A 264489-nucleotide genomic window follows, 5' to 3' on the forward strand; every position below is an offset into this window, starting at 1 on the left:
ATTAATGTCAACTCAGCCCTGATTCAGAACGCGATTGATTTCATCTTGTTGGCAGAGATCTCACACCATGCTCTTATTGGTTGTTTGAGGGCATTTTCAAGGGAATTCAGGAAAGGGTTTCCTCACTGCTTATATCTGCTGTGCCCTTTTCTCTAAAAATCGGAAACACCTTTTAAAGAGAGATTGTGCTGTTTACGATGGCCAGGGCACATTAGAATGGAGATGACCTGGAGGTGGGAGGGTATTTAGTGGGCTCTTGGCAATAGTTCTGCCGAGAAACAATGAGGGGAAGAGAAGAGAGAATGTCTCTGGGAGATATTTAAGGGAGTATTATCAGGACTTAGTAACTAATTGAACATGGAAGCCGGGGCAAGGATGATGAAAAAGCCAAGTTGTCTGCTGTCGAATCCTGATGAACGATAATGCCGTTAGCGGAACTGAAATAGAGGTAGAGAAGTGGGTGGATGGAGCTTCTGGAGCAACGTGGAAGAGAATGAGGTTGTTTTGGCGTTGTTGCCTCTAAGGGATTTCCAGTTGCACGTATTGAGTAGGAGATTGGAATGAGAGGTATGGTGTTGAGAAGAAGAGTCAAGACGCCCTGTGAAGTTTGCGGGTCCTCAGGGCATAGGTGGTCATAAAGCCTTGGGGACGGCTGGACTTCCTCAGGAAAAGTGGAGGCATGAAAAAGGAGAGGACTCTGGGATCATTGCTTTTTATGGATCACTCCAGAGCTCCTGGGACAATAAAAATTCACCACGCTTGAAATATATCTCATGAAGCCAAGTGGGACAAGTTGGGCAAAGTCCTAGTTTGTTTATTACCGAGGAAATAACTCAGAAATGGTGGAAGAGGTTAAGACTTAAATTCCTTGCTGACCAGAAATCTGAGTAGCTGGCAAATCCAGGCGAATGGTGGAAAGGTGGGCCTAGGTGTTGGGGGCTATCCAGAAATAAGAGCTGTTGAACATATGCCTTTAGACAGAACACAAGAATTGGATCATTCCATGTTTCCAGAGAAAGGACTTTAGCTGCCCAAACGCATCGCTAGAGTTCCTTACTTGAAAACGAGTCACAGAAGTGTTTATTAAGGCATTTTACACAAATAGTCTTTCTCTGCTTGTCAGGTTCCCATCAGTAAAGATTTCCGGGTAGACGAGATAGTTGACTGGTTAAGTCTCTCTCCGACAGAAGGGACAGAAATCCACCTCCAACTGACTTAAACGAGTGTGTTGACTCACGGAACTCACCACCAGGGATTATGCAGTATAATGTTTAAACTTTTAGGCTCTGGAACCTGACACCCTGAGTTAGAATCTCTGCTTCACTACTTACTTATCCAAACAGTTTTCTCATCAGGAAAACAGAGACAATTATAGTACCTACGTCATAAGGCTGCATGAGGGTTAATTGATTTAATATCAGTAAATCTTTTAGAACAGGGTCTGACAGAGTAACTGCTAGTAAGCGTTGGCTAATTTTATCCCGCAGTAACTGGTGTTCCAACAATGCCCTGCATGAATCTGCCTCTGCCAGTTTTTGGACTGGCTCTCCTGTTGACATTGATCTCAGGCAAGCTCTCCCCTGTGCAAAGACAACCACCAGAAGCTGCAGGCTCGATGCTACCAGGTTAGCAATCCCGGCAGAAGGAATGTGTCTTTTGCTTAATATTTCCAGCAAAAGTTCCGAGGGGCCGGCACTGTGGCTGAGTGGTTAAGTTCGCGCGCTCTGCTGCGGCGGCCCAGGGTTCGGATCCTGGGCGCGGACATGGCACCGCTCGTCAGGCTACGTTGAGGCAGCATCCCACATCCCACAACTGGAAGGACCTGCAACTAAGATATACAACTGTGTACAGGGGCAGTTTGGGGAGATAAAGCAGGAAAAAAAAAAAAAGATTGGCATCGGTTGTTAGCCCAGGTGCCAATCCTTAAAAAAAATTAAAAAAAAAAAAAAGATTGGCAACAGTTGTTAGCCCAGGTGCCAATCTTTAAAAGAAAAAAAAAAAAGGTTCCGAGGGTGACTTTCACTGGAACTAGGTAAAATGGCCATCACTGAACTGGTCACTAAGGGCAGTGGAATGAACTAGACTAATGTTCCCTCTGGAGCCAAACACTGTGTTTGCTTCTCTTTCATACTGAAGGTATTTTCATCGTGACACTTGAGAGGGTAGGTTGGAAGCGGGTGAAGGGATGGCCTGGCAGTGCAGGACGAGAAAAGTAGACTTTGAACCAATCCTGCTGTATTTAGCTTTATGCCACGCACTCACCTCTTGCAAGTGCCTGGTACCCCCAAGTCCCAGGCCTTCCACGTTCCTTTGGAACAAATTTGCTTGCTCCTTTTTCGTGTCTGCCAGTGTGGGTGCTTAATTCCAGCTTTTTCCATGCTGCCAAGTCAGTTTTGTCACCCACTCTTGTCCCCTCTCAAGTTCACTTTATCTGTGTATATTTACGCTACTTAACGTGTATTTAAAGTCATGTTAGTGGACTTTCTGGAGAGAAAGGAGAAGAATGCACATGTTCATTCCACCTTGTAATCTTGATGCCCTACAGAAAGTTTTCTTAAGGCGGTGATTCCTGCCGTGCTGACAAATACTGTTCTCGAGTATAACGGTTTCCCTCAATAAGATGTGTTGGATAAATAGGAGAGACTATGGATTCTGCCTGCTTCCCTGAGCAGTGAGGACGCTTCTTTCTCTACCATTGATGGGAGGCACAGCAGACTATGCTTTAAGAGCAGCTGGTGAAGAAACTGGTTAGTAAGTACCCTTAAAGATGCTGTGGTAAGGACAGCATTTGGTAGAGAGATGTACAATGGTTAAGATCATGTGTCCAGTCTTATTAATCATAAATAAAGGTAAAAGAGCCCTTAAATGAGATCTGTGGGGAAACTCAACACAAGAAGCAGATGCTTAACTTCTGTGGGCACTTCTGGAAGCATCCATTTCATGAGACATCTCATGGCCAATGTCTCTGCGTTACATATGCAACAGTGTTTCTAGGTGCCAGCACCTTGGGCCAGCATGTGGGATATGAAGGTGAATAAAACAGAGCATCCACTGGGGCTTTGTTTCCCATTAGAAGGACTAAAATATTTTGGTAAAATGTGATGGCTGCCAAAATAGTAAAAGGCCCACTGTGGGATGTGACATATAGCATGTTATACAGAATAAATTAAAATACCTGGTCAAAGTGATTTCCTGATTACGTTTTTTCAGACTCCTTCAGTTAGTGGTTTCCACCTGAACTGGGAAGATATTTCTGTTTTTTTGTCCATAAGCATCAGCTCAGTGCCTGTGGTTAATGTTCAGAGTTAACCCATTTTTATTATAATGCCTGTGGTTTTTGTATTTGTTGTTGTTACTTAATATCCGAGCTCATCTTCCCATTTAATGTCTTTTCTTTCAAGCATAAAATTTCCCCGCCTATGCTGAAATAGCATTTTAAAGAAAAAGGGTTCCCATATGAGTGTGTATTTTTAGGGCTAAAAGCAAAGATCCTGTTAAGGTGAATACAAAAACTCCACTATCTAAGTTAGCCTTGGGGCTGGTTAAGACCCAGAAGGTGGCAGGTAGAAGGAAGTGCTCAGGCCGGTTTGGGAAATCAATGGGAAAGTGTAAAAGTGGAATTTCTTAATAATACCCCATCCTGAAAACTAAGGTGACTTTGTTTTTACTCAATAATATAATGAGTTTTATTTTGAGTGATGCTGGATTTAATGGCTAAATCAATATGTGTATTTAGCCTTGGGCTTTATTTCCACAGTAAGTGATGGGAGATAAGCAGCCTTAGAGTGTGTTAATTGGTTTGTGTTTAGCATTTAGGCTAATCAGCAGTAGCAGAGGTGCCCCGGGCCACTTCGGGCCTGGTAATGGGCTTTATCTAAACCAGGCTTTGTTTACTTTATTGACTGAAGTTGAATTGCTCCTGTTTCTTATACACTTGAACGTTAAGCTGGATTTGCAAGTGTAACTCAAGAATTAGCCCAGGTCTGGAACAAGGCAAACCAAATGAAAAGCAAGTATCATGCCATCCCTGGCATAGGACAGCTGTGAGGGTTAATAAGAGGCGGAGAAGACTTAGCTGGATGAAGAAAACTTTAAACCAGGCATCAGAGCTCGAGGGACCACATGTGAAACCAGGGTTTCTCAAATTCAGCACTATTGCTGCTTGGGGCTGGATAGTTCTTTGGTGGGGGTTATCCTGTGCATGGCGGGGATGTTTAGAAGCATCCCTGGCCTCCTTCCAGCAGAGGAGAGTAGCACTCCTGCCCCAAGTTTTGACAAACAAGTGTCTCCAGACATTGCCGACTATCTCCTGGGAGCCAGCATCACACCGGATTGAGAACCACTGGGTTAAATGAGGCTCAAATATAGCTTTGGTCCCTGCAGAGGTAGGCATGTATGTATGTGTGTATGTCGTTGTATTAGATGCTAGCATTTTAATAGTTTGGAGATTTCACGTAATTATCTGCATTTTGGGGTTCTCCTGAAATATGGGGAGATCTGTCCTCAGTGCCACATGGTAATTACCAACAGGAGGTGGTTAGTAGCTGTCCCTTTTCAAAAAGACACATGCTGTCCAGGCCCCCCTCTGCTGTGTCTCTCCCAGGCTGCTTCTCTCATTTGCCTGCACTGGCTCCTGGAGGCATTTGCTTTTCTAACTCCTGCTTTAACTTTTGCACTGTCAGAAGCGTATCCCTTCACGCCAGGAGGATTTGGGCTCAGATGGAACTGAACTTGGGTCTTGGCTTGACCATTACCGCTTTTGAGACTTCTCTGTGTCTCAGTTTCCTTATCTGTTGTATGGTTTAGCCTCAGGAGCATCTGCAAAATGGGAATGTTAACATATACAATTTAGAGAAGTTAGAGACTTAAAAGGGACCATATCTGAAAGCCCTAGAACTTAATAAATGTTGCTCCTCTGTCTCATTTTTTCAAATGCCCCTGGGCTTCTGTTCCGAAGGTGCGCAGACTCATAAGATTAGGCCATTTCCTCTCTTTCTCATTTGCATCTTTTCAGGCCTTGGAGACCGGAGCCTCTATCCATCAGCTGACAATGGCCGTCAGGGCCGCCACGCTTTGTTTTCATGAACTATGAGGGGAAATGGGGGTTTATGAGGCAATATCAAGGGAAGCTGCTTCAACACTACTTTTCTCTCTTTCCCCTCAAGGACAAACTTCTGGGGACCAAGGCAGTTAGATACAGTGCCCCCGTTACACACACACACACACACACACACACACACACACACACACACACACACACAAATCAAGCAGGAAGTCAGGCATTCAGGACATGCAGCACGGATTCAGACTCAGCTGGCGTCTGTGAATTAGCTCCTAGGACCTTGAGGTCCTGAGTAATTTCTCCTGTACTGTCTCACTTGGCAGCTTCCGTCCTGCCGGTGGTCAGAGAAAGTGGGACGTTCTGAGTTAGTTTCGCTGATGCTTCACTGGCCTTTACGCAGCTCCTTAAACGGTGGGGTCTTGTCCTGGAGTCTTTGCACATGCTGTTTCCTCTGTCTCATGTGTGCCTCTCCTCTCCCCCAAACCCTTTATCTAGTTACTTGTTCCCTTCCTTCAGCTCTCTGCTCAATTGTGAATTCCTCAGGGAAATGTCTTCTGATCACCTGATTCTGTTAGTTTGTTTCATGACCTCATGCTCCTCCTCTCAAAGCGTCTGTCATTGTTACCCTGTAGTCTCTTTAATAAGTATTTGTCTTCCCCGATAGACTTGTACTTGTCTCAGGTCAAAGGCCATATCTGATTTTGCACACCTTTATATCCTTAGCTCCCAGCATAGTGCCTAGAACATATTAGGTGCTCAATAAATATTTTCAAGTGACTGAGAGAATAGGTTTTCCTGGAGTAGCAATCTCCAGATTCCAGTGGCTTAACAGAGCAAAGGGGTCTTTCCCCTTCAGGCACGCTTCTTGTCGACAGCAGTAGGCTCCAGCCTCTGCCGCATGTCATCCTTTCGCAGATCTGTAGGCAGAGGCAGCCTCTGCCATCTGGACTGTTGCATGGTCAGTGTGGCCAAATGTGCACCAGCTCTTAAATAGCCTTCCACCCAGAAGTGACATATTTCACTTCTACTCACATTGTATGGGCTAAAGCAGGTCACATGTTGTTGCCTAACCTCAGTGGGGTGGGAAGTGCAATGCTCCTGTGTAAAAACCAGTTTAACCGTCTTGGCTATAAGACCTGTGTGAACTACAGCCACTGACCTTGGGGAATCAACTCTGCCAAGTCAGCCTTCCATTTTAGCTTAATTTATCCTGGCAGCGTGGGCCACATCTCCCTTGCTCTTAGGAAGCCCACATTAGCATCCATTCTTCCATTCCTTCAACTAACATTTTCAGAAACTGCATTCTGGGCCAGGCCCAAGGTGAGCAATGAGGCCAAAGATGAGTAGGGTGTGGTCCCTGCCTTCAAGAGGTCTATAGACTAGTATGGGTGGGAGTTTTTAATGTGTTTATAGTCTAAGTGGCTTTACAGTGTGGAAAGTGTAATTTTTAAATATAGTTTTGTTTGTTAAGGTAGGGCTTTTAAATTGAGGTTCAAGGAAACCTGGCAATCTCTGGATATATTCTTGGATGTCTGTCACTGTCAAGTCTGAGAAGTATTCGTCTAGGGGGATATTTACATGGAATCAAATAAATGCAACAAAGTCTGATGACTTCACAAAGACACGTTATGTATAGTGCTGAGGGAATCCTCAAGAGGGAATGACTAATTCTGCCTGTGGGAAGTGAAAGAAGCCTTCACAGAGGAGAGATTGTCTGAACTGGGTATTGAAGAAGAAGGCAGAATGACTAGATAACTTGTTAGAAGAGAGAGTATGTTTTGGAGCTGATAGCTGATTCCTAGTCTGGGATTTGCCATTGATCAGCTACATGATATTAAACAGTTCTCTTAATCTCTCTAAGCCCGGGTTTCTCTTCTGTAAGAATGGACATGACAACACTCCCTGTTGCGAGAACGGTTAGCACACATACCACATTCGCAGTTATCATTACCAGCTTGAGAAGGAAAAAAGAGTCCAAGTATGGAGGTACGTGTGCAGTGGCAGAAAGCTAAGACACAGCTTGGCATGGTTAGGAAAGTGGAAGTAGTTCAATGTGACTAGAGCTATGGATTGCTAACTCAAATTCCTCCAGGGGCCAGGCAGGTAAGATCAGCAAGTGAAACCAGAGAATAAAGATGGGTGGAGACTATGGCAAACTGGAGAGCCCACCTGTTGCCTGAAAACATTGAAATTTAACTGTTTAAAACGCACGAGCAGGTACAATAAATCATGACTTCAGGCTGGGTTTGGCTGGTGGACTGCCAATAACAGCCTGATAACAGGTATGTGTGTGGTCATGAGTGTGTGTGCTTGTGTGCGTGTGCATGCAGAAAACGGGCTTGGAATGGAGACAATGTGAGGGATTATGATAGAAAGGGAGGCAAAATTACAAGGGCTATATGAGGTTGAGATCTGAGTTACAGAAGTGAGGATATGAAATCTATAGATTCCAGGCTTCCCTTCCCATGTGTTATTCAAACCAAAATTAATGAAAGCCGGGCCAGGGTCAAAGAGCCTTTGGAGTTTCTGGAAGAGATTGAGAGGGCTGTAAAGTTGGAGAAGAGAGTAGATTCTACACCTGAATAATCAGTTAATGCCTTTTTAATGATTGTGAAGGAGATATGTACAAGTTCCAAGTCAATCTCAAGGATTAATTAACCAAGGCAACAGGGCCTGTGTCTCAGCAGATAAGCCAGCAGAGAGTGGCTTGCAGACAAGCCCATTTTACCGTCAAACAGGAAGACACAGATTCACGTCTTACCTCCTCTCACGTGGCATCTGCGGAAAGGACTCAGCATTTTCCTGTCAAAGTGTATGAGTTTGAGGAGCAGGGAGAGGAGAAATGATATGCAAGAACACTAAAAAGAAAGGAAGGTTTGTTCCTCATCCAATGAGCCAAATCTAATAAAGAAAGCTCCAGGGAGAAGAAAATCAAGATTCAGGCAGCTGAGAAAACCTGGTTAGCGGAATCTTTTCTAAGCGCTATTGAAGATTTCCTGAAATTTGTAGTTCCACTACCACAGTTTTTTGTTTCTCAGAAGCCACTAATATTTTTTCCATTGTTTATGAAAATGTCCAGGTACCCTAGCAATAAATTTTGTACATCACAGCCTCGGCTGACATGTCCCTGTTGGGAAGACAAGCTGAAGAGCATGAGACAGTTAAATGGCATTTCGAGGCTTGAAATAGTACATTATAATTTTGCCCTTGTCTCTACCCCTGCGCTCCAGGAGGTATAGAGGCCGGGCCACATTCTTTATATTCCCCGTGCCTGTTCAAGGGCCAGGAACCTGGCAGGTGTTTGATCAATGCTTGTTGAATAAATAAATTTACTAAATAAGAAATTCACGGTAAAAGCCCAAGTGTGTTTGGAGAGGTCGCAACAAAGAGACCAGATCTTAGATTGGAGCTATTGTTAAAACGTGCAGTTCAGCAGAGTGGTCGGGGGCAAGGTCATCGAGAGCCAACTGCCCAGTTCCTATTCCTAGTTTTACCACTTAAAAGCTGTGTGAATTTGGGCAATTCACTTAAGACACTTGCCTCAGTTTCCTCATCTATCAAAATGGTGAAGAGAACGTTATCTCCCTCAGGAGGTTGTTGTGAGCATCACATACATTAGTTGATATTAAATCTATGGGAAGCACACAATAGAATCCAATCAGTATTATTCCTGGGGTGTTTTCTGGTAACATTCGACACACATTTATGCAGATTCACCTAAAAGATCCTTGAATTTTCATTTAAGTGCCAGGTATTGAGTTCATTAATTTTGTAGGCTTAATTTTCTTTAATCCTTGATGACTGTGTTTTTCTGTACTTCAAATATGCCAAACTTGTTCCTACCTCAGGACCTTTGCACAAATGATTCTCCTCAGGTGTTCTCGAAGGGCTCTGTTGAAAAGAACACCCACTCCTATTGTCACTTTCTCTTCCCTTACCTGCTTCATTTCCTTGGTGGCGCTTTTCATCATCTGAAGTTGTTCATTTGTGGTCCATCTCTCCTACTGGAATGTGAACTCCCTGAGGGCAGGGACCTCGTGTTGTTCGCTGCTGTACCCTGGGGGCCAGTTCAGTGCCTGGCACATGGTGGGCACTCCCTGAATACTTAGTGAATGGACGAATGAAAGTTCTGTCATCACCATTTTACACATGAGGACAGCATGTCTCAAAAAGGTCAAGTCACTTGCCCACTATATATAAGCAAAGGGACAGAATTAGGATTTATAGTCATGATTCCGAGGTCCAGGCTATTTCCACCACACCTATGTGACTTAATGTGTTGGAAACTACTCCTGGCTGTTACAGTGAGCTAAAGCTCTGGAACACAGCCCTTCCCCCAAAGGAGCTATGCTGAGCCACCAGAGAAAAGATTTTTAAGACAAAATTAATAAAATTGATGGTTAAAAATAGATGACCCTATTACACCTGTACTTGGAGTTAGCCAAACGGGAGGTTAAGGATATAGTCTTCTAGATGCCCAGTCTGCCCAAGATTTCTGACTCCAGCCACAAGTTCAGGGATCCTCAGGGCCACTCTCACTTCAGACCAGCTGGTTACAAATTTTGGGGTTCCCACAACTACCCTCGGGTGCAATATTTCAGTAGAATGACTCTCAGAGCTCAGGAAAGTGCTATACTTATGATTGTGCTTTATTAAAGCAAAAAGATACACATCAGAACCAGCCAAAGGAAGAGGCGTATAGGGCAGAATCAGGCAGGCAGTTCCAAATGCAGAGCTTCTGTCTTCCTCAGAGATGCCTCATCCTCCGGACATCAAGTGTGGCCATTCGCATGTGGTATTGCCAAGGCAGGACGTTCCTCCAAGCTTTGTTGTCCAGAGTTTTCATTGAGGCTCCATGACTTCGGCATGACTGATTGAGTGATTGCCCATGTGGTTGAGCTCCATCTCCAGCCCTCCTCCCCTCCACCCACGTCAGGCTGCTGCTGTGAAGCTCAAAGCCTCTGAGCACAGGGTTGGTCTTTGTGGTCCGGGCAGGGCCAGCCCCCTCTCAGGCAGTTGGGTACCAGTTTATAAACTATCTCTGGGCCCCCTTTGAGGAACTTCATTAGCATAAACTATTCGGGTGCGGCCCCTCATGAATAACAGAGACATTCCAGTCACTCAGGAAATTCTCCCAAGAGCGAGGACAAAGGTCAGACCTCTCTCTAGAGGCCAAATTCCTTACTCCTCAAGCTGCCTCTCCAATTTTTTGGATTTAAGTTAAACCAACATTTCTCAGCTAAGAGTTCTTGGAATCCCACCCAGGGACATTGCCAGGTAGGAGAGACATTTTTGGTTGTCACAACTGTGGTGGGAGGTGGTGCGACTGTTACCAAAATATGAGCAGACCGATTTTGCCCTCTCACATGCTGTCTTGCTCCTGCAAACACAGCAACTCTGATGAGGCTGTCCTTATAGGTAAGGATATAGGAATCTGCCTACAAATGTGGCGGTCAGACCAGGCCCCAAATATCTGATTCTGTTCACCCAGACATGCTTTAGGTCAGAGTAGCTCACAGGTGTGAGTACGGCTGGTATATACTACATCATTCTAGAAGCTACGTGGACAGGGCGTTAAATAACACCGAGTCACATAATTAGGACGTTACTCACATTTTACTTCTCTTTCTGTCTGATTTTGCCAAGGAGAGTGTCTGAGTTTGGGGCTAGTGTATCTTTAACACCTCTCTATCGTTAGCTTCCCTCCTTGTTTTTTATAAAGAAAGAGTGGTTTTCGACTTGGACCCTTTATCGACAATATCTACGTAAAATTTTAAAGTGTACTTCGTTTCTGTTTCTGATATATTTGTGCTTACCATCTATTTTTGGCAAATGATACCAGTTATGTTAAGTTTCCTTATACATATAATTTCTCTCAAGAAGTACAAGTTCTAATTTAAATGAGAGCTTTTTATGTAAAAGTCATTCAATTGAAAGACAATATTAAGTAAATGTGGTAGAAACTTGTGGTGCTCACTCATATCTGGTCCTCCCTTTGGGCATCCAAGGGGACTCTGTCCCGTTTTCCTGCAGGTAGACAGGGCCAGGACATTAGTCCTGGCTCAGAGGCAGGCTGAGGCAGGGAGTAGCCCGCGTGATCTCCCCACTGTCACTCAGCCACCATCCACCCAGAAGCCATGTGCTGAGAGGACCGTAAGCACTTTCTGGTGGAGCCTCCCTGAGGTGGGGGCAGAGCACATCTCCTGCCAGCCAACACTGGGCACGTGGCATGAGCAAGAAGTAGGCATTGTCTGCATTAGACAATTGACACCTCAGGATTCGTTTGTTATTACAACATAGCCTAGCTCTGTTTGCAACACAGAAATTAGTACCAGGAGTGGGGTGATTTTATAACAACAACTGAAAATATGCAGCATTAGCTTAGCAGTTGGAAGATGAGGCGCCTGGAAACTGCTGTCAGAGGCCACTAGCATGGTTCTCCCTAGTGGGCAGCAGCAAACATTTGGTCACACTGTCCCTTGTGATAACTTGGGAGGCAGACCATGTATGTGATTGACTGATGGCTCTAAGAAAGAATTGGAAAATAACATACTAGGAGTGTGTGTTGGCTGCATGTGGCAGTATATTGTGTGAAAGCAATGAGCTGGGAAAAAATTGGTCAGTTTGTAGTCAGAAATAAAAAATAAATGAATAAAGAGATTCCAGCAATTGTTTGCATAATCATAGTCATAGAACAGGAGATATGTAGTTCTGGCAAAAACGGAAACCCTTTATGGCAGCGCTGTCCGGAGCTGACTCTTTCTGTTGAGGAGTTACTGTTTAAATGAAGTCCCCTGTGTCAGGAGGGCACGTCTCCAGGATCAGTCATCAGCAGAATCATGGAGTTCATGTGAAATCAGAACTAGGGTTCTTCAAGTTGGAAAGAGTCTTCAAGGAACTCCCTTGATGAATAAGGCTAAGATATAGGTTTAGGATATTTAATGCTGAAGGGCTGAGGGGGGCAAGAGCCTTGAGAAGAAAACACAATTTGGAAGGAAAGGCAGGCTCCATGGATGGTACCCGAGGGAGATTGGGACAGCCAGGATTATGCTGAGAAGAACTGTCAGGAGGGAGCAGAGAGGGACTTCTGACATGAATTTTCAGAAGTCAGGGAGCAGCACCAGGATTCTCGAATGTGTTTTCTAAGGTAGGATTATGGGTGAGTTAGACAGCTGAGTCAAAAAGATATGCCAAAATGGCTCCTTGCACACATCTCCACTAGAGAGTTGATCACATGGCATTCCTCTTCCAGGCTCACCTATTATTCGATCTCTCTAGTTTGGGTGCTGCTTGAGAGCAGAGCTAAGGTCGTTGTCTCTATGCCCAGTGCCCAGCACGGGACCTAACCTAGGAGAGTGGGACTACGTTAAGATTTCATAGATGAATGACTAAATGAGTGAAAGTGGATAAAGGGAAATATAAATTGAGCAAGCAGCAGAGTTGGGGACCAGGGTTTATGTCTTGGTCAACAGGACGAGGAGTTGCAGAGAGAAGACTGGTCAGAACTGACAGTAAGGAACCAGAAGACTGGATGTTAGGACCCTCACTCATTCTTTCATTTATTCAGTCATTCAACAAACATTTTCTGTGCACTAGCTATGCTCCCGGCATGTTGCTGTGCTCTGGGGGGATCATGGTGAGCAAAAGAGACATAATAATTGCCCTCAAAGTGCTTACAGCCTAGAAGACTCTATTTTACAAATGAGGAAACTGAGTCCTAGAGAGGGAAGGGTAATACAGCCAGCTGTTGACAAGGTCAGGAAAGGACACAATATCCTGACCTCTGCTTTTAAGTATTAGAAACTACACCAAAGACCACAACTAGTGCATCAGGAGCCATATCTGGTCCTCAAAAACATTGTATTTGGCTCACATAGTGTTTGGAAAATTGGGAAATTCAGACAAACATCAAGTTTTCAAGTTTCTCTTGAAAATCAGAAGATCTGGCAACGCTGGGCCCATGCTTCCTCGTGGCAAAAAACTGACAGGAGCTGAATAGCAAGCAGGTGTTTACTTTCAACACAGTCACCCCATCTCCATTCCCTTTGTGGCACCACCTGTCTCCCGTAGTCATGTGACTTTGCAACCCCTAGCAAAGGATGGCAAACATCACATTCTTATCCTGCAAGTGGAAGCTGCCAGCTGCTCAACTTTTCTTTCTCATCCGATCTCCCCTCCATCTTGCCTCTCAAGCCTGACTTCTACTCGAGCATAGGAGCAAAACGGCAGGGTGAGCTGACCCGGGATTCTCTCCCCTCCAAAATACAACAAAAGATCGGAAGAACTGAATTTCAGAGAATAAACATAATGCCAGCTTGTTAGAGACCTACAATACCAAGAAGGCGGAGATCATAACCTTGCTTACACCTTCGGAGGCGCTGGAACGGTAGAGAGAACATCGCTCCCTCCCCTAGAGTCTGCGATCGCTGCGGCGCGGGTCGGGAAGAAGCAGGGGAGGGGTTGCGCGACCGGGGGACCATCCAGGACTCCTGCCGCTGATTCAGTGGAGACCCGCTGACGGGGGGAAAGCTTCCGTCCACGGGGACCCCATAAATCAAGGGCATTGGGAGACCAGAGAACAGAACTGATCTGAACCCAGACTGGTGCGTGTGAGTAACAGCACCCCCCCCCCCCCCGCCCCGGCAAAACCACTGGGCGCAGCCATCTTGTCCCAAGGTGGAGAGCTCATAACACGCGGCTCTTGACCCCCATCTAGTGGCGACAGGCTGTGACTGCAACTGAATTCTACTACCATGCGAAAAAAACGCTGCTCTACCATCCAGCAATTTATAAAAGCCCCAGACCAGAAGGAAAACAATAAAAACACAGAATTAAGTCCTGAGGACTTGGAATTAGGTAAACTAAGTGATAATGAATTCAGAGCAGCTATAATCAAAAAACTCAATGAGGTAGAGAGAAAGATAGAGAAACAAGCTGAGTTCTGGAGTTACTTTACAAAAGAGAATGAAATCATAAAGAAGAAGCAAACAGAATTACTTGAGATGAAAAACACAATGGACCAGATAAAACAGAATACGGATGCCCTGAATTCCTGTGTAGGCAACATAGAGGAGCAAATTAGCATAATCGAGGACAGACAGGCTGAATGGCGCCAGACAGAGGAAGAAAGAGAGCTAAGAATTATAAAAATGAGGAAAATATCCGAGAAATAATGGATTCAATGAGGAGTAAGAACATAAGGATCATAGGAATTCCCGAGAATATGGAAAAGGAAAATGGAACAGAAAGTGTGCTTAACGAAATTATTAAAGAGAACTTCCCAAATCTAGGGATCAATGGAGAAATGTGTGTAGAGGAGGGTTTTAGATCTCCTAGATTTGTCAATGTAAAAAGACCTACTGCAAGGCACATAGTAGTAAAGTTGGCAAATAGGAAAGATAAGGAGAGAATACTCAGGGAAGTAAGGGAAAAAAAGAGAATAACCTATAAAGGAGCCCCTATCAGACTGTCAGCAGATTTCTCTACAGAAACCCTACAAGCTAGGAGAGAATGGAGTGATATATTCAAAGCTTTAAAGGATAAAAATCTTCAGCCAAGAATACTCTATCCAGCAAGAATTTCCTTCAGATATGAGGGAGAAATTAAATCTTTTCCAGACAAACAAAAGTTAAGGGAATTTGTAACTAAAAGCCCTCCATTATAAGAAATCCTCAAGAAGGCGCTCATACCTGAAAAAAGAAAAAAGGGAGAAAGGGGACACAATCCACAGACTAGGGAGACCGATGGATAGGACCAGAACAGGATAGCAAATATTCAATTATAGCATTAGGGTAAAGGTAAGGAAACTACCAAAGCAAGGACGATCTTAGCACTCTAACTACAAATTAGTAAGACGAGTTGGAATAAAAAATGAAAATAATTATTTAGGAGGGGAAGAGCAAAGGGTCTAAATCAGTATTGGTCAAGTAAGTAAGAGACCACCAGAGAATAGACTATATTATACACGAGATTCTAAATACAAACTTCAAGGTAGACACTAAAATAAAGGACAGGACAGAGTCACAAATCATAAATAAGGAAAAATCTAAGAAACCCAGCATAGGAAATTGCAGTATTAAATGGGTAGTCTAAAGCAAACAGGAAAAGAAACACAGGAAAACAAGATAATGAGCGACAGATTAACAGCATTAAGTTCACATGCATCAATAATCACTCTCAATGTAAACGGATTGAACTCTCCAATAAAAAGACACAGAGTGGCAAAATGGATTAAAGAACACGATCCAACAATTTGTTGCCTCCAGGAAACACACCTCAGCCCCAAGGACAAACACAGACTCAGGGTGAAGGGGTGGAGGACGATACTTCAAGCAAATAGCAAGGAAAAAAAGGCAGGTGTTGCAATTCTCATATCAGACCAAGTGGATTTCAAAATAAGACAGGTAAAGAGAGACACAGAGGGACAATATATAATGATCAAAGGGACACTTCATCAAGAAGAAATAACGCTTATAAATATCTATGCACCCAAGACAGGAGCACCAAGATTCATAAAGCAACTATTAACAGACCTAAAGGAAGATGTTAAAAGCAACGCAATAATAGTAGGGGACCTCAATACCCCACTCACATCAATGGACAGATCATCCAGACAGAAAATCAACAAGGAAATAGTGGAGCTAAATGAAAAACTAAAACAATTGGACTTAATAGACATATATAGATCACTCCACCCTGAAAGAGCTGAATACACATTCTTCTCAAGTGCACATGGAACATTCTCTAGGATAGACCATACGTTGGGAAACAAGGCAAGCCTCTACAGATTTAAAAAAATTGAAATAATAACAAGCATCTTCTCAGATCATAGTGCTATAAGGCTAGAAATTAATTACAAGAAAAAAGCTGAGAAAGGCACAAAGATTTGGAGACTAAACAACACACTACTGAACAAGCAATGGATCATTGAAGAAAAATTAAAGAAGAAATAAAAAAATACCTGGAAACAAGTGAAAATGATAGCATGCCATACCAACTCATATGGGATACAGGAAAAGCTGTGTTAAGAGGAAAATTCATCACAATACAGGCACATCTTAACAAACAAGAAAAATCCCAAATAAGCAACCTTAAAGCACACCTAAGTGAACTAGAGAAAAAAGAACAAATGAAGCCCAAAGTCAGCAGAAGGAGAGAAATAATAAAAATCAGAACAGAAATAAACACTATTGAAACGACAAAGGCAGTAGGAAGGATCAATGAGACAAAGAGCTGGTTTTTTGAGAAGATAAATAAAATTGACAAACCACTAGCCAGACTTACAAAGAAAAAAAGGGAGAAAGCTCAAATAAACAAAATCAGAAATGAGCGAGGAGAAATAACAACAGACTCTGCAGAAATACAACAGATTATAAGAGAATACTACAGAAAACTCTATGCCAACAGAATGGATAACCTAGAGGAAATGGATAAATTCTTGGACTCCTACAATCTCCCAAAGCTCACTCAAGAAGAGGCAGACAATTTGAACAGACCAATCACAAGGAAAGAGATTGAAACAGCAATCAAAAACATCCCAAAGAATAAAACCCCAGGACCAGATGGCTTTCCTGGGGAATTCTACCAAACTTTCAGAGAGGATTTAATACCTATCCTTTTCAAGCTATTCCAAAAAATTAGGGAAGATGGAACACTTCCTAACACATTCTATGAGGCCAACATCACGCTGATACCAAAACCTGACAAGGACGCCACGACAAAAGAGAACTACAGGCCAATATCACTGATGAACGTAGATGCAAAAATTCTAAACAAAATTTTGGCAACCAGAATTCAGCAATTCATCAAAAGGATCATACATCAGGATCAGGTGGGATTCATACCAGGGACACAGGGATGGTTCAACATCCGCAAATCAATCAACGTGATAAACCACACCAACAAACTGAGGAATAAAAACCACATGATCATCTCAATAGATGCAGAGAAGGCATTTGACAAGATCCAACAGCCATTTATGATAAAAACTCTGAACAAAATGGGCATAGAAGGAAACTACCTCAACATAATAAAGGCCATATACGACAAACCCATAGCCAACATCATACTCAATGGGCAAAAACTGAACCCCATCCCTCTGAAAACAGGAACAAGACAAGGATGCCCTCTATCACCACTCTTATTTAACATAGTACTGGAGGTCCTGGCCAGAGCAGTCAGGCAAGAAAAAGGAATAAAAGGAATCCAAATAGGGAGCGAAGAAGTGAAACTCTCGCTGTTTGCAGACGACATGATCTTATATATAGAAAATCCCAAAGAATCCATTGGAAAACTGTTAGAAGTAATCAACAACTACAGCAAAGTTGCAGGGTATAAAATCAATTTGCATAAATCAGTAGCATTTCTATACTCCAGTAATGAACCAACAGAAAAAGAACTCAAGAATACAATACCATTCACAATCGCAACAAAAAGAATAAAAATAGATTGGGGTAAATTTAACTACGGAAGTGAAGGACCTATATAATGAAAATTACAAGGCCTTTCCAGGACCAATTCTTTGATTTCAAAAGCCGCTATATTAGAGCTTCATCAGAAAGCGTGCTTTTAGCCACACGTAACAAAGAGCTTTGATTCTTTCAGGTTACACAATAAGAATAGTTCGTTACTGCACATAAGGAGAAGTTTGGAAGGTAGGGTGGCGCCAAGGTTGGATAATTCAGCAGCTCAATGATGTCACTGGTGATCTGGTTATTCTTGGCTTTCTCCTCTCCTGTTGTGATAGGTCAGTTTTCTGTACAAGCTAGCTTTTCTTCATGGTCGTGAAGTAGATTCAGCAATATTAGGCATCACACCCAGAATCAACACCATCCAAAAGAACAAGAACGTGAAAAACAAGATATGACACCACATTTCTGGTGCCGTTTTTTTTTTTTTTTTTATCAGAGAGGAAACCTTTCTCGGAAGCCGCCCAGCTGATTTCTGCTCAAGTCTGTTCTCCAGAATTGGGTCACATAGCTCCCCTGCATGAATCACTGGCAAGAGAAATGGGATCATCGTAATTGTTTTGGATTAATCAGATGTGTCCTCTAAGGCAGATGGGGAAATGGACACTGGTGCTCAAGCCATCAAAGAAGGAGCCACGAGAACCTGCTGCCACAGGGCAAAGGGGAGAGTGGATGTCGTTATGGGTCACTTAAATGATAAATGACAAACCTTTTTATGTGCATACATCTGTGGGCTAAGCGTTTAGAAAATATCCTGCGACACATGATAGAATCCTTAGTCCTAAGTCATTGTCTTCCCTCCTCGTTCAAAGGGCCCCTGTTCATAAATTTCTACTGCCCGAGTCCCAACTATACACCTTTGGAATATGAAAAAATACTCTTTTTAATTTCAGAAGTAAAATCTGTTTTACCTTTTCAAAAGTGAAAGTCAAACTCTGAGCTGGAGAATATCTGCATGCAGCCATGCCATCGGGGAACTATAGAGAGGTCCATTCTTAAGAGGTAGTGTGGCTTTCGTTGGCCGGTAATTGAAACACTACCTACTGAGTGCTTACTGTTCAGTCTAACAGCCCAGCTTAATATTTCCTCTTCCAAGAAGACTTCCTTAGTTCACCCAGTCTGAGGTCCTGTTTCCAGTTCTCCATGAACATTGTCTTCTCTGTAGTCTAGTTATTTAGGTCCACATTTACCTCCTCCTTGCTGACTAGTCTGTGAGCTCCTCTGGATCTGGGCCTCAATCTCATTCTGTTTCTCCAAACTGTGGTGCAGAGCTGGACATAGGAAGTATGCAGCAATATTTCTATATGTTGATAAATGAATGAATACGTGACTGAACCAGCAGAGGAGTTAGCTGAGAACAACTTAATAACATTACTGCCAATCACGCCGCTACTAATGGTTAACACCCATGAAGCACGTTACCAATGTGCTGGGCGCTTAAGAGTCGCAACCTTATGAACTGGGCATTCCTTTATTACACGATGAAGAAACTGAGGAGAGGTTTGATACTTGCTCAAGTTGACACATCTGGTACCACGAGGGGCTGGGCCTAAACTCAGTTATGCCCGACTCCAGGGTCTTAAGCACTTTGCACATCTCAGGATGTGGTTGGATTATGTTCCATCACACGGGAAAGAAACAACCTGGATAACAGAGTCTTCTTAATTTTGGTCTAAATGGACTAAATAGGGTAAAAGAGTGAGTGGGTGTGAACTTGGGGTTCTGTTTTTAAACCTCCTTAAAATTTGTGATAATTGAATAGAAAACTCTGTTGCCTTGAATGGATGTGTTTGGTTATCAAGGAGAGAAGCTTCTCGATCTGCTTGTTGAGTGCAGCGTGGAGGCCTGGTCCCTGGGATAGCCCAGGGATGAGGTGGCCTCGGCAGCAACAACAGTTTGTTAAGAAGTTCAGGCTACCCGGCGTCTCCACTTGGATTTCCTCTCTAGGCTTTGGGAAGATGTTCATGGCACTGGATGGTTGTTGACATGTGTTGATTCCATCTCTTGGCAAAGCCTAACTGGTCCAGGCCCTTTTTACAATCCAGGCACAAAACCGTCTGAAGTCAGGATTAGACACAGAAGCCCTGAGCTGTGGGCAGGAGGCATAGTAGCAGACTGTGTTAGAACATGGGCTTTGGCGTCAGAGGATTTCAGCTTTGAGCCCCGGGACTCCACAAATGTTATGCATTAGTTGTCATTTCATTATTATTCTGATCTTGACATGGTTACTAATTCCGAGAACTTGATCAAGTCATTCTTGGCCTTACAGATTTAGTTTCCTCAGCTGGAACTTGGGCGTGACAATACTCAGTTCCCAGAATTGTCATGAAGAAAAAATGAGATAAGGGAGGTGACGTTGTAGCTCAGGGAGACCAGGGGCAGGCCTGGCTTTGTGGGCATGTGGCCTGTGCAGTTGCACAGGGCCCTGTGCTTAGGAGAGCTCCACGCTTGGTTTAATGATCTACTGTCGCCATCTTGAAATTCTTAATAATTTCTGAACAGGGGTCCTCACGTTTTCATTTTGCACTGGGCCCCACAAAGTCTGTAGCTGCTCTGCCTGGAGATCCCCTGGACATGTTACAGCACCAGTCCCAGGAGGAGAAAGATGCTCCCCGGAAGGAGCTGGCCAGGGAGGGGCTCTTCCTGGTTGGGAGAGCACCGTTTCCACATCTGGTGTCAAAAGGAGTGAGTGATCATCTGGACCATTTTTTGGGGAACCAGGATGTGCTCTTCCTTACCCCTGGACCTTTGCACAGCCTTTCCTCTTGCCAGTAACACTTTTCCCCTGCATGCCTGTCAAGACTGAACTCCTAGTCCTCCACATCTTTTGCTCTTTATGAGAAAAGACCTTTCAAACTTGCGAGCAAGTGGCATGATAGTATAGCCCTGGAGACGTTTGGGAATCTAGGCTTCCTTTAATGCAAGATCAATTTGTATCTCATCTTTGAGGAGTGAGTAGACATAGTGGGGAGGAATTGGACCCGGCACCAGCCAGCCTGGGTTCACATCCCAGCTCTGCCCCTTCCTAGCTCCATGACTTTGGGGGAGTTTCATAAACACTCAATCCTTTAGTCTCCTCATCTGTAAGAAGGAAATAATACTAAAATTACCTACATTCACAGGTCAGCTAGGAGGAGCAGATGAACCCATGCAGACACAGCAGCTGGAGCCATGCCTTTGCAGAGTGGGTACTCTTGTCCATAAGCTAGAATTATGATGCTTTTCCACGCTCTGTGACCTGATTAACTGAAAGACCTTTAGAATCAGTAAGGACCAGTTTGCAACTGCCCCCGGGAACTTGCTAGCTGTGCGAACCCAGGCACAAGCTGTTATATCTTGATCTTAGCCCTTCAATCCTAGGAATTCTGGGAGTAAGACCTGCGAGCAGCTGCAAGAGGTAGGATGTAAGGGAAGGAGCATAGGTTCGGGTCTTAGAAGCCAGCGCTTACATTTCATCTCTTCTCTTTACCAGCTGTGTGAAATTCCAAGTTATGAAAACTCCCAGAACCTTATTTTTCTCTTTAAAAATGGGGGTAGCAGTATCATTTAGAGAGGTGCTCCTCCACAAAAGAACATAAGTTCCACAAGGAGAGGGGTTTGCTTGCTTTGGTTCTTTGCTGCATCCCTCGGACAGTGCCTAGCACTCAGGAAGTGCAAAATAAATATTTGAAGGAAGGGATTGTTGAGAGAATTAAATAGCATGATTTATGTAAAGTACCTAGCATGGAGACAGGCCCCTACATAGCAGACGCTCAGGAAAGCAACGGCTGTGGATATTTTCAAGTCAGGTGGGTGGGAACACTGTGGGTCTAGCCAAGGGCTCCATTGGGAGCGGGACTGCCTGTCCCTGCTCCTGCCCAGGCGTGCTGCTGGGATTGAGAAGAGGGATCTGCCACAGCAAGGATGAGCAGAGTTGCTGAAGTGAAAACCAGGTGCGTGGATCTCTCCAGCAGAACGAGGGGAAGGAGATGGCTGTAGGTCACGTGGCAGTTTCCACTTATGCAGCAGCAGGAAGAATGCCCCCCGACTCCCTCAGGCAGAGATGAGGCTCTCATCTCACTCTTTTCTATCAGAGTAAGCTTAGAATCGTGGTAGAGCTTAGCTTACCTGAGGAAGGTGTTTGTATTCCAGCCAGGGAGGGGCTGGGGAAGGCTGGCAGCCACTGCAACACGCTGCACAAAAGCAAGCTCTGATTATCACTCCATTTGTTTTGACTAGGCAAGTGTTAGATCCTTATCAAGCAGAGAGGAGCAAATTGGTTCCAAATTTAAAAAATGAAAGAGAAGAATGATCATTTAGAAAGCGTGTCAACAAGGGGCGCTGGCCTGATTCACCGGCAGCATGGCCCAGCGGAGAGTAAGGTGTGGTTTGAGTTCTGATTTCTACTCTAAGCCAGAGTATCCTCATAATACGTTAGGAGAAAGTGGCTCTAGCTCAGGTGTTCTCTTTACACTCACTGAAGAGTGTGTATGAGGTGAGACCCCCTCATCAAGACCTTGAAGAGAGGCTGTGAAGTTGAGTGGAATGAACACAGTCTGTGGAATTGGGCTGGTCTCGATTTGATGCATGCTCCACTGCTTGCAGGCTGGACAATCTCAGCCTCTCTGAGCCTCAGTTCCCTAAGCAAAAGTAATAAGAACGCCAGTGTGCAGTGAGAATTAAGTGGACATTACATATAGTCTTGCTTAATAAATGTTCCCTGGGTCCATACCCCCGCAATCCAGAATCCAAGGTTCCACAATCAGATTTCAGCTCTGGCTGATTCTAGGAAAGCCAATGAGAGCTGCAATAAATGATTGAGAGAGTCTCACCCCTGATCACCTCTTCTCTAGGACCTTCCTGGAGTCTCTGGCGTCTGACTGAATTCCACAGGTTCTTGGGCGGAGGGTAGGGTGAGGGAGGGACGGCGGGAGGCAGGCCCATGGATATCTTGATATCAGGGGCAAGACTCTGCTGGGTTCTAAGTGCAGATGCCCAACCACCGAGGCAGCACTTAAGGGTAATATATGCCAGGATGTCTGAATGACATCTTCAGCATCCTCAGCCAGGCCTCATCACTGCTCCGTATATTCATCATCTGCAGAGTTATTAACACACATTTATTGAAGCCCGCTTTGTAACAGGCCTGTCCTGGCCCAAGAACACAAGAGGCGTAAGTCATGGATCCTGCCCTTATTCTTGGGACCACATGGAATAAGTCAGATAATATCCCCAAGTTACCTTGCTCCCCATCCTGCATGGCTTCCAGCCTGCTCTCTGTGCTGGACCCTTGTCCACAGGACATAAACTAGTTCATCCATTCCTGTCCTAATGTATAATCTCCCAAACTGGAGATGCTTCATGAAGTATGGAATAGGAGGTCTGGATGCATAGAGTACAGGGTTTCAGATTCCAGATGCCTGGTGTCTCCATTTCAAGAACCAATAAAAGACAAAGTAGAATTAGCCTCATCGTTTGCCCACATCTCTTTTGCCATCTCTGTGCAAGGCATTGCTATGATTCTGCCATGAAAAATATTTAACAAAGTCAAAATACCATCTGCAGAAATTAGCAGGGGGGGATATTGGGTTTAAGTAGGAACAAGTCATGTGTGCGTGCATTTTGAGAGGTAGAAAAACCAAGAGCATAAATGTAAGATGGAAAGAGAGTGTTGTCGGAGGGAACACAGAGGGGGCAGTTATGAGGTTGGTCTCTGGCTCGCTCTTCTCCTCTCACTGATATAATGCACGTCTTTGGCTTTCTACGTGGACTGGCAAGTTAATATCTCCAACTCAGATACATCCTCAGTGTTCCATATTTGTATATCCAATTGCCTCTTAACACTTTCTCTTAGGTGTTTCAAAATACTCCGAACTGAAGCCATGCTCTTCATGACTCCCTTCCTCAAGTCTGCTTCTCTTTCTGATTTCCCTCTATCGGTGAAGTCACCGTGATCCATTCACTTGCACAAAGCGCAAACTTAGGAATCATTTGTGACATCTCTTTCTCCCTCCATCCCCCATCTCCAATTCATCACCAGCCTGTTGACTTTAATTCCTAAAAGTCACTCGAGTCGATCTACTTCTCTTCCACCTCCTGCCAATATGCTAGTCCAAACTGCCATTTCTTTCCTCAAAACTCCCCACAGTCTTCCAGCTGGTCTTCTTGCATGCAGTTTCTTCCTCACCCTGCACCCAGAGGGATTCTCCCCAGATGCGTCTCTGATCACACCATCCTGCCATTGACTCTGTCCTCATAGGGACATACTAAAACTCTTCAGTGGCGGCTCCTTGCTCATATGATAAAGATATGCTCTAGAGCTGGAGACAAAGTGAGCTCCCCCGAGCTGAGCACGGAAGTGGGAGTGGAGGAAGGATCCTTTATCAAGGCCAGGTACGAAGCTGTTACAGCACAAGGAGAAGTGGATGCTGGTCATGGAGAGACAGCAGACATCCACTACAAGGACAGTCTCTCAAGGGAGAGTTTTGTCAAGGAAGAACTTTGCAAGAGATTAACAGGATTTCAAGACCCTGTACAGGTGGGCTGAGATAATGGTTTCAGCAAGAGACTAAGAGACCTTAGAGGCTTAGGGAAAAGCTGACTGAGTGGAATCAGGGCACGTATATCAAGTTTAGGGCAGCGTTAGTAAGACCACACTAGTGGTGAGGCCAAGGCACCTAATATGCATCTGACTGCTGAAGACTTCCAGTTCATGGAGCTATACAGGAGCAGGCTGGGGCTGACAGGAGTCTGGCATGACTTGGTCATACTGAACCTCCGTTGGCTTCTCCCTGCTCAGAAACCATCTGTTCTATAATGTCTTCTAGAATTGAACTGGGATATGATGTTGTACTACCCGATCTCTAATTCCTGGGAGTCAGCCTTGAATCTTTGTTCTTGCCTGAAAATGAGCTCAATTGCTCATCGCCAGTCTCCTGGTGTCTCTCTCACCTACCTACCCTGAAGATTTCTTCTTTCTTTCTTGAAGTTGAACTTATATTTCATAATAGGTGCCTCTGTTTAATCCACCGTTTGAAGTGCTGGAGGAGCAAGGAAGGCCAGATGAGTTTCTTCCCTTTCAGCCCATCTTCTGTGTCTCTCTAGAGACATTAAAAAAAAAAAAAGCCAGCTCTCTGTTTAAAAGCCTCCAATTTTCTGCAGACTAAAGTTCAGCCGCTCTAATGTGGCACATGGAATTCTTTGTAACACAGCCTGCATCTTGTAGGGTTTCTTGGTTACAGGCACAGTAACTATCTCTGAATGGTGCAAGCCTTAGAAAGCTCATGGAATGGAAGGCATAGCTGATCAAAGAAGCCTAAGAAAGGACTGGAACCAGCAGACCTCCAATAATCCAGAGAATAGGACTTAAGCGACACTCTCTTCAAGACGCTGTGGCTGGTACAAACCAGCTCCAAGACATTTCCCTCAGCCCCTCCATTCATGATTTAAATTCCTAAGAACCACATCCCACCACCATTGTGTGGCTTCTTAGAGGAAATCCCAACCAAGGTGTCCCACGTCCCTTGGGTAAGGAGCAGTGACCTAAGCTCAGCCGGCTTGATTGCGGAGGGCAGCGCCATTCTTAAGCCCATGCAGAAAACATCCCTGCACTGAGTCATCCGCCCTAGAAGTCTCCACTCTAGTCCTTCTCCCATCACGTCTTCCCAGGGGATAAGGAGGCCACAGGCCAAGGGCACTTGCCCACCTCAACCTGCACCCTCTCTTCTGGACCATTCTCTTGGTCACAGAGACCCTGGACTTCCCTGCCCAAGTTGGCTCTTCCCTGGATCTGTCCTCCCGAGGGCACATGGCACATGAAAGCCAGAGGGGATGTAAAGACTGCTGTCCACCCATTTTCACTGTGCAGGTTATGATGTACTCACACACGTACAAAAAGCCACTACAGTGATGGGCAGAGCTGGGAGTAGGAAGAGAAGTGGGGAACAGGCTGAGGCTAGGGATCCGGGAGCCATAAGCCAGGAGCCAGCTCTCCCCATGCTGCTATATTCTGGCAAGAAAATCTGAGAAGCCAGAGGATTCCAAATTTGAACTTGGCCTTCCAGGTCATTATGAAGATAGGAGGATAGTACATATTTTAAATGACACTTTAATAGTTTGCTTTATCACTTTCAAATCCCTGGGCATGTGGTATATGGCGCTTCATTTGTACGCTTCCTCTGGGTCCTGCAAGGGTATAGGCAGGTCGGTCAAAGAGCATCAGGATGCTGCTACCCGAGGAAGAGGCCAGTGATGTCCACGTGCTGTTGAGATCCCGTGTTCCCACCCCTGTGTCTAGTGACCCAGCGCCCCGTGACTCAGCTGCCCAGGCCCTGAGCAGACCCTGCAAATGCCGGAGGCTCCCAACTGTCTCCCTGCCTCCACGTTAGCCCCCTGGAGTCCTCTCAGTCAAGCATCCAGAGGTATCTTTAAACATATAATGAATCAAGCCCCTTCCCAGTTTAAAAGCCTACGGTGACCGCTCCCCACCCCCACCTACCCCGCCCAGAGGAAAAGTCAAAATCCTTTCCACATTTCGCAAAGCTTTGCACGACACCTCCCAGCCTCCATCCACCGTCTCTCTGTCCTCTTGCTGACCCACTCCAGCCATGCTGTCCTTCTGGTGGTCGCTGGGACATGTCAAGCTCAGCCCTGCATGGGGTCCTCTGCACCTGCTGTCCTTGTGGCTGGAACATTCTTCCCTTGGTTGTCCCCATGGCTAGCTCTTTCAGCTCCTTCAGCTCTCTGTTTATGCTACTTCCTAGCACAATCTTCTCTGGTGACCCCAACTAAAATAGGGGGCCCCGCTCCCACCGCAGCATCTCCCACCTCCTTTCCCTGCACTATTCTCCGCACAGCACTCCCCGTCACACTATGCGTCTTGATTGTTTCTTGCATGTTATCTATCTAGACAGACTAGAAGAGAAGCAACATGCGGGCAGGGACCTTTGTCTGTCTGTTCCCTGCTGTCTCTCCAGCACCTGGAACACTCCTGAGCTCAGAGGTGACACTCCACAAATGTTTGTTGAGTGAATAATGGGATGAATGAATGAAAGCATACATGCCATGCCCCTGAGCCCCTGCATATGGTCCCCTCTCTGTCTGGGATGCCACCATCATCTTCTCCTTCAAGGCCTTGCTCAGCATTACCCTATCTCTGCGGCACCTCCTCCTCTCCATCCCACCCCAGCAGCATTGTTTTTGGTTCCCCCATCATGCTTTACACATACTTCTCTAATAATACTCACTACATTCAATTATTGTCTGGTGTTTTTTTTTCTTTTAAAAGATGTACATAAGCAGTACATGAATACATTCACTTTATTAAATATTCAAACAATATAGTAAGTGAAAGATCTCCTCTAGGCTACTCTCAAAATCTACCTTTCCTTTCCAGAAGTAATCTTGTCTGGGAATTTACATACACATACATGGATAAAAAAGTAAAGTTTTGTTTTGAGTGTGCATGTGTGTGCTTTATTATACCTATGTTCTGGCATTTCCTATGATTTGCATCTTTGACACAGAGTACTTTGTGTGATTGTCTGTTTTGTACCTGTATGCATTTAAATCACTTTAAAAAATAATTTAGCATTGAATTAGATAGTATGAAGGCATGAAGATTTAGTTGGCCATTCCCCATCTTATGGGTATTTAGATGGTTCACATTGCTGCAGCCATGCCACAGTGAAAGTTCCTACACAGGTCTGTTAGAGCATATGTGTTTCTCCAGACTACATACCTAGAAGGGAAATAGAGGATTTGAAAAGTGTGCAGATTTTAACCTGTCAATTCACCCTTTAAAAAGCCTGTAAAAATTATGCTTCTGTGAAGGTGGGATATTTTTAATATTTGCCTATTTGCTGGGAGAAAATGTCTCATTCGAGTTTTGTTTTTCATTTCCCTGATTATTGCTGAAGTTTACATGTTTGTCTATATTTATTAGAATTTAGTTTCTCTTGTGACTCGTTTTTCCATCTTCTTGGCCCGTTTTTCTTTTCTCTTGCTGTCACTATCTTACGTGCCTGTTTGTTTTACTTGACTGTGAGCTCCTTCAGGTGGTCATCACATCTTATTTATCAAGGTTTCCCCTTCCAGAGCACACAGACAGTGCTTAATGAATGTATATCCAATTGCATTATTGAAGCCATAGGCATTACCCTTTATCATGGTTATCATCATTATCATCCTCCTCATCACCGCCAGTACCATTTATTTAGTCTCACAGGATGCTAAGCCCTGTCTCGGGAGGTGTGCGTATATAGTCTCTCATCTTCCTAATACCTCGCCCAACAAAGTGACTATTGGTAGCTCTGTTTTACAGATAAAGCAGTTGAGACTCATGCAAGTTACACGGGCTGCCCAAGGGCACTCAGCCGGATTATGAAGGGAGGGGTTATGGAGCAGAGTCTTTTCAGCCTGGTTCCAAAGTATGTGCAGTCTCCCTTAGAGCAATTGGCCTCTTCCTGGCCACGCATTAGAATCACCTGAACAGGCTTTTAAATGATAGCTATATCCAGTCCTACCCCAGGCCAATTGATTCAGAAACTCTGGGACTAGGTCTGGGGAAGTGGTGTTATAAAAATCCCTACATGATTTTGATGTGCAGAAATGGTTGAAAACCTTTGGTCTACATTGGGAGTGAACCAGCTTTTTTTGTAAAGTGCCAGATAGTAAATATTTTAGACTTTGCCTGCCATACAGTCTCTGTGGCAACTATCCACCTTTGCTGTTGTAGGGTCAAAACAGCCAAAGACAAAAATGAACGAACATGACTGTGTTCCAATTGAAACCCATTTACAAAAACAAACGGCAGCCAAATTTGGTCCATGGGCTGTAGTTTGTGGACCCCTAGTCTATATCATAATACTTCGAAGATCTTGGAATTTCGGATTGTCCCAGTCAAACCAGGACATCTGGTCACATTAATTACCTTGCTAAGTCTCAAGGACAGTGGCATGAGAATCTTTGCCCCACCTCAACAGATTCTGCTTCAGTAGGTTGGGGCCTGGGCATCTGCATTTCAACAAGGGATGCAGCTGATTCTGATGTAAGCAGACTTCGTGGGTCCTTACTGCAAGAATCACTGGGCTACCAAAGCATAATGTTCTTGGCAAGTAGCGAAAGCTTGGCTGGAGAAGCAGAACTGGTTCTTATCCAACAATTCTTTAAGCTCATGGATAGACATTTTGTGCGTCCCTGCCTGCCTTATGTTCCAGCATCCTGCCTCCAAGGTTCTGGAACCTTGGGTGCCCCAGCATCACATCTTCCCAGTCTGCACGTTGGCAGAGAAGGAAGCCGTCCTGCCTCTTCATCTCTGAAATTAGTAGAAGACCAAAGTCCTTGTATATTTCAAAATATTGAAGAAGAAAGTGACTGTTTAACCACCTACGTGATAAAACTGATACTGGCATTTATCAGTCTGTGTGTGTGTGTGTGTGTGTGTGTGTTTTAATAGTTCAGTAGTTAGAAAATGGAGCCTCCATTTTCCCGTCATCCGCTTTGAAGCTATGTAGTGGGTGAATGCCATCATTTCTGTTTCCGACCTCTTTAGCATCCATTATTTCTCTGTTGTCCACATCTAATAGTCTGGATCCTTTTAGTTGTTGATGGCGCAGCGATTACTGGGGCTGCTGCTTTAGGATGACTTCCAAATGCATCTGAACAGTTGAATTTACTTACTGCTTCCCTCCTGAAAGCTTTTTAGCATGATCCAGCTGGGGTGGTTTCATCGGGAAAACCATTATTTGCGGCTCTCTTTTTTTGAGGGGTAGAAATAAATTTCCCAAAAGGTGAAAGTGGACGCTGTTCATTGTGGATCTGCAATCTTACTTTTTCTTCTCTCTCCTTCTTACATTCCATTTGCACAGTTTTTCTCAGGAATGACTTCTTTCTGGGGAAATGGAATGTTCTAAATGGCACGATTGAGTCAAATCAATGTTTAGAGTGGTTTGGACTTTTAAGCCTTTTGCTGGATTTTGGCAGTATCATTTTATACTGTAAAACCCCTTTTTCCCAGGTAACCTATAATATTCATATTGAACATTATTCACAGCTTTCTAACACCCCCTCATTTCACTTAGCTATCAGCTAAGCAAATAGTGCTCAAGAGTTAAAAATATGCTATTCTTCCTCTACAGCACATGCACTTTTATGTGAAAGGGGAACCGCTCTGTGTTCCTAATCTCTATATACATATCTATCTGTGCATGTAGTAGCTTTCAACACTGTAATTAGACACAGAAACCACACCGTGCCAACACAGTGCACACATGCAGGTTTATAGAGCAGCTGTGACAAGTATATAATATGGTAAGACACCTTTTCACCAGCTGGGACAAATTCTAGAGTATACAAGGAGAGTTTCAAATGAAAATTAGGTAGAAGAATCTGAACTATTTCATGCAGGAGGACTGCACAGATGAAAATATCTAGGACGCCTCTCTGGAAGAGTGTATTTGAGAGGCAATGTGCAATACTGGAAGGCTGATAGCTCAAGGAGTCCAATCCTCTTGGATTTAAATCCCAGCCAAGGTGCTGTGTGATCTTGGGCAGGTTGCTTTACCTCTCTGAGACTCAAGTACCCTGTTACGTCACAGAGATAATAGCAGCACGTTTACCTCATGGGGCTCGTGTGAGGATTAAGTGAGGTAACAAATGTCAGGCTGCAGACACACTTTCATCATCTGAGGATCGGAACCACAGTGTGGTGATGAAAATGAAAGGAGATACGTCATCATTACAACAGAACTCTCTGGAATATGCCCCTCCCTGCCACACACACAGCAAATATGAGTCTCTTTTGTGAACTGTCAATGTTAATAGCATCCACATTTACTCAGCTACCCTCATAAAAAAATTAGAAGCTACACTTAAATGGTTTCTCTCTCCTCCTACCTGTCCCCTTCTTCTGGTGCCTGATCCCCCATGGTCACTTGGTACCAAATTGTGCCATTCAGCCTCCGAAATAACTTTCTAATTCGGTCTCCTCAGCTTCATCCTCCCTGTCACTGCCTCAGTTCAGACCCTTATTGTCTTTTGTCTGGATTAATGCAAGAACCTCTTAACCAATTTCAGTATCTTCGGCTTGGATCCTCCATGATCCATTAGTAGCCCCATTTTACAGATTAGAAAATTGAGACAGAGAGAGGTTCAATCAAGAGCCCCAAATCACACAGCTGGTAAGTGGTATTATAGGGATTCCAACCTCAGCAGCCTGGCTCTAGGATCTCTGCCCTTTCCTGCCTTGGAGCTTGGTGCAGTGCATTATTTGGTTGTGGAAATCGGCAGTACCTCCTACGTCTGGTAATTGCCTGGAGTGAGTCCTGTTTCCCCCTCACCAGATGTTTCCTTAGAGCTGCTCTAAGTGATACATCGATCCTGCATGAGCTCCAAGGAGCAGCCAAGCCATTCTGCAGGAAGAGAGCGGGTGAAGGAGGAACAGGCAGAAATGTACAAATGAGTTCTGGTGGGAGACCATCAGTGCATCGTGGATGCTGTCCAGAGGCTGACGTGGGCCACGTATAAAAAGAAGAGGCTGAACTAGGGATGGAGAAAGTAGGGATTCAGGTCCATTTCAGCATTTCAGGAGTCTGGTCCAGTGGGTGGGGCCTGGCACGAAGAACTGCCAGCGGGGATGATGCTGGGATTCTGGCAGTATCAGAGGCTGCTGGTTTAGAGCAGGATCGCAGGCAGACGTGATGCTGTGGTACCACAGGGACAGATCATCCATGTTCCCGTGAAGCCACAGCCACTCTGAAGCCGGGGCCAGGGCTTTCCCACGCCCTGTGGTCGTAGGCACTAGAGTGGCAGGAAAAGTAAACTGAGAAACTACAAGTTTCTCCTTGTAGAAACCTTACTCATTCTTTAAAGCTCACTTAAAAATTAATATTTATCTAAGGAATCCATACTTGTGCCTTTAAAATCAAATAGTACTGAAGGCTTTATAAAGGACCGTGACAGGCCCTCCCCAACCTTACAACCCCAGTCCTTTCTATCCCCCCAGTTCCATTCCCCATGGAAACCACTTGAGCCATTTCTATCCTAGCTGTTCTTGTGTTTACCTCCATTTATATAACTAGTACGAATACTTGTATTTAAAAGTAATTTTAAAATATTAGACACTAACTTCTTGCCGTGGTAGATAAAATTTGAGTAGGTAAAATTGCAGGTGGATGAAATTTGGTCGACACCCCATTCCCCTCTTCACTCTTCTCAGTCTGTCCTCACTTAAATCTTTATTCATGCAAAGTTCATCTTGGCATGGAAGGTGACCCCTTTCCTGGAACGTGTTCAGAGACTGCTCCTCCCCTGCTCCCACAGAGCTGTGTATCTCTCTTAGTGCACTGTTCCCCTTGCCCTTCCACGTTGGGGTTATCTATAGAACAGGTCACACAGCTGTGGTCTTTACTGCTGTGTGCCCGATATTGGTAAACCCTGCTCTTCTTCCCTGTCCCTAGCCATCTCTATATCTTTCTGCTTTGCCAGTCTCTGGGTGGGGGGAAACCAAAGTGGGTACTTCCTGTGTGCCCTGAAAGGCTGGGACGCCGGTCGTTCACTCTGCTCTCTCTTTCCCTGAAAGGAGAGCTCTTTCTAGCTGAGGAGTTCCCTCTTAGCACTGAGTAATGCCAGCTTAAAGGACGGGGTGATGCAGGCAAAATGAAGCTGTTCTTCTTTCTCTTTATGTGTGGTTATTCTCACATTTTTTGTTCCGCTATGTTGCTAAAGTTTCTTAAGAGGGCTTTAGAGCTCTCCCAGAACTCTTTTTGATCATGGATAGGTAGCAGTCTAATTGTTGATCTTTCTGGGAGGACAGAGGCTAACATCTCCTACTCCCCCATCTTGGTGACATCACTCACTAACACATCGTTAAGGCTTTTTCATTTATATTCATGAGGGATAGTGGTCTTGTCTTTGCATGTGATGTCTTCACTTGCCATTGAAATTAAGGTGACTCTGGCCTAATAGAATGATGTGAGACCAGCTCTCTCCTTCTAATATTTTCTGAAATAGATGGTGGGAGATTGGGATTATTTTCTCCATTAATAGTCAATGGAATTCACCAGTTGAGTCATCTGAATCTGGGCTTTTCTTCCCTGAAAGGGTTTTAATTAGTAATTTAATTTTCTTGTTTGTTACAGATCTATGGAGATTTTCTATTTCTCTTTGAGTCAGTTTTGGAAATTTGGATCTAAGAATTTGCCAATATCTTATAAATTGTCTAATTTGTGGCATAAAGTTGTTCATAATATTCTCTTATAATCCTTTAATTTCTCTGTGGGTGTCCCTTTCTAATTTCTGATTTTGGTAAATTCTATCTTCTCTCTTCCTTGGGGATGCTAGCTAAGGGATTGTCAACTTTATGTGGTAAACAGCCAATTTCTGGTTTTATTGATGTTTGTGTTTTGTATTTCACAGACATGTGTTCTAATCTTTTGTATTTCCTTTCTTTTGCTTGTTTTCAGTTTGGTTTATTTTCCTTTCTTTCCTTTCTTAGGGTAGGAACTTAAATTATTGATTTGAGACTTTCCTCTCTTCCACTATAGGTGTTTAATACTCTAAATTTCTCTCTAAGTACTGCTTTAGGCACATCCCATAGACTTTGATATTCTATTTTTTAAATTTTCATTCACTTCAAAGTACTTTCAAATTTTGTTCCCAATTTATTCTTTGACTCATATGTTATTCAGATGGGTGTCATTTAAGTTCCAAATGTTTGTGGATATCCCAGATATATTCCATTCTTGATAGCTCACATTCCATTGTGGTTGGAGAACATATTTTATATAATTTCATTCTTGCTAAATCTGTTGAATTTATTTTATGGCTGAGTACACGGTCTATCCTGGAGCATGTTCCATGTGGTATTGAAAAGAATGTGTGTTTTGTAGTCATTGAGTGCAGTGATCTATACACGTCACTTAATTTAATTTGGTTGATAGTGCTGTTCAAGTCTTGTATAACCTTGCTGATTGTCTTTCCTCTTTTTAATCCATTATGGACAGGAGGCAGTTGAAATTTCCAAGTATTGTTGAATTGTCTCTTTCTCCTTTCGTTTCCGTCAAATTTTACTTCACGTATCTTGAAGCTCTGTTGTTACATTTGTAAGCATTGATAATTTTTATATCTTTCTGATTTAATGACATTTTGTCATTTGGATATGTCCCTCTTTGCTTCTAATAATATTTCTTGTTTTAAAATCTACATTGTCCAGTATTAACACAACCCTCCAGCAATCTTTTGGTAACTATTTGTGTGATGTGTCTTTTCCATCCTTCTAGTTTCAACTTCTGTTTGTCTTTGAATCTAAGATGTGTCTTTTGTAGATCACGTATAGTTGGATCTTGCTTTATTATTCATTTTCCCAATCTCTGTCTTCTAATTGTTTTTTTTAGACCATTCACATTTAGTGCAGTTATTGATAGGATCAGAGTTACATTTGCCATTTTGCTATTTGTTTTCTTTGTCTTCAGGCTTTTTTGTTCTCTGTCCTTCCTTTATTAACTTCTTTTGTGCTAAATAAATCTTTCAGTATATCATTTTAATTCCTCTATTGAATATTTTTTACTGTTTTTGAGCTATTTTCCTAGTGTCTGTGGTAGGGATTCCAATATGCATTTTAACTGACTATGGTCTATTTCAAACGAATATTAACTTAATTCCTATGAAATATAGAATGTTTCCTCCAATGTAACTCTGTTACTTTCCCCTCTTGTGCTCTTGTTTTTATATATATTATATCTATATATGTTACAAAACCAATACTAGAATGTTACAGTTATTTCTTTGTACAATCTCATGTCTTTTAAAGAATTTAACAGAAGAAATGAGAAAATATATTTATAGATTCTTTTTTTTAAAACCCAGAAATTTATTACTTCTGGCTCTCTTAATTTCTTCCAGCTGATTCGAGGTACTGTCTGATGTCATTTTCTTCCAGCCCAAAGAATTTCCTTTAGTATTTCTCACAATTCAGTTCTGATATCAAGAAATTCTTCCAGTCCTTTTAAATTTAAGAATGTCCTTATTTCACCTTTATAATTAGTGGATAGTCTTGCTGGATAAAAAAATTCTTCGTTACCATTTTTTCTTTCAGTATTTTGAATATGCCATTTCACTGCCTTCTAGGGTCTATTTTCTCTGATGAGCAGTTAGATATTATTTATGTTGATGCTCTCCTGTACATGTTCAGTTGTTTTTCTCTTTCTTAAGATTTTCTCTTTGTGTGTGGCTTCCAACAGTTTGACTATGATGTGTCTAGGTAAAACTATATCTTTGTATTTATCCTACTTGGAGTTCAGTAAGCTTCTTGGATGTGTAAATTAACATTGTTTCATCAACTTTGGGAAGTTTTGGACATTATTTCTTCAAACAATTACAATAACTATTAGATCCACAATTTGAGGAGGTGTATTACATGAGATTTGGGACATTTACTGGGAAAGTCTAGGAACCTGGAAATTGGAATGATTACATGTATTTGGATTCACATATAGCTGAACTCATTGGGCACAATGAGTCTCCCTTGATTTCATAAGCAGTTGTTTCTCCCTGTGTGAGGCTGTTCCTTCATTGCTGGTATTCAACTATAGGATGAATCTCAAAATCATTATCCTGAGTGAAAAAAAAGCCACACAAAAATACACTGTATGATTCCTTTTGCATGAAACCCTAAAAAGATAAAACTAATCTAATATTGACAGGTGTAGAGAGAAACAGTTCCCAGATGGAGGTGTCTGAACAGTTTGAAAAGTGATCCAATATACTGGGGCTCTCAATAGATTGCCTCAATTACTCACTCAGATAAGGTTTGAATACAAGAATATCTTCAAGAGGGACATTATGTTCCTCAATATTTTATAAAATGATCACTAGCCATATGAGGGTGAATGCCAGGTAAGTACACCTCCCCCAATTACTGCGAGGATGGATCAGTGTGAGGTCAAGATTAAGGTGAAGAAATTGTATTCCTTCACTTACATGGATTTACCGAGCATCTAGGAAGCCCAAAGTTATTATCAGAGGAGAAGGATATGGTCAAACATATACTACTACTTGGTCAGAACAGATGTTCTAAACTCTGTGCACTTTGCCTGGCAGGTGTACACTTGCCTCTGCACAGCTTTGAGGCTTATTAGACAGTTCAAGTTTGTTGTACCTGCCACACACTCTGCAATTTTAAGGCCTTTAAGGTATACTAAAAGTCACTGCTTTGAGGAGCTTAGAAAAAGAAGTGAAGAGTAACTGAATTCTGACAGTGTCTGTCTCACTTCTCTCTCTCTCTCCAAATCCTAAGGGGTGATCCTAGTATAAGTTACCCCTGAAGGAGATACACACTATCCTCAGGCCCTGTCCGAACTTCCTTACTGGCTCCAGGCCCATAATAGGAATAAAAAACCAGCTATGTTCAGAGTAAAATTGCAAGAAATCCAGAAATTAAAAAACCAAAAACACAAAAGGAACTCAAGATCTTGCCCAATAAAGCAGAAACTAGGTAGCACATAAGGGGGTGGATCCTTACCATATTAGATTAGGAAGGATGAATTATGTTTGGATAGGCTCAAATTAATCAATATGAGTATACTCCCTGTGGACTCAGGAGCAGCCCATGTTGCATTTCAAAGCAATGAAATATGTATTTTCTCTAATGGGATACTGACAAATGTTTTTTGAAACTCTTAGAGTGTTTCTCATGTGCAGCCATCTTTTGTGGTGATATGAAGGGATCAGTGGTGGTGGCTCTTTGATCATGAAGTTCATTGAAATGAAATAGATGGGTATTCTACTAAGATGCTTCTTGAGATATATATCTATATACATGTGAAATTCTGGATCTTGTGGGCAGAAAACGAACACAAATCACCACAACAGGGATTTAGATTCTCTTTCTAAATCCTTGATATATCCTACTTTATAGACAGGAGGCTTTGACTAAAGGGAAGGCTGGGTCCCTTTGACAAAATTCCTCATAACTTGGTCACAAGAATATACAATTAAACATTCCCCAAAAGTCCCCAAGGGAGACCTGTGGCCACATACCCATCAACTCTCCTTCAAACTGGGTTTACAGTGTATGGTGGCATCATTGGAAATTATGGCTGCTACGATTACAGTCTCACTTAGGGGTGGTTCTGAAATGTGTGGTGAAAAAAAAATCTTCCCAGTGGGTAGAGTTTAAGGAGGTATATTTAGTTCACTTTGTGAAGAACTGACATGTACTTGAGTTTCGATTTATACTGATTTATGTCCAGTAGCTCAGTGAGTTGACAGGTAGTAGGGGGCTAAACAAGAATAAGACTGGAAAATTGGTGACCAAAAGGTCTAGAAGAGACACATGCGGATGGAATTCTAAGAATAGGTATTGAATGGGGTTTATAAATGCTTAACGGAGGATAGGATATCAGAGGGAAGAGAACAAGTGAGGTGTTGGGTATTTATTCCTTTGGCTCTCCGTGCTGAGCCATGTAATGGGCATTCACAATGTTTCTCTTCCTAAGACCACAGCTCTCATAAGGGTGGCCTTTTGTGCTAAGTTCTGATAATGTTACCTACTCTCACTACAGCCCTGGGGGTGATAATAACTCTCTACCAACACTAGTTACAGGATGCTTCACTAACCCTACCCACATTTTTAGAGCCCTATTTATTAGACTCTCCTCAAGTGTCCCATGGTTTCTTGACAACTGACACCTGTTTCTTCAGGGGACCCTGACTAATAGGCCCCACAACAAGCCTGATCATAAACTCCATGGGGGTAGGGAATTTACTCTCTTTTATTTGATGTTGCTATCCCAGCACCTAGAATGATGTCGATTGTACAGTCAGTTTTCAATAAATGTTTGTTAAACGACATATGTGTGACCACTTTCTCTCCTTCGTGATCTTTATGTTAAAGTCTATTATGATTGATTTAATATAGTTTAACCAGCATTCTTGTGCTTTTGTCTGTAATTTGGTAAAGAATGACAAAGAATTATAAACGTCAGCAAAAAGCAAGCAAACTTGTCGTTATGTGCATGGAAATCCAAGATATTTAACATAAAAATTTATGAAACAATAAGAGAATTCAGCAAGAATCAATGTTAATGTAGAAGACCCAACAGATTTCCTATAAACATCCACCCCTGGAGCACCTGTGCAGACCCTCAGTAGAATCTGCACACTGGGCCCCAGGCGCGCCAGGATGGGGCTCAGGGGTTGGTGGGTCCGGCGGCTGTAAAGGAACAGGGTGGAGGTCCCAGGTTGAAAAATTGTAAAATTATAATTTTACAGCTATATAATTTAACTACTTCAGTCGTCATGTCTTTTTCTTTTTACAAAGTCAATTTTCCTACCTAACTCCAAATTTTTTTCACACCATCTAAGTAATATTTTAATATTTTCCATATCCAATCCGTATTCAAATTTCCCCAATTACCTCCAAATGACTTATGAAAAAAATGCTATTTTAATCGGGAGCCAATAGCGGACTACCCTTTGCATTTGACAGCAGAGTTCAGGCTTAACCCTTAACCTCTTCGGGCTCGGAGGACCCTGGGCAGGAGAGATTTAAGAACACCGTCCTCCCGCTTTCGCGGAAAGGCCAAAAGTGACTTGAAATGTAGACGCGGAGGCCTATGGGAAATGTAGTTTTAAATAGGTGAGGTTCACCGCCTGGACTCCGGGAACGGGACGCCACGCTCCTTCTGCGCATGTGCAGCCGTAGCCTCCTCGTTTGTCTTCTCAGGACTCCAGAGAACCGTTGGGGAACTTTGGGGTGTGCTCGGAAAATGCAGGGTGCGCACCGAGGGCGAGGGACTAGCTGGGAAGGGTGTGCCTGTGCTTGGGGATGGGAGCAGGAAGTGTCTGGGACCTCGTCGCCCCCCGCGGCGGTGTATAAACCCGGGCGGGCCGTCAGAGCGGGTAAGGCCGATGGGGGAGACCCCGGCCCTCGGGCTGCCGGGGGGCGCAGGTGTTCGGGGCGGTCCGGGATGCCCGAGGATCGTGTGACCAGCCCGCCTGCAGCCCGACCGGAGAGAAGCCCATGTCGGCGGCGGTGGGTGCGGGAGGGAGGAGTGCGTTTATCAGGCGGACGGTGACCGTGGGTCTGCGGTGGAGCCCGAGCTCTGGAGCACTACAGGCCCGGTCAGTGCCAGCTCTGTCACCTGTTAGCAGGGGCGACAGAAGGAACCTGGGCGAGAGTCAGGGTTCTCATCTATAAATATTAATAATGATTGTTTCACGGCGACGTTTGGAAACATACATCACTATTTTAGACAAGTGCCAGGTAGGAAGCCTTAAGTAAGTGACAACTGCTGTTATAGTTAGAGGACGCTTTGTTTTTTTACTGGATAGTTTAATGTACCCTGACAACCACTTCACCAGAAACCGAGGCTCGGGTCGGTGGCCCGATGTGCTCGAGTCAGGAGCTCCCAGCCAGGGAATTTGGATTCGAGGGCAGGTGTGCTTGGCTTCAGTCTCAGGCTTTGTCTGATGTCACACCTGCCCAAGACTGGCATTACAGCCTTCACAGCACTTAGGAACATGGCCTGTCCCTGCATCCCCAGGGATGTAAAGGAAAGGATGTGGATGGAATCCCACCATGTGTCACATGTATCCTGGGATTTCTAGTGTCTCTTCAGGTCCCTTGGGTCAGACAGAGGTGCCTGGCCCCCTCTGCATTGTCAGGCTTTCTGTCCTTGAAGTCTGACGTTATAATGAATTCTAAGAGTCAGCCTTTTTGCCCCTAAGATGAATTTATTTCTCAGATCCATGTCCCAGTTGCCTTGAAACAAACCAGCCCTTGTGAGGCAGGAAGCAGGGGGCCTCTGTGAGGGAGTCTTACCTGGAAGAGAGCGCCCCTCTGACCTTAGACCTCTCTCCAGAGCTTCAGAGCAGAGACAAGAGCCCAGAAAGGAGCAGATGCTAGATTTGCAAGATCAGAAGCAGGTCTTGATCCTCCTGCCCAGAATGAACCAGACTTGATGATGCCACCTTCAGGAGCCACCACACTGTGTGACAGTGGGGCATTTGGGCCGTCCCTGGGAAGTACAGGTGAGCTGGGGTGGCCCAGGGGCAGGCTGCTCAGGAAAGGCTGCTTTGTTGGAGAGCCGTGAGGGCAAGGTCTGGGGGTAAGGGACAACCAGGCAGAGGGAGGAAGTTCTGTCTCCAGTCCCCTTAAATGGCCCCTGCTATTTACAGATGCGCTGCTGTCACACATGTCCACCACCACATGTGACATTAGTGACGTTATCCTGATGTCACAGGATCCAAGAATGATGATCTGTGAAGAGTTTTCCAAGGTCACCTACTTCTAACTCTTTTGAAAGATTTAAAGACATTGGGCCTGAAAATTTCAGTGACTTGTCCAGGGAAACGCAGTTTGTGACAGTTCACTCTCTCACAGGTAAGTTACCAAAAGCATCTATCGAAAGGGCCTTTTGAGAAATACTTCCCAGCTGAAATGAACAATTACAAATTCCTGCCTTAAATCCTCCCATCTCTTTTACTAGGCTTTCCGTGGATTGTGTATACCAGGGGTTGAATAATATTACTGAGAAAAATAGATAAATGATGCATACTGAGCATTTTTCTGCTAAGTTAACTTTAATGAAGGAATAGTGTCTTGTCGTTTGGCGTCCTTTAATTCAACTGATCGGTTGTTTTTATTTCTTTCTGTTATCCAGAAGGACGCATGCGTTATTGTTAAATCAATCGAGTAAAGTTTATGTTCACTCAGTAAAAAACTGCAGATTTCAGCTCCATGGTCATTTCAGAATCACACAAAGACAGGTGTTGCTGCCTGTCCATGATCCTTCTTGTGCCTTTTCAAGGCCCAGAGGGCCCTGTGCCTATGGGGAGGATGATCCCCAACTGGGGTGCTGAGATTTGAGGAGGTGAATCTAAGAGCTGTAAGACAGCTAAATCTCAGGACCCCTGTCTTCTTTCTGTCCCCTCAGCTGAACCACAGTCCTCTGTACTCGCCCAGGAGCCACAGAGAGTGAACATCCCTCAGGTGAGCTCTTTATTCATTCCCCACTTTATATTGTAATGGATTTATAAGGTTTAGCAGGATCCATGCATTAAAGGAAAAGGAGAAGTTGAAATAGTAGAAATCAAGTCAGTCTTGAGGAAAAATATAGCGTGTTTTACTATTAATTGTGATGTTGGCTGTTAGCTTTGAGTGGGTAACCTTGTCAGGGTAAGTAGTTTCCCACTAAGCTACCTGTTTCAATCTCTTTACTTGTGATTGGGCTATTCAGATTCTCTGTTTCTTCTTGATTCAGTTTTGGGAAGTTGTATGAGTCTTAGAATTTATCTGTTTCTTCTGGATTGTCCAGTTTGTTGCTATATAGTTTTTCATAGTATTCTCTTATAATCCTTTATATTTCTGTGGTATCTGTTGTAATTTCTCCTCTTTCATTTCTAATTTTATTTATTTGAGCCTTCTCTCTTTTTTTCTTAGAGAGTCAGGCTAAGGGTTTGTCAATTTTGCATATCTTCTCAAAGAACCAGCGCTTTGTTTCACTGATCTTTTCTACTGTTCTTTTTTCTTTTTTGGTTTCAATTTCATTTATTTCTGCTCTGATTTTTATTATTTCCCTCCTTCGGCTGACTTTGGGCCTTTGTTGGTTCTCCATTTTCTAACTGTATTTTAAGATTGCTTATTTTAGATCTTTCTTGTTTTTTTAAGCTGGGCCTGTATTGCTATGAATTTCCCTCATAGGACAACTTTTTCTGCATCCCATATGAGTTGGTATGGTGTATTTTCATTTTCATTTGTCTCCAGATATTTTTTGATTTCTCTTTTAATTTCTTCAATGATCCATTGGTTGTTCAGTAGCATGTTGTTTAGTGTCCACATATTTGTCACTTTCCCAGCTTTTTTCCTGTAGCTGATTTCTAGTCTCATAGCATTTTGGTCAGAAAAGATGCTTGATGTGATTTCAATCTTCTTAAATTTATTGAGGCCTATCTTGTTTCGAAACATATGGTCTGTCCTTAGAATGCTCCATGTGCACTTGAGAAGAATGTGTATTCTGCTATTTTTGGACAGAATGTTCCATATATATCTATTATATAGTCCATCTCGTCTAGTTTTCCATTTAATTCCACTATTTCCTTGTTAACTTTCTGTCTGGATGATCTATCCATCGATGTAAGTAGACTGTTGGGGCCCCCTGCTATTATTATGTTGTTGTTAATATCTCTTTTTAGGTCTGTTAATAGTTGCTTTATGTACTTTGGTACTCCTTTGTTGGGTACACGTATATTTATAAGTGTTATGTCTTCTTGTTGGAGTGTCCCTTTTACCATTATATACTGCCCCTCTTTGTCTCTCATTGCCTTTTTTATCTTGAGGTCTACTGTGTCTGATATAAGTATTGCAATAACTGATTCTTTTGTTTGCCATTAGCTTAGAGTATCATCTTCCGTCCCTTCACTCTGAGCCTGTGTTTGTCTTTAGAGCTAAGAGTGTTTCCTGGAGGCAGCATATTGATGAGTCTTGTTTTTCAATCCATCCCACCACTCTGTCTTTTGATTGGATAATTCAATCCATTTACATTTAGAGTGATTATTTATATATAAGGGCTTAACGCTGCCATTTTATCACTTGTTTTGCAGCTCTGTATTTCCCTTGTTTCTTGTCTTGTGTATTTTGGACTGCCAGTTCAGTTTGGTAGTTCTCTATGATGGTTTTCTCAGTTTTCTCTTTTTTGTGTGTGAGGAAGACTGGCCCTGAGCTAACACCTGTAAGCAATCTTCCTCTTTTTTAGCTTGAGGAAGATTGTTGCTGAGCTAACATCTGTGGCAATCTTCCTCTGTTTTTTGTATGTGGGATGCCAGCACAGCAGGGCTTGATGAGAGATGCATAGGTCTGTGCCTGGGACCTGAAGCTGCAAACCCTGGGTGGCTGAAGCAGAGCATGTGAACTTAACCATTATGCCACTGGGACAGCCCCTCAGTTTTCTTTTTTTCTGTATCATTTGTGTCTCTGTTCTGATTATTTGTTTAGTGGTTACCATCAGGTTTGTATAAAAAATCTCGTAGATGAGATATACCATTTTCTGATAGCCTCTTATTTCCTTGGTCTAAGCCAGTTCCATCCCTTTCCTCTTCCTCTGATTTGTTGGTCATAACACATTCTGTTTTGTGTTGTGATTTTGTGGTTAAAATCACAAGATTATAGTTATTTTTGATGTTTTCCTTCCCTTTACCTTTCATGTCATAATTAAGTTTTTGCTAACCTCTTCTGGTAGAGAGCTGCAATTTTCTGACTTTGGCTGCCTATTTATCTCCTTGCTCAAGGCTTTGTGAACTCTTTTTTTTCTTTTTCAGGTATGAAGGTCTTCTTGAGCATTTCCTGTTTGGGGTGTCTTGTGGCGATGAACTACCTCAGCTTTTGTTTATGTGGGAAGGTTTGTATTTCTCCACCATATCTGTAGGATATTTTTCCCTGGATAGAGTATTCTCGGCTGAAGGTTTTTGTCTTTCAGAATTTTGAATATCTCATTCTACCTTCTCGTAGCCTGTAAAGATTGTGCTGAGAAATCTCCTGAAAGTTTGATATGGTCTTTGTAAGTTATTTTCTTCTGCCTTGCTGCCTTTAAAAATATTTCTTCTTTGTCACTGACTTTTGCCAGTTTTACTACTCTATGCCTTGGAGTAGGTCTTTTTACATTGATGTAATCAGAAGTTCTGTTAGCGTCTTTTACTTGTAATTCCAGCTCCTTTTCCAGGTTTGAACAGACTTTCTGCTCCTTTCTCCCTCCCTTCTCCCTCTATAATACCCGTAGTTTTTATGTTGCATTTCCTAATTGAATCAGATATTTCTCAGAGAATTTCTTCGGTTCTTTTTAGTCTTAATTCTCTCTCCTCCTCCATCTGAAGCCTTTCTATATTTCGGTCCTCCAGATTGCTAATTCCGTCTTCCATAACGTCAGCTCTGTAATTCAGGGTATCCAGATTTTTCTTTATCTCATTGTGTTTTTCATCTCCAACATTTCTGATTGGTTTCTCTTTGTAGGGTCAATCTCTTTTGTGACGTATTCCCTCTGTTTATTAATTTTATTCCTGATTTAATTGAACTATCTGAATTTTCTTGTAACTCGTTGAGTTTTTTAATGTTAGCTATTTTGAATTCTCTGTCGTTTACATTGTAAATTTGTGTGCCTTCAGGATTGATTTCTAGGTGCTTTTCATTTTCCTTCTGGTCTGGACTATTAATATATTTCTTCATACTATTTGATGGGGTTGGTTTGTGCCTTCACATAGATAGTATCTGGTTGCAGATTCCACCTGCCACCACTGGAGGAGGTTCAGGAGCTGTGTATTCTGAGCCTGCTGTGATCCCTGGTGTCTGTGCTTGTCCTTTGGAATCTATGCTGACAGGACCCATCTGCGATTGCCTGCTTGTAGCTGCTGCTTTGCTAATGTACGCACGGGCACTCTAGACGGGGTCCCTTGCCCTGGCTGACTGGCTGAGCTTGTGAGCCCAGCAGGGGGAGGGGCACTTCTTTTGCATGTGCCATCCCGTGGGTGTTCTCTGTTTGCCCTCGCTGTCTGTCCTCCTGGCGTGCTGGCTTCATGAAGACAACCCCACAATAGCTTAGCCTCCTCTGTGGAGCTTTCCTATGGGATGTGAGGGAACTTGGAGAGCGAAGGCATTCCTACAGAGTCTCCCCCCAGGCCCCTCTTTTCTCAGAGCTGTGCATGGTCCTGTGCCCTAGGTCATTGCTGGGGAGGGAGAGGAGATCCCCTTACTTCCTCCTCCTTCCTCCTGGGGGGTCCAGCACCTCCACCTTCAGGCATTTGGCTGCATGGGTCTCTCAGATGTCTTTTGTGTTGTGTGCCTGTCCTCTGTTGGTTTATGAATGTCCTTTTCATTCTTTCTTAGGGAGGAGAGTCTAAGGGAAGAGCTCACTCCGCCGTGATGCTGATGTCATGCCTGGTCATTCTATTTTTAAGTTTTTGAGGAATCTCTGTACTATTTTCCACAGTGGCTGCACCAATTTACATTCCCACCAGCAGTGTATGAGGGCTCCCTTTTCTCCACATCCTCTCCAACACTTCTGTTTTCTTTGTAAAGATTGGCACCTGAGCTAACATCTGTTGTCTATCTTTTTTTCCTTCTTGTTCTCCCAAAACCCTCCCAGTACATAGTTGTATATTCTAGTTGTATATCCTGGCTGTGCTGTGTGGGATGCCACCTCAGCATGGCTTGATGAGTGGTGCCGTGTCCAGGCCCAGGATCCAAACCGGCAAGACCCTGGGCTGCTGAAGTGAGTAGCGCACACGAACTTAACCACTCGGCCATGGCACTGGCCCCTCTCCAACACTTCTTATTTCTTGTCTTTTTAGTAATAGCCATTCTGATGGGCATGAGGTGATATCTCATTGTGGTTTTGATTTGTATTTATCTAATAATTAGTGATGTTGAACATCTTTTCATGTGCCTGTTGGCCATCTGTATATCTTTGGGAAAATGTCTGTTCAAATCCTCTGCCCATTTCTTGACTAAGTTTGTTCTTTTGTTGTTGAGTTCTTTATATATTTTGGATAGCAACCCCTTATTGGATAAATGATTCGCAGATATCTTCTTCCAATTGCTAGGTTGTCTTTTCATTGTATTGATGTTTCCTTAGCCATACAGACGCTTTTTAGTTTGATGTAGTCCCATTAGCTTATTTTTTCTTTTGTTTCCCTTTCCTGAGGAGACATATTCAAAAAGACACTGCTAAGAATGATAGCAAAGAGCTTACTGCCTATGTTTTCTTCTTTGGAGTTTTATGGTTTCAGGTATTACATTCAAGTCTTTAATCCATTTTGAGTTAATTTTTGTGCATGGTGTAAGATAATGGTCTACTTTCATTCTTTTGTGTGCGGCTGTCCGTTTTCCCAACAGTGTTTATTGAAGAGACTTTCCCTTCTCCATTGTATGTTCTTAGCTCCTTTGTTGAAAATTGGCTGTTCCTAAATGTATGGGTTTATTTCTTGGCTATCAATTCTGTTCCATTGATCTGTGTCTGCTTTTCTGCCAGTATCGTGCTGTTTTGATTAATACAGCTTTGTAGTATACTTTGAAATTAGGGAATGTGATGCCTCCACCTTTGTTCTTTTTTCTCTGGAGTGCTGTGGCTCTTTGGGGACTTTTGTTGTTTCCAGTAAATTTTAGAATTCTTCTTTCTATTTCTGTGAAAAATGTCATTGGGGTTTTGATAGGGATTGCATTGAATCTGCAGATTGCTTTAAGTAACATGGACTTTTTCACTATGTTGATTCTTCTAATCCATGAGCACAGAATATCCTTCTATTTCTTTATGTCTTCTTTAATTTCTTTCAACAATGTCTTATAGTCTTCAGTGTATAGGTCTTTCACCTCATTGGTTAAATTTATTCCTACCCACTTAATTCTTTTTGTGATTGTAAATAGGATTGTATTCTTGATTTTTTATTTCTGCTCGTTTGTTTTTAGTTTTTTGATGGATTCTTTAGCGTTTTCTATATGTAAAATCTCATCATCCACAAGTAGTGACAGTTTTACTTCTTCCTTTCCAGTTTGAATATGTTTTATTTATTTTTCTTACTTGATTGCTCTGGCTAGGACTAAGAAGGGTGAGCGTGGGCATCCTTGTCTTGTTCCTGCTCTTAGAGGGATAGCTATCAGTTTACACCATTGAGTATAATGTTAGCTGTTGGTTTGTCATATATGGCCTTTATTATGTTGAGGTACTTTCCTTCTATAATTATTTTATTGAGAGTTATTATCATAAATATGTGGTGAATCTTGTCAAATTCTTTCTCTGCGTCTGTTGAGATGATCATGTGATTTTTATTCTTCATTTTGTTAATGTAGTTTATAACATTGATAAAGAATACTGTTGTAATCCTTTGTATTTCTGTTATATTGCTTGTGATTTCTTCTCTGATTTTATTTATTTGAGGCTTCTCTCTTTTTGTCTTATTCTACCTAAAGGTTTGTCAATTTTGTTTATATTTTCAAAGAACTAGCTCTTAGTTTTGCTGATCTTTTCTATTTTCTTTTTACTCTCCATGTCATTTATTTCAGCTCTGATTTCTAGTAGTTCCTTTGTTCTCCTGACTTTGGGCTCTTCATTTTTCTTCTTTTCTGATTCTGTTGGATGTATTGTTAGATTGTTTATTTGAGATTTTTCCTGTCTCACAAGGTAGGCCTGTGTTGCTAGGAACTTCCCTCTTAGTACTGCTTTTGCTGTATCCAATAGATTTTGGTACACTGTATTTTCCTTTTCATTTGCCTCCAGATATTTTTCCATTTCTCCTTTAATTTTGTTGTTGTTCCAATAGTTAATGAATAGCACGTTGTTTAGGCTCCACATATTTGTGACTTTTCCAGCTTTCTCCTTGTGGTTGATTTCTAGTTTCATACCATTGTGGTTGGAAAAGATGCTTGATATCTTTTCAGTCTTCTTAAGTTTATTGGGAGTTGTTTTGTTTCCCAACAAACAGTGGATCTTTGAGAATGTTTCATGTGTACTTGAGAGAAAATGTATATCCTGCTGCTTTTGGATTGAATATTATATATGTATCTGTTCAATTCATCTGGTCTAGTGTTTCATTGAAGATCAACGTTTCTTTGTTGATTTTTCTCTCTAGAAGACCTATCCATTGATGTAAGTGGGGTATTAAAGTTCCCTACTCTTATGGTGTTGCTGTCAGTTTCTCCCTTTAGATCTGTTAATAGTTGTTTTATAGACTTTGGTGCTTCTACGTTAGGTGCATATATATTAATAAATGTTATGTCTTCTTGATGGATTATCCCCTTTATCATTATATAATGCCCATCTTTGTCTCTTGTCTTTTTTGGCTTGCAGTCTATTTCGTCTGATAGAATTATGGCTACACTCACTTTCTTTTGGTTGTCATTTGGTCGGAGTATCATCTTCCACCCCTTCACTCTGAGCCTATGTTTTTCTTTAGAGCTGAGATGGGTCTCCTGGAGGCAGCACATTTTTGGGTCTTTTTCTTAACCTGTCCAGCCTCTCTGTCTTTTCATTGGTGCATTCAATCCATTTACATTTAGGATGATTATGGATATATAGGGACTTACTATTGCCATTTTATCTTTTGTTTTATGGTTGCTCTATATTTCCTTTGTTTCTTTTTCCTTGTGTTTCTCACTACAATTTCAGCTTGACGGTTTTTGGTGATGTGTTTTTCAGTTTCCTCTTTTTTTATGTTTCGTGACTCTGCCTTAATTTTTGTTTTGTGGTTACCATGAGGTTTGTATAAAAGGTCTCACAGATGAGATAGTTCTTTTTCTGCTGATGGCATTTTTGCTTCATTTGACTAGGCAAGTTCTGTCCTTTTCTTCTTCCCTTGCTATTTTTGTTGTCAAAATTCTTTCTTTCTGTATTGTGAATTTGTTACCAAATTGGAACGGTTAATGTTATTTTTAATGCTTTCTTTCCCTTTAACCTTTGCATCATAATTGTTTACTAACATGTTCTGATACAGAGTTGCAGTTTTCTGATTTTATCTATTTATCAACTTGTTTAAAGCTTTGTATCCTTTGCCTTTTCATTTCAGACAGGAGAGCTCTTTTTGACATTTCTTATAAGGCAGGTCTAGTGGCGATGGACTCCCTCAGTTTTTGTTTCTTCCTCACACTTTATTTGTCAGCTGCAGCAGTGGACCCCCAGCTGTCGCAGCATCCAAGGACACAGAGCTGATTATTACAGTGTTGATTAATACAGTCCCTAACTAGCTCTCAAATACTTGTACTTTTCTGCATCCTTTCTGAAACCACCCTAGTCGAAGTAAGCAACTAAGTAACTGGATGACTTTAATGACCTCATGTCTCTGATCCTCAATTTCTTGGTTTGTGAAATGAGGCAGTTAGAAGGAACACCAAGTTTCTTCCTTCTCTATATTCTGTGATTATCAGAATCTACAACTATGGAGAGACTCAGGGAAAAATCAATTCCAGTGTTTTGGGAAACCATCTCACTTTCTCCATTTAAATTAACTCTTGGGGTGACTGAGATTGTGCCTCATATCCTCTCATAGCACTGCTCGTAAGGACAGTCTCAGAATCTTCAAGACAACTTAAAAGAAGGCCCTTTCTCTTAAATAGGAATCTGCCTTATGCCATGTTTTGAGCTGTAGAAAATATTTTAGAATGAGATTCTAGTGTTGGTAACAAATTTATCTACATTGCTAATTCATCTGAAAGCTCCTATTCTTGAAAATGTCCCATGTGGGGGTAAAGAAGTTCCATGTAAAGGTTTAGTCCATTTTTGTTGACAATCTCTTGAGTGGATGTTAAAAACCTGGATAACAGGATAATGTTCATGGAGATTGGGGGGAGGGACAGTGATGAATGAGTTTGGTTGACTTTCAGCAGTAGTAAGGTCAAAATGAAAGCATTATAAAAGAAGAGTAGAGATTTAGGTCAGGGCTTTCTATGAAAAACAAGTAAAAACCATAAGCAGATGGAAAAAGTTTAAGTGACACAGTATGGCAGATTCCACTGATGAGTTTAATAGGCAGCCATTTTAGTGGCACAGAGAGTAGACTGATTCAAGGGACAAGAACCAAAAAGCAAGGGGTCCCATCCTGCCCTGAGGATTCTTTTGTTCTGAAGTGTGTTAGCCCAGCTGAGTGAAGACCTGGGGAGGATGTCGTAGATCCTCTAAAAGGGGCATCCATCAGCTGCAGGAAGATGTGCCATCTCTCCCCAAAGCTCATTAGCAGATTGGAAGTGGCATGCTGCATTACTCTGATTAGCATTAATTTTATAATTCTAGGCATAGAACTTTCCTCCACATGAGTCAGCCTTCACACAAAAACACAGACGCACATGGTGTGGATAAAACACAAGTAACCTTACTGCTGCTTCCCATCTTCCAAGGACCCAGTGGGAAGGAAAACGTGGTTCCCTAGCAAAGAGGGGAGTTAAGGGCTGGAGTTTTCCAGCTCTCCAAGCTGGGTGCAGGTCCCACAAATCGGGGAGAAGTGCAATGCCATCTTTCTGGCAGACCAAGACTTTGGGAAAACTGGGTCCTTCTGATCTGGTTAGGGAAGACGCAGTACTTCCAACAGCCACTGCAGCAAGGCAACAGCAGCATTACAAGTGAGATGAGGAACGTTACCTCAGAGCCTCCCAGGGAGAGAGCATTGAGGCCCCTACCGTTTATTGGGATAACTGGTTCCTGGCCCTTTGGAAAATACCCAGTCATCCCAGGGCTAGACTTCTCAGGAAAAGTAACTTGCCAATCCCTTTAAAATTTGCAGCTAAAACCTATCTACGCTTTTATTTGTTACATATATTGTTGGGGCTTCATTTCAAACTGCTATATTACAAAACTGTGTTTCAGATAACTTTAAATCCATGGCAGTGACTTTCAAATTCTTTTGATGGCAACTCACAAAATAAATCTATAAATTATTTTTTATCGTAAATCAGTATATACGCACACACACCAAAGGAATATAAAAATTTTATGAAACTGTTCTTACCTTTTTACGTGTAATACACTCTAATATTATCTATTCCATTTTGTTTCATTGTTTTTTAAGTGCTTGTCACACTCTCTAGAATTATTTCATAATCCACTAGTTGGTCAGGACCTGCAGTTTGAAAAGCACTATTTTAAAATTATTGCTTCCAGGTACCCTAGCCGGTAGTCTGGTATCCAGATTTTTAAAAGGCTTATTAAAATGCATCATCAAAAAGCAATATTTGCTAAAGGACCCTCAGTCTCTATAAAGAGCACTCTCTTGGGGATTCCAACCACAAGTTACCAGATAAATAACCAGCTTTCCTTTGCAGAACTGAGATGTGAGCTCAACACCAAGTAAAAATGACATAAAATCAGAACAAAGTTGGAAAAGGAGGACCACCTCCAAATGCAATATGTGGTCCTTCTGGGAAACATGACGCAGCCTAGAGTGAGGTGAGGGGGACCAAACAGAAAAAAAACATTAATGGAGAAAAAATCAAGCTTGTAACTTCTGTCTCCAGGCTTCACAAGGTGCACTTGTACTTCCAACCCTAAGAGACAGAGTGATGTTCAGCATGACTCCATAATCCTGTGGCCTTGAGAACCTCAGCAGACATCAGTTAAGTCATTTAAGGATAACTGCAAATTAAATTAGTTCATCCTAACTCTATATGACTCCACTCATAGTTGGAAGTTAGTATATTGATAAGGAGATCTGATCGGTGGTTACCAGGGAAAAGGGGGGGTGGGGGGAGGGCACAGAGGGGGAAGTGGTGTACCCACAACGTGACTAACAAAAATGTACAACTGAAATCTCACAAGGTTGTAATCTATCATAACATTAATAAAAAAAAATTAGTTCATCCTAATTACGCAAAAATGATAAATTCAAATAAGCAAGGTAATTCAATTCTGAATTAAAAATTTTTTCAATCACTTGACATCTCAAATCAAAGCAAATGGGTAATGTTACCAATTATATCAATTCGACTCTATATTTCAATACATAAACATATGATGAACAATTAAAATTCTTATGTGATATGCATTTAACTTGTTAACATTTATGCTACAGTAGGGAACCACACTCGAGAAACAGGGCCATGTCCTTGAAAACCAAAGAAGGTTATCACAAAAGAGTCTTTGTAAGAATCCAGCAACAGGATGAGTCCCCAAAATCTATTAAATAAACTATCCCACAGGAAAAGTGAGGCAGATCACACTAGTAAAGGCAACACTATGGAAGCTTATGCAATAGTTATCAAGGGAAACATTTGATACATAATAAAAATATTTAGTTTTAGGAAGCAGTATGATAGGCTCTGATATGGTTGCACTTATGAGTACAGGACTTTCATAGGAAGGAAAGAAATGGAAATTCACTGAATGTTTGTGTTTTGTCATGCATCACTAAATACCTTCGATTACATTATAGCATTGGAAACTAGGAAGCAGAAATGTGAAATAACTTGTTGTAGGCCACACAGTAATAAATGACAGAACTAGGACTTAAACTCCATCTTCTAATTACACATCCATTATTCTTGTCACATCAATACCACTTTATCCTGAACTAGTACTCAAAATATGATAGTGCTTAAAATATTTGCTTAAGCATTTCTTAGGATTTCTGATCAAGGTCAATTCAAATTCCAATTTCAAGGCTAATGAATAAGAAAGTGACCTTTAAAAGGAAAAAAATACGTAAAAAATATACATGCATTCCGGGTGGCATCATGAATCTTCAAACTTTCGATATTCTTTGTGTCTCGTGTAAGGATGAAAAAAGTTATCTATTGCTGTATAACAAACCACAACAAAGTAGAGTAGCTTGAAACAGTAACTTATTCTTGTCTCTTATTGTTCTGTGGATTGGCTGGGATTCGCTGGGCAGTTCTTGCTTGGGGTCTCCTAGGAAGTACAGTCAGATGTCAGCTTGGGCTGAAATCCTCTTTGCCTCTATTGTGCTGGATGTCAAGATGGTTCATTTCTGTGTTTGCTGAGGATGCTGGCTGTTATCTTATTCGGGGCTGCCAACTGGAGGGCCTGCATGTGGCCTCTTCGTGTGACTTGGGCATCTCTCAAAGTGGTGGCTGGGTTCCAAAAGAAAGCATCCCAAGAGGATATATTCCAAAAGACCAGGCTTCTTACAGCCTAGCCTCAGAAGTCCCAGAAAGTCACCTCCACAGCATCCTATTGGTTGAGCCAGTCACTGAGGCCTAGGGGGAGGGATGTAGACTCCATCTTTTGATATGAGAAGCAGCAGGCAATAAGGGAGGGAGGGAGACTGCCCATCTCACCTTAGTCTTTAGCCTCCCATCTGGCATCTCTACTTTACCCAACTGAGTTAGAAGGGGAAATAGATGATACAACTACAATAACACAAATTATTGTGTGGTGTTTTCTCTATCTCTTTGGCACTCTCTCTTTCTCTGGAAACACAGCACTTCTTGAATGAATGGATAAATGAGTCTCTCCCTTTTCCTCTCTACTCCTTTTTTGCCTCCTCACCTTTCTTTTCTTCTTTTTAACTGCAGATGAAAGGTTAAAAAAAAATGTGTTAAGCAGCAACATACTCTAATTAGTAAATCTTATAGTTAGTTTCTACTCAGATCTCCCATTTCATGTCTACCTGCCCGATTCAGTCATCGTCCTATCAGGGAAGGTGATAAGAATGCAAGCAAAGGAGAGAAGAGAGGGAAAAATGGGAAAGCAAAAGTAGATTATCGAGGGAAGAAGGAAAATATAAATGGGAAGGGAAATAAATCAGGAGCACTGAACACCGTTAAGCCCAAATGGCTGAAAAGACAAAGGGAAAGAAGCAAATTTTTCCCTTATGATGCTGCATCCATCCTTCCTTCCTTTCCAATCCATGGCCGCCATCGCCAGCCTAGTCTAACCTTATTTCTTAATGCCTGAATTTTTGCTATATCATCTTACCTAATCTCCCTGCCTAGTTTTTACCCCTTAGAAATCATCAAAAATGGGGCCAGCCCGGTGGTGTAGTGGTTAAGTTTGTGTGCTCCTCTTTGGCGGCCTGGGGTTTGTAGGTTCCCATTCTGGCACAGACCTATACACTGCTGATCAGGCCATGCTGTGGCAGGCGAGCCACGGATGAAATGGAGGAAGATGGGCACGGATGTTAGCTCAGGGCCAATCTTCCTCCAAGAAAAGAGAAAGAAATAAAATAAAATAGATCATCAAAAACACTCCTTTCCTCATGGTGCTCTCAGTTACAAAAAAAGAAAAGAGAACACTAAATGACTTCTGAAGGATTAAGTCCAATAGAAACATTTTAAGAATTTTCATAATCTGACCTAACTTTCCTTGCCACTCTTGTTTCTCAAGTCTCCCATATGTGAAACTCTTTACTCAGCCAGAGCACTCTACTCAATGTATCCAAATACACAGAAAAATGAGACTAGATCTCACTATTACATCATGAAAAATACAAAACCTGAATCAAGGAAAATAACAGACAACAAAAATATTACATTACAGAAAGCAGTGTGGTGACATTATAAGCTTCTAATTATAGCGCTTATGGTCCAGCTCACTTCTCATGAATACAGCCTTCTCCTTTTGTCTTCTGTCCTTTGCTCTAAGGATCCTATCACCAGGAGCATTCCCCGCCGCTCTCTGCCTTCCTAAATCCTGTCTCATCAGGACCCACAACATTAACTGACTAATTTGGAAGACGTGTGATTAACAGAATCATTCTGGACCTGAAGTCCCTTGTTAACACTACAGCATCAGATTTGATTCTCGATGGACACCAAGTCACTCAAATTCCATCTCAGTTTTTACTCTGTAGATTTGTTCAGTATAGGGTTGATTAAGAGACCATTCACCCCAGTTTGGTAGATAATTCAACCAGCCTCCAATCCAAAGTTTGTACAACTTTGATTTGTAGTAATTACAAACAGTAATTACAGAAACAGTTAAAACATTCATTGCTAATATTGTAACTCTTTGGGAACCTGATATAAATGCAGTTTTAAAAAAACAGGATACTTGAAGATAGTAACGTACACCGTGATTAACAAGATTTTGTGGTGAGAGTAGTTTATTGTCAGGTATAATTAAAGCTGTAGATGCTATTCTGAAAGTACAGACTTTAGGGGGCAAGGGAAGAGAGTTTTTGAAGCAAAGTACAAATTAGGAATAATTACAGTGATGGTTATGGAATGTCAACATCCATTTCATCATGATGAGCTCAGTCTCCTTCAAAATTCACTTGAGTCCGGGAAAGCATTAGTGTAAGACAAAAGGCAGCTTTGGGAAAAATACCTTTGAAGTATTAAGGAGTAGAGTGATTGGCAGTCAGCAAACATAAAAATGGACGAAAGAGTAAATGTCTTGATCACCTACGGAAAGTGTACACTTGAAGTATCTTATTAAAAAACCAGTTTTCTTTTTCATGTCCAATGTTGAATGCACCTGCAATTGTTGTTTTTTCATCTATTTTGATCCCCAAACTGGATATAACTAAATGTTTTATGGGAGTCTATAAAGGTGATGAAATTATAAAGAAAAGCAAGTGAAAGATTATCAGACAGGAGAGTGGAGGCTTCTGGGGTGATATCAACATTGTATGATTTGACATGAGTGGTGGGTCTGTGGGTGCTCACTTCATTCTCCTTGTTTATGGTTTATGCGTGTTGCTGTTTACAAAGCAGTTATGTAGAAAATCCGCTGACACTACTACCTTCGACAGTTCATTAGCCCAAGGGTGTCTGTTATGCTTTAACCAGGGCTTTGCTCATGTTCCCTTTTGCCCACATGAAGCCAGTTGTGCATTAAGAGATGACACAAACATCTCTTGAAACAAGAGATTTCTTCTTGTTTTCTAGAAGAAGTAGCGAAGCTGGTCTAGCGCTTGGTGATGTTTCCAAACAGTCCTTTTGTGAATGGCCATGAGAAGATGTCCTTCTTCAGCCAAGGATGAAGTCTTATACTATGTATTATTTAAAGTACCTGATGCCATGCTACACAACTAGTGAGTGTGCATCCATCCATCTGACAGATATTTATTGACTCACCTACCAGCTGACTGCCTGGGAAGCCAGAGCAGTTTGCCAACTAATATGGTTAATTGGGATTTGATAAGTGCTATAAAGACACCAGAGATTCAGCAGTTTCTCCCAGCTATGGAACTTATTTTGGCTAATGGATATCACTCCCACTCCCATTTCAATCTTACAAAGGGATGCTAGAAGAGGATTGAGCAGTCAGAAGGTGGAAACTTAATAAAAATTGAAAGTCAGAGACGGGAGGGAATGAAAGCAGCAGAGGAAGAAGGAGGCAGAGACTGGACGGCCAGCAAGGCCTCAGTGCCCTGCACAGTTTAAGCTGAGCCAGGTATTCTTCCTGTTTCCTTGCTTGATCTTTGCTTGATCCTCCCTCTTGCCGACGCCCTCACCTGGAGGAGTCAAGCCCAGCACAGATGCCACTGAGACAGGTCAAAGCCAGGGAAAGGTCCTGGGATCAAAACTTGGCTAAGTATGATCCAAACTTCCAAGCAGTCAGAAGTAGAAAGAGCCAGAAGATAAACCTAACCCATTTTTGAAGGGGTGCCAAAGGTGAAAAGCAGGAAAACCAAAATTACTCATCAAGTCTAAAGGGGGAGCACAGAGCCAGAAGCTGAGAGGAGAAGAGGAGTCAAGCGAGTCAGTGCCAGGTAAAAACAGAAATAGAGAGTTGAAAAAAAAAAACAAAAACAAAGCAAAGCGAAATGAAGGGTCCAAGACAATAATTGGGAGCATTCCTTGGGGTTTGATAATGGATTTTATGGGTTAGCTTAAGTTAAAAGCAAAAGATGTGAGCAGATACCTTCCTTCCTTCTGACATTATCTCCCACCTTATCAACAGTCCATTGTTACCAAGGCATTAACAACACTTACCAAACAAAGTCTAGAAGCCCTTTGGGCAGTCTTGCTAAGAACCATCTTAGTCTAGACTGATTTGGCCTTGAGGATGACCACATCTCCTCAGGACAGTTCTCCCTGGAGTCCTCCATTGGCTATTTTGGGAAATGACGCACTTGGACAAATGGTCTACCTAAATGAATGGTTCAGGTCTGAGCAGCATGAGACACTGGCAGATAGGAATGCCTCCCTTAGCAGCAGGAAATTCAGCACTTACCATGTCCCATGCGGCATGCTCTCCCAGAATACTTTTAATATGATATCCCAGTGTATTTAACATTTTAAAATTACTCCATTTGGTTAAAATCAATTAGATTTTTTTGAGGATCTTGGTCTTTCTCCAGCCCAGTTTAAACCATAATTTCCTGAAGACTAGGATTATCTCGCCATGTTCTTTTTCACGTCCCCGTCGTTTCTAGTCAAGCCTCAAAACGTGAAGTCTGCACTGTGGGTTCATAGCACCTCAGAGATCATCTCGATTCTCCCCATCCCACAGTGGGAAATTGACCTCAGTGAACGTGGAGTAGAGTGTTTAGTATCAGCCTTAAAATAAGTGTTTTCTTTTTTATTGTCTTTTCTTCCTGTCTGCTTTTCAGAGTAGAAGCAACAGTAATTTAAACTTTTCTACTATGTGACCTACACTCCACAGGTACCTTATAATAGCTGAGCCAGGGCTTAACAAAGGAATTGGGTGTGTGTGGTATTTGTGTGAGCATGTGCTTGTGTGTGTGTGTGTGTGTGTGTGTGTCACAATCTGATTGCCGATGTGGGATGGGAGATGGGAAAGAATGTTTAGGCACTTGTGTATTTATATCAAAGAGATGGTAGGACCCACAAAAAAGAATTCATTTTTTGTGATGTTAATGTTATATTTTGGGGGGAGGTTTTGGGGGAGGAAGATTTGCTTCTAAGGGGTGGACTCATATCTCTGTGTGGGGAGGCTCAGTTATAACGACAACTGAAGTCTCTCCTGGCGTTGGCATATTTCATTCTCGTAGGGAGAAATGCAATGCTCATCCCTCCTCCCTCACACCCCCCACCACTTCCTTGGTGCCCTTCCAAGGTAGGGCCCTTGGTGCTGGCTGCTCATTCCTCCCCCAGGGGTGGCTTTCCAAGGCCAAGAGGGCCAGAGAGGGCTGCTGCCAGAGATGCTTCTGTTCTGGCTCCTTCTCACTCCCCTTCCTGTCTGCTGGGCCTTTTGGTGGCAGCCCCTAGTCCTGACGGGGTTAGAGTACCACCCTGGAGCGGATGGTGTGTGCACCAGCAAGCATCCAGTCAATTCATGAGTTATCCTCTGCGTGAGCTGGGCTGTGATGTGCCGTTATCTTCCTGCTCCCATTGTACACTTCACACACCAGCTTTCTCTCCAGACAGTTGTTTGATCACTAACTACTTCGAATATCATGACCATAGGCTCATTTATTTTTTTCTGTTTTAAAGGATGGTGCTGGTGTGCACAGGGAGCAGCCACGTCAATTTACACATTTGCCAAGGTATCCGATTGTGAGCTGCCTATCAAGGTGCTGACTTTAATAAAAGCTTATTACCATGAGCATTATTTAGCATTTATGTGGCTCCTCACAATTGTTTACCCATTATTTCTCAGCGCTCCCCTGTCCAGGTGATCAGTGTTAGCAACCCGCATTGTAGAGGCAATAAATCCGGGGTCCTGGAGAGGTTTTAGTAATATCCCTAAAAGGACACAAAGTGAATAACCACAGAACAGTGACTTTCCTGGAACCCCTTGAAACTGGCCTGGACCCCTCTCCCTCTAGCATACTTGGCGAGTTCACTCATTCCATCATCTGGTTTGCAGACCTGCACAGGGTGGGCTCTTCTCACAGATTGCAGCTCCCATACCCTGAGGCCTTCCCTGGCAACCTTATCTACAACAGCATCCCTTCCCCAAGGCTCTATCACATTCCTGTGTTTATGGACTCCACAGAGCTTAGTGCCACCTGAAGTTATCTCGTTTATGTGAAGTTGTGTGTCTTTGTGTTTGTTGTCTGTCTGCACCATTCAGGAAGGTCATCACTATGAAAATAGCAGTCTTGCCTGGGTTGTTCATGCTGTGTCCATCCTCTTTGTTGAAAGCACCTGTCATTACAGTAGGCACTCAGTAATGCTTGTTGAGAGAATGACAAAGACAGACCCTGTAAATACTGTTACTCACACGTCATTTTCTTTGCCTTTTTATCTCTTTCTGGATTTTCTGGCCATAGTCACACATACAGTCAGTTATTCTCAATTACGCTGGAGCTAATGATCCAGGCTGTGGATGGCCCAGGTCCTTGGCTTCCTTCCCTCTCTGGCTTCCTCTCCTCTGGAGATTCCTCCAGATCTTTCGGTCTTTTCTGGCCTTAGTTGAGAGGGGTCGAGAGGAGAGTAGGGCAATGAAAGTCCTATTAGACAATTTTGCAAGTTCTAATAGCTTTTGACAGGTACAAAGTTGAAATTATTGATCTGAAGATTTATTTTTTACCTTATTTGTGGATTTAAAAAAATGCATCTGTTTTATATATGCAGTACAGTGAAAAGTGCTTTGAAGAAGTTAAAAACACTGGATAAATGTAAGAGAGAATTATGTATGTATGTAGTCCCATTAACCTTGGTAATTGAGACTTGGTTGTAGATTTAAAATATAATTAGTTTTGATAGAACAGTAGCTCACACTTTTCTAATGGGTAGAGCCAGACGAGGCTTAGAAAACGTACCTTTGGTAGATTTTATTTTTGAGCCATCAAATCAAGACAAAGCTTACAATTCCTTCAGAGGCTAAAAGGGTGGCAGTAGTCGTGATTTCTCATCAACAAGTAAGAATAGGCAAATGGTCTTAAACGATTGAGTTTTCTTGCTTCAAATTTCAGGACAATGAGAATACAGTTTCCTCCGAAAAAATCTTAGGCTGATCTTGGAAGAAAGACCCCCTGGATCATCTAAAAATAAAGTTTTCTATTTAAAGGTTGGTTTTAATGTTCATTATAGCCCTATGTGCTACCAGAAAATGGTTTGCCTTTTTGTTTTAAACATAAGGAATCAATGTAACGCCTTATACCTGATAACCTGTGCTGTTGTATTTGGTCCTCCCTACAACTCTGTCCATAGATATTATTGTTGCCACTTTATAGATGAAAAAACGGAAGCAAAACCATTAAGTGCCTTCCCCAAGGTCTTAAAAGAAGTCACCAAGAAGGTGGTGTGGCTCAAGTCTCCTGACTCCAGTTTACTATTTCCCACAATAATGTTGGAAAACCACATTGGAACGGGAAGACTCATTCCAAGTACTGCTGTCACACCAGCAAGCTTCAAAGGTCAGGCAGATATTTTACTTTACGGTTAAATTGGCCACGTTTGCTCAGTGTGTGCTATATCCCAGGCCCTGTGCTTTGCCCTGGGAGGATTCTGGGAAAGTAAAAGACGGATTAGACTTTTCTGGCTCTTACAAGCTGGTGGGAATGGGAGACACATACATACAAACGTGGAAGGGCAAGGGGGACAGTGCACTAAGAGAGATACACAGCTCTGTGGGAGCAGGGGAGGAGCAGTCTCTGAACACGTTCCAGGAAAGGAGTCACCTTCCATGCCAAGATGAACTTTGCATGAATAAAGATTTAAGTGAGGAAAGATTGAGAAGAGTGAAGAGGGGAATGGGGTGTCGACCAAATTTCATCCACCTGCAATTTTACTTACTCAAATTTTATCTACCACGGCAAGAAGTTAGTGTCTAATATTTTAAAATTACTTTTAAATACAAGTATTTGCGTATTAGTTATATAAATAGAGGTAAACACCAGAACAACTGTGATAGAAACGGCTCAAGTGGTTTCCATGGGGAATGGAACTGGGGGGATAGGAAGGATTGGGGTTGTGAGGTGGGGGAGGGCCTGCCGTGGTTCTTTATAAAGCCTTCAGTACTATTTGGTTTTAAAGGCACAGGTATGGATTCCTTAGATAAATATTAATTTTTAAGTGAGCCTTAAAGAATGAGTACGGTTTCTCCAAGGAGAGGGAGGAGGTGGGTATTTATAGCAGAGGACCCAACATTAACAGAGAGAGGCGGCAGGAGAGCAGAGGGAAGAGCAGGTGACCCATTAGGATGACTGTGGAACACACCTCCCTGCGTGGGGACACCTGAGCTGGTGCTTGATTGCAGAAGGCCTTGGATAGAAGGGCGCGCACAGACACACACACACACACACACACACACACACACACTCATGTGGTTGTCGGCAGGAAAGCAATAAAGGGTATTGGGCAAAGGGGTGATATGCTCAGAACTGAGCTTTACGTACAGCAGTGGTTCTCACCTTGGAGATTACCTTGCTTGTTAAAATTGCTGGGCCCCACATCAAAGTTTCTTCTTGAGTAGGTCCAGAGTGAGGCCCGAGAATCTGCATTTCTAATAAGTTCCCAGGCAATGCTAATGCTGCTGGTCTGGGAACCACAATTTGAGAAGCAATAATAGAGTAATCTGGCAACAAGGAGAAGTCGAGACTAGAGTAGTGGGAGAATGAAGGTCAAGGGACTGTTCCACTAGGACAGAGCAGAAGGAATGGGGCCCTGATGGTGAGTGACGGTGAGAAAGTCCAGAACAGCAATCAAGAAAACAGACTGACGGCTTCAAAGGATAGAGGACCATTGGGCCATGTTCTGGGTCACACCAAATCACAAATCACTGTTAAATCTCCAGTGCTTGGGCCAAGTATGCCAAGAAGCACCTGAAATTCATTTTTAAAGCAGCAATCCTGTCTAGAAATTAAGCTGTGAGTTTTGCCTTACTTTCCCTTTCTTCCCCATCTCTAACCTCATTCTAGTGCAATTTAGGTTACAAAAGCATCTTCCAGGGAGAGCATTCATATCTGCACGTGGTCAGAAAGTGTATCTGTCTGTATATATAAAATCGTATTAAAGCTGGTTTCCTTATTATTTCATTTTAGAACATCCCTGTAGCTAAATGGTGTTCAAAGTAAACATGGAGAACAGAAAGCATCCATCTCTACCTAGTGGGGCAAAAAATGACTGAATTCCCATACCATATAAATACCCCATGAAAAGACAGAGGAATCCTTGATCCACCCAACATTCACTGAGTATCTGCCTTGTGGCAAGCACTGCGGATGTGCTTGGATACAAAGATAAATAAAACGTGGGCTCCACTCCCAGCAGTTCAACATCTAGCCGTCTTTGTCCCATGCTCTTAAATCTTGCTAAGGCTTGGGTTTTGTTTGTAATAGAAATTCTAAAGCAGGGACAGAAGAAGTTATCTTTTCTAAATTGCCCACCTCTGTTGTCTAATTATTCCACTGAGGAAAACACTTGGTCCTGGATTACTTCGCTGAGCTCAGATATGTTTTGCTGACACACAGAGTCTGGGCAGCATCCAGCCCCCCGTTTACTCCCTGGTCTTTAAGTCTAGTAAGTATTTTATCATTTACACCTTTCGATGTCCAAAGAGAGTGCCGCTCGGGGTTTAACACATGTAATTTCCTTTACTACCTCCCCAAATAACAGGGTCATTTCAGGACCAGGACAGTTTGGCACTGGGACGTGTTTCCCAGAAGTACTAATAGTTCGAGAGAGGAGCAAGTGTCTTCACATCTGCAGGTCTGGGTGCCGAACTTTCTACTGTCGGTGAGAATCATGTCCCAGTGAAAATGTAGAAGTGAACCAACCCTCAAAGGGATAAGGTGACAGGGAGTGGTGTTTACTTGAGTCAGAGAGTAACTGAAAATGACTTCTGCAGCTGGAATAAAACAAAGGGTTGAAGGTCAACTTCCTCTTTGATTTTGGCTAGTCAGCAGTTCAAGCAGCCTTTTCAAATGTTTCGTGTCTGCTGACTTGTCCAACTCTATAAAAGACCCCACATCTTGCACCAACCTGTACCTCTTGGGCACTGGAGCGAAACAAAAGGAAAAATGTTCCGTCTTATTAGAATTAATGAAGTCATGCCACTCACATCCGTCCACGTTACTCCACTTTGGTCACCACCATTGTGGTCCATGCTGACATCATTTCTCTCGTAGATTACTGCAGTGGCCTTCTCACTGGTCTCTCACATCCTGTTTACCCCATCCAAAGCATTCTTCACATTAAATCACTGTAATTCATTAATTCACAGTATTAATTCACAGTAATCTTTTGGAAACTCAAATAATACAACTAAAATCTGAATACCCTACACATATAAAGAAATCCTAACTTAAAAATTTCCCCTGGCTCCCCATTGCTCCAAAGACTTAACTAGTTCATTTGGCCCAGAGAACTCTGCTTAATCGGTGCCTCCCACGCTTTTCCCTCTTCTTGCTGCATCACGTTCCTCCCTCCTCACTCTCCCTGCTCTCATCACCCAGATTCCTCTGCCTGGAACACTTCTCCCTCCCTGCTTTGCCAAGTTGTCTCCTACTCACCTTTTACCTCTTAAGCCTTATCAGCTCCTGAGGGGTGGGTGAGGAAGACCCTCTTCTCCTTGGTTAGGCCAAATCCCCATGTTTTAAACTCCCTTGGCACCGACAACCAGCTCATGAACCCTTCATAGAATGTAACATGGGACATTTACACAATCTCGTATGATTAATTTCTGCCTGATCTCCCCTCTAGACTGTAAGATCCATGAAGGCAGAGACTCTACCTTTTTGCTTACCATTGTATTCTAGACCCTGGCATAGTGTCTGGCACATGTTAGGTACTAAATAAATTCATTCTGAAGGAAGGAAGAATGAATGAGTGGTAAATTGATACTTCTAAAATAATAAAGAGGAGGCCTAGCATTTTAAATGAGTGATAATAATGGGGTAGCACATATTAAACTTCTAGTGTTAGGTAAACACTGTTCAAAACTCTTTACTCATTCATTCCAGTTCCGAGGACCAACCCTATGAGTACACATCAGTATCTGCACATAATAGATGAGATCTGAGACTCAGGCTACTTGTGCAAGGCCAGGCAGCCAGTGTAAGGTGAAGCCTTAACAGTTGTCAATATTGTTACTCTATTTATTACTATTCTCACCTTGGTGGAGTTCCTAAGAGTGCCATCGTCAAAGGGGGTGGTGTTGGGCAGGCACAGCCCACCCCCAGGCCTCTGAGCGCCTTCTCAGGCTGGGCCTGGAGTGAGAGTTTGGGGGCCCAGGGGCTGTGAGGGCCTGCCCACCGTATTGGAAATGGCAGATGGAGGAAAGGATCCTTCAGGCTGGGCAGTGGGGAAGGTCACTCAGGCATCCAGAAACCTTCCTCAGAACCTGTCTTTGAATTAAATCTCAACTCATATCTTCCAGAAGCCTGAGGTGAGATGTCTGGCCGTGTTGCTAGTGCCGTCGCCCTCAAGAAGCCAAACAGGCTCTCAGAGTCTCTCAGGCCCTGCCCCCGGACGTGGCCCCGCCCCAGAGCATGCTGGGCAGGACCTCCCCATAGATCCCTCCCATTGCCAATGTATTCCTCCAGAGGATTCTGAGCTCTGCTTGGTGTTTCCAGCTGTGATGAGGTAAATGTAGTCTTGGTCCTCTGGAAAAGTAGATAATTAAGGCAGATAGTCCACACATGTGAAAGTGTTGTGACTTGGAAAGGGTGGGCAGATCCCAGGTTGGGAGGATTAAGGAAAGCATTGAGGGAAACCTTTCAGTATGGTGGGAAGGAAGGAGGAAAGAAGAGATGGAGTATCTCATTTTGGTTTTGGTTTTGTTTTGTTTTTGAAGTTTTTATGAAGAAAAGTTCCCATCTGATGACTTCTCTGTTTCCCTCTGGTGGTCCAGCACATATGATCAATGAGCGAGGAGTGTGGACAAGGTGTAGGAAAGTGGAATTGTTTTGAGAACTTAGGCAAGCGAGTTGACTGAGAAAACAATCACAGAAGCTCCCCCGAGACAGGGCCTCTGTTTGTTGCCTCCACTGGGTGTCCCAAGTGCTTGGAAGAGCGTCTGGCACATGGTAACACAGGAGGAATGACTGGATTCTGAGGCAGTGGTGGAGCTGAGCAACAGATGTAGAACAGAAGTTTATGGGGCACAAACACACTTGTGTGATTTTATCCAAGAGGAAGCAGGCCCTTATTTGAAGGCAGTTCTAAAACAGGCAGAGTTGGATTTTGCTAGACAGGACGAATGAAAGAAGGGGGTAGGCTGTTTAGAGCAGAGCAGTATATTTAGGTTTAGGATTAAGTGATGCCCCATGAAGTTTTCCTTGGAGAGGGAGGAAATGAAGACAAAGGTTGTCAGGTAAGCAGGGGAAAGTACGGAGTGGCTTGTAGTTCCTGAATAGGTTGAGGCATTAGCATGCTGAGGGCAGAAGCTGAGAGGATAAAGGGAGGAATGTCAGACTGTATTTTTTCAGAACACACAAGTGTTGCTGGTGATAAGTTCTAGGATATGGCCATAACTGAACTGGAATGAAGGTAAAGGACTCTAAGATGAGAAGGAGCAGACAGTGAGAGATCAGATCATTGGATGGTCTATCTGCATGGATGTTGGGGCCTCTGATTGATTCCTTCCCCTTTGAGTTCCTTTCCTGTCCTCCACAGAATTGGCATTTCCTCTAACTCTAACCTTCAGTCCATGGCATGACTCTGGACAAGAAGGCAGAAATGGGGTGGTGAGAGAGAGGGTTGAAGTAGACATCCGTTTTGTTTTTGTTTTTATTTTGACACTCAGCATTCACTCACCTTCTAAAAATAGTCCTTCTTTTGCCCTCTGGGGATCTAACCCCGTTGTCAGTTTCAGTCCATGTGAAGTGGAGCTGTTTATCACTAACGCTCTTACTTTAAAGGAGGGCATTGAAGTCAGGCTTGGCCAAAAAGATTGGTCCATGCTTTTGGCAACAGTGATTGGTCAGGGATGGGCATGTGACCCAACAGGAAACAATAAGGCACAGTGGGACTTTTGAAGGGACTAGTGGGAGAAACAACCCATTTTTAGCTGCGCTTTTAGTTTGGAAGATGTAGCTACGAACTTGCCAGACAGACTTACAAGGTAGCCAGTCCAGAATCTAGAGCAGAGAAATGGATAGAAACTGAAACTTGATGACATCAGCTGAGCCCCAATATGAATCCTCCTGCGTGAGGGCAGCCTTACTCCCAGACCTTTTTCAGGTGCCTGAGTCAACAGATCCTGTTTTTAAAGTCAGTTGAATTGCGCTTGCTATCATTTACATCCAAAGAATCCCTCACAGCGTAAGGGGGCTCTCCATCCCTGGCTCCCTCTTCTGTGCTAGCACTCTGAATATATATTACCTTCTCTGTCCTTCAGGTCGTGCCGTTCTATAAAAGAGGGTAAAGAAACCTACTTCAAAGCATTGTAAAGTTTAAATGGGATAATGTACATAAAAAGCATAAATTTGTTTCACAACATTGAAGTACAATAAGCAGTACTTAATTTTTCTAAATTAAATCTGGCTCAAAGACCCCATTTTAAAGGGTAGGAAGATATGCAATATTAGTCATTAATGGGAGCTTTTTGCCTATTTAGTTAAGTATTCACCATCAAATATGTAGGTAAGAGCCTGTGATCTTGAGTCCATCTTGGTTGCCCCTGGGACTTTCATTGCCCAAGCCCTTCAGGCCCATTGAAAGGCCAGTGGCTGCACAGCCTCTGTGCTAAGTGTGAGCAATGCCGTGTCTTGCGACAGCTCTCAAGATGATGGGGCTTGATGATTAGTCATCTCAGCATCATCACTTCATCCCTTAAAACATTGTGCTGTCTCCTAGAGGACTTCCACACAGAACCCGTCCACCTAAGGGACTCATCTCTACATCCTGATTCTCAGGGTCTTGGAGCCACTGCTACCTTTAGGCAACTCTCCTTCTCTCACCCCAGCACTTGTGTCAACCCCTATCTCCTCTCTCCTTGGAGCAGCCAGCTAAAGTCTCCTCCCACATGAGGGTCTGGACAGGACTGTACAACAGGTATCTCACAACTTCTGCTTGGGTTCAGGAAACATGAAAGCCATTAATAACTCCTGAACCCAGAAGCCCAGAACTTCCTGTAAGACAAATGAGGAAAGGTAACTTTTATTCCTTCTGGAATCCCCTCAGGTGGAGGGTAGAAACAGCATTATCCTGCTTCAAATGAAGGTTGCCTCAAGCTGGGCAAGAATCCCTGCAAAGGAAAATTACCTACTCTTGTCAGCCCAACCCCCTCCCACAGTGAAGCATTGCTAAACTTGCATAATACTCAGTTCCTTCTCTACCTCCTGGCCCCCATAGAAGGAAGGAACAGACCCCGAGTCTCCTGGGAGAGATAGGGAGGCAGCCTCCACAAATCTCTGAGCTTCCACTTGGCCTCCCTAAGGAAGACCAAACGTGTCCTTGTGACCCCAGGAAAATAGCCTAAATTAGGCTCTGATCCAGGGCCAATGGAAGTTCCAGAGGAAAGGCCTCAAGAGGAGCCCCGGGGCCAGCCCCGTGGCCAAGTGGTTAAGTTCGCACGCTCCGCATTGGCGGCCCAGGGTTTCACTGGTTCGGATCCTGGGTGTGGACGTGGCACTGCTCCTCAGGCCACGTTGAGGCGGCGTCCCACATGCCACAACTAGAGGGACCCACAACTGAAATATACAACTATGTACTGAGGGGATTTGTGGAGAAAAAAAGAAGGAGAAGATTGGCAACAGTTGTTAGCTCAGGTGCCAATCTTTTAAAAAAAAAAAAAAGAGAGAGAAGAGCCCCTTCTCATAGCCTGGGCCCCTTCATTGTGGCTGCAGATTACGGCACAGTTCTGAGTGTTAATCCATGTGAAGGCTGCCTCAAGAAAGCTGATTCCCTTAGGCAGCACCTGGTACCAGAGAAATTCACAGTGCCTGAAGCTGAGATCTGGGGTTCCCATACCCAAGCCACATCAAGGTACCAGTCAATTCATGCATTTTATTCGCCCTGACATTAGGTTTGGAGTGTGGGCTTGAGGGTATAAAAATTCAGGTAACCCATTCCCATCACATTCTATGTCACTGAAAATTCTTCAGGTGCCACAGAGTACCATGTAAATGAGACCCCCACCCCCACCCCCCACGCCCCCCAAGCTGCACAGCACTGATCTCTGGGTATAAGCAGCAAGCCCATGAAATCTAGAGAAATTCCTCCTCATCTCTCCAGTCACTGTTCAGCTAATACGTTTTCCTTCTTTTGGTAAGAGTCCTGCTTTCCCATAGGAACTGGAATCTGGGAGAAAGGAAAACAGTACTAGAAGCAGAACAAGAGTGTGGGATCACTCCTGGGTGGTACTGTCACCTCATTTGGACAGTTCACTGCCTAGATGTGCTGAGTGTGCAAATTCTGTCTCGTTGCCTCATCCAGTGTTTCTCTGAATAGAAGCAAATATCTGGGCACCAGGTATGACTTGTCTTGTGACCCCAGCCAGTAAGTCAGCCCTTTTGAGCCACCACCTCTCCCTTGGTTAGAAGCTCTTTGGCAATGGGTTCGTGGAAAACATCCCAGAATGGGAGCTACATGCTGAATTCCCTAGTACTGGCTTTGCCATCGATTGTGTGATCCATTCTCTGATGTTCAAGCTGTGAGAAGCAAATTTGAAATGATGGATGTGCTATATTAAATATACCAATAAGAGCAGAAGTTAAACCTTGCAAGCTGTAGGGTTTGCTTCCTCGATAAGCCTGGCTATCTCTATGGGAACTGAAGGTTGCTTCTTTAGGCCTATAGTCGGGGAGCTAGAGCAGAGTGGAGATTTGGTGGCGAAGCGAGGATGAGCTGTCTTGCTCCTAATTTTTCCTCCCCTCTAAGTCTGAATACTGGCAGTGGTGAGGCAGGTGGTTCTAAGGGCTCCTTTCACTTTACCGTTCATGATGACCCCACACCGCCTTTACCTCCATGCCACCTTTCCCTGCTTCTTTGGATGCTTCAATCTCTTTGATGTTTTTCTTACCAGACGTTTCTCCGCTTAGCCATTAAACAGCTTTACCTTTGATGACGTGGATATGGATGAGCACAAGGATCCACTTGGTCCCTTTGGTCACTTTTGCTTCAGTGAACTCAGTGGGATGTCCAAGAAGAAACCCTTGTGTTAGGAAGAGTTCTAAGAAGGTTTCAAAGATCCCTTCTTTTGCTAGTCACACCCTTGTATAAACTGCTCCCCTTGAGTGTAAGCTGGACCTCGTGATTTGCTTCTGACTAATAGAATAAGGGAAAGGTGATGGGATATCATTTCCCTCGTTAGTTTACAAGATTGTGACTTCTGTCTTGCTAGCAGACTCTCTCCTGGCTTTGATGAAGCAAGCTGCCATGTTGGAGAGGCCTACATGACAAGGAACTGAAGGTTGCCTCCGGCCAACTCCAGCCAACAGCCATCCAGGAATTGAGGCTCTCAGTCCAACAGGCCTTGAGGAACTGCATCCAGCCAGCAGCTATAGAAGTGAGCAAAGAAGTGTGTATTTCCCCAGTCAAGCCTTCAGATGAGACCCCAGCCCCAGCTGCCACCTTAATTGCAGCCTTGTGAGAGACCTTGGAGCAGAGAACCCAGGTAGGCCTTGCCTAGATCCCTCACCAACAGAAACTATGAATTAATAAATACTTGGTTTTTTAAGCCACTAACTTTTGGGGTATTTGTTATATAGTAACTAACACACCCCTAAATTACTGTAACCTTGGTGTAAGATGTAGCATGGCTGGGAAGGCAGGCACCAAATGAGAGGACAACCTCCTTGACAGCATTCCTGGAGATACTGTCTTCAATCTCGAAGACTATCCCAAGTTCTCTTAGCTGCAGTGGTATCATTGTGCTCCCCCCAGCCCTGATTAGTCTCCAGGAGGTGAGGCCTAGGTAAGGTAATGCTGGGTGGAGTGGATGGCCAGGATGTGGGGTGTTAATCTGTCTGGAAGGGACATTTTGAGCTCGAAGTGACCCTCAGGGATCATGAGGTGTGATGATAAGGTCATTCTTCCCCTCCTCATTTTTTCTTTCCTTTTCCACTCACTCCACCATTCCTTTTTCCCTACTTGTTGTCTCCTTTTGCCCCAAATTCTGGGTGGCTGCCTGACGACCATTCCTACAAATGATAGCCAGGTGATCTCTTGGTCTTGCAATAATTCTACCAAGCTGGGCATCCTGAGGAAGTTTCCCTCGGGAGCGTCTCTGCCCTTTCCTTGAGGTGTCCTCACATGCAGGGAGACCTCATTGTTGAGCTCAGAATGTGCCTTCCAGACAGATTACCACCCCACATATAACAGATTCTTCGGTGGGACCCACCCAGTTCCTGGACCCTGCCCTGGCCACTCCAGTGTCCACAATCGCAAAACCCACCCATACGCACACCTGCACTGATTGCTCACCTGTGAGATACTCAGGAATCAGCAACTTTTTCTAAATGAAGGTAAGTTACCATTTTCAGGAAAATATTCATATCTCTGGTCCTTTTCAGAGCTGCAAGGTCTCTCCTCCCGTCTGCTCCAGGAAGGGTAGAGGAAGGGGAAGGGTGAACTGCCCCCCATTTTCGTTAGGGTCAGCTGAGGCGTGGGGACGCGGCCCACCACCCAGACCTCCTGAGGGAGAGAAAGGCTCTTAGGAGCAGGTGACATTCATTCCTCACCAAGAGATCCAAGAGCAACATTTCCCCCTGCCACTCACCTCAGGGCCTAAACACCCCCACACTTCCAATTCCAAAACTTTCTGAGGCAACAAGGGGAAATTCTGGCTGTATCCTTCCAGAGGAACGCATCCCACCCTGCAGCTGTGTATAGTTCAGGATAGTGAGGGAGCAGATGGAAAGACAAGTTGAGCCAAGTTCTGGACTTGAAGGGTTCTTCTCATTTTGAGAAGGCCCGGAAGTTTTTAGAGTAAACTTTTTGTACTTTTTATGAAAAAGTAAAGTGTTTTAAGTACAGGACATCTGAGTAAGGTCAAATACAGGACCCAAGATAAGACTGAGAAAGCCACTGTCAGGCCCCCTACAAGGGACTGGTCATCTTGCAGAAACCAAATGAGGAAATCAGTCAGAGCTGACTTCCCTCCTTCCTTTCCCTGAGCATAAGCGCTGGGAACCCCAAACTCACTCCCCCAAAGCACCACACAGAGAACACTACTCTCTCCTAGCAGAAACATTTATTGAGGACGATCAGTATTCTTGGTTGTGCTAACCATGGTTCTCATCAGAGGATGTGTTCTCGTGAAAATGGCAATGCTTTCTCAACAAGGACTGAATGATTTCTTTGGGGACATTTTTCCTCCCTGGAAGTGTTGGAGAAGCATTTCCTGTTTGAATAGAAGAGTCAGATCTCTGAACACAGTGCTTTCATTAGAGGTGAGGGTGGCCGGAGGGACGTGGCATACATCATGCATGCAGGTGGGTCTTGGATGGGGCACAGACTCCCTTTAGGGTGGGGAAGGGGGTTGACTCTGGCATAAATGCTGGTCCTTGAAGGCCACAACTTTCCAGGGCTGTCTGATCCTGTCTCTTTTCTGTCTAACCCTTGTACGAAAACTCTTGTCAGGAGGGACAGCATCTTGGCTGCAGGATGTGGTCCTTGCCCATTCCCCTGGCTGTGGGTCAGAGAGAGCCCCGTAGTTGGAGGGATGTCCCTCGTCAGGCTCTACCTGGGCCTGCAGTTCCCCCTTCTGCTGACTTCACTCTGCAGCCTCAGGTTCGTATCTCCATGCCGGTTTCTCCTCTAGGATCTTCCCGATGGCTGCCATGAGCTCATGAGCTTCAGGAGGCCCACAGCTCACGAGAGCTGCACTTTGAGCTGGGTCTCGGAGCGGTGCAAAGGTTGACGTGAACTTGGCTTTTTGCTGGGGACTTTCCTGCCCTGTGATTTTTTTCTTGGAATTAATCCACTGAAAAAACTGCCTCATTTTTTTTCTGAAGTAACTTTCAGGAGGAAACTGTTCATTCTGTGACAGATACGGGAAAGTGCCCTCTAATTCTCTGTCCTCAATAGAGTGGCTCTTCTTTCTGGCTTTAGACGTCCCAACTCCTGAATCCTCGCTTCCACATTCTCCTGCTCTGGAGTCCAGAGGTCTCACTGTCTTTGCAGCTGGTGGGAAATTCCTATCCTGGCATTTCCATGAGACATGCTTAGAGGCCCAGGGTTCCCGCCAATCCCCATTGTCCTCCAAGTGGACTTGCAGCACCTGGGAAGCTCCCATGTCCCCACTGGAGACGCTCTGGGACTGAGTCAGTGAGGAGTCGGAAGGCAAGCTATCTGAAGTAAGGGATATGTCAGCGGGAGAGCCTTTAGGCTGGCTATGTTCCCTGCTCTTCAATTGAAACTTCAACTCGGTAAGGAGCTGTTTTTTAATGTCTGATGGCTTGGAATCTTGGGGAACTGGTATTTTTGGTGAGGGACATTGACTGGTCAGGGTAGTTTCTACTTTGCTCACATTGATATTTACCATTTGGGAGCTTCCCAACTTGTTGGTTGTCAAGATGTCACAAGATTGTGATGTAAGAACGCACAGCTCCTCAGCCTTGAATATCTCCCTGAAGTTCATGGTGGACGTGGAAAAATGTTTTCAATTCTTCTCCACCATCTTTTGGCCCTGAATCATGTCCTCTCTATCACTGGAACTCACATTCTCATCCCTTGGCACATGTCCAGCCCCAGCTTGCCTTGTGGGCACCTCTCGGCTGCATCTGTTATTGTCTAGTGCAGTCTTACTCTGACTCACTTTGTCTATAAAGCTGTGTGTGAGGATCTCTGAAGTCTGTCTGCCATGCTCGATTGACTGGATGTCCTTGGCAAGCTCCTGGTCGCTATCAGAGTGGGATGGTTTTAGGGCCCCCTGTCCTTCGTTGCCCGCAGATGAGGTAGCAGGGAGTGGAAGATCCAGGATGGGGACTGAATTCGTTGTTTGCACCTTATTTCCCTGAAAACTTTTAGAGCTTCCCTCAAGGGGCTTGGAAACCTCAAATTCCTTTCCCTTACTTGGAGTCTTATTTCGTTTGTCACCTATGTCTTGACCCCCTCTTATTACTTACAGAACAATCATTTTATTCTATTTTTCCCTTTTTCTCCTCCCTTCCATTTTTAAAATCATGTTGTTTTTAGAAAACAAAATTGGTATTTTATTTTTCCACCCTTGTAACCATCTTTATTTTACTTAGACATCTACAACTTAATGTATTTCACGCTCACCATCATAATGCTTTTTGAATTTTGCCCCAGTTGACACTCAGCCAATTTTTGAGTCCCAGTCTGTCTAAGTGGAGTTGCCTTTCCTCCAAACCCCTATTGTAAGGGTGGGTATGTGTGCAGTCCATGGTGAGACCCCCATATATCTGTAACCTGGTGCATAGTCTGGGACTCACCTCTGGTTCATGAGCTGCAGATGTTCTGGGGGAGACCAACCATGGCTCCACCAAGGCCGTGAATATCAGAGGCGGCACTTCCATCCTGATAGGTGAACTGTACACATTAAGGGCAAGATCTTGTATATTCCTATTAAGCATAGATGGACGGAAGGCAGCAAGATCACCTTCCCAAAGAGGGGGATGCCATGCCTGATGACCTCCCTGCAGATAGTGTTTAGTATTCAAAGAACAGCCCAGTGCCTTTTTGGAATAAGGCATCAGTGTGCTGTGCAGTGCCTGGATCAGCCTCAAGGTGGTGATGCCTGGATCAGATTGAGGAGGGGGCGGGGGGAACAGGACAGGGTCACCATATGGATGATGATGTGGCATAAAGCTTTGTTCTACCAGCAAGGTCCTTCTTTCCCCTCTTCATTTTTTCTTTCCTCCTGGCTTACTCCAAGTCATCTTTTCCTTACTCTCAGCTTTATTTTATCCTGGGAGGTAGGTGGCTACTTGGTCAACATTGTTACTACTGGCAGCTGAGTGATGCTTTTGCTCTGCAACAAAATATCATTTGGCAGTCTGAAGAAATACCTACAGAGGGGAACCACTTCCCCCAGGTGCCTTTCCAGTAGGGAAACCTCAGTGTAAAGTTTAAAGTATTCTTCCCTAACACATTAATATGACTCACATGACAGATTCTTAAGGCGTGTCTGTGCTGTTGCTAGCCCCTCCCCCACCAGCCCAGGATCCACTGCAGCAATACCCTCCCCCACCCCCCAAATCCCATTTAGGGTTCACCCCCTGTGGGGTCCTCTGGTCACTGACCTCTAAATCATGATGAAGCCACTGTTTTTTCTTCATTGTTGTTTTATGAATTGCATACCTATTCTTGGCCCTCTTCGGATAGAGAACACCTGTCTTCCCTACTCTCTGAAGGATGTAAAACATTCAGTGAGCGGAAGGTGTGGGCTGCTCTACACTTTCGTTAAGGCTAAGCGAAGAGGCAGGAGGCAGAGCCCACCTCCTCAAACTTCATCAGGGAGGAAATGGGCTTTTGGGGGCACGTGATATCGCTTTGTCAACAAGAGCTGCAGAGCACTGGTGACCTTTCAGAAGCCAGAGGAAGCAATCAGTAAGAGCTGAACTCACTCCTCCTTTTCCCTAAGCACAAGCCCTGAGTTACCTGAAACCCATGCCCCCAACACAGGACACAGAAAAGACATCACTATTATTAGAGAATCATTTATTGGGGAGAATTAATATTCTCCACGAGAAGGAATTATTTTGTGGTGGGAAATTTTCCGCTCTCGAAACGCTGGAAAAGCGTTTTCTGTTGACGTAGAGACGGATCCCTAAACATAGTGCCTTTAGCAGTGGTGAGAACAGCTGGAGGCCCCTGGGCCGGCTTGACGCCTGCAGGTGGAGCTTGGATGGGGCACATGCTCCCTGCGGGGCACAGATAAGGGACGCTTCTGATCCAATAGCTGATCTTTAAGCGCCACGACTTTCTGAGGGTGTCTGTTGTGGTCTCTGATCCGTCTAGAACATGTAGGATAATTCTGGCCAGCAAAGACAACTTCTTGGTGGCAGGACTTGGCCTTTGGCACTTTACAGGAGGGAGCCCTGTAGTTGGAAGGATGCCCCTGGACGGGCTCTGCCTGGGCCTGCTCTTCTGCCTTCTGCTCAGTTTTCACAAACTTCCTCAGGGAAGGAAGGGGCTCTTGAGGGCGGGTGACCTCTGTTGCACACCGCTGCCCCAGTTTCTCCACTGGGAACTTCCCAGGGACCGTCCTGGTCTTCTGAGCCGTGGTGGTCCCAGTAACGGCAGCTCTCCCTTTAACCAGGCCTCTGCTCTGTGCAGATGATATGGGGCGGCCCTTTTCCGGGGGATGTTCTTGCTTTTTGCCTTTTGTCCCAGGACGAAGCCATTGAAAAATGTCGTTCATCTTTTTTCTGAACAGACTTTCAGGAGGAGGCTGTGCCTTCTGTGATGAGGTCTGGGAAGACTTGCTCCCAAGCGTCTCCTCTGATGCTGTGATCTGAGTAGGGAAACTCTTTCTTGTAGGTTGGGATGTCCCCAACCCTGCATCCCCTCCACCAAGCTCTTCTTTGTTGGGGCCCGGAGGGCTCAGTCTCATTGTAGCTGGTGGGAATTTCTTATCCTCGGACCTCTTTAGGTCTTTCTTAGGGACCCAAGGCTCCTGCCGCTGCTGTCTGCTGATCCCACTGTCCTCCAGATGGACACGCAGCACCTGGGAAGCTCCCATGTCCCCACTGGAGACACCGTGGGCATGAGTCAGTGAGGCCTTGTAAGTCAAGCTCTCTGAGGCAGGGGACCTGTCAGTGTCTTGGCCTTGGACCTGGCTCTGATTCCTCTTCTCTAGTTTTGACTTTAATTCCCCAAACAGATGTTCCTTAAGATCCGATGACTTTGGGTCTTGGGGAACTTGTCTTTTTGGTGCAGGGCTTTCAATGGTCCCAGTAATTTCTATTTTACTGTGATTCTCACGTATCATTTGGGAGCTTCCTGGCTTGCTGGTTGTCAACACACTACCAGTTTTTGACTGCAGAGCATTGAGCTCCTTGGCCCTGAATATGTCCCTGGCCGTGTTGTACATGGAAAAGGGTTCCGACTTCATCTTTTTGTCCTGTCGCCCTTCTCTTCTATCACTGGAACTCACTCTCTCATCTTTTGTCTCAGGTTTGGCACCAGCTTGCCTTGCAGGCAGCTCTGGGGGGCATCTGTTGCCTAGTTGAGTAAATTTCTGACTCGTTTTGCCTGTGATGCCACATGTGACAGGCAGATGAGTCTGCCTGGCACCCTTACTCCTCTGAACAACCTCTGCAATCTCTTGGTTGATACCAGAGGGTGATTGTCTCGGCACCCCTTGTCCTTCCCTGCCCATAGGTGATGTAGCAGGGCAATGACGATCCAGGACCAGGGCTGAATTTGTTGTTTCCGCTTTTTCTTGAAGAACAGATTTAGAGCTTCCTCTGTGGGGCTCGAAGCCCTCGGATTTGGAGTCGACTTCCAAAGTTGGGTTATTTGAGGGGGGCCAGTAGAAATAGGGCAAGGACTGGGATGCAGCATCTTCCAATTTAAACGCCTGTATGGATTCAAGGACCCTGCAGGGCAGGCCCCACTCCATCCTCATACGGAAACTTTTAATATGGGTTTCCATCATCTGTTGTGCACTGGAATCAATGAAGCAAATCTCCTGGAAGGTATTCAGGGAGGAGTCCCCACCCACTGAAGGTGGCAAACTCCTCTGAGTTATTTGGGTGCGGGGTTTGTCAGAAAGCAGCAATGTCTGCTTGCTAGCATGCCATGAACTGCGCACCGTCCCAGGGAGCCGAGCCTCACTGATTTCCTCAAACTTCTTGCTCAAATGTGCTTTCAGGACATTTTCAAGTTGTTTCTGATCTAGACTTTCCTCCAAGGCCCTTGAAGCTTTCCCTGACAGACTTGCCATGTGACTATTTAGGTCTTTCTCAGAGTCATATGCCGGATCCTTATCTGAAGAGCTCTCTGGGTCACTCAACAGATGAGCTTTTGGGCCGTTCTCTGGGCTATGCCCCTGATCCTTCCCCATCTCCTTCTCTACCTGAAGCAGTTCTGAACCCCTCTCATGGAAGCTTTTGGATTGGCTCAATCCAACATTTAGATCTTTGTTCACCGAGATCCGTGAGAGTCCACGATTGCTTTCTGACTTAGCTATCTCTGAGAAATCTCTTGGAGGCATCATCAGTGACAGACACTCACAGATCCTGCGGGGCAGGCCCCACCGGTGTTGGATGAGCCTCTTTCGAAGGTGATGTTCCAGTTTCTTCCTCAGCTCATCACTGAGAGGAAACTCTACGGGAAGGGTGGAGATGGAGGCATGGGCCTGGGAGGCCTGATGGTAAGGAAAGTTGGGAGCTGAAGAACAAAATTCTTCCTGAGATCTTTGGACTACAGAGGGGGAACCCCACAAACTTTCCTGTTGCTTCTGCAACACTTTCCATTCCAGTTGTTGAATTTCAGATGAGGTGAGAGACTCTGATTCATCCGGGGGTCTATGGTAACACACTCCACAGATCCTTCTCTGGGGTAGAGGACCAGATGGTAGGATTGGGAGTGGGGATTTAAGGTGGGCCTGGGACTTGACCTGAGTGAGAGGTAGGGGCTGGGATTGGGGCAGGGTTTGAGGCAAGGGTTGGGGCTGGATCTCAGGCAAGGATGGAGGTGGGCGATGGAGAGGTACTGGGGATTCTTGGCCCATGGAGGCATTTGAGATGGTATTGAAAAGGAAGATTGTGGTGCAGTCACGTGAGTCACGGATAGCAGAGGGCAAGGACTCGCTGTGCAGAGATGGGAGACCCCAGAAGAGCTGCATACATTTTTCCTGTAAATGGTCCTCCAAGATTTTAGGATATGGGGGCTGCTCATGCATGTGCAGCTCCTTTGGTTTGCCTGCACTGCTCCAGAAAGGAAGGGAGAATGCTGAGTCACACTCATCAGCATTTGACTCTGACATTTTCCCCGAAGGATTTAGTTGGTGGCCTGGCCTAAGTTGTTTTGGAAAAGAGCCCTTCTCCTTCTCCTTTTCCTTCCACATCAGGAAATCACTCCTCTTTCGGACTTGTCTCTCCAGGAGTGCCAGGACATGAGGGCTGAGAAATGAGAGGTTACCAGGCTCTATAAGGTTAGCTGTAGGGTGTCTCTCCAGAGAGGACTCTGGAGAATGGAGGGCAAGAAACTCATGATTAAAATCACGTGGTGCCAAGGTGGAAGGTGCTAAGAACAAGTCTTTGGCACAAGCTTGCCACCAGGATAATTCTGAAATTGACAGGCTTGAATGGTCAGTGCCTCTGATTGTTGGGACATAAGTGGACAACCCACCAGGGCTATCTGGAGATGAGTTCTCTGGAACAGACTTCAATAAGATGGAAACCGATTTAGATTGAGTCACAGTTAAAGGGTGGTCTGTCGGTGGTGAGACAGACAGGCTTGGTGGTGCGTGATGACAAGCCAGTGAGTCACTGGGATTCATTATCTGGGGCAAATTTGGTAAGGGGTTAGTATCTTGGGAAAGGGTGCGGTCAAGAGAGAAGATCGTATTCAGAGACAGAGTGGCCTCTGGTTGGAGAATAGGACCCGTTGCCTGGGTGTCATGTGGTGGGAGAGGGGGAAGGGCAATGGGTTGGGGTGGGGAATGGTCTGCTGGGAATTTGGACTCCAAGGGAGGAATAGGCTCTGGTGGCATAGAGTGACCCGGTGGTGAGGGTGAAAGAAAGTCAGCTAAGGGTGTCATTGGGTTAGGTGAGAGAACGGAGGGGGGCGGTGGGGAAGGGTCAGGTGGAGGGGATGGTGTTAGGTCTCCTGGAGGGACTTCTGAGAAGGCAGAGGACAGAGTGAATGATGACTCAGTCCCAGAAGCTGTGGAAGCCATAGAGGACACAGAGGCAGTATCATCTTCCAGGTCCTCCAGGAACAGCAGCCGATTGATTTCAGCAGTTGTGCTATTACACACCTCACAGGAGGGGTCTGGGCATAATAGTTGACGAATGCGGGTGGTATCGAGAGGCCGGCCTAGGGGCCTGCGGGAGACAGGAAGTAGAAAACTGTAGCCAGGACCAGAACAAGGAAAGGAGGACCTGCTGGCCTGTCAGGGGAGGGGCCACCTGAAGCCTGCTGCCCCTTCACAATGCCCCACATCTATGACTTCACCATACACTCAGCAGCCCTCACCCCAAGGCCTTCATTCACATACCCGTTCCTATGGCAAACCCCTCCCATGACTACTGCAGGCTGTACTGAATCCCTGGAATTGCAGAGAACATGTCAAAGAGGGATCAGGAAAGAAAAGACTAGTCACCTTTTCAGAATAGAAATTAGCCTCCTTTTCTCCTCTGTTTCCCTCTGGTAGTTTCTCCAACCTGGGAAACCAGAAGAGTGAATTACATGTAATAAAGGTAGAAGCATAGGTGTTACACGGGAGTCCCTTTATGGGAGACCCTTGGGATATTAACGGGATATTAACTCTGAAAGCCCCAAGAATCAGTAGATGTGGTCAAACGGTCAATGATAATATTAATAAGGTTCACATGTGTTTGTTGCTTCATTTATAAAGTACTGTCACATACATTATCCCATGGGATGTTCAAAACCACCATGTGAGGAACATAGGTCAATGGTTACCTCAAAGAGGAGTCTGATCATCCAGGAAGTCAACGTAGTTTCACAAGGTCAGGACACAGAAGTTCTGACTCTTGGCGTCTCCCACGGCAACCCACTGGGCAACACCCATTGTCCAGGCCCATCACTGCTTCATGCCCAGAGCTGGGCAGAGCAGGAATCTGAGAAATGTCTCGGGTTCTGACTACCTTCCCATGAGCCTTTCCTCTGAGGCCTCTATTTTCTGAGAGGGACTCTATCTAGCGACTGACATCCTCAGAGACCATGGACCTGGGACCTCATGGAGAGGACAGGATGTGTCACCCTTGGAGAGCTCAGGTGGGATAGGTGGAACCTTACCACTTGATGTTCCACCTTTTCTTCTCCTCTTGGCTCTGCCCTGACGCTGAGAACAAAAAGAAAAGAATGAGGAGCGAGGACTTAGTTGGCTTGCTCCTCTCTCTAGGAAACTCAGATATTCATCCAAGATTAATGTCACTCTCTATTTTTATTACTAGCACTTTGTGTGCTTTCCCTTTCTGAATTTCTAAAGGTGATAAGATACTTTCAATTTTTCCTTCTTTGAAAAACTCGAAGGAGGATTTTTGGCTAGAGTCCACACTTGATATTCTCAGTCAGAAGTCCTCTGCTCAAGGAGGGCATAGACTCTGAGGCCCCCAGTCACATCTGTGCTTCCTCAGATAGGACCCTGTATCCTGGGACAGAGCTCACACTCCAGTGTCTGCTCAGAGGCTCAGCCCTGCTCTCCTGATCTGCCCAATACAAAGGACGGTTTGGTCGAATGACGCCCGTCATGGGAATGTGACTCGTGATCCAGTGTTGGGAACAGTGTTCTCCTACACAGAACCCAAACTCTCTAAATAACCTAATGCAGGGCCGTGAAATCACTGATGGGATTTTATCCGGGAATCCTCCACCACACCCAGATGGTCTGTGAGTTTTAAATGGGAAACAGTCCCAGCTGAACCCCTAGTCCTGCCTGGCCTATTCCCCTAGAAGGATGATGTTCTATCCTCTATTCAGACTTGCCATCTTAGGAGTCTCTCTGGACCAACTCATTTAAAAATGTGGGACTAGAAATGGAAACAACAATAAAAAATCCCTGTTGGTGGCTTGCCCAGGGATCCTTACCTTTTGGTAGATTTTGGTTTTCCACAAGGTTGGTAAAGATGGAATCCCCACCAGGAAGCACAGGAACAGAAGAAGCAACCACAACCCACACACGATGCTGAGGTTATAGTCACTATCTAAGAATGTTGAGCAGATGCTCAAAAACAACTCCATATGGCTATTCAGAAATGAGAGAACATTCCATTGACTGAACTCCATTTTCTGAATCACAAGGCTGCCTGAGGCAACTGAGCTCTGAGAGTGTCCGCACTTGCCTATAATCCCAGGCCTGCATCACAGAGCACTGAAGAGTCACAAAGGGTTTCAGAGGGTGGGGGAGGGGACATGAAGAGGGTGTGCCCATGGCCCCTTCCTCCCACCAGCCCAGCTGATCTCTCCATCCATCCTGGGCCCTCCAGGTCCCTCTGCCCTACCCTGCCATCCTATTTTCCAACTCTGTCCGTTCATGAAATCATACAATTACATTAATGAAATTTTGTGCCTGTTCCACCTGTACTCCAGATATTACCTGGGCCCCCTTTACTGTTTGGAGAGCTTGACTTTGGTTTCACCAATTCCACTGCCTCGAAAGTCTGAAATGCTCCCTGGAATTTTTGCTTGTACCCAGACATTTACACTCAGAATCATATATGTCCTCAAATCCATCTTTCCTTTAGAATGTTTTTGCCTTACATGAACCCTGATATAGAACTTAAAGTTCTTCTTTACTCATTTGGTTTTGTGAATGTTGAATAACAAATTTTAGTTTTTTGCTTCAGTCAGCCTTTACCATCTTCAGCCAGTGGGGCTGACTCAAATAATTGAAATGAGTAATTCATTATTCAACACTCACAAGACTAAAATCAGTACAGGCGTACCTCACTTAATGAAAGGGAAATGTTTAGAGAAATGCATCATTAGGCACTTTCACTGTTGTGTGAACATCACACAGTGTACTTACACAAACCTAAGTGGTAGAGCCTACTACACACCTAGGCTATGTGGTGCTACCCGTATGGGACCACTGTCATATATGTGGTCCATCAGTGACCGAAACATCGTTAATATTGTTACGTGGTGCGTGACTGTGGTGGATGACAATGACAAAACGGAATACCATTTTCAAGGCTTCTAAAATGGAGCTGGGAGGCCATTAAGGAAGTGGGGCTTATGCTTGTACACCACATCCACCACCAGATGTTAACTGAACTTTTGAGCTTTACCTGACAGCAGAGGTCACATCTTGAAGTGTTTCCTCATTCCAAGAAGGGACAGTCTGCCTAGGACCAACTATGTTCTGGCAAGTCAGCTCACCCCATGCCAGAACCAGTCAGTAACTGTTCACTGTAGACCTTTGTAAGCCTGTGTCCTTTCCTTTTATCTACCCCTGCCTCCTTTGTCTTCCTAGGAGCACATTTGAGCTTCTACTCGAATCTACATCTCCTGAATTGCAATTCTTGAGACCCCAAATAAACTTTTTGGTTCTTTTGCAGTTTATGCCTCTTATTTGCTGACTTTATATGGTGACAGAAGTGGGATCCCTAGCTACTGACCTTCAATTCTGGTGCCACTTCACAGACACAAGCAAGGTGCCTGCAAAGAATCTTTTGTGCTCTGTCGTCTCCTCCTGGTGGCTCTGGTTCCTGGTGGTAAGTCCTCCTGGGCCTGGACCTCCCATTTTTGGTAGAGGTCCAGACTCTTTCTGTAGGCGTCCTTTGATACTGGTTCTGGCCATCCTTCCGTTGTCAGCTTTGTTAGAAACTTCTGTTTCTTTCACTCCTTTTTTGGGCCTTTGATCCTTTGGTAAGTTCATACAGATGAGAAATCCATTTTCTAAGAGGACCACCAAAGAACAGCCCCACTCTGGGACTCCTGCTGGTTTTGTCTTTAAAGAATACAGACCTTCTACATGTAGATTTTTGTTCCACTGGGCTCAGATTACTCAGGGTGATTTAAGGCTTCACTGGCCTAAATGGGGCTCCTTTGAAATTCCTAAATTGGTTTATCTGTGCACTCAATTGGAAAAAGCCTATCAAACCAAACAAGTAAAATGGGAAACTTTTTAACATTGGTATCTTGAGGCCTCTAAATGAAACACTGAAAAGGACACTTCCTTGCAAGCCATAACAATGTCATAACTAAGAATTTCAAATGATTAAATGTAAATGCCATCGATAAAAGAATATTAACTCCTCCTGTATTCGTCAGGGTTCTCTGGAGAACCAAGGAGATTATCTATATATAATATATATTAATATTGCTATATAATAGAATATATAATCCATTGTATCTATATTTAAATTCATTTATTTAGTTCTATAAATTACATATATACACTCAAAATTTATATATGAAAGAAACTTTGGCCTCACCCCTAACTGCCTAAAAGAATTTAAGACAGAAGGCCTGTTCCAGGAAGGAGCTGTCAACGTAGGGAACTCTAGATGTGGTAGAGAAGAAGGTACCTAGCCGGGCCCATTTTACACAAGTTCTCTCTCATTTGTTTAGAGATGGCCCAGCAAACATTTGGTTTTCTGTCTCCTTGTGAATTGGCTTCCTCCTCTTTGAAGTCCCAAACCATGACCCCCAACCCCGCGCCTTTGTAAAATATCTAAACCCTAACCATAGGCCTGGCAGACACGCTGTGGACTGAGCAGCAGCATGAAGACCAGGGTCAACCTGATGACATTGTGGGTGGGACTACTGGCTGTTTGTCCACATCCTTGTCCTGGGTGCCCAGGAAGGCAGTCACCCAGCAACTTGCAGTGAGGTGTGGCGTGTGACTATGTTTCAGCCAATGCAATGGGAGTGGAAGTGGTGTGTGCCATTTCCAGGTTGGAACTTTTGAAAGCAGGTGTGTCTTCTCCGTGTTCCTTCTTTCTCCTTGTGCAGATTGGTTGCAGACAATGATACAGGCGTCAGGAATGGCGGAGCCAAGAGACGGGAATTCACGGGTGACTGACACACCCTGTGGAAGAGAACCACCTGCCCAACGCGAAACCCACCTTGGCCTGTAAGGTAATCACACATAAATTTCTACTCTCTGGTTATTCTTTTTCGGGATCTGCTTGTTATTTTCTTAACTATTATGGAAATATTTCAAATATGCAGAAGAGTACATAGTATGACCTCTATCTCCGGCCCCAATACCCAGAAAGAACAGACGTTCAATTCTGCCCTATTTGCTTCCGATGTTGCATTCATTTGCTGGGGCTGCCATGACAAAATGCCACACGTAGGGTGGCTTAAACAATAGAAATTTATTTTCTCACGGTTCTGGAGGCCGAAGTTCAAGATCAAGGCGTTGGCCGGTATAGTCTCTTCTGAGGCCTCTCTCCCCGGCCACTTCTCCCTGTGTCCTCACACGGTCTTCCCTCTGTGTGTGTCTGAGTTCTAATCTTCTCTTCTTACGTGACTATCAGTCACATTGGATTGGAGCCTACCCATGTGACCTCACTTGACCTTAATTACCTCTTTAGAGGCCCTCTCTCCAAATACAGCCCTATTTTGAGGTCCTGGAGTTAGGACTTCAACATATGAATTTTCAGGGACATGATTCAGCCCACAATGATATCTGTGTTTTTAAGAAGCAAAATGTTGCCGTCACACCTAAAATTCACATTTCCATCCCGTTCTCCTCCCTCTCTCATCATAGGTATCAGTATCCTAAAATTAATTACATTCTTTATGATTCCAAGAATATCCATGTGCATGGCTCCATTAACAAAAGATTACATTTTTATGCATAGTCAAGACATACATGTGTATGTCTCCATGAACAAATTCTTACATTGTTATGCACTTAAAAAATGTACAGGAACAGCATCACACTGCACATGTCCTTCTTTGATTGGCTTTGGGCTATAAATGGGGAAGGAAAAACAGCAGCCGAGGGTAAGAGAATAAATAAACGGCTTATGCATAAAAACCCAAAAGGACAGATTTCCAAGAGCGTCGCGGTTGGTGACCATGTGGAGGGTCTGGGAGAGAGGTGGTTCTGGGAGAGTGGTTACCTGGAGAGGGCGTGGAAGCTCAGTGCCCTTTCCCCATGTCTTGCCCTATGCGTCTGTTCCATCGAGCTATTCCCGAGTCATATCCTTTTCTAATAAACAGGTAATCTAGTAAGTAAGAGGTTTCTCTGAGTTCTGTGAGCCGCCCTAGCAAATTCGTCGAACCGGAGTAGAGAGTCTTGGGAACCTCCTACTGACAGCCAGTTGCTCAGAAGCATAGGCGACAACCCAGACTTGCTGTTGGCACCTGCAGTGGGGGCAGTCTTGTGGGGCTGAACCCTTAACCTGTGGGGTGTGATGCTGTCTCTGGGTACATAGTGTCAGAATCGAGTTGAATTGTAGGACACCCAGCTGGTGTCCCAAGAATTGCTTGTTGGTGTGGGGGACTCCCCCGACCCCCAACCCCACACACATTGGAATTGGTACCAGAACCCAGGAACAAACTGTGAAAGATAAGCGTCTTAGCTTGGGTTCCCATAACAAAATGCCATAGCGTGGGTGACTTAAACAACAGAAATTTATTTTCTCACCATTCTGGGGGCTGGAAGCCTGAGAGCAGGATGCCAGCATGGTCAGGTTCTGGCGAGGGCTGTCTCCTCAGCTTGCATAAGGTCCCCTTCTCACTGAGTCCTCAGATGGCGGGGTGTGTGTATGCGTGTGAAGAAACAGAAAGAGAGATCTCTTCAACTTCTGATGAGGCCACAGTCCTATCTGATTTAGGTTCCACCATTATGACTTCATTTTCACCATAATTACTTCCTAAAGACCTTGTGTCTGGACATGGTCACAACGGGGGTCAGGGCTTCCATTATATGAACTGTGGGGAGACAGAATTCAGTCCATAGCAATAAATAAAGAGCAAATAAATAGAAACAAAGGTTTGGCATTTATCTTTATCATTTCCTTTCTTCCTGACTTTACTGTCTCGCTCTTTGTCTAGCTTCTTGAGCAAGCAGCTCGTTGGTTTCTAATTTTTCTTTTTAGATAAGTATATTGAAGGTATCTTTCTTCGAAGTATTGTTTAATTCCGTCCACCAGATTTTGTCATGTAGTGCTTACAGCTATAATATTTCCTAAGTTCCATATGAGATCCCTTTCAACGCAAGGTTCTATAAGTTCCCGGCCATTATTATTATTTTCTCATCTGTCGCTCCTTTTACAAGTATGTAATGTTCCTCCTTGTCACCATGTTGGTTTTGTCTGGAGCCTTACCTCCAGATTTCTATAGATATACTTTTTTATTGACAAGTAAAGGACAAAATGAGGAAATATCTTTGCTATATATAAGCGTGGTATCAGTCTACACTCCTGGGGCAGTGTAGACTTCTAATCTGTCACTTATCCACCTTTGTGAAAAGGAATTCTAATATTGGCTCACTGAAGTCATTTTGGTCAACAGCAGAGGAAATTGATAATATGTATGTTTTCATCAGTCAGATAGTCCATGTTGTGCTGTATTCACAACAAACTCCTAAGTCTCAGCTAAAAATAACCAAGGTTTATTTCTCAAACATGCTCCATGTCATCAGGGGCTGGCTCTGTATTATCCTTGCTCAGTCTGGAGGATTGAGTAGATGGCAGCTAAAAGATGCTCGATCCAACTTCTTGCACAACTGCCAGGCAGGAAAAACACACTCCCACTGTTTGCCAAAGGTTCTGTCTGGAAGAGACAACCTCACTTTTGCTCAAGTTTCATTCGCCAAAGGCTCACAGAGTCACCTCTGACTTTAAGGGGCCAAGAAGATACATCCCTTCTGTGGGCCAGAGAAGAGCCGACAATATCTGGTGAACAGCAGTAATAATAACTATACACTGTGCTCTATTGTGCCTTCCAAAGCTTATTTTTGCTTTTTGTTTGTTGATTTTTCAAAAATTCCCTTCAGTTATGTGAGTTACCATAAATCCTTCTAGTCAATTTCTTTAATAAGAAAACTGAAGTTAGCCAGAGTTAGCTTCTTTCGCTTAAAAAAAAAAACTAAGGCATTAGATTTGGCGTTATAAATGTCACTAAGCGGCTTAGGAAAGTGAACTTCAGTTTACACCTTGGGCTGGTTTTGAAGAAAGGGTACACACCGATTTTTCAAGGATAAGGTTTTAATAGGAAAAGAAGCAGGGCATGGCATGAGCCAATATTTAGGTCCGAATAATTACTGGTGGCTGCAGCATGTCAGGCAGGGAGCCAGCTGTTTTTGCATATGCTCTCTAAGTCAATTTAATTCTTTATAAAAACAATATGAGGTGAGTCTTACTATTCATCACTTACATATGCAGAAACTGAGGGTCAGGGAGGTGAAATGACCTGTCCGAAAGTCACTTAACTAGCAAATGATGGCTTTGTTTCAACTCCATCATCTGATCAGGCAGAGGTGAAAGAGAAGAATGCAATGTGTGCTTTTGGGTAGTGGGTACTGTTCGGTTTGGCAGGACTGTGGGATACATGCAAGGCGGAGGGGCCCTTGAGTGCTAAGGCAGAGAGTTGGAGTCTATCAGGTAGGCAGTGAGAGGAAGGTTTCTGCATCAGAGAGGGCACTGGTGGAGCCATGCCTCAGAAACATTGATCTGCTATTGTCCTCTACGATGAAGAGAAATGAGGCACGCTGGAGGCCTGGAGACCAGTTGGAGCAGCATTGTAAAAACTCTCATAGGCCTGAATGGGCATGGGTGTTGGCAATGGAAAAAGAAAAAAGTATTCTATCGAGTCTCCAGACGCCCAGGGAATTGCTGAACGAAGTCTGAGTTCTCCCTATGTAGATAGCTCGTACTTTTCATTATAGGTTTCTCAAGAACTGGCTCCCAGAAAAAACCTGGATGGAGAACAAAACAGGTAAGTGCCCAAGTGAGAAATCTACAAAGCTCCTCTCCCCAAAAATCACCTCTTCCCCATCAGTTGTGGGGCCTAACATTTCACCAACGGGGTTCCGTTCTTTCAAGAGTCTCTTATTTAAGTAGGACTATCTGTGGACAAGAGGGAGAAGCGACACTGGGAAGTGTCCTCATTAGCAGCATCCAGGCAAGTAACATAAATGTATGAGGGCACTCTGGGGGGGCACCGTGAAGAACAGGGCACATGCTCCATGTCAGGGGGACCTCTCGGTTCTGGCTGAGGGGCCCAAAGTTGCAGGATCTACTATTTCAGCAGAAACCTCATAGCCAAATTTTTTGGGAAAGTCCTCAATTTTACAACATTGCAACCAGTTTCAACTTCTTAATATCACTGCGCTGGCCACATTCAGCTCTTAATTTGTTACCAGTTTGCCACCTCTAGGTTAACTGTTAGTACCATTTTATCAAAACCTTTCCAAATTTGAAAGCACATCTTTAGTAAAACTAGCTACAGAGCAAGTTCATTTGGATTGCCGAGAGCTGGGATAGAGAAGTCTGGGAGCCGGGCAGGGACTGTAGGGAGGCCCCTGGACCACGTGCTGGGCATCCTGGTGCCTTAGCTTTGAAAGGGAGATGGACGACAGCAGTGACAATATTTGCTGCAACCGGGCCCTCCTGGGCGACCACCCAGAGCTGGGCTTGGAGCCGAAGGAGGGATGGGCAAGCTGTGCTGCTCCCAGCTCCAGTTGGCCCCTTCCCATTAACATTACAGGAGTGCAGTTGCGTGGTGTTTGAAAAAGCATCCCTAGTTCCACGAAATGATTTACAGGACACCAGACTCTGCATTTCAGAGGTCTCCGGTGTACCATAAAAAATATATTCTAAAGGAACAATCTTTATCTGAGCTGAAGCTGCAGTGAAGGAAGCTCACGTCCAGCTGAGAGCAGCCGTGAGCTTCTGTTCACTCAGGGAAAAGTCTGTGTTCATGTTATTGGAGCAACATTTTTTTCTCTCTTTGGCACTAGGTATCTAGTTAATATTTAGACACTATATACATTTTCTTTCAACTGTTGTCCCTGTTATGTGATCAAACAAAACCGGAGATGCCAAGCACATCAGCCCTGTAGGTGAAAGCAGACCCTCCAGGCACCCAGCTGTGGCTAGCAGGGTAAACAGGACTCACTGGAGCCAGCCTCTGGGAAAGACTGGCGCCAGGTGCGTGCAGGGCCAGCCCCTGCCCCCAGGAAGCAGAGTTCGCTGGAGTGCCTCAGTTGACCGCTCTGCCTCTTCCTGCCATTCCAGCCTCGCGTTTCCTCTACCTCCCTGAGCAAAAGGAAACAGGAAGCAAAGTCTAGTCTTGAATGTTCCAAAGCCTTATGATGTTTACCATTCCCCCCAGGAGAGGGAGGTGAGGGCCGGAAATCTCTCTGCAAAGAAGATACCTTTTTTTTTTTAATTCAATGAAGTGACGCACAGACACAGCAACACAACTTCTCTCTGCTTATAAGTTGTTAAGAGCGATGATAGTCTATTTTAGTCCAGGGAAATCCGAACTCCTTTAGCCGCAATGGCCCCCAAGGGGCGCATGTGCATGTGTGGTTCAGGGTGTCCAGGAGGAGACAGCCTCTCCTTTTGGAGCAAAAAGCATAGTCAACCGGTGGCGGGACAGAGGCAAAAGCTCTAGGGCAAGGAAATCTGGGGGTTTGTGTCAAAGCTCCACCAATCAGGAGCTTCAAGCTAAGATGGGGAGGCTGGAAAGATGGAAGTTGGCATGGGAATCCTGGTATGGACAAGAAATTCCTCCTGGGTCAAAGGCAGGAGGATGTCCAGGAAGGGAGAAGGGCGGGTCATGGATGGACCGAGTTTGCTTGGAGTCCCATGAGAAAAGGGGAAGCGAGAGCTCACCACCTTGTGGCCCCCAGCTTCCTGGTCTGCGGCTCTGGCGGCAGGTGTGGGGCTCTAGTCTCTGAAAGTATTGGGAGAGGGAAGGAGAAACTGGCGTCCCAGGCTCCCAGGGGAGGGGAAGCACGCGGGTTTGGGCGGCAAACCCCTCCAGCGTGAATGCGTTGCGGGGCGGGGGGCGGGGGGGGGGGGGCACGATCTCCGCTTTGCCAGGTGCCCCAGCCCTAGCGCACGCCTCCGTTCCGCGTCCCAGTCCGCAGGCGCGCGCGAGGCGCACTCACCCTTCCCTTGGCGACGCGCGGGGCGCGGCGCGCGCACGGGCCCCTCCGCCTCCCCTCCGCGCCTCTCCTCTCTTCCGGCCGAAAGTTAGCAGCGGGGAAGGAACTCGGGGCTGCAACAGCGCGCGGCGGCAGAGGCTGAAGCGGGAGCCGCGGCGGAGCCGGGAAGCGGGGGCGCTGCAGACGGAACAGGTGCAGCCGGCGGGTCAGTGAGCCCCCCCTCGTGGGTGGTGTAGGGCCACCCGGACTCCGCGGGAAGAGTGGGGAGTGGGGCCATGCAGCCGGGCTCTCCCCTGGCGCAGCGGGACAGCGGCCAGGGCCGGGGGTGCAGCGGCGTCGCTTCACGCAGCCGGGGCGCCTGGGCGGCGGCGGCGGCGGCTGAAACTATGTCCGGGCAGCGCCGGGGGCTGCCGCCGCTGCCGCGAGCCGGGAGCCGCGGTGGCCCAGTGGCCCGCACCACCTCCGCCTCCGCCTCCGCCTCCAACTCTCACCGCGCCGCTGCCGCCCGGCGCCTCTGCTAAGTGGCCGCCGGCGAGCAAGTTGCTTTTTCTGTGCACCTTGTCCCTGTCCGTCACCTACCTGTGCTACAGCCTCCTGGGCGGCTCGGGCTCCCTGCAATTCACCCTGGCGCTGCAGGAGCCGCCGCGCGCCGCCGCCGAGCCCCCGCCGAGCCCGCCGCCACCCTCTCTGCTGCCGCCCCCCGTGCGCCTCGGCACCCCCTCGCAGCCGCCCGCGCCGACGCCGGACAACGCGAGACGCGGGGAGCCCCCGGAGCCCTCCGAGCAGCCCGCTGCCCCCGGGGCCGACGGCTGGGTGTTGGCAATCGGCGGCGGGGGCGCTCGGGACACCTGGCTCCGGACCCTGCTGGCCCCTGGCGAGATGATCACTGCGCCGAGCGCGCTGCTGGAGTGTGAAGCGCAGGAGACCAGCACCACCGACGAGGAGCTCGCAGGCCTGAGAGCGGCCAACGGGAGCATCGAGAGGCGCGGCGCCCTCAGCATCCCCGACTATGGGGAGAAGAAGCTGCCACGCGCTCGTTCGTCATCGGGGTCAAGAAAGGAGGCACCCGCGAGCTGCTGGAGGCGATCCGAGTCCACCCGGACGTGTGGGCCTGCGGGCCGTGGGCATAGAGCCACACTTCTTCGACAGGAACTACGAAAAGGGGCTGGAGTGGTACAGGTAGGACTCTGGGCTTGGCGCAGGGGATAGATGGGTGGGGAAGACCCAGAGGGAAAGCTGCGGCTTCCCACGCCCTTCGATATCCAGGCATCTCCCCGAGAACCCTTCGCCCCACGAGGGCTCTGTGGACCCTGGCGGGCCTGGTCGGGGGAGCGCGGAGAGGACTGGAGGCTGGCCAGGGATCACTGTATTTCAGGGTTAGGGGAGCTGGTGTCACACTGCCCTGCCTGCCTCAGGCTCCTCACCCAGGGAGGTGCTTTCTGAAGCTACCTAGCTCCACGCCTGGGAATCCCCAGCCCAGGTGCCCGCGGGGTGTTTCCCAGCCCGGGCTCTTGTGGGGCTCTGCGCTGCTGCGTTGGGGACGCTAAGGCATGAAGCAGGATAGCTAGATTGACTGAAGGGCTTTGAGATCTGGAATCTCTCAAAATCGCCCTCAAACGTATTTGCGTCTCTGGAATCCGACTTTAGTATTTTCAGGTTAGAGCAAAATGAACAGGGAACAGTTAAAAAGATGATGCTGGCGAGTTTTGGCTTGCTAGAAAAGACTGAGGATGTTCCCCATCTCCAGCAACCCTGGGTTGCTTTGGCATCAGGAGCATCAAGGTCTGCACGACAGTCGGTGCCCTAAGAGTTTTTACATCCTGCACCCCTGCCCTTTCTAGCCGTCGCCTCCTTGGCAACAGATTAGAGCTTCTGTCTTGTGAGATGTTCATCTCCCTTGTCTTCCACCGTCTCCCAGCGGTGAGGGAAAGGAGAGGAGAGTAGAAAGTTAAGTGCAGGTAAAATAACTTAGTGATCCGGCTTTCTGGCCCGCCGTAACATTTAAAAAACACTGGAGCAGTTGCCCAAAAGGCAAATCTCCTTTACTCCCCCCCCCCCCCTTTTTATCTCTTTCTGAAAAACATCTGGATGGCTGGTCCCATCTCTGTTGCGTCTCAGTAATTAATTGGAATTGTCAGACAAACACAGGCTTTGTCAGCTAAAGTGGTATTATCATCTTCACAAGGCCAATAGGTAAAATAAGGATTGTTTCCTGACGAGTTGCCTTGCTGTTGAAGAGATGTGCTTTCTAAGTTTAAATTGCAGCCTGCGACAGTTTTAGAAATAACCTGACTTCAGAAATATATAGTAAATGTGTATTATATAATAATATATATTGCTATATGTGTGTATTATATAACATCTATTATATATGAATATATAATATGTATTGATTGATTTCTTCCGCTTTAGAAAATACGCCTTATGCTTTCAAAGCTTGAGAAAAAGTAGACTTAGGCATAAACATTCCAGCAGGTTAAATGGAAACAGCAAACGTGTCTGTTAATGTCTCGTCTGTTTCAACAGACGAGTTGCAACATTTTAGGAGGCTTCAAACAGCCCCTTCCTATCAAAACAGAAACCAGTCAATGCCTGCTTGAACTGGAAAATCAGTATTTATAACATTGCAAGTCATGGCTTCGAGTTTGCGATTATAATTAAAAAGGTGTCAGGATGATTAATGCAACAACAGCAAACCAGAGAAGGAAGGGGATGTTTGGGAAGGTTTCGGTTGTTTAATTGTTGGTTGTAGGAATGTTCTGATTTCTGCTGTGGGGCAGCTTCAGCCCTATGAGGGTCACTGTGGTCTTTTCCAGTTCTAATTTTAAAGCTGTGTATCTTGTGAGAAGTGTCAGATGCCATTTGGGGGAAAGGAAGGCTTGAAGATCAGATCTTTCCAACGTGTGTTGTGTTGCTTTGTGGCAGCTGGAAATAGAGATGGGGGTGTTTGACTCAGGTGACTTAAAATAATGTTGATGACGTGTGCGTGGTGGAGTGTGTGTCAGGAAGTCCCATCGTAGGGTCCGGAGAATTTTCTGAATGAAAGGATAGAAGATGCCAGATTTTCTCATGTTGTTTTACACTGTGGCTGGGAAAGGAAGGTATGAACCGGCCTCGCTGTCATGACATGGCTACTGAAGATGTCATTCCAGCTCGGTGGTACTCTCAGCCATCACTTGTGGTATTTGGGCCTTGTGGTATTGGGTGTCAGTATTTGGTAGCCACCTGTAGAACTGTTCCACTGGAGAGGTGTGGACAGAACTGGATCCTCTTGTTCCTCACTTCAGAGGACCATGCGGTGTCTCTGTGTCCTCGATCTGCTACGCCAGTGACTTGCCTGTGGGAGACCCTTATGCTCAGTGGTGCCGATTGGAAGTGCGGGAGGAGAATCTGTCTAACACAGAGGTAATCATTAGCCACCCAAACCTGGCTGTTGAGAAGACTCCCAGAAACCCCTTGGACCTGCAGGAGCCAAGTGGGCTGGCACTGGCCTTGGACCGCTCTCCAGCCTTATGAGGGACAGCAGTGCTTTGAGGACATTTGTGGGAATTTTACTTGCTGCACCTCTTCAGGCTCCTCTCTCTCCCATGTAGGAAGAGGGGATGACAACCTCACTCTATTGTGGAAAAGGAAACAGTGGCATTGATTCAAACCAGTAACAGAAACTCTTCCTCTTGGTTCCCTGGTGCAACTGTGTCTTTTCAGTGGTGGCATCACTACTTAAATGGTTATACCACGTATTCTGCCTGAAATCTTACTCTACTGTTTAACTGGTTAGAGATCCACAGGTTAATTAAAGGCTTTGATTTCCCCCCATATATTTATTTTGTTTTTGTTTTTCTTTTCAGTGTGTTTCCCAATAGCCTACTAATTCTGCTAGTGTTTCTGTTCTGGTTGTGTTTTCAGCAAGAGGGAGAGCGAGAAGAAATTGGGGCTGCTCTCGGCACAGCTGGCTTGGGGTTTCCTCATATCCAACTAGGCAGCCCTAGCAGTTTTATTTCTGGTGTCACTCCAGCTGTGTCTAAATCTGGGTTTTGCTTTCTTCTGTGCTGTTGATCTAACGTGAGTCAAAGACACATCTGAGTTGAGAACATGTGCATTGGATTTTCAGGGCAGGATGGACTGATGGATTAGGATGTGTGTGTTAAAGCTATGGAGAAGCAAGCCTCAGTTGGTGGATGGACAGAGGCCAGTGATTAATAAGTGGGAGTAGATTAAACCCTCTATTCCTTCCTCTGTCCACCCCCCAAATAAAAGGGTAAAGCCAGAACACACCTTTCAGTATGAGCTGATACATTCTGGCTGGGCAGAGACCTGAACTCTCCTAAGGGATGGGACCTTGTGGCAGGCCAACTGGCTGCCACGGCAGAACTCATCAAAGTGACAGAGACGACTCGAGCTGTGGCCTCCCTCGTGGTTTACAGACTGAACAGTAACCGTGACCACTTTGCTCTGGGAGCCACTCAGCTCCAGGGTGCTGAGAAGGGACCCTCCACGGTTTCCAGTTGTCTGCAGTGGTAGCAATTAATAGGCAGGTCCCGTTGGCTGGGGGAAAATAACTCAGGAAAACAGCTTCAGTCATGCTCATGCCACACAGAGGAAAGTGGTCAGCACCATTATTCGCATGTGGTATTTGGAGAGAATGAAAGAGGACAATGGAAAGGCGCTGGCATTGATTGAATGCCTGTGATTGTGGTGGTTGGTGCTTCACAGACATGTTATCACATCGGGGTGTCATGATGAGGCTGTGAGTTAAACAGCAACATTCCTGGTTTACACTCCAGGTGGCTTCCGGAGGGTGAACCACTTGCTGAAGGTTGCTCAGCTGGTCAGTGGTTGAGTTGACCACATCTGTCCAATTTCACAGTGCTGGTTTCTTTCCCTGTACCACGCTGCCGCACAGAAAGTACTAGAATGTGTTTTCCTTCTTTCATTCAACAAACACTTAATAACGTTTACCGTGTGCCCAGTAGTGTTTTAGGTACTGGGGATAAAGTGGAGAAGAAGACAGAGGGAGGACCTGTTCTCGTGGAAATGGCATCTTTTAGTAGGGCGTTAGGGGAGACAGCAAACAAACGAGTCATTCTTTTAACCTTTTTAATGTGGCTGTGGAAAACTTAAAATGACGCTTGTGACTCCCATTGCATTTCCACTGGGCAGGGCTCCTGTAGAGCAGTGCTTTTTAAACTTGAAATGCACATGGATCACCTGGGGTGTTGTTAACATGCAGATTCTGATTCAGCAGGTCTGGGGAGGGGCCTCAGACTCTGCATTTCTAACTTCCCAGTTGATGCTGATGCTGCTGATCCCTGAACCTCACTTTGAGAAGCAGGAGTCTAGAGAGTAATTGGGGTGTGTGTGTGTGCATTCACAGATGTTATTTTAAGTCAAATGGTTAGGGGAAACCTCTCTGTGGAGGGGATGTAAATGAAGTGAAAGAGTAAGATCCTTCCATGTGGAGATCTAGGTGGAGAGGTTTCCAATAGAGGGAACAGCAGGTACAAAGGCCCTGAGGTGGAAACAGCCCTTATGGCCTTACAGAGTGTTCTTTCATTACTTCAAAAGCAAGGTGTTTGTAGCTGGACAAAATTGGGTTTTGCAACTTACTAGTTAGATGGTCTTGGTTGGATAACTGATTTAACATCACTCATTTTCAGTTTGTTTATCTGAGAATAATTCCTTCCTTGCAGGATTGTTGAGAGGAATAAATGAAATAATAAAAGTGAATGTATTTTCTAAGCAAAAAGTGAGTATCCTAGACCAAAAATCCAAATGGACTCAACTGCTGGGTTTTTCCATTTCTCAAATCCTTTTGGTCTCATATGCCTTACCTTCTGTCACAGCTGTCTTAATACTGAGAGAAGAGTCTGTTATTGGGGGTGTTTTTAGGAAAAGTCTACTAATGATTGGCTTTGCAGTCTACATCTGCTTAACCTCTTAAACCAAGGGTCACCAACTCACATGCCTTCTGGGCCCACAGCGATTGTATAAATGAGTGAAATAGACCAGGTGGGGAGAAACTGGGACGCACATGCTCTGTCTAAAGGGGCAGCTACGCTTTTCCACGTGCAAATGTGGCATCAGGGTTATCAGATCTTCCACTTGGTAAGAGAAACTGGAAATCCAGTTTTTGATGTGAAATTATCTGGTGTTTAATGTTGGCAACAGACGGAAATTTCTTCCGAGCGCAGTGTGGGCCAGCACTGCAGACAAACAAAACCCACCTGTGGGCTGGGTACAGCCAGCCGGCTACCAGTCTGTGGCTCTGGCTTAAACTCATTTCGGAAAGTAACTGGCACACCCGTACCCTTTGTAGTTGTCAGAATTGTGGCTTCTGTGTGCTGTTTTAGGTTAGCGTTTTCCTCCTTTGCAGATTTTGCAAGAGCGTGGGGCAAATACCTGCCAGATACATTGCAACAACAGCAAAAGGAGCTGGGTAGAAAGAGGAACATTGAGGCAGAAAAGGACAATTCCCCCCAAAATTTCCCATTTGTTCCCAATGAACATTTTCCAGAAGTTGAGAAAATTTTCAGCTTTTCACTCGTTAATGAGGCAGTCCCCTATTTGATCCATATTGATAAACTATACTTATATAATAGGTTCTGGTCAGGTAGATTGAGTAAGACCTGAGAGTTAGAAAAATTGGGTTCTGGCTTTGCCTTGCCCCATCCTAGTTCTGTTGGGCGTCGGGTTACTTATATTAAATTGTTTCTTTCTCTCCTTTTCTTTTCTTTTCTTTTTTTCTAAATCCCTGTTTCTTTTCTGATGAGGTTGTATTGTCTCCGTAGGGCCCATTCGCCCACTAGAATGCTTTGGTTCTGGAGCAGACATCTGCGTTAGACCCTTCAGAGGAAGCACGAGAGCACTGTAGGAGCAACATTATTTGGAGCCTGTTTTTGTATCTCTGAGTCAGAATCCACTGCATCCTCCTTGTGTGACCTTAGACCAGTTACTTAATATCACCAAGCCTCCAGTTTTTTGTCTGCAGAATGGGCTCAATGTTACTTACTTGCAAGTGATTATGTGAGGGTGAAATGAAGCGGCCCTTAAAAAGTGCCCCCACGCAGAGTGTGTGACATGATGAATTTCTTCTTCTCCTTCTCTCCTCTCTCTCCTAATTTTCCTTTTCCTTTGCTTTTCTCCTTCATTTTCCTTCAATTCCTTCCTTTTATCCTGCCTATCAGTATGGAGGGCCCTACAGAGAAAGCTGTAATGCATTTTTCATTAACAAATCGTCTTTCATTTCAAGATTATGTCTGAATGAGGGATTTCAAACCCTGAAGCGGCTCTTAAGTAGCTCTCCAGAGAATAATCCAAACCAATTCCAGAATTTGGTCTACCGTGACATGAGCCGAAGGAGGAGAAGAGTCTGATTTCCTGGGGTACCTGCAGCCAGCCTTCTCCACTAAGGGGACGGGGTATGGAAGGGAGCAGGCTCTCGGGGCTTTCCTGCTCACATGTTCTTGAGCCCACAGTAGGAATGGAGGCCGCCTGCAGTGGAGAGGGACTGAGGCATTTAGAATGCCGAGGGCATGCTTTGCCTTCCATTTTTCTGCAGAGCTGAAGGCACTGGAGAAGGCAGGACTGTTCGAGAAGACCCCGCCAAACTCCCTACGTTGCGATTTGGCCACTTTCCCTGGAGTTCTCTGGCCATCAGAACATGATTTAATTATTTTAACTTTTGTAACTCATACCAGGCATTTTTAGTTTTAAATTGAGTCAGGAGAGGGGCCTTGAGACTTTAGGTGAATGAGAGATTGCTAGGGTTGTGCGTTAGAGAGTTTTAAAGGTTTTGGGTTTGCATAATGGATGCTATTTCTGAAACTGATTGAACCACCGATCTTTCAAGTCATCTCTTGATTCCATTGGTTTCTGCGGCTCGACAAGCTCCTCTAGAACTGTTTTGGGAATTTCAGTCTGAAATTATAATTCACTAAGGGAGCTTTTCAGCCCATCTTGCCATTAATTAAAAGCAAGCGGTTGATGATTTTTTTCTTAACACTCACTAGTTAGGGTTGCCTACCTTTACTTTTTTTTTTTTCAGTCTTTATTTAAGAATGTGTAAAGCATATTTACAGGGAAACAAAGCAACACATCAATTAGGCAATACTTTTTTGGTTGTGAATGATAGAAATTGAGCTTAAATTATTATAAACGAAAAAAGATGCTTTATTGGCTTATGTAATTAGGAAGTCTGTGGGGTAAGTGGCTTCAGGAAAAGCTGAATCCAGGGGCTTGAATGATTTGACAAGGTCTCTGTCTCTTTCCATTCTTTGCCAGGTTTGTCTCTACCTTGCCTCATTCTCAGATAGGTTATCTCACTACATTTTAGGCAAGATGGTAAGCAGGAACCCATACAAACATTATATGTTTATTTAATTCTTTTGGAAGTAATATATATTTTTTAAATTGAGAGATTTATACTTTCCCCCAAATTACAGAATTGTTAAATCTCATTATGGAAGTCTCTAGTGTATTGTTTTTTTCTGCATTGTGTTGAATTGTAAATGCTATTGAAAATTCCAGAAATATAAAATTTTCTAAATTTTATAGTCTCTTTTCTTGGTCTCTTGAAAATTTTCAGCTAGCTCTATTCACGTAAAAATACCCTCAACCAAAAGCAGTAGTAAACCATAGAGAAGGAAATAACTTCTCCATTAAAAAAGGCTCATATGAAATGACCACACATTCAAGCAAAGCTGAGTTCCCGAAGGCCAAGAAGATTCCGTGATGGATTGCCTCTAAAGGAGAAGCGTAGACCCATATTTTCATGAGTACGGTTTTGCTGATCTAAAGATGTATGGGCACACTGAACAAAGTACTTTACTTATAAATGTAAGTTCACATTTGTGATGTCTGATCACTGAGATAATTAATAATGAGGCTACATGAAACTTAGGGTAGATAAGTGATTTGGAAAAAATTTTTCTTAAGAGCTTCTGCAAGAAATTCCTGGAGATGCCTGTGGTCCAGGTTGGGTCATGTGCTCATTCCTAAAGCTGTCGTTGTGTAGTACCCTGATCGGGCCTGGCTGATGTAGCCACCCCTTTGGCCTGGAGTGGTGGGGGGAGTAAGCAACCAGGGCTAATCCCATTGAGACCATAGGGAATAGTTTCCCCATGAAGATGAGGTGTTCGAGGGTTCTGTTGCTAGAAGAAGTGGGGACCAGTCTAGCCACATGTTTATTAAACCTATAAAGATCTACTTGGGACAGGTGTATGATCTCTCTGAGTATTTTAACCCAGAAAGAGGGACAAAGGGTTAATTTTGGGAGGTTCCATGCACTTGTTATTTTAGTTATTCATTTATTTATTTATTCATTAAACATGTATTGACTTTCAACTTTGTGCTGGGGCAGACATGAATCAGTCATGGCCAGTGATCTGAAAGAGCCTGCAGAGTGGAGAAACGGACAAGTGAATGGTTAGCTCACAAAGTAATAAAAGTCCTGACACAGTGGGGTTTATTCCAGGAATGGAAGGATGGTTCAATCTTAGGAAATCTGATAATTTGACTTATAATTTGACTTATTCTTAATATGGGTAAATGAGAAAAATTCTGTGAATTATTTGATGGATGCTAAAAGGCATGTGATTAAATTAGCATCTATTTCTAATTTTTAGAACAACTCCTAATAAAGTGGGATCTTACCCAAAGCCAGCATCATCTTTTTTTTTTTATTAATGTTATGATAGATTACAACCTTGTGAGATTTCAGTTGTACGTTATTGTTAGTCATGTTGTGGGTACACCTCTTCCCCCTTTGTGCCCTCCCCCCACCCCCCCTTTTCCCTGGTAACCACCGATCACATCTCCTTGTCAATATGTTAACTCCCACTTATGAGTGGAGTCATATAGAGTTCATCTAAGCCAGCATCATCTTTAATGGTGTAATACTAGAAACATTCCCATTAAATCCAGAGCAAGACTAGAATGCCCATTATCATCACTATTATTTACCATTGCTCAGTAATTAATAGATGATGCAGTTAGATACAAAAAAGAATAAGAAAGGGGGAGGTAGAATTATCACCATTTGCCAGTAATTTCATTTCTTTTGGAAAATCTAAGATAACCAATCCCCCCATGAATCTATTAGAAACAATAATAGGGTTCATTAAGGGCACTGATGAGGAAATTACTATGCAAAATCTGTAGTTTTCCTACATGCCTACCCCAACCGTTTTGAAAATATAATGAGAGAAAATATTCTATTTATAGAACCAGCCAACCAAACAGAATAACTTGAAATATATTTAGCAAAAGTTGCAAGGGACTTGTAAGAACCAAATTTTAGTACTTTATGGAGGGCCATCAAAGAAAGAGGAGTAAATGGAAAGTGACCTCTTTCTCTTGGCTGGCATGTCTTTTTTCCATCCCTCCCCCCCCCCCTCCCTCTCATCTTGTCCCTGGCTCTTCCCTCCTCCCTCCCCCCTCCCTCCTCCTTTCATTAGAGTTCTTTGCTGCTAAGTTGAGGGTGTGTTTGAGAGTGGTCTGAAAGTATTGGTTATATGAACGTGGCGAAAATGTTATACTTCATGTATAAAATTCCCTTACTTTCCACATTACGGAGAAGATGGTAAGACAGCTGTTACTGTTTAGATTCATAAACAGTGGGGTGGGTGCTGATTGTTTTCTATCCCAATTCAGGGGTGGTAGGACTGTGCCAAGGTGTGGATTAATAGTTGAATTGGTGTAAATCAGTAAATTTACATGCACTCCTGTTGTTGCAAAGCAAAAGTCCAGTCAGGGACAAGTGATGGTTATTCTCAATGGGACAGGGAGATGACGGTGTAGATGGGAAAGAATAATGGTGGCGGTGGTAGTGACAGCAGTGGTGATAGACACATATTGTATTCCTGTGTGTGCACCAGGCTCTGCTCCAAGCAGTGGAGTCATTCAGTCTTCAGAGGACCTGGCGAGATAGGCGCTGTGATTTTACAGGCGAGGGAGCTGAGGCACAGAGAGGTCAAGTAACTCACTCGAAATGTGGAGTTGGCATTCAGACCCAGGTGTTTGGCCACAAACATGCAGCATTTCCTTTTATTTGTTTCAAATCTCTTTCCCACTGGAGGTGGTGTCTTCCAGCATCACGGGAGTGAATAATCACTGCTGGCGTTCCCTTCTAGGAGCTTGTGATTTTCTGCATGCAGATGGACTGCTTGCCTACCAGATGGGCTAATTGAGGCGGTCTCGGCCCAGCAGCAAACTGTGGCAGTGGCTTCCATTCTGGGACCAGGCTCATTCCCACTGTTCCCTTCTCCTGAAATACTCGGCCCCAGATCCTTAAACTACCCTTGGCTCCTTATCTGTCCTTCAGGTGTCGGCTCAAATTTCAGCTCCTGGAAAATACCTCTCCCAGTTACCTAATTTAAAGACCCTTTTCCACGTCTGAGCTTGTGACGCTGTTTTATTTTCTTCAGAGCATTTACTGCTTTCCAAAATCATGCTACTTAGTTACTTCTTCCTCACCAGAAGGCAGATTACATGAGAGTGGGGGTCTTGTCCATCTCGTTCCTTGCCGGTGCCCAGAACAGTGCTTAGCACCCAGCAGGCACTCCGTCATGGTAGTTTATTAATCACTAATTCTGAATCAATGAATTAATGAATGGAAGGAGGGCCTGCTGTGTGCTAACTTTTCTTGCAAAACTCCAGGCTTCTGAAAAGAAATGACACTCAACGTTTCTTGGGAACTCTGGCTAAGAATTGTTGTCAGCTCTTTCACGTCCTATTTTTGCAAGACTATTTTGGGTACAAGAAAGAGAAACCCACTCAAACAAACCATGTGGGCTCAGCAGTCTCCCACAAGCTGCCTACCACACAGGACATCACCTCCTTTATTCCTCACTGCAGCCTCGTGAAGTCGAGACTTTCTCATCCCAGTGTTACACAGAAAGTGAATGTGACCTGGAAGGGCGGGCAGGAGTCCCAGGGTCACACAGCAGGCTGGCACAAGCCAGGTGTCTTCACTGTAACGTGGCTTTTGGTTCCTGGCCTTTGTTGCTGATGCTGCCGAAGTTTTAGAAGAGTTCAATTACTCCCGATAGACCGTTATGCTCTAAGAGTGGATTATGTTTCTCTAAATGCGTTATCGAAATTACATAGTTGGCATTTAACAATCAAAACATTACGCTGAAGTCCGTGTTTGATATGTCACTCACTGTAGGTACAGGGGCACCCTTCCCGGTGCCTCCTGGCTGAGCCTTCTGCAGGGGGCTGGAGGGTTGGGAGTCGCTGGAGCTGAGGAAGTATTTGAGCCTAACTGCCTGAGCGCCTCTGTCACAGGGCAGTTGGACTGTTTGGAGCCATGTTGTGTTTTGAAAGAAAAAGCTGAACCTGAAGTCAGAATTAAGGCTTTGAGTCTGAGTTCTGTGTCTACCTTGCCTTGTGCACATAGGTAAGTGTTCAGCCTTTGAGCTTCTGTTTTCTTATCTCTCAAACGGGAGTACCAGTCTCTAATAATTCCGTGGTGCTTTTGCAAGGATAGAATGATGATGCTGTGCTGGGATCTGCTTTGTCTACGTCTGTTAGTTGTTATTAATCCATGCACGTTTTCGTGAATTCCCCCAGGTAACTGGTTTTCTGGAATATTGCCCTCCAGGGAGTACCTGAAATACAGGACGAGCATTCTTATCATAAAGTTAGATTAAGAAGTTTAATTTACAGAAACTATTATACACCATGGATATCAAACATCGTGAGGGCAGACTGCATAAAGATCCTGGAATTCTGGAGAACCTCTGTCTGCATAACTCTTTCACCCAGCTCAGGACCACTGATGCGTCATTCTTTTGTACTGAAAACGTAAAGAGCGGTGGGGTTTCTCATGTATGCCTCCAAAAAGAAATTCTTATTTTAAACAGTGCAAGATGTATTTTAGATCCTGTCTATCTTTCCATTGTCTGTGGCCGTGGGTCCTCTGATTCTCTCAGAAGGAGGACGGATGCAGGAACCGTGCATTGCACAATTTTCAGGACAGATTTCATTTCCAATGCTCACGTTCGCCGTAGGCTCACTTAGATTTCTTATTGGTACCTTTACTTTTGAGTTGGAGGGTACCATCTATGTAAGAACACGTACATACCACGGTTAGAGCAATCCTACCTTCCCTTCAGTTTGCAGAAATCTCAGCTGTCTAGCAAAAAGGCATATGCAAATTGTTTTATTTTCAATGGCTAAAGATTGGAAACCGCCTCAGTATATATCAGTATGAGACTGGTTAAATAAATTATGGCATGTCCACAGAAGGGCTGCAATGCACTGTTCCAAAGAATGGGACAGCACTGTGCTGATAGACATGAAGCGATCTCCGGGGTCCATTGTGGATGACAAAACCAGGGTGCAGAGCAGAGAGTGGTGTAAATCCTTTACACCGTGAACTTCTCTTTTTAAAAAATCATATGAGTGTATTTCTTCAACTGAAAATAGGTAATGGAGGGGCCGGCTCCGTGGCCGACTGGTTAAATTCCTGTGCTCCGCTTCAGCAGCCCGGGTTTTCGCCAGTGTGGATCCCGGGCGCAGACACGGCACCGTTGATCAAGCCGTGCTGAGACGGTGTCGCACGTAGCAGGACTAGAGGGACCTACAGCTAGAATATACAACTATGTACTGGGGGTCTTTGGGGAGAGGAAGAAGAGAAAAAACAAGATTGGCAACAGATGTTAGCTCAGGTGCCAAGCTTTAGAAAAAAAAGTAAAAAAATAAAACTAGGTAATGGAAAAGAGTGAAGATTTGTAAGCGTCTAAGATATTTTAGCAAAAACGTCCACCAGGAAAACTCGGTTGTCTAATGTTGATAGTGTATTGGTTTTGCTTGAGAATTGCGTGCTGAGCTCTCCCAGGGTGGAGGGAACCCTTGGGGATCAAATAGGCACTTGGAAAGAGTTCACCTCTGAGAATGTCCACTTCCGCCCAGTCTACACCTAGGGAGGACCTGCGTCATTCAGTCATACTTAACCCATTTAGAGGCAGCCTCTTTAAAGCTGAGTTATGCCAGTCGGTACATCTCATGACTAGAATTATGATCGGCTTCTAGGGTTGCTGATCATTCAAGTGTTTTATGGAAGACTAAAACTGGGGAAAAACACATGCACACTCTCACACACCCGTGCACGCACTTTAAAATGATAAAGTCAGTATTTATGACTTCAACATTATGGACCTCGTGGAAGAGCTGGGGTGGGCTTGAAGAGAGGGGGTTTGGCTCAGCGTGGAGACCCTGGAAATGTGTATTAGACACTTCACAGCACTTGTCACCTGTATTTAATCCTACTCTTCTATTCTGATTGGATTTTCGGTAGGTTTATGTTCAGGTTTTAGCGTCATTCTGACCCAGGCTCAAATCTCAGATCTGCTAAATCCTAACTCTGTGACCTTGGGCTAATTGCTTGGCTTCTCTGAACTTTATTTTGTGATCTTGCAAAGTAGACAGTGTAATACCTTTACTATAAGGCTGTTGATTGGGTTAAGGGAGATGAATTATACAAAGTGCCTAGCCTCATGGCATCCCCTGGTAGATACTGATTAATTGATAAGTGTGTCTCCTTATGATGATGTTCTGGGAAGAGAGGCCTTCTGTTAGGAAGGTGTTAGTGGGAATTAAAGAAGATCTCTGCAAGGCTGAGAGGGCCAGAGCAACAACACTTTCAGGAACAAGGAATCAGAGACCCAGTGGGGGAAGCAGCTGTACAAACCAAGATTCCAGAAGAATTTCTCACATCTGTTTCTCAGTAATGATAATTAAATTTAAAATCCTTGAAATGTCCTATGGAGTTTGGGAGGGCATCAAGGAAGAATCTGGAGAGATGGGGCCCCACTGAGGAGCCAGGCTGGGAGCAGCAAATCAAGGAATTCAGTGGGGACACTAGGAGTTCCTTTCTGGGATCTCCCTGAAAAAGTATCGGGACACAGTACTTGGAAAATGACCCCATACATCTAATGGTGTGAAAATCCTGTGGTTTCTTTTATTGGGCACAACTTCTGTACGTATGCATATCAGCCCTCCCAAATCCCAGGCTTCCTATACGCTTCATAGCACACCTGCCTCATTCTGATCCAGGAGATGCAGAAGGCATGGAACACATTCAGCTTCCCTCATGGTGCCAGGAGTCCCATCCCATCCTCATTTGATGAGGTGTAGTTCGGTTTAACAACACCACCCGGGCAGACAGGGAAGCGATAGAGAGGAAGTTCCTTTCTGGGATTTCAAACCCAAAGACAGATTTCCAAGTACAAATTAGGGATATCTCGTATTGTAAGAGACTTGAGGCTTCAGATTCTCACTCATCTCCTTTCCCTTCCTGTTGTCATGGGGGCTTCTTTTCCCTGAGTGATTACATCTTGCACTTTTTGTATTGCTTCAGGACCATCGAGTCTCACGTGGGACATTTTTCACCGCTCGTGGTGTAATACACAGAGGTAATTTCTTTCAAATCATCTTTGCTTGAAGTGGTTTTCAATGACTTCAGAAGAGTCAGAGAATGAATGGAGGACCGACTTTCGAGCCTCGGGTCCAGGCATGGAGCATCTCCCCTCAGCCTTGCCAGAGTGTTAAATGTGGGCTGTTCAGTTGCACTGATGGCACAGAAATAGACAGCTATCCATTTTATTCTCTTGTTTGACCATGAAAGAAAACATTATGTAATGCTATGATCTGTTTAAGTCTCTTCCAGATCACTTTTGAATGTTTTATTTTATTTCTGAAATGGAATGTTGGGATGTTTTCATCAGAAGGGAATAGCTATTATTTCTCCAAGGTGGAGGTTAGTTGTTGCACTGGGGAAACGGTTAGACAAAGCAATCTCGAGGACAGGGTGGTGGAGTCTAAAATTATGCCCTGTGTGTTGCACAGGCAGCCTCTAATAGTTATCTATTTTCAGTGTTTTTCAAGGCTCTTGCATACGTGGTGTTTTCTTTCCTCTTGTTACTTTGAGCTCAAACAGTGAGAAATTTGACACTAGAACACTTTCTTGGGTTCTTTGCTTCTTGTTTCATTTTATTCCTATTCTTTCCTTTCCCTCTCTTCCTCTTTCCTTCTTCCAGTCCCCCCTTCATCCCTCCCTCCCTCCCTTTCCCCTCCTCCATTCCTCTCAGGATGGGGCCTCCAAAACCAGCTTCAGGTTCAGTAATTCACTAGAAGGACTCACAGAACTCAGAAAGGCTGTTATAGTTATGGTTTATTACAGTGAAAGGATGCACACTAAAATCAGCAAAGGAAGAGGACACGCTGGCCAGAGGCCAGGAGAAACCAGACCCGAGCTTCCAGTTGTGCCATCCCAGTGGAGTGGCACAGACAGTGCTAATTCTCCCAGCAGTGGTGTGTGACAAACGTGCTGAGTGTTGCCAATCAGGGAAGCTCTCTGAGGCTTGGAGTCCAGGAATTGTGTTGAAGGTCACTTGTGTAGGCCTGGAGTGCCCACATGACTGACCTTAGCCACTCGGACTCCAGGTCCTCCACCCTCCAGAGGTCAAGCTGATATGGGCTGGCCCAGGGTCCCAGGAAAACAGAAACAGCTTCTCATTGTCAAACACATTGTTTGCATAAACTATTTGGTGCGGTCCAGTGTCCCAGTATACAGAGACACTCTTATCAGGCAGCATATTCCAAGGGCTCAGAGGTTATGTTCCAGCACATGGTCAAGGGCCAGTCCTTTCTTTGGAATGTGCAGGGTTTGGGCACCCCACGCCTGCTGAGCAGACCCTTTAACGTGTGCTGCCATCCCAACACGACTCGAGGTCAGGCAAGTCCAAGCTGCTGGGAACGTAAAGATGCTTCCTTGTATTATATGCAAATCTGAGAACTTCCTTGGGACTAATAGAAGATTTACTCTTCTCTCTTGGCCGTCCCACAGTGAGTAAACAATGTTTTTAGGACCTACTTTGGAGGGAGAAACCTTTTCATAATGTTTCAAAGGAGCAGGGAGTGTAATCATTTTGCTGCACTTCCAATTGGCCTCTCCTGATCCAAGATTGGGATAGAGAAACGTCACAGAATCCTTAAGCGATGTGACTAGAGATGGCCTGCCTTCTCTCGGAATCCAGGGAACATTTCAGTCACAGCAACTGGATCAGGCTTTCCGTTTTTCAAACTTATGTCTTTCAAACAAATATTGTAGTTTCCCCCCTCCTTTGGTCTTCCTCTCACTCCTCTCCCTGCCCTCCCAAACCCTGGGGACCAGGTGAGCATCAGGAAAAATTGCCAAGTGGGCCGCGCTTTTTGGAGGCGCTTTACTTCGGCTACCTTTTTACATTGTATGAGTCCTTTCGACACATGTCTGCTCAAATCAATTGATATTCTCATCCCGACCGACTCATTTGATGAGCCACATTGATATGCCATCTCTTAGGCTGACCCTTGTAACTCTGCCACCAAACCATAGGAAATGCATGATTATTTTCATGCTAACAAGCCCCGGAGAGCAACAGGTGTTTCCTTTTCTAGCTTTTCACAGTGACACCCATTGACCTTCAGCTGACATTCTGGGTGTCACAAAGGATGGTCAGAACCTGGGTGATCCCATGGATCTCTTGACACCCTGAAGAAGCCTCAAGAAATGGCTTTGCCGGTAGTCTTGTGCAGTCTCAACCGATCTAACAATAACAACAACAAAACCTCAAAGGCACCCCCCTGCTTGAGTGGGATCAGTTAGATTTCTGGAGGGAGGCAGTGTAGCTGGGTTATCAGAAGCCGTGTGTTTTAATTGTTGGTCTTGCTCCTGCTCCTTTCTAGCTGTGAGACCTTGGGCCTGTCATCTACCCTCTCAGGCTTTCCGTTTTCTCATCAGTGACACGAGGGTAGCAATAGTACCTACTTCCTGGCATAGTGATGCTGATTAGGAGGATAGAGCATGTAAGGCTTTTAGCAAGGTGGTTAGCACACGGGAAACAGCCATACAATGGCAGCGTTATTGTTGGCAACATTCGTAGTAATAATAAAAGTAATACATTCTGATGCAGCCGTGGATCACCACACCTACCTTGTAAATTTATGGGTGAAAGGTGCCTTCCCAATAGATGGTCTCTGAGATCCATCCCATGTAGGGAATTTCTAGAACCTTCTACCTCAGCTTCCTCTTCCTCTAGGATATGGGGAAATGGAGATAGTGGATGACGTTTTTTAGAGTTTATCAAGATGGAAGCACTGCATCTTATTATTAAAAAAAAAATGGTGATGTGAGATACACTTTTTTTATCTTTGGTGGTTCTTATTATTTTTGAGGAAGATTGGCCCTGAGCTAACATCCGTGTCCGCCTTCCTCTACTTTATACGTGGGATGCCTGCCACCGCAGGGCCTGGCAAACGGTGTGTAGGTCTGTGCCTGGCATCCGAGCTGGTGAGCCCCAGGCTGCCGAAGCAGAATGTGCAAACTTAACCTCTGTGCCACTGGGCTGGCCCCTCTTTGGTTATTATTTAACTGAGTAATCTTGACTCTCTCCATCCTGAACCTGGGTTCTGATAACTGGACTTGTTGGATAGTCTCCTCATCAAGCATCTCGGTGCAGGGTGACAGGGGAGTCACCCGTGTAGTGAACAGGTGAGGGCAGCAGTCTGCGCGTGAGTTAGGCTGGGCTCTTTGAGCTCAGAAGCACTGGGCAGTGGTGTGTAATGGGTTCTTGCAGGTTGCCTAAGTTCTAATCCTAGCTTGGCTGCTTACTGGCTGTGTGACCTTGGACAAATTACTTAACCTTTCTGTGCCTCAGTTTCCTCTTTTTTGAAATCTAGATACTCATAGTACCTATCTCATAGGGTTACCCTGAAGATTGAATGGGTTAAACAAATGTACTGTGCTTAGAATGATAGCTGGCATGTATAATAGATGCTACATGGATGATAGATGGTATTATTAAGTGTGTGAAGATTAAGTTCACTCCTACAAAAAAATGTGCTCTCTCTCAAAATTTTTTAAACCGTGGCTCTCTTGGTATGTCTTTATAGATGTTTCTTTACTAAAAGAAAAGACATAGGGCCATGTAATCATAAATGGCAGCCGACATATGGTGCTGGTGCAGGACTGCGATGGGACTGTGGCTGCTGGGAGATTTGGGGCCTCACCCAAAGCTACAGCCCTGATTCCTTTCTAGCCCGTTGCTGCCCTTTGCACTGTGGGCTCAGTGTTGTCAGAGCTTATGTCTTGCAAGAAAAACCAGAGATATGAATTTTTCTATGAAATCTCCCAGGTCTTTTTTTTTTTTTTTTTTTTGGTGCGGAAGATCAGCCCTGAGCTACCAGCTGTGCCAGTCCTCCTCTATTTTGTATGTGATTCGCTGCCTCAGCATGGCTGATGATTGGTGTAGGTCCGTGCCCAGGATCCAAACCTGTGAACCTGGGCCACTGAAGTGGAGTGTGTGGAACTTTAATCACTGTGCCCCGGAACTGGTCCCCTCCCCATTTTTTAGATTGTTACAAATGTATAAAATCAGAGGATAGGCCAAAGAAACCCATCTGTGCAGGATTCCCAGCCAGCTCTCAGAGGCCTTCCTCCTCGTTTGTTCGAATGAGGACCCAGGCCCTCAGAGGGGCACAGCATGACTGTGAGCGTGTTGGCTTGGGGGAGAGCGAGGACTGGAAACCAGGCCCCTAACTCCCAACCCCAGGGCTGCTTGCCATATAACCATTTACTCAACACATGTGGATTGTGTGCTTCTGTTCCCGGCACTGTATGAGGTACCAGGGTACAGCGGGGCCCAGGAAAGACACAACTCTGCCCTCTGAAGGAATTTACAGTATGGTGGAGCACTCAGCCAGAAGCAAGCGAACCATCCCAGGCCTTTCTGGTTTCCCTAGGAGGCCGCAGCGAGTGTCACGAGCAGACCTGCGTGATCAGGACAGGTGAGGTAGTGAGTTGAGGTGGCCTTTCCCGTGTGACACAGATGTATACCAACAGAAGTCTTTGAGAGAGAGAGAGAGAGAGTGCTAGAAGCTGAAGGGGTCACCTGATGGTGGGGATTTCAGGCTTTGTTATGGGCGGGTGAGGGGGCCAATGGCTACTTTGGCCCAGTGGAATTTTCTTGTGTGTCTTACATCATTGCCCCTGGGACACCCACGCCAGGCTATGGAGGGCTGACCCTACCAAGAGCCTGTCTACAATGCAGTGTGCTTTGCAGATTCTGAACGAGCCGTTGGTTTAGAAAACCCTCAGCAGAGTATTGCAATGAGTGCACTCCCGATGTCCGTGCACTGAAGAACTTGGCCACCAGCCCCTTGAGCTCTTGCAGAAGAAGTCTCATTCCAAGCCTAGATAAGAAGCCAGCATGCTCCACCTGCCCCAACATTTAGGCCATCAGCATTATAGGACATAGTAGTCTATAGTGTTTAGATTAAGTCAGGACTCTGTCTGTTGCAAGTGACATCCCCTTTACCCAGAAAGGAATTTATTTCCTCAACTAAGTGAAAAACCAACATTGTCCAGAGGTTTCAGGCCAAGCTGCACCCAGAGCCTCAAAACCATCAGTGTTCCGTCTCTCTCCAGTTCTTTGCTGTGCTCTCTGTTGGCTTCATTCTCAGGCAGGTGTCCCTTACGTGTGGCTGCCAATAGTTCCAGGCTTACTTCAAAATGGCCTGCTCACAGCAGAGGAAAGGGAACGCTTCTTTCTCAGTAGATTCAGTGGACGTTCCAAGACTGATTCTCATTGGCCCCAGTTGGGCTGCATCCCATAGACCTGGGTCTCCTGCCGCCCCTGGAGCTAGCGTGAAGGCGGCCTGCCCCAAACAACACAGACTAAGAAGAGGGAGGGATGTTCCCAAAGGAAAACTGGGGTATTAATTACTACAAGATGGAAGAATAAAAGTTAGGCAGAGAGGCTCTGATGGGTCAAAGTCTCTGCCTAAGATCTTGGACCAGTTTAATTTCCTTAGTCACTAAGTTCAACTTCGCAGTGCTTCTCACAAAGGCCCCTCCGTCTCTCCTAGTCTAGGCTTTCATCCCTTCGTGCCTCAGAGTTGTCTCCAAATAGGCCTCCTCATGGTGTCTGAGCAGAAGTCAAAAGATATTTTCCAAGGCTGTCATGGTCACAGTTCTCCAGAGAAACAGAAACAATAGGAGACAGAGAGAGAAAGCTAATGACTGATTATAAAGAATTGGCTCATGTGATTATGGAGGCCAGGAAGTCCCACAGGCTGCCATCTGCAAGCTGAAGAACCAGGAAAGCTGATGGTGTAGTTCATTCTGAGCTTGAAGGCCCAAGAACCGGGAGTGCTGCGGTCCGAGGGCAGGAGAAGATGGATGTCCCAGCTCAAGCAGAGAGAGTAAATTTGCCCTTCCTCCATCTTTTTGTTCTATTCAAGCCTTCAACAGATTGGATGAGGCCCACCCACACTGGTGAGGGCAGATCTTCTCTACTCACTCTACTGATTCAAATGCTCATCTCTTCTGGAAACACCATCACAGACTCACCCAGCACTGTTGTACCAGCTATCTGGGCATCCCTTAGCCCAGTCGAGTTGACCCCTAAAATTAACCATCGCAAAGGCATAGTAAGGGAGCTAACTGGAGCGGTGGTCCAGAACAGTGTTAGAAGAGCATGTCGTTGAGGATGTGACCACTCTTGGTCATAATGTCCTTACAGAATGACCTTGGCTCTTTAAATGTTGCGTATGATTCATTTGAAGGGAGAAAAGAAACTGTGCTATATGAAGTCGCCTATTAACATGTATGAGGTAGAATTCATCATATGAATTTTGAGGATGTTGCTGTGAGATTACTTGCTGTACTGCACATATGAGATTCCTAGCACTCACTGGATACTCAGTAAGTGTTCTCAGATTGCCTCGGATCTAGACAGTGCACTCTTGTTTGTGTGATCCCTAGGAATAAAGCATTGCCAGTTAAACCATAACAATCCTTTTGCATTTAGAATTTTCACATTTTGCATTTACTGAAAGAGCCTTCCTATGCTTGGACATTATCTTCTATCACTCTTGTGATTCATGTATTGGAAAAAGTAAATGCAATTAGTTGGTTCATGTATTCCTCAAATTTCCTTTTTGGCGTTCGACTCTCTAAGTCACCCCCAGGTTGCAGTGTCCTTCCCTGGCATGCTCTTCATAGTACTGTTCATAGTTCCATCAAGGCCATTGCTCTTGCAGCATTTTTTGCAGAGTGCTCATTATGGTCCCCGGGATTTTCTTGCAGGCTGTTACTGGTCTTGGTGCACAGGCCCAGGCAGTAACAATATGTCATGACGACTATGAGACACATTTTTATTTCAGACAGGTTGAAATGTGAATAAAAATATTCATTTGAGATTGATGAAATATGGTATCTTGCTCACTTTTCTCTGCTCTCCCATCTTTACTAATAGCAGCACCAGGGCAGCAAACCTTATATTGCTCACTGAATTGTATGTCCTTTCCTGATATGTGCAGAAAGTGTGTGGGTAACTGTGCCTTCTGTCCTCTGCTCATTGTGTCTCCTCCAGAAAATCTTCCCGGCTGGCAGCATGCAAAGTCAGTGTACAACAGCTAAGCATTTATGACTGTCAACTCAGCTCTCCCTCTTTCCCCATCACTCATTGTGTGCCAGACACACTGGCTGTCTCTCTCTGTTAATTGAAAAGCCCACGCTCCGTTCTAACTCAGGGTCATTGTCTTTGTTCTCTCCTTCATCAGTGGTTCTCAACAGGGACAGTTATGGCCCTTCCTCTTGGGAAGTGAGTGGGAGCATTTTCAGCTGCCCCAGTGACTACAGAGGGGAGCTTCCATAGAGATAGGTGGGTGGGGTAAAGAGATACCGAATGTCCTGCAACGCTCAGCACAGACCCACATAAGAAAAAAAACCCACTCCATACGCCAATAGACCCCCTTCAAGAAAACCTGCACCTCCGTGGCTCTTGCCCTTAGCTTTGCCTGGCTGTCTCCCTCTTCTCACTCACTCACAGCATGAATGGTCTCCTCTGGAAGTGTTCAGAGCACAGCCTGCATCCACAGGCTGCACCCCTGCTTCCTGCAGCCCTGGTCACTTTCTATCATGCCACTTCGTTTATTACTGTTGTACACTTGCCACTGCCTGAAGTCACCTTGTTTATCTTCTTACTTCATTATCGTTTGTTTGTGTCCTTCCACTAGTGCATATACTACCAGAGAGCAAGGATCTTGCCTGTTTTGTCTACTGCTGTATCCTCAGCATCCAGGAAAGAACCTTGCACTTGATAAATATTTATTGAATAAATGAATGAACAAATGAAGACTTAGAATTGTCTGCTAGTTATCTGAAGCCTCCAATTAGACGGCAGCTATTTGCATCTGCCCACTTTCCCTGTCTCCTCTTTAGTGAGTGACATGCTTAAAAAAAACACGGAGCAAGCAACTCAAAAGACTCACCAATAGTTGGCTGTCATAGTGACTGCGATTCCTGTTCTTGTTTTCCAAGGAACTGTGACATTGCTCATCATTGTCAAAGTGAATTGGCTGGGTGATGTCTTAAGCTGATTGTTTCCTGAAAAGAAGCAAGACTCCCTGGACATGTCTGTCTATTTGGGATGGCAATACATGGGGGAGATTATGATGTTGGTTATTGAGAGATGTCCTTTCCACTTAAGCTTTCTCTGAGAATGCCAGTGCAGGTTCACAGACCTTTAGATTACAGGGGAACAATGTATTCCAGCTTTGGCATCTTTCTGTAGTTGAAGTGATTAAAGTAATGGTATCTCTTCAAAGCTTCCTCCGCAAAGATAGAGATAAGACTCAGGAGAGGCTGTTTAGCCAGTGCTCAGGGCTCCCTCTAAGCATAGGACATGTTTCTGTCTGTTCCCTTAATATAAATATTTGCCTGCTCTGAACAGGTCCAGTCTCTTAGATGGAATGAGCCTCAAAGATGGAATGAGCCTTAGGTTCCAGGTGACTCCTTTGACGGACGGTGAATGAACTTGGTCAAGGTGGGACAAGTAGTTAGAAGCAGAGCCACGATTAGCAACCAGGTATTCTGGTTGTGGCTCCTTTCATGTAGAAGAGTCTTGTTGATTTTGTGGTGGCTGATTCAAACCATGCAAAATGAAAGGATGGTTAAAACAATGATCACTCCTTTGTGGTAAGCACTTTCCATGCCGTTTTCTCCCTCCATCGTAGCAACCTATGAGGACACTACTATGTTACCCCTTATGTAGATGAGGAAACTGAGGCTCAGAGAGGGGGAATGTCTTGCCCAAGGTCACACAGTGGCAGAGCCAGGGACTCACATATTCCCTGCCCTTCCAAACCTACATTCTTAATTGCTATAGTGGGTGGGGTTTCCCCCTCCCAACATTATTTACTTTTTAATCTCTCTGTTTACCAAGATCCATGGAAAGAAAGAATGTATGAGTAAATATAGTTGAAAGATATGGTGAGAGTTTCTTATTACTAGATTTTTAGTTTCTGTCTCGAATCTGTCACTATTGCATTTTTGATTATACTATACGGTTTGTGTGTGTGTGCACTTTACTTTTGCAAAAGGTGTTTGAATTGAAGAGATTTCTATTTTTGAATCATTTGTCTTCTTTCCTTCCCATGCAGGACTTTAGCAAATGTTGCAAAATTCATTGTACACAGACATTTTTCCGTTCCATTTTGCATTTGAACATCAGAGATCTATCATAAATTGGTTTTTTTTCCATTACTTTAAATGATGTACTCCTCAGTCTTTTTTGTTTTGTTTTGTTTTATTTCTATGGTAAGGAAAGCATTTACCTTGCCGAGATTTGATTTTAAGTACCAGCACTGCATTTCCTTAAAGGATGCATTCAAGAAAGAAGAGGGAAAAAAAAGCAATGGGTCCAGATTGGTAGGACTCTATGTAGCCAAATAAAGTCCTCAGTCATAAAGAGCTCTTCTCAGTGAACTTGAGTGAACTTCAGACTCAATCAAGTTTTAAAAATAAAAGAGGCTATTATATCATCTTTGTGTGAAATCATAGTAAAATATGCTCTGCAGCGTCTAACGTCCTCTTGCCTGTATTATTTCATTTCGTTGATTCAGCTTCGTTCAGTGAGGTTCGTTTCTACTGTGAATGTGTCTGGCCCTGTACTAGGTATTGCCATGTGGGGGAAGCACGTTTCTTGCTCTCAAGGAATTTATGTTGTTCTAGAGAGGCGTGGATACATAAAGAAGTGCGTGTTCTGATAGAGGTGTCTCTGAAGCATAGTGGTGATATATTGGCCATCACTCTCAGTGGCAAGTGACAGAAACCAACTAAAAGGAGAATTTATTTGCCTACATAACTGGAAAATCGATAGGTTTGTGTAAATATTCAAATAGCTGGGTTTGAGTGTGCAGATGCTCCCCCTGCCCCCCAGTCAGTCCCTTGGCTCTTCTTTCCTTCATGTTGCTTCATTTGTGGACAAGTTCTCTCATAGTGGCAAAGATGTTTCCAGCAGCTCTATGCATTCATCTTACTGGCTTAGGGACCCTGGGTGGTGAAGAGGAAGCATCTTTCCTAATAATTCTACAAAAAGTTTCAGCGTTGATTTGGATTGGACCCAGTTGGGTCTTATGTTCACCCTAAGCCAACAATGGTGATCAGGAGAATAGGCTATGCTTATTGGCCAGGTCTGAAACGTGGGTAAACTTGGGTTCTGGGGAATAGGGTCAACCACACCAGGAGAACATGACAGAGCAGGGTGGCTCCCAGATTAAAGTAGGGTGCTGTTAGAAGAATAAGGGGGAATGGAACCTGGGCAAGTAAAAGGAACAGAGGTCTGTCATGCTTCTAAGTCATTCAGCCTTTTGAAAGGCTCATGTACTATCTTCTGTAGCATTAGGCTGTTTCCATGTTTATCAGCCACTGGGTTCTCTTTCTGCTCTCTGTGTACAGTGTGTGGTTCATGGTTTGAGCCTTAGCATCTGCTTTCCTTTGTCTCTGCTTTCTACCTTCTCAAGTGGGAATGCTTCATGGCTTCAGTTGTCACATATGCGAAGGGTGGTTTCGAATTCTTCATCTCTAGCCTTGACCTTCCTGACAAAGATGTGCCTCTGAAATCTAACGCTTCTCTTGAACCACCTTCCAGTTGTGCTACATTCACATCAAAGTTTACATGTCACAAACCCAGGATATCAACTGTTCCACAAAACCGGAATCCCAGTGAGCTTCCCCAAAGCCCCAGGTCATTGAAGGTACCAGAGAGGTCCACAGTTCCCAGTTGCCAGCTCAACATTCTAGACAGTTAACTCTTAAGATCTGCTCCAATAACGGGGCAATCATGGGAAGCTTGCATGTTTCAGCGTGAAAGAGACAGTGTAGCTTTCTGATGGTGAATGCATGGGCTCCGAGCACCAGAACTCTTGTCTTTGAATCTTGGCTTTGCACTCATCCTCTCATCTGTGTGACCTCAGGCAAGTTATTTAACCTTTCTGTCTCAATTAGCTCATCCATAAAAATAGGGGTAATATTAGTAACTACTTAAGAGTGTTGTGTGAATCAAATGAATTATACATCTAAAGCACTCAGAATAGTGTTATCACATAATCCCTTTAAAAATGTTAGATATTTATTTTGGGAGCAAGATGAGGTGTAAATCAATTAATCAATCGGTGTATCAGGGAAGTTGATATCCTGTAAGACAGCTCATTCTTTGGTTTGATGGGTCTTCTTGTACTACTGACTCCCTCTGACTCTCACATCCTGCTCCACTTTCTTCTTCTGTAGCTATGCAGAATGTCTTATTGTTCTAGAACGTGATGGCTTTGCGAATATTTCCCGTCATCTGTATCATCCCATCTCAGTGTTCCCTTCTTCAGGTTAGGTAGTCTAAATTCTTTGGTTGACGTTTTCTAGGCACTTGCCCACTCTCTCTGTTCCATCCTGGATCCCTTCAATTTTGCCAGCATTCTTCTTCAAATGAAGTGTGCAGAAATGAATTCAATATTCTATCTATTGTCTGCAAAGCCTATTAGAAGGCTCATCTTCTCTGTTGTTTATACTCTACCTCCATTAATGTAATCTGACTTTGAATTGCCTTTCTTAAGTCAGCTACATCACACAGTTGACCGATATTGAGTTCTGTGGTCAGTTAAGACCCCTAGGAGACATACTTTTTCATTTGTTGAGATTTTGACCAAATGTCTTTTATGGTTGCATTTTTCAGTGGGTCTAGACATTTGCCTGAAGTTTGGTTCTGCCACCCAGCACGCTGGATAAGCAACCAGCTTGATGTGAAGTGCACGATTGATAAGCTGCAGATATGAGTTAGGATTAAGTTCAGCTGCTGTATATATAACAGAAACGTTCCAAATAACAGTGACTTAAAATAGGACAGAAGTTTATTTTTCTTTTCAATAAAAGAAATCCAGAGTTAGGCTTGGTCTAACGTAGTCCATAATTTCTCCATGCCATTAGGGACTCAGGCTCCTTTTAGCAGGTGGTTTTCCCTCTTTAATATGTTGCCTCAGGGTTCAAGATGGCTTCTGGTATTCCAGCCATTGCATCCATATTCTAATTGAAGGAATAGAGAAGAGCCAAAGAAAGGCACATTCCTTCCTTTTAAAGGAGTTTTCCTTGAAATCTTGAAAAATGCTTCTCATTGACCAGGATTTAATCACATGGCCATGTCTAGTTGCAAAAGAGGCTGGGAAATACAGTCTTTTGGCTGAGGAACTATGCACCCAGATAAAAATAAGGGTTCTGTTACTAAAGACGAAGGTGAGTTGGGCATTGTCAGTCTTGGCCACACATGTGTTAGTGATAACATTTTGAACAGGATCAGGCATTGGCTCATGCATTGCACAGCTAGAGGTCTTCCTGAGTATGGCTCTGAGTAGATGATCAGTCCATCAGCATTTCTGAAATGTTTGTCCTCAGACCATCTGTATCCGATTTGCTAGAGATGCTTCTTGAGGATGCAGAATCCTGGGCCATGTCCTATATTTTTATACACATTAAATATTTGATTACTCCCTTTAAAATGGATTTTATCGAAGCATAATTTACATTCAATAAAATGCACAAAATTTAAGTGTGATGTTGATGAGTTTAGATGAATGTATAGTCAAGTGCACCATCCAGATGTGCAGCACATGTCCATCATCCAAGAAGGTTCTTTTGTGCCCCTTACAGTCCCCTCCGTCACTGTGGCCCCAAGAAATACACTTTATGTCAGTTTATTTTTGCCTTGTGTAGAATTTTATATAAAAAGAGTCATATAATATGTAGTCTTTTGTATGCCATTAAAACTTGAGATTCACTGATCTGCATTTTTTTTGAGGACTATTAGCCCTGAGCTAACATCCACCACCAACGCTCCTCTTTTTGCTGAGAAACGTTGGTCCTGAGCTAACATCTGTGCCCATCTTCCTATCTTTTATGTGGGACCCCTGCCACACCATGGCTTGATAAGCAGTGCATATGTCCACGCCTGGGATCTGAACCAGCAAACCCTGGGTCACCGGAAGCAGAGCACATGAACTTAACTGCTATGCCACCAGGGCAGCCCTTAATCTACATGTTTTTGATAAAAATAAGCTCTGACTTCTCTTAACCATTGTTTCATTTGGTTTTAATTTCTTCATCTGGTTTCTGTAATATCATGGGACAATTTGTCAGATGTTGTATTTGGCAAATATTGAAACATAAATTATCCACTGCATACAGCCTTTCCCCTGCATTTTCCTCTGATTAAGTCATTTCTTCGTTCCTCTTATCATGCATGAGTTGCTTATTATATAGGCTACATTGTTCAATGGACCTACCTTTTGATTCTAAGCTTACTCCATGTCTATTCCATTAGTCTGTGTGCTTCGTAAGGCCACTGCCTATTCTTTGCTCCTTATCGAATCCCCAGTGCCTCTGACAATATCTGGTTTGGTCAGAGAAAAAGTATTTTCAAGTGACTTGAACACAGAATGTTGTTACAATTGTTATAATATGATGTAAAAGTGCTATAGGGCAGCAAAGGAATGCGGCTGAGGAAATTCGGAGAAGGACTTGTGGAGGTTGTCTTCTGGACCTTGAAGGAAATTTGCTAGGCAAAGAATGGGATTAGAGCATCTTGAATAAGGCAATCATTGTGCACAAAAACATGGAGATATGAGTGCATAGAAGTTACGTGAGGAGGAAGGAAGAGTTGCCAGTGATCAGAGCATGTGGCGTGTAGCAAGCAAGGAGGGGATCAAGCTGTCAGTCAAAAGTTCATGTTAACCATCACAGTTAATCAGAACACAGTGATAGAAATTGATGGCTGGTGTGGAAAAATACTCTCTGCATCATGCCTTGATACTAGCATTACTCCTCTTTCCATAGATTTCTGGCCAGTAGAGGCTGCGGACATGACGGTCACGTAGCCGAGAGTGCTATTTCCGAAGGCAGAGACATGGTTCATTTTCAGCACCATGGGTTGTGGACAGCACCTGTTGCATCCCTGAGCTGTTGCTGCCTTCTACAGCCCAAGACTTTTGGTTTGTCTCGATGCGGGACAGGCCTCTCAACCTGTGGTGGCAGAGTACCAATTCTTCAGAACCAAAAAATAACAAGTACTCTTACTGGCACAAGGGTAGGCATAGCCTTTGCGTTTCCTCATCTAATGCTCACAGCTCTTCTCGGGCAGATGTCATTTTGGCTTTTCTTTTAGAGGAGGGAAATGAGGTATAGAGAGATGAGATGAGTGGCAGATTCAGGACTCAAGCCTGGGTCTTCCTGACACCGATATCTGCACTCTTAGCCGCTACCCTTGTCTTCCAGCGGGCACTAACAGACTCTTGTGGAAGCCTTCAGCCTCCTTCAGATGCTCAAGCACAGATACGTTCTCTACGTAGAACCAGCATTGCAGATAATTTATAGTTGGAATCTGGCTAGGGCCAGCTCAGTAATACTGGGAATGATGGGAAGAGAGAGGCTTTTCCTAGCTGGCTCCCTCGTGAGTTTGAAAGGGCACTCTCAGATAACATGTCAGCTGGCAAGCAGGTGTGTGCATCTGAAACGTTCTAGAAGTTGCACCTGTGAAAGGGAAGTTAGTAGCATCCGGGAATTGTCTCTCTCTCTCACACCAATAAAAGTCTTGAAGCGCCAGTAGAAAAAAACCCTCAGCTACTTTCTCACTAATTTCATTTATAATTATACTTCCCTAATGGTTGTCTGGGAGTTGGTCGGTGGGAACTCCATCTCCAAGTCTGTGGGAGAGATGTGTTGAGCTCTCCCCAGAGTCGCTGGTTCCTGGCTGTGCTTGGATGAGCATGCTCACATATGGCATAAGCATTTCTTTCTTAATGGTTGCATGCCACTCCTCCTCACTTTAAAATGAGCCCACACTGTGCCCCATTAGCTGAAATTGACATGATGGTTATTTTCAATGCCATTTCTTTAAAGAACTCAGTCTCACTGTGCATTGCTAGCTTTCCCCCCTTGCTAAGCAGAATGAAGAACCCCTGGGAAAGTGTGGTGGCAGCTGTTTGGAAGCTGCGGAGCCCAGCTCCTGCCTTCCCACCTTCACATCTACACCTCAGAGAGCATCACACGTTATACAGACATTAAAGCTTCCTCCCTCAATGCAGAATCTTCTGGAAATCTCAGAATCAAAAAGCTCCATGATAAAAATGCATGAAGCAGTGTCCTTATTGGTAAACTTACATATCCAGCTGAGATACTGCACATGATAATGCAATTTTCTATGCAAAAAGGGTTTATCTCCATCCAAATATTCTTCCAAATCATTATTCATTCTGGAGAAGTGATTGCTGTCCTAGGTTAACTGATTGAACTTTTGGAACCAAAGCTTATCTTACTGGCTATTGCCTGACTTCTCGTAAATTGCCATTAGATTGGTAGGAATGAATATATGTACACTCCATTAGGAAATATTAAAGTTTTTTTATACTGGTTTAGAATAAAAACAGGATTAAAAGGGGGCATTTCTGAGATTCAGTACAGCATGAAATTGAAATCTTTTTGGCATATGAAATATACAATATGAATATTCTTCCCATTTTCTGATAGCTGAGGGGGTTAGGAAGAGCGGAAAAACCACTCCCAAGTTCACCTGTAGATGCTGAAACTGGAGAAGTGGGAAAAACCCGTTCTGGTATTCCCAAAGTCTACGTCTGTTAATCATCAGATTCTGAAGCAACAACAACAATAATAACAATGAAACATTCTTAAGCTTAAGTGTGTGTCAGGCACTGTCTCATATGCTTGTCTGTTTATAGGCAGATTTTTAGAGTTTTTAAAAAGCTGGAGCAAGACTGCCTTGGTTTCAAATTCATCTTCTGCCTCTCACATGAGCTTTGGCAAGCTCCTGCTCTCTCTTTGCCTCAGTTTCCCACTTTTAAAAGGGATAATAACAACTGTATTACCTCATGAGCCTGTTAACAGAATTAAATTATGTCAGAGATGCAAAATGGATCCTGAAACATAAGAAGCTCTAGATAGATGTTGGTTGTTGTTATTATATTATTATTATCGTCATTATATTTTGGTGGCTTTTCAAAGACCTCTGTGAGGTAGATATTATTAATCTTAGTCCCATTTTCCAGATGCTGAAATTAAGGTTAGTAATGTGGAAATTGATCATTTCCTGAAGAAGCAGGAAACACACATACTTTTCTGGTTTGCCTTTGTGGTGTAACAAACTCAAAAAATTTTGTACCGTAGAGCAAGCACTGTTTTCTTCGGCTCGTGTATTCTGTCGAGAAGGAATAGGACGGGCACAGCAACGTTGGCTTGTCTCTGCTCCACAGCTTCTGGGGCCTCAGGTGGGAGAACCCAAATGGCTGGGTGCTGGAATCCTCTGGCGGCTTCTTATTCATGTTTCTCCGGCCTGGCCGGTATGATGTGAAGGCCGGGTTCAGCTGGGATGGTTGATTAGAATGCCTCATGTGGCCCCTCCATATGGCTTGGGCTTCCTCACAGCACGGTGACCCCGGGGTAGTCACGCTGCGGCTCAGGGCTCCAAGGGTGAGTGTTCTAGTGACAAGGGTAGAAGGCACATGGTCTTTAATGGCCTAGCCTTGGCAGTCACACAGCATCACTTCCTAAACTAGGGGTCAAAGATGGTGAGCCTGCCTAGGTTCAAGGGAAGGGGCACAGACCTCCGTTTTCCATGGAAGAAGCGTCAGAGACTTGGAGCTGTGTTTCATGGCCGCCACGCTACTGTTGAGACTGGATGCTACCTTTGTGTCTCGGGATGGACCGCCATTACTCACTGCATGCGATACGTTGTAGCTCTTGAAAAGCTCAGAGTGTGAACTGCTTGAGGAACTTTCTGAGTATTGATGAGCTCAGCCCTTGGTGGTACTGCCATCTTGAAAGCTATTTGCATTCACACTTACACAATTCCTCTCCTGTGTATATTCAGGTTCCCACTCACTCGCCCTGCCCCCATGTGGGAGTGTGTGCACGCGCGTGCACGCAAGTACAGTATCAGCCTCTCCTGTTTTCGTTATTCCATCATGTTACTTCACCCTCCTTTTCCCTTCTACTTCTTTCCAGTGGATTCAATTACTTCTCTTTGCTGCCTTAGCAATAAAACAGTTCCCTCCACAGCATTAGAACGAGTCTCTCTCATTATTTCATTTAGATTGTTGTGATGTTTGAAAACTTGAGGACAGGGCAGGCAGGAGGAAAGGAATGTTAATTTGCAGGGAGTCCCTGTTGTGTGGTGGGAGTGCTGCCAAGAGGAGCCAAGAAGCTGCCACTTGATGTACTCATGGATACATAAAGAATTGATGAGAGATTCTGAAAACCGCACAACCCCAGTGTCTGCTCATGCTGGGACTCATGACCTTACAGGAGGGGGCGCTGTGTAGGTCCTGGCCAAGCCCAGTTTGAAATGGCCTATTGGCACAACTCCTCTTGTCCATTTCAGAAGAGATATTTCCCCTGAAAATGTGTGTGCAGATGCGACTACATGTCTGTGTGCTCATGTGTATATGTGTGTGGCCTCATTCAGTTTTCCTCCATACTCTCCAATTATGGAAATGCTCTTTCATTGTGGTCATCACTGGGAAAATGCAGTGGGTGGCAGAGGCTGAGCTGAGGATCCTTATAATTTGACTCACAGAATGTCAGAGAATGTTACACAAAGCAAGGAATTAAGCTCTGTGAGTGCCAGAGTGACATTGATTATGTAGGAATGACATACGAATAATTACAAAGCACTCAGGGTTTTTGTTAGTAATCTGTGTTTAGAGTCCCCTTTCAGGAGTTTGAAATGTCATCAGGTAACTGAATAGTGCTAACAGACCTGCATTACATTCCTGCTTCACACTGTGCTAAACAGGAATCATGTTTGTTACTAGACTGAAGAGCATCTCGGTGAAAAAAAGAAAAAAGGACTGGTGGGGAGTAAGCAGGACTAGATTTCAATCTAATTGTCTTTCCTGTTTTCCTCTGCTGTTTGGCTCACACACAGTGGTAGTATTGGTGGTCAATGAGGATTAGACCGTTTGCTGGAAGGCAGAGTGAGAAAGGGCTGGTTCTGCTGCCGTCGGCAGTGATCTCAGCCGAAGATGGATGGAAGGAAGTCTCAAAGTCATTATGCATTAGATGGTTAAAAAAAAAAATGGCTTTCCCACTGTGTTTCTGTGAGTAGAAGTTTTAAATCTACTCCACGGCTTCCATTTTCTTTTCTTTTTTCATCCTAAGATTAAATCTGGGACTGTTTGAAAGCTTCCAAACCAGAGAATGATTCAGACCAGATGTGGGAAGACAGGTAGAGATTGGATAGGATGAGCCTTCCCAGTTCCATTTACTCTCTGAATAAATATGTCGCAAAAAGAGGAATTTCATGGAAGACTTTTGGGGTCGCAGTCACTAATTCTGCCAACTAATTATCAAATCAAGGTGTCGGGCTCTTCCCCAGCAGACTCTAGATAGTCAAGTTCACAACTGCCAATGCTGGCTGACTGGGCCAATGGAAAGCTATCGTTAATAACCTGGAGACATAAAATGGAGGTGCTTTCGGGGGTGCAGACATGCGTGCTCGGATAAGAGAGACTATCCTGCACATGAAAAATGAGATCTTAGAGTTGTGCAAGAATGAGGGGAAAGTTTAGTCGTTAATCACATAGGTCATAATGAGGAGAGGAAATCACCATGCTGAAAGGGTTTGTCTGAATGGATTATAGGCAAATTCAAAAGAAGGAGGAAAAAAAGCAACAAAGGGCACTGCTGGTTTGGGAATTGGGCTCTTTAAAAGTCCTCAATCATTCTCACAATCAATTTTGCATTTCCTCAATAGCCATGTGAAACAGGGCTGTCTCTTCATCGTCTTAGATTAACCACTAAACTGCAAACCATACATTAAATGAAGTACCGAGCATTTGTCCTCCAGAAATATACTTGAATGTTGTTTATTTCCCCAGTAGGTCTGCTGTGATGCATTTAGGTGCCATATCGCTAAATACTTACTGTGCTTTAATATCTGCACCAGCTCGTCTCCAACTGCCTGACTTAGGAAGCAGCTGTGCGGGGGCCCCACAGTTACAGATAGAGTTTTTCTCATAAACTGTTTAATTGTTTGCTTCTGAAAACAATTTGACTGACAGTATTATAGAGTGAGTGTTGTATTGCAGCTGGCAATCCCCTTTATGAGTTTTCTTAGCAAAATACCATGTTGACATATGCTAGGCCCACACAGAAGATTCAGTTATATGGCGGCCTGATCTCCAAGGGAAATGTGCTCAGCAGAAGTTCCCCGGGGAAAATGACGCTGCCGAGGGTAAGGCGGTCTGTAAACCAGTGCTCTCCTGGCATGGGTTGCCTCTGATCAGACTGGCACTGGGTGTGGACCAGTGGTTCCTCCCCGCTCTGTTGCTGGGGGCAAACCCTGACTCCTTCTTCAGAGCTGAGTGAAAGTGCAGTGTGTGATGCTTCCCTCATGACGCTTCACTCATGACATCTGTCCAGCCCCGCAGGCTTTCACAGGGCTGCTGGTCTGCAAAGCCTGGATAGGTAAAGTGCTTTGGGAAGGAGGCAGGTGTGCTGATATCTTTGTTTCACAGACCAGGTCTCCTAACATAAGTGGCCAATGGGCCGAATGGCCTCCCAGCTCCCCAGTGAGGGTGCATTTCCTTTGGGAGTTTAGTTTCTGGCAGACTTTGTGTTTTGTGCTTTTCATGCACGATGATCTTATTTAATCCTCACAAGCACTTTATGAGTTTACACTCTTCTTATTATTTCTGTTTGACAGATGAGGACACTGTGGCTTAGCAAGTTAAGTGTTTTATCAAAGATCACTTAGCGATGATGCATGACAAGTCCTAGTCTCAAGCCCAGGTCTGTCTGGCTCTAAACCCCAGGCTTCTAGAGGAAATCTTAATAAGGACAAGAGATTTCTTATGCCCAGTGTTTTTTTTTTGATGCCTCAAAGGCCAATAAAAGCACCAAAGAAGTGAATTCCACTCATTCATTTAATTCATATTTCCTCCTGCAGTAATCAATGTATTAAATTTTTCCATATTTATTCAGCATCTGCAATGTGTCAGACACAGTGGTAGGCATGGGTGTATAGCAATGCCTTCATGAAGCCTTCAGGTGGAGGTGAGTGGGATGCATAAAATCGACAGGAAAACAGAAATCTAGACAAAGCAATTTCAGACAGTGAGAATTACTAACAAGCACAGTAATGTAATAATTACTGACTTGATTGTCACTCTTATGATTGAGATGGTTGAGAAAGGCTTTTCTAAGGATATTTCACCTGAGTTGAAGCCTGAATCACGAGAAGGAGCTAGTCTTAGAAAGAGCTGGGGAGAGAACAAGTTCAAAATCCCTGGTAAAGGAATGAGCTTGTTGTGTGTAGGAACTTAAGTAAAGCCAGGGTGTCTGGACCAATCCTTGGCAACTATACCTAAGGCCCTGGTGAGGAACCTCCAGTCACACAGTCCACCCATCCCTGCTTCTGTCCATCCATATATCCAGTGTCCATAATCCATCCATCATACATCCATTTATGCATGGCAAAACCATCCATCCAACCATCCACCTAGCATTCATATATTCATACATTCCTGTATCCATATAGAAACTGTCCATCCATCCATCCATCCATCCAACAAATATTCATGCAAGGCTGCTCCTTAAGTCCCATTGCTTGACATTGGAGCCCCAGAGATGAATAAGACATGATTCTTGCCTTTAAGAATTTCAAATACTATTAAGAGAGACAGAAATTAATACACATAATGTAAAACGTGGGTTCAAATGTAATGTTGAGAGTACTAAAGTTGCCGAGAGAGGCAGTGATGAGCTCTGTCGGGAGTCAGGGAAGGCTTCACTGAGGAGGTGACATTCGAGGCATGTTTTGGGAAGGAGCTTTTCCAGGTAGAAAAGGAGGAAGAGGAAACAGCATGGCCAAAGGCCCAGAGGAGGGTAACCCGAAGCATGCATGCAGGGCATCTAAGGGGGAATGGAGTGAGACCGGGCAGTGCTGGGAGGGGAGGATGACCTCTGTATTCTAGGCCAGAGGTCAGGAAATGGAAGCCACAGGTTACATTGGGCTTGCAACTCTGTGTTGTTCAGCCTGGACTGAACAAAGGTTTTAAAAAGTAAATCCATTTCTCAGTTTTTAATTTGGAGAGCTCGCACACAAAATTCCAGATTTCCAGCTTGTCTTGGAAAAATTTGGCAACACTGGACCTTCCTGCAGGGTGACAGTGGGCTGGCCGTCCAGTCAAGGCTGCCCTCTTCTGTTGGGGCGTCTGTTCCCCGGGGGCCTAGGCCTGCCCTCCCCGTTTCTCCCCCTGACACTGCAGCTGAGTATCAGTTTTCCTTTGTCATCCCACTTGCGTCGTTGTTTGTCTTAGAGTAAAGAGGAAAGTAAAATACTTCTTTTCCTTCCGTCTCTATTAAAAGAAAGCAAACAAAAGGGAGACTGAGAGGTCTGTCTGTTTCAAGAAAGTGAGAGAGAAAACATATTTCTTTGTAGAAGTGAAGACTATTCCTTCATCTTTAATATGCAAACAAAGTATGTCAGTGTGGGAAGGATGCAACCCTAGGTGGCATTATAGAAACACACACACGCACATGCACACGCACGCACCTGCCTCTTTCCTTCATGTGGCCTGTTTGGCCCTGAAACACTTTGGAACCTATAAGACTTACTGCCGGCCTCAGGGAGTCTGGAAGGATTTTAAGCAGAGGCGTGACATAGGTGGTGTTTGATCAGCGATTGTGTAAGACCAGTCTGGTGACAGTGGGAACGCGGATGATGATGATGGTTTTGCAGTGGGAGGTGAGGGGACTGGGCAAACCCACAAATAGAAAAGCTGTGACCGTTATGCAGTTGAGGAAGGGTGTCAGTCTGCATGAAAATAGGACAGCGGCAGGAGGAGTCGAGAGCAAGGGCAAGAGTGGAGGTTTAGACAGGACGTGAAAGTGATAACTCGTACGACAGCCATTTGTACCCCTTCCTCGGCTCTCATCTCGCCCCAAAGACGAAGACAGGTCTTCAGATTCAATATTGACCCATAAACCTTCCCGCGGAAGAAGAGCATATGCAGCCCCTGGAAACCTGCAGCATATCCTCATGGTGAAACGGCTCTGTTGGTAAAAATGCTCCCGGTGTGAAACAGATGTCACTGGTGCTGGTGCAGAAAGATGAGGAAAGATAACGAATTACAATGGAGTTGAAAACACTGTTAAAAAAAAACAAAACAAAAAAACCTAACAGCATAGCATGGCAAAGGAGCAAAACTGTTTTGAAGCTGCAAATCTTTCCTGCACCTGATGGTAAAAGCCTGTGAAACTTTCTACTTCATTGAAAGCATCCAAGCAAAATGTGTTACAGTAGCTCCCTTCAGCTCTCATCCTGTGAGTATGTCTTATATATTTAGTAAGATCAAGAACACGCTGAGGGCGGGGATCTAGCCATATGTTTCCTGTATTATTTTAATTACCTGTTACTTGTGTTTTTAGTTTAATAAAATCAGTTTCCCATAGATTCAAGACTGTCATATAAGATTGAGCAGGTTGTGCACTGCAGAAGTCTAGCAGGACACTATTCACATAGATCTCAATATGGATGGTGCTCTCTAGATTTATGCACTGTTCAACCTGTGCAGCTGTACTTACTGGCCCTATTAGACTGAATTAACTCCAGTTCTCACACTATTTTGATTACTGTAGCTTTGCAGTACATCTGAAATCGGGGAATGTGAGTCCTCCAGCTTATTCTAGTATGACTTTTTAAAACTTGTGTTCAGATCTCAGCTCTAACACTTATAGGCTATGTGACCTTGGGCCAGTTATTCAACTCCCTCGAGCCTTATGTTCCTTACCTTTTTTTTTAGGATTGGCGCCTGGGCTAACAACCGTTGCCAATGATTTTTGTTTCTTTTGTTTTTTTTTGTTTTTCTCTGCTTTATCTCCCCAACCCCCCCCCCCGTACACAGTTGTATATGTTAGTTGCAGGTCCTTCTAGTTGTGGGGTGTGGGATGCCGCCTCAACGTAGCCTGACGAGTGGTGCCATGTCCGCGCCCAAGATCCGAACCTTAGGCCGCCGCAGCGCAGCACGTGAGCTTAACGACTCAGCCACAGAGCCGGCCCCTGTTCCTTAGCTTTAAGCCAGGTCCAGTTACATCCTAGGCTCTGGAGCCAGACCACCAAGGCTTGAGCATCTCTTTCTGCCACCTCCTGGTTGAGCGACTTTCAGAAAATTCACTTAAACTGTCTCTGCCTTCCTTTATAATCCATAAACTGGGGATAATAATAGCACACATCCCATGGAATTGCTGTGAGGATTAAATGAGTTAACATGTGCAAAGTGCTTAGAACAGAACACTGCACACAGTAGGTGTTCGATAAATGCCAACTCCTACTATGATGTGCACTTGGTGCAGTGTCTGGTGTACAATAACTGCTCCGTAAAGATTATTATTTTAAATCTGCACAGACCAGGAACAGTCCCAGGGCCTGAGCACACAGTAGGTCGTCTGTTAGTTGAATGACTGCTACATGAGCCTTGCTGGTTTGGTTTTGAACAGACTAGAATGAGGGAACAGCAGATCAAGCAATTGAAGAGGAGAGTGGAAGGTTTTTCTTTGTTAGGTGGGTACTATATAAAAATAAGTTTATTTTTGTACTTTTAAATTTTGTTTTAATTCGTGTTTATTCTATCACCTTTTTACACTTTATAGTTTATTACCATTTTTATGCCTCCCTTTTTAATAGACTATTTTTTTAGAGCCAGGTTGGTTTCACAGCAAAATTGAGCAGAAGGTACAGAGATTTCCTGTATACCCTCTGCCCCGACGCATGCACAGCCTCCCCCATTTTCAACCTCCCCCGCCAGAGCGGTGCCTTTGTTACAATCGATGAATCTACATCGACACGTCATTATCACCCAGAGTCCCTGGTTTATGTTAGGGTTCAGTCTTGGACCATCCGTTCTGTGGTTTTGGACAATTTATAATGACTTCTATCCACCGTTATGGTCCCACGCAGAGTGATTTCACGGCTCTGAAAACCCTCTGTTCTCTCCCCCTTCATCCTCGCCCGACTCCCCATCCCTGGAAACCGCGGATCTGTTTACTGTTTGCGTAGTTTTGTCTCTTCAAGAATATGATGTAGTTGGAATTACATAGCATGTAGCCTTTTCAGAATGCCTCCTCTCACTCAGATAATGTGTGTTTAAAGTTCCCCCATGTCTTCTCATGGCTTGGTAGCTCATTTCTTTTCGGCCCTGAATGACGTTCCATCATCTGAAATAAACACAGTTCATTTATCCTTCACCTACTGAACGACATCTTGGTTGCTTCCAAGTTGTGGCAATTGTGAATAAAGCTGCCGTAAACATCTGTCTGCAGGCTCTCATGTGGACGTGAGTTTCAACTCCTTTGGGTAGATGCCAAGAAGCATGGTTGCTGGATCAGATAAGAGTATATTTAGTTTTGTAAGAAACTGCCAAACTGCCTTCCAGAGTAGCTGTAGCATTTTGCATTCCCGCCAGCAATGAATGAGAGCTCCTGTTGCTCCACACCATGGCCAACATTTGGTGTTGTCGGTGTTCCAGATTTTGGCCGTTCTAGAAGTTGCATAGTGCTATCTTACTGCTGTTTTACTTTGCATTTTTCTGATGACACATTATGTGGAACATCTTTATAATTTATTTTTCTACTCTATAAAAGTAAAAAATATGTCCACCCATTACATCCTGGTCACATGTTGTGGAATTCCTGTGTCCCTTCCTTTTCTTCTCCTCAGGCGCCAAATGTAAGGGACTCTCAGACTCCTCAGCCTTTCTTCCTGGACACTATGGTAGAGCCTGTCTGGTGCAGGCGTCTGCTCAGCTGGGATCTGCTAGAGAAGCAAAACCTCTGGAGGTCAAGGACTGAGCCTGTCTTGTTGACTGTTGAGTTCCCAGCCCCTCTGGTGTCTGGAATGTTGAAGGATCCCAATAAATGTTTAACATATATGCCCCCGGGTTGGGTCATTGAATGGAAGATAACTTTTGTCCTGTAGGGCAATGTTATCTTCCAAGGGGCATGGAGTTCCTGCATACTTTCTCTCCCCTGCCTCTGACGTGAGCCCCTAGAGTAATTGAAGGCTTTCCAGTATGTTACAAAAAGATTCTTCTGGTACCCAAGGTGGGATGGTGGAGACGCCTTCCTCCTTGGGTACCCCCCTTTACCCATTTCCTCCAGTTCTCCCCAACCTAAATGTGAGGGAGGAAGAGGGAGTTCTGAATAGAGCAGGTACTTCCTGCTTTCTTACTTATTTGAACAATGTCTTTGCTCTAGTCACTGTATCATTCCAATCCGATACCAGTAGTGATTATATCATTGATCCTCTTTTCAGTTATTTCTAATTGGTTACAGACATTAATCACGGTCTCTGCATAACAGATTGTATCTGCTGTCAATACCTGTGCTCAGATAGCCGTTGCCTTGTAGATTTAACCCATTGTCAGGATTCTTTGAGGGCACCCAAACTCGTTGTCTCTTATGTTGCCATTGTGCCAAGCCTGCTTCTTTTTGAGTCCTTCTTTCCATGTGGCTGTCACTGCCAGAGTCCTCAGGAGGGTCGAGACCGTCCAGGGGCCTGGGCTTTCTCACTTCTCCGAACTTCAGAATGGATAATCCGTTTGCTGATCCCCCGTCCCCTCCAAGGGCATAACGACCACCTCGGCTCTGAGCACTCAGCCACCTGGGCAGCTCCTTCTTTGCCCTGTGAAGGCAGGTGGAAGAATGGCGATTGGGCGCTCACAGTTGCCTGCAGGCTCCAGATGGTCGTAGCCAGAGAGGAAGAGGGGACTTTGGTGTAAAGAAAGGTACTGAGAAGGGTCACCGTGGCTCAGAGACAACCTGCTTGGGAACAGAAAGTGAGAGGCTAACCGCAGTCACTCAGGTGCCCAGTACATGATCAGAGCACCATTGATTAAGGTGCCTCACTAAAGACCCCCAACAGCTGGTGTTCGGCAAGAGCTCCCTCTGCCCCGGCCAGTGTGTTCGTGCTTTTAGGGACTGTCTGATGGAATCTTCCCTGCAGCCCTTTCCTGTCTCTCTTTGCAGCTTCTGTCGTGTTGTAGGCACAGTGCTGGTCACTGAGGATGCTGAGATGAACAAAAGAGAGCACAGCCCTGCCCTGTGGAGCTCACAGTCCCATGGTGCAAACCGGTAGCAGTGAAATAACCACATGCGGTGACAGGTGTTGGGAAGAGAGGCTGTGGGGCCGCCTGTGCGGGTAGAGGGGCCGCATGCTTGCAACAGGCCCTTTCTGGAGGCTGGGCAGGCTGGGCAGGTGGAGGTCCGAGGGACGGTAGGCTTCGGTGGCTGGAGAGTGGAGGGAAGGACCTCCTAGCGAAGGGCCAGCCATGGAGCAAGAGCAGGAGTGGAGAGTATGCGCGTCCGAAGCCCTAGGAGATAGGAAGTAGGTGTTTCCGTCGTTTGTAAATAGGAAAACTGAGGCTAATCCAGATTCAGAAATCTGCCCGAGGCGACGCAGTAGATAGCAGACTGTATGAGTTTGCTCCAGCTGCCGTAACAAAGTACCACAGACTAGGGGCAGAAACAGCGGGAACTCCTTGTCTCACGGCTCTGGAGGCTGGAAGCCTGACATCAAGGTGCCGGCAGGGCTGCTTTCTCCATTGGCTTGCGACCGGCCATCTTCTTGCTGTGTCCTCACCGTGGCCTTTCCTCTGTGCTTGTGCGTCTCTGGGGTGTGTCTCTCTGTGTCCTAATCTCCTCCTATAAGGACACCAGTCGTATTGGATTAGAACCCACCCTAAGGACCCCATAAGCTGAATTACTTCTTTAGAAGCTCTGTGTCCTAAGACAGTCACATTCTGATTACAGGACGCTAGGGCTCCAGCATATGAATTTAGGGGACACATTCAGCCCCCGGCACTGACCTTCCCAAAAAGAGGGCTTGGTAGAGTCTGAGGAGGCAGGTGGGGGCAGCCCGGGGGTGCTGAGTCAGAGACGAGGGGGAAGAAGTGCAGCGCCGCCCTGAGGCGGGGCTCCGAGCAGGAGTGCGCGAAACGCAGAGGCTGAGCCAGGCTGGGGAGGGTGACCGTGCCTTGCCAGTGGAGTGAATGCATGTGCGCTGGTCTCCACGTCAGACACTAGAGTCGGAAAGAGCCAGGTCAAAGCCGGGGCCAGCCTGGGGCGAGGCACAGATCCTGGGGAAACCAGAGTCTGGTCAGAACCCGCTTGGGTGGATTTCCTGCAGCCACGTCTTGCTCTTAATTACAAGCAGGTAATCATTGTGCGTCATTCTGTAGCTACCATCAACTCAGATGCCCTGCACCCGCCACTCAATACAACTGTCTGTGATGATGGAGATGTTCTCTGTGCCCTCCAAGATGATGGCCGCTAGTCACAGGCGACTGTTGAGCGCTTGCAGTGTGTCTAGTGCATGTGGCTGAGAGCTTTTACTTTTATTTAATTTTAGAAAGTTTACTTTTAAATTTAAAAAGTCACACGTGGCCACCACATTGGATAGCCTTGTCCTTGACAGTGCAGCTGCAATCATACTGATTGCTAGATCAGCCAGGAGGGGTTTGGGATCTCCAGGAATAGGGTGCGGGGGTGGGGAGCCGCTCTGAGAGGTGCACTTGTCAGCTAGAGCAGTTTGTCCACGTCTGCTGGACGCGGAGACCCAGCTAGGGGCGGGAGGGAGCCAGCTCTTGTGAGCTGCCCTCCCATTTCTCATTCTAAAGAGAAGGCAGGGCTCACTCATTCAGCAAATGTTTCTGAAGCGCCTCCTCTGTGCCTCTGACCTCACGTCACTGCGGGGCTCCACTGGGGTAGTAGTCAGTCCCCAAGTATACTGCTTAGTGCGTGGTTGCCGTGTGCCAGCCACACACACTTTCTGTTATTAATTTAATCCTCAGAGCCATCCTCTGCGGTAGATACTATCTTTCTCACTTCACAACAGAGGAAAGTGGGATTCAGAGATTTTGAGTGACCGCTTCAGCAATTGGAAGAGGCCGGATTTGAAGCCAGGTCCCTCTGACTCCAGAGTCCACACTGGTAGTGTCTGTTCTCTTTTGGAAGATCTCATTGGAGAGGGGTGCATGTGAGGGGAGTGGGCCGGGGAGCACATCTTGTTGACTTTCGGAGATGCTGTCACTTGCAAGGCCAGCTTGTGTGAGGAGGACGCTGAGGGTGAGGCATCCACAGGCATCTGCTGAGAGACTTAACTCAAGCAAAAGCCAGGGAGGAAGCTGACTGTGAAAAATGGTGAACCAAAGGGGCAGGTCGTCTGGACACAGGGAAGGGCTAGTCTGTTGGGTCGTGAAATGCATATTGGGACAGGGACAGGCAGCTGGGTGCCCAGGAGGGAGCGTGGGAGTGGAAGGGCCTATCTCCTCCACCTGCTGTGCCCACTTCCTGCACGCTGCCCCTCTGGCCTCTGCATCACATGCATCTGAGAGCAGCAGCACGCTCGGGGTAGCAGCTGCCTGATAAGAAGGCTGCTCCGACCTCGACCTCCGGCAAGGTCATCTGAGACCTGGAAGTTATGAGAGGAAACAGCAGGTTTAGAGGAAAAACTGGCCTTTGGGGAAGTTGCAACAACTTGTGATTTCTACGGCTGTTTTGCTTTCTGCTCAGCTGCTTCTCCAGGATGGAAGACAGCCCAGGCAATAGGAAATGCCACCTGATGGCCAGCTCTCCAGTCTCCTCCCAGCATGCTTCAAGCGGATTGTGAGGATAATGTTGGGAAGTTTAAACCCAACCAAGGCCCTCGGGGTCCAGAGCAGACATTTTCCTGCCACCTCTGGTCAGACCTTTGAGTGCCGAGTTATTCATGCATTTACCAAATATTTCTTGAGCGCCGGGCACTGTGGTGGGTCCTGGGGTACGGGCATGGACAGGACAGCACTGTCCGAGGCAATTACCAGAAGGACGCGGAGGAGTTAGCCAGATGAGGGCATGTGGCTGGGGGAGAGACATGGAGTGTGCAGGCAGAGAGAAGGAATGTGGGCTCTGAAGGGTGCATTCAGGAGACAGAAAGACATTCATTGTGCCTGGATCTTAAAAGCAAGGAGGAGGAGTAAGAAGTGAGGCTGCAGGGGGATGAGGAAGATCAGACGATGAAGGGTTTCCTAAGCCGCAGTACGTAAACAGATGGTCTCTTAGGTTGACGGCAGTACTGAGTTGCTGAAGATTCTAAGCAGGGGCGCGACTTGCTCAGATTGGAATGTTTATAAAAATTACTCTAGCTGTGTGGGGCTGGAGAATGGATTAGTTGGGGGCAAGAAAAGATTCAGGAAGAACAGTTTGAAAACTAGCACAGGTGATGGCCTGGATTGAATTAGAGACGCAGAAGCCGGGATGGAAAGAAGGGGAGGGGTCAAGAAATGAGGATGATTCTAAGCACTCGGTGAAGGAGAGTGCAGCTTCCAGGCTGACTTCTGGCTCAGGCGACTGGGTAGAAGAAGGTCCCAGTTAGTGATGCAGGAGACACAGAAGGATGAACAGATCTGTAGGGGAAGATGATGAATTCTGTTGAGGACATGTTGGGACATGAAAGGGAGGTGCCCACTGGCAGCTGGACTCGGTGGCCTGGAGCTCAGCAGTCGACCTGGGCTGGAGGTGATTTGCAGAGCTGCAAGGCAGCGAGGGTGCGAAAGGGCTTATCAGTGCCTGCTGCAGAACGGGAGTGCCTCCGTGGACAAGGAGGCAGAGGCGCAGAGAGGCTGAGGACCATTCAGGGCTTCGTACCCAAGCTGAGATTTGAACCACACCCTTTGTGTGTTTGTGTGTGTGTGCGTGTGTGCACACATGCACGTGTGTGTTTTCCCCAGTAGGCAGTCCTGTCATTACTCATGCCTGTGCCAGCCAGTGTTTGAAAATATCACAGTTGCCTTTGCCAACTTGGTGCATAGCATTGGCTTAATTCTGTGGGACATCTAGCATTGACTGCCCCTAGAATAGGGACGGCACATTGATACTGGAGCTGGGGATTCAAATTGGCATTAGCTTGGTGGACAGGCAAATGGAGGGAGCATAATGTAGCCATGCGTGGTGAATGCTAGATTCAGAGGGTTCCTCTTTTGCACCCTGCCATATGGGCAGCTTCCGTGGCCATGAGCGTAGATCTTGGTGAAATCGCTTCTCTGCTGAAGAACGAGAGATCAGAAGATAGTTCCGCTCAGTGCTGCGTGTGCATGAACTCGCCGCGGTATTATTTGAGGTCAGAGTAACCTTGTGAGAGGCCACCTTCTGATCCTGCCAGCTGTCTCCTTTACCTGGAAAAAAGCTTAGCCATAAAAGAAGAGAAATAGCTTAAGGGGAAGGATGGAAGAGAGGGGAAGAAATAAATAGCCGAGATGGGCAGCACAGCCATACTTGTGAACACTCTGGGCTGTTGGAGCATGGCAGAGTGGAGTCTGCGTGAAATGTTTTGTGAAATAGCAGAGAGCAAGGCCATAGCCCCTGGGCTTCGGAGGCCGTAAGCTTATTAAAAGTTATATTTTGCTCCGTGGAAGCAGACCCTGTTTGTGTGTGCGTGTGAAAAGGAAACAAATCCTGGCATGAGATTCCGTTCCACTGAATTCATTCGGAAAGATGTTCCTGTTCGGTGGGCCAAGACGTGGTGAAAAACCATAGACGCTGCTTAGAAGCTGTTCTAAGGGGTCCGGCTTGTCAAGACCCAGTTCTGAGCAGCTGATTGCTGCTTGCCATTGTTCGACCTGGACTGGGGCTGAAAATGCTGATTCCCTGAATGTCCCTAAAATAGAGGCCAGCTCAGACCGGGCTTAGAGCTGGTGTGAGAGCACATGAGCCAGATTCTAAATCAGATCGAAGCAAGAGGGGTTGTCAGTGCTTTGACCAGAGAGATTCCCTGGGTGTTAATTCCACCCTCTGTGAGTAGGACTCGGGACTGGAACGCATCCTCAGCTCAAGGTTGTGGCCATCTTCTTGTCCCTTTTAGCCCTGCGTGGGCCGTTGTCTTCTCTGCGTCTCTCAGTGAATTTACTTGGACTAGTGCAGAGAGAGCATCCTGTTGGCTTAACCAAGTACCATCGCCCCCTAGTGGGCAGAGCCCTCTGTACGAAGCCTCATGGTAATCGTTGGCCAACCTATGGAGGTATCTTCTTTGAGTCAGATGCTGTGTTCCAGTCCAGTCAGTGGCCAACTCAGACAAAGCCATGTTACTTTGCCAAGTGGGCAGTGCTGGGAGGGGGAGTTTGAAATGGCTGGACCGTGGCCGACTTGCACACTCCCAGTATCTATTGTCGGGGCAAGGGCTTGGCTCAAAGCTAAGTTACCAGACTGGTTAACGGCTGGTGTGTTAATCGGCCGCTGTGTTAGAGAGTGGGCCCAGGAAGAGCAGGTGTGTTGAGTAGCAAGTCCAGAATCCCAGAATGATGCAAAGACCTTCCCGGGCTCGTCTAGTCTATTCTGTCAGGGATGTGGGAATCTCTCTGGATTTGGGTCAGAGGGCGAGGTTGAAAACCAGACACCACCACTTAAGAGCTGCGTGGTCTTCGGAAGCTTGATTAACCAATCGGAGCCTCACCTCTCGTGCTGTGAGCTGGACCAACAACAATGCCCCCTCCCAGGGTTGTGAGGATGAGGTGAGGAAGGTACCTCCCCTAGCATCTGGTACCCGGGAGGCACGTAATGCCTTCGTCTCCTTCAGTGAAATACCAGGGACCTTTCAGCATAGAGTCACTTGCGGAAGGAGTATGTCCACCCAAGGGCAAGTGAGTGGGATATAAGTTACATAAAGATTTTAGTTACTGCAGCCAAAAGAGTTTGGCAGACGGTGGCCAAACTTTCTAGGTCAGTGTCCGGAGAGGAGAGATATAGAGAGTGTTAGTGGTGATAATTTTGTCTGTCTGTCTTTCCTGCTCACTCACTCACTCATCTGTCACTTCTCTCTCTCTCTCATCTACTTTTTGTTCCATCTATCAGTCATCTATGTACACACACCTCATTTTTTAATTAAGAATTATTTCTTGAATGCCTAATATCTGCCAGGCACGGGGGGTACAGTGATGAAGAAAACAAACCCATGACTTCATAGAGCCTGCGTTTGAGGCGTGGGGTGCAAAAGATGATACATGAAAACTAACTCATGGCAGACAGTGACAGTCTAATGTGCTTCCGTGTGCACTGCTTCATCTTATCCTCGCGGTACCTCTGTGACGGAAGAGGGTCTCATCATCCCATTTTAAAGACAAAAAAAGTCAGACTGGGGGGGCGGGGGGTGCCTCGATTTCACCAGGTGGACACAGCCTGCCTGGGGCAGAGCCTCCTGACTCGGCATCCTGCATTCTTTTGACTTCCCCATGATGTAACTTCCTTGGAAAAGGGAGAAATATGAACTGACGGGAAAAAAGAGAAGGTTTTCAAAATAAGAGTTTGTAAATCAACCTTAAGAAGTTCCATGAGTTGCAAGGGGTAAAAAGTAGCTCACTCGGTTACCTTTATTTTCCCTTCTGGTTTTAAATTCCCATAGCACACTTTCTGTGAGCAGTGCAGGGGACTTTAGCTTCTCGCATTGCCAGGCAAATATTTATCCTTATGGATAAAGCAATGCCATAGTCGTCTTCATGGCCTTATTCTAAAACGTCTTCCCTCCCTCTGGAATTTTACACTAGGCCAGCATTCTTGTTTTTGTTTGTTTTTTGGTGAGGAAGATTGGCCCTGAGCTAACATCTGTTGCCAATCTTCCTCTACTTTAGGTGGGACGCCACCACAGTGTGGCTTGATGAGCGGTGCTACGTCTGCGCCTGGGATCTGAACCTGCGAACCCTGGGCTGCAGAAGTGGAGCACGCACACTTAACCACTTGGCCCCCGGGCCAGCCCCCTAGGCTAGCATTCTTGACCGTTCCTCTCCTCTCTTTGAGGATTTGTCAGGGGCTGCAAGGCAGATGCCCAGTGGGGCCGGGCAGGTGTGACAGTGCGTGAAGGGGGCCTGGTGGGAATACTGGTGACCTTGAGAGTGAGCGTGTGTCCTCTGGGGGCGGCCGTGACTCAACGCCATCCAGTCCCCACAGGTGTTGAGGGTGCACCGTGTTGCCAGTGCTCGTCCTTTGGGAGAAACAGAAGTCAAGATTTCATGCACAATATCTTCAATTTAAATTTTAGTTCAGTTTCAACAAAACAAAATAAAACCCATAGTGTGGGCCAAACCAAGCATGCCTGCGGGCCAGGGTATTTTGGGTCATAGGCTGGGTTACAACCTGCTGTCATGGGACACTTCTCAGTGGAGAGAAGGGATGTGTTTACATCAGAGATCAGATTTGATTTGTTTGGCCCGGAGAGTTTTGAGACCCATTTTGAGTTAATGGCTAATATTTTAAAAGTGGGATATTTCACCCAAAGATCTAGGTTTCTGGCTTCTTTAGAAAACAAAAATCAAAAGATGGAACAACACTGAGTCCAGTGTTACCCAGTCACAGACTCCTGGTGCTGAGTGTGGCACTTCCTTTAGACAGGGGCTGCCTAGTTTGCCACAGTCCCCATCGCTCCCTATTGTTGACTTCTGGCCCACTGCACTTACTAATGTGATCTCCCTGATGCCTGTAGGCATTGGAGTTTGTGCTCACAGGTTCAAATCTGTGTTTGATCAGAACGTGAAAGGGGCATTCCAACTCACCTGACATCAGTGTGGGTTGACGGTGAAAATCAGCGTGCTAGTTCTCCCCAAGCAGAAGATCGCTCCCAGGAGCAAAATCAGTCCTGCTGGATCTTCCTAGACCCTTTTACTTTTTATCTGTGCCTGGTGGAAGATCTGTGTGTGTGTGCGCCTGTGCGTGTGCGCACACCTGCATCCATCCTGTGTGTGCACGTGTGCGTGCATGGCATGGAGGTTTGATCTTTCTCCCGTTTCCCTCCATCTCCCCCTTTACCAAGCAGTTATCTCTGCTGTCTTCGGCTCTGGCTCTCAGGCTTGGGGAGCAACCTCTTGCTCATTGGTGTCAGGAGGACCAGGCATCCTCACTCTCGTGGTGGGCCCCTCTGAGTGGCTGGCGATCTTGCTGTTTTACGTGTTGTTCGCCTCTCACAACCCGTTTCTATCTGCGATGCTCTGAAATCCGTGGCAGTCTCCTTGAGATACGCGTGTTCAGCAGCTGGGACCACTCAAAGCTTTATCCCTCTATTCTGCCACCATTGCCCCTTCATGGAAAGGATTTGAAAAGGAAACCTTGACTTTTAGATTGATTTTTAAATAAGCACCTATTTAGCTGTTGGTGCTTGAAAAGCAGCCTGGATTATAGTCTTCCAACAAGCAAACAGTATTCTAATTGATGCCTTTCCTAGCTGATGAAAGGGGCCTCTGCGGGTAATTCCCCCCAGCCTGGGGACAGACCTGATATTCACAGGTTGTTGACAACAGCGGGGAGTGGGGAGAGGTCAGGAACGCGGGCACAGGCGAGTGCTTTCTCCTCTCCTCGGTCCTTCCCCCGTGGACTCTTGTCCTGCAGCTTCCTCTCCCTTCTAGTTGATTGCCGTGGTTTTGGTGGTCATGCCAAGGTTTTTTTGCTGCATTTCTGAGAACAAAATGCAGACTAGGAAGTACTGTTGCATTGCTAACCCAGTGGTTTCCAGGAAAGATGATGGACAGAGTGTTTAAAATTGGATTGGAACTTAGAAGTTTCCAGATTCGTAGATGCCTCCCACCGGGTGAATAGTTTTCTCTGCTTTTACTAGAGATGTCTAGAATCTAAAGTGCCTTTGCCAAGAGATGAATAAAAGCCTTTCCTCCTCCATCGGGCCTTCCTAGAGTGTGAGAAAGAAAACATATTCTCCTTTCACTCCAGTCATGATGGCCTTGAGGAGAAGTGAATAGCCAGCATTTATTGACCACTCCTTAGACACCAGGCTTTGGGCTGAGTGCGTCACATGATCATCTTGTCCTCACAACCAGCTTAGGAGGCTGCTCTTGTTGTCATCTCCAGTTTACAGATCAGGAGACAAAGGCGCAGAGAGGTTAGGTAACCTCTCTCAGGCCACACAGCGGGGGAGGGGTGGTACCTGGGTTTGAGCTCAGCCCATTCTTTTAAGTGGAACACACTCTGCGCTGCAGCCTATGTTGATACATTTCATCCGGCTGCGTGTTTCCTGATACTTTTCTCTCTGCCATTTACAGAGTCTGTGGAGGCCGAATGTTGCAATTCGTGAAGAGCGGTTAGTGTGCAGGACATTACTCATCATAAAAGTGAATAGTCAGTGTTTATGACATGGCAGGGACTGTGCTAAGTGCTTTAAATGCATTTTCACTTGGGGCTCTCACACTGACTCTGAAACGTGGGTATGGAAGTCACCGACCACGATCCTACCTCCAGGATTTGAACCAGGATTGATACAGTTAGAAGTGAACCCACCCTTTAATTTACCATGTTGCAATTTCATCCTCTGCTGTTCTCTCTTCAGTGTCTCGTCTGCTCCAGCCACAGGATGGCTCAGTGCTGTTGGTTTAACATGCTACATGATTTCCTACCTCAGGACCTTTGCACAACCTCAGCTCTCTGCTTGGCACACCTTTTCTCTTCTTCTCCCCTCAGCAAACCATGCTTTAGCACCCCGTTCAGGTGTCACCCTGGGAAACTTTCGGCATCTTCCATGGAAAGAGCTAGTTGCTTCTCTCTGCCTCCTCCCCTGGAACCCTGCTGTCTTTAGACTTTCTTACTGCCCTCCTTACACTGTGTTGTCATAATTTGTATACCCCATGGAGTTGTAAATCCTTTGAAGTGGAGATTATGAAGGATGCATCTCACCCGACTGTGTGGTTTGTCACTCTCCCAGAACCTACTCCAGTGGCGGGTAGTCATAGGTGCCCAGGCGCCAATGATGAGTCCCTGTCTCGCTGGTGCCTAGCCTGGAGCACAGGAGCAGACATGCTGAGCGCATATGACAGTGCTTGTATTAGTCAGGGCTCTCCGGAGAAACAGAGCCAAGAGGATATATACAGACATATTTAAGGGGACATTTGTCATGGGAATTGGCTCACGTGGTCATGGAGGCTGAGAAGTCCCGTGCTCTGCCACCTGCGAGCTGGAGACCAGAAACCAGGTGGTGGAATTCAGTCTGAGTCTGAAGGCCCAAGAACCAGGAGCTCGGATGTCCGAGGGCAGGGGACGATGGACGTGCCAGCTCTGAGAGACAGAGGGAACTCACCCTCCCTCCCCTTTTTCCCGTTTGGGCCCTTGAGCGAGTGGAGTTGCCCAGCCGCTGTGCTGCCAGCGGATCTTCTTTACTCCGTCGGCTGCTTTAGTCCCTTCCAGAAACACCTCGCGGACACCCCCAAAAGAGTGTTCTCCAGGTATCTGGGCATCCCTTCCCCAGCCCTGTCCAGTGGACAAGATTACCCATCACCGTTCTCAGTATGGTTTTATTGATGGTTTTGTATCATTCTGACCCCCTCCCCACCTCTTTGTTACCTTCTGGCTTCAAACAGCGTTTAGTAGACGATGGAATCATGTTTCTCGCCCAGAGGTTGGCTGACCTCTTCCTGTAAAGGGACAGAGAGCAAGTATTTTAGGTTTTTCAAGCTGTGTGGGCTCTGTCAACTACTCACTTCTGCCATTGTGGCGTGAAATCAAACTTTGTTTGCAAACATGGCAGCCGGCAGATGTGGCACACCGGCTGTCGCTTGCTGACCTGTGTTCTAGGAGATTCTTGTTGTGACAAATACTGGAAGATGATAATTGGGCTGCTCTTATCACACTCAAGATTAGCTTAGTTGCCCAAGCCACAGTCTTAAACTGGGCCTTGAAGAGAGGATTGTGTGTTCAGTGTCATGCATAGCATCACTCCGAGTGCCTCACTGTTGGCCCATTTAGGTATCATTAAAGGGGTCTCGTAGGTTGTCATGGAAAGGACCTATGCTTTGGAGTCAACTATTCTGGTTTGAATTCTGCATTTAAGCTGTGTGATCCTGGGTAAGTTACTGAAATACTTAGATCACCATCCTTACCTTGCAGCATTTTAATGGGCTGCAAATATTTAGCCTGTTTCAGGCACATAATAGGGATTGAGCAAATATTAGTTACTTTGTCTTCTTGCAGGCTTTTACCGCAAATCCCAACCTTTCAGCTGCAACATGGAAATGTAAACTGTAAAAGCCACTAGAGCCCAGGGAGGCCCAGTGTATTTGAAATTCTAGAAAGAGTCTTTGAAAAGTGAGAGACATTTAAGTCTGAGGAATTTGTCCTTTCTAACTGTCTCACCATTCTCTTTGAGACGGAGTGAGAAGAATTTGACATTTCATTTTCACACCTGAATGTTACAAGTCTAATGCAAGCTTGGGAATCAGAGGTGGCTGTGACGTCAAGGGACGGGGAACGGAGGTTGCAGACCAAAGGCAGAGATGGCCTGTTCAGCTCTGCAAGGAGGTTGATTGGATGCCTACAAGGTTATCAAAGGGACTCTTACGAACATTCTGGGACCAGGAGGAGTAAATATTGGGATGCTCTATTGGGAAAAAGAAGTTGGATGAGACCCCTGTATCTATCTGTACGTGCCACACATCATAAGTATCTATGTCCCACAGCTCCTTGCGTATGGTGTAGGGCACCTAAATGTCGCAGAGAACTGTCTGGCTCCGCGTCTGCCCACACTTCGCATTCTGTTCCCAGACGGGATCTCTGCAAGCGTTCAGAAATGCCTCTCCTTGGTCCAGGCTGACTTCTGTGCTCCTTACAGCCAGTGTCTTCATGTTTTTACCATTGAGCTTTGGTGATGTTTCTGTCCTATTGCCTGCACGTGGGGCCTCCCATGACTGGACCCCTCCCCAGGCAGACCAAAACGCTCCTTCCTGTCCAGTCCCAAGGCATTCTGTTTATAAGCCCTCAGACCACTTATAACACGGAATGGACCTTCGTCGTGCCTCTCTCTCTAATAGATGAAAAGCTCCTTGAGGACAGAGGTCACATCTTATTGATCCTTTTAGCTCCAGTACCTGGCATGGTGGCAGGTACTTATTAGCGGCTTGATAAATATTGCTGACTTTGAAAACAGGAAATTATTTTTAAATTTGGAGATATTTTCAAGCTGACAAACTGAAAATGTCTTGAAACGCTGGCTGTCCAGAAAAAATGGTTTTGTGTTGACTTTGAAGTTGAGTGGCCCGTCCTTTTAAACCAGCCCCGCTAGGCCCTCGGCGAGTCTCAGCGCATCTTGGTGACAGAACGACATCGCCCAGAGGCCTGCGGTGATTGGCTGCATCATGGGGCGCACTGTCGTTCCAGATGTCGGTCCTGCGGGGTTTTCCTGCGGGAGCAGCAGGGAGCGGAGCCACCGCTCAAGAAACACTCCAGGATCTGCAGCTTTGACCCTGAGAACCGTCCACGCAGGTGGGTCAGGCGGAGGTTCAGTCCACGGTGACTGGAGGGCAGGGCGAATGGGTCAAACCAGGCATTTTGTGGGAAGTGGTTAATGTTTAGGAAGAGTGAGCACTTGAATAAGAGTAAGCAGCCACGGCGAGAGCCCTTCGGGTGGCTTCTCAACCTGGGATTTAGCAGACGTCTGCTGGCTGCCCGCCATGTGCTGGGCGCTCAGTGAGTTCAAGACCTTCTGAGAGAGGCACTAGCAATGTTTCCATTTTGCAGTTGGGAAAATCAAGATTCAGAAAATTAAGTAACTGTCGCAAAGACTTAGAGCTGGAGAGCTGGAGTGACTGTGATTCAGACTCAGGTCTCTGTGCTCAAGAAATGCCCTCGTCCTTTGCTGTGGCAATGGTGGTTTAGCCCATGAACTCTAAAGCCAGACTGGGTTTCAACGCCGGCTCTGTTACTTATGAGCTGTGTGACCTTGGACAACTTACTTAATCTCTCTGTGCCTCAGTTTCCTCATCTGTAAAGTGCGGATAATAATAGTTCCTACCTCACTGTGATGATCAAATGATGTCCTATGTATAACATGCCCAAAACGGTGTCTGACATCCAGCAGGCACTGCACAAGTGTTTGTCATTATTACGTAGGACCACCTCTTCCATACAAGGCGCCTACTTGGTCTGTTGCATCGTTTTGCATGAATCTTGGTGGGCATAGCGCAGCGTACTCTTCACCCACTGTCCCTTTCTCGGACAGCACTGAATTTCCAGGGACACGGGGACCTTTGACGCATCTTGCCCCAGCTCGTAGCTTAAAATCTGGTGATGTTATTATTTTTCTTCTGCACGATCGTGCATCGCAGGGATTTCTCTTATAGCACTGACTAAACAGGATGCTATTTCTGCAGGGGCCTTGGTGACTGAGCTGCTGTGGAACCCACCACGTTTATGTGTAGTTTGCGAACTGGCAGGTTGATCCATCAAGAGTTCCAGGAGCAGAAGCGCACCTCATTCTGTTTTTCTGGGAGGTCCCCCGCCACGCTGTCTGTGTGATGTGCCGGAGGTTGGTTTCCTAAGGGCCTGCAGCGGGAGGGACATCAATACTGAGGGTTCTAGAGAATGAATCTGGACAATGAGTGTTGCTGGCCTGTGTCTGCAGGGTGAGCAACTGTTGCCTGCCTCTTGCCCTCCCATAAAGGAAGGCGGCACATGTCTGCAGAATGTTCCATGGCTGAAGGGTCGCGGATTCTGTCATTAGAAAACACCAGGGCTTGTTATATGTTTAGTGGGAAAAGCCTTCCCTACGTTGGTCCGTTCATCTCGCCTGCTGCTTGCAGACCTCCTCTGGCTGTGCGTTAGGTACAGAATCAACTCCAGAGTCCTTAGCCTGACACACAGGCCTTACGGTTTCAGGTGCCCCAAGTCCAGCTGGGTGCAAAAAGCCACGCCCTCTCCCCCCACTTGTACCCTGTAATCACTTTCCACTGAATTTCTTGACTGGTCTCCAGATAGTTTGTACTTGCTCATAGCTTTTGCCTTTGCATGTGCTCTTTCTTTTGTATGGTATGCCCTGTCTCCTCTTCTCCAATGGCAAACTCCTACTTATCCTTCAAAACCCAGCTCTGATAACGCTTCCTTTGGAGAAGGCTTCTGCAAGGCACCTAAGCCAAATTACTTGCCCTCTCTCCTGTCCTCCTCTAGCACTCTCTTCTCTGGTATGATAATGAATCCATTGACTTTTGTTATCTCTCCACCAGTGCATACTCCTTCATGGCAGAGACCGATTGTCTCTGACCTCCTTTATTTCTGATAGGAGTGAACCATGAGTTCGAAGTCCTGGCTTGCAGGAGTCTGGTTTCTGCAGGGCCGTGCCTGCTTGGCGAGTTCTCCTGATTCAATGCATTTATTTTTAGCAACAAAATTTAGCGAAAATCCCCAAATATGCATGCCGTCACTACAAGGTGCGTTATTCCGTGGGTGTTGCTTAGCCAATGCTCCCTCCCCGTTTTAATCCGCTTCCCCCTGATTGGTGCCGTCCTGCACCCCTTTCTCTAGTGCTGCTTCTCTGAAAGGCGTTCCGTGTCTCCGCTGCCCCCTGATGTGTGGGTGGGGAGTCTCTCTGGACTCAAGCACGTTAGCCTGTCGGCGTTGGTGAGTGAAGTCAGTCATCTTGCAACTGACCCAACCTCAGAATTAACATTTCCAGTCCCCACTTTGTCTGTTTTGTTTGTTTCTCTAAAACCTGCTGGTCTCCTTCACACCTCCATAGCTTTGCCAGGATTCAGTAATCACTCATTTTTTTCAGCAAATGGTTATTGTTTACCTTCCATGTGTCAGGCACAGCTCTAGGCATTGGGGATGCAGCAGAAAGCACAAGAATGTAGAGCTTCTACCTTGAATATATGACTAAATTAAATATTGTGACGGAAGATGAGAGCACTGTGGAGAAGAATGGAGGTGAAAGAATAAGTCTTGTGGATACTTGGGGGACGAGCATTCCTGGAAGGGCTAACAGCAGGTGCAAAGGCCCTGAGGTGGAGGAGTACCTACCGGGTTTGAGGAACATGGAAGATCGCTGTAGAAACTGTGACTTTTATCCTGGGTGAGATGGGAAGACATTGGAGAGCTTTGAGTGGAGAAATGCCACTGACTTCATGTCTTCACAGCATTACTGTGGCTCTTGTGTTGAGAATCGACTGTGTGGGCCAAGGGAGGAAACAGAGAGCAGTCAGAGAGCCCTGCGGTCATCCACGTGAGAGCTGCGGCGCATCGGACAGTGGTGTTCCCAGTCCGCGAGGACACCCTTCTCTGTGCCATCAGGAACAGTCTTTCTCCTGTAAAATCGAGGGCCGGGGCATCCTCCTGCTGTAACTCTCCCGGACTTTCTTCTCCTGCCCTCAGCACGTTTGACGTAAACTCCTGCGGTAGTGATCATCACGTGCTGTCATCCTCACTGAGCTTTTCTTCCTGCGCTGGTTTTACTTCACTTGGGAATCCTTGGGAACTTACTCATTTGTGAATTCCCAGGGACTGGCACAGAGCCTGGGACATAGTAGGCAAGTTTGGAGGGCGGGACACACATTGCAAAGCTACCTGGTGGACACCCCAACGCCCATGCTCTCCGTTTCTTGGCGTTCTAGAAGAGAGCTAGTCCAAGTCTTGCCTCTGCCTTGCCGGCTCGTGTGGCTGAACAATTGTGCATTCTGAAAAGAAGAGCCCTTAGGGGGATGAAAAGATTGTAAGAGAAACGGATTTAGATTCGCTAACACTGAGCTAAGAACTGTGTGCATGTTTCCGGATTTCATCTTCACTCGATCTCATGAAGCATCATCTCCATTTTACAGATGGGATAACTGAGGCTCCAAGGCTTTAGATCACCCGGCCAGTAAGTGGCAGACAACAGTCCAACCCAGGTCTGTGGGCTTTGAAGGCCAGCGCTCTCCCCAAAGATAGACTGTTCCACCGAACCATCGGGAACCAACTCATCCTGCCTGATCGCCTTCGTATTATAAAACCTAGTGGGGAAGGCTGCAGCTGTTAGCTCTGGGTCTTACTCCAACTGTCCACCAAGGGATGCAAGAGTTTCTTGAGTAACTCAATTCCTTAGAAAATAATTCGCCTTCTTTTCACTTTCTGCATTCTCTTCTCTAAAAATTTCACATAAATAACATAATATACCATTATAATATTTTATAATACATAATATAAAGTATATTAAATATATATAGATATGTAAAATATAAATAGATATTATGTTATATATATATAAAGTCACCCAGGAGATACATGGACAAAACCTGAATGTCCCTTGATGGGGGGAGTTAAGAAAGGTGCAGCCCTAAAAAGAAACTGAGTGGCCCTACGACATGCCAGGACGGCGTGATTCCTAGGTGCATTTTAAGGGGAAATAATTAAAACAAAGCGTTCTGTGTATCGTGTGTTTTCGTTTGCATAGAAAGAGGCCTGTGCAGATGCACACCGGCTGAGCTGTGGGCGGTCCTGGCGGGCGGGGAAGACGTTGGCACAGTGTCTGATTCTTCGGTGGGGCCAGGTGGATGGCAGGTCACAGGTGGGAGGCAGACTGATTTTTCAATAGATTCTTCTATGCTATTTGATTTTTTAAAGAATCTAAGATGCACACATATATGTACACATACGTATAAAATATGTATTTCGATTGGTATATAAGTATAATATATATATAAATGTTGACATGTATTTTTTAAAATCTAGCTAATTTTAAGCAGGGCTTCCCCGGTGCATGTGGTATCTCTCGTACACCATCGCACAACTCTTTGGCTTCACAGACGGTCTCTGGGGACAGAGGCCCTTTGGTTGGGGACAGCCACTCTGGAGGCTGTCAGCTCCGCGTGGGCTGCCTGGCTCGCTGAGGCGGAAACCCCCTGGGGCCTGGCCTCATGCCCTCCCTTTGAGCCCTTCCCCTCCCGCCCTCAGTCTGCTCCCTGCGCATCCTTCCAGGCTCAAGTCCTGCAGGATGGAGCAAGCCTGCTTCTCTTACGGCTCCAACAGGAGCTGACGTGAATCTTACTGGCTGCTGGCCTGCTTAACTTGATGTGTCCGCTTGGCTAGGCTCTGGTGCCCAGTTGTTTGGTCAAACACCAGTCTCGATGTTGCTGTGAAGGTATTTGTTTTAAATGTGATTAATATTTAAATTAGTAGATTTTGAGGAAAGCAGATTATCCTCCACAGTGTGGTGGTCCTCATCCAATCAGTTGAATCTGTCTGTCTCCATAGATCTATCTATCTATAAATCTTTATCATACAGACATATGCCTATGTCTACATCTAGATATATCTATACTGTCTGTGTCTATGTCTATATCTGTATCCATTTTATCTCTCTCCCCCACCTTTTGGTTCTGTTTCTCTGGAGAAACCTGAGAAATATACAGCTGTGATTGGCCTTACTTGAGCCATGGTCCTGCCCCTGATGCATTACTTTCTCCATAAGAATGCAACACACTGGGCTAAAGTTAGGGGTTGCTCCCCGGGCTGTGGGGGGAGTGAGATCCGCCCTAATGACCATGGTACTGAGGATGGGAGAGAGGTAGTCTGGAAACCAGAATCAGGCTGTTACAGGAAGTAGAATAAGTGGAGGCTGGAGTGAAACACAACAAAACAGAGAACAGAAGTCCATCACTGTGGCTGTTATTATCTCCTCTTGCAAATGAATTAACAGGCTCAGAATGGTTAAGAGGCATGGTTGAAGTCACACAGGAAGTTGGTAATTGAGCAGGATTCAAGCCTAAGTGTGTATGATCTTGAAGTCTTTATTCGTTCTTTGTCCCGCATCATTTCATTCCTTCCTTCTTTTATTCATTTCATCATCCAGCCAGCCAACAGTAAACTAACGTTTACCGGCTGCTCACTATTGACAGACATGGACTGTGCTGGACCCTGAGGAATCCAGATCATCTGACCTTAAAAGTGAGAAAAAAATGTTTCCTGTGCTGCAGACCGCTTTTCAGATATTCCAAACAAAATTCACTTTTCTCGAGCTGCTCAGAGCAGGCACATTCAAATCCGGATTGGTCTTCAGAGAAAAGTACAAACTCCTTTTCCGCTGAGCCAACTCATTTTCAATTCACTCCATGAAGTCAGGCAGAGTACCAGGAGGGTAAAAACAATCGTAACGACACCACCGCCCACTGCTGTTTACAAGAAGGGGCATTCCTGGTGGGGCAGAGGAAGATGGACGGCACCCGTGTGCCACAGCTGGCATGGCGTCCTGGCAAGTGGCAGATTTATGGCTCTGGCATCGCCAAAGGAGGAGTCCCTTTCCACTGATGTCCTTCCGAGCTCCCCTGGTTGGTTATTGCTCCGTTTCTTCTTAGCGTGAGTGATGAGAGGGTCCTAGGAGGCAAGTGGGTGCATGCAGGCGAGCAGTTGTTCCATGGATTTATGGTTTATTCTCTGCTCGAGTCACTTTCCTGGCTGCTGCCACTGTGAATGAGTTCCTCTGTGAGAGCAGCTCCTGGCGTCGCTGTGCCCACTGCTGCCTCCGGGCCTTTGCCGGACATGCCCTGCCTGTTACTGTAGGTCAGTCCAAGCCCTTCCCCTTCCATGTGGCCAAGCTGTAATACTAGTAATCGTGGTCCCGTTTGACATTCGTGTGGCACTTTACAGTTTATAAAGTAAGGTACGGTTTATAAAGCAGTGGGTCACACTGGTTCAGAGCACGGTCTTTGGAGCCAAACTGCCCGGGTTCAGATCTCAGTTTAGCCTTCACAGGCCAGATAATCGTGGGCCACCTACTCTCTCTCCCTCGGTTTCTGCATCAGTAAAGTGTGGGCAATCAGAGGGGCTCTTGTGGAGAGTAATTTGAGCTTATCCATGTAAATCAGAGGGTAAGCCCTAAACAAATGATTACTATTTTTATTTTATTATGTAAGTCATCCTAAAAGAAGGAGGAGAAGCAAAGAATTGGCATAGTGGTTTGTAATCTCAGCTCTGCCACTAATCTGTGTGAGCTTGGGCAAGTTATCAGTGTTCTGTCATCTGTAAAATGGGGATGATGACAGTGCTCACTGCACAGGGTGGTTGTGAAGGTTAAATGAGATGTTGCCTGGTAAGTGTTGAGCACAGTCTCTGTGATGCAGTGAATGCCCAATGACAATCGTTTTTAACGGTAACTAGGCACCTTAGAAACATTTAACCACTACGTCAAGTGAGCTTGATTTGTGCGATATAATCCTAAAGGAACTTTATTTTTGTCTTCTGTTGTTTCTTCAGATTTACTCAGTGGGGCTGATTCTGTTGCTGCCTCTGGATGAAAATTCTGGAAGGCCCTACTGACTTTTTGGTACCTATTCAGTAACAGAAGGTCCTACAGCCCCTGTAAGTTGCAAAACTCAGTTGCACATCAATAATTAACATATTCAGTCCAGTGCAATTGCTAAAGCTTTAAACGTGGTTTCTGGGCTTGCCACACACAGGGCAGCTTGCTGTCATGACAGGGAGGTGACCAGCTTCTATCTCCTCCCTCATCTGCTGACCACAGTTTCTGCCTTCTCCAGCGCTGGAGAGGGGACAAGGGAGAGGAGAGGGGACATGAAAGTGTTTCCTTGACTGGACTGTCGTGAGCTGGTATCAGCACACTTCCTGGAATTGGCAGATGTTTCAAGCAGGCTCTTTTGCTCGTGGTTGCTTTCGGGGTTTCTTTGGAGATTCCCATACACATCGACATCCCTAATTGCTGGAGCTCTCTCACCAGCGATTCTCTTGATGACAGAAATTGCATCGCTGTTTCTGCACTATCACTTACAACTTCTTCTCAGCCCTTAGGAAAACGCGATTTCACTTCATCTCTTTCTGTTGAGATTCCGTTTTTCCTTCCAAGTTGTCCTCTTGGATAGAACCTTCTCTCTTACACATGGCTCACGTCTGGTTCACGGAAACATGAGCTTCCCACAAACTCATTTAATCTTCACCTGCCTTTGTGTGATGAGTGCTGTCATCGGCATTGACAGGGGCAGAATCTGAGACGTTGAGTGTACACGTAGCATATCCAACATCACACAGCTAGCAAGTGATGAAGTCATGACCTTAATCCAGGTCATCTGACCCCATAGCCGAGATTTTGACCACCCACGTTGTACTTTCAACTTAAAATTGAACATAATTGTTTTCCTTCACTGTCTGAGAAAAGATGTGTAAAAATTATGTACAATTCTCCTTCTTGTCTTTTGATTTTTGGGGAAGTTATGGGAATGAAAATGTTCTAGTCATGCTTATCTAGTGTTTTCTCCTTTCCTGCTTCTCCCTCCAGAAAAGTCTAACCGTACAGAAAAACAAAAACAAACTCAGCCACCAAATAGAAAGACCTCTGTCTTTTGCTGGTGTCCATTTGCTCAGCATCACAGAACTCAGCGCATGTGCCCTTCCCACGAGCTGTCTCTCTGCCTCCCACCTTTTCTGTGTGTTTCATACCAATTCTCTCTAGCTCACGCTTAGATTTTCTCCACTGTTGGATCTTAACAATATAGTTTGGAATTCAATTTATAAGAAGAATATATTACACTTTACCAAGTTACACTGCATACCCTCTGAATCTGATTACTGACATCTCTGGGGTCTCAGGATTACTTCAGAGCAAACTTGATTAAACAGTGTTGGATTAGTTAAAGAGGGGTGCATCTACAGCTGCCTGGATAGCCCACTGTTCTTTAAGAAAAATATTGGATAGGGGCTGGCCCGGTCGCTCAGTGATTAAGTTCGCACGTTCTGCTTCTTGGTGGCCCAGGGTTCGCCGGTTCGGATCGCGGGTGCGGACATGGCACCGCTTGGCAAGCCATGCTGTGGTAGGCGTCCCACATATAAAGTAGAGGAAAATGGGCATGGATGTGAGCTCAGGGCCAGTCTTCCTCAGCAAAAAGAGGAGAATTGGCAGCAGTTAGCTCAGGGCTAATCTTCCTCAAAAACAAAAAAAGAAATATTGGATAATCCAATGCAGGCAAATCAGACATCAGCTTGTTTTGTTAATGTTCTGACCTCATTTAAAATTAATGAGATTTTTATTAAATTAGAAGATCCAGATAAGTTAAAATAAAATTGATTCATATATTTTTGCAGAGTTGAGCGTACGAAATCAAACTTCCAGTCTTATTGGCTTACTAGTTTAAAAATACTTTTCATAGATTTTAGTTCTCTTGGGGTAATAGCTTGTCTGTTTCAATGGTATGGGGTGTCCTGTCAAATGCTTTCGTTGTAATCAGCATTTTCTTTCCCCACTTAACACAAAGAAAACCTAATCCACCCCTCATTTTGCTGCTTTCTTTGAAAAAAAGAGAAGGATTGGGAGCTATTTAGCCAATCTGCCTTGCTGCAATTTCTCATATCAGAGGAATCTCGTTCTTCTTTTTTTCCTTCATATTTTGTAGATTGCAAATATGTTTGAAGACGTCGTTATCAGTGAAAGGATTCTTTTCAGTTTTCCACTGTGTTTCTTTTCATCAATCTAATTCTCTCTTTAACTCAATGCTGCTTTTATTTATAGCTTGTGACTCCTCTTCCGAACCTTCTTCTACTTTCCAGAATGGTTGCATTTTTAAAGCTACGCCTGATTGCCCATATTTCCAGTTTTTGCAGTTAGAACCATGGGGATTTGGCTTCCCTGCCCTCTGTTTTAACATCAGCTCCATTCATGGCTGTTGTCCCTGAAAATCACATATCTGCTGTCTACCAGAAAATCAAGCCAATTCTTGTTTTTTTCTGCCTGTGGCGTAATGACAATTTCCTGCTTTCTAGACACTTGAGTCATTTTGACGCTCCAGCTACTCGTGGGGAGAAATTGGTTATACTGAAGGATAGGGCAAGGTGACAGTGAAAAATATAATTAATAAAGAATTCGTGGTAATTCAGATGCTGAGTTTACTTATTTTTTTACACTCAGAAGAAAGATATTTATGAGCATTGTTTTTGTTGTGGTAAAATATGTATAAGAAAATTTACCATTTTAACCATTTTTAAAGGTCCAATTCAGGGGCATTAAGTACATTCATAGTGTTGGGCAACCATCACCATTGTCTGTTTCCAGAACTTATATATATCTCAGAGATTTTGAAGTACTTGGGTGACCAAATCTGTTAAACATTTTTAAAGCACTTTTTACGTCATTGTGTCATTTTATTTGTTCTTTAAGGTACATCTTTTCGTTTATCTAATTTATATTTATTGAGTGTTCCTGCTAATCTGGGCACAGTTCTGGGCACAGAGGGCTATAGTGTTAACCAGAAAGACAGGAAGCTCGTAGCTCAGTGAATTGGCTGGAGTGATTTCCAGGTCTTCTTTAGCTAGTCAACATTTCTTCACCCGTATATGGATATGTTGTCCTTTTCAGAGCAGTCAGACCAATGTCCCTTTACTTCAGTCTTCACTTCAGGCTTCTTCTCAAACCCCATCCCAATATTATATTTGGACTTTCCCAATCCTACAAAGGACTTTCTATTCCTTCTCCTTTATAGATATGTACTTTGCGGTATTCTTTCATGGATGTTTAAATGGTATTATATTGTATGTATTTCGGAGCAATTTGCTTTCTTTTTTCCCAGTTTTATTAAGATATAATTGCCACGCAGCACTGTGTAAGTTCAAGGTGTACAGCGTACTGATTTGACTTACATATATTGTGAAATGATTACCACAAGAAAAAACTGTTTTTCTCCCTGTGATGAGAACTCTTGGAATCTGCTCTCTTAGCTACTTTCAGACCCAGCATCCAGCAGTGTTCGCTGTACTCATCATGCTGTACCTTACACCTGTAGTACTTTTTTATCTTATCCCCAGAAGTTTGTACCTTTTGATCATCTGCAATTTGCTTTTTTACACAGCAACATTGCTTGGAAATCAATGCATATTGTTGTATTTATGAGTCTCCAGCAAATGCTCGTTGAATCCTTAGCATGCGGCAGGAGCTGTGAGCTAGATGTCTTCACCTCTCTTTCGCGTGTAACCTTAACAACAGCCCGGGAACGAAGTGTGTTGGCACCATCCTCATTTTATATACAAGAAAACCGAGAATCAGGGTCTTCAGGTGTTTTGTTCAGGGTTGCACAGCTGGTTAAGTAGAGTCAGGATTTGAACTCAGCTTCCTGACCTCGGAGCATATACAATTACCATTCCACCAAGCTGCCTCTGCCTGGTCGTTAAGTCAGAAATTTCAGTCACTCACAAAGATTTTATTTGTAGTTAGTCCAAATAAATAGCCCCTTAATCATGCGGTCACACGTAAATACAACATTGCAAGTGTGGTGAGTGTTTCAAGAGAAGTGCGTTGCTCTGTGAGAGGGGTTGACCTTCACTGTCTCAGCTTCCCTGAGGAAATGGTAATGAGCTGAAATTTGAAGGATGAATAGAAGTAACCAGATGAAGAGGAAAGGAAGAGAATTCTGGGCAGAGGGAACAGCATGCACAGCAGTTGTGATCAGAGGGAGCACAGAGCTTTCAAAAACCTAACGTCCAGTGTGACTGAAGCACAGACAGGAAGAGAGGAAGTGGATGAGACAAATGGGGAGAGGTCGGGTCCTGGGCAGGCAGGGTTCAGGGCCTGTTTGCCATCTTGTGGGTTCTAGTCTTTATTCTTTATTCAAATGATTTCGAGCAAGAAGGGTGGCGTTTGCGTTTCTAAAATATCACTCAGCCATACTGAGCACAAATTGGACACAGACCAGAGTGAAGGTGGAGGCTGTTCAGTATTTGGCGAGCTGGCAGCTTGGACAAGGCTGGTGGTGATGGAGATGTAGAGAGTGACTTGATACAATTGTATCAGCAGGATACAGCTGGACCAGTACAATTCTACTGCCAGAGGTACAATCAGCAGGTCTTGGCGTTGGGTTGAATTTGGCCAGGGAGGGAGGGAGGATGTGAATCAGTAACATCTCCTGGATTTCTGGCTTGAGCAGCTGAAATGGAAGGTGGCGATAGTCACTGAGCTGGGGAAGACTGGAAAATGGCCAAATATGGGGCGAAAGATCAGGAAGTTGGTATTACTGTGCAGAATGGAAGGTCGGGTAGCTGATTTCAGAAGGGCCCTCCGACTTTCTGGGCAGTGAGGCGGCTGAGAACACAGTCCCTGGCATCAGACGGCGGCTGGAGTCCCTGCTCTGAAACTTTCGGCAGCTTCCGCTCGCTCCTCTGGGCCTCAGTCTCCTCTCGGGTCCCAGGGATGTTATCAGCCCTGCCCTGATGTGCTGAGAGGATTTAGAGAAAACTGTGCACGAAGCACTCAGCCCAATCCTCCGCGCTTAGTAAGTACTCAATCTAGTTAGCTAGATCATTATCGTTATCACCATTGTTATTATTCTAAAATGATTTGTGACTAAAATATTGGAGGAGTTCGGAGTGACAGAGTAGATAACTCTTTATCTTTTCAGTTTATACCAATTAAACTTTCTTCTTGACTTAACAATGGACTCCCCAAACAATGAGATGTTGTTCCTCGTAGAGGACATTTTATTACAGGTAAATCACGCAAATGGTCGCCTTTGAATATATGTTGTACAAGAGCCACAATACATCATTGTAAAGGTCACCGGTGTCAGTTTTTAAATGAATTTTTCCCACTCTTAATAGTTCAGATCAAATTCTTGATTATATTGAGTTATCAAAAAAAAATCCCCTGTAATTTCAGAGGCTGGTGTCAGCCTCAAGAGTGACAGCCATGTGACTGTGCTGTGAGGGATGCTGTCAGCAGCATGAATGGGAAAATTACTTTTATGAACACCAGATTCTCATGGGAGGGCCCTGCCTCTGACATGTGTCAAGAAGGAGCTGCCAAATTATTCTCTTCCCAATACTTGCTAAATTGAAACCAATTCAAACATTGCCGGTTGAGGTTGAAACTTCTAGGCTATTAAAAATGTCACATAAAATGTGAGTGTACTTATTGGAAAAGGGTAATTCTCCTTCTAGAGATTGCATAGGTAAAGCTTTCTGATTTTCGGAACGTATAATGTAGTTTCACTAAATAAATATATGACGAAGCTTCAATGCCTTATCTCTATTTGAAAGAAATATCTTTTATAAGAAGAAAAATACTGGGTATTTGGAGAACAGATGTTAGCAACAGTCTAAGCATTGCCCGTGGCTTAGATGGAAAACTAGAGGAATGTGTGTTCAAAATCAGAGGTGGGGACGTGGTCCTGCCTAGACCTTGTTCATCTTGCAGACGTGGTTGGCCTGCATGGGGATTAAAAAGACAGTCCCAGCTAGCCACACTCAGAGGAGCTGAGTAGCAGCTGCCCACCTTGGACTGGCTTGTGCTCACTCTATTCTGTACTTTTCTGTCTTACCTGTCTGATCCCTGTAGGAATTTGAGTCTGTAACCTCTTCCCTAAGTCTATTCTTTTAAACCAGGGATATGCTGCCCCCAGAAGTCCATAGCACTGGGTGAGTGACGTGGGTAACTCAGAATAATACGGCACATCTTCTTGGAATGTTGGTTTTACATGACAATTTGGAGGAAATGTTTTCATGTTAAGACAAAATATTTTGGAATAGGTTAGCAAATTCACATGACATTCTGTTTTTGAAAAAGTAATAGATGAGATTTGAACATAACCTAGAGTTTGCAGTAGCCCAGTAGTCACTAGCTGGCCATGATCCCAGACGCAAAGGAGAATCTGAAAGTTTGGGGAAAGACAGTTTCTTCCAGGTTGGAAGCATACAACAAGCCCTCCTGACCAAAAGGAGGGTCTTCTGCTGTACAAACCCAAAGTAACTAATGATTACAAGGGCCTCTATGCAGTAAAAGCAGACCAGAATAGTGCTTTAATGGAATGAGTGTTTGAAACCTGGAAAAGAGAAAATGAAGCATCTTTCATTGAAGAGGAAAATTAGGAGGATCTAGTTATTTTAAACAAGCTGCTTAGTCTTTAATGTATGCTTTTTCCCCACCCCCACATAATGTATTCCTGAAAATCTGCCTGGAAAGTAGACAGACATATAGAGAATAAATGCACTTGTGTGTACTAAAGAAAGTTATATATGAGATTTCAAAGGAACATCAAGCTAGATAGTGGAAAGGCTTGACTCTTGAGTGTATTCTTCCTTCTCCTTGGTCCATGAAGGATGCTTAGTGGGAAAAGTTTGGAATGGGTTGCCTAAGTCATGGACTTAAAGCTGGAAGTGGTCTTGGAAATTTTAACAGCCAGGACTCTTGGCTGCAAGTGACAGAAACCCAAGTCACTGCCTCAAGCAAAACAAGGAATTATTGGCTTGCAAAATTGGAAAGTTCAAGATTGGATATGACTATATTCAAGTTCTCAAAAATATGTCATCACAAGTCAATCTCTGTGAAGGATCTCTTTATCCCCCCTCTTTCTCTCTTTCTATCCATGTATCATTTATGTATTGTCTGTCTGTAGCTCCGTCTATAATCTGTTTTCTCTTTTTTTATCTATCATCATCATTTCTACTTTTCTCTGTTTCTTCTTTATTCTCAGGCAGAGACCTACAGTGCGATAACGATGCCGAGGATTGTATTCACGAGTTAGTTATCAATCTCAATGGCAAAGTTTGCTGTTCTTGTCACATCATTCTACCAAAAAGCTGTGCTAAAATCGTTGGTTCTGTTTGGGTTCCATGCTCATTCTTAATCAGTCGATGATGTGGCCAGGAAATGGAATAATCTGATTGGCTGGGCCTGGGTCACGTGGGCTTGGGGGTCAGTTCCACCTGAAATTCCTAGTCATGAGCGTTTCTTACCGGAAGAAATTGAAGTGACAGCTACAAAAGATCTTATTTAGTTCTGATTTCTCACCTTACTCATAAAAGAACTCAGGTCCAAACAGATTTTTTTTTTTATTGTTTCATGAAAAGATAATAATGAGTAGAACTAGATTTTTTAAAGTGATTTTTTAATGGAAATATAACACATACAGGAATGTGCACAAATCCTAACTGTACAGCATGATGAGTTGTCATAAAGTGAATATACTCATGTAACCACCACCTAGATCAAGAAATAGAATACTACCCAGAAGGCCCTCTCTTGTGTCCCTCACCATCACTACCATCCAACCACTAGGCCTATCTGGACTTCTATCACCACAGATTAATTTTGCCCATTTGAACGTTACATATATGGTGTCATAAAGTGTATAGTTTTTGTGTCTGGTTTCATCAGCCCCACATTGTTTGTGAGATCCATCCATGTTGTGGTTCATTCTTTTTCATCACTATGGGGTATTCCATTGTATGAGTCTGCTGAAAATAATGTATCTATTTTACTATTGATGAATGTTTAGAATGATTCTGCGTTTTGTTTATTATAAACAGTACTACCATGAGCATCCTTGAACCTTCCTTTGGTGGGGGCATATATTTTGTGTTGAGTATATTCCAAATAGTAGAATTCCTTTGTCATAATGTCAAGTTAACTTACAATTTGGGTGATAATTATAAACAGTTTTCTAAAACTTGCCACTGACAATTTTAATTCCCACAGCAGTGTTTGAGAGTTCGAGATACTCCACATCTTCATCAGCACTTGGTATTGTCAGTTGTTTTAATTTTTAGCTTTTTTGGTGGTTGTGATGTAACTTATTGTGGTTTTAGTTAGCATTTTTCTGATGACTAACAGGACTGAGCACTGTTTCATGTGCTAATTGAACACTTGCCTATACTCTTTTGTGAGGTGCATCTTCAAGGTTTTGGCCCATTGGTTTTAATGGTTTGCTTTTTTTTCTTATTGATTTATGGGCATTCTTTATATTTGCTGGATAAAAGTCCTTTGTTGTATATATGTTGTAAAAGTATCTTCAACCCGTCTGAGACAGGCCTTTTTGCTCTCTTCATGTTGTCTTTGTAAAGAGGAATTCTTGGTTTTCATAGAGCCTAGTTTATCAGTATCGTTCATTATAGTAAGTGCTTTTTTCACCCTGCTTAAAAATTAAGACTTCATCTCAGGGTCTTGAAGATATTCTAAGTCTTGTTCTTAAAAGATTAGTATTAAATTTTTCAAACTTAGATCTACAATCTATATGAGATTGATGTTTTTGGTAAGACGCGCAGTAGAGGTAAAGATTCGTTCTTTTTCTTCTCCTTTTTTCTGATGGGGTGTCCAAATGACACAGAACCATTTGTTAAAAAGTCCACTCCCCTCTGCCCCCACTGCAATGTAGTGTCACTTTAGTCACAAATAAGTGACTGTATCTTTGTGGGTCTATTTCTGTGCTCTCTATTCTGTTTTGCTGGCCTATATGTCTATCTTTGAGCCAATTTCACACGATTTTGGCTCTTGTAGCTTTGTAATAACTCTTGATATCTGAAAGTCTAAACCCTTCAGGCTTGTTCTTTTTCTTCATGATTGTCTTGTCTTGTCTGGGCCCTCTGTGTTTCCGTATATATTTTAGAATCGTCATCTCAATTTCTGCAAAAATAATTTATTGGAGTTTGGTTGCAATTACATCAAAACTATAGCCTAAGTTGTGGGACAGTTGGCATTTTTATTTAATTGCTCTTTTAACCTATGAATGTGGTATATCCTTCCATTTATTAAGGTGTCAGTTTATCTCAATAATGTTTTCTAGTTTTCTGGTCTTGAACATCTTTTCTTAGATGTAGTCCTTAGTATCTGATAATTTTGCAAATGGTGTGTTTTAAAATTTTTTATTTTCTAATCATCTATTACTAGTATATAGAAATACAATAGATTTTTTTTAGATATTGTCCAAATGCACTTTCATCCTTAGTCATTTGACTGTATATTCTTTTGGGTTTTATGTATGTATAAGCCAGTGCGCTGTGAATAATGGCAGTTTTATTTCTTCCTTTCTAATCCTCTTATTTCATTTTGGTGTCTTATGGAAGTTTAGCTCCGATATATTCTTGGATAACGGTAGAAATAGCATCTTTGTCTTGTTCCTTATTTCAGAGGGGAGACATTCAACATTTCACATTTAATTATGATAATTGCTCCAGGGTTTTTAGGTTGCTCTTTGTCAGATAAAGGAAATATCATTTTATCAAAATTTGCTTATAAATGATCATGAATGGGTATTGTGTCTTATCAAATGACTTTTATACGTCTGTTGGTACGATGTTTTCCTCTTTTTTTCTGTTAATATGGGGAGTTATGTTAGTTTTTCAAAAAAAATATTGAGATATATTATTATATTAATTGACAAGATATCTTTGGTAATTTTTATTTGGCATATTCACGTCCATGTTTATTAGAGAGAGTGTGCTGTAATTTTCCTTTCTTGTATAGTCATGTCAGATTTGGGTGGTTGTTTAAGGTAATGCTGGCCTCACCGAACAGGTTGGGAAATATTGCTGCTGTTGTTTTCTCTGTTTATTCTCAGGAAGGTTTTGGGTAAGACTAGTGTTAATTGTAACTTGAATGTTGGAAGAATTCACTGGTAATGCTCTCAGGGCCTGGAGATTTCTGTGTTTGGAAATTTTTATTTGCATTTAACTTTCCTAACTGTTATAGAGTTATTCAGGTTTACCACTTCTTCTACCAATTTTCTAAATTATGTTTTTCTAGGAGTTTTTCCATTAATGTGAATTTTCAAATGTGTTGGCCTAAATTTGTTCCTAATTTCTTACACTGTTTTTCAAATGTTGGTAGGATTTGTAATGATGTTGCTCCTTTCACTCTTGATATTGTGATTTATGCTGTTTCTCTTTTTTCTTGACCATCTTGCTGGGTGTTTATCAATTTTGTATGTCTTTTCAAAGAACCAACTTCTACTTCTTTGATTTTCTCTATTTTCATATTAAATTTGTCCTTACGTTTATTATTTCTTTCCTTCTCCTTTTTTGGTTTATTTGGCTCTTTTCTTAAGTTCGTGCATTAGATTAGTAGATAATTGTTTTCAGCTTTTCTTCTTTTCTAATAGATGCATTTAAGGTTATAAATTTCCCTCTAATTACAACTTTAGCTATATTCTACCAATTGTATTTCTTTTTTTTGTTTGTTTTGCTTGAGGAAGATTGTCCCTCAGCTAACATCTGTGCCAATCTTTCTCTATTTTGTATGTGGGACATGCAGCGTGGCTAATGAGCGGCATGTAGGTCTGCACGCAGGATCCAAACTCGTAAACCCTGGGCCACCGGAGTGGAGTGCGTGAACTAAACCACCATGCCACTGGGCTGGCCCCTACCGATTGTATTTTTATTAATATTCAGAAGAAAATATTTTCTAACTTCCATGTTAATATGTTCTTCCACTCATGGTTATTAACAATTATATTGCTTAGCTTCTGAACATTTTTGATTTCCTAGTTTTTCTTTCATTATTGATTTGTTGCAGAATTGTAAGGTAGTTGAATGATGTACTCGGAATGATATTTGCTGGAACTTACTTTATGATCCAGAATATGATAAATTTTAATAAACATCCAGATACCCTTGAAAACTTTGTGTGTTATGTCATTGCTAAGTGTAGCATTCTATATATTTCAACTAGGTAAATACTGCTAATCATGTTAAGCTTAAAAAAAATTCTTTCTGGTATTTTGCTCTGCTTTTTGTACCAGTTGCTGAGAGTTACTGGGAGAGTTTGTTAAAGTTTTCTTTTATGTGTGTGCAATTGCTTATTTTTTTTTTTAGTTATATCCTTTTTTGCTTTATATATTTGATGTTATGCTATTAGTTGCAGACAAATTTAGAATGTTTATATTTTTCGGGAAGATTGACCATTTTAGTAGCATAAAAGGTTCTTTATCTTTAGCTACGTGCCTTGCCTGAAAGTCTGCCTTGCCTTGTATCAGTATAGCTGCATCAGCTTTCTCTGATTTAGAGTATGCAGCACGTAACTTTTTCCAGCCCTTTCCTGTCAACCTTTATTTGTTCTATTAAAGGCATGTCACTTATAAGATCAGTATATCATTTTTCATTTTAATTCAGTCTGTTACTTTAAGTTGATGTGATTAGACTATTTATATTTAATTTAATTGCTAATATGTTGCAATTTTATATAACTATTTATTTTTTATCTTCCTACTGTTTTGTATTCCTCCCTCCCTCCCCGTTTGCTTTCTTTTTGGTTCGTTCAACATATTTTAAAATATTCTATTTCCCCCCTCTATTAGTTGGTACATGACCCTTTAGGAGTTCCGTAGGGCTTAAAGCATAAGTCTTTGAACTGTTACAGCCTCATAGTGACCTGTTCACAACTAATGCTAGGAATAAAGAACATTGTAACTTCTACCCTTTCTAGCCTTTTGTGTTATCGTTATCATGCATTTTAATTCTACAAATATTTTATACACCATAAAATATTATACTTTTTTGTACAATGTTGCATTAAATTCATTCTCATATTTAAATGTTATTTATTCCTTTCTGCTTCTCCTGTTTCTGTTGGGATCGTTTTCCTCCTTCCTGAGTAATTCCTTGGCACAGGTCTGCTGGCAATTAATTCTCTTAAGTTTTGTCTCTTTGGTGGAAATGGTTTTATTTCGCCTTCACAAGTGAAGAATGTTTTCTCTGACTGGAGAATTTTAGGTTGGTGGTTATTTTCTTTCTCTGCTTTAAAGACGCCATTGCATTGTGTCCTAGCTTCTACTTGTTTTATTGAAAAATCAGCTGCTAGTCTAATTTTTGCTCCTTTGAATATATGTATCTTTTCCCCCTTTGGATGCTTTGAAAATTTTCTGTTTCTTTCATTTTCAATAGTTTCTATATGAGTGAGTTAGGTGTAATTTTCTTCGTATGTATCCATCCTGGGAGTTGTATCACACACCTTGATGTCATTCACTAGATTTAGAAAATTCTGAGCTGTTATCTATTCAGATATTGATCCGATCCCATTCTCCCTAGTTTTCTCTTGTAGGACTCAGAATTCCAATATTATAAACCTTTTCCCAGGGTTTCATACATCTTGTTCATGCTGTTCTCTGAACTTTTGGGATTTTTTAACTTTTTGTGTTTCAGTCTGGGTATTTCCATCTGTCCATCCGTCTTCCTGCTCTCTTCATCTTTGTCCAGTCTGCTGGACTGGATAACCTATCTACTGAGTTCTTAATTTCAGTTATTGTGGTGTTCAGTTCTAGACTTTCAATTTTATTCTTTTTTATACATTTCAGTTATTTGGTCAAATTCTTGAACATCTCATCTCTTTTATTGAGCATTTTAATCAAAGTTTAAAATTTGAGTCTCATAACCCTAGTAACTGAGTCACTTGTGGGTCTCTTATTTACTGTTTCTTTCTTTTCCCGTTGATAACTACTTTTTGATTTTCCTGGCAATTTTGATTGGATGTTGGACATTATGGACGTCAACTTGTGGAGGCTCTGGCCGGTGCTCTTGCTTTCCGGTGAGAATTCACCCTTTTCTATGGCAGGCAGCAGGGGACCGATCATCTCACACCATCATGGATAGAGCTGACTTGAGGTTGTACTGCATTCTTTGTAAGGCTCAGTCTCCCTTTTGTCCGCCTTCATTCCTAGCCTCTCACCGTCTAGGTGTGCCAACTTAGAGCCCATGGCATTTCCTAGAAGGCTTCCCCTTGGCGGGTCTTCAGATCTAACTAAGTGTTGTCCCTCCAGCACCGTGAGACTGTCAAAACTCTTCGTGTTTTTGAATCCATTTTGTTTGGCTTCTTAGCCTCTGGCCTGTGAGACTTCATAGATAAATGCCTCAAGAGGAAAACTGATGCAGAGTAAGTCTCACTTCTCTGTTCTTTCCTTCTGTCTCTGATCTTTCCTCCTAAAGTTCTGGCTAAGCTGGCAGCCCTGAACCCCCATTTATATTACCCTCAGCCCCATGCAATGGCCTATATCTCTGCTGGTTTGTGTCCCTTGTATGGACTGCCCCTGTCTCTCCTTTCAGCTTCTTGACCTGTGCCAATAATTGACAAATGTCCTGTGGAAAATATCAGCATGCAGAAAATTGGGCTCACCTCAGTGAGCTTTCCTTTCTAGGGTCTGGATTTTAAATTCTGGCTGCCACGGAAACCCTCTGATGCTTTCAAACAGATGAATTTTGCCGTGCTGTTGGCTTTTATCATTGCTCTTGGTGGGAGTGTTGGTCTGCTACAAGCTACTCCACTTTAGAAGAATCTAGAGGCTCAGAGTTTGATATTCTACTCAGATTTCCTGCCTGGGGCCTAATAGTGCTTGTCAATATCTGTTCTTTGTTGCCATTGAGCAACCAATTATGGCCTTGCCAAGATGAATGATTATCAAGGACACTTTTTTAGCATTTGGAGTTTATGGTTATTGTTCCCATCTATTAACACCTTCTGTAATCATTGCACCCTATAAGATGGGAATCACGATCCTCGTTCTGTAAATGAGGTAACAGATCTTTCAGGGGTGATGAAGCGGATCGCTCAAGATCACACAGGAAAAACTGCCATTGTTTGGACTCAAACAGAAACCATTAGACAATAAGTTTTTCTACTTCATCCATGTTACTTTTCCTGAAAGAAGTTTCTAGATATGGAAGAATTTCCAAGTATTTTAATTTATTTATCCTTTTATTTATTTATTTATTTACTTATTTATCCTTAATCACAAGTAATATGACAGGTAGGTACTTGGACTCTTATGGTCAGAGACCTGCATTCACATTCAAAATCTTCCATTGAATGCTGATAAGACCCTTTTTAAGTTACCTTTTTAATCTTCTATTTTCTCACCTTAAAAGTACGGATAATAAATTGTACCTTGTTCTCAGGTATGTTAAGAATGGCAAAAGAATGAATGCGCGTGAAGAGCTTAGAACACCTCATGCCGTCCAGCAGGAGTTCATGTTAGCCCTCATATTTAATTATAACATTCTTGTTGTGCTGTTGCTATTGTTGTGTCTGACGCCTCTTGACCATTGCCAGCACTCCCTGTATTTCCATTTCCTTCCAAGGCTTCCCGTGTAATATTCAAGTGATGAGTTTGCAGAGATCCAAAAGCACTGCTCATAAACCATTCAGACAGCAGATGCTTACATTTTATTGCCAGGGACATCTCTGCTTTGTCTTCAGTCGGTAGAACCGTGAGTAACAGTCGGAATCCTGGGTTCTTGGAAAACAATGTTACTCGAACTGTAAGTTTCTTTACCCAAGCAAGCCTTGAGAAATCAAGAGCCTTTGAGGATATTGACTGGAGCAAGGGATTTCCTGTTGTGTCATCTTTTGGCTGCTGTCTGAAGGCGCACTTCATTCTCTGCTGGTGAAGCTGTCCATTGCTTCTCATATCCTGTCATCATAGAAGTGGCAGAGGCTGTGTGACATCCCGGAAGAAAGGAGTGTTTTGACATAAGTATGCGGTGAGCTTGGGGTGGAAGGAGGGGGCAAAGAAGTCAGCCTGCTACTCCACTCCACAGAGGGGCAATTCCGAGAAGGAAGATGCACCCAGGCTGGCTTTTCTCTCTCTGGGAATGCAGAGAGCGGTCACAGAGCTGCTAGGAGGCCGTGATTCATAGTGTTGAGTGGGCCTCCGAGTGTGAAAGCCAGGATACAGGCATGTATCAGTGAGTATACCAAGATGTGTTGCGGGAACACTTAACCCCAAAGTCTCTGGCTTACAACCACAAAGGTCTGTTTCTCACATTTCATGTCCGTTTTGGGTCAGCTGTAATTATGCTACACAACTGATTTTCTCTGGGATCCAGGCTAATAGAGCTGCATTAACGTATCTGGTACATGAATGGTTTTATGGCAGAGAGAAAGGAGAACATAGCCGAATACCATAAACATACAGTGACTCTTAAAGCTTTTGATTAGAAATGTTTGCTTGAAACTTTCATGTTTCTTTCATTGGCCAAAAGAAGTCACAAGGACAATCTTGATGTCCTTGTGGGTGGAGAAAAATAATCCTTCTCTAGGGAGAGGCAGTGAACATTTGGAACAATACTGTAATCTACCACAAGGATGAGTTCATCCATAAAGAAAGGGGTTGGATGCCCAAGGATGGGTTGTTGAAGCAATCTGAATATCCAGCGCCAGCGGCTGGGAAGTGCTGAGCTATAGAAGGCTTTACAGCACCCTAGCCTTTCAGACGTTTGTCTCCCGTCCTCTCTTGGAGCCTGCAATCCCGTTATGAGATATTCTGACCCGGAGACCTTTCCTCATCAGGAATGCCCACCTGCCTTCTCTGGCAGCACTTCCCTGGACGTTGAGCATAGCACAGATATTACATGTGTGATCCCTCTAAGGAGCAAATAAAGGCTTTCTTGAAGATCCCAGGTATGCAGTCTCTTTGGTGGTGTGTCTGAAGCAAGAAGGTCCTGTGCAATTTGAGTACCCCAAGTGTTGGGGTCTCTTCAGTGAGGAAAAGCCACATTTGCATGTTTGTGGAGCAGACTGGAACTGTAAGCTACAATTTCCCTGAGCCCTCCTTTTCCTTTGGTCGCTGCCGTCTTGAAGTGGAATGATGGGTGTTGTGAGTGGTTTCCATGCCACCTGCACTCAAATTCTCATTGTTACCTTCAAGTGCCATTTCTTTTCAAAGCTCCATGCCTTTCAAACATTCTCTACTGGCTGGATTTTGTAGGGCTTGCCCTCACAGTGAGCTCTTACTCATTCTTTTTTGTTAATAGACGAAAAATATGTCCCCAATGAAATATTTATCATTTATATAGCACAAGTCATAGATCTTTAGAGACAAAAGATAAGCCAATGGAAAACAAAATTTGTTACCTTTAATTTCAGGACCCAGAGATAGCTATTGTTTGTGTTTTAGTGTCTAACTTTGCCGACCTTTCTCTATGAACCATCACCAGCAATTTGAATGATATCATGTGCATGGTGATTAGCAGTGTGGAGGCTGGAGACAGCCTGGGATCCATCATAAGCTGGCCCCACTGCTCATAACTTGATGGTCTTGGGCGAGTTATTGAAATTCTCCAAATGTGTTTCCTCATCTGTAAAATGGTAATTTTACTTTTCATATGATTGTTAGGATCCTGTGAACTATTTCTTAAAATGTTCCTAGAATGCTGCCTAACACACATACTAAGTGCTTGATGTTGATAGCTATATTTTTCTTGATAATCTATTAATATATTTCTATATCAGTAAATCTACATTCATACCATCCTTTTTAATGAAATGATTATATTACAATAGCAGTGTATATAACATAATTCTTTGAATCAGTTTTCTATTGTAGAATATTTAAGATGCTTTTTTCGTTTTTAACTATTATCGGAAAAAAACTATGTCCTCAAATATTTATCTGGGAGAAATCCCTAGAATTTGGATTACTGAGACAAATAAATGGCCAGTTTTAGACCTTTTGCTATAAATTTCCAGTGCTCTCTCTATAATATTTGCCGGAAGTCTCTGAGTCTGCTACACTTGACTCCATTCAATTCTATTATTTTTCTTAATGCTGTTTATTTGATAAGTGGAAAAAGTTGTCAAATTTTAATACAAATGTCTTTTAATTCTAGTCAAATTGAATGTTTAAAACATACCTTTGTTAGGGCTTTTTTTGCCTTTTTATGGAGGTGGCATCACCCTCTTAAATCTTTTGTCCATTTTTCTATTGGCCCGTCACTTTCTCTCCCTCCCTTTTTCCCTCCTTCCTTCCACTCCTCTCCCTCTTTCTCTTTCCCTCTTTCTCTCTCTGATGGAAATAACTTTCCTTTTCTAATTTCAAGTGCAGTACATGTCAGCTGGAATATAGATATATATCAAAGAGAAAATGAAATTTCCCATGAAACTATACCCTGAGACAACTTTATTTGCAGTGTCGTGTCTATCTTCCAAGATTTATCAGTGGTTCTCAGACTTCAGTGTGCATTAGAATGTCTTAGAGGGCTTGTTAAAACACAGATTTCTGAGTCCCATACCTAAAGTTTATGATTCAGTAGGTTTGGTCTGAGGCCTGGGAATTTGCCTTTCAGACAACTTCCCCGGTAATGCTGATGCTGCCGGTCTGGGGACCACAGATTGAGAACCATGCTTATATATGCACACGGACAAGATATACATACTGCTCGGTGACTTGCTGTCTTTTGCAAAATTTATCGCAGACATTATTCACGTGGTTCTGACCCACACTGGTATGCAGCAGAGTGTGTATTATTCCACTGTGTGGATGTACCTTATTTATTTGATATCAAAGGCATTTAAATTGTTGCAGCTTTTTTGTTATTACGATAACAGTACATCCTGTTTGTCTGAGTAGTGTATTTCTGCAGGCTTTTCTGTAAGACAATTTCCTAGAAGCCGAATTGTTGGTAAATGGGCATGCACATATAAAATTTGACACATTTCATTGCTCTCCAGAAAGATCCTACTAAAATTTACTTCTGCTTACCGGTGTAAGAGTCTCAGTTTCCTTACACTCTGGTCAAAGACAGAGTGTGATCTGACTTTGCCAGTCGGAGGAGAGGCAGATTGTATTTCACTCCTTGTAATACAGTTTCTTTTGTTATTTGTGATGTTACGCATTTTAAATATTGACCATTAACATTTCTCGTTAGGACATCATCTTTGCCCATTTTTCATTCTTATTGTTTCATAGAGGCTAGTTATTTAATGATAAATATTCAGCCTTTATAATACAGGTTGCAAATATTTTCCAATTTATCAAATACTTTTATTTACCTTTTTTGATGTGGAGGAAAAATTAATTCACCTTATATTTTATGTAAGATGTATTATATATTTTCTTTCATGTTACTTTCCTTCTTGATTTTATGTTTAGAAAGCCTTTTCCAATCTGATATCATTTGTTTATTCATTTATTCAACAATTATTTTTGCTTACTACTATGTACTAGAAGCTTTCCAAGGCACTGGGTATAAACAGCTAAAAATCCTGTCCTCATGAATCTTGCATTTTGGTATGAAGAGACAGACAGTAAGCAAAATAATAAAGAATTGATATAGGGGCCGGCCCTGTGGCTGAGTGGTTAAATTCATGCACTCCCCTTTGGTGACCGGGGGTTTGCAGTTCAGATGCTGGGCATGGACCTACACACGTCTCATCAAGCCATGCTGTGGCAGCATCCCACGTAGAAGAACTAGAATGACTTGCAACTACGATATACAACTGTGTACTGGGACTTTGGGGAGAAAAAAAAAAAAGAAGATTGGCAACAGATGTTAGCTCAGGGCCAATCTTCCTCACCAAAAAAAAAAAAAAATTGATATAATATTTTAGAAGCTGATGATGCTATGGAGAAAAAAGCAGGGGAGGATGATATGAATATTTGCTTAGATTTTCTTCAGTTTGTTTTTATAATTTCATTTTTCAATTTTTAATTTTACATTCATTTACAAATTATCTTGGGGTAAGGCCTGAGGTGTGGTTTAAACCTGTCTTTTATCTAAATTTATTTATTGAATATATTGTTCTTTCTCTATCTGAAATATCAACTTTAGGGTCCACTCAGTACTTACAGATTTGGGTCTATTTTCTTTCCTTTTTATTCTGGTTCATTGACCCACCTCTGTTATGGTCTCAGGAAGAAGTTTTTTTTTGTTCCTTTATGTATATTGTATTCTCTAATATTGCAACTTCTCCCTTCTTTTCACTCTTTTTCAGTCCTCTTTGGGCTATTCTGATCTGCTTATACTTGCTGATGAATTTTACAATCATATTGTCAAGTTTCAAATAAAATCACTTTGGGATTGTAGTTAATAATGTTAAATTTGTAGATTAATTTTAACGTCTTAAAATTGATACAGTATCGTCCCTCTAAGAACTTGGCTTGTATAACAGTGCATTCTGTTATCTTTATATTCTCCATCAAAGGATTAATATTTTTCATTTGGGTGGTGTGCGTTTCTCTGTAAAGCTATTTCAAGATGTTTTATATTTTTGTTGTTATTGTGAAAATTGCATACTATGCTTCTTAACTGGATATTAGTGCCATGTAAGGAAGCTAGTGGATTTTAAATTATATGTGAAATAATTTAATATGTAATATTAATTACATATGTATTCCACACACACACACACACACACACACACACACAGATATGGCCTGGACTGCCTACTGAACAATTTTAATAAAGTTGCAGTGGAATCTCTTGGACTTCTAAGTAGTATTGTGTGATCCACGAATAATGGATAGATGCCTCTGCCTTTCCAATTTTTATACAGTATTGCTGCATCTTCTATTTTCTCATTGCCAACCATTTCCAGAATGCTGCTAAGTAAAAGCTGAGACAATTTCCATTTCTTGTTCTTGGCTTTAATGAGAATCCCTCCATTGTCTCATCGGTAAATATGATGGAGCCCACATTTCTCGAACACTTAACATTTTCCAGGGCGTGCCTTGTGCTAGGCGCTGGAGGTCAGGAGCGTTTTATGTGTAGATGTTCTCAGCACTCACTTCTTGTCCTTTTATGACATGCCCTCCCTACAAGCAAGGTTTTTAAAAAATTTGTTAATTCACTCCTTATTTTACTAAGTGTTCTTACAGACTTTTTTTTTCCATGAAAGGTAAGTGAGGACTTCATTTCCTTGGTCCTTTTCTGTCAGAGAATTTCTTTTTTGCTGCTTTCACAAAGGGTTTCCAACCTGCCTGAAGAGACAGTGCCTGGTTCCAGCTGTTTTTCATCAGAACTGCATACTTTGTTTCATTGTCTCTGGCATCTAATGCTGCGATGGAGGAGATTGCCAACAATTTAATTTCTGTTTCTTTGCGTTTGACCTGGAACCCCGCCCCTCGGGTGGAACTAAAGTATCAAGATGTATCTAAATGTTGCTGTATTTTTTCACTTTTTTTCTGTGGTAATAAATGAGCCCTTCCATTTTGTCTCTTTTAGTATGTTTTCAGTTTCTCTTTCTCTCTCTCTCCCCGTCTCTTCCTCCTCTCTCTTTCTCCCTCCCTCCTCCTCTCTCTCACCCTCCCTTCCCTCTCTCTTTCGTTGTCTTCTTCTCTCTCTCTGTCCCCCTCCGTCTCCCTCTTTCACCCTCTTTCTGTCCTCCAGAGAGGCTCACTAGCCTCTGGGTGTGAATATGTTTGAAGTGAGGTAATCCTGGGGCTGGCTCGGTGGCATAGTGATTAAGTTTGTGTGTTCTGCTTCAGAGGCCTGGGGTTCACCGGTTTGGATCCTGGGTGCAGACCTACACACCACTCATCAAGCCATGCTGTGGCGGTGCCCACATCGGGGAACTAGAAGGACTTACAAGTAGGATATACCACTGGAGCTTTGGGGAGGAAGAAAAAGAGGAAGATTGGCAACAGATGTTAGTTCAGGGCCAATCTTCCTCACCAAAAAGCATACCTTAAAAACAAATTGGAAAAAAAGTGATAATCCTAGTTGTGGTCATTTAGTTTATATTTCATTCGTTGTATGTTTTCAGGGTTTCCAGTTTGTATTGTCCATCACCATCATCAACATAGCTAGAGGAGCCATTATAAAAGTAGTTTCTAATTAGCTTTATCTTTTTTTTCTTTCTTTTTTTACATTCAGAAAGAGCTTCTTCAATTTGTTTTGCTCAACAAGGTGTTGAAATTTCCTATATTGTCAGTTCAGCTCTTTACCACCTTTTGTGTTTTAATTCTGTAAATCATTCTTTCTTTCCTTGAATTAATTCCTTAACTTGGTCAGCTTCCTCTTTTTTTCCCTCAGTAAATTGCCTTATTATTTCCTCTTACTTTACAGGGTCTGTGTTTCTGTGATTTCCTTGAGAGTGAAAAGCAGATGGTATCTAAAATATCCCCGAGCAGTTTTTCTTGAAATACGATCCTCCGCTCTTGTCTGTTGGGTTCTGTTTAAATCCTCCTTCACGGTTACACATCTTTTTCACAAGCCTCTTGTGGTGCTGGAGGTGGTGTTTGTTCTTTTTAAATTTGTCGTTGAATGTGGACAGCCATATTCCAGCTTATTGTTTGCCCCAAAATTGCACAGCATTTTTCGAGGATGTTGCTGTGTTTACCCATGTGCCATTGGGATCCTTATCTGCGATCTAGTAAGATTGTTGTACGATGAAGTGAGATAATGTGTTTCAGGAGCTGAATCCATTGGCTAATGCTTGTTACTATTATTGTTATTACAATATTTTCTCAAGTTGGAGAGGAGGATGACCAAGGTTGGTCTCAAAAGGTCAAGGAGACCACAGCCTTGGGTGGGATGTGAAGGAGCTTTGGAGACCAAGGCAGTCCTGTCAGCAACTTCTCCACGCTTGCTAAAACTCCATGCCCGTGTCTGTTTGGTTGCTTGGTGGCAAAGTGGTGTGACTGAATCAGGCTCCCTTCTTGATGCTACTGGCTACTCATCAGGGCTGCGCTCTCCCTCAGCTTCCTATCTTTTGCGTCTCTAAGAGAGTCCTTATGGGATGCTGTTTGATTTCCCTCAGATTACATCTTGCTGTCAATACTCTCCAGAAAGGAAGTTGTCTGGTAATTCATTTCAGTGTCCTTACATCTGCAGCGTACGTCACCTATGTTTGTCAAAGTATTGACAAGTAGATGGCACCCTTCTGTAGATTCAGTGCTAGGGTGAAGTGCCCGTTTCATTTGTTCTCTGCTTGGTTCCTCTGTGTGTGAGTGCATGTGTGCATGTGTGTGTGTGTGTGTGTGTCCCCACATCAGAGATAGAACATTAGTCCAATTCTCACACCTCCATTTTCCCACAAGTCTTCTACTCATATAGTGCCAGCTCAGTTGTCAGTGTTCAATCCACTGAATCTCCGTGTCAATGGCACACACATGTACTGTGAGAGTTATCACAATCAGCTTTAATTATTCCTTTAAATTATTGTTCCCGGGGCTGGCCCCGTGGCCGAGTGGTTAAGTTCGTGCGCTCCACTGCGGTGGTCCAGGGTTTTGCTGGTTCAGATCCTGGCCGTGGACATGGCACCGCTCATCAAGCCATGCTGAGGCGGCATCCCACGTGCCACAACTAGAGGGACCTGCAACTAAGATATACAGCTATGTACTGGGGGGGATTTGGGGAGATAAAGCAGAAAAAAAAAATTGCTCTCTTCAGTAGACCATGAGCTTTCATAGAGACTGCCCTTACTCATTTTTTTAAAGTTGAACTTTTTATTTTGAAATAATGTAAGTTCACAGACAATAGTAAGAAATAATACAGAGAGGGTCCACCTGTCCCTTATGCCGTTTGCCCGATGGTAGCATGGTAATACCTCACAGAACTACAGTACAGATCCCAACTAGGATATTGACATTGATGAAATCCACTGACCTTTTTCAGTTTTCCCCACTTTTACTTGTACTCATTTGTGTGCATGAATGTGTCTGTAGGTTGTGCGTGTTGTGTGCACATGCGTATTTACTTCTGTGCAATTTTATCACATGCATAGGTGTGTGAGTCCTCTACCACAGGCAGGATACAGAAGCATTTCCATCACCACAAGGATTCCTCATGTGACCTTTTATAGCCACACCCGTATTCCTCCCAACAGTAACCCCCACAATCCCTAGATCCTGGGAACTACTAATCTGCTCTCCATTTTTATAATTCTGTCATTTCGAGAATGTTATATAAATGGAATCATGCTGTATGCTACCTTTTGAGGTTGGCTTTTTGCACTCAAGGTAATTCCCTGGACATTCATCCAAGTTGTTACGTGTGTCAGTAGTTTATTCCTTTTTGTTGCTGAGCAGTATTCCATGGTATGACTGTAGCCCAACTTAACTGTTCATCTGTCGAAAGACTTCTGAGCTGTTTCTAGTTTTGCTTATTAGGAAAAAAGCTGCTACGAACATTAGTATGCAGGTTTTTGTGTGAACGTAAGTTTCCATTTCGCCAGGCTAAATGCCCAAGAGTGCAGTTGCTAGATCATATGACAGTTTCACATTTAGTTTTATAAGAAACTGTCAAACTGTTTTCCAGAGTGGTGGTACCATTTTACATTCCCACCAGTGATGTGTGAGTGATTCAGGTTCTCTGCATCCTCGCCAGCGTTGGAGTTGTCACTGTTTTTAATTTTAGCCTTTCAGCCAGGTATATGGTGATACCTCATTGTGGCTTTAATTGGCATTTCCCTAATGGCTAATGATGTCGATTATCTTTTCATGTGTTCATTTGCTATTTGTATATCTTCTTCAGTGAAATATCTGTTCATGTCTTGTTTATATTGTCCAGTTGGATTGTTTGATTTTTAACATTGGGTTTTGAGAGTTCCTTATTTACTCCAGATATTAGTCCTTTGTGGGCTATGTGATCTGCACATATTTTATTCCAGTTTGTAGCTTGTGTTTTTATCTTCTTACTAGGACCTTTTGCAGAGCAAAAGTTTTTAATTTTAATGAGGTAAAGTTTATCAAAATTTCCTTGTATGAATCTTGCTATTGGTGTCAAGTCTAAGGAATTCTTTGTCTAGCCAGGATCTCAAAGATTTTCTCTTGTTTTTATTCTAAAAATGTTATAATTTTACATTTAAGCTCATAACTTGTTTTGTTATCTTTCCTATAAGGTTTGAGGTTTTGTTCTATGTTCATTTTTCTTCCTGTGCAAATTGTCCAATTGCATCATTTGTTGAAAAGGCTGCCTTTCCTGCATTGAATTGCTTTTGCACTTTTGTCTGAAATCACTTGGGCATATTTGTGTGGATCTATTTTTGAGTTCTCCATTCTGTTCCATTGATCTGTGTGTCTTTTCCTCCATCAGAGCCACACTGTCTTGATTACTGTAGCTATACAGTAAGCCTTAAAGTGAGCGATTCCTCTCACTTTGTTTTTCTTTTTCAAGATTATTTTAAATATTCTAGGGCCTGTACCTTGCTGTATAAATTTTGGAATACATTTGTCTATTTCTACAAAAACCTTGTGTGGATTTTGATAGGAATTCGTTAAATCTATAGATCAACTTCGGGAAATTTGACATCTTTACTATGTTGAGTCTTTCAATTCCTGAACATGATATGTCTCTCCATTTATTTAGATCTTCTTTGATTACTTTTATTTGCATTTCGTAATTTTCAGCATACAAATATTGTACTTGTCTTGTTAAATTTACAACTTTTATTTGCAGCGGTTGTAAATGATACTGTGTTTTTAATTTTCATTTATGCATATTCATTGTTAGTATGAACGTGCTGTTGGTTTTTGTGTGTTGATCTTGTATCCTGTCACCTTGATGAGCACACTTATTCCTTCTAGAAGGTTTGGAGGAATAGATTCCTTGGGATTTTTGTCAACAACCATGTTATTTGCAAATGGGGTAGTTTCACTTCTCCTTTCCAGGCTGTGTAGTTTTATTATGGTTTTCTTTGCCTTAATGCAGTGGCTAAAACTTCCAGTATTATGTTGAATAAGAATGTTGAGAGTGGACCTCCTTGCCTTGTTTCTGATATTAGTGAGAAAATGTATAGTCTTTCACCATCAAGTATGATGATCTTTATCAAGTTGATTTAGTTCCCCTCTATTCCTAACTTGCTGAGAGTTTTTATCATGAATGGTGTTGGATTTTGTCAAATGGTTTTGCTGCATCGGTTTTTTCTTCTTTAGCCTTTCGATACGGTGAATTACATTGATTGATTTTTGAGTTGGCCTTGCACACCTGAAATAAATCCCAGTTGGTCATGGTATGTAATTCTTTTCATACATTGTTGAATTTGCTAATATTTTCTTAAGGATTTTGCATCACAGTTCATGACAGATATTGATCTGTATTTTCCTTCTTTATATTGTCTTTGTGCTTTTTTTTAAACAGGATCATACAGGCCTCATAAAATTATTTGAGAAGGGGTTCCTCCTCTTTTATTTTGGAGAAGAGATTGTATGTAGTTGGTGTTTATTCTTCTTTAAAACGTTTGGTAAAATTCTGCAGCAAAACCATCTGTGTCCAGAGATTTTCTCTTTTGGGAGTGTTACAATCAGGAATTCAACTTCTTTAATAGTTATAGGGGTGTTCAAACTTTCTGTTTCATCTTCCTTGAGTTTTGATAGTGTGTGATTTTTGAGAAATTGTCCATTTCTTCTAAGTTGTTGAATTTATGAGCATAAAGTTGTTCATGGTAATTTCTTGTTATATTTTTTCGTTTTTTCTTTTCTTTTTTTTGTTTTTTTGAGAAAGATCAGCCCTGAGCTAACATCTGCCTGCAGTCCTCCTCTTTTTGCTGAGGAAGACTGGCCCTGAGCTAACATCCATGCCCAGCTTCCTCTATTTTATATGTGGGATGCCTGCCACAGCATGGCTTGACAAGTGGTGCGTAGGTCTGCACCTGGGATCCGAACCGGTTAACCCCGGCCACCAAAGTGGAACGTGTGAACCTAACGCTGTGCCACCAGACTGGCCCCTCTTGTTATCTTTTTAATAGCTCCAAGATCTGTAGTGATATCTCCTATTTCATTTCCGATATTGATGACTTGTGTCCTCTCTTTTTTATTTTTGTCAGTTTTTCTTGAGTTTTAGCTATTTTACTGATTTTTTTCAAACAACCAGTTTTTTCTTTCATTGATTTCTCTATTGTTTTCCTATTTTCAATTTCATTGATTTCTGCCTTTATTATTGCTTACCTATGCTTTCTTTGGGTTTATTTTGTTCTTTTTCTAGTTTCTTGAGGTAGGAATTTAGCTTATTAGTTTGAGATCTTTCTTCTTTTCTAAAGTTATCATTTAATGCTATAAATTTCCCTGTTTGTACTGCTTTAGCTGCATTACACGTATCTTGATATGTTTTATTTTCATTTTCATTTAGTTCTGTATATTTTTCTTTCTTTTGAGACTTCCTCTTGGACCCATAAATTATTCAGAACTGTGTTATTCAATTTCCAAATGTTTAGAGGTTTTTCCTGTTGTCTGTTAATGCTTTTTAGTTTGGTGTCATTGTGATCAGAGAAAATAGTTTGTTTGATTCCAGTTCTTTTAAGTTTATTGAGATTTATTTTATGTCCCAGGGTATTAGCTATCTTGGTGGATATTCTATGGTGCTTGAAAAAATGTATAGTCTGCTGTTGTAGGGTGGAATTTTATGTATATGTCATCTGAATCCTATTGGCTGATTGTATTCAGACCTTCTGTATCTTTTCTGATTTCCTGTAGTGGTTCTATCATTTTCTGAGAATGAAGTGTAAATGTTCCCAATTCTATCTGCAGATTTGTCTATTTCTCCTTTTATCACTATCAGTTTTTGCTTAATGTTTTTCAGGCTCTGTTGTTTGATAAGAAACACATTTAGAATCATTCTCTTACTCATTTTTATATTTCTAATACAGGGCCCAGCATATAATATCTGCTTTCAATAAATATTCCCTGAATTACTTAGCAAGTTAAAATTAAATAAGTACGTAGGTGAAAGATAGAAAATATTTCATTTTCTCAAGCTGCAATTCCCCCCCCGTTGTATAAATTATGCATCATATAGTGTTCAATTAAATCTTATTATTTCCTCATTTATGTTTATTAGTGTTGATTCAAAAATTAAGTTTGAGAAGGAGCAAACTTAGCAGAAAAAGCACAGACTTTCAAGTGAGATGGATTTGATTTTAGATATGAGCTGTGTGGCCAAACAGAAAATTTATCCTTTTTACTTTTCAGCTTTTTTGTCGGAAAGTGAAAATCATGACAGTCTATCCATTAGGAAACTTTTGGTGACAGAACTTCTGGCTTAAATAACAATAAAAAATTGGTTTATTTAACAGAAAATTTTGGCAGTAACTCATCCTAGGTGTGGCTTTATCCAGTCCCGAGCTTCATTTTGTCATCAGGGAATCTAGCTGTATTTCTTGATGATTCTCTAAATTTGGTCTTCCCTTAGTGCCAGTTTTATCCTCCTAGTGGCTTCCCTCATAGTGGCCAAAATGACTTTCACTGTTCCAGACCTCACAGCTTCTCACCTTCCCACCACAGCTTGGCTTGGAAAGGGTGAGCATCTCTTTGGGCCGTGCCTGCAGGGGCTTGTTCCCCAGAAGTGCCACAGACGTTTTCTTGCTTCTCATTGGCTTTCGCTGGATCACATGTGCATCCCTGAACCAATCACCATAACTAGTAAGACAGAGCTAAGAGTGATGTCAGTCCCAGTCATACCACTTGCCTGAGAATAAGGGTCTTTGTGGGAAATGGAATGCAGGGGAGTCAGACAACACATATCTGTTGTAGTTGCCAATATTTCAAGATTGTTATGAGGATTAGAAATAATATGCAGAGGGTACCCTTTGTAGAGCCTGGAATGGTTAGTTACATGTCCAGTAACTCTTGATATCGTAATGATGATGATGATTTGTAGAGTTTAAGTAGATGTCTCCAGAAGGTTCTTAGAATATTGTAGGGATGCCTGCAAGATAATTTGAGTTTTGAAAGTGGTTTTCTTGTGTATGTGAGGAAGATTGACCCTGAACTAACATTTGTTGCCAATCTTCCTCTTTTTTGTTTGAGGAAGACTGTCATTGAACCAACATCTGCGCCAATCTTCCTCCACTTTATGTGGGATGCTGCCACAGTGTGGCTTGACAAGCAGTGCTGGGTCCATGCCAGGATCCGAACCTGTGAACCCCAGGCTGCTGAAGTGTGGTGCACAAACCTAACCACTATGCTACCCCGCTGGCCTCTGAAAGTGTTTTTATCAAAAATGACACTTAACTTCTGAGGTCCAGGGAGATCTAATGACAATGGACTCTTAGCTGATCTTTCTATCTGTGGTCTAGCGTCCTTCAGACCATTCTGCATGTCGCCTCCAGGCTGAAATTCCTAACCTATAAATCTGATCAAATCACTACCCCAGTCGCAAGCTTCGGATGTCTCTCATTGTCTACAGCAGTGCCTTTCAGACTTTATTTGCATATGAGTCACACAGAGTATTGTTAAAACTCAGATTTTGATCTGGTCATTTCTAACAAGTTCCCGAGTATTGCTGCTCTGGGGGTGCACTTGGAGAAGATAGGCCTATAGAATAAAGAACAAACACTCTTATGTGGCCAAGACCTCAATAATCTGACCTCACCTACATCCATAGCCTCTTCTCCCATCATGCCCCAGCCTGCCCCACGCATTGCAGCCTTGCCTAAATGCTACAGGCATTTGCATCCCATTGACCTTTCACAAGGCCGTCTTTCTGTTTGAAAACTGTGTCCCCTCTGCCATCTTCCTTTCCAAGTCTTACTATTGCCGAATAATCTTCTAGTCTTTTGTTGGAAAGTTTATTTGACATGCCTTCCCGTGATCAGTTAAGAGCTCTTCCTATACAGTCTCATAGCACTGGATTCTTTTTGTCTCTGCCTTCCTATACAAATACTATTTTCTTGGTGATAGAAAGGGCTGCTTTTTTTAATGTTGGTAAAAACAACAGAAACAGTTTATTATGTGCTGAATCCTGGGTTAAAGACTTCCCATGTATTATCACATTCAGTCTCATGTAGTCCTCACATCTACCCTGGGAGGTAATTATTTCTTAACGTGTTAATCAGGACTCCCACTTGCAAAGGACAGAGTCTGGACACTGAATTCAGTTGATCCTTTAAAACAGAAGACTTTGTTGGTTCATATCACTGAACACTCCTGGGAGTAGGTATAGTCACACATATGGTTCAACCACAGACTGGATGAACAATATTCATGGTATATCTATCTGGCAAAGGACTCATGTCCAGAATGTATAAAGAATGCCTACAAATATATGCCTACAAAGTATAGATACACAAGAGCATTAAAACGGGCAAAAGGCTTGAACAGACAGTGTGTGAAAGAAGATGTACAAATAGCCAATAAATGGGGAAAAAAATGTTCAATATCATTAGTCATCCAGGAATACAAATGAAAACCACAATGAGATACTCTTCTGCAACCACTAGAATGGCAAAAACAAGCAAAACAAAACAAAAAACAAAATTGTCAAATCAAGTATTAGGATATGGAGCAGCTGCTGGTACATTACATTGCTTGCTGTGGGGAATATCAAATGGTACAACCATTTTGGAGAACTGCTTGTTAATTTCTTATAAAGTTAAACATCCGTTTACCTACTGACCCAGAAATTCCACTCCTAGTTATTTACCCAAGAGACATGTAGCTGTGTGTCCACGAAAAGACTTAAATAGCAATGCTCACAGCAGCTATATCACAATAGCCAAAACCTGGAAACAACTGAAATGTCCATCATTGGGTGAATGGATAGATAAATTGTGGTATATATTGACAGAGTGGGATATTATTCAACAACAGTAGGACAAGCAACTGATATATACAACAATATGGCTGTAGTTCAAAAACATTTTGTTGAGCAAATGAAGCCAGACACAAAAGGATATTTTTGTATGATAATATGTACTCATGATGATAGAAGTAAAAAAATGGTTGTTTCTAAGGGGCAGGGAATTGATCTGAAAGGGGCGTAAAGGGACTATCTGGGGTGATAGAGGTGTTGTATATCTTGCGTTCAGTGGGGGTTGCTTGGAAGTTTGCACTTGTCAAAACTCATTAAACCAAACACTTAAGAACTGTGTATTTTATTGTAAGAAAATTATACCTCCATAAAAATAATTATATAGTACAGGGGAAACTTGAAATAGAAGATGCTCACTGCTGTTACTGTGTCCATTTTATAGTAGAGATAAGTTTGAACTCAGAGACATCAAATGGCTTGCACAAGTTCACATAGCTGGTATGTGGTCTGCAAAGACTCCCAATAGCTGTACACTAACCACTCTATCATTCCATCTTCCTGGCATCTGCTACAAGATCTGGTGTGTAGTAGGAGTTCAGTGAATGGTTATAGAGTGAATGAAAGCGTTTGTGATGAGTGCTGGTAGAGTTGTGCCTTACCCAGGTAGTGGAGCCACAAATTCAGGAAGGTACGAGAGATGTAGAGGTGTGTCCTCATGCTAGGGTTAGTGCAAGGGCTGGCCCTGATACCCCCATCCCAGGAATAGTTTATGTTTCTGGGAATGAACTGTACCTACAGCAGCTAGATTTGCAGGACTTGTGGGAATGAGCATGTTGGTAGATGGACCACGATGACCACACAGTGCCATGTCTGGGTCTATATGTAGCTTTTGCAGAAAGCGAGTCTGAACCGCGTCGCCTATTTCCCTGGTATGGAATGGGAAATGAGAAACAAGAACATCTTTCTCCCCGACGAAGGAGTTCCCAGTGATTTTTCTGCACAAGGGGTTGTGTCACTTCTCTGCTTAAACTCACTGGTGTTCCCCATTGTCGAAGTGTGAATCCCACCCAACTAAGGATGTCTAGAGTCTGTGAAGCCCTCTCTATACAATTTTGGGGACCCTTTTCAAGGAAAATGGAAATAAAAATATATTTCAAGTAAATAAACATGACCACGTGAACATGCTGTAGGGCTCCTCCCAAGGTCTTGGATTGGCCCCAAGCAAGTGAGGGGCTAACTAAAGCTTCACCTTCGTTAGCTTCGGGGTAAAATTGCCTCTGTGCCCAAAGATTTTCACGTAATCTGATTCCTTCCTATCTCACTCAACTTGTCCCCTTACTGCTCATTTTTCCAACCCTCCACGCAGTTCCTGCCTCATGGAACTTCCCGGAATTGACTAGGCTAGTGGTTTCAACATCCATTCGGCCCAGTGTTCCCTGTCTATTACCAATATTTTGGAGGACCTCCTGAGGTGAAATTCATAGACAATATAACCGTTCCACATGCCTGATAAAAAATCAATATTATCTAATTGTAATCTAAAGGAGAAATAAAAATGAAATAATTTATTATAAAATAATATACATACCAATATGTAAATGCTTGGTTATGATGACACCAAAAGGCTAACCATGTACCCCTGATTTACGAACTCCCACTTTCCTCCCCTACCCTCACCCCATAGGGCTTGGTGCCTTCAGCATTGGGAAGCATTGTACAGGATCATTTCTGACTCTGGTTTTAGCAGACCCTATACCTTCTCTCCGGGCTGCCTTCCCCCACTGGTCCTATCTTCTAAAATCCTCCAGAACCAAGGCTCAGACAGTGGCCCTCATCTCAGCCCTCCCAGAAGCTTCCATTGACAGCTCACTTCTCCAGAGGCGATCGATACCTTTGTCATCTGTACCTCCAACATCCATCCAGACTTGTGGTTTGCCCTAGCTGAACCACATCATTCCTACAAATTTATCTAAACCATTTCAGTTAATGACCAAGACATTCAACTCCATATTGAGTGTTTCACATCCTTTTGTCTTAGTACAAATTAAAATAAGTTTTGAAGGAAGAAAATTGACCAAAACTTGACTCTTTAGAGATTCAAAGTAAAAAAATAAGAAAGTAAAAAAATAAGAAAGTAAACAGAGGAAGAAGTCCCTAAGGACATAGAGCGTTTCTGAAATGTACTCGAGATTTGTTCAGTGTTTATTCGACATGTAAAATTAACATGAAGTTGTCTTGAGACAAATTATCTTTTTTTAAATATTTTTAGATGTCTGGCCATAAAGAACACCTGGACGAATGGACAGACGCTCCAAAGGGAATGCAATCTTGAGGGGCGAACTGGGTCCAGGTGGAGGGATTGTTTGAGAGACGTGGACAGGGAGCTGCGTCTTGGGGTCTGGCATCCGGACAGAAGGCTCCTGGGTCTGCGATCAGCATGGGATGCCTTTCTAAGGGCTTGATATGGTGATGGAGGCTTCTTCATTGTTGGCCTCAGATGGGTGGCCCTCTGGCTTCCTAGATGCTCCTAGGTTGATGAGGGACTGACCAGAGTAGGGGAGCTGAATCAGAGAATGATGACCCCCAGGGGAGGAGCCGTTAGAGCAGAAGGGAAGTCAAGGGCGTTTGGAAGGAGACAGATTTGAGATTGAATCTAAGCTCTGTCTCTGCTAAATAGGGAGATTTGGGATAAAAAATTTTACCTCCTAGTTCCCCAGTTTTCTCATCTTCAAAATGGGGCTAAAATAGCACATACTGAAAAATTCATTTTAAGTGAAAATTATACTTGATTGTACATGTTAAAAATTTAAGTCAATACCTGGAACACGGTCAGTAATCAATACATGATAGCAATGATTGCAATCATTACAATTGGAATTATAAAAACAGCAATATAATAAGAATAGAAATTACAATAACAAAAAGCTAACAAGATCAGATCCCCATTGAGGACTTAGGGTATAACCCAAGAAAAGGCAGAAGCCCATTTAGGTGGTGGCCAGGTGGTAAGGATGGGGCAAAAGCAGCCCTTTGGCTTCCCTGGGTGTCCAGGATCAGATTTCAAAGACACCAGTTATCTAATGCAGGAATACTTCTTAATATTATTGTTCACGGTAACTTTTATTGTTTATCGTAGTTTGTAGTAAAGAAGTCAATCCTGCCCAAGACATCTGGTCTTTGTCTTTGGCTTACTGGGAGGTGATCCAGTGTTCTGCTTGATAGGACATGGTTTTTGTTTTGCTTGGGACCTGGGGTCACACTGGGTGGTGAAACAATACGATTTAGGGTGGGGGATGGCCACACGTTGGGGTAAGGGTGAGCCATGCCAGAAAGGCCAACAATGTGATTTGGGGTGGGGGCTTTGGGACACGGGTGGAAGGGTGGAGACTGAGACTGAGATCAGCCACAAGGGCAATCCCTCATGTTGACATAGTGAAGTCCCCTGAGAACTCTGATCATGGAGGCTCAAGGAGCATCCTTGGGTGGCACTGTTCTGTGCATATTGTCACACATGGATGCCAGGAGGGTAACGTGTCCTTAACTCCATGGGGAGAAGACAACGGGACCTCCCCTTTTAGCACTTTTCCTGGACTCTACTCCATACATCTCTTCCTTTGGGTCATCTTTTCTGTATCCTTTCTCTGTGTAAGCTATAATTATGAGCATAACAATTTTCAGTGAGTTTTGTGAGGTTTTTTTAGTGAATTATCAAACTTTAGGGTATTTTTGGGAACCCATCAAACTTGCGGTTGGTGTCAGAAGTGAGGCAGTCTTGGGGACTGTGCCCTCTAACTTCAAGTTGTCCTAAACCGTCACAGATAGGAAGCTCACAGAAGGTATAAAGAACATTTAAATTCATCCGTAATCACACCGTTCAAAGAGAATCACAGTTTTATTTTGGTGAACCTCTTTATACATGTGAATATTTGCAAATCTTGTACGTACCGACGTGTAACATAATTTAAAAATGTGTATACCCTAAGCATTTTCCCACGTTATTAAATATTCCTCAAAACAGAACATTTAAGGACAACGTAATATCCCATGGATCTCCTGTAATTTAATCATTACCCAGTTGTTGTGTTTTTAAGTTATTTACAGTTTTCATTATTATAGTTAATTCTTGGATGAACATCCTTGAGTTAAACCTCCACATATGTGCATGATTATTTCTTTAGGATACATTCCTAAAAATGCAATCATTGAGCTTCCTATATTCTGCCAAACTCTCCTAGAAGGTGGGGCTGGCCCAGGGGGTGGGACTTTGGTGTCTACATCCAGACTGGAGCAGCACACACTCCCTGGAACAGTAGAACCTTGGAGGGCAAACAGAACTCAGACCTGAGCAAACTCAGTGACCCACAGGACTTGTTCATATCAAGTACAAGTCACATCGACTATGCACTTGACTTTGTCAAAAATTTTAGAAAGCCTTCAGATTCATAGGGTGGGCTCTCACAGCTCTTTGTAGGGGCAGTCTTGATAGAAAGTTCTTCCTTCTGAGCGGAGTCAGCCAGGTAGCCTTTTGCTTTGCCTAACATTTTGCTTTGGTATCTTCAGATGGTTTTGCTTTCAGAATCGCAAAGACTGAGCTCCCTTGAGGAAACTGAGGCAGTTACCTTCCATCCCTGTCTCTCGTTGATCTAAATGTAAGCAGAGTCATCATATACTCAGTGAAGCTAGTGACCATTAGCTTGTGTTCCATTTGCCACAGAGTTCAGAGGGCAGCCCAGGACTAATGCACAGTTCCTGAAATGAATACACCTTGAGAAGTATCCTCCATCCTTCCTTTGTCAAGTAAGCTGTTGGAACACCTGTGAAAGATTTCTGGATGTGGAGTTTGGAAAGTGAAAGGAATGAGCCTGGGCAACACTGGCACGTAGTGCCCCTGTCTAACTCTATGTCGCAGAAGTTTATGTTCCTGAAATGTCATTTCAGTTCTAGGTGAGAAGGTGAATGGAGAGGGGAAAGCAGAGGGCTATGCCAGCTTCATGTCAGGCAGTTTTCAGCTGCCTTTTCTCTAGACCATTAGTTTATTGATGGTAGGTTGTCTTTCCAGCAAATCTCTTTTGATTGCAAGTGTAATGAAGGCGTATTTTAGTGTCCTTCTAGCTCTAGGGAGAACTCAAGCTGGTTCCTCTCATTCCCACTGAAGTGTCAATGCCAAGGCTGATTCATCTAGATTTTTAGAGCCATCATTCCATCTTGAGGGCTTATGACTACTCTGAGCCATCATAAAGGGGATGTGTCTACGTGGGGTAATTCAGATGGTGCTAAGCAAAGTCTTAGGGCACAGACAGGTTTCTCTTTGTCAAGGATGCTGGCTGCTGTCCTTCCCAGATGCCCAGGAGAAGAGCAATTAACATGATGGTGCACAGTGCTCACCTGAATGGTGGAAAGCAGGCATCAGCTTCAGCCTCCATCCACAAAGCTCCTCCAGGTCCAGGGACCCCAGCCTCTTTCCTTCATCGGCAACGCCAGGCTGTCATTCCCACTCTACTGGGGTGACCCTCGGCAGGGTGCTGGAGACCTCTCGAATCCTGTTCACTTTCCTGGTCCTCCCTTGGGAAGTGAGAAGAGGCTCCTGTATACCCTCCTGTCTGTAATTTTATCCTTAACTCTTGTATTCCATGGGACCTGGTCTCACTGGGTGCCCTGACAGGAGTCTAACCCTCATGTTTCTCTTTTGCTGCTTTTCCTGAGCCTGTGAGATTTTTTTGTGGCGGGAGAAAACCTCATGCTCACAGATCAATGAGCGTATTCTTCTATGCCTATTGTTCAGTGCAGGATTTTGGTCTTTTGAAACTCAAAGGATACGGGCTCTTGAAACTCAAAAACCTTTTTTGCTCAAGACTGTAGTCCTTGCCTTGAGTTTCAAAGGCCTGTTTTGAACCTCAAAGACCAAGCACTGACTCTCTCTCTCTTTGGATACCTGCTAGAAAAAACGCTACACCGGAGTCAGTGGGTGTAGAATGCTCTAGCTATTGAAGGGGTAGGAGGAAATACCTGGAACAAGAAAAAGAAATTACGTCAGCTTCTCTTTCACAATAACCCATCCCAAGTTTCTTCACACAAGAAGAGACTCAGAATTCAAATTCAGGTCAGTCCTCCTTCAGCCTATATGAACCTAAGTGTCTTCTGGAGTTTGTCCAAGGAGAGCAGTAAAATTAGAGTGATGAGTAACCATTGTTGATTATTTACCCCAAGAAGTAAGCTGAGCGTTTTAGATAGAACATCGTATTTTCACAGCAATCCTGTGAAATAGGTGTTATTGTTCTTGTTACCATTTTCCAGATGGGAAAACTGAGACTCCTAGGGATTAGGGACATGGTTAATTAGTGATGGAATTAGAAGAGAAACCCAATCCAGAGCCACATCTCTAAGCTGTGTGAAAAGAGGTGGAGGTGATGCGAGCTTGGTGAGTCAAGGAGTCAAAAGAAAGATTTATTGGACTCTCAAGAGCTAGCAGTAGTGCTCTTTTATTCACAGAATAGCATGGAGTAGTGGGGGACGGGACCCGTGGGCAGTGAGGAGCTGCTGGCATGGGGACGGGACCCGTGGGCAGCGAAGAGCTGCAGGCGTGGGGACAGGACCCATGGGCAGTAAAGAGCTGCAACGTGTTGAGGGTTAGAGCTAAATTTATAAGGCATAGGTATTTGAGTTATTTCTTTACAAGACAAAGGAAAGATCATGAAAAACGTTGTTAAAATGATGTCAGTGTAGGTGGGGTCTGGTTATTGGGTGGTCCTATAACTTTGGGTAAGAATCAGATTGGATTAAGTCAGGACGTCCTATGCTTCCCGGAGGATGATATAGATCAGTATGTAGGGCAGGATGCCTTGGGCTTCTCTCCCTGGGGCAGCCTTGATCCACATCGGAGGGAATGTAAGAAGGGTCAGTATGAAGAGGGTAAATGAAGAAGAGATAAATCGAAGGAGTCTCATCACTGGCCTATTGTACATTCATCTTCCTTTACCAGGAACACCCTTCCCTCAGATCCTGTGAGGTTGAATCCTTTCGTTATTCAAGTTTCGGATCACAATATTATAGACATCATCATCGACCACCCCAGCCAACCACCCACCGTGTGCACACCCAGGACCTCAGCCACATTTTGATGAATCCTGTTTTATTTTTTTAAATAGCATCGCTTCCTCTGGAATGGTCTTGTCATTTATTGATGTTCCTCTGTATTTACTATCTGTCTTCCCTTTCTAGAATCTCTGGAGCATAAGCTTTGAGGTGAGGCACTTGGTGGTTTCGGCCTCTTGTTTATCCTCAGTGTTTAGCACAGTGCCTGGCTTCTACAAGCTTGCTCCGTAAATCTATTTGAGTGAGTTTGATTGAGTGAGAAGGAGCACTCAGAAAGGTTAGAAAGAGAAAAGCCCCATCTTGCATATCTCTAAGCCACATTTCAGAATAAAAATGACAAGCTTAACCGCTCATTGCTTTTCAACCTTGACATCAAAAGCTGCTTAGGAAGGTCTGGCTGGTTTGCTTTGGGGCTGCCTCTTTAAGCGAGGATCAGAAAGCACCTTTAATGTTGAGCTTCATTTGTTTATCAAAGACAGAGGAGCCTTTGTCCTCCGTCGCAGCTGGTATGCAGCAAGATGGGAGCATCCTCTGCCTTGTACTTCAGAGGAGCCAAATGTAACTACAACGGTGGTTTTTCAACTCCGAAATAATCCGGGAATGTGCAAGTTCAGCTTAGACACCCTAAGAGGAGGAGAGCAGGGAAAGTTCAGATTATAACCCGCTTCTAAAGCCCTTTATGCAGATGGGAAGACCAGCTGGAGTGAGTTTCTGAAGTTCTGCTTCTTCAGAGAATTTAGGGGTTCACCAGCTTTTGGGCTGTGCCCACCAAAGATGTCATGGGTACCAGGAAAGAAGGCATCTGAAAGGTAGCCACTGCAGCCCCTTCTAGCTTTTTCCCCTGAACTTGACTCATTTGAGTATCACTTTTACAAAATTTTGTCATATCCAAGGACCACCTGTGGTTAATATATGTAATTATATATATAATATTATAATGTATATACACGTATCACACCTGTCACACAGGGATGTGTGTATGTTACTATACTTACTGTCCTTTGTTTATTTTGACTCTGCATTTAAATGAAAACTTTACATCATTAATATAAATGGAAAAGAAGGAGAAGTATCAGTGACCTTAGGTGGAAGGGAATTAGAAACATAATGCAATGAGAACAAGACAATATTATTAATTCTCTGCCTTTTAAAAATGAGAGATTAGCAAATGTTAGGTGTTAGAGACATCTGAATAACCAAAATTAGACTTTCTCTTTTTTATCAGAAAGAATGAAGGAAAGTTGAAAAGAGTATCTTTCCTCCTGTGTCTGTTGATCTCATCACTGCTGTTTACCTGAAGACATCTGGCAGAACGCCTAAAACGGTGGCCGTGTTTTGTCGGCAGCTTCAAGAACCACTTCACTCTCCAAATCTGGAATCCCATCTGTAATTTCTGGCCAAGTGATCACCAGGCCTGTCTCCATCATTTGCTCTGAAGGAAGCTCAGTCTTCTGACACAATCCACGCCAAGTTCTCTCTCTTTCGAGTGAGAAAGTCCTGGAACCAGGAGTTTGAGTGGGGTGAGAAGGAAGCGAGTCCTTCGCAGCCTGTGAGAAGACAAGATATTTCAGGCATATGGAACAGCATTTAAAAAGGCAGAAGGAGACAGCACGGCCTATTTTAGGGGAACTGCAAGCAGTTAATTCAGTGTGGCTGGATCCACATAAAATGCCAAAGGGAAGGCAGAGAGGGGTGAAAGAAGAGGTGGGAAAGAGGGAGGCGGGGTGCGGGTGCAGACCCTGGGGAGCCAGCAGGCCATGCTCCTGACTGTGGACTGCAGTTTTGACGCCAGCCAGGTACTTGCTGCCGTCCTTTGCACTGGTATTTATAGGTAAATTGTATTTGGGTGGCAACAGCATTCCCTTCTGGAAGAAATCTACTTTTGCTGCATGAATATATTGATAAGATTTGGGGGTGGGTGGGAGGGATGTGAGGGCTTCTAGGATTTTGTTTACCTTTCTGGGATATGCAGGCTGAGGGCAGAGATGTATTTCTAAGGATCATGAAAGGGGATTTGTAAAAGGCTGGGCAGCCTAAGAGATAAAGGCTGTTAGGGGAGGAATTTCCATTAGGGGAATAACGGAGTGTCTGATGGGAAACTTGAAGAAATTTCTGCTCTCAAGGCAGAAGCAGACACGGAGACACTGATTGAGCATATGTAGTTTATTTAGGAGGTACAGGGACACACCAGGGAGTGAGGGGGCCATACAGGGAAGGAAGGCAGCTGATTAGTGGGCCAGTAGTAAGCCGGCTATCACAGTGGCTGCCTCAAACTTAATCCCGTGGGGTAAACTGAAACTCTGGGAAATGGGGTAAAAAACTGCCTCAGAATCATCGTGCCAAAGGGCAGGTCAGTGGTGAGAGGCCGTCCCCAGGGAGATGTTAATTCCCAGGTGCTGCTGACGTGTCCTGGGTACAGGCAGAGTCGGATTCTGAAATGGGGGCAGCGTTTCCAGGAAGACGAGGCTCTGAGTGTTGAAGTCAGAACAGCACGTGGAAGCGGTCGGAGCGGCTATGTGGAGAGTCACCGGCACCTGCTTGTCTGGTTTGGCGTGTTGTACCTGCTTTCCCAGGACTCACGTGAAATCTCCCATAATCTGCCCATATGTTGTTCATGCATTGGAAAGATGAATCTGATGGGAAGATGTGACTCATTGCTGAGTGTTGCCTTAAGTGAGGCTCCACAGAGACCTGGCACTTTCCAAGCAGGCCGGCCTCATCTGCTGATACAGCTACGTTGGAGTCATCAGATCCTTCTTAGTTGCAGTGATAAGAATGCAACTCTGACTTAAAAACCAAGTAAAATGAAACTTATTGGATCTTAGAACTGAAAAGTCCAGGGGATGGTCTTCAGGTACAGCTTGATTCTAAGAGCTCAAATGATCTAATCAGACTTTGGATTCTCTCTCTTTCCATCTCTTATGTCTATCTTTCTCTGGACTGATTCCATTTTCTCCTTATTATGATAAGATGGTTTTCAGGAGCTTTAGGCTTGCGTCCTGTTTTTCCATCCACCCTAGTAGAAAGATGACTTCTTCTTCTCTTTTTTTTTTTTTTTTGGTGAGGAGGATTCACCCTGTGCTAACATCTCTGTGAATCTTCCTCCATTTTGTATGTGGGACGCCTCCACAACATGGCTTGATGAGTGATGTATAGGTCCAAGCCTGGGATCTGAAACTTTGAACCCCAGGCCACCAAAACAGAGCATGCAAACTTAACCACTACGCCACCAGGCTGGCCCCTAGAAAGATGACTTCTTTTAACAAACAATTACAATGAATTTCAAGACTGAGTCTCGTTGGCTATGATTGGCCTTCCTTGGGTCACGTAGACACCCCTGAAACTCTTGCTGGGGCTAGAGTGGCTGCCCAGCACTGATTGGGCAGGGTGAGTTCACATACCTACCTACCCTTAGAGCCAGAGGGGTGCTTAATTCAACCCAAATCTCACAGACTGAGAAGTAGAAAAGGAGCTGTTTCCTGGGATAACATGAGTACCATTGATAGAAAATGAAGAGTGCGTGGATGCTAGGCAAGCAAGAGCAAGAGATATCCACTACAACCAAGAAAAACCAACAAGATGCTCACAGACCTGGGAGCTCAGGCCTATTTTAAGGACCTAGTACAAAACCAGCATCTGAGGTTACCATGACCCCAAATACCCAATCTTGATAACCAGCCCCCTTCCTGAGCCAGACCTACAGCTTCCTTTCAAAGCTGCTGACTCCAGCTGACGGATGAGGGTCCCAGGGTTTCCAAGGCACTGGATTTCCATTGACTGCTGTAACCTTGAGCTACAGACTTTATTGGCAGTATTTAACACAAATCTGTTTTCCATCCTTGTCAGATCCCGCTTCAGTATGCGCCACAGGAGGAGAAGTCAAACGCTAAATTGATTTCTTTAATGGGGAGTGCTTTGCAGCTGATAGCAACCCTTCTGGAGATGCGTTAGTCAAGTTACAATGGAATCTTTTCTCGCTGGCTTTTATGGACTCTCCTCTTTGCCAGGAGTATAGGACTGTGATATCATCATTTGCCTGTTTTTTCTTTTAACTGGAGACTAAGAAGGTCAGGGCTCCCACCTCCCGCCTCTAGGTCAGAAGCTGAGTCTTTCTAGGGAAGATTTAACTGTAGGAGTTAGTATCTTGAGATTGCCAAGAATGATTAGTGTCAAGGTGTTTCTTAGCAACTTGAGCGCAATAAGGGGCTGGAATCGTGTGAATGAACACTTACTTGGGAATCTGGGAGTTGGCCTTCCTGCCTGTTTGTGGGATTTTATGGACTGTTTATACTGTAGTTTGAGATAATTTGGTGATTTTTCTAGAATATAGTGAGCTCTTGCTTACTTCTGTTCGGTAAGGATTCGTTCCATTTCTGTGTATAATAACAATAATAATGGTGATTGGGGGCATACCCTTGTTCTGTGCTGGGCTCTCTCCATTGTCTCACTCAGTCTTCACAACAGTTCCATGAAGTGGGTCCTGTTCTGCCTGCTATGCTGATGAGAGCCTGGAGGCAACAAAGTTACACAGCTTGCCCCAGGTCGTACAACTCATGTAATTAGGAATTCTCAGGGCCTGTATTTATACCTTTGTTTGAACTCCAAAGATTGTTCTTTTAGCCACCCCTGTATATTTCCATCCATGAGAAGGCATTGTACACTCATCAAAGACGGATTTGGTGCCATCTCCTAGGATAAGGACCCAAATTTAGAGCATCACATTCTGGAGTGTGACACAAAGAGAAATAAAAACTGGAGGGATGTGGCCAATACAGATCTTCTTAGCCACACCCACGATACCAACTCATGAGGAAGGACCATCTTTACTTCCTAGTTGTGTTGATCATAGAAGGTGTATTTTCAAGGTAGAGGCTGTTATCCTGTTAAGATATCAGGTAGATTTTCTGCAGGAGAAAAACCCAATGGTTTTTGCGTCTTGGAATCCATCATGTATCTTGTCTTCAACCTTCCGAGATCTGACCTCTCAGGGGACACCGAGGCAGCTTAACACAACTGCATGACCAAAAATGACTTACTGTCTCTGAGCCTCAGGTTTTCCATCTGTATAATGGAATCGATGATGTTATTAATTACACAGGATAACTTGTGAGGGTTGAATTCAGTATTATACATTAGGGCTTCAAGAGATGTCAGTTGCTACTATTTTGTTTTATGTTGCTGGGCTTCAATTTTTACATCTCTCCAATGAAGAAGCTGGATCAGCTCCATTTCTGAACCATGACTGTCACCTGAAAACGGATGGGGCTGGCTAGGGCAGAATGAGGCAGGAAACTGAGATCTGTGGACAAACTTGAGGGGTCAGAAACAGCTTCAGAAGCGAGAGCAAGTTCGGTCTAGCTGGTGACACTTGGTGTCACGAGGATCTGGCTACAGACAAGAAGTGGTAATTGAAGGTGGCTGTTGGCGTTCAGCACGTCCAACAAGGGATGACGGGCGACATATCAGGCTAGCAGAATATGATGAACCTGTCACTGGGTGTTAGGGACTGAACCAGATACCATTCAGAGACAGAGCTCTATAGACTGGATATAGACAAGGTTGTAGACAGGGGATGATGTTCCAGTTACTATTTCTGTGTAACAAACCACTGCCTAACCTAGTGGCATCAACTGACCATTTTATTAGGCTCATGCATTCTCTGGGTAAGGAATTTGGGAGGGCTTGTCTCTACTCCCTGATGTCTGGGGCCTTGTTTGGAAAGACGTAAAGCCTGGGAGTGACTCAGTGACTTGAAGCAGGAAACATCTGGAGGCATCTGCACTCACTTAGCTAGTGGTGATGCTGGTTACAGCTGGGACCTCGGCTGGGGTGTCAGGCAGAACACTTCCTATATGTGATCTCTCCATCTGGGCTAGTTTGGGCTTCCAAACTAGCATGGCACTAGGTCTTGAGACTGAGTGTCCCATCAGAGCAAGGCAGAGGTACATAGCATTTTTACTATTAAGCCTCAAAGTCACATAGTGTCACATACTCTAGGTTCAAGAGGAGGGAACACATACTTCGCTCCTCAGTGAGAGGGAGGGCGGAGTGACATTGTAAGAAAAGCCTGTGGGATGGAGATTTTGCTGCATCCATCTTTGCGAAATCGAATCTACCACAGGTGTTTATAGTCTAAGTTGTTATTGTGTGAATGTTAATAGCACAGACTGGAGCCAGACTGCCTGGCCTCATGTCCTGACTCCACCACTTACTAGCCGTGTGATGTTGGGCAGGTCGTTTAAACCCTTCGTGCCTCAGCTTCCTCATCTATGAAATGGGACTACTAACAGGACCTATCTTTTTGGATCGTTGTAAAGATTAAATGAACTAAGAACATGGAAAGTACTCAGAACAGAGCCTGGCACATGATAAACTAAAGGCAGGTGTTTCCTATCATTATCATCACTAAGAAGGTTTCTGAGGCAGAGACTCAGGCTTCGGGAACTAGCCAGGAACAATTCAGAGGCCCAAACGAAGGAGCAAGATATAGGTCAGCCTATTAGAAAACAAGGACTGATGCTGATGTAGAATGTGAGACAAGAACTGATTAATTGCTTCTCTTTTGGATCCGAACTGATCCCAGAGGTGGGGCCTCTGTTTTAAAGGCAGACAGGAGCTGGGGGCCAGTGGCCCCTGCAGGGGCGAGGTGGGCTCCAGGCACAGGAAAAACACCAGGCCTGATTCTGTCACATCTATTAACCGTCTGACCCCACCACACTTCCTTTCGCCTTTCTCCACATAAGCCCCTCCATGTCTCATCGTGCCTCATCTTACTTGCTGAGTGACAGGCCTGGAACTAAGCCGTGTTACATCATCAGTGAGTGACAGAGGAAGGAGGCCTAAGCCATCATGACAAAGGATTGTCCAGATCTGTTTGGGGAATATTCCAGTTGAAACAGAGGAGGAGAGCAATCACATGGGTGGGCTCCACCACAGGCTTTATGAAGCCCCTTGGTATAAGTCAGAGTTTTTTCGTGGCAGATGACAGAAACCCAGTTCCAACCAGCTTAAGCTAAAAAGGGAATTTATTTGCTGCTTAACCGAAAAGTCCGGGAGGAGACAGTCTCACTTGGGTCTATATGCTCCAATGATGTTGTCAGGAATCCTGTCTTTCAGAACCACTTTCCTTTCTTATTTACTTTTAAATTTTTGGCCCTATTCTCAGGATAAATCCATTCATTCATTAATTCATTCATCAAATAGCTATTATGGGTTTATTATGCACTAGGCATGTTTTAGTGAATAAGACAGCAAGTCCTTGATCTCCTGGAAATTATTTCCCGAGGAGGAAGATAGAATAAACAAGCAGACAGATGAAAATGTATGTATCATATGATACATTTACATACATACAGCTACTAGTGTAATGGAGACAATAAAACTGGGTACGGGAATACAGAGTGACAGTAGAGGGAATAGTCACAGCAAATCTCTCTGAGCTGGTGACGTGGGAAAAGGGACGCCTGTAGTGAAAGGGAGCCTGCTGTGGAGGGAAGAGTATTCCAGCAGAGGGAACAGCCCTGCAAAGACTTTGAGGCAAAGATCGTCTTGCTGTCTTTGAATAACTAGAAGGAGAACAATACGGCTGGGCCTTAGGGACCAAAGAGGAAAGTCATGTGAGAACAAGTGGGAGAGGCAGATGGTACAGGGATTCTGGCCATGGTAAGGAGTTTAGATCTTATTTTAAGTGTAATGAGAAGCCATGGGTGACTTTTAAGTGAGGGATCAATATGATCTTATTTGCCTATTTAAAAGATCACTCTTTCAGTTTTGTGGGGAATGTGTTGGCAAAGGAGGAATCAATTCTTGGTTCAAGGCTGACATCCTTCCGGATTAACAACCCCTCCAGACAAAGTCCCAGGGAGAGATCTCATTGGTCAGCCTTGAGTCACATGCAAATTCATGGACCAGCCACTGTGGCCATAGTGATGGGATATTTTGAATGGCCCAGTTGAGGTCCCATATCCACTTCTAGATGTCGGAATGGGGCTAGCCCCACCCCATCCACTGAGAAGGAAAGAGTGATTCCTTAATTGAGAACTGTGGGTACACTTAACAAATGAGGTGATGGATGTTGGACAGGCAAAAGGGATAGAAGTCCTCTGTGCTCCTCAGTGACATTCCCAAAGTGAGGACATCCATCTCTGCTTGAGCACATTCAGTGATATCCAGGGGCTTCCTTCCTCCTTGCCTCTCCTCTCCGTCACTCACCAGAGCAGCCACTAGAGAATGGCTAGAATGGAAAGGCATTTCTTCCTGGTTTTAAACTAGGGCCATTTCCACTATGTGGTCCTTCTTCTACTTTCTGAAGCCTGTCAGGTGAGCCTAAATACTGTTCCATACAGCCCTTTGGAAGAGAGTAGCAACATCTCCCTCAAGTATTTATTTGTCTACCCTGAATAACCTCGGTGGATTCCTTTCTCTCCCCAGGTCACAGCCCCTTTGTCATTCTAGTTGCTTTCCTTAGAGTCCTTAGGACTTCATCAGATTTTCAAATGCTCTATTCTGTTAATGGGGCGGGGAGGAGTGACTCCTGGTTTAACAGGAGCAATTTCTTATTTTAGGCCTAACCTAGGCTGAACTAAAAAAGTATGGTGTGCAAATGAAGTTGTTCCCAGCTTAGACAAAGAAGTCACTAGTCCATCGATCATTGATGTTGGGGGCAGATAAGGGGAGCAAAAAGCAGCTTGGAAAGCAGAATGGGAACTTACCAGGAGGGGGGATGTTCCTGGGGACCTTTGGGTTTTCTGTAGTTTGTAGCCCTCTTTTTTATTTACAGGAGGAAAGTTGGTAGGAGTATTCCTCCCATACCATCCGTATTTACCTTCAGTATGGAATTCATCATGTTTTATAGTCATGCATTTATTCAGCAAGCATATATTGAGCACCTACTGCATACCAGGTACTGGGCAATAGGGATGTAGAGAGGAGCAAACAAATCTTCTGGACTCAGTCTGTTGTGTGGACAGATCAGAAAATCACTAATGGTAATGAAGTGGGATCAGGGCTATATCAAGAATATATGCTAGTGAGGATCCTTCTAGGAAGTGCCTGACACTGGGGCTGAGGGTGGAGGATGGATGGGTGAGGCGGGGTGTGTGTGTGTGTTCTGGGCAGTGGGAACAGTATACAAAGAAGGGCACCAGGGCTTCAGAGAATAGGGTGATGTGAGTTAAAAAAAAAGATGGGGTGGGGGGGAGGATAAATGGGATACAGCCGGATATTAAGCTTGATCACTAGACAAGGTAGGTCTGGGCATGGCATATGGGGGCGTTGGGAGTGATTGAGAGTGTCAGTCATGGGCAGTGACAAGATCAGAGTTGTGTTTTACAAAGGTCACTTTGATAAATTTGTAGGGGGTGGACAGAGACCGAGGTGGTCAGAGGCGATGACAGGAGCTTGATGAGTGGGCAGTAGACCAGGGCAGCATGAAAACCAGAGCAGAGATAGCGGCTGTCTTAGTCAGTTCAGGCTGCTATGACAGAATGCCATAGACTGGGGGCTTAAACAATAGAAATTTATTTCTCATCGTTCTGGAGGCTGAGAAGTCCAAGATCCACGTCCCAGCGAATTTGTTGTCTGGTGAGAACTCTCTGCCTGGTTTGCAGATGGTTCTTTCTTGCTGTGTCTGCACATGGCAGAGAGAGAGAGATCATCTCTCTCGTGTCCCTTGTAAGGGCACTAATCCCATTCATGAGGGCCCTACCCTCAGGACCTCATCACCAACGAGAGGCCCCCCCCACCTCCAAATACCATCACATTGAGGGTTAACTTCACTATATGAATCTGGGGAGGACGCAAGGATTATTCAGTCCATAGCAGTGGCCAAAGGGACAGAGGGACAAGGAGGGAAGGAGATGGAGTTGGGGTAATATCGGCAGCCCTGGTGAATACCTTGTTCGAGGAACCGAGAGGTGGCAGGCCAGGCTCTGCACCCACATCCTTCTGGACCCCGCCTCTGACCAACAGAATCTCAGTCTCTTCTCAGAGATTCTCCTGGGAGTGAAACCAGTGTGAATAGAGAATCCTTATGGGAATTACAGGCAGATTGCCATCATTCTGCTTCTGTCTCCTCACCTTTAAAATGGGGAGAGTAGCGGTAACCCAGCTTTTGGATGTGAGGATTAAATGAGACAGTTGGTGCAAAGCAGTGAGCACAGGATCTGGCACAAAGGGAGGCCTTCAATAAATTATTCTTATTATAGTAGTTTTGATTTTCCTCTAGTCGGAATAGAATTTAGTTGAAGTTAGTGACTGTGTCACGGCTGTGTCTCAGGCTGGTGTCTGCCGCCCTGAGCTAAGCCGTAAAAACCCCTAGAATACCTTTTCAAAAGCCTGTCAGCCTCTTGAGGCTCCTACACTTCTTTATTTTATTTTATTTTATTTTATTTTATTTTATTTTATTTTATTTTATTGTAGTAACAGTGGATTCTAACGTCATATAGCTTTCAGATGTACGTTGTAATATATTTCGAATTCTGTGTAGATTACATCGTGTTCACCACCCAAAAACTAATTATAGTCCGTCACCTCGCATGTGATCCTCATCACCCCTTTTGCTCTCTCCCCTCCCCCCTCCCCCTATGGTAACCACCAATCCAATCTCCGTGGCTCTGTGTGTGTTTGTGATTGTTTTTATCGTCTGCTCATGAGTGAGATCACACGGTGTTTGACTTTCTCCCTCTGATTTATTTCACTTCACATGATACCCTCAGGGGCCATCCAGGTTGTCACAAATGGCCGGGTCTCATCATTTCTTATGGCCGAGTAGTATTCCATTGTGTATACATACCACATCTTCTTTATCCATTCCTCCCTTGACGGGCACCTAGGTTGCTTCCAAGTTTTGGCTGTTGTGAATAATGCTGCAGTGAACCTAGGGGTGCACGTGTCTTTCTGCATTTGTGTCTTCGACTTCTTTGGATGAATAGCCAGCAGTGGGATAGCGGGATCATAACGGTAGATCTATTCTTAGTTTTCTGAGGATACTCCCTACTGCTTTCCATAGTGGCTGCACCAGTCTGCGCTCCCACCAGCAGTGGAGGAGAGTTCCCATCTCTCCACATCCTCTCTCCGACACTTGTCTCTTGTCTTGTTACTTAGAGCCGTTCTGCCCAGAGTAAGGTGACATCTCATTGTAGTTTTTCTTTGCATTTCTCTGATAGCTAATGATGTTGAGCACCTCTCCATATGCCTCTTGGCCATCCGGATATCTTCTTTGGAGAAGTCACTGCTCAGATCTTTTGCCCGTTTTTTTAATTGGGTTGTTGATTTGTTTTGTTGTTGAGGTGTATGAGTTCTTTCTGTATTTTGGGTATTAACCCCTTATCCGATATACGGTTTGCAAGGATCTTCTCCCAGGTGTCAGGTTGCGTTTTGGTTTTGTGGATGTTTCCTTTGCCGTGCAGAAGATTTTTTGACTTTGATGTAGTCCCATTTGTTCATTTTGTATTTTGCTTCCACTGCCCAGTCAGACGTGGTACTTGAACATAGGCTGCTAAGACTGATGTCAGAGGGCTGACTGCCTATGTTTTCTTGTAGACGTTGCATGGTTTCGAGTCTGACTTTCAAGTAAAACCCGAGGGAGGAGGCTGCAGTTCCCCGAGAGCGAGCTTGGCAGGGACCCCGCGTCCCTGTCAGCGCACCTTCCCGCTCCACAAAGGTCCAAAGCGTGTGGGCGGGGCCCGAGGAGTTCTCCCAGGAGGGTGTCCCTGTCCCTGTCCGCAGTCCACCGCTGGAGTGGGCGGGGCAGCGGGGGGGGGGGGGGGAGCGTCTGGGCGGCTGCTGGGCCACCCTCGTGGGAGGCGTGGGAGGCGTCGGCGAGCCGCGCCTGCCTGCCCAGAGCCGAGCCCGGCGGAGTCCGGCCACGCTCTGCTGCTCTCTCCCGGGATGGGCTCGTCCGTTCCGCCGGCGTCCGTGGACGCCGCTCCGTGTCCCCGCTGGGCACAGCAGCCCGGGCCCTCCACAGCCATGGCCGCTGGCCTGAGGTGGCCCTCCTTCAGCTCCCGCTCTTCCTGCTCGCCGGACACGGACGACCAGGGCGCCTGTGAAGATGATGCCATCTGGGAGAGGTACCTGGGGGCGTGGGCCTGGGGGCTGGTGGGAGGCGAGTCTGTCCCTGAGGAATAGGCTTGTGCGCCGAGAGGTGCCCGTCAGGTCGCGGGACAACTGTGCGGCGCGTGGAGCGAGGGGGTCTCTTCGTGCACTTCACGCGTTCGTGGAACGGGCGGTGTGTGCCAGGCACCTGCCCAGGGGCCACCCTGGGGATGCGGTGCCCGGGAGTCGGGCGCTGAAGCGGCCCCCGTGGTCTTGGCTCCTTGGAAGGACAGACGCGAAGTCGATAACGACACTGGTCTCCATGCGTTCTGAGGCGTGCAGGTCTCCCTGTTTTAGAGGCTACGTTCCGTTGGGGTTTTCCTGAAGCCTGTTGTGCCCCCGAAGCTCAGGCCGGTTCAGGGGAAGTGGCCTGTCGAGGGCCACGTGATATTTGTGTGCAGAGCCAGTGCTTTCCAAAGCCCTTGACTGTGCGGAAGTCCACCTGTTAGGGCTGCAGTGGGGGCTGTCCGGGGAGCGTTGTGAGCACAGGTATGTGTCCCACACTTGAAAGTATGGCAAAGAAAGCGTGAGGCTCGAGGGTGCTGCGTCCGTTCCCTCCTTCCACATAGTCTGGAGAAGTGACTTTGGGACAAGTCCTTCCTTTCCTCTGGTTGGTGCGTGTTCAGTGGTCTGGACACTTGAGGAGCAAGACTGACAGGGTGTTTGACGTACTGGGCCTCACGGCCTAGTTGGAAAGGACAGATAGGCAGCAACTAATTACCTAGGAGATATGTGAAAGCAATTTTGTGTTGAGTGCTGAGAAATACGGCATTTACTGATAGACTTTGTGACTTAGGCAGTGATGTTTAAGCTGAGAGCAGATGCCTACAAGAAAAGGAGGACTTGTGCGGGAGAGTGTTGGGACAGGGCAAGGGAGGAGTATGGCCTGTCAGAGGAGCTGAAAGAATGCCCTGGAGACTGGGGCCGCGTAGGGACTGTAGGCTGGGGAAAACAAAACTTTTCGATTAAGGCTGACGCTTTCTATAGGTTTTTGGAGACTAAGTGTCGTGATTCGGAACGTGGACTCTGGAGCCAGACTCATGTCAAATGGGTCCTAGCCATGCCACCTACGGGCTTTGTGAACTTGGGCAAGTTACTGTACCATTCTGTGTGTCAGTTTCCTGATCTGTAAAACGGGGATGATTATCATACACACTCCATAGGTTAGTGTAAAGGTGAAAGGATATTTCCTATCCGCAAAGTACTTAGAGCACTGTCTGGCCTTTGGTAGGCGTTAGTAGTGGTTGATGAAATAAATGGATAAATGCATGCGTAAGTATTAAAGGCTTGGAGGCTGTCCCTGGTGAAGTGTGTGAACTTGAATGGATGACACCCAACTTTGTTTCCTTTCCAGCTTGCAGTTGCTACTGAGCGCATCTGTAGCACTGTGGAATTAGAAATAATCTCCCTCGACTTGGCTGCTCTTTGTAAAAGAATCTAATGCTGTCAAAATTGTCCCAGGGAAATAAAAGCCTTTTCAGTAGCATTTTAGGGTTAGGCTTATTTAATATGTCTTGTTTATATTGGTTTGTTTAGTATTTGTTGGTAACATGTTTTTGGCAAAGCTGCTCGGTTAAAAAAAGTAGATTAGCTGTAAAATAGTTGAGACGCAGAGAAAAGTAGAGAGTCGTGTAAGCAGAGCACGCCTTTCCTTGACTCTCTGTCGAGAGCTTGTGTGATTGAAGCTGCTCTCTGCCTCATACACGGTGCCCTCTGCGTGTGCAGTCATCCAAACAGTGCAGGGTCTGGAACCGTGGAGAATCTAAGGCAGTACAGTCACGCTTTGCTTAACAGTGGGCATCAGTTCTGAGGAGTGTGTCATGGTCAGGCAATCTCGTGATCGTGCAAACACCACGGAGTTCCTAAAGCTAGATGGCAGAGCCTCCTACACACTTAGGCTCTACGGGACTAATCTTATGGGACCCCCGTTGTGGACTGAAACGTCCCGGTGTAGGGCATGGCTGTACTTCCCAACTCCCAGGGCACGGAAGTGTAGTCTGTGGGGCTTTTGAAAAGAACGGAGACGCTCAAGGCCTGCTCTGGACCCACTGACTTAGAATCTACTGGGATAGTTCCCGGCTTTAAAGACCAGACATATTCCTCATCTGGAGACATCTCATCAGCGGTTTTTCACACTGGGTTTTCCCTCATCTGAAGAAACACGCAAAGAGACTGTGAGGATCCATAATTAGCGTTTTAATACATTTGGCAGGACTCAGTGTTTTCCACTTTCTGTGATACTGGGATCTGCATCTTCACTGTAATGTGTTAAACCTTTAAATCTTGTCAAAAAGTCACGTCGTTAAATAGAGAATCCTTATGGGAATTCCAGGCAGATTGCCATCTTTCTGCTTCCGCCTCCTCACCTTTAAAATGGGGAGATTAGTGGTAACCTAGCTTTTGGATGTGAGGATTAAATGAGACAGTTGGTGCAAAGCAGTGAGCACAGTATCTGGCACAGAGTGAGGCCTTCAATAAATTATTCTTATTATAGTAGTTTTGATTTTCCTCCGGTTGGAATATAATTTAGTTGAAGTTAGTGACTGTGTCATGGCTGTGTCTCAGGCTGGCGTCTGCCGCCCTGAGCTAAGCCATAAAAACCCCTAGAATAACGTTCCAAAAGCCTGTCAGCCTCTTGAGGCTCCTACACTTCTTTATTTTATTTTATTTTATTTTATTTTATTGCAGTAACAGTGGATTCTAACATTATATAGCTTTCAGATGTACGTTGTAATATATTTCGAATTCTGTGTAGATTACATCGTGTTCACCACCCAAAAACTAATTATCGTCCGTCACCTCGCATGTGAGCCTCATCACCCCTTTTGCTCTCTCCCCTCCCCCCTCCCCCTATGGTAACCACCAATCCAATCTCTGTTGCTCTGTGTGTGTTTGTCATTGTTTTTATCTTCTGCTCATGAGTGAGATCACACGGTGTTTGACTTTTCTCCCTCTGATTTGTTTCACTTCACATAATACCCTCAGGGTCCATCCAGATTGTCACAAATGGCCGGATCTCATCATTTCTTATGGCCAAGTAGTATTCTATTGTATATATAGACCACATCTTCTTTATCCATTCGTCCGTTGATGGGCACCTAGGTTGCTTCCAAGTTTTGGCTGCTGTGAATAATGCTGCAGTGAACCTAGGGGTGCACGTGTCTTTCTGCATTTGTGTTTTCAAGTTCTTTGGATGAATAGCCAGCAGTGGGATAGCTGGATCACACGGTAGATCTAATCTTAGTTTTCTGAGGATACTCCCTACTGCTTTCCATAGTGGCTCCACCAGTCTGCACTCCCACCAGCAGTGCAGGAGAGTTCCCTTCTCTCGACATCCTCTCTGACACTTGTCTCCTGTGTTGTTAATTAGAGACATTCTGACCAGAGTAAGGTGACATCTCATTGTAGTTTTGATTTGCATTTCTCTGATAGCTAATGATGTTGAGCACCTCTCCATATGCCTCTTGGCCATCCGGATATCTTCTTTGGAGAAGTCACTGCTCAGATCTTTTGCCCGTTTTTTTAATTGGGTTGTTGATTTGTTTTGTTGTTGAGGTGCATGAGTTCTTTCTGTATTTTGGGTATTAACCCCTTATCCGATATACGGTTTGCAAGGATCTTCTCCCAGTTGTCAGGTTGCGTTTTGGTTTTGTGGATGATTTCCTTTGCCATGCAGAAGATTTTTTTACTTTGATGTAGTCCCATCTGTTCATTTTATATTTTGTTTCCATTGCCCAGTCAGACGTGGTACTTTAACATAGGCTGCTAAGACTGATGTCAAAGGGCATACTGCCTATGTTTTCTTCTCGAAGTTTCATGGTTTCGGGTCCGACGTTCAAGTTGTTGCGGTTGGTTGGTTGGTTGGTTGGTTGGTGGTTTTGCTTGCGTGTGCGTGTGATCTAAGGTTCTTCAAGTCTACGTCTGTGCGTTCCCTTCTACCCGATGGGAAATGAAATACACAACCATACTTCTTTTATTTGTTTAGAAAATATTTTACCGTAAGTCCAGTAGAAAATGCGTTGTGAACATCTTCAGTATGCACAATTGTGAAACAAACACAAGTGAGCAGATCCCAACTGGAGAAATCACTGGGGTGTCTCTGTACTCCTTCCCCATTCCCGTTCTTCGGTCAGCCAGTGTCCTACCCGCCCCACTTCCTCAAGGTGGCAGATCCTGATTGCTGTTTTTTCTCCCTCATTCCTTTCCTTTTCTGTGTAGTATTTTTCCTCCGTGGATTTATGTTTCTCTAAGCGATATTATTGTTGCTTGGTTTGAACTTTACCCGAATGTCTATTTCTTTCTTTCACCGAATATGCTGTTCCTGAAATTCAGCTGCTGATGCTTGTAACCGGTAGCTCTAGTCCATTTTCACCGCTCCCTAGTTTTCCGCACATTTCCTGCTTCACAACAAAGGCGAGCAGGTGTGCAAAGCCCACAGCACAGTTCCCGCCGTGAGTCAGCGCTCAGTCAACATTTGTTGAATGGAACTGAGCCCGGACTGACTGTTAACAGCGACGCTTGGTTCCCCAGGCTGCATTCTCTGTCCTTCGCGCCATGGCCAAGGATCCTGTTTAATTCATTTTGAGTTGATTTTTCTGCATGGTGTAAGTTAATGGTCTGCTTTCATTCTTTTGCATGTGGCTCTCTGGTTTTCCCAACACCAGTTATTGAAGAGACTCTGCTTGCTCTATTGTATGCTCTTGGCTCCTTTGTCGAATATTAGCTGTCCATACACGTGTGGGTTTATTTCTGGGCTCTCAGTTCCGTTCCATTGATCTGTGTGTCTGTTTTTGTGCCAGTACCATGCTGTTTTGGTTACTAGAGCTTCTTAATATATGCTGAAATCAGGGAGTGTGATACCTCCAGCTTTGTTCTTCTTTCTCAGGAATCCTTTGGCTATTCAGGGTCTTTTGTTGTTCCATATAAATTTTAGGATTCTTTGTTCTATTTCTGTAAAAAATGCTGGAACTTTGATAGGGATTGCGTTGAATCTGTAGATTGTTTTAGGAACTATGGACATTTTCACTATGTTAATTCTTCCAATCCAAGAGCACAGAATATCTTTCCATTTCTTTGGGTCTTCTTTGATTTCTTCCAACAATGTTTTACAGTTTTCGGTGTACAGATCTTTCACCTCTTTGGTTAAGTTTATTCCTAAGTATTTTATTATTTTTGTTGCAATTGTAAATGGGATTGTATTCTTAATTTCTCTTTCTGCTACTTCGTGTTAGCGTATAGAAACACAACCGATTTTTGCCTGTAGGGGATCAAGACACTCAGCCAATGCAGGCTGACAAGTAGCCTGAGGGCTTGCTGTTGGGTGGGGCAGGTCCCTAGGGCCGCCTGCCTGCCCTGGCTGAACTGGATTAGATCTGTGCTCTAGTGGGTATGGCAGCCCCCTGGGCTAACAGGCCAGGGGAAGAACCTCAGTGGTGTCTGCTGGGGTCTGAGTTAGCACGCCTGGACCATGTCAGAACAATAGCCCCCACCAATGTCTCAGTCTCGGGAGAGGTCTCTCCTTTCACCGAGATGCCCCCAGAGCCCACCAGGTGAGTCTCTTTTCACCCAAGGACTGTCAGCCTTCTCTCTGGTGATTTTAGTTTGCTGAGACAGGTGAGTTTGTGCATGGGCCCTTTAAGACCCGACTCTTTTCAGTTTTCATCTGACAGCTTTTCTGGGGGTATTCCCTGCTGTAGTTAATAGCCAGCGAAGCCAGATACTAAGACCCTCGTCTCAGTTGTGCTGAGTCTAAAGGATGCTTTTAGTAGTATTGGCCCCTGCTTTGGACCTCACCCCTCCAGGGAGGGCTGCATACCCTAGGGTGGCTCCCTCCTGGCCAGCTGAGAAACTCCACTGCTCCCAAAGGTGACTTTTTTCTCTCCAGCTGGAATTTCTGGCCCTTCTGCCTTTGTCAGGACTGTCCCATGTTGTGGGGGTTCTTTTTATCCAGTTTTCAGTTTTCTATACAGGGTAATTTTTCCAAAAATAATTGTAACCTGGTTGCGTTCATGGGAGGAGATGAGTTCAGAGTTTGCTTACACCGCCATCTTGACAAGATCCGCCACTTCTACACTTCTGTTACTTCTGTTTTCATTTTCTCCCTCCTTTGGTACAGAGCCCATCTGGGGACCCTGTTGAGGTCATCTGTCTCATGGGGGTTGTGAGGATTAAATGTGGAGTGCTTCCAACAGTCCTTGGCACACAGTAGGTGTTCAAGTTTGGTAGTTATTGTCATGACCACCACCCCATCATCCTCAAACCATCACCATCACCATCACCGTCATCATGACCTCGTGCTGTCACTCCTACAGTCTGATAGTTAGGACTCTTCAGATTGGATACACTAGATTTATGCCTAATAATTCCACTTGTTTCAGCAGATATCTGTTGAGTGCTTACCATGATAGCTAAATTCTCCCCACTCCCCATTCTCTCGTCTCCTTATCTTCCCATCATGCTGCGACCCTAAGTCAGCTCTCCACTCTTTTAATTTTTTTAACAATGACCCCCCAAAGCCTCACAGTGTCCTTGAAATTACCACTCCATAATTGCCAGCCTCCTCTATTTCCTCAGCCTCTTCTTAGCCCTTCCCTCCCTCTCTTTGCCTTGGCCCTGGCCCTGCCTATGGAATATCCTTTTCTTGAAGCCCCGTCAAGTGGTGCCTGCAGATCTCAGGATTAGGAGGTACGAGATTTATGTCCTCTCTGCTCTTTGTCCTCCCACACCATTTCTTTGAGATCTATAGTCCCCAGCTGGAGCACCCTCTCCTCCTCATTACTCTTTTCTGCCTAATTAGTCCCCTGTTTCATTGAAGACTTGATCGCCTGGCCCACAGCTTTCCTCTCTGCCTCAATTCTTGCTGTCATCCTAGTTGACTTCAGTGTGCATGCGGAGGACTGAGCCTGCACACGGGGTACTCATTTTCTTCAATACCTCATCTGTACTGCTGACCTCTTCTCATCCACCTGTCCCCATTCCCACCATAATACCCTGGATTTGCATCCTGATGCTGCACCACCTGACAAATGAGCAGTGCAGCACCCTCCAGCCCTGATCTCTTCTTTCCAGCTTGCTTGGTCACTTAATTCAGCTAGGCCCTCAGCATATTTTTCCTCAGGCCCTCCATGGTGTACTCTATCCTTTAGATGCTTCCTCTATGCTGTTACCTCTCAGCTGAGCTTGGACTTCATAGTCCATCCATGATTAATTCTCTTGGCAATGCCTTCCTCTCCCTTGCCCTTTAGTCCCAGTAAACCCAAAACCAAACTACCCATTTTTGTCTTGAGTACCGGAGATAGGACTCAGAGCGGGGCAGCTGGGTACTACTTTGAGTTCATGTCACCCCACCTCCCCTGTGCCCTCACAGAGCCTGACCATTCTAGTAGGATTCTCTTGTCAAGTCACTCTCCCATGCTCCAGAATATATAATTCAGACGTTTTCCACAAACTTCTGATTTACTCCCCCCAACCCTTCATTCTCAAGATAATATGGGTGATGTTTTGAGTATGCTTAACATAGAAAATAGAAGCCTTCAGATTGGAACTCCATTCACTTCCTCCAAGAAACTTAACCAACCTATCCTACTGCAATGTCCTCCAGCAAAGACCACCAGAAACACATCAGTAGGTAAACCAGTTGGGTTTAATTGCTCTTTGTAATGAGGGAGGCCTCACATCATAGGGAACTCTGGGGCCTATCAGGATGAGGGCGTTAGAAAGAACTTACAGGATTTGGCCTTTGGTTGGATAGTTTGGGGAGGGTTCAAGGAAGCAGGGATTTGCTCTGGACTGGGTGCTGAGAGGAGGCAGGGACAATCCTGTGATCGTGTAGCTCAATCAATCCTTTCTAGAAGGAGTTGTGACTAGAGTGAGACAAACGCCGTAATTCATAAAGAACCCACAGTTGCTCACTTCAGGCAGGAGAGAGGGATGTTTGGTATTTTCTGGATGGCACGACGGCCTTGTGTTTGTCTGTTTAGGCAAAATGATGAAGTGGTCTTGTTTTGTCTCACATCATTGCTGTTGCAGCATGACCTTGTGCTGGTGTCTGTGAGAAGTTTATGTCCAACAGGTGAACAGCATGGCTTGTGTGAGCACAAGGCCAGCTTCTAACAACAGGAAAGCCTGGCTCGTGGTACCGGAGCAGCTCCTGGATGTCAGCACTTCTTTTCTTCTTTTCACAGAGGAGGAAGTGAGTTTTAGAAAGATAAATAGGTGTTTGCCAGGCAGGAGAAAACAGCATGAGCTAAACAGGATGCAGATTGAAGCAGAATAGTGTGTCAGGAGACATTGACATCGGGTGGGGGAATGGGTGGCAAGAGAGAATTCCATTGAGGTTGTGGGAGAATGAGATGTAGAAGGTGTCAAGTCTAATGGAAGGTCGTGAGGGGTTTTAAGTGGAAGAACTGACATGATCTGGGGTGTGTTGTAGAAAACTCCCAGCAGCTGTGGGGGAGATGGGTGGTGACAAAGGGAGGTCTGTGCTCTTTTCCGTCCCCACCGCTGCAGCCCTTGCTCAGGTCTGTTCTCTCACCTGGTCTATTGCACCACGGCCTTGGTGTTGGACCTGCTTCTGGTCTAACCCCCTCCCCCACCCCAGTGATCATGCTGTGGCCAGGGTGATTTAGCAGAATCACAAATCTTATCCTGTCACTTTGTCAGTTACAACCTTTGATGCCCCATCAGCCATGAGGTAAAAACCTACAGGACATTGCATGACACACCTCACCTTTCATCATCTGATCACGCCACCTGGATACCCACTGCCAGTTGGGAAGATCCGTTAGGATGTCTCAGAATGATCTCAAATTCATGATTTCCAAAACTGTGCTCTCGCATCATCTTCGCGTGTTCTCCTCCTTGTTACCCCACCCCAAAACCCAGTGAATGGGGCCATTGTTCATTCAGTTCCCAAGTACCAAATGTAGGAGTCAGCTTGGAACTGCCCTTTGGTGTACCACCTTATGTGATCAATCACCCAGACCTGTTGATTTTATTTGTTCGATATTTCTGGAATCTACCTCCTTTTCTCCACCTGTGCTTCCGCCATCTCAGTCCAAGCTCAGGTCACCTGTGGGCTGAGCTATGGCACTAGTCTGGTGACTGAGGACCCCAGTCACTGTTCCCTCCTCCAAACCCATATCTCATAGTGAATGCAGAGGTTTGTAAAGGGCATATTTTATCCTGTCACTCCCTAGTTTACTAGCTTCTTGTGGCTGTTGTAAAAAGACCAAAGTTCCTTATGTGGTCTCCACCGCCCTGCCTGCTCTGTCCTGCTTCTCCAGCCTCCCTTCACACCACTCCCCCCTTCCCTAAGGGATCCTTTCTGTTCTTCAAATGTGCCCTGTTCCTGCCTCCCTTGGCACCTGTCAGCACACTGTTCCCTCTGCCCGCAATGCTTTCTCCCACCCTCCCTGCCGCAGTGCTTCCACGTCATCTCTCAGATGGAGGCAGCCACTCAACACTCTTTACTGAGTGCCTACTCAGTTTCTGGAGACAGTGTTCTAGCATGGATACAGAAGTGAACAAAACAGACAAAACTGGAGCTCTTAGGCAGCATTTATTCCAGGAGGGAGACAGCCAGAAAGACAATAAGGAAAATATCTGGCATGTCAGGTGGTGATAGATGCAGTAGGAGTGTTGGAAGGAGTTGTGACTGGAGATGGGATGGCCAGCGAAGGCTCCAATGAAGTTAATGCTGGGGAAAGACTTGTGGAGGGCGAGGGAGTGAGTCCTGTGGATATAGGGGTTAACGGTGTCCAGACAGAGAGAACAGAGAGCAGAAAGGCCCTGAGGCAGGAGCTGGCCTCCCCTGTTCCAGGAGCCACAGGGCCAGCCTGAGTGAGATGGAGAAGAGTAGCAGATGGAATCTGGGTGGCCGTGGGTACAGATGCTGTAGGCTCTTGTAAGGCCCTAACTTTTCCTCTGAGGTAGGCACCATTGGAGGATTTTGAACTGGAGAAGGAGGTGACGTGACTTGACTTTTCACAGGATCACGTCAGCTTCTCTGTGGAGAATAGACGGTAGGAGACAAGGCTAGAAAAGGGAGATGAGTGAGTGGTACTGGAATATTCCAAGTCAGAGATGCTGTGGCTTGGATCAGGATGGTAGCAGAGCAAGTTCTGAGAGTCTGTCAGATTCTGGGTCCATTTTGAAGAGGAAATGAGCTGATATTATGTGCTGACAGACTGGATGTGGGGGAGACAGAGGAATCAAAGATGACTCCAGGGTTTTTTGGTTTCTCTCAGATATGGATCCCTCAAGGAGGCCTTTCTGACACCTGCAGTCAAGATCGTGCCCCTGTTATATGTCCTCATGACACTCTCTGCATTGCCTTGGTGGTCATCAGCGCAGTTGTAATTCAGACATACTGTTTCATGCTTTTCTGTCTAAAAGTTCTTGGTCAGCCGTAAGAATCTCCGCGGCCTCTCGAGGAACCCGAGGCTGCAGTTCCCCGAGAGCATAGCGGTGACCCCGCGTCCCTGTCAGCGCACCTTCCCGCTCCGCGAAGGTCAGAAACGTGTGGGCGGGGCCCCAGGAGTTCTCCCAGGAGGGTGTCCCTGTCCCTGTCCGCAGTCCACCGCCGGAGGGGGCGGGGCAACGGCCTGGGAGCGTCTGGGCCGCGGCGCCAAGTAGCACGCCTCTGCTGGGCCGCCATCTTGGGAGGCGTCCATGAGCCGCGCCTGCCTAGCCGAGCCTGGCGGAGTCCGGCCGCGCTCTGCTGCTCTCTCCGGGGCCGGGCTCGTCCGTTCCCCCGGTGTCCGTGGACGCCGCTCCGTGTCCCCGCTGGGCACAGCAGCCCGGGTGCTCCACAGCCATGGCCGCTGGCCTGAGGTGGCCCTCCTTCAGCTCCCGCTCTTCCTGCTCGCCGGACACGGACGACCTGGGCGCCTGCGAAGATGATTCCATCTGGGAGAGGTACCTGGGGGCGTGGGCCTGGGGGCTGGTGGGAGGCGAGCGTGTTTCTGAGGAACAGGCTTGTGCGCCAAGAGGTGCCCGTCAGGTCGCGGGACAGCTGTGCGGCGCGGGGCGCCAGGGGGTCTCTTCGTGCGCGTCACGCGTTCATGGCACGGGCGGTGTGTGCCGGGCACGGGGCCAGCCTGGGGGTGCGGTGCCCGGGAGTCGGGCGCTGAAGCGGCCCCCGTGGTCTTGGCTCCTTGGAACCAAGTCTTGCTGGAAGGACAGACGTGAAGAAGATAGTGACGTTGGTCTCGATGGGTTCTGAGGAGTGCAGCTCTCCCTCTTGTACGGGATTGTTAAGGCACCTTCTAGTTTTAGTTTATTAGTTGTTGTCTTTTAAAAGAGATTGATCGGATCTCACGGTGTTTCTGTGCTGTGTCCGTTTCTGCCTTAATATGTGGCTTTCTAATTCTAGATGTTTGTTTTTCTTTTTTTAACATCTTCCGATGCGTGTTTGAAATAATTAAATGTGGAGTGTTGTGCTGTATTTTTTCTCCTTCTTGTTTTTGGAGGAGCAGAGGAGAAATTTTGAACGACTGAAATGTTATGATTCAGTTTTTCTTCTTCTTACAGTAACTTTGTATGGAATTTTTTTTTTCCTGTTCCTGGATGTTGTATGGACAGGGTTCCTAGTGTGAGAGAGCCCACTTCTGTCAGGATGGTGAAGCGCAGTTTCTTTCAACATAACGCAATTGGGAATTAAGGGGTATATTTTGTTTCTCTTTCCTTTATGCAAAATCCTTCCTATTCCTTTTTTCTTTCCTTCCATCCTCTTTCCTTATGGCCCCGTCTCGGAGGAGCACAGCCTCTTTTGCCAATTTCTGGTTCTCCCTTAGAAGCAGTGCTTCTCCAAGCTGACACCTCCAGAGCCTTTCCCCTTGCAGCAGCGTGCTCGTGGCCACTGCCCAGGACTACCGAGTCCTTCGCCTGTGTTGCATATTTCAGCAGGTAGTGTTGGACTTCCTCTTTTGAGGGTGGTTTGATGTGTTTTATCTGATTCCTCCATGACCTTGTCCTTTCCATGGAGTCTTAAACCTTGCAATTCTCCACTCTGCCAAAGGCTTTCAGTCGTGGTCGGAGCTGGGCTGGAAGTTGGCATTTCTTTCTGAACTTGCAGGTCATTTGAAGGTTGTGGTCATCTTGGCCATCTTGCGACGCTACAGGCTTGCTTCTGTGTGGCTTCGTTGGTTCTCCTTGTTGACTGTATGATTTGGAGGAGGTCGATTGTATGACTGTGGAGAGTTTTGGATCCAGGGAGCTGTCTTGATCTTCCAGACCCTGAAGGCTCTCCCAGAGTTCTTCCCGGTATCGATTTTCACAGGCCTTTCCCACACGTGATGTTCTTCCTGTTGTTTTCTTGATCCGATGGTATTTCGATGCCAGTTTCATTTTTAATTAATGGATTGTGTCCTTGCTGCCTATTGGTCATCTGTATTTATTTCTCAGTCAGTTATTTATTCCTACCCCTTAGCAATTTCTTAGTTGGGTTTTGGGAGCTCCTTCTTCAGTGTGGATATTAACCATTTGTCTATTTTACGTGTTGCTCCTATTTTTTCTGAGTCTGACTCATCTTTTAACTGTGTTTCTAGTATTGTTGCTAGATGGAATAGTGTATCTTGGGAGTCTTTGCACATTAGTGTAAATCTTTTTGTTTTTGTCTTCGCTCATGGGTGAGAGATTGGGTATCGAATGCTTATCTCACACAGTTTTGTCCCTCGTCTTTGTCCACATACCTTGCTCCATTGTATCCTAGAATTGCAGATGAGCAATCTAATTCCAATGTGACCTTTTTTTCTCTTTCTTCCTAAATCCCTAGAGAATTTTATTTATTCTTGAAGTTCCAAAACTTTCTCAATATGTGTTATGGTCATATTTTTTTCTCATCAATTTGGCCTCATATCTGATGTGTTCCTTTTGATGATTGGGGCCCTCCTTGAGTTGAAGAAAGTTTTCTCTGAGATGTGTTTAAAGATTATTTTTCTCATCTGCTCTGCTCTCTCCCTCAGACATGCCAATCATTCTTCTATTGAAAATCTTTTTCCATCTCTGGAATCTTCTTCTTATTTTCTCTCTTTTCCTTTATCTCCTTCTTTCTGAGAGAGTTTCTCAAGAATGGCTTCAACATTATTGATTCAATTCCCAGTGATGTAAAAACTGATCTTGATTGTTTCTAAGCTGCATGTAATCTCAAGGGAAATTTTATTCTTTCCCAAATACTTTCTCTTTTTCCTTTTGTCTATTTCTCCCTTGCCACCCTCTCCCTTTACAGCTCAGTCCCTCAACTTATACAAGTTTTCATGTCTTGCTTCATAGAGCAAACAGTTTCCTGAATTTTCCTGAGAACACAAACACAGCAGAAGCTTTCTAAAATATAGTTCTGTTTCCTCAAATAGAAGTCTTTCAAGGACTCTTCTCCTGACTTTTCAGCTGAACGTTTCTATGTTCATGCTGTACAGTCTTGAAGAAAAGTAAGACAAAGACATATGGCTGAGATATATGTTCTGATTTCCACGTCGGCGTATTCACGAAGGAGCGAGAAATGGACAGCCTTTTCCTATTAGTTAGACGTAATTTCTACTTAGTTCGTATCAGGTTGCTATGTGATCTTTTCCTTGTTCCTGCTCTGAAGTTGGAGAACTCGGTGATGTGCACAGCCTTGAGCCACATTTCTAGTTTATTTTTTTTATTTTTATTTCTTTCTGCTGATGAAGATTCGTCCAGAGCTAACATCTGCCGCCAATCTTCCTCTTTTTTTCTAATTGAGGTCAAAAGAGTTTATAACCTTGTGAAATGTCAGTGGTCCGTTATAATTTGTTCGTCGCCATATCAAGGTGCCCCTTTCCCCCTATGCCCAGCTCCCTCCCCTCTTCCCCTCTGGTAACCAGTAAACCGTTCTCTTTGTTCGTGTGTTTACCTTCCATGTATGAGTGAAATCACATGGTGTTTGCCTTTCTCTGTCTGGTTTATTTCACTTAACATAACACCCTCAAGTTCCATCCACGTTGTTGTGAATAGGACAAGTTTGTCTTTTTTTATGGCTGAGTAGTATTGCATTGTGTGTGTGTGTGTGTGTAAATATATATATATGTGTGTGTGTATGTACGTATATGACATCTTCATCCAGTTGTCAGTTGATGGGCACTTGGTTTGCTTCCGTGTCTTGGCTATTGTGAATAATGCTGCAAGGAACATAGGGGTACATAAGTCTCTCTGAATCATTGATTTCCAGTTCTTTGCTTAAGTACCTAGTCATGAGATAGTAGTGAAGAGACTGTCTTTTCTCCATTGTATGTTCTTGGCACCTTTGTCAAAGATTAGCTGACCATAGATGTGTGGTTTTATTTCTGGGCTTTCAGTTCTGTTCCATTGATCTGTGTGCCAGTTTTTGTACCAGTACCATGCCATTTTGGTCACTATGGCTTTGTAGTACATTTTGAAGTCAGGGATTGTGATACCTCCAGCTTTGTTCTTTTTTCTCAGGATTGCCTTAGCAATTCGAGATCTTTGCCCCATATGAATTTTAGTATTCCTTGCTCTGTTTCCGTCAAGAATGTCAGTGGGATGCTGATAGGGATTGCATTGAATCTGTAGATTCCTTTGTGTAGTATGGACATTTTACCTATGTTTATTCTTCCAATCCATGAGCAAGGAGTCTCTTAACATCTGTTTAAGTCACTATCAATTTCTCTCACTCATGTCTTATAGTTTTCTTTGCATAAGTCCTTCACTTCCTTGGTTAAATTTATTCCTAGGTACTTAAGTTTTTTAGGTACGCTGGCAAATGGAATTATATTTTTGAGTTCCCTTTGTGTAAGTTTGTTGTTGGAGTATAGAAAAGCAACTGAATTTTGTAAGTTGACTCTGTACCCTGCAAATTTACTGTAGTTGTTAATTATTTGTATTAGTTTTCCAGTGGATTTTGGGGGGTTTTCTATATACAAGCTCATGTCGTGTGCAAACAGCGAGAGTTTCACTTCTTCACCCCCTATTTGGATTCCATTTATTCTTTTCTCTTGCCTAATTGCTCTGGCCAAAACCTCCAGTACTATGTTGAATAAGAGTGATGATAGTGGGCATCCTTGTCTCGTTCCTGTTCTCAGGGGGATGGCGCTCAGTTTTTGCCCTTTGAGTATGATATTGGCTGTGGATTTGTCATATATGGCCTTTATTATGTTGAGGTAATTTCCTTGTATCCCTATTGTTTTTCATAGTTTTTATCATAAATGGCTGTTGGATCTTGTCAAGTGCTTTCTCTGCATCTATTGAGATGATCATGTGGTTTTTATTCTTCAATTTGTTGATGTGGTGTATCACATTGATTGATTTGCGGATGTTGAACCATCCCTGTGTCCCTGGTATGAATCCCACTTGATCATGATGTATGATCCTTTTGACGTATTGCTGAATTCAGGTTGCCAAAATTTTGTTGAGAATTTTTGCATCCATGTTCATCAGCGATATTAGCCTGTAGTTCTCCTTTTTTGTGCTGTCCCTCTCAGGCTTTGGTATCAGTGATGCTGGCCTCGTAGAATGTGTTAGGAAGTGTTCCATCCTCCCTTGTGTTATTTTTAATATCTTCTTTTAGGTTTGTTAACAGTTGCTTTATGAACTTTGCTGCTCCTGTGTTGGGTGCATAGATATTTATAAGTATTATTATTCTTCTTGATGGAGTGTCCCTTTGATCATTGTATACTGCCCCTCTTTGTATCTCTTTACCTGCCTTGTCTTGAAGTCTGCTTTGTCTGATGTAAGTATTGCGACATCTGCTTTCTTTTGTTTGCTGTTAGCTTGGAGTCTCGTCTTCCACCTCTTCACTCTGAGCCTGTCCTTGTCATTGGAGCTGAGATGAGTTTCGTGGAGGCTACAAATTATTGGATCTTGTTCTTTAATCCATCTTGCCACTCTGTGTCTTTTTATTGGAGAGTTCAGTCCATTTCCATTGAAGGTGATTATTGATGTATGACGGCTTAATGCTGTCATTATATCACTCATTTTCCAGTTTTCCTGCATTTCCTTTGTTTCTCGTCCTGTGTGTTTTGGTCTACCCATTGAATTATGCCGTTTTTTATGCTGTGTGTCTTTGTTTTTTCCTTATTTCTTTTTTGTGTCTCTGTTCTGCTTTTTAGTTTAGTGGCTGACCTGAAGTTTGTATTCAGAATCTCGTGCATAACATAGTCCCTTTTCAGATGACCTCTTACTTCCTTGGTCTAAACTGATTCAGTCCCTTTCCACCTCGCCTCCTAAGTTATTATTCTCATATCTTATTCCAGCTTGTGTCATGAGTTTGTGGTTAAAGTGACAAGATTGTCTTTGTTTTTGGTGTATTCCTTCCCTTTAGCCTAATGCTGTAGTTGAATATTTGCTATCCTGTTCTGATCCTGTCTATCTGTTGGTCTCCTTACTCTGTGTTTTGTGACCCCTCTCTCCCCTTTGTCATTTTTTCAGGTATGAGGGCCTTCTTGAGGATTTCTTGGTGTGGGAGGATGGGTCTCATGGCTACGAAGTCCCTTAGCATTGTTTGTCTGGGAAAGTTTTAATTTCTCCCTCATATCTGAAGGATGTTTTTGCTGGGTAGAGTATACTTGGCTGAAGATTTTTATCTTTTAAAATTTTGGATATGTCATTCCATTCTCTTCTAGCTTGTAAGGTTTCTGCAGAGAAGTCTGCTTATCTGATAGGGGTTCCTTTGTAGGGTATTTTCTTCTGCCTTGCTGCCCTGAGTATTCTTTCTTTGTCATTCATTTTTGCCAGTTTTACTACTATATGCCTTGCAGTAGGTCTTTTTACTTGGACACATCTAGGAGATCTGAAGGCTTCCTCCAGACACGTTTCCCTCTCATTGTCTAGATTTGGGAAGTTGTCTGCTGTTATTTCTGTGAGCACGCGTTCTGCTCTACTCTCCTTATCTTCACCTTATTCAATACCTGTGATTCTTATGTTGTATTTTCTCATTGAGTTGGATATTTCTCGGAGACTTTCTTCATTTCTTTTTAGTCTCAGTTCTCTCTCCTCCTCTGTCTGGAGCATTTCAACATGTCGCTCCTCTGTGGTGTCCCCACGAGCATTCAGGGAATCTGTATTTTGTTTTATAGCTTCCATTGTGTCTTTCATCTCTAATATTTCTGATTGATTCTTCTTTATAGTTTCAATCTGTTTTGTGGACTAGCTCCTGAACTCGTTGAATTGTTTCTCTATGTTCTCTTTTACCTCATTGAGTTTTTTGACAATAGCTCTTTTGAATTCATTGTTGCTTAGTTTACTTATTTCTGCATCCTCAGGACTGAATTCTGGGTGCTTATTTTCTCTCTGGTCTGGAGATTTGATGAATTGCCTGATGCTGGAAGGATGAGTCTTTTTCCCATTGTGATAGTATTCTGTTGCAGTTACAGCCTGTTGCCAGTGGATGGGGGTCGAGAGCCGTGTATTCTGAGCCCTCCACCTTCAGCTGAGCTGGCCCAGCGCAGTGCGGGTCAGGGGAGGGGCACTTTCTCCTGCGTGCAGTCCCGGGTTTCCCGATCAGCTCTCGCTGTCTGGTCTCCTGTGGTCTTGGCTTGATGAGGTCACCCCTGAGTGAAAGCTTTTGCCCTGTTAAAGGGCTTCCCTTTAGGCCGCCAGGGCCCTAGGGAGTCCTGGGTGATTCCACAGACGCGCAACCCCTCCCCCACTCCTTCTGTCACAGAGCCTCCCTGGCAGTGACCACAGTCTTTAGGGGAGGGAGCAGAGTTCTCTCTTACCCTGTGCCGGCTCCTCTGAGGCAGGGCTCCAGCCTCTCCCCCCTCTGTCGTGTGGCTGCCGTGACTCTCCGAGGATTTTTGTGCTTTTAGGGTATTTTCTTTTGGAATAGGGTTGCTCCTTTTTGTTGTATCTTGGAGGGGAGAGAGTCCCGGGCAAGCTCACTCCACCATGATGCTGATGTCACTCCATTGCTTGTTTAATCTTGAAGTCGGTTTTGTCTAAGGACGGCAACACCTGCTTCTTTTGTTTGCCATTACCTTGGAGTCTCATCTTCCGTCAGTTCACTCTGAGCCTTTGTTTGTCTTTAGAGCTGAGATCTGTTTCCTGGAGGCAGCATAATGTTGGGTCTTATTTTTTAATCCATCCCACCACTCTCTCTCTCTTTTTTTTTTTTTTTTTGAGGAAGATTAGCCCTGAGCTAACATCTGCTGCCAATCCTCCTCTTTTTGCTGAGGAAGACTGGCCCTGAGCCAACATCCGTGTCCATCTTCCTCTACTTTATATGTGGGACGCCTACCACAGCATGGCTTGCCAAGCTGTGCCATGTCCACACCTGGGATCCTAACTGGCGCACCCCGGACCGCCAAAGCAGAACATGTGCACTTAACTGCTGAGCCACTGGCCCAGGCCTACACTCTCTCTCTTTTGATTGGAGAATTCAATCCATTTACATTTAGAGTGATGATTGATCTATGAGGGCTTACTGCTGCCATTTTATCACTTGTTTTCTGGTCGTTCTGTATTTCCCTTGTTTCTTGTCCTTTGTATTTCGGACTGCCAGTTTAGTTTGGTAGTTCTCTAGAATGATTTTCTCCGTATGTATCCTTTGTGTCTCTGTTCTGATTGTTTGTTTAGTGGTTGCCATGAGGTTTATCTGAAAAATCTCATAGATGAGATAGTCCATTTCCTGATGGCCTCTTCTTTCCTTAGTCTAAAGCAGGTTCCATCCCTTTCTTCATTCCCTTCTAAGTTACTTTTGTCCTAACTTCCGTTTTCTGATGTGAGTTTGTGGTTAAAATGATGAGATTACGGTTATTTTTGATGTGTTCCTTTCCTTTATCTTCAATATTATAATTGGTTGCTATCCTGTCCTGATAGAGAACTGCAGTTTTCTGATTTTGTCTGCCTATTTATCTCTTTGCTCAAGGCTTTTTTAACCCTTTCTTTTTCTTTCTGATATGAGGGAGTCTTGTGGCAATGAACTCCCTCCGCTTTTGTTTATCTGGGAAAGTTTTTATTTCTCCATCATATCTGAAGGATAATTTCGATGGATAGAGTCTTCTTGGCTGAAAGTTTCTGTTTTTCAGAATTTTGAGGATATTGTTCTGTTCTCTCCTAGCCTGTAAGGTTTCTGCTGGGAAATTCAGTGAAAGCCTGCTAGGGGTTCCTTTGTAGGTTATTTTCTCCTGCCTTGCTACCCTTAATATTTTTTCTTTGTCATTTACTTTTGCCAGTTTCACTAACATATGCCTTGGAGAAGGTGTTTTTACATTGATACAATTAGGAGTTCGGTTAGCTGCTTTTTTTTTTTTTTTAAAGATTTTATTTTTTTCCTTTTTCTCCCCACAGCCCCCTGGTACATAGTTGTATATTCTTAGTTGTGGGTCCTTCTACTTGTGGCATGTGGGACACCGCCTCATCGTGGTTTTGATGAGCAGTGCCATGTCCGCGCCCAGGATTCGAACCAACGAAACACTGGGCCACCTGCAGCGGAGCGTGTGAAATTAACCACTCGGCCATGGGGCCAGCTCCTCAGTTAGCTTCTTTTACTTGTAAATCCAGTTTCTTCCCCAAGTTTGAGAAGTTCTCAGCTATTATTTCTTTGAACAAGCTTTCTGTTCCTTTCTCTCCCTTCTTCCTCTGGCATACCTATAATCCTTCTGTTGCATTTCCTAATTGAGTCGGATGATTCTGGGAGAATTTTTTCATTTCTTTTTTATCTTAGTTCCGCCTCCTTCTTCTGAAGCATTTCTATGTTTCTGTCCTCCAAGCTGCTGCTTCTGTGTTCCATAAATCAGCCCTGTTATTCAAGGACTCCAGATTTTTCTTTATCTCATTCATTGTGTCTTTCATCTCCAACATTTCTGATGGGTTTTTATTTATAGTTTCAGTCTCTTTTGTGAAGAATTCTGTCTGTTCATTAAATTTTGTTCCTGATTTCATTGAACTGCTTTCCCAAGTTTTCTTGTAACTCATTGATTTTTTTAATGATAGCTATTTTGAATGGTCTTTCGTTTATATTGTAAATTTTTGTGGCTTCAGGACAAGATTGATTTCTGGGTGCTTGTCACTTTTCCTTCTGGTCTGGAGTATTAAAGTGTCTTTTTGTACTATTTCAGGGGGTGGATTTGTGCTTCCCCTTAGTGGAAGTATCTGATCGCAGATTCTACTTGCTACCAGTGGGAGGGGCAGGAGCTGTGTATTCTGAGCCCACCGCGATCCCTGGCATCTGTGCCTGTCCTTTGGAATCTGTGCTGACTGGGCACGTCTGCCGTTGCCCGCTCACTGCTGCTGCTTTAGAAATGTGTGTGCATGTGCTCTGGTAGGAGTCCCTTCCTCTGGCTGAGCTGGTGTGTCAAGTGGAGGGAGAGGTGCTTTGTTTTGCATGCAGAATCCTGGGGGCATTCTGCTCTGCACTTGCTGTCTCCCCCCCCCCCCCCCCCCCGCCGGGGTGCTTGCTTGATAAAGATGCCCCTGCAATTCCTTGGCCTCCTCTGTGTGGGGCTTTCCCACAGCTGTAGGCAGCTCCAAGAGTAAAGGTGTTCCTGCGGAGAGCTGCCCCTTCCCACTCTCCTCACAGAGCCACATGCAGTCCTGTGCCCTAGATCACCGTCAAGGAGGAAGAGGAGATCCCCCTACCTCCTTCCACTTCATCCCGGGGGTACAGCACCTCCACCTTCAAATGTATGGCTGCCTGGGTCTCTCAGACGTCTGTTGTGTTGTGGGAATGTTCTCTGTTGGTTTATGAATGTCCTTTGCATTGTGTCTTGGGGAGAGAGTCTAAGGGAAGAGCTCACTCCACCATGATGGCGGATGTCACTGGTTTTTTGTGGGTGTGTATGTGAGCTGCCATTAGCATGGCAGATGGGTGGTGTAGGTCCGTACCTGGGAACCGAACCTGGGCCACCGAAGCAAAGTGTGCCAAACTTTAAGCACTAGGCCACTGGGGCTGGCTGCCAGATATCTAGTTTAAAATAGCCAAGTGTCATGAAACTTTCTAGTTTAAAAAGTCACTCATTCTTTAAAATAATAACCTGATGTCTAAGAAGAAATATTGAGATACCACTACCTTATTGTCTTTGTACAGTATTTAAAACTCATTCCTGGATGGGCTGTTTCTGCATTCGTGGCTAAAAGCTACAACTTCACCATGGCCGCCCCACAGCTCCTTTCCTTCCACATGCACGTTTCAGCTCACAACTGATGCTGGATGAGGGTGTTAAAGACTCTGAATCCTCTACTAAATAGTTTCCATACTGAGGGAGATTTTAATTCCTTCGCTCTGATGAAAGAAAGTCTATGCTTGTGAGATTTCTTGAAATATTTTACCATGAATGGTTCCACCAGTCTACCTGTAAGCTTTAAAGGTTTAACTCATGGAAGTTCTTCCGGTTTTCTAGCAGGTAATGGTGAAATATTTCTGGTTCCTAGTGCTATTGAAATTCTCTGTGTACTCTTGAGTTTTTACATCTAGGTGAGTCTGCGGAATGGCTCATCAGAAAGTACCCACTTTCTATTCATGATTCTGAGCTAAGTAGATTGTGAATATGTCACTCTGCTGCATAAAATTCTCCAAGGGTTCCCAACTATGTATAGTGTCAGGTAGAAAAGCCTCTCAGAATAGCATGTGAGCTCTTTACAATCTGGCACAATCCTATCATTTCAGATTCATGTGTATTCACTTCCTGCCATAGATCTCAGACTCTCGCCACACTAAACTACTGATCTCTTTCTCCAAACCTGTCAGGAAATTTCAGACCTTTCTACTTCTACTGATATACTCTTCCTTCTGCCTGTAATGCCTTGCCTCTCAGTGGGAATTGATATTTGTCCTTCACAGTGGAACAGAAATAACACCTCCTTTTTCTAGTATTTCCGATGCCCAAAGCAAAATTCATGACACCATTTTCTTTGGCCCCGTTGCTGTGGCCTAAATGTTGTGTCTCCCCAAAATTCCTTTGTTAAATCCTAAGGCCCAATGGGATGGTATTAGGAGGTGGGGCCTTTGGGAGGTGATTAGGTCATGAGGGCAGAGCCCTGAGGAATGGGATTAGTGCCCATATAAAAGGGGCTTCTGGGCCGACCTGGTGGCACAGTGGTTAAGGGCACATGTTCCACTTCAGTGGCCTGGGGTGCACCCGTTTGGATCCCGCGTGCGGACATGGCACTGATGGCAAGCCATGCTGTGGTAGGCGTCACACATATAAAGTAGAGGAAGATGGGCATGGATGTTAGCTGAAGGCCAGCCTTCCTCAGCAAAAAGAGGAGGATTGGCAGCAGATGTTAGCTCATGGCTAATCTTCCTTAAAAAAAAGGAGGGGGCCTTCAGAAACCCCTGTAGCCTTTGTCTCACAGAAATTATCTTCTACTGAATTTTTCCTCCCTTTTATTACCTCTGTTCTCTGCCTCCAGAACCCCGATAAAAGAAAGGGCAGACATGTATGCTGCTTCACATTTCTCTCCTATGTGCCATCATTCTGCCTTTGGCTCTGGTCTGCAAGATTCCACTGACTTTATCACCAGATCACTGACATGTTGTTAACCATCCCCATTCTCTTAGTCAGTCTGTCCACTGAATTGTTTTAGTGTCAAACATATTTTTAATTCCCAGGCACTCATTTTCGTCCTCTGATTACTCCTTTTTTGCAGCAGCAGTCTGTTCTTACTTTTGCACGTGCCATCTTTCCTATCTCACTAGAGTCATTTCTTACTCTTTTAACGTTGTTTTGTTTCCTGAATGATCTTTATTTCCTAAAAACACAATTATTTTACTTGTTAATCTTAATGTGAGTCACGTATGTGATTTTTTTTTCTTCACATTTGTTGACCCTTGGCTGTTAGTTCTTGTTTGTGAATAAAGATCTAGGCTGTTAAGCGGTGGGAGTTCCATTTGGATTTGTGTAGCTCTCTCTGCCAAGAAACTGCTCCCTGGATGAGCCTGTACTGGTGGGTCTGGTGCCATAACTGGAAAATGACAGTTCAGAGTTGTGGGGGTCAGCCGGCTGTGGAGAGCAAGTCAAAAAAGGGAGGACTTGACTTGAGCAGTGAATTATTTTGATGTGTTCCTTCTTGAGAAAAGCTGTGTTGCCTCTCCTTTTTCATTAAGGTGCCTGCTGGATGTTCCAGAGTTTCCTCAGACTCTGCTTTGCTTCCCATTCATGGTTCTACACTCAAATGAGGAGGCATCTGCATGTAAGCAGGTCACTTTCTTCAGCGTGCACAGCTAGGATTTTTATGTGGGGGCCAAAAGCCTCTGCTGTCTGCTGTATATATTTGGGAGGAGGGCAGGGAAGAGAGATGTGGTCCAACTAGCCCAGCCTTCCCAGATGCAGTCTTTTAAATCAAAAATATTCATCATATGTATATATATATATGTGTGTGTGTATATATATATATACACACACATATATATATACACATATATTGAGCAGTATGATAAGAGTGGCAAAATGGCTGAAAATTCTGTCTATCCTGTGTCCATGCCCCTCTGCAATGTGACTTTGGAGCCCCTCCTAGCAAGAGGTGGCATTTGTTTCTCCATCTTCTTGAATCTGGCTTGGCCCTGTGGCTTAGTTTGATCATTGGGATTCTAGAACAGTGACCTGAAGGAGAGACTTGAAAACCGCTTGCACACTGGACTTGCTGTCTCTTGCTGCCCTTATAAAGAAGATAGGTAAGGGGCCAGCTTGGCGGCATAGCTGTTAAGTTCGTGCACTCCACATCAGTGGCCTGGGTTTGCCAGTTTGGATCCTGGGGGTGGACCTATGCACTGCTTATCAAGCCATGCTATGGCAGGCATCCCATATATAAAGTAGAGGAAGATGGGCATGGATGTTAGCTCAGGGCCAGTCTTCCTCAGCAAAAAAAGGAGGATTGGTGGCTGATGTTAGCATAGGGCTAATCTTGCTCAAAAGAAACCCCAAATAAGTAAAAGACAGGAAAGTTAAAAATACATTTTTTTCCATATGAATTCTGAGCTATCAGAACTAACAGTCCTGGGAGCCAGCCCGGTGGCTCCGCAGTTCAGTGTGTACATTCTGCTTTGGTGGCCCGGGGTTCGCCGATTTGGATCCCGGTTGCGGACATGGCACTGCTTGGCAAGCCATGCTGTGGTAGTCGTCCCACATATAAAGTAGAGGAAGCTGGGCACGGATGTTAGCTCAGGGCCAGTCTTCCTCAGCAAAAAGAGGAGGATTGGCAGCAGTTAGGGCTAATCTTCCTCAAAAAAAAAAAATAACACTCCTATGAAGAAGCCCAAGAGGATGACAAGAGGCATGTGGCCCATTTGCTTCTGTTGCTCTGACCAACAGCCTGCCAGACTCATAGCATGTGACAAAGACTTCCCTAGATTATCCAACCAGCAGCCAATTTACAGCTGAGCATGGATGCCTGGGATACAGAGCCTGGGAGAGATGTACTGAGTTCACGCAGATAAGAAGAACTGCCTAGCTGATCCAAATCATGAACTAAATAAGCAGTTGTTGTTTGAGACCCCTAAGTTTTGGGGTAGTTTATCACCCAGCAAGAGCTCACTGATACAAACACCGCATTGTATTGATGTTCCAGCTACTGTAGATACTCTGATAAACAAAGTAGATCAGGCCTCTGTCCTCAGGTGACGAGAAACAAAGAAATAAATGAGTCAGACAACTTCAGAGATTCACACATGCTCTGAAGGAAAGCAAGCAGGGTGATGTGACTGGCTGGGGTTGGGATCTCATTTAGATACTGTGATCAGAGAAGAATGCTTTGAGCAGCTAAAGTTTGAGCCAAGACCTGAGTGACAAGGAAGAGCCAACCATGTGAAAGTCTGGAGGTAGATTGTTCCAGACAGGAAACAGCAAGTGCACAGGCAGTGAGCTGGGGAGATACTTCACGTGTTAAAAGGACATAAAGAAGGTCAATGAAGCTGGAGTTGGTGAGCAAAGGAGAGAGAGGGGAAAGATGTGAAGTCAGGAAACAGACCTTGGGGGAGGACTTGGCCTGTGATTCATTTACCAGTTACCTTCATGCTTGTACCCTGTCTCATCTCTGTCCTTGATGTTTGTGGACTAGGAGCTTGGAGCTCTCAAAGGACCCCTGTGGGAAGGGTCCCTCTTTTCTCCAGCATTTTGGTCTACATCTTTCTGTGATCTGTTTTCATCAGTCAGATCTATCTGCTTTCTGTCTTCTCGGATTTCTTCAAGATGTCCTCCAGCTGACTGCCATTCTAGTTTACTAGCATTACCACGGACTCGTTCTTTTTAAAATACAAGATGGTTTTTGGGGGCGTTTTTAAGGACCTTCGTATATATTAGTCCCCAAATCACCATCTTTAGTTGAAATTCTCATATCTCATGTTTAAATTTGGAGCTCTAAGCCCATAAATCTCCCATCCCCCTTTGTTATCCTATCTTTTTCTCTGTTTCTTCTCTTTTCAGCTTGTCTTTACAGTGGTTGGTGAGAGGCCAGCCCTCAGTGGGCTCTTTATTCACTATCCAAGAAATATGTCCTGAGAAGCTTTTATCTGCAAACAAAATGGAAGCCCTTCTCACCTACCAGTTGCCCCTTTGCAGCCACTTGCCTTGCTCGGTTCCTGCTGAGTTGAATATGCTCATCCAAACACCCCCTGCTGGGACACTGAGGGGACACAGGGTCAGTTCTTCCCAGTGCCTTCCACTTCACTAGACACTTCAGGTGTTTCATTTCCTAGGGAGGTTTTGATGTCTCAGAATTCATATACCAGAAAACTGTATTTGAACATCCTGGTCTTCCATCTATCTGTCTGTCTATGTTCTATCTTCATTGAGTTTTGGGTGCCACAAATCATTAGATGGCACATAGGATGTCATACCTGGGAGGGATGGTCCATGTTACCCTTTTGAGAACAGGAGATGCTACACCCTTGCAGACCAAGAGCTTGGCCTTCCTGGACGTTTGTAAAGTTTCCAGGCAAGGAATCTTCACTTATCTCCCTAAAACAGATAAACATACTTTTGTACAGAGATGAGTGCACGTGAAAGGTGAGACTAGCAATCTTCAGGGCCCAGAGCTTACTCATGATGTTTTCTTCCACAAATCTGTTGGGTCCTTTGCAGAAGCCCAAAGTACAAAACTCTTTGCCTGCCCTGCATTTGCCTTACAGGAATACCACTACACACTTCCCTCCAGCCCAGAATCAGAGGCCAGAGCACGTTGAATGAAGAGGAAAGGAGGTCCATATTCTCTTTTCTACCCCAGGGCCATTGCGAGTGCTGTTCCCTTCACCATTCTCCGTGCTTTTCCTCCAAGTCTCTTACTTATCCTGGCTCTTACTTATCCTTCTGGACTCAGCTTATATGCCGCTTGCTCGGAGAGGCCGTCTCTGCTTTTCTGATCTTCCCTTCCTTCCCCAAGTCTAGTGGATGCTGCTGGTGCCCTGCCCGGGTCCCCTTCACTGGTGGCACACTCTTTCCTCAGTTGCTGTGAGTATTCATTGCTCAAATGGAGCTGCCTTGCCTGGGAGGTTACTCCTGGCCGCAGGGGACGGTCAGTGGCCAATGATTGACTGGGGCACAAAAAGCCGGAAGCCTGGCCTCAAGGTGGACCAGAGCCTTCTGGGATACGAGGGAGAAGTTAGTCTCCAGCTGAGACAGCCCCTTTGCTTAGTTTTCTTCTCCTGTCTGCTGCTTCCCTCACACTGCACCCCCTCCAGAGAGCCCTCCTCCAATGAATCCTTTTCACCAGAGTCACTGTCTCAGGCCCTGCTTCTGGGAAGCCTGACCGAAGACACTGAGAAAGCTTTCTTTAAGAGGTTTGTCTGTGTATTTACACAGCGAGGACAAGTTTTCTCTCTGACCCCTGCGCCTCTAACAGTGATGGAGTGTCATGTGAATGGACTCGGATGTGAATAGTCCCCCTGGAACTGGCCACACAGCAGCCCCCCGTCTGAGGCTCCTGAAGAGCTTCTCTAGGAGGTGGAAGGGGAAGAAGAAAAAGAGACACTGCACACAAGCAGTTCACCGGGAGGCTGTGCTGTCATTTCTGAAGCAGAGCTCTTTGACCTGCTAAAAAGGGGTATCTTTTAGAGGCTTTAGTAAAAATCATTTAATCTAAAATTCAATATCAATGCCGCTCGTTAATTTTTAAGAACCCCATATCTGTTCTTTCCCTGAAGTGAAACAAATTTGGTTAAGGATGGGTGTTTCTGAGTTTATTTCCTACACAGTTGAAAGCTCAATGTCATGGTTAAGTCTCTTGTCCCAAAGGTAACCCCTTGGGAGCCACAGCAATAGCACAAACTAATGAAACAGGAGGAATTCATGTTTGAAGAGCCAGAGCCTCTGGAGACATTGACTCAATGGCCTGAGCCCCACAGGATGGTTTCGAATTGAGTTCCTATGCAAATGCTTTTAAACACCAGTCCTGTGTCACTTACACATTCAATACTTAAAATTTAGATTATCTGGAGGTGACTCTTGAGATTTAACAATTGTGACGTTTTCTTGAGGCATGAACTCAACTCACACATCCTACAAAGTTGGCAGATGGTGAGTGAACGAGGTGACCATTGAGCATCTACTTGGCATGTGTGCAGTAACTCACATGAAGGGATTTAAATCTTTCCAACTGTGAATGTTGCTAACAGAAGGGCAGAGGTGGGGGGAAGAAATGGCAGGTGTTTGAGGGTCTGCAAGACCAAAGCTCTCACAGCTGTCGCGTGATTACCATAGGCCCTCCATGTCAGCCACCACAATGGCTGCTTTAGAATCTGATTTTCCAGATGCACAGTTAAGGATACAGAGGCACTGATGTGCTGTCTTAGGAGGAAGATGGAGCTTGGGTGTCTGTTAAATTGGAATTTGAAGGTGATCAGGGTTGTGATCCCCTCTCTGATTTTCCCAGCTTCTCGCACCCGCAGTTGAAGAAGCCGTGTCCTGATAGTCTCAGGCAGACTAGTTCCGCCGATTCCTTATTCCCAGTGCAGGTTTGCTTTTCTCTCTGCATCTTTCTTTTCTGTTTATGACACCACCGTCTTAGTTGCTGAAGTTTCCAACCTTGACCGTAGGCCCCTGTACGTTTGTCCTTCTTATGTCTTCTCCTGTCATTAACCTCAGGGCCACCTCCACCCCTTATCTTCTGGCTATGATTCCTTGGGCTCCTCACGGGATGTGACCATCACTTCCATCCACTTGAATCCTTCATGGGCCTGGCCTCGCCTTGGACCTTTGGGTGACTCTGAGTCTCTCCTCCTCCAAGAGCATCATTATGGGGACCCATTGGGAAAATCCTCTACTTTGGCTCTGCTCCCAAGGTCTCCTCCTACAGCAGCGTGTGCTGCCTTTTCCCTATCACGGGAAGCGTGTGAGATTAACTGTTTTGACTCCTTTCTCTTGTTTGAAAGAAAGCAACACCAAGATGTGTGTTTCCTCCCAGAAAGACTAGAGATAGGCAATAAGGAAGGGGAAAATGTGTCTGCAAATCTGTAGCTTAAAGCTTCATGTGTTTAAAAATCATTCTCGTTTGTCTTTTATATTCCTATAAAATGCATAGAGAGTTTTATCCATCAGTATTCCAGACAAGATCAAAGAAGCCTATGTTCTGATAGCACCATTAAAGAGGAGGGGCCCCTCTCTCCCTGCTGCCCCTGAACAAAGGCTCCCGTGAAAGCTAGGACAGTCGCTCTGACACCTGACCCATCACCAGATGAACCTCAGGAGCTCTGGGCCCAGGGGTGTCCTGACTGGAGCCAGAACACAGGAACAAGGGAGGTTATAAGACCTGAATAGTACTTGGCATTGGATTTGATAGACACTGCAGGGACTGAAAAACTCTTTAGCCAGTTTTCTTCTTTTACTCTCTCATAGTTTGTATTTCATTTCCATCAAATGGCATGAAAGCATGTCATTGGCCAGCGAGAGGATGAAACCCTGATGTGGACTGGACCTACCCTAAACCTAGTGTGAATTCTGAAATCCCCACGACTGATCACAGTGACTTCTCCTTCCACCTCTTCAGCTCTGTCTTCCCCTGGAGCCTGCTGTCTGTCAGCTCAGGATCTCCGTGCTCACACCTCTCTGGCCTTGCTTGTTTCAGCCCAAGGTTAGCCACTTTGCTGGTTCTCGTGAGCATCCCTGATGCCCTTACCTCTGTGCACTTCCATGACCCCTGCCTTCCCATCCTCAGCCATGCCACTCATGACCCCCTTCAATATCTAGAATGTGAGGCCGCACCGAATAAAATCACAAGAGTTATTTGCTCTTTATCTAGTTGGCCCTTTGATGGTTCTGATGTCCTCAATCCTTCACTGGTTGACCACAACATATTCTTAAAGTACTCCAAACCTGTTCCACTCTGATCAAGGTCCGTATGCCATCCCCACTGCCAAACTCGGCAAAATCATGTTTTGTGGGGACCAAGTCCATCAGTGTGAGTTTTCTCAAAATCTCTCTCATCTACATCAAATTCATTTTTGTATTTGCCCCTCTCTTGTTTTTCTTCTTTCCTCCAATAAAGAAATTTCCCTTGGTATTATCTAATCAAGTTGAAAATGTACATGGTCCCTGACTCAGTATTTTTTTCTGTCTCTTCATCTCCTTGCTTATTTTCCTGTTGACTTATTCTATGTATTTTTTTTTAGAAGGTCTGTTTAGTTCTTAGGAGGATGAAGCTGTAGAGAGAGCCATGCTCATTATGTGTGTCCCTTTCCTCCAGAATCTCAGCCTCCTCCAAAATAGACACAGAGGTCGGACACTGTCATCCTGGAGCTCAGAGCTCAGTGGGGAAGATGGAGTATGAATAAAGTGTTACAACGCAACGTAAGTACTATAACGGATGTCCACTCCAGGTACGGGTGCGGCACAGAGCAGCAGATGAACTCAGTGGGGGTGGAGGCAGGAAAGCGTTACAGTCAAGAAACAGCTGAGCTGGATCTTAAAGAATTATTAGTTCAGTAGACAAGGTGGGGAGGTAGCCATTAAATATCTGTTAGATTAGTAAACGAAGGGTATATCCCACAGAGAAAACAACGGGTGCCAAAAGAGTGACGAAGTGACACAGCTCTGTCTCTTGAGGAAAAGTGCAGGCTCAGTCTAGCTAAAGCAGGTGGGAGGAAGAGAGAGCTGGCAAATGGGCCTGAGAGCTCAAAAACTAAAATAAAGAATATACCTAAGAAAATTAGATGAAGGAAATAATACTGATAAAAGCAGAAAATATTGGTTCAAGAAATCATGAAAACAGTAGCATTAACACTTAATTCCAAGAGTTGTTTCTTGAAAAGAAAGAAAGAGCAAGAAAGGAGAGACAGCAAGAGACCAGAAAGGCAAGAAGAAGGGATGGAGGGAGGATAGAAAGAGGTCTTGTAAGTTTAATCAGGGGAAAAGGAAAACACATACAAAGTAAATGTATTGAAAGTGTATTTATAGAGGGCTCGATACTTCCCAGGTCCTGGGCAAGGTGTTGGGGACAATCAGCTGTATAGACAGACACGTTGTCTGCCTTTGAGGAGCTGAATTTTAACGAAGAAAGTGCTTCTTTAAACACGTAACTACACAGACAAAATATAACCCACTAATTGAGAGATGTGAAGGCAAAGTAAAGAATACAGCGAGAGGCTGGAGCAAGGTCAGAAATTAACTTGGGGCTGGGTGCTGGGTCGTGAAAGGCTATCTGAAGATGTGGCATTTCAGCCAGCATCTGGGAGAGGAGGATGAGTTAACCAGACAAAGAGTGAGTGCAGAAGCAATCCAGGGAGAAAACCAGCCCGTGTGAAGGTCTTGAGGTAAGAAAGTCCAAGTCACTGGAAGAAGGTGAGTGGGGCTGCAGTGCACAGAGGAAGCAGAGAGTTGCCAAGACTTACAGGGAGGGTGCCAACAGTGTCAGTTTGGCCAGGACTAGGGGGAGGGTCCTGGCGTGTAAGACTTTCAGATTTAACACTGGGACAGTCCCGAGCAAACCTGGATGAACTGGTCACCCTATTTACAGGCCTCATTCATGATTTTGGACCTTAGCAGCAGAGCAGTGTGGCAGCCATAATCGAGGCAGCCATAGTGAGGATGGAGAGAAATGGACGGATTCAAGAAATATTTAGATGTAAACTGACAGAACTTGAGGACAAAATGATAGCCAGGGAAGGGGTTAGGGCAGGGGGAATAATCTAGAATGAACTGCAGATTTTTCTGGCTTTGGAAACCAGAGAGATGTGCATTAAAAAGGAATTAATACAGAAAGAGACGACGCTAAAGTTGGTCTTTGACGTTAACTATCAAGTGAGAGCTCGAGGTTTGATCACATTTGAGCACACAGGAATAAATTTTGGTACCCTCCATCTCTCCCACCCCTCGGATTGAAATAGAAAGTGGACCTGGTAGAAACCCAAATGTGCTCCAGACAGAATTTGGAATTCAGTTTGAACCTGTAAAGAAGTGGAGTGTTCCTCACCCTGATAAGGGGACAAGACAACATAATAAGTAAAAGGAAAACCGGAAGGCTTTGTTACAGACCGCATTCAGCCTGCATTCAGATGGCATGTCAAGAACTGTATTACTCTTGTCCCCTCGTCCAACTCTTAGACTCCCATAATTAACCCAGAGGAAGTTGTAAGTGAAATAATTATGAAGTCCTTTCAAAACTAGACACTTGACACATGTGTTATAGAAACCTTATAAAAAGGAAACTGGATTCTTGTAAATTTTAAGATTATATGAATTCAGACACAAAGACACTCCTATGAATTTTCACAAAAATACTCAAATCACAGAGTTTGTTCTGCCTGCCATTGAGATGTGGGGGATTTTGCTGTGTGCACTAAATTCTCTTCTTCTTCTTTTATTTATTTACTTATTTCCTTCTTCTCCCCAAAGCCCCCCAGTACGTAGTTGTATGTTTTAGTTGTGAGTCCTTGTTGTGGCATGCGGGACGCCACCTCAGCATGGCTTGATGAGCAGGGCTATGTTCGCACCCAGGATCTGAACCGGTGAAGCCCTGGGCTGCCAAGCAGAGCACGTGAACTTAACCACTCGGCCACAGGGCAACCCCTAAATTCTCTTCTTTAACTGCCCATGTCACGAGAGCACAAGACTAGAATGAAGACAAGCACGGGAGACCAAGGATGAGAGTTTATTGAACATGAAGGTCTCATCCACATTCGAAAGCACAATCCCGGTGAGACCTCAGTCATGTATCTAGACGGGTGAGAACTTGCTTCCAGTGTCCCTGAATCCCAAATGGAAGGATGCTTTTCCTGTATGTGGGAGCCGAACGCCAGGGCTGGGAAGGGCTGCCAAACTCATTCAGCCCAGTCTTACATCCGCAGTCTGTTTTTCAACACTCCTTCACTCGTTTATTAATTTAACAAATATTATTGGCACCTGCTGTATACACGGCACTCTTCTAGGGACTTGGGATCTGGTGGTGAACAAAACAGACACCAGTTCCTCCTGTCGTTGACGTTATGTTCTAAAGAAAGGATTCAAGTAGTAAACAATAAGAATAAGCAGTAAACGTAGTGAGTAAGTAAGTTACATAGATAGTACCATAGGTTGGAAGGTGAAAACAGTGCAACAGAGAAATAGGAGGGCAGGGAAAGAGATCAGAGCGATGGTGAGGGGGCAGGGTGCAGCTTCAATAAGGTGGTTGAGTAGCTCCTTGTGAAGATGATGTTTGAAAGCAGTTTTGAAAGAGGTGAGGCAGTTAGCCACGGGGATCTCTGGGAGGAAAGCCTGGTTGGTGGTTTTATTTCCCTCCAAGACAGTCCCGAGTGCTCTAAAGTGGGCTGTTTAGCAAAGTGCTCCACTGGGTTCAGAAGCTGGGCTTTGCTCAGGTCCCACTCATGAGTCGTGTGTCCTAATCAGTTTGTTCTAGAGTACTCTAAATAGCCCACCACCCTCACAAGTCCCCTGCCCCCAGAGCCCCTGCTTCGGCTCTCCCTGTTGTAGGATAATGGATGTCGTGGAATTGTCTGTTTAGGTGTCCAGCTTCTGCAGGAGGAAGTACAGAAGCTCCGAGATTAGGCCACACAGGGTCGAAACCTGCTTCTGCCGCTGACTGGCTGTCTGTCCTTCATCAGGTCATTTAACCTCTGTGAGTCTCAGTTTCCTTATCTGTAAAGACAAGATGATCATGTCTGTTCAATGGGAGTGTCATTAGTATTCCCAGAGAAATTGTGTGTATAGCTCTTGGCATGGTGCTTGGCACACAGTAAGCACGTAACTAAAACTAAGACTCTGGTGGTGCCCACTCCAGTGCCATCTCCTTGAGGGCAAGGCCCCTCTTGTCTTCCATTCTAGTTGACCAGTGCCTGGCATAGAGCCTGGCCCGTGTAAGGATGGTCGTGAGCAATGGAGTGCAGTTTGTCCAGGAACACCCAGGAGAACACACCCGAAGCCTCACTGGAGGACTCAGCCTCCTCGTCTGGTTGGTACATAGCCACCCATCCATCCGTTCACCAGGATGACAAGTTTATACACACACACCAGAATCAGGTTTTTCCTTTTCTTTTCTTTCTTTCTTTTTTTTTTGTGAGGACGACTAGCTCTGAGCTAACGTCTGTTGCCAGTCTTCCTCTTTTTTGCTTGAGGAAAACTGTCGCTGGGCTAACATCTGTGGCAGTCTTCCTCCATTTTTTGTATGTGGGACACTGCCACAGTATGGCTTGGTGAGCAATGTGGAGGTCCATTCCTGGGATCTGAACCTGTGAACCCCAGGCTGCTGAAGGAGAGTGCACAAACTTAACCACTTCGCCACTAGGCTGGCCCCCAGAGTCAGATTTTACTCCTCTTTTTTCCCTGAATTGACTGTCTTGGGAAGAGAAGAGTAGCCAGGTGAGGGGACGTGTGTGGGGAAGTTTTCTTCCCTACAAGAAAGACTCTAATAAATGAGACTGTTTCTTATCCAAGTTATAGTATTTCTTGTCACTTTTTTCTTTCAAAATGTGTTTTTTGTCTAAAATTGAAGCGTAATAGTAATAACAAAATTGTCTCGAGTGTCAGGCTCCAAGTTAAAGGTAGGCTGTGATTCTGTATATAGAAGAGCTTCATAAAGAGAATCAGAACTCTGATCCCAAATGCCCCGCAGTGTGGGTAAAAAGGTACCAAATTAAAAAGACTGTTGCCAAGTTTCCTTTCTTACTGCGTTTTGAGATTCAGAACTATAACGGCATGGCGCTCAGACTCTGTCAGTATGCATTGGACTCTGGTGGCTAATGTGCAAAGTCCATAATTACCCGGCCCTTCTGGATGTCCCAACAGGAACCAAGTGGTGAGGACCTGCAGGCATCTCTGAGCCTCCTGAGGTTGAGGGCCGGTGGGTGGAAACCCCATTCTGGGCCAAGGGAAGTGGCAAGATAGTCATTCTTGCTGTGAGCTGGTTTGAATACAGATGTGAAGTGAAGAGGTGATAGTGCTGTGACGCTGTCTGCTGTCCAGGCTTGTGGCCCCAGTCGAGCCTGTAGCCTGTCGTTGTGAATACATCTGATGGGCGGCTGTGGCAGTGACTCCTCCTTCCACAGCGGTCTCCTGTCCTGTCGAGGGTGTGTCCACAGCTGAACAGAAATCCCACCAGTTTTCCACTTTGCCCTGGAACAAAGGTTGACCCAGAGCCTCTGAGCTAATTCTGGCCACTGCTTGTTCTGTCAGTAAAGTTTGAGTGGAGCACACCCGCGTCTGGCCGTTTATGGCCTGTCTGTGAGGGCTTTTGAGCTAGGATGGCGGAATTGAGTGGTTGTAGCAGGGGCCTGCAAAGCCTAAAATGTTTATCATCTGACCCTTTACAGAAATGTTGCCAATGCCATTCTACGTGAATGAAGGTGTCTGGAGTGCTTGCACCCAGAGAAGGTTGTGAGATCGTTGTCATCACCCAGACGTGGTAGCAGACACCTGCACTCACACTCAGATGAATCTGGGGCTGGCCTGGGACCTCGACGCAGACATCTGGTTGCAGCCGAAAGACATCGTCCCTCACCTTAAATTAAGGACGTTAACGTGAAATTGACTGGTCTTGTAATTTTGTTTGTACTTGATTTTTAAGTTTGTTTTGGTTTTAGAGTTGTGTAAGAGCTAAAAGAATAAGGAAGTTTTACCAGGATGTCTGTTTGTAAATATTTAATTTATGTTTGAATAAAAGTAATTCAAGTGACACTAGAGCTCCTGGAGCAGTTTCGGAGGGGGATTTGTACGTGACTCAGGTTGGAGAAACATGGCTGAAGCTTCTCCCTCTGCCCTTCACGCTGGCTTCCCTGCCTTCTCTTCTCTATCTGCTCTAAGCTATATCCTTTAACCCGAGGCTGGCAGACATCTTCTGTGCAGGGTAGGTAGTAAATACTTTTAATGATTTCTGCTGTTTAGCACAAAAGTGGCCATAAACAAGGTGTAAACAAATGAGCATGGCCGTGTTCCACTAAAACTTTATGGATGACGCTGAAATTTAAATTGCATTTAATTTTCCTGTGCCATAATACGTTCTTTTGATTGGTTTTCAACCGTGTGAAAATGCAAAAATCATCCTTAGCTCATGAGCCGGAAAATAAAACGACAAAGGACTGGACTTGGCACATAGTTTGCTGACCCCTGTCCTTTGATATCAATGAATGTGTCTTTCCAAACAGTAGATTTTCTTGTGTTCTTGCTTAAAAATCTGCACTTGGACCCATGTTTCTTATTGGGTTAAGTCCGTTCACCAGGCATAGCACTTCCTCCTTTAGGATATTTTTCCAATCCCATTTTCTTCTCTAGCCCTTGATGAAATCTGTGCTCCGAACACATTGAACTCATTATTGTTCCTCTGTTTTCCTGCCTTCTTTTTTTTCATGTCATCTTGCCTTTTGCATGCAGTCTTAGCCCAGTACACCCTTCCCCTCATTCTCACCTGGCAGCGCCCTAAATGTTCCTCCTGAGCCGTCTCTCCTGCACAGTGTCCCATCTGCACAAGCAGCGCAGGCTGCTCCCTCCTGCACTCCCACCTGGTACTCAGTGTCCTATTAGAGAGAGCACTTATGAGGGTGAATTCTAATTGTTTATCTGAGGGGTTTCTTGCCCTGATCACAGGAGCCTTTTGAGACAGAGATTCTGGCAATTTATCAACATCTAGCAAGGTATCCTAACACCAAGTAGATGGTCACGAAACATTGGCTTAGCGAACGGTCCAGCAGTTATTAGTAATAGAAATAACAGCTACTATTTATGAGTCCTTTTTATCCTTCAGACACTGTACTGAGCACTTTGCATGTATGATCTAGTTAGTGTATCAGGTTCAATGAATTTTCCCTCCCTCTCATTGTTTTTCTTAGGTCACAACTCCTTAATGTCATAAGGTACTTACTGTATATTCCACAGTGGAATTTCAGGCATGGAAGATAGGCTGATGGGGGATATTTAGGTCCCTTAAATCCCATTGGCTCTGCTGCATGGTTAAGCCAGTTCCACATTCTTGCCCTATAGCAGCCCCATGCCCTGAACAAAGAAAAGCCTACCAAGTTCTTATTAAAGAAAAGATAAAAATAAACTGTTGGCACTTCAGCAGACTTCTGCTTCAGCTTTGTCACTGGGTGAGATTAGGGGTACGCCTGCTTTAGTGGAGTCTCTAGGACATCAGTGATGCTCGGGTTCGAGTCAGAGAGGGCCCCAGGGCCCTGACTGTGCCTCTCCTCCTGGCTGAGGCAAGAAGAGGCCCTTTGTTGGGCAGTGGCTGCTTTCCAAATGGAGAGTCCTTAATGACTCTTCGACTGCTTTACACCCTGAGGATAATGAGTAATGTTGCTGCTCGGTGGTTCAGCACCAATGTTTCAAAGAAGATACACAGAACATGCAACAAATCCGGAATCTGAACCCGTCCCAGGGAGGAAAAGGCGTCTCCTTCAATGTTCAATAGAAGAAGTCCATCCTTCTGGGAAATGTATTTAGAGGGGAAAATTTAAATAAATAAATAAGAGGCCCTTGTGATTTTTTGTGCAATTACAATTCATTTTTGTCTTGTTCTTCCACGGTTGAGGCTACACGGTAGGAAGGTCTTTACAAGGAAACATAAAGTGCAAGGCAGTGGAGGTAACAGAATTTTTCTGAAAACTTGGGATAGTGCCACCTTTTCTAGCTACTTGTCCCAAAGCTCCTTTCCAGAAATGTTCACTGGTTCTTTCCTAGCCTGTGGCATGAACTGTGGCAGATGCTGGGGCAGTGACAGAGCTGACTCAAGGGTAGAGTCTGCCTTTGCCCTGTCTAGGCAGGAAGCCTCTTCCCTAAACTGAGTGAAGAGGGGAGACTCAGCTGTTTGGGGCTGCTGCTGAGCAAGGATGAGAGAGAGGAGCACAGAGAAATGCTCAGTGAGTTTGACAATGCTGGAGCAAGAGTGAGGTTGCTTGAGGAGTGAATGGAAAGAGAGGGAGTGGAAAAGATGGGTGTAGACAAACTGTTTGGATAAAGTTTGCTATGAAAGTCAGAGTCACAGTGGCAGTAGCGTGCAGGGGAGGGTAAGATCCGAAAGAGCCTTTTGTGAGCATTTTTTTAGTGGAAGAGGCTTATCTAATTTCAAAAGAATTCCTGATGGCAATTGTTGATCTTTTTTCTGTCCTTATAATGTCACCTTTTCCAAAATGTCATGTAAATGGAATCACACAGTAAATCCCTTTCCGAGACTGTCTTCTTTCCCTTGGCAAAATGCATTTCAGATTCCTCCACATTGTTGTGTGTCTCAACGATTCATTCCTTTTTATTGCTGAGCAGTATCCCCCCGTATGGACGTACCACTTTCTTTATGCATTCACCAAAGGGCACTTGTATCATTTCCAGTTTTTGACGATTGTGAAGAGAGAGCTGCAATCAACATTCACACGCAGAGTTTTGTGTGTACATGCTCCCCTTTGTCTTGGGTAAAGACCCAGGAGTGGGGTTGCTGAATTATATGATAATTGTATGTTTATTTTTACAACAACTCCCGAGTTATTTTCTAAAGTGGCTTTACCATTTTGCTGAGTGTAATTTGTTCAAAAATTAGTGACTAAAGTTAAAATTTATGAAACTCCAAAGGCAAGGACCTGGTAAACAGGGAGAGAGCAAAGATACAGAATCGAGTGGGGAAAGGTGAATCTTCAAATTCCCAGGAAGAAGCAAATGGGATGCAGTAAAGAGGAGCAGGTGATGGCCTCACACAGAGGAACACCACCTTTCTGAGAGAGGAGACAGGATGGGTGGGGGTGGGTGCAGTTATTGGCTTGTTAGCAGAAAGTTGAGAAGACGTTTCTATCTTTGAGGCAGAAGCTAGCAAAAGAAAAAAGGGGAGGTGGAAGTTTGAGAAGAGTGGAGATTTAAAGCAGTCTGCAGAGTGTGGGGAAACGAGCTGCCTGGAGAAATGTGGTAAGATGTCGGGCAGTGTTGGGCTGGTGATCGGTGATTCCAGTCTGCTCTCTGGAAGCTAATGAGTTTATGATACCAGCCAGAGAGTAAACTGAAGTGCTGGACGGTTAATCCAGGCCGGACAGACAAGCAAGTGAAGGCAGGCCGGGATGATGGACGGAAAGAAAGTCAAAGAGTTGGTTCATTATTAAGTTCTTGTCCCAGCTTCAAACTCACCTGGAGCTGGGACTGGTAATCTGAAAATGACATTTCTGCATGGCCAGCCGGTTTCTTATTAGACTGTCCCAATAGAGAGAGAGAGAGGGAGAGAGAGAGACAGAGAACACTAGAGGATGATTGCAAGGCTGAAGGCGGGAGAAGGGACTTGCTCATTCCCGTGTGCCCGTTGTTGCTGCGACCATCCCCCTTGCAATGCTTCACCGTGTTGTCAGTGACGCTTCCTTCTGGAAGCTGCAGTTGAGTCCAGTTTGCAGCTCTTCCAGCCTCTCAGAACCAGCTTCATGGCACCCTCTCCAGGGCAGCCGCAGCAGCCGGCAGTGCCCCTCCTCTGAGATCTGGGCCCTGGGCCCATGGGCCCTCCTCCAAGCTTCCATGGTTCAACGCGCCCAACTTCTTCCCTTTGTTTTCCCCTTTCTAGTGGTACTAGCTGCTTCCTGCAGTTGCTCCCTCCCTTAAGGTTAGAATTTTGCCTGTTCCTTTCTCAATACCAGTTAACACTTTTTAGTATTAAATTGTTTCTGTTCAAATAAGTTGTGTGATTTCTTTCTCTTGAATGGGCCCTGAGGGCTCAACTGGTGGTACCTAAGAAGTGAAAGAGCATAGTAATAAAAATATTTGAGGCAGTGAATTGGAAGCTTAGGAGGTTTGTGTGCTTGAATTAGTAACTTAGAGTGGAAGAGTGTGAGCGTGATGACCAGCTGGAGGCTGCTTTGGTCAGCGGATGGCTGAGCTGGAGGGTCAGGTTACTGGAGATGAGGGAGTCCCAGGCCTGAGATGCATGGCATGGCCGGTGAAACCAGCCCGGATGACGACGGGGCTGGGACGGAGAGGAGAAATGTGTGCCAAGGACTAAATAAATAACCAGGCAAAGTCTAGAATGTCATCCGATGAAAGGGATATGCAAAGAATAGGCAGTCAGAGTTGAATGACCTGAGCTTCAGAAGAATAGTTTTTTCTTTGTTTTTTAATGAGATGAGGTTATAAAATTTTCCTGACAGGTGTGCAAAAACTTGAATAAATAAAAAATAGATATCCAAATCCTGGATGGAAAGTCTTCATCCTCTCCAATCTTAATCCCAATAGGACTTTCTGGACCTTGATGACAAGTTCCTAATTGTCATCTGTGCGAATGTTATGCCAGAAACAGAGAGGAGAATTTTGAGGGGAAAATGAGGGGGAAGGAGCTTTGAATAGATACTGCTGTGTATTCTACAACAGCAAACCGGTGACATAGGAATACACAGATCAATGGAACAGACTGGAGAGTCTAGAATTAGATCAAAGATAATGATATAGAAGTTTAGAATCGGATAAAAGTGGCATTTCACGTTTGTGGGGAGAATAATTTGCAGATAATTGCTTAATCATTTGGTAAAACAATGTTAGACTTATGTAGTTGAATACATAAAGGAGGCAAACATTCTTATTAAGTTACAAAAGGAATGGGGCCGGCCCCGTGGCCGAGAGGTTAAGTTCGCACACTCTGCTTCGGTGGCCCAGGGTTTTGTCAGTTTGAGTCCTGGGCGCGGACATGGCACCGCTCATCAGGCCATGCTGAGCCGGCATCCCACATGCCACAACTAGAAGGACCCACAACTAAAAATACACGACTGTGAACCGGGGGGCTTTGGGGAGAAAAAAGGAAAAATAAAATCTTTAAAAAGCAACAGACTATTATGCTGTTATTTAAAATGACGCTTCAAAGAAGTTTCCCCGCATTGTTCTATGGCTGTTCCAGGCACAGGCTGTTATCTCTGTGGACTCCACATCTTGGATGTAACAGGCAAGTACATCCCCTCCTTCCCCAGCCTGTAACATTGTAACATTGAAAATGATAGCCTAGATTCTAGAAGGTACATGAAATGGAAATAACTGATGGGAAGGTTCAAGTCATTCTGAACATTTTCAAATGCAGCTTCTCCCCAGTTGAAGGGTGTCCTGAAGACCCCATGTCCATAAGACGGGCCTGTGGTCATCTGTTTTGATTCGCCTATTTGATCTCCATTTAAAAACCATCTCTTCCAAGTCATGTAGCTTGGAGTGGGATGGGGGGTCAGGAATTCCCTCAACATCTATCTGGCTCCAAGAGTGAGCACATGACAGGGGCCTGACCTGGCCAATCAGGGCTTTCAACCATCAGAGCTGGGGCAGATCATAAAGAGTTGATGTGTTTGTTGTAATTGACATCGTCAAGCTCCTGGATCCAGCTGCACCTGAAATCTACCCCACTACTGTCTACATGTGCAAGCTACAAGCCCTTAGAAATTATTTTATTGAATTAAGCCAGTCTTAATTGAATTGGATTCTTTCCCTTGAAACTCCAAAGAGTTCTGACTCACAGGGTAGAGAGGCACAGTCACAATGGCAAATATCAGTCTCCTTTGCCCTCTCGCTCTACGTCAAGCATCTACCTGAACTTTTTGTACTTGAAATTTCTCCTGATACGTAGCTATACTAACAGCTTTCAGCCTGCCTTAAAATTTCATACCTTTTGGAATACATTTTTACAAGTATTTTAATTAGAAGGTGGGAGAGAGCAAATTTATACAAATCCTTGAAAAGTCGTTTAGCAATATATAGTAAGAACCTTAAAAAAATAACCCTTTATACTTTGTCTCAAGAATTCCCCTTTTTAGCATCCAACCTAAAGACATACTTAGTAATAGGGGTTTATGCTAAGGATACCTGGGAAATTAGGAAAGACAAGAACCTCAATTGCCAAGCTGCCAGTTCTCACAGAGACTAGAATGTTGTTTAAGCTCAGCTCATCCAGGATTCCATGCTCCTACAGACACTAGGCTATGCTGCCCCCCTCTGAAACACATTGCTCCCCACCTCGTCACAACGGTGACTGACTTACTCTCTACATTTTATTGATCCTATTGTTACTAAATGCTCTCTGCTCAGCTTCTTGGTACCCTGTAGCTTCTGCTTATGGCATCAGCCACCTCAGAGTCTGGTGCTGCCCTCTTCCTGTGTGTCCTCTACCTCACCACCAACTGCTGACTGTCTCTGGCTGATGGATGGTTCCTGCTGACAGTAGTTCTACGGACCCCTGGCTCCTGATGAACAAAAGCTCCTGCTGAAACCTGTCTCCTTTTGACCTGTGGCCTCTGCTGACTCATGGCTCGTGCTGACTCATGGTTTCTAGAGATCCACGGTTCTTTCTGAACCTCTGCTCCTGCTCATCCATGGGTCCTGCTGACTTACATCTTCTGCTGACACATGTCCTTTGCTGAAACATAGCTCCTGCTAAGCCATGCCTTCTGGTCACCATGGCTTCTGGAGGGAAGAGGAAAAGGAGCCAGCCCTTCAGAAGATGCAGGGCTCCAGGAAGCGAGACCTCAGTTCGGGGTAGGCTTGGAACGTCAACAAAGATCTGCGGCACTGATTGTGGACGCTGTCTAGGAGGGCAGTATCCCCAAACACACACTTGCTGCGCCCTTCCCCCTACTGAACCGGCTCCATTGCCCATTGTCAACCCCACGGTATCTGAGAGGGACCGTGAAAATCTTCCCGTCCTCGGCTACTGGAAATAGACTCACTTTTTGCAGAAAATCCCTCACTCTACTTCTTCAAGCATGTTTTCTCTGTGGAGCTCCCAAAAAGCCAGTTTTTGCAGTGTGTGTGACGATTTTTGAGCACTCTAGAAAAGTTTGTCTTCTGTTTTAAAAGAAATAAGTTCCTGTAGCGGAAATAATACCTGAATGTGAAATATTAAAAAAGAAAGATGGCAGGAAACACAGATTTATAGATTCTCAGGGATAGAAAATGCCCTTGAACTTTGAACTCCCCATCTTTTGTGTGAGTGTCTTGCACAGCATGCTGCCTGAGAACAATCCAGCCTCTCCTTGACTGCCTCCAGTGAGCACGAGCTTATTCATCCTGGAGCGAGACCATTCCGTTGTTGCCTAGTTGTCATTATGGCAGAGACTCCTCACACGGGTCCCAGTATCTTTCTCCCTGTAATTAATTCAGCTGTACGCCCCGACAAAGGGGACAAAAGGTGAATTCTCATATCACAATTCTTCAAATATTTAAGTACAAACTATTGGATCACTCACTTATTCATTCTTTCATTTCCAGGAACAAATAATTATCTAGCCCCAAATGTCATTAGTGCTAAGATTGGAAATGCCACCCTAGCCCAATCTAACATAAAGTGAAATATTATTGTTCCCAAAGAAGGGATGTACCGGACATGAAGGATTATTTTTCCTCAAAGTAATCTTGAGGATTGAGGGGAGAAAACGGCAGGCCTGAAAGCATTTTTTTCTCTCCCTTCACCCAAGAGTATGAAAATGAAGTTCTCGCCAGCCTTCAACTTCATAGTCTTCTAAAAGAGGTTTTCATGACATTGTTCTTCTCCTCCTTGTCCTTATTTGAAAGAATGGCGAGGTGCTCAGTGCCTTGCGGCTGTTCTTAGAACAAAAGCAGCTCCTTGCTCAGTGCTCATAATGAGCCTCAAAGGTCCTCTCTGTGTCTCTGAGCTGCCTCCTGTCCTGGCTGATTCCTACCCTGGAGTCACACGTGTGGAAGCACAGCCCGGCAAGTCTGCGGTCTGTACCAGAGAGACGGGGGTTGCGGCTAAGCCTCTGCTTGTGGTTCCCAGCCACCTGACAAATTCTGCTCACAGAAGAAGCCTTTGTCGTTGCTCCTCCTCTTACTGCTGAATGTGTTCAATGCTAATGATCTGAGTATGGTTTGCAGTGAATAAGGTGACAAGTTAATAGAGATGAGTTTATTTTTATTTCAAAAGCGAATAAAAACCTGGGAGTAATATTTGCCAGAAAAACAAGTCCTTAATATATAAAGAACTCTGACAAATCAATAAGAAACCCCAACGCCTCATTACTTAATAAAAATCAAACTAGAACTGTAATAGGTTAGCCCACAAAATTATCTAATTTAAAAAAATTGTTGATTTGGGGTTAGGTATATCTGACCTACGGATGGGATGCTAAATGAGTACAAATTTCTAAAAAATCCAATCTGCAATAATGTATAAAGAACTTTTAAAATATAACACGCTTTGAAACAATAATTCTCCTTTTATGAATTTATCTTGGGGAAATAATCAGAGATTCATACTCTTATGTACAAGAATGTTATCAAAGCATTTATGATAAGAAAAATAGAAAGTATCTAAATTGTTAAAAAATTCTTATATCCAATGATGAAAAAATATGTGCTCATTAAAAAGGTGATTTTCTTAAAATTTTATAACATAAGAAAATGCCCCCAATCTTATGAGATAAGTAACAATTATATGAACTATTTCATTTAGTATGTCATCGTGTGGGAGAATGAGCATGGATCAAGATAGAGAAAAAGCATCAGATTAGTAGCAAAGGTTATTTTTGGGGTGGTGGATCATGAGTGATTTTTTGTCATTAACTTTATGATCACTCCAATTCCTGCACAAAAGGCATGTACAACTTGATAATTCAAAAACTGTGAAAGATTTTAAAAATCTGGAGGCACCAGGTCTGGAGGGAAGATCACTGAACTTAGGCTCAGACAGCCCCGAGTCTGACTCCAAGCTCAGCTGCTCTCTTAGGGTGGACCTTGACAATCCTGCCTTATCCTCTGGGGACCACAGGCTCGAAATAGGGAAACGGGAACCACCTCCTGCAGCCATCCTGATAGTTAAATGAAATGATAGACCATGAGAGTTGTGTCGAGGCTGCCCGATAATTGTGAAATAATTGAAGAACTGAACTTGGGACATGAGGAGCCAGAATGATGAAACTCCTCTGGGCATGAAAGTGTTCACCCAGCCATGATAGTGTAGGAAATCCTGAGTTGGAATACTGAGTTGGAAACCACTTTTTGCTCTGGGATCTCATGTGAATTACCTCATCTCTCTGAGACTCAGTTCCTTTATCTGTAAAATGGGGAACAGTAAAAGTACCTACTTCACAGTATCATGGGGTCAATAGATAATGCAGGAGTTAGCAAATACAGCTCGTGTGCCAAATCTGTTTTTATAAATAAAGTTTTATTGGAACACAGGCACGTACATCTGTTTACTTATCATCTGTGGCTGCTTTTGTGTCTCGAGGGCAGACTTGAGTCGTTACAACTGAGACCGTGTAGTCCACAAAACCTAAAATATTTACTCTCTGGCCCTTTATGGCAGAAGTTCGCTGAGCCCTGAGAATGTATAGAAACAACCTAGAAGAGTGTCTGTCACTCAAAAGATGATCCTGCTATTATTATTAATATCATTATTGCCTGACACCTCTGCTTAGAAGTAATTCTGAAAAATTACATAGTCCAACCCTGTTTTCATCAGTATTAAACCTAATGAGTCCCAGAAGGCAGAGTCATTCTTGCTGACTCACTCTTTAAAAACTGCCAGAGCAACAGTTCCTGAGGAATCCTTCTGCAATCCAGCCCAACAGGGATCTATCGTCACCTTTAGGAAAACATTTTCTCTCCCAGCCTCGCTTTCACTGCTGTTTCTATGCACGTTCTGCTCCCGACCAAGAAAAAGAAGATCTTGGTGTGAACTTTCTGTGCAGCCACGTCTCTTACCATAAGAATAGTGTGTGGTCACATCACAGTTTCCCTTCCAAAGGCCATATGTCCCCAGTTCTCTGCTATTGCTTGGGCAGGCTCTGGCCATAGGCATCTTGGGACACCAGGAATTCAGCCAGTGTAGACAGGGAGAGAGGCAGGGGTCAAGGAAACTGACCTCACTCTAGAGCTGGCCCAGTCCCAAATGTACAGTGTCTCAACGGGGGCGGCAGTTTCAGGCTCCGCTGAGGAAATAGCGTGACCTGAGGAGCCCAATCCAATGGAGAGGGTGAGATCAGGGGAGCCCAGGCAGCAGGCAGTACCCAAAGTCAGCACAGGAAGATGGCAATGGCATTGGCTGTGGATCTGTCCATTCAGATCTCAAATGCCTGCTAGGGAAACTGAGGCAGAAGACGCTTTATGTGGATTGGGCTGATGTGGTGAAAGTAGCAGCAGTCTGTCTTATGAGCCTGTGAACGCCCAGGCTCAGGGTGGGTTATCCGGACACCAAGTCTCAGCCCAGCTTGTTGGCTCAGGATGGGCGCACAGGTGAGGCCGCAGCTGGGAGGTGTCGGGCTGCCGGAGGAAGCAAGCTGTGGAGGCTCCATCCCACACACACTAGCCTTTTCCCTTGGTCTCTCTCACCTGCAAAACATCAGTCACCCATGGATGTTGGTTGCACTTTCTCCACATAATTATGGAGTTCATGATGGGATTTTGATCCTGGTGAAATCCACGCAGAATTCCACTCTCTCCTGAAATGCCTGGTAATTCATCAAGCGTTTGGGTCTAGAGTGGGGCCTGAAAGTTTGTATTTCTAACAGGTTCCCCACTGATGTTAGTGCTGCTGGTCCAGGGATCTTGCTTGGGGCAACTCTGGGTATAGGAACAACTCGTGTGTAAAACAGAGGTATGGACCTTAAAGCGTGACCTCCATCTCCATTTCATCCAGATCAGAAGCCTGAATAGGTGCTATCGACCCATTTTACAGATGAATAGAGGGAAGTACAGAGAGATAAAGTAGGTGGGCTCAAGGAAAAATGCTTGGGAGCAGTCATCCGGCTGGGGAGGGACCGGGGAGGGGAGGGCATGAACCAGGAGCTGCAGATGTCAGGGCCAGCAGAGGCCCTGCAGACACCCTTAGTGAACGAAGTCATTCTGCAGCAGCTTGGAGCACGTCCATTCTGTCTCCAGTTGTCACCACGTGAGAACGGACGCCCAGTATTGCTAGATCTTCCAGTTTTTCAAGAGAAGTCAGAAATCCCAATTTTAAAGTGTAAATTAATTCCAAATTTTAAAAAATACTGTGCAAGCCAGGTGGTATACATCTGCCAGCTAACTTTGGCCCAGGGGCTGCACGTCTGCACCCTACGTGTTAACGCTTTTCGATCCTTGCTGTGCAACTAGATTTCCTAGAGCCCTTTTTAAAACACGGATGTTGATGTAACAGGTCTGAGACAGCTCAAGATTTTTAATTTCTAATGAGTTCCTGGGTGATGCCCGGGCTCCTGCTCCACGGACTGCGCACTGAGTAGCAAAGCTCTGGAACAGAGCTGCTCAGTGTGTGGTCCGTGGACAGGCAGCAGCAGCATCACCTGGGGCTCGTTAACAACGCCTCCTCTCAGGCCCAGCCCTAGAAACACTGACTCCACATTCTGGGGCTGGGGCTTCAGAAGCTGTGTTGTAATGCATCCCGTGGACAATTCTTATGCACAAGCGACTGGGAGAGGCGCTGCCTGGGTCAGCGGGGCTCCACCTTGGTGGGCACTGGAATCACTTGAGGAGCCGTCCAGACACTGAGGCCTGGAGACGCTTTTCATTTGCCTAAATGGGGCTGAGCTCCGGAATTTTTCAGTCTTCTCGGCCGGTTCTAATATGCAGTGAAGGTTGAAGCCCGTTGCCCTAGAAGGTCACATCAGGTTCTTCTGTGTATTTTGTCCAAACTGGAGAAATAGGAATGTGCTTTTTGAAAACAAAGAGGTGCTTGCAGCTAATGCCTGGGAGTGGGGGTTGCATATGCCTGAAGCCACCGTGCCTGCACAGTAGCCCGCGTGCCCAGGAGGAAGTGCCGAGAGGTGATGGGGGCAGGAGCCCTAACTCTTTCCCGGGTCCCAGGAAGCCACGACCATTGGTTTCCCTGGCACTTCACAATTCTTCACACAGCCAAGACCCTGTCGGGAAATGAAGCCAACACCACACTTGGCCACTTGGAGGATGATAACCGGCCAATGCCTGCAGCGGCCAATGGCCAAAGTAACCCATCCACAAAAAGCCCATCTGGCCAGGTGAAGAGGCCTGGCTTTAGTGCTCTGCCTGGATGCACACTTATAAAGCAGGCCAGTCTGTTTTCTGGTTTTATAAGTTAATTGATGACCACTTAAATGTCCAAAATAGCAATAGGAATCACAGCAGATGATGACCATCTGACTTCCCCTCCTGTGAGCGATGTTTGAACTCTCTGGTCTGGACTGTGGTCTCTAAAGACCAGTCGAGCAAGAAAACGGGACTAGTCCAGGGCTTCAGAACACAGAGAAAAGAACTGACATCAGAGTCCCAGAGGATGGCGGACTTGTTTCCAGTGGCAGAGTGCAGAGCGAAGGAACAGAGCAATGGAATCGTCAGGTCCTCCAAGCATACAAGGAGAAGGAAAGGGAACTAAAGTAGATAATCAGCAACATGGAGAAAGCCAAACAAAGCTGGTGTGTCCTGGAGGCGGAATTTGCAGAGCATCCCAGAGGACCATAGGATGCAGATGTTTATGGGATGCTTGCGGCTGAGGAGGTGGACTGGAAAGGAGATACCAAGGGCAATAAGCCTGTCTGGACAACATCTCCCATTACTTCCTTCCACACTGGCCAGTTGGTCAACAAATATTCATTGAGCCCTGGCTATGGGCCAGCAATGGGTGGAGTTGGACTGAGCTGCTCCAGTTTCATCGATGATTAGTTTTAACGTGAGCAAGCGTGTTCTGAAGGTTCATTCAGACATTTTGCAAATATTTGTTGAGTACTTTTGTATTCCGAGTACTGTGTGTAACAGTAGGGATACCACAGCAGAGGAAGCATCCTGGACAGCTGCTTCCCTCTTAGAGATTACAGGCTAGCGGTGGAGGCAGATCATAAACAGGCAAGAGGACGACACCGATAAAGATACTTCACTGCTGTGGAGACAAGCGATAGGTACTAACAAGAAAACTTTTCTTAAAGAAAACTTTTCCTTTAGGTGTGTGGAGACATTTCCCAGAAGAAGTGACATCTGAGTTGCTATCTGAAGGGCGAAGAGGAGTTAGGTTAGCCAAAGCCGTTCTGAGCCCCTGGCAGAGGGCACAGAGTGTGCAAAGGCCTGGAGGCAGGAAGGGTCCTGACGTTTTCAAGAAATGGAAAGGAGGCTGGTACGGCTGGAACCTAGTGAACAAGGAGAAGGAGCCAGCTCTTGCCAAGCCTAGTGTGCGATGCAAGGGACTTCGGCTTTGATCCGAGAGGAAGGAGATGTCATTTAAAGCTCTAAGGAATCAGGACAGCCTGATGAGTGAGGCTGGACACATTCTTTAGATTGTCAGTCTGCGATGATGCCCCAGTCACCCCTGATAAATGGAGTTTTGCCTGAACTCTAATTCCCACCAGATCAGGAGTTCTCAAGATGTCCAGGTGATGGAAGCTGTCCTTTCCCAGCAGCGGCCCCAGCTGGCAACTAAATTCAGATTTCTTAGATATGATCCCAAATGTTTGTAGGGCCCGTGTACCTTCTGATCTTTCTGCCCAAGAGATACAGCTCAGGTGACACTGCTGGCTTCACCTGAGCTCTTGGTTTGACTGCGGCATAGTCAGCTACTGTGTGCAGACGGCATCGGAGGCTCCAGAGCAAATGCACGGTGGTGTGCTCTCTGTATTTGTACATTACAGTGGTTGAATGACCCGGAATCTCCTTAGTGTGCTCTCTTTAGTGGTCATGTAGGATCCATCTTCTCACTACGATCTCACTATATATTGTCATGCGTCGCTTAATGACAGGCACACATTCTGAGAAATGTGTCTTTAGGTTATTTCGTCGTTATGTGAACATCATAGAGTGCACTTACACAAACCTAGATGGTATAGCCTACTACACACCTAGGCTATATGGTACTAATCTTAGGGGAATACCGCAGTATATGCGGTCCATCGCTTTTCTGCGTTTTGGGGGAAGGCTCTCATATTGACCTCAAGTGTGTGTTTTGGAGGCTAGAGGACAACACACACAGAGACGTGGGACGTACACGTCCATAAACAGCATATCTCTAGAGACCAGTTCCCAGCATAGGGACTGTAGCTAAGCATCTCTGATAACGAGTAGGCTTCTTGAGATCCCACACACGTAAATGGGTTTTCTCTGACCCTCGGGTTCTTGTCCGTGGACTTGAGGATGTCTAGGAAGTCCGTGAAATGATATGCCAATTTCTGAGTGTAGATGATTGTTTCTGGGGAGAGGGTTGTCAGAGCTCCATCTAAATCAGCGGGAAACAAGGTTTCTATTCCTAAAGATGGCTCTAAGATTCAAAGACTCCAAAGAAGTCCACTGCCGTGTGACCTTCTGAACACCTCTTTAGAAGTTATCTGAACATATTGCCACATATGCACCATTTAAACTCCTCTCACCATTTCTCAACTTCCTCTTCCAATTCCTTCCTCATCTGAGTCCACTGCACTATTTTCTCCATAGAGTTGGATGACAAGAAATTCAGTATTCTGCCTTTAAGATCACCTGCCAATCTTATGACTGACACAGGGTGAGGTCCAAATATCAGGCATACTAAAAGGGATGTGGCCCAAAAGAGAGGAAAAAATGCCTGTAGATTTGCATAGGGAACCATTCAGATGAGACATTTGCATTTCAGCAGGACTTACACATTCCTCATCACTTTTCTGGAATGCCCAATCGGGGGGCAATCACATGCCCTTTATACTATATTGCTACAAACAAATATATGCTACACATTTGTTTGGAGAGTCTAACCAATTAAAGAAGGAATGAAAAAGAAGGCACTGAAATAAATAATAGGAAAAGAAGAAATAAAAACGTAGCAAGATAATATACATAGAAATTCACAGAAGTAACAAAATTATCAATATGAGTTAAATACGTTGTAAAGTAAATAAATATATACAAACATTAATATCACCCATGTTCACCAGCTAACCTAATTAGGCACTATTCTCAACAATAACAACAAAACCTACGAACCACATAAAAGCTTTGTGTCTATAAAGAGATGCGTCATGTTGTAAAGATGTCCATTCTCCCCAAGGCTTAGTTCACAGATTTACTAAACCATAAATGCCTGAGTTTTAGTTATTTTTGTATCCTCAGGACCTAGCCCCTAGCACAAACCCAATAAATATTTGGATGAATGAGCTCCAAACCAACCAAAATTATGAATGAATTTTTCTAAGAACTAGAAAAGAAGTGATACCTAAATTCATTTTGATGTGAAAATAGGAGAGAATAACTGAAAAAGGAAAGCTGAAGGACAGCAGCTCTCCCAGATTTAAACCACTTTACAGATCCGCAGATACTCACACAGGGTGGTCTTGAAACTCACACACACACACACACACACACACACACACACACAAAGTCATGTCATTGGAAGAGGAAGCCAGCAAAAAGGTAGATATAGGAACTATAAGTTTAAAAACAGAAGCATTTTAAAACAATGGAAGAATGAAGAACCACTGTTACCTTTTCAGTAAATAGCATCCAACCATAACCCGAATCTCCTCGACTCGTCTCTTTCTTTCTTCTTTGTCCCCAACACTATGTATGATGTTAAATACTTTTTCCAATGAGTCTCCAGTGCCATTGTCTTCGCTCTGGCTGTCGTCCTCTCTCTTACCCTGTTGCACGAGCTTCCTCACTGGTCTCCTTTCACCTTCTCCTCTTTCTCTTCCTCCACAATCCTCACTCCACCTTCCCCGAGACTTGTCTTCCTAAAGCACCAATTTTCTCAGGTTTCTGCATAGAAGGGCTCCCCAAATTCTACTGCAGTGGTCCTCCAGCTGTGATCCCCCCAAACTGGCACAGAAGCTTTCTAATGATGGTCTTGCCCATATGAGAACAAAGCCAATCAATGCTGCCTGTCTCCAACAGTTGCTCTTCACAGTCATGGGTGGTCATATATTTGTGTCCTGCCATCTTGTGGTGGTTTGGGGAGTATTATGAATCCTAGCATGCCCAAAAATGCAAAAGCAGTCAGAGTTTTGAAAAGATTGTAAGAGGAGATGAAAAAGTATAATGAAAATTAAGGAACTTACAAGTAACGGTGTGGGAAATGATGCCTCAAGAGATTTTCAACGTCCTACAACGAAACTGTCCATTTTAGGGAAAGATGGCCATGAGTTTACGCTAAGCAAAACAAGTTGAGTGTGCTGCTTTTAAAGTTTTTTAAAGCTTTGAAGAACCAACCTACTCCTTCTATTGGATGGAAATGCATCCAGGGGCTTCTGAGTTAAACACCACAGTCACTCTGGACTTGAGAACATGTGGATCTATACACAGCCATTCACTACCTAACTTAAAAAGAAAAGCTGGGTAGAGTTTTTCTGCTGCTAAGAATCAGATATTGTCTTTTTCCAATCCATAGACAAAAAATGTTAAGTTAAAGGATAAAACTGCCAGTGTGTTAGGTCTCCCCTAAGAATTTTTCTTCCCTCTTGGAATTCTCTATCGCCCCGCATCTCTACCTGCCTGTTAGCAAGATTGCCCAAGTGTCACATGTCAGAGAAGCCTTCCCTGAGCCCCAAGCACATCTCAGAGACCCCGTGCCTGTGCCCGGCTCCCTCTATGCTAGCCCTCACCAGATCTAGCAGAGCAGAACACTTTGATGAATTTCCTCAAGGAACAGCTGGGCAGGGGTTCAAGCGGCAACTCCAGCCTGTGCATCTGCAAGTATCCAATGACCACGTGAAATCCAAGCTGGCTGATTTACAAATGTTCACACTGACAGTAGACAGGTACCTGGTAGGTGCTTAGAAGAATTTCTGTGCAGTTCTGAACATTTATTTGCCTGACAGGTGACCCAGGAGGTGTGGTGACATTCAGTGCACTAGTGGGCACTGGGGCACACAATGCACTAGGGCAAGTGTCGGCAACTCTTTCTGTAAAGGGCCAGACAGTACATAGCATAGGCTCTGCGGGCCACACGGTCCCCGTGACAACTACTCAATTGTGCGGCTTAGTGCTGGACAGGGCACCAGTAAACCTTTTTCATAGAACAGGCAACAGGCCAAAGGTGGCTGACATATAGACTAGAGAATACCGGGAAAGGAGGCCCATTTCAGGATGAAGTTCAGGAGTTCAATGATAGCAGAACATTTAAGGGAGACGTCCAAGGCAGAGATCAATGTAAGGATGAAGAAGTGCCAGGACTGGAGGCAGAAAACTGGGAGCCATCAGCCACGAGGTGCTGTTATGGGGCTGACATCACCTAGGGGTCTGGTCTGACAAGAGAGGAGACCAAGGACACTCCCCTGTCCCAATACAAGGGTGGATACGCAATATCACTTCCCATCACGAGGGCCCTGGAAAGGCAGGGATGTTACAGTCTAAACTCCCTCAACTCAAACTTTGTACAAAGAGGCTCCTTTGTAACTTGGGGCTTTCATTCCCTTTTCCAAGATAAGTAACTTGAAAGTTTCAGATTCACAGGTGAAAAAGAAAACTTCCCACTGGCTAGAAAATAAGGCAATTCTAAAGCAAAGTGTCTATTGACTTTTTCATGTTTTCTTTTTACTGTGAAGTCTTTTACACTCAAAAACTTCTAACCTATATGCAAAGTACGATGAATCACCATAAAACACACGTCCCGTCCCCATCTCAAGAAGCAGCCCATTACCTAAACATGACTGTCCAGCCTTTCACATCGGGAGAATTAGTCTCCAGAGCAGAGGTCAAAGCAGGCAGCCCAAGGCCAGAGAAAGCTTGCAGATATGTTTTCTTTGGCCTCCACAGGGGATTTTTCTTTTTAGTTGACAGCATTTAAATGTCAAGAAACTTTGCGTGGAAATCAGCATTCTGGGGGATCACTGAACATGGGAAGATGTGGCTACACTGTGTGAACATTCCCCACGGCAACAAGTGGCTAGAGCTGGGAGCAGCCAGCTCCTGCAGATGGACACGGACCCACTGGCTCATCAGAGTCCTCACACTCACTACTGTCTTGTAACCAACCGCCCACTTCACTTCTTAATTTTACCTGCCCTGGCACTGGAGTCTGTGACCCCTGCTTACAGAATGTAATTGTGGCTTCCAAGTTCCTGGAGTATGGGAAACAGCACTAAAAGTCTAAAAAGTTCACAGGCTCTGTCTATTGGAACATTACTGAAAGTAAGACGGGTCCATATCCCTTATCCAGCATTTTGAAATCTAAAGGACAAGTTCTTTTTATACCTCACTAGGCAGCGAAACTGGAGCTGAAGTGACATGAAGCTGTTTATCTTCTCTATGTATTCCATTCAGTGTGAGGTACATTCATATATTTTGCTACAGAAATGCTAACACGTTTGGCTAAGGGCTGCTGCCCCAGACCCAGCTGGAGACATTATATAAAAATGACATGTACACATTATTACTTTTCCAAAATCTGAAAAATTCTGAATTCTGAAACTCATCTGACCCCAACGACTTTAGATAAGGGACCGTGGGCCTGTTGTGCTTTTAATATCTATGCTGGAGAAAATACACACACACAAACACGCAAGGCAGACAGAGTGCAATAATAGTTTTAAATGAATTTTCAGTGGATTAATTACTGTGGCATCTACCAATATGTGAGAAACATAAATAGAATGATGTATTCAAATCATCTGTAGTCTGACAGGAATGTGAGGTGCACATACTGATCCTAGGACCCTGTGCCCGAATGTCCAGTCCCTGAAGGGTCTGCCATGCCCACAGTGGGAACGGCAGCCACAAAGGGAATTCCAGGTTAGAGACACATGCTGCCTTCACATATAAGAATGATGCTGTATGACCACGTCCTTTTAGGATTCATTTATTTCTCAGTAAAAGTGGGTTTTCCCTTGCCTATACATACCCTGTTTGATATTCTAGGACTTCACAATATGTCAAGTACATAAAAGGCGCGGGAAGATCGGATCAGAAGGAGCTGCAAAGATCCCAGATTTCTTTCCACTCCAGAACATGCTGCTAACCCACATTAAGCGTCAGCTGAATGAAATCCAGCTGCAAGTGCTCAAACGGTCCAAGGGGAGCAGATGTGAGGCCTCTAGGGATAGAGTTTTGCTTAATGCACTATGGTGGGGAAAGGAATGCAAAAACCCAAAAGTGGGGTTTGCCAGGGAGCCAGAACCAAGCAGCTGTTTGGGGTTTCCCATAGCCCTGACTGTTTGTTTATGTACAGCCACTATTTACACTCTTTAATTCCTCTGATTCAGGACCAGACAGTTGCCATGTTACAAGAACACGTCAGGATAATAAAAGTCAGGCAATGAGGGGCTATTCTTTGCAGAGACAGAGTGGACTTCATCCACACATGCCAGTCTCTACAGATTCTGATGTTGCTGCCTTTGCATGAAAGTCAGCTAGGGCATTTTCCTGACGCTCAGATTCAGTCCTCGCAGGGTGGCCTCAATTTTGATGACAGAGAGCCAGTTAAGTCTGACGAGTTTCCTTTCTATGAGCCATTGGCAGAGTAACTATAACTGAGAAAGGACTCAAAAAGGGTTCACTATACAGCAGTTGAGAAAGGAATTTGGTCATTTCTGTGACATACAACATTTTAAGATAATAATTAGAGTTATGACTGATAACATTATATCAGGACATATCAGATTTGTAGGAATTTCACATAATTTCTAGAATATTTATATACCTATGAAAATACAACATAAAGAAGTCTAAATGTTATTTCTTATTTGAAAATGCCTCCCATGTAATTTAACTTATTGAATAAGCCTAATTAGTATCATGTCCCTCTTTTTATAAGGAGAGAGAACGAGTCCTTAAGATGTTGCAGGGATCCTCTGAAAAATCCCAAAGTTAACTAGAGGTCGAAAAAGACTTCATTTAGGATTTGATTTTCAGAAGTTCATCAAAAAATCTCAAATCAGTTTTAAAACCCTTCGTCAAATAGGATCATAGGTCACTGTGAGCTAATACTCAGTTATGCCTTCGACCATGGTGACAAAGACTTTCAGACAAATAGAGAAAGTTAAATGGCCGTAAGAAAACCCTTAGCTCTCGCAATCAAAGACCTGATAAAAGCAACACGGGAAATGATTTTGAAAACATAAAATCCCTTTTTTGCCTTTTAGGCAGACTATCAAATGTAAAGAGAAGCCTTTCATAATCTCTTCATCAAGAGCAGACTAGAAGCCCAAGAAAACCTCATCCTTATAACAGTGAGAAAGCCAAGTTTCCAATTTTGCACCAGCTTACTTTTGGTCTTAGAAACGCTGACTTAATTAAATTCCTTCAATCTTTGCCAGCTTGGCTAGGCGGAAAACTTCTTTTCTCGGGGTTCCTTTTCCACAAACCTTCAGAGACTTTCTTACTCATATTCAGAGTTTGTTCTTTCCTCTTTCCCATAACCACTTTGACTTTAGGACCAATTTACTTTCTTAAAGCATCTCCATTCCTTATACCTTCTTTTACTGAAAACATACATTTCCTTATAGCATACATTTTTCAGTGCGGCACAAGACATGTTTACTAATAGACCCAAACATCTTTTGGGTTTTTTGTTTTTAATCAGAAGCTGAAAGTAGATAAACCTATGTTTAGTAATTAATGTTTTACTATTTTATCTTATCTGGAAATGGTCAAGATACTCAACAAATTTCTAGCATTTAACTTAATTTAGTAAAACTCAAAGGTTTCAAGTTACCAGGAGGTTTTGAAGTTATTTTTAAGTACTTATACCATAACACATGACTATTATTAAAAAGTTCAGCTAAAAACTTTTATCTTACTTACATCATTTACTTTACTTGTTCCTAATAATTTTGTTTACATTACCTACAAAAACGCGGAGCTCGGGGCAGGCTGACCGGGACTTTCTGGTCGCTGCGGCGGCGGGTCCCCAGGCCCGCGGGGCCAGCCGCGCCGCCCCCACGCCCCGCGCCCGGGCAAGAGCGCACGGCAGGCCCAGGGCGCGGCGCGCAGCCGGGCCTTGGCCGCCGGCCCCGAGTCGGGCCCCGGGGACGACGTTCCGCCGGGCTCAGCGGGGCTGGGGGCCGCGCGCTCCACGAGCACCTCTGGGTCCCTTCCCCGCTCCACCGCCCGCTCGACGCATGGGGAAGACTCCCTTCCCCGACCAGAGCCCGCCCCGCGCTGACAGAAGCGGGCGCACAGCGTGCACGCGGTGTGCCACACCCCGCCTGTGGCGCCCGAGAGCCCCCAGACTCCTCCGGGGGACCGCTTCTCCAGGCAGGGCCGCAGGACGAGGGGGGCGAGGCGGCGGGGCAAGGACCCCGGCGACTGTGTGGGGGATGGCAATGGTCAGAGTGCTCAGGAGGGTCGTGCTTCCGCGCAGGGGGCCGACGTGTGTCCAAACCCACTCGTCGGAACTCTGCAGGTGGAGGCGGGTCCCCACCTCCCTTGGCCCTCCGAGTGTTCTCCAAGCCGGCTGGGAAAACCCTCACCCGGCCGCAGGACAGGAGGGAGCGTGGGAGGCGCTCGGCGGCAGTCAGAGCCCTGGGGTCCTTTCTGCCCACACGCGCTGCCACGCGCACAGGTGGCGGTGGTGTGGGGATGGCGGCCTTCAGCGCGGCGGTCGTGGCGGGCGGCCCCAGGGGGCAGGAGGGCCGCCTGGCCCCCGGGGGCGGCACTGAAGCAGAGGGAGAGGGCGGCCCACCGCCGTGGTGGGAAGCCCTGGGCTTGAGCGGAGGCCCACGGGGCTGGCGGTGGGGGGTGCGGGGGGTGGAGCGGGGCACGCGGGTCAGGAGGTGGCCATGGGTGAGGGCCGGGCGGCAGGCCTAGCGGTTGCGGGCAGCCCCGCCCCTCCCCTCCGGGAGCCCGAGCCCAACGGTTGGAGCCCGCGCCCCGCCCAGGCCCCGCCCAGGCCCCGCCCCCAGGCCGCCAGCCCGCCGTCGCCTAGCAGCGCCTGGCTGTGATTTGACTCTTAGCCTCGCGCAGCCGCCGGGGCCCTGACACTTGGCGGGACTGTCCGACTGGGCTGGACGCTCTTCGCGGAGCGCACCAGGTCAGTACTGTGACCCGCAGCGATGGCCTCCTGGTTTGGCCGCCTCGGCCTCGGCTCCGGCTTAGGCCATTCCCTGGGGCGAGTGGGCGGCAGTGTGGCTTCCCTCCCCGCACACCTCTCTGACTTCACCAGAGGTGTGCTGAGGAAGGGGACGCAAAAGCTGCCAGACTTCCCCGACTCGGGGAGAAAGGAGACGGAAGCCATTCAGGCGACCGGACCACCCGAGCAGGAGAGACCGGCAACTCCAGCTCGGAGAGACACCGCAACTCTGCAGGAAACCCTCGAGGAAGGAGACACGAGGCTCGCCTCCCTGCAAGAAGAAGGCAGTCACCTGAGGGAAGAACTGGAGCCACAGAGACAACAACGGGCTCGAGCCGCTCCAGTGGTTGACCCGAACACCCTCGACGCCGTGACACAACTAGAATCTGAGGTGTCTCCACTGGAAGGGATCGAAGGTCACCTGGAGGAGGAAACCCAGCATCCTCCAAGGACCACTGAAGAGCAAAAGCAGAGGAAGGCACTGAAACTTGGGACCGAAAAGACGATGCCTCTGACCGAGCGGCTTGATGAGCCGGACGAAGATGAGACCGGGCCACGAACTCAGACGATCCAGCCGCAAGACTGGGAGAGCCAGGGCCTTCCCGCTCGCCTAGCTTCGGCTGCCTCCGTCCAGGATGCGGGGGGCCTCCAGCAGCAACTGCAAGCCTACGCTTTGGAAAGGGAACGAGTGTTGGCCGTTTTCGACGAGAAGGTGAGGGAAAACAGCCAGCTGAAAAGGGCGTATCACGCAATGATGGACCTGCTGGTGGCCAAAGAAGCAGAGCTCGGGAAGCTGCGAGGCGAAAATCAGACACGGCGCCCTGGTTCTGACGGCGGCGGGGAGGACATGTTTCGAGAAGCGATCCGGCACTTATCACGCCTCGTCCGAGCCAAAGACATTGAAATCGGTGCCTTGAGCCAGAAATGTCAGACTTTACTGACCATCTGGCAAACGTCCGACGCTGGCCATGAGGTTCGGGGCGTGGACGCGAATCAGTTGGAGGAGCTTCTCCGGGAACGGGACACGTTGAAGCAGCGGGTCAACGTGCTGGAGGAGTGGCAGCGGCTGGTGCTGACCGAGGTGCACAATCTGCAGCGGGAGTCATCCCAACTTCAGAAGGAACTCCCACCACTCGAGGCCCGGGCCTTAGTGGACAGCGAGGAGAAGTCTCGGCGACAGATGCACCCTGCCGCCCCGTTGCCCCGTTCTCAAGGGGATGCGACCCAACTCCGGCTCTTGGGGAAGAGACTGGCACAGATGCAGCTCGGCCTAGAGCAGCTCTGCAATGCCGAGGAGGTTCTCTTGGGTCCACCCGACCTCACGTCACCACAGCCGCCCGCCGCATCGTCGCGGACTTGCGAGGCAGCCGGCTCTCAGGAGGCAATTAAGTCCGAGGCGCTGGGCGAGTCTTCGAAAGGGCCGCCAGCAGAGATGGAAGCCTTAAGGCGAGCCACGGAGGAAAAAGACGCAGCCATCAGAAGCCTCCAGGAGGAGACTCAGAGACTGTCCGAGGCGATGGCCGCCACCTCGGAACTGGAGAGAGAACGGCACGCACAGACGGATTCCGAAATTCAGCGGCTCAAGGAGAAACAAGAGGCTTTACAGAACACGCTGGAGGACAAAGAGCTCTTAATCGAGGCGCAGAGGGAGGAATTCCTTTCTCTGAGGGAAAACCTCACGACCCAAGCGAGCGAAAACGAACTTTTGAGGCAGGCGGTGACAAACCTGAAGGAGAGGATAGTCCATCTGGAAGCGGATGCGTGCCAAGTCAAACAGGAAAATGCAAAACTGCTGGAAAGGTCCAGGGAGAAGGACACCGAAAACCAAGCCTTACAAGAGACGAACATGCGCCTCTCTATGACGCTGAGGGAGAAGGAATTCGAATGCGTCTCCGTGAAGAAGGCGGCTCTGGCTTTTGAGTGCCTCCTGAGAGAAAAAGAACAGGGCCGGGCTGGGGAATTAAGCCAGCTTCGCAATGCAGTGACCTCCATGCAGGAAAAGAGCATTCTCTTTCAGCGCGAGAGAGATGAGGCGGCGCTGGCGCTGAGACAGGAACGAGTGGAAAACTGCGCCCTGCGGGAGGAGGTTCGCCTTTTGCGGGACCAGGAAGCGCGCTTAGGCCAGGAGCTGGGGAGGTCTCGGACTCAGGCTTCAGAATGCGAAGACGCGCATCTCCGGGCAGCGCGGCTGGCAGAAGACAGAGCGGCTCAACTCAGGAGGAAAGTCACGGCGCTAGAGGAGAGGCTCCTGTCATCTTCCCACGCCATGCAGAAGGCGAGCCAGCGGGCCGCTGCCCGGCTCGGGTCCCTGCAGGAGCAACTGACTGCGGTCACCCAGCAGAAAGAGGAGACTGCCCTCCAGCTGTCCGCCTCCTGGGAAGCAGAGAAGCAGCACGCCGGAGCCCTGGCCAACCTGAAGGTGGTCCTGGCCGAATGGATGCAAAAGGCAGACGGTCTGGAAGGGAAGCTGAGGTCGCTGCAGGGACGGCTGGAGAGAGCGCAAGCCGCCTCGCGCCTGCAGGAGGAGCAGATCGGAGAACTGCAGCGACAAGACGAGGCCCGACAGGAAGTGCTGGAGGACGTCCAAAAGAAGTGGACCGGCTTAGTGAGCACCCTGGAAGGAAAAGCAGACAAGGCCCTCCTGAGAAAGCTCTTCACGGACGCCTTGCAAAGCGCCAGACACGAACGCCGGGAAGCGTTCCGACGGATGGGAAGCACCCTGGGTGTGGAAAGGGAGGAAATGGAGCAGTTGCTGCAGGAAGAGCAGGGCGGCCTTACCGGATGGGTGACCGGGCGGCTCGGATCCCGCAGTGCCCCCGACACGCCTCGGAGACCCAGCCAGCAATCCGAGCTCAAGAGTTCCTTCTCGGAGCTTCTGGTGAATTTTCTAGAAGCTGAGTCTCAGGGAGCTTCTCCACCACGACAGCTCCCCGCTCAGCCCAGGAAGCGTCCCGAAGCACCCGCCAGGCAGAGACTGGCTAAGAACGTGCCAGCTCTTCTGAGACCCGCCCTCGCAGCCACCCCCAGAAGATCGGATGGGAATCCCTGCTCCCCAGCCGTGTCTCTCATCGACCCACCCGGCCCCGGAACCGGAGGGTCTGGGCACCTTCTCTTAGACGCCGTGACCGACGTCGTGCCCACGGGCACACCTTGGCTGCTGCCACCCGCCAAGAGTGCTGCCGGGCTGCTCCAAGGCCTGTCCAAGCCCTAGAGGCTCCCCAAGCCGCAGAGGAGACGACGGCGCTTTCAGGAAAGCCGGTCCCCGCTGCGGGTTCCTTAGCACGGAGTGGCCTTGTGCTAAAGGTCACAGGTTTCTCTGCGGCTTTACTCGAGCTTTCAAAGAAATAGCTAGGGTTCACGCTTTCAAAAGGGGGTCGCTGCAGGTAGTCACCCAGCTTAAAGCGGACGGACGGATGTCACTTCTCTGGAGAGCAGGCTTGGCACGGGTGGGATCGCAGGCTGTGGGCCAAGGACGCTTCCGATTCTGTTTGTCACGCTGTCACCGTCTCCGAGGAGCTGGGGGGCGTGGGGCGGGGGGTGGGGGTTGGGTCTGGGAGGTGGGGGGGTTGCGGGCGGGTGGGGGGTGGGGGGGTGGGAAGAGTGGGGGGGTGGGAAGGGCGGGGGTGGGGGAGGGGGGCGTTTATTGAGCTTTCCCTCGGGGAGCGGGAACCTAACTTGCCTTAGTGCTGCAGAATCAGAAAGCGCGCGAGGGCGCCCACTCCCGGGACAGTAGGAAGAAAGGGGAAGGGCACCAACGTGCAAGGGGCAGGCATCCAAACTTCAGGAAGAAAGCTTGGTTTCCCCCGGCTCGGCTTGGTCCTCCTCCTCTTTCCACTGCCTGGGAAACCGCCCTCGGGTGCTCTCCGGCCTCTGGGACAGACAGGAAAGAAAACTCCTAAGCACGGGAGGATCTTATTCCCTGACTCGCTTTTGGTTGCAAAGCCAGTCACCTGACCTCAGAGATCTTTGCAAGGGTTTACGAACTGCATCTTGTTGTTTTCCAAAGCAGGGGTCTGTGGTCTGTGGTCCGGATGGACACCGACTGACTGAACCGGCGCCTCGCGATGGGCATGGAAGCCGCTTCCGCCCCCAAGCCCATCAGAGGGCCGTGGTCAACGCCCTCCCCCCGCCCCGTTTCCTCAACAGCCCCTCCAAATCTCCATCGCCTGCCTCAAGCGGGATCGTCCTCATACCGTTCCGGACCCGAAGAGATCAGAGGCCAGCTAGTCAAGAACTCTCCGTTTCCCGCACCCCCCCCCACCCCCGTTTGAATGTCCCTCTATTTCTCTCCACCCACCCCTCCCCTTTCCCTTTGGGGTTTTCCAGGAAGAGGGATTCAGCTTGGCAGTTCCAGGGTCCCGGCTCCACGTGGGATGCCCTGGGAACCATCTGCTCAGCCTCCCCCTAAGATCTCGTTGCCTCAGTTTGCCAGCTGCTTTCTCTTCGGCCCGTCTCTTTCCTTAAGCCGCTGAGCACACCCAAGTGTCTCCCGGCATCCACACCTCTCCTTTCTGCTCCTCCACCACCGCCTTCTCTCTCTACCTTTCACGGCTAAGCTGCTGCCAAAAGACCTCGACTCCTCTCCTCGTCAGCCATCCAGTCATCGGCTCGTCTCTCACCGGCTCCTCGAAAGACTCCCCAAATCTCGTCGCCGTCCCGTCCTAGCAAGAGGCCAGGGCACGCCCTTCGGTTCCTTCGTCTTCCTAAACTCTCTGTGGTGTCTGAGGAATGCTGCCCACGTCTTCAGTCTCTGCAAGTTCTCTCCACCCTCTTTCTCTGGGGGATGGCCCCCTCCCCAGGTGCCCTTCCTAACCTCAGACCCCTCTGTCTCACTTTCCTCTGCGGCTTCTCCTCCCGACCACTTCTCAAAGGGTTCTGTTCTCGAAGGCACGGTCTTCAGGGAACAGGAACCCCTCGGGTCTCAGAGCAAGCTCATGCGCTCTCCTACGATTCGACTCGCCCCCCGGATGCCCAGGGCTTCTGAGTGCGTACGACTGACGTCACCCTGCCCCTGACTCCACGCTGCTTTCTCTAACTGTCTGCTGGACGCACCCTCAGGATGTCCAAAGGCTTCTCAAAACCGACACGTCCAAAAGGGAGCCCGGTATCCTCCAACAAAACCCTCCCCCTCCTCTTACCTTCCTTTCATCCCCTCAGAAAACCTCTGCCCATCTCATCACCCGAGAGCAGAGCGAGAGGCCTCAGGGCCACGCTTGAGCTCTCTGTCTCACCCACTTCACAGCCTACCGACTCCCAAAGGGAGCCGAGCGCCTTCCCGTGTTTGCCTTCCCTGCTGCTCTGCCGCATGCCTTCCTGTCTCTTGCACGCAACCAGCCCCGTAGACTCCTTACTGATCTTGCCGGCTGGCCTCCTGGCACACCACCCCCCCCCCCCCCCCCCGCTTGAATCCATCCTCCACACTGTTGGGAGGGTGACCCAAGAGGAAAACCCTGCCGTTGCTGACACCACGGTGCCCGGCCCCCACAGGGCTGGACGTGGGCAAGAAAGTAACCAAAGTTTCTGAGGTTGTTTTGCAGAACAACAGGAAGACGGCAGATCAGAGAGCAGCTTGAATGGCAGCCCCCCCGGCCCCCGCCCGAGCGGACATCGTGCAGAGGCTTGGACCAGCTGAAATGACGGATCGCCCACTTCCCGCGTCACGGACAGAGATCCTCGGCGTGCAACACGTCGAACCCCACTGACTTTGCACTTGTGACCCACGAAGAAATACCAGTGACAGTCGCACCTGAGCAGAGGACTCTTCAAGCTTCACCCCCAGCGCTCTCCTGGTCCCACCCCTACCCCGAACCCCAGATAAACGCCCCAACGTTTTGTTTTCCCTTTGAGGAGGCGGGTTTGAGTTTTACTCCCACCTCCTTGTCTGGCCGCCTCTTGATCATAAACCTCTTTCCTTGCTGCAACCCTGACGTCTCACTGATTGGCTTGGCTGCGAAATCGGGTACCCGGACCTGAGTTTGTGTGTGGTCCCATCGCTTCCCTGCTTGAAAGGAATCCAGGGTTCTCCACTGCCTGCAGGCCAAACTGGAGCAGAATCTCCAAGGCCTTGCCCCTGCAGCCTTCCTCCCTGCTCCTCACCCACACGTGGGCCACCCTCCCACCACGCGCGACTCTCTGCAGACCCCAAACAGGTTCTGACTCAAAGGACTTCAAGCTCATCGAGCCTAATCGTAGCAGGGTAACTCCTTCAATCCAGTGCACACCGAAAGTCTTTAATTTTCCTCTGCCTGACCTAGATGGCGAGGGATGGATTCCTATGCACCTTAGGTTGATGGGGATTTCTGAACACTAAACACGTGAGTTCAATGGCAATTTCTTATTTATTTACACAGGCAGCCTATGCGAGGACACTCTACACCATGTGTAGCCACATAGGAAAGTGCGCTTGGGGAGAGAGTAAATACGCAAGTGGGTGGGGGACAGTCTTTGTAGTATCAGGAGAGGTGCGCTGTCCCCTGGTTTCCACAGGAATGTGGGACTGGCTCATTTGAATAATTTCACAGGTGAGCAGGGAACTTGAGACCACTACTTGGGGAGCACCCATGCCTGCTCCCTGTGATGAAGGGGTTGTTTGGCGAGGGGATCTTGTCTCTGGGAGCTGTGGAGGAGGGAAACTTGCAGGTAGGCCATTTGAGGCCCTCTTCGTTTACCAGGTTTCAAAGCAACACTTCATATTGAATCTTCATCTCAGGCCTCATAGTACAGTTGTCTCTCTGATGCCTTGACATCGTCTTACACCCTGGTGATATCTGAGACATTTAGGGAGGAAGAGAAATGCTTCCCTGGGAAACAATGTTGGCACTAGACCAGGAGGGAGAGGGGGTCATCGACAACCTTGAGTGTATGAACTTTCATTGATATTCACTCGCTTGATCCCAAGAGAATTCCCAAGCAGCCAAAGGTTCTGTGGGAGAGGTGACATCCTGCAGCTCCATCATATTTGGCAATGGAGGGAGGACAGGGGAGGGCACCCCATCTGGCAGGTCGCACATGCCACAGGGCCCAGGTTTGGATCCATCCTATTGCAAGGAAGCCTTGGTAACCTTCTCGCACTTGGTTTTGTTTTGTTTTGTTTTGTTTTTGAGGAACATTAGCCCTGAGCTAACTGCCGCCAATCTTCCTCTTTTTGCTGAGGAAGGTTGGCCCTGAGCTTACATCCGTGCCCATCTTCCTCCACTTTATATGTGGGACCCCTACCACAGCATGGCGTGCCAAGCAGGGCCATGTCCGCACCGTGGATCCGAACTGGCGAACCCCGGGCTGCTGAAGCAGAACGTGTGCACTTAACTGCTGTGCCACCGGGCCAGCCGCATCTTCCCGCACTTGTTGGATGCTACTTCCAGGACTAAAGTGATAATAGGCAGCTGGGGATGGAGGCTCAGCGTCTGGGAGAGATTCTGTTTCCAGAAGAGGCCAGTGTGTGGCCAGTAATTGCTGCTCTAATACGGCAGAATGCAGGGCCAAGGAGGCGGGCTTCTTGCATCAGGAACCCACAGACAACTTATGCATGTGCTGGGTTTTCCAGAGACTCCAGGAAGCATGAGAGGAGGTTGCCGAAGCCTCTTCCCCACAAGAGTCTCTGAGGGCTCTAGTGGGAGGGCCTGTTGATTTTAATTTGGACAGCTCCTAGAGTCCTTTGTTGGAGGGGGTCCCCACTGAAGCTGGGCTCATTTATAAGTCACAGCATAAATGGCCTTAAGTAAAATTTGTAGACAAGGACTATATTGCCTCCAGAAGCAAAAAGGGATCACATGATATTGGATTGTACGTCCTTCACAAGTGTGTCAAACAAATGTCCTCGAAGGAGGAGGTCATAAAAGTCATGTCATGCCTGTACTCCTGGAGAAAGGGGGATCCGGTGCCTGCAAAGACTGCCTGTGAGAGCAGAACAGCTTAGTTCCTGTGGGTAACAAGGCAAAAACATGTCCCCTCAGAGGTGATGGCAAACTGTGGCTCGGAGGATGTTGAAACAGGCTCTGAACAGAGCATATTAACCCAATCTATAACAGCAAAATGTTCAGCCACGTGTAAATGTAGTTGGGCCCAGGAGGTTTAAGTGGACCAGGGTTTATTTCCTTCAGGTACAGTCAGACTCAAAGACACAGAAATAACTGTCACGAAGGAAGAAGCTTTCTCTCCTCACAGATTCCGAGCAAAAGAAGGCAGGGTACACCATGGAGGGCCACACAGGGCAGCACCAGGGTCGGTCAGGAGACAGACGGAGCGAGGGGAAAACGTGGGCGAGAGCCTTTCGAGTGGATTCCACGGGAAGGAAGGAGTGAGGCAGGGTGAGCAGGTGTTGGCTTGGCTGGTTTGAATCATTTCAGTGGGCTCAGGGCACAGCAGTGTCCCTGGTTGTCTGGTCCCCGTCCCTGGGGTGACGAGGGCAAGGGAAGGGTGGCCCAGAGTGGAAGAGCCTCGGAGAGGAGGGGGTTGAGGGTGTTGACTCTAGATGATTACGTACGAAAGGATTGCTCAGAGGAGTCATTTACTATCTGTAGCAACTAGTTAACCCTGGCAGGGCAGTTCCTCCAAGGTTGCCGAGGCCTCGGATGTCAAAGCCTTAAATACAGAAACTAGAAAACATGCTCATTTCACTAGGTATAACCATAATTTCAGCTCTTGTGTAAAGTCCATGATGGTTTCCAAACTAGGGCATGTTAGCAGATGTTAAAGTTAGTTCAGAAACTATGTTGTGGAGGCACAAAGGCCAGTTAGAACCCTTTATCTTTTTGCCATATAAATTACTCTAGTAAATTTTCAATTTCTAATTGGGCCAAATTGTGAACCTTTCTGGAATTAGGTCTTTTGTGTGATTGCTTCCTCCGCACGTATCCAGGTTTCTCTCCTTTATTTATCTTTAGATTGGTCTGATGGTCACAGGATGCACTTGGGGCTGGGGGAGTGTCTTTCTGCTCTGCTCTTGTTTATCAGTTTTCCCTCCAGAGAGGCTCAGGTCGGGAGCATCAGGGTTAGGGGCTCTCTCACAGCAATGGTTGTATTTAAGTCAGGTTTGAATTAACACCTTCACTGTGCCACAGGGGTGCTGTGCATTGTTTTCCTCATAACCCTGAGGATCAGAGTTTTGTGCCACCCCGGCTTAGGTGACAGGGTGCATTGGAGGAGCCCAGGGCCCCCAGCATGCAGACGTTGAGGGGTGGAAGCCATCTTCTGCTGCAGCCCTACCTTCTCCCCGCTGGGCACTGCTTCCCTCCCCCCACCTTCTCTCTGTACTTATTCCCTCGGGATATTTTTGCCTGGAGAGTCACAGTGTTTGTGTTTCTCCATCGGATGACATGTGGGCAGAACTTCAGGGTGGTTATGTGGAAAGGAACCAGGTGTCGGGCCTCAAAGACAAGTGTTCTTTCCCTCCAGGAATGCCAGTCAATCTCCCCAGTGTTGAAGTCCACATCCAGGAGGTCATTTTGTCTATGGCCGAGGTGGGGGCCTCGAGCCCCTTGATGACCAGATTAGTCCTTTGGCATGCTGGTCAGGAACAACGCTAAGCACAGCCCAAGTGTGCTGGTTCAGAGTTTCACGTTGGGAGAGAAGTAGAACACCACACGCTCCCCCATAGACACTTGTTCTTTTTGATCTGTGCCTGGGCCA

The 264489-nt window shown here is 45.0% G+C and overlaps 1 protein-coding gene, 3 long non-coding RNA genes and 1 pseudogene across 9 annotated transcripts; 3 read left to right on the forward strand and 2 right to left on the reverse strand.

Annotated features, from left to right (window-relative positions):
- Positions 1-28988: 28988 nt before the first annotated feature.
- On the forward strand, positions 28989-87723 carry LOC138922117 (uncharacterized). Of its 4 annotated transcripts, none has more exons than XR_011435197.1 (16): positions 28989-38406; positions 39369-39537; positions 39685-39889; positions 40443-40498; positions 50489-50586; positions 54821-55647; positions 58762-58856; positions 59000-59205; positions 60832-61309; positions 61406-61525; positions 63168-63373; positions 68076-68348; positions 80899-81054; positions 82298-82423; positions 86190-86239; positions 86362-87723. It is a non-coding gene; the product is annotated as an uncharacterized lncRNA (long non-coding RNA). The 4 variants fall into 4 exon arrangements; XR_011435198.1 differs by having other exon boundaries at positions 86365-87723; XR_011435196.1 differs by having other exon boundaries at positions 28991-38406; positions 86190-86425; positions 87541-87723.
- On the reverse strand, positions 73344-85416 carry LOC138922116 (spermatogenesis-associated protein 31D4-like). 2 transcript variants are annotated; one of them, XM_070258938.1, is made up of 4 exons: positions 83946-85416; positions 78635-78680; positions 77976-78036; positions 73344-77697 (listed from the first exon to the last, which is right to left on the reverse strand). In XM_070258938.1, exons 1-4 carry the CDS (start codon positions 83946-83948, stop codon positions 73485-73487), a joined length of 4323 nt encoding a protein of 1440 aa, XP_070115039.1. In that variant the 5' UTR covers positions 83949-85416; the 3' UTR covers positions 73344-73484. The 2 variants fall into 2 exon arrangements, with proteins under 2 accessions (XP_070115039.1, XP_070115038.1); XM_070258937.1 differs by lacking the exon at positions 83946-85416 and adding an exon at positions 79427-79651.
- An 82-nt stretch (positions 87724-87805) lies between the features above and the next one.
- Positions 87806-232676, forward strand: LOC138922105 (heparan sulfate glucosamine 3-O-sulfotransferase 4-like; annotated as a pseudogene).
- LOC138922119 (uncharacterized) lies at positions 91886-102124 on the forward strand. Its single transcript, XR_011435201.1, has 2 exons — positions 91886-94164; positions 95207-102124. It is a non-coding gene; the product is annotated as an uncharacterized lncRNA (long non-coding RNA).
- On the reverse strand, positions 182356-195654 carry LOC138922118 (uncharacterized). Of its 2 annotated transcripts, XR_011435200.1 has the most exons (4): positions 195469-195628; positions 186869-187121; positions 183868-184488; positions 182356-183125 (listed from the first exon to the last, which is right to left on the reverse strand). It is a non-coding gene; the product is annotated as an uncharacterized lncRNA (long non-coding RNA). The 2 variants fall into 2 exon arrangements; XR_011435199.1 differs by having other exon boundaries at positions 182356-184488; positions 195469-195654.
- Positions 232677-264489: the final 31813 nt, after the last annotated feature.

This window comes from Equus caballus, unplaced genomic scaffold, assembly GCF_041296265.1.
Source record: "Equus caballus isolate H_3958 breed thoroughbred unplaced genomic scaffold, TB-T2T haplotype2-0000451, whole genome shotgun sequence".
Lineage (NCBI taxonomy): Eukaryota > Metazoa > Chordata > Mammalia > Perissodactyla > Equidae > Equus > Equus caballus.

What these genes read in the sequence shown, in the direction of transcription:
- LOC138922116 (XM_070258937.1), bottom strand. Translation starts at nt 79,624, where the DNA reads ATGGAGTTCAGTCAATGGAATGTTCTCTCATTTCTGAATAGCCATATG. An exon ending in AAACCAAAATCTACCAAAAG is followed by an intron (nt 78,681 to 79,426) that starts GTAAGGATCCCT and finishes TTTTGTTCTCAG; the next exon opens with CGTCAGGGCAGAGCCAAGAG. An exon ending in CTAATTTCTATTCTGAAAAG is followed by an intron (nt 77,698 to 77,975) that starts GTGACTAGTCTT and finishes TGTCTCCCGCAG; the next exon opens with GCCCCTAGGCCGGCCTCTCG.